The sequence below is a fragment of the Styela clava genome, chromosome 11, assembly GCF_964204865.1.
Source record: "Styela clava chromosome 11, kaStyClav1.hap1.2, whole genome shotgun sequence".
Classification (NCBI taxonomy): Eukaryota; Metazoa; Chordata; class Ascidiacea; order Stolidobranchia; family Styelidae; genus Styela; species Styela clava.
In genome coordinates, this window is record NC_135260.1 from 21,626,058 (window position 1) to 21,914,415 (window position 288,358).

Consider the following 288,358-nt stretch of genomic DNA (forward strand, 5'->3'; position numbering starts at 1 on the left):
AATATTGAAAACAAAGAAAATTACCAAATTACTTGAAACAGGCTGATATGAAACAAGGGTCTGAACGGCCGCTAAAATTTAAATCATAATGCCACCGTTGACATCTTGGTGACTAGCTAATGTCGAGGGAGTTAATGTCAAATTCTAGTTGAAGAACTCGAGCATCTTGATCTATATTATTTCTAGCTTAGTATGAAAATGTGATGCATCTTTGATCAAGGGCATGATAATTGCGCACGAAACCGTTTAACATGAAAATATTGACGGAACCTTTGTATTCTGTAAATTAGGTTTCAGATTTGCTACCTCACTTTGGGCAACTCTAGAAAGCTTGCTACAAACAGATATAGAAAAGAACAGTAATCCAGAGGTATAGATACTATTTTCGATATAAATATGTATGTATGTAATTACTTTTTCACACCCTGTATGAATGTGAAAATCACCTGTGGCGCGATTGAAATAGATTTGAGTTTGGCTTCAACCAGTGGCAGCGACTTCCTCATTCCTCCCTTTGTATGCAATAAAAATATGTTTTATAAATGCTATTATTTTTGCTATTATTTTACTTTTTTCGACTTTCTCGCATGTTTCATTAGGTTTGGTTATCATGTGATCCATCACCAAGCCTTTAGCGTTATTTTTATATGATGCGAAGAGATGCGGAAACAGACGAAAGTCTTGCAGGTGAATATAGAATTTAAGTATGGCTTCGACGAAATCAACAATTACAATGAGAAATCATACAAACGAGTGTGAACGGAACCCATAGAAATTACCTCGCAAAATAGGCGTGCACATTACGTCGTTAAGGACCCGCAATCTCGTATGTTGATTCTTATGTTTTCTATGTATTTATTGAAGACACGCGATAATGCACTGTGAAATAAAAAGATAAACCTGAAGTAGTTGTTCAGAGGCTCGATGAAAGATTTTTGAAACAATACTATATTATATAAGCTTATTATTATCAAAATTACGCGAGAATACTTATTGTACATCACGTAAGCTCATACAGCAGATATCGGGAGCTTGGACGTACCTTCGTGATATATAGCCTTCTGCTTATGAACACGGATTGTAGGAAAACCTTGAGATTTAAGCTAAATGTTTGCGTGAACGACAGTATCATCCTTCTAAAGTAGTATTTTGTACCTTATCAGTTTCTCTTCTGTCGAAGTTAAAAAATACCTGCTCTTCTGCCGTCGACACCAGAGGGGCCATGCCAGAGGTTATGACGCTACTAGCAACCACCGTTGAGGCTGAGCGGTCTTTCTCATGCATGAAACGGGTAAAGACATGGCTGCGCTCATCAATGACGTCCAATCGCCTTTCTGATTTGTGTGTGCTTCACTGTCACCGTGAAAGGGTCACCGAGGAGAAAATTAATCGAGTTGTGTCGAGCATAGTTGGCGGGAAGCGAAGGATGGACTTTTAATTGGGGCGATGTATTTTACTTATTCAAATTGCGTTGTTAATATTTGTTGTTTCAAATAAAAAATTGTTTATTAATGGATTTTGTATTCACAAAAATCCAGCTGAGTAATTGAATCAGTTTGCTTGGTGACCAACTGTTGTTGTTTTGCGCTTGAAGAACGGGCGCTTGAAGAACGGTGTTTTAAACCCAATATAATTTCTAAAATTTTCAAATTTGGCACCCCCCCCCCAAAATTTTGGGCTGGCTACGCCACTGCCACTAGCCAAGTGATTTCCATAGTATACTAACCCTAATCTGGTACACATAGCCACTTACCTTAGTTATGGTCACTTTGGCACACCGGGGCAGCACAATGAATGACCAGTAAATTATAATAAACAGCATTAAGTGGCAAACAACCGTGAGGTTTTCTATAGGTGCACACTGTGTGTAAAGGGTCCAAAATGAAGCTGACTCTTTATCTTTGACTCCGATTGTCTGTTTATGAAAATTCCCAGCGCATCTCGGCTATTTCATGTTGTTCGTGAAATATGATTAATTTATTTTTGACTAGAATATTTCGCGTGAATTGAAATCGTCGACTACATGTATAAGTGCAACATGTTACGCTATACAACACGATCTACAGTTTTCCACCGTATATATTTACAACGAATTAATACAGTGATTCGTGATTGTTGAAATTTCTCTATTTAACCAATCGGTCAATTAATACCGGCAGGTTGATATGTAAACAATACAACAAGTTAGAAATACTTGGATGACGGACATTTTATAAATAGATTTATCATTACTTGAATAAGATGGGAGATAAAAGCCTATAAGACGGCCTAATCGTGGAGGAGCCCAGCAACCTCTCGTTGACAGTTACTATATATAAGTTTGATATCCACCGATCTTGGTTAGATAGCCGTAATGTTGATTATGAGTCCGGCATTATCAGTCGTTGGCTTGACGTTAATGTGAAATTATGGTTCAATCTCACATAAATATTTGAAGGTTTGAGCACAATCTTCATCGTTCAGCTTCCAATCAAAGCTAGCACTCATATCAACGCAATCTTGATTACCGCTCCAGTTGTTAGGTTGACCACCTCGCCATGGAGTAGAACCTGCAGTTGCCGTTACACCATCTTCCCAGATAAACGTATTTTCCTCTCGAATGTCGTTCAAACCAATCCAAGTGTTGTATCTTCCAGATTTGACCAAGGGCAGTATTTCTCTGCAAAAAAATAATGTATTTTGTTTGCCTTTATTTATTGTGCAGCATGTCAATTTCAAGGTTGGTTCATCACGGTTTTGAGGGACTAGTAATGACCAAAACCGAATCAATTTTTGCTCAGTATTTGAGCACCTATCATTCCATTGATCAATTACTGACCATTAGTTAGGAGTATGAAGGTTCTTATCAGGGGTGCAGCCAGCTTCGTTTTACGGTAAGCGTCCCGGTTTTGAGGTCAAAACGATATTGTGCGCGTTATCAACTTGACGCAATCAACATTGCCAGATGAGCCCCTTCTTCACCTGCGAACGTTTTTATCTCGAATTCCCGCCGATGCCAGTTGGCCTCCAAGTCTTTTACAATTTTCCTTCGCCTCTGCGTAAATGACCTCGTTGTAGAACAGTTTGTAGTAGTAGTTATTTTGCGCTTTATACCAAGTGCTAATCTGTTCTATTCTTGCCATTTTTGTCGTAAGACTTCCCAGTTGCTCTCGGATTTGTTGCATTACTGCAAAGAAAAGGTAGACTCATTATCATACTTCGTTATTCCAACGTTTTTAACAGTGATTCCTATAAACTTCAGTAACCTAGTTGCTTACCTGTCTCTAGGTAATATTTATGAAATCATAATAATCCCATCAAAAAAAGGGTGACCCGAAAGGACACGTTTCTTTTGAATATATTCTAGTAAACAAAACTTTTGTGCAAAGCGTCCTATATTCATAAAAAATAGATGTTAAATAAATTTTCGTCTAACTCAACAAGAACATTTAGGGGTCATGTTGTAGAGGGCACGAGGACACAAATGCAAGTGACAATATGGGTAAACTGACAGGTCGTCAAGTTCTTTACAAAGCACTTTCTTCGATTAGACTCTAAGCTATTTTTTACTCCTCGTTTGTCAAATGAATTCTTAAATATTTTAATCAGATTTACCCGATTTTAAATCCTCTATGTCCTCACTAGATTTCTCAACAACTGGGCCAATTTGAGTCAGCTTTGCTTGTATCTGTCCGGAAATATCTGAACAAGAATTCATCCGACTTGAAATAACATTGTTTCAAAGTATTACAATGTTCTGTTGTAGGACGTTGATAAATATAGAGAAATCCAAAACAAACGTGGCGATATTTTTTTAATTGCGTAAATTAATGTAACCTTAGAAACTATTCCTTTGTTTAATTGTACCGGTAGACTGTTTTATGTGCTACGAAAATACATATCTGAAATAATGAGAGTAAATTATTTGCATAGAAAGCTCAGAGAATATATAAAAAATGATAGTGAATATTCTCACAAACGGCACCATGGACCACAATAGCAATTTAAAAAAAAAGAAATTCGTATGCTCAATTCGTAATTACATACCATTGAAATGTTCTTTTATAGTTTCCTTTACGATTTTGAAATTCACCACACCAGAAGGCTCAATTGGCCCATCCTTTCCTTTTCTAATTCTGTAAGTTTGCTGGCCCTAAATATGTAAATTATCGATGAAACGTAAATATGTGGAGCATAATACAACAATCATTAGTGTGGAGTGTGGTCAACTCTTGCACGTTCCAACGTTACTAGTGATCATCGGGTTGTGATTTACAGCGGCTTACTTAAAATATGCCGACGATGTTAATTTTCGTTTCTCCGGTTCATTTTCCTGTCTGGGAGGATTGAGTAAAAATGAATGAGTAATAGCTTTCTAGCGAAAAATGCCATTGAAACCAAATAAAAAAATTGGTTCAGTAGTTGATGAGAAATGCCAGTAATACGGTAACAACACGAATAATACTAACAGCATAATATTAATAATAATAACAAAACGATCGATCCATAGGTCCACTTTGTGTCCAATAATAGCATCCTATCGCTAAAATGTCTGTGCCTCTATTTTTTCCATTCTTGTTTTTGGTTGACTAGACCATTATGGGTGAAATTCAACACTTTATGGTGTTTCGCATCGGCGACATTTTGATGCGACATTACCTCTGTACTAACCAGAATATTTATAATCATTTATAAACCGAGTTAGTAATTTCGAGAAAATGTCAACTTAGCGAACGACTGTAACCATTTGTTTGAATCATTTATAAACCTGTTCATTTATAAACCCGTACATTAGTTTGAATAGTATATTACCGTTGCGAGCTAGCAACGAAGACTGTAGATAAAGCTTTGGCGTAAATATTATAAATATTATTCAAATGAGGGTAAAGGGTTAAAAAAATTGATGTCATATTTTAAATGTTATGTCGCTCACCTGCAAACTTTGTTCAGGGTTTCGCTGTCCATGTGATATTCCAACGCATAGTATCACGAGTATCCAAGTAAAATACATGATTACTACAAGGTATCAATACTATGCCCTAAAAAGAAAAAAAAATTGGAAAGTATTTTTAAAATCCGTGACTACGGAGGCAAAATTTGAGTCGAACCCGTAGTCTCATTTATAGCCGATTACAATAGAATAATACCTTTATTCCTACTCCCATTTATGAAACTTTGCACTATGTGAAATCCGAGATTAAATTCGAAATTTTTCTTTCTGATTTTTTCGTCGCCTCATTAAATATATTGTAAAAGGTTTGTAAAGCTTTTTTTGTAACCCCGGTTCTCTCATATTATTTCGTACACACCACAAGTGAACAAAACAACAACTATTATGTGAGAACTTGAATGTTTTGAACTTTCTTATTTGCACGAGGAATTCTGAAAAACATTACAGCATTTTCACAAAGATTTTACTGCAAAAGGCTTCATATGATCAGATACTCTGAGACCTATTATGGCCCATAGAAGATACGATCGCTAATAATAGATGATGCAGACTGATGCGACCGCACGAGCAGAGTTTTATTTTGTTTTGAATTCCATGCCCACGCTTCTGGAACGACTAACCTGTAAATATATTGAGTTACTTAAAATACCAGCTTATAGAGAACTTATTCAATTGAAATACTTTATATAAATCAAGAATATACGTTTTACTAAATTTCTCAAAACAGTTTTTAGAGTTTTGTTGCTGTTTTTTCAAGTTTTTGAGTTGAAGTCTCGATTCCCCATGTCCTGAAAATCTGAGCATAGTGTATCAAAGGCTATAACTGAAATGACAAAACTTGTAGAAACTGTCGATTTTCAAACTCCGTGACTTTTTATTGAGGTACGTATGATACAATCATAACACTTTTTCGAGATTAAATATAATAAGCACCCATGAATCGCTCCCAAAATTGGCTTGTCGCTTCACCAACAAATCAGTTTTGCTTGCCCAGACTTTTTCAAAATTTTTTCATATCGTTACCCCTAAATCGAATTACAAATGTCCTGATTTCACTGTGTTTCTTCTATATCAAACAACCAAACCCAGAGAAAGTGACAGCAGACCGCATCTCATATCATCGTCAATCATGACCTTACTTCGATATTTCGTTATAATGAATTGCAGATATATATCTTAAAGAATCGCCCTACAAACGCACTTCGCTATCGGAGCTAAATTTTAAAGAATCGCTCTACAGACGTACTATGCCGTGGAAGCTATCCAGAACGCGTTTTCATCTATCTCGTTTGGTTCATTTTGTCATATTGATAGCAAGCCAGTAAACGTACGGTGTCGGGAAAGGCGTATGAATTTATGTCTTACTGCGAATGCCGCAAAATTGCATTTAATAAACAACTGTTGAAAATAGGATCATGACCGATCTCGCAAAAACGGCCTATTGTGGAAGCCAAAGTTCAACTTAGTTCAATAGCCCCGACCCACAAATTGTCTACAACCCCAATACATTGATAGGCGCTCACACATGATAGTTTAGTTGGGGTACCCATAACAGGTAAAGTGTTTGAGCGAATTCAATGTGAGCGTTCCCGGTTTCGCAGAGGCCTAGACCAATATAATTAGTCAATGAACTACTACTGCCCACCAACGGTAGGAAGAAAGATACGATCACGCTATTATTGAAATGAAACTATATGATGAACAAGTGTTTTTTATCCACGCATTCCTAAGAAGTGGTGAATGTTACAATCAAATTCCACCCGTCTTTGTCATAATGTCCCAAAATCTAACTAACTCACCCTTTATTTTTCGGGTGCACGTGTTAAGAGGTTTGTGTTGGACTTCGAAGCTTTAACGTGTCATTTTCTTCAGTATGACCGGACGTTAAAAAGCAGGGCTGCTCATTCCACTTCACCCAGGCCATAATAAAGATTGTGCGCCACAACAATTTGGCACGTCCTATACAAGCAGGCCATAATGAAGAATGTGCGCCACAAAAATTTGGCACGTCTATACAAGTAGGCCATAATGAAGTATGTGCGACGTCTCTATACACGTCCCTATACACGTATGCCATAATGAAGAATGTGCGTCACAAAAATTGGCACGTCTCTATACAAGAAAGCCATAATGAAGAATGCGCGCCACAAAAATTAGGCACATCTCTATACAAGTAGGCCATAATGAAAAATGTACGCCACAAAAATTTGGCACGTCTCTATACAAGTAGGCCATAATGAAGAATGCGTGCCACACGCCACAAAAATTTGGGACGTTGGCACGTCTCTATACAAGTAGGCCATAAGGAAGAAGAATGCGTGCCACAAAAAATTGGCACGTCTCTATACAAGTGGGCCATAATGAAGAATGTGCACCACAAAAATTTGGCACGTCTCTATACAGGTAGGCCATAATGAAGAATGTGCGCCACAAAAAATTGGCACGTTTCTATACAAGTAGGCCATACATAATGAAGAATGCGCGCCACAAAAATTTGGCACGTCTCTATACAAGTGGGCCATAATGAAGAATGTGCACCACAAAAATTTGGCACGTCTCTATACAGGTAGGCCATAATGAAGAATGTGCGCTACAAAAATTGGCACGTCTCTATACAGGTAGGCCATAATGAAGAATGCTCGCCACAAAAATTGGCACGTCTCTATACAGATAGGCCATAATGAAGAATGTGCGCTACAAAAATTGGCACGTCTCTATACAGGTAGGCCATAATGAAGAATGCGCGCCACAAAAATTTGGCACGTGTCTGCTCTATACAAGTAGGCCATAATGAAGAATGTGCGCCACAAAAATTTGGCACGTCTCTCTCTATACAAGTATGCCATAATGAAGAATGTGCGCCACAAAAATTTGGCACGTCTCTCTCTATACAAGTATGCCATAATGAAGAATGTGCGCCACAAAAATTTGGCAAGTCTCTCTATACAAGTGGGCCATAATGAAGAATGTGCGCCACAAAAATTTGGCAAGTCTTTCTATACAAGTGGGCCATAATGAAGAATGTGCGCCACAAAAATTGGCACGTCTCCTTTATACGAATAATGTGCGCCACAAAAATTGGCACGTCTCTCTATACAAGTAGGCCATAATGAAGAATGTGCGCCACAAAAATTGGCATGTTTCTATACGAGTAGGCCATAATGAAGAATTCGCGCCACAAAAATTTACAAAAATTTGGCACGTCTCTCTCTATACAAGTATGCCATAATGAAGAATGTGCGCCACAAAAATTTGGCAAGTCTCTCTATACAAGTGGGCCATAATGAAGAATGTGCGCCACAAAAATTGGCACGTCTCTATACGAGTGGGCCATAATGAAGAATGCGCGCCACAAAAATTGGCACGTCTCTATATAAGTATGCCATAATGAAGAATGTGCGCCACAAAAATTGGCACGTCTCCTTTATACGAAGAATGTGCGCCACAAAAATTGGCACGTCTCTCCATACAAGTAGGCCATAATGAAGAATGTGCGCCACAAAAATTGGCATGTTTCTATACGAGTAGGCCATAATGAAGAATTCGCGCCACAAAAATTTGGCACGTCTCTCTCTATACAAGTATGCCATAATGAAGAATGTGCGCCACAAAAATTGGCACGTCTCCTTTATACGAAGAATGTGCGCCACAAAAATTGGCACGTCTCTCTCTATACAATTATGCCATAATGAAGAATGTGCGCCACAAAAATTGGCACGTCTCCTTTATACGAATAATGTGCGCCACAAAAATTGGCACGTCTCTCTATACAAGTATGCCATAATGAAGAATGTGCGCCACAAAAATTGGCATGTTTCTATACGAGTAGGCCATAATGAAGAATTCGCGCCACAAAAATTTACAAAAATTTGGCACGTCTCTCTCTATACAAGTATGCCATAATGAAGAATGTGCGCCACAAAAATTTGGCAAGTCTCTCTATACAAGTGGGCCATAATGAAGAATGTGCGCCACAAAAATTGGCACGTCTCTATACGAGTGGGCCATAATGAAGAATGCGCGCCACAAAAATTGGCACGTCTCTATACAAGTATGCCATAATGAAGAATGTGCGCCACAAAAATTGGCACGTCTCTCCATACAAGTAGGCCATAATGAAGAATGTGCGCCACAAAAATTGGCATGTTTCTATACGAGTAGGCCATAATGAAGAATTCGCGCCACAAAAATTTGGCACGTCTCTCTCTATACAAGTATGCCATAATGAAGAATGTGCGCCACAAAAATTGGCACGTCTCCTTTATACGAAGAATGTGCGCCACAAAAATTGGCACGTCTCTCTCTATACAATTATGCCATAATGAAGAATGTGCGCCACAAAAATTTGGCACGTCTCCTCTATACAAGTAGGCCATAATGAAGAAGGTGCGCCACAAAAATTTGGCACGTCTCTATACAAGTATGCCATAATGAAGAATGTGCGCCACAAAAATTGGCACGTCTCTCTATACAAGTAGGCCATAATGAAGAATGTGCCCCACAAAAATTAGCATGTTTCTATACAAGTAGGCCATAATGAAGAATTCGCGCCATAAAAATTTGGCACGTCTCTCTCTATACAAGTGGGCCATAATGAAGAATGTGCGCCGCAAAAATTTGGCAAGTCTTTCTATACAAGTGGGCCATAATGAAGAATGTGCGCCACAAAAATTGGCACGTCTCTATACAAGTGGGCCATAATGAAGAATGCGCGCCACAAAAATTGGCACGTCTCTATACAAGTATGCCATAATGAAGAATGTGCGCCACAAAAATTGGCACGTCTCCTTTATACGAATAATGTGCGCCACAAAAATTGGCACGTCTCTCTATACAAGTAGGCCATAATGAAGAATGTGCGCCACAAAAATTGGCATGTTTCTATACGAGTAGGCCATAATGAAGAATTCGCGCCACAAAAATTTACAAAAATTTGGCACTTCTCTATACAACGTTATACAACGTCTCTATACAAGTATGCCATAATGAAGAATGTGCGCCACAAAAATTGGCATGTTTCTATACGAGTAGGCCATAATGAAGAATTCGCGCCACAAAAATTTACAAAAATTTGGCACGTCTCTATACAACGTTATACAACGTCTCTATACAAGTATGCCATAATGGAGAATGTGCGCCACAACACGTCTCTATCTATACAACTAGGCCATAATGAAGAATGTGCGCCACAAAAAATTGGCACGTTTCTATACAAGTAGGCCATACATAATGAAGAATGCGCGCCACAAAAATTTGGCACGTCTCTATACAAGTGGGCCATAATGAAGAATGTGCACCACAAAAATTTGGCACGTCTCTATACAGGTAGGCCATAATGAAGAATGTGCGCTACAAAAATTTGGCACGTCTCTATACAACGTCTCTATACAAGTATGCCATAATGAAGAATGTGCGCCACAAAAATTGGCACGTCTCTATACAAGTAGGCCATAATGAAGAATGCGCGCCACAAAAATTTGGCACGTGTCTGCACTATACAAGTAGGCCATAATGAAGAATGTGCGCCACAAAAATTTGGCACGTCTCTCTCTATACAAGTATGCCATAATGAAGAATGTGCGCCACAAAAATTTGGCACGTCTCTGCTGTACAAGTGGGCCATAATGAAGAATGTGCGCCACAAAAATTTGGCAAGTCTCTCTATGTAAGTGGGCCATAATGAAGAATGTGCGCCACAAAAATTGGCACGTCTCTATATAAGTGGGCTATACAAGTAGGCCATAATGAAGAATGTGCGCCACAAAAATTTGGCACGTCTCTATACAAGTATGCCATAATGAAGAATGTGCGCCACACAAATTGGCACGTCTCTCTATATAAGTGGGCTATACAAGTAGGCCATAATGAAGAATGTGCGCCACAAAAATTTGGCACGTCTCTATACAAGTATGCCATAATGAAGAATGTGCGCCACACAAATTGGCACGTCTCTCTATATAAGTGGGCTATACAAGTAGGCCATAATGAAGAATGTGCGCCACACAAATTGGCACGTCTCTCTATATAAGTGGGCTATACAAGTAGGCCATAATGAAGAATGTGCGCCACAAAAATTTGGCACGTCTCTATACAAGTATGCCATAATGAAGAATGTGCGCCACAAAAATTGGCACGTTTCTATACAAGTAGGCCAGAATTCGCGCCACAAAAATTTGGCACGTCTCTATACAAGTATGCCATAATGAAGAATGTGCGCCACACAAATTGGCACGTCTCTCTATATAAGTGGGCCATAATGAAGAATGTGCGCCACAAAAATTGTCATGTTTCTATACAAGTAGGCCATAATGAAGAATTCGCGCCACAAAAATTTGGCACGTCTCTATACAAGTATGCCATAATGAAGAATGTGCGCCACAAAAATTGGCACGTCTCCTTTATACAAGTAGGCCATAATGAAGAATGTGCGCCACACAAATTGGCACGTCTCTCTATATAAGTGGGCCATAATGAAGAATGTGCGCCACAAAAATTGGCATGTTTCTATACAAGTAGGCCATAATGAAGAATTCGCGCCACAAAAATTTGGCACGTCTCTATACAAGTATGCCATAATGAAGAATGTGCGCCACAAAAATTGGCATGTTTCTATACAAGTAGGCCAGAATTCGCGCCACAAAAATTTGGCACGTCTCTATACAAGTATGCCATAATGAAGAATGTGCGCCTCAAAAATTTGGCACGTCTCTATACAAGTGGGCCATAATGAAGAATGTGCTCCACAAAAATTTGGCACGTCTCTATACAAGTATGCCATAATGAAGAATGTGCGCCTCAAAAATTTGGCACGTCTCTATACAAGTAGGCCATAATGAAGAATGTGCTCCACAAAAATTGGCATGTTTCTATACAAGTAGGCCAGAATTCGCGCCACAAAAATTTGGCACGTCTCTATACAAGTATGCCATAATGAAGAATGTGCGCCTCAAAAATTTGGCACGTCTCTATACAAATATGCCATAATGAAGAATGTGCGCTACAAATATTTGGCACGTCTCTATACAAATATGCCATAATGAAGAATGTGCGCCACAAAAATTGGCACGTCTCTATCTATACAAGTAGGCCATAATGAAGAATGCTTGGCACGTCTCCTCTATACAAGTAGGCCATAATGAAGAATGTGCGCCACAAAAATTTGGCACGTCTCTATACAAGTATGCCATAATGAAGAGTGTGCGCCACAATGGCACGTCTCCATACAAGTGGGCCATAATGAAGAATGTGCACCACAAAAATTTGGCACGTCTCTATACGAGTAAGCCATAATGAAGAATGTGCGCTACAAAAATTTGGCACGTCTCTATACAAGTAGGTTATAATGAAAAATGTGCGCCACAAAAATTAGGCACGTCTCTATACAAATAGGCTATATTGAAGAATGTGCGCCACAAAAATTTGGCACGTCTCTATACAAGCAGGCCATAATGAAGAATGTGCGCTACAAAAATTAGGCACGTCACTATACATGTAGGTTTTAATGAAGAAAGAATGTGCGCCACTAAAATTTGGCACGTCTCTATACGAGTAGGTCTTACTTTGATATCGTACTATTACTAAACCTGATATATCATGTTAAACTTTTCGCAGAAACGTTAACCTAAAAGTTCCGGAACTGCACTGCTTCGAAATAAAATAGAGGATTCCCTAATTCTATAAAATAACAAGGTGTATTATTGCCTTGCAGCGTCATCTTGGGGCGATGCTGTTCTCGCATAAAAACGTTTCGCGCTTTGCAAATTTTGTATTCAAGTTTTAAGCTATTTTAAGGTTGCCGCTGACAAGTAGACCGAATGGTCATTTCGGGGTTTTCCTGCCATCCGGTACAAATTTTTTTGTGATCTTACTTGTTTTCAATCTTGTTATGCTTTGCCGAGATGGCTAATGAAAAACGATTTGATTGATTGATTGATTCCATCTGGCATTTGTGCAAAGCGAGGTAATAACCTTGTTCCCAGTGCCCCTTTCATTAGAGCAGTGGTTATCAACCTTTTACTGTACAGACATGGCACGTCACTTGCGCGGTGCTGATACGTAAATCTTCAAAAAAACAGAAGAAATTAAATTGAATTTAAATTCTAATCTGGGAAAGCTTCCCTTTTACGATATTCTCAAAGGAACAAAAATTTGCTACACAAAGAATGAACATGTGGCTTTTTTACGCATAGCAGTTTTGTACAAACAAGCTCATCCTTCTCACTATCTTCACTGAAAATTTAATTTGAGAAAATAAATTTGTTTCCTCCAATATTTTATTAATTTATTAAAGTTAAATGAGTCGCCAAACCACTGCCATAGATAGAGTATTTAAGTCCTCGTCGCTCGCTTGGAATTAAAAAATCAAAGACCGAAATGTAATAAACAAAATGTATTCATGCCAGTGCGACCCGTGTATAATCATACTTCGCGCTACCCCATCTACGGGGACAGGATGAGCGCTGTAAGTTCTCCCATCATTTTATGAGTATAAAAACCATTCCATCGGTAACAACCAATCGGCAAAAGCGACAATTTTTAACGATAAGAAAGTGTCTTTAAAACCGGTCCAAGTCAAGGGATTAATAAATATAGACATAGTTTGTTTTGAAACCTCTTTTAAAAGGAAAGGCAATATTTACCCAGATAAATACAATGACATATTAACAGAAACTTCGGGAAAGCAGACAAAACCTAAAATAAGGTTTAAAACGTTACTATGAAGAAAGGAAAGTTTTACTTTTTAAACTGTATTTTGATTCAAGTTACACTAACTGATCTTTGCTCGGTATAAGTGCACGATATAAGAACCTCTACCGCTAAAATAAAACAAAAATAAAGACACTTCCTTAGAAATAAGGGCAAAAATATTTTCTTCGTCCTGTTTTAAAACACATACAGGCGCAAAAATTGAGTTTTTAATTTTCTAATAAGCGTTCTTGAAAATATTTTACATTGATTGATTGATACTACTGATTATATTAGACATATACCGATGCCACTTTTGTCGTTGAAACCGATCCGATACCAACCAAAAACGTCGTTAACAATAACACAATAATATATATACACATTATTTCAGCTTGAAAATGAGATTCTAGAAAATGATAAATAAAACTGATTTAATGTATTGTGCAGCAGAGACGCTATTAGAAAACTCACAACGATTTGATTATACTATAGATCAGTGAGTGGTTTCCAAACTTTTTTCCGTTTTTTTCTTTTATTTTTTTTTTCATTTCATTTTATTTTGTTTTTTTATTGGATGGAGGAAAATTGAAACCGAAATCGCTTTTTATTTTTCGAGTCGGCGCGGATTTAAATTTTTTATGTCGGTTGTTATGGTGAAAAAAATTCCTGCTATGTTAGGTCACTATCGAAACTGAGGATGAAAATAATTAATTACAACACAATTTACTTTTAGATTTATTGCCGGGACCGCACAAACTATCTCGATCAAATTGAAATATAACGATAATAATTGTAAAGTATTTTCAATCAAAAACATCCGACGTGTTATAAGTACTTCAAGTTGGCGCTAATTGAAATCCTTTCATGACGACTGTAATTTATGCCGATTCGAAAACGGTTGCCTACGATAATGATAAAAAATGAAATAATTGATGTGCTCCATATTCTGCATTCTTATAAACACGAAAAACGATATTCGAAGGTCGCGAAATTCAAATTTAAGGCACAACCGTATGTCATCTACCACACTCAACCTATTTCTGTGTTTTGTTTCAAGTACAGTCATTGCACTGAATCCTGCTTCACAGAGGTATGTTGTTGCAAAAGGAATCAACTCTTTTATCACAAATTTTGACAGTCGGATAAATCGTAATACTGTTCAAGTTTTTTAGTAAGATGCTCAGATATGGTATCCCGCAAATTGATGTTTCTTTCAAATATATATACAGGGTGTCTCGAAAGTAATTATACACTTTTAATTTTGATTTGAAGTAGTAAAATTTAGGTATTCTTTGCATTTTTCAGCAACCCACAGAATGACATGGAGATTGACCCGAGAAATGAGGTTTCAACAACCCGCAATAATAAATTTTACTATTTATCCATATAATGTTTCCTAAAGAAATGAACGCTCTATGATGAGTACCTGTAAATCAAAATTAAAAGTGTATATAATACTTACTTTTGAGACACGCTGTATAAGCTGGAAAAACATATCATAAATATTCCATATCACGTAACTTTTCCTTCCACGGGGTCAACTTTTTGTGAAACGCTGTAATTTTTGCGTTGTGATCAATGACAGTGAATCCAGGACCTTGCATGACTTATTCGAATCAAGTGCGAATTCAGCGAGGCACAAAAAAGAAAACAGGCGTTGATTGAGAGGTCTTGCCCTAATGTAGTTCACGAATTTTATAACAGCATCTAGTGTTTCCTGCAACTCCTCAAACAGTGAGTCCATTTTATCTCTGGGACTTTCCAGACTTGATACCCGTATTTGTCGCTGCGCCATCAGTACAAATTCCCGCACAATTCACCCATGGGATTTGAATGTTGAATGAAAAATCTGTCACGAAAAAATCACTGTAACGGCAGAGCTTTACGAAAGGTAAATTTGTCCAGGTGAATGGCATAGGAAGGAGAAGCTTTCGTTTGATTAACGATTTTGGGAAGCATATCACCGGACATGTCTTCGATTCGATAGAGTTCAACTTTTCGCTCCCTTTTTCTCCTATACATAATGATGTTTACAAATTTTCTCATCACTGGTAGTAACGATTTTTCTCCGATTTTATGTGGTTTCTTTTGCTATTTCGAAAGAGCTTTATTCCACTCTATAACCATTTTTATGTGTATGAGAATTTTCTTTCCATATTTGAAAAATGTTTCTCTGCAGAAATTGGAAATCGGTCAGACAAAACGTTACAGAAATAGATTTGCTTTTAGGGTACAAAAAGACTCTTGAATTGCTTGCGTGACGCGCACTTGTGCAAAGGCACAGAGCAATGGGATGGGAATCGATAGTTATGTCCCTATATTTATGTAAAGAATGTCAGGTTGATGCAGCTTACTTAGTGTCATAAATCCATTTTTAAAATGAGGGAACCTGTTGTTTGTGCGTTAGATACAAAATCATTTAAAAAAATTGAATCCCACCACGACATACCTATACCACTGCCCTGTTTGAAATCCTTTTGAAATTCTTTTGCTGTTTCGAATGATTACACATATATCATTCCTCAATTTCTATTCCATTCACACTAGGTTTTGATTTCGACGATGAAAATTCCAAAACGATTGAAATATCTATTTCAAGATTTTTGCAAAAATATCATCCGATTATCAATAAACGGGTCATGGATGTTGACCTTAGAGCAGTGCTCGTCAACCGGGTTTATAGTACACCCCTGGGTATACCAAAAAGTTCAAAGGGTGTACCACATCGATAGGTGGTGTACCAAGGGTGTATCGAACCGAATGCTGTAGGGCAGGGCTACTCAACAATTTTTACCGGAGATCCGCATACAAAATTTCAAAAATATTTGGATCCGGTCTTTCCAAAAATTATATTTCGGCATCCTTAAACACGCACTTCCTCCGCCGACTAATGATTATCAGCTAATCAAGATTGCGTTATAGTTATTTTCATTTATATTTAAATCTATACAAGTGATTTTATAAAAGAAAACTTCAATAGTGGGGCTAGAGTAGCCCTGCTGTAGGGTACACACTTTCTTGATATGCTTATTAAATTAGATACTGAAGTTTTAAGAGGCATGTAACATAACATTTTTGGTTTGATAATTCCTTTTCGCCTCATAACCCCCACAGATATCGTGTTCAACTACATTCCAACATGTAGAAGTTGTTTATCGTAGCTTTTCAGAGTCCACAGGCATGGCAATACCATAATATACTGCTTTCTATGGGTGTTAAGTGTACCCAAGATAAGGTAACATAATGTCCAATGGGTATAATTTATTTAGTACTATAAATGCAGATATCAATATATCAACATATCCGGGAGAAATGTCGGTATATAACGCCGATAATTGTTTTATTTCGCCGTATTATGTTATCCGTCGTCGTATAAAGAGTAAATCTGAAACACGCATTTTCGACTGAAAATAGGGCAGTAATTGCCAACGAAAATACCACAAGTCTTGATTTATGAGCCAGTGATAGATAAAAGAAAACGCTATTCTAGGCGCTGTTGAATTACCAAAATTTCGTAATAATCATATTCACTGAATTTGCAAGGGTAACTTTCCACGGGATGTAACTCTTTTAAACTGGCATAATTCCGATGCTAAGTCCCCAAATAATCACGCGACGCGGAAGAAAACAATCGGCGATGCTAACAAAATTATCCTGTAAAATCCGACCGCCATTATTTGCGACTTTTTGAACATTTTAAAAAGAAGGGCTGTTTTTACATTCGTAGTTTTCATGGAACTTCCCCAAAAAATTTGTTTGCAGGATGGTCTAATATTTCAGAAAAGTTAATTTGACAGACTTTGTATCGTGTCATGTTTTTCATTTACTCACCCTTCACCTATAGGGTAAGGGTAAAGTTCAAATCATCATTTATTCTTTGTCATTAAAAATTCACGGACTTCGTTCGCCCTGTATTAGATTTTTTTCTGAGTACTTCTCACCAAAATAAAATGTTCGAAATGCATGATTAACAGTATATATGTACAAAGTTTATTTCGTCGTGCATAAAATCACAAAATAATACAGAACGCAAAATACTGTAATATTATGGAACTGTGTGGTGGTTTTCGGTCAATTCAGCGCAAAAATCTTGTGGGATGGGTTCTCTAAAATTAGCAGTAACTATCCGGTTAACCGGATAATTAAAATACGAAATACCCGGATATACCCGTTATCCGGATAGTAAAAATTATAGGTATCCGAACTAACCCTCTACCGAATTTATCGGAATCTCCCATTATTTACAAACAGCCATCCCCTAACCGGATAATTAAAATACGAAATACCCGGATATACCCGTTATCCGGATAGTAAAAATTATAGGTATCCGAACTAACCCTCTACCGAATTTATCGGAATCTCCCATTATTTACAAACAGCCATCCCTGTCAAAACTTTAGCCTATATCCAATACTCCATGAACATAGCCCATACAAAAATTTCACATCAAAACTCATGAATATTGATAGTATTAACATTTTGTTTAAATGTGGGTTATCACGGAAAACTTTTTGCGGCGAATTTAAATCCATATAACTTTTTGGTGTTCGCCGCTTACAAAAAGAGAACTTCGTTTGCGAGACACAAAGTTTTTAAAAGTCAACCTCGCAGAAATCGGAGGCAAGGTTAGGAAGGCAAATTTCGCGTTATGTGTTCTCATTTTGAACCGTGTGCTAGTCTTATTGGGCGTTGTATGTGACAAACGCTGCAGTGCAACCTTGGACGAGTTTTGGATGTCTTTTTTACAAATCCTATTAAATTATCGCCGCAAATGCCATCAAAATAATCGTGCCATTCCCATTTTCATGGTTTTGTAAAAACGGAAAAGCAAAAAAACCTCTTTGAATTTAAAAGAAAAATTTCCCACCAATAAGCGAAACCATGCAAATAATATTTGAATAAGGGAATATGATAGTTGACCTTCACAAAACATGTCATGTAACTTATAATCATTACACTCCACCTAATTTTGAAATGGTCAGAGCTGGGATCACTAGTTGCATGCAGGCCTGTTTTAAAATTAGTTCAAATAATGTTATATGTCACGAACTCGCGTTTTTCGCCTCTGATCTCGTTATTACTCAAGGTGGGTTTGTGAAGCAGCATAAAAACAATGATTGGCGCCATAGAAAATGGGAAATCTATCCTTCTTTAACGATAAATGGGAGGTGGAGTTTCGTTTTTTTTTTTACAAAATGAATTAAATTTAGTGAATCGTTGTTTTGCAAACAGCCGGCGTGCCAAATATTTCCCTCCAGTGATATGCTGAGAATTATTCTCGATAGTAATAGCATACCATCGCATATCAAAGAGTATTCTCAAAGAAATGGATGCATGTGATTTTTGACCCTGGTCTGAGTTCGATTCATCGTGAACGAGTCTATAACATTGATATTTTGTTATATATATATATCACTAAATTCCAGGGAATGCGTGCTTTTAACATTCGCGGTTACAATAAAATTTCTGTTAATACGACAAAATCCTATGTATTTCGTATGAATTTGGTGATTCCGTAAATCTGTAAAAAGTTTTTAAAAGTTTATTCTAGCGTAGAAATGCGAAATTTACATTCTCATTCCATCAATGTTGTGTCAGATATTGAAACTTTCTGAATGACTCTAACAAATTCACTGAGAAGGGAAAGAGGACCTGACAAACTGTCTTTCTCGATCGATATATTTTCAGTCCGATTTTTTTTTTGCAATAGCGAATCGTGCACTTTGGGCACTGGGCACTTTGACCACTGTCGTTCATGGAAGCCCACGGCTCCGTATTCCGACAGCTGGTCAAGCGTTTCAGCGTGAGAAGTGGAATCGAGGTGCTTGTATAAAATGTCCTATTATGAATAAGAATTTTGCCGTTAATGCAAAAGCTTTATCTTTCATGTCTGCGCCATATACCTTATAATTTGTGAATTTAATTATACTAATTTGGCCTAGGTCCCATTCAGTACTGACTATTGTCACATATTCTTAATAACGCTTTTTATCCTTATACAATTGCTTATTTCTAGTGCATCCGGTTCCATTACATTTGAACACACGTACATTTGAACCCGTAATTTGAACTCACCACGATTGCACCTGCATATACTATTGCACCTATGGAAATTTGCACCTACGGATATTTGAACCCATACTAACCCTAACGCATGGAGTTTAGCACCCGCATATAGATTGAATATAGAATATACGGGTGCTAATGTATGGGTTCAAATGTACGTGAGTTCAAATGTGCTGTCATCGTATCAACATTTCACCCGTTTGCGGAGATTGATGAATACAGTTCGTTTTCTACGGATCTTTACTAATGTCTTTACTAATTTGGTTGTGCAGTTACTAGAGGCAAAGAAAAATACAAATACGCCTGCAAATACTAAAAATACAGCACTCCTGATATATTTGGTAATATTTTATGTACTTAGGTAATTCAATATACTACGAGGGTCATTTGTTACTTCACACTCAGTCCTGGGATCAGGATTCAAGGTTACCTGGAATTGGCAGTATAAATCGTTAATACGTTTTCAGCCAACACACAGAAGTCAAGACAGCTACTATGAAGATTCCGGATCAGGTGGTCAAGTGTGAAGCGAGTGTAGGATTCATTTCACGTCGTTACAAATCATGTTCTATAAATCTATACATAGATCTCTTTATATGTTATAAACAACAACTACATACTTGTTTTACATGCTATAGCCCCGGGAATCTTTATATTAATAGTCTTGACTTCTGTGTATTGTCTCAAACAACTAAAATCAGTGTTCATAACATCAGACGCGTTGTATTTCAAGCAAAGTATTCAGCAATGTAATTTGTATTTTCCATACTAATGCTTCAATACTGAATTATGTCACGATAAGAGACATTTCCAATTTAGCCCAAAGTTTTTAAAAATACGTGCATCGACTCATCATTGCTCAATATTCGCTGATGAATTGTGAACAGTAATGTTTGCCTCATTTGACTTAGCCAATTTCATATTTCCTACCTGTAGGGCGTTTGAAATTGCCGTTTCGCCGAGGAGCAAACATCTATATACAACAAATAAGACAAACACACTTCAGGTACTTTGCCAAAACGTGTCAAATATATGTGTAAATGAATATCTACTTCGACAGATATAGCTCGATTCGTGCGAGAAGTTCTATATCCTGGTAGTACTATATAGTTAGTTCTTACGACCGAGTTATTTGGTTGGTTTGTTATATTTCCCCCTTTTCAGAACCTAATTCACTTTCATTTCATTTATCAAATGTATTTGTGAAATTTATTATTAGGGGTCCGATCACTGTGGAAGAGATACTGTTTGATCGACTGAAAAACAATATTATTGGACACGTAGTGGACATAGCGATCGTTTCAATATTATGTTGTTGTTGTTCTTATTGTTGTTCTTAGTGTCCTTTTTTTCTCCAGGAGGCTATTACTTTTTTTTTCGCTAGGACGTCATCAAAATTATTCCCACTGAGTGGCGCTACGTGTCCATATATTTGAGCATAACTCTCTTGTCTTAGATTACTCCCTGCGGAAAGGAACGCCGATAAAACGTCTTAATCATATCCCACCCATTTATGGTTGTTTCTCCGACAAAAGAGAGAGAGAGAGAGATTTTTTATTATCACAAACCATGTCAACACTATTATACCTATTTTGAAGTAACAGAAAATATATATAATTTTGAGTATGCAAGACCCGTTAGTTCTGGCCCGTGCTGTCTGTATAAAAGAAATCAATTAGATACAGCATCAGCTGTGAAATATGTATAAAAATGTGTGTTAGTGGACCACGTGGAGTTTTCATAATTATTTGACACGTTGGTGGACCTATGGATCGTTTCAATATTATGTTGTTCTTATTCTTTGACACGTTATGGAAGGGTCGCTTTTCTCTGTGATTACTGGACCAAGATTTTGAAATTTTCAGTGGTTAAAGATTACTTTTATTTTTCAATATTGGACATGGAGTGGACCTATGGAACGTTTTACTTTTTTTAAGACACCTAGTGGAAAACCTAAAAAGTCGCTTTTATGCTGACACTCTTCTTCTTGTTCTTTTGATCACGTTCTCATCGAACGTCGGTGGTGTGTAACGAAATTCCTGCTTTCTTAACGGGGAAGGGCGTACAGCTCCGTAGGTACCGGTAGCGTCAAAGATAAGGATTGCTTCTCTCGGATTAACGTGTCCATATATTTGAGCATTGCTTTCTTGTTTTCTCTATGTAGAGCTCTAGATATGTGAAAATAAACTATTTAAATCACACAGTATGTCGATTCGATTCAAAAATATGGACAACAGCCCAATGTGCACATTTGGATCTTGGGAATGTAATTACCAGGGGATACGTCATACAGAATTAGATGGGAGGGGTCAGCATTTTTTTTTTTTTCTATGTATACTTTTACATCAGATAAATAATTGCACATAGATAATTTATTTAAAATTATATTTATGCGTCTTTAAAGTTAACATTATGACACCTTTCACCTTTCGTTGGTAAGTGTTTGAAAGTGAGCGCCTTTAACTTTGAAGAATTGAAATCGAAATCTCGTTTAGTCTGTGTCATTGCTGTCTGCCATCTGTTTCATTTAAAATTCATAATTTTAAATAATTTTGTAAGCAGAAAATCAGTCACTTGAAATCACAGTAAAACTGGCTGCAGAACATATGAGCGTGGCACCCAGCATGGCCAATTAATAATATGATTTTCGGGGGCTTGTTAAAACTGCTGTTGTTAAAATGATATCTGGTGAAGAAAGCCTATTGATTGATGTTCCAAAAGAACATGTACAATTGTCGAGTTCATGTTGAAGTAGGTTAAATATCTCAAGTTTTATAATTTTAATTGAATTGTCTTCCATGAATTCATGATATTGATCACATACGATCTTTATTTATGATTTGTCAATCTTTATATATTAATGTATCGTAAATAAATGTAGTTTACGATTCGTATAAATAATGGTTTATGAATTCGTGATATATCGGATTTAACGAGGTTTGAGGAAAAAAATCCGAGCTGATCCAAATATGGGGTTGTATGATGGCAATAATGGTGCCAATTGTCCATTGTGATTTCATCTCTTTTTATGTCTTTACCCCCAAAGGGTATTTTTACTTTCAAGACGGCTGTCGGCTGTTTTAAAATATTGACACACATAACTTTGTTACTTTAAGACCAATCCAATACATACATATCTGGTCAATGGCCGACCGCTGTTGTCGAATCTGTTAGGCCGTCGGTATTATGTATTATTAGTATACATAATTTTTGTGATTTACCTCAACAATCCGAATTCAGTCGGAATGGTGATTACATCTTTCAAATGAAACACAAATCGCTTTGATTCCTCGGCCCCTATGAAAAGACAAACTCGAGGAATCGATCGGACGCACAATCTCCAGTCACGACATTGAACACTGAGTGAACGTGATATAATTATATGAATTTGTGTCTTACGTTAGCAGGTGTAGTGTGTAAGGAGTTTTTGGATTCGTAGAACTGTTTCTTCTATCGATTCCTATACCAGGGGTAAAAAATCTTCAACATATCTTGCGATAGACTGATTGGTAAGAAGATCATACCCCAAAACGAATCAGTACCGAATAAGCAAATAATTGCACGCACACATAGGATACAAAATATTCCACCGCTGCCAATAAGCCTGACTCTGTGGGCGCATTTTCAAAAAAAAATTGCCACAAAATGTGTATTTTGTTTGTATTATGTTTCATTTAATTTGATTATGTAATTGTACCCGGAGCAAACTTTCAGCATTTATTTAAGATTTCTCTGAATCATACAATTCATATCTAAGGACGTTGAAAATTCCTTAAAAACCTTGCCAAGTATCCATATTATCTAAACAGTGAAAAATAAATATTCTCAAACCATAAATGTTACATGACTGCTTATTAAACTTCAGTATCTAATTTACAATCTCCTCCACGTCCGGTTATTCGCTCGCTTGGAACTAGAAAAAATTGTGCATTCTGATGCCACTGCTACCGTTGCAAATACAATCACCCTATTCTTGGAGTGAAACAATACCTTTTGCATACTGCAGAAATCTGTATAACCTTTGCATATTGCAGAAGTTATTGTAGGATCGTTTCTCAGTCAAGACGCACCATATTCGGCACTTCCATTTTTAAACCCTGGCAGCGGCGAAACATTTGTTACTTAATAATATGCTCTATCGGGGGAGGTCAAATTACGGTCGCGTGTCAGATCCGGCCCTCCGGAATGTTTCATTCGTCCCACTTGTGCATTCTCGGTGAGGAAAAATAAACTAGAATCGCGGATTGTTTTTTTCTGCATGACGTGGGTATTTAGGACGTGAACATCGGTGTTATATAGATAAACTATATTACCCCGAATAATCCCTATCTCGCAAGTATTCCCACTCGATATGTGCCACGAGGGAATCGAGAAAGGATTTTCCCCGGAACTGCGTGTGAAGTGTGCAAATCTCTTTATTAGGTGATTATCTGAAACGAGACCCTAAATGCAAACTAAGGATTGAATCCGAAAATCCCATTTCCAACTGAAAATGAGGAAGTGAATATTGTAAGTATGAAGTAATTGGCCACCTCCGCTCTATCGGGTTCGCCCAGACTCCAATAATGTATACGTGTATCTCGTATTTTGCGCATGTACAGTACTGTAGGCCTATTATGTTCGTCAAGTTTTAAAACACACAACAGGCTCTGCATGAAATGTTTTGAGTATGTTATATTAAACTCACTCAACATCAGACGCGATTGACTTCTTGATGCGCGTCGATCGACCTGTCGACCACGATCGACGTGTTGGTCACCCCTGTCCTATATACAGACCTTACAAACATGGAATAGCATCATTTGTTCGATTTATTTACTGTTAAAATTTTTACGCGCTAATATGTATTTTTCATACATTCTTCCAAGTATTAAGTAAGGCGGTTACAGAAAAATACCAAAATTATACATCAACCGGAAAAAATCCATGCGGACCAGCGGTTGGGAATGCTGATTTGGAATTTTGTCGCCACTTCTGCTACAATATCTCTGCATCATATATGCATGCGGATCAAACAATTCACGAAATGTATGCAAGATTGCAAAAACTGAGCTAACTGACAGACCTAATTTATATTGACAGAGCCGAACGGCCAATTGTCAATCAAGTAAGTCAAACAGAAATGAGAACACGATGTCAAAAAGTTTAAAGGTATAACACGATTAGATTATCTATACAAATATAAACACGTATGTTATTCAATTAGATTGTGAATCAAAACAGAATATTGCACATCAGACCATTTTCTACTCGATATTACAAAACCAATTGCTAGTAAAGTAATAAAATCATCATACGGGCTTGGAGATGGCAGTCTAGGTAGAATTGAAAACAGTACGATTGCGAAAAAGGCCTAGTTGTTTTTATGAACAAATCGAAGTGATTTTCTTTCGCAACTTTCTCCGTAATATGGAGATTTACATATGCATTTGCATTCTCTTCCCTTATTAGTTACTACAAATTGACCCCCGTTCTCACAGTTACCGTGAGTACAACGACGGGGGTCAAACTTGGTATAGACGTCTTGTAACGCTTTATCAATATTTTGTCTTATTTCAAAGTCTTCAATTAATTCAGATATTGGAGCAATTTTGAAGTCGAATATTTTCGGATTGTGTGGAACTGTGTCCGCCCATCGTTTGTAAATTTGTTTGAGTGCGTTCTTTCCAACGTAAGCTAGTTCTGCGGCTGCAAAAGAGTAACCACCATGAACAGTAGCAATAGAGTCTGTGGCTTTGTGAATAAATGTGTCGACATCTAATGCAGTATCATCTTCCTGTGCACATGCAGTAGGCACAAACGTTGTGTTTACATCTGATACCATTTTATTAAATGCTTCCATTGCCAAACAATTTCCAATCTTGTTATTGCGAGTATCAGTACTTTCCAAATCATGTGATTTGAATTGATAAAACACACTGTAGACACCACCTAATTTTCCCTCGGTAAAATAGTGTGTCCCAAAATCACTTAAAAAGTGCGAATATACAGCAGGATCGTAGTTCCTTGGTAACTTTTTGACACGTTGCAAAAAATAATGGGATACTTTGATGTCACCCCGTCTTGTTTTAAAATGCCCAAGTTGAATTTTGCTTTGTATTTTTACGTAACTATAATCATCTCGTGCATTTGAATCAACAATTTTCTTCCACAATCTATCACTGGATCTTGCAGCATTTGAACCCAAACTTAAAGATGAAAAAATGGATGGTTGTGCATCTACACTATATTCAAATTCTGACTCCATAGACTTACTTAGTGAAATAGTATCTTCGTAAACGTACGAATTTAAGGTGGTGTGTGTTTCAACATAGCTTCTATACATTTGTAAATTGTAAGGTTTTCTAAATTCTTTAAATACTTCTGGAATATATATAGTTTCACAGGCTCCTTCATATCTTTTATTGTCTAAAACTTGTCCGCTGACGGAGTCTCGCATTATGTCATATCCCGCTCCCATTATGTATCCATTTGGCAAAGTATCATAACTTATTCCAAGGCAAACATCTTTAGTCTCTTCACACTTGTATTCATCAGATCGATCTCTACAATCGACATCTCCGTTACAAACAAAATGCTCCTTGATACATTCGTCTTTACTCCCACATTCGAACATGCCCACGCTTGGACAGCCATGTAGCATTGCATGGCAAGCTCGAAAAGTTAAACAGGAAGATATTGAGAATTCACTCCCTTTACAAGCAAGACCGCCGAACATGGCAGGCTGGGCAACCTTTCTCATGCGAGATTTTCTTCCTCCACGACAAGGATCACAGTCTGTCCAGGACGACCATGGCATCCAAACACAATCTATGGGACATGGGAATGCAGGACAGTTTTTTGTTTCCCCGAGTGGTGGTTGTGAGCATCTCATGTCAACATACTTGTTTCCAGACGACACAACTTTGCGATTTCTCGTTGACTTACCCCCTGAACATCCGCCGCTGCATTTGCTCCAATCGCTCCATTGCGATACCTGAAACATAATTAAGGTACAATATTATACCGTAGCTCTTCTATCCAATACAATTATTGAATACCAGTTCAATTGGGGATTTGCTCCAAATGAAAACAAAAGCGCTTTCTTGAAAGCAGAGGAAACTACTTAACATCAAGTACGCGAACAATTGCGTGAATAATTTGCGATCAATAACACAAATACCAGTACAGTAGTCTCCAATAAATATTAAATGCTTCATTTGTCCGAAATTGATACCTGAAACACATGTCACTATCGAATGTACACGATTTTCGTGAGTTTTCCATCCCAATGACTTTTTGTCAAATGATTCTTTATACGAATAGCCCTTTCGCAAAAGTTTGTTTTGTGTGGAATTTACTACTGTTCCATCGGTCTCATTGGCCCGGACAGCTTCAAGGTATGCGTTGTTAGAAAATTACGACATTTGAATAAATTCTCTCCTCTTTTAAATAAGATTTTTGCTGTGACATTTTATGATCAAATTTTTATTTAAAAAAAAAAACTAGAATGAGGAGCCCTTACGAGTCACGAGGCTACTATTTTTCTTTAACCTACTTCTGTATTATGTATATTCGCAAGAACCAGAAACGGTTTCTAATGGAACTATAAAAAGTTTTTCCTAAATTAACCCTCAGGTAAGCAAAAATGTCAAAAACAAATAAACGCATTGCTAAACGATGATTTAAATATGTGCCATGCTTTGATCAATAATTTTCGAAATTTTTTGCTCTGATATATATATCAACTAAACAAGGAAAATTAACAAAATCAAAGTTCTTAAAATATACCTTGCATTCGTTCCAAGTTGTTGGTCGCTGGTACAGCCAACTATACGACAAATCAAAAAGAAAACTTCCATAAACAAATATAGCTAAGAGTAGATACAGTCTCATACTCATTAATAACTTTCCAGAGTGATTTTGTTTCTACAACTTCCGAACAATGAGGACAAGCGACAAATTTCATAGAATAAATTCCGATTCTTTATCCCGGAGGGCAATTTGATAATTACTGCATACAGGGGAAATCTTTGTTTGGTGTCGTTTATGTAATTTAATTGTTTACACATGATAAAACACGATGATAATAAATTGTGTCATTCAGTAATAAATATGATAGAGAAAACTTGCCCGACCGGGTGCTTACGTATGGTGTATATATATATATATGGACATGTGCGATGGATACGACTAACAAAATATTAATTAAATCTTCTGAAATAAACATTGTGCATCCTGCAAAATTACTTTCAACTACATCATTCTGTATCGCAGACTTGGTTTCCACACTGGGTTTACGATGAACTTCTATGTTCATCTATGGGATTACAATGAACTTCCAGGTTTCTCGCGATTAGTCTATATCTGGGATATATCGGAAAAATCCCTATTTCAAATTAGTTAGATGAGATAACATTTGCTTCAAAGATGCAATGCTACCGCTTGCGAGGGCAAATTTTAAATGACTTGAGCTCTTCGAATTTTCTTGGTGAACTCGTTCTTTTCATAGGGTGAGTTTAGATGCTCAATCAATCAATCGTTTATTTGTCATCACAAAAACAAGTTCAAATAAAACTGATACAATGAATAAATATGAAATATACAGTACTAATTATGTTATATAATCAGTCGCTCCGACCTTCGTCGGGTGCGGACGTGTCAGCTGAAAAAGACTAGTGAATGCTATGCGCTGTATGTTTCGGTATCTGTAATCTGTATCGCGTAATATCAACATGAGCAAAGCCCATCCACTGGAATTAAAGAAGTTTATGGATAAAAGATTGGATTTAAAGTTAAATGGTGAACAATCTGTTGCGGGGATATTGCGAGGTCCCGATCTTTTTATGACTACACGTGGATGATGGAACAGAGCGTAAAAAAGATGGGACCATTGCACCTGTTGGAATGGCTGAATGGTGATCGTTCGTGGAATGATTTTAAACTGAACTAACCGAAAACGACAAAAGAACCAAACACCCCAATCCATGATTTGTGCATAGACTGCTATGGAACATTCAATCCATTTACCAAGCTTGTTTTTTAGTAAAAAAATAAATAAATAAATTTGTCACCGTGTTACTTTTGCAACGTAATTGAACTAGGCCTACAGCATCACCATTTTCCGGCAGCGAATGTTCTTTAATTCATCCATATATCTGTAGGAAAAGCACATACACGTCTCACATTTTGATTTACAAGATATTGCCCGATGTCACATCGTGTTTTTGTTTTATTGTGTTTTGACTGTCTTTTTTTTTGGGGGGGGGGGGGGAGGGGCGGGCACGTACTTGTACGTATTTACCCATTAAACCTCCCGTCCTCCAGGTCCTCTGTATTTTGTTTGTCCTTTGTTGTTGTTTTGTTTTTTGTTTGTATCAGAGTGACCAAATAAAATTGATTGATTGATTGATTGATTGATATGTGTGATCGGGGTCGCGAGGGACCTGAGAAGGTCTTCAAGCAGCGACACCTACAGCGCTGCTACAGGTTAGAATAAAAAGTGACATGAATGAGGGATAAAATATATAAATCCCAAGAATGAGTCACAACTGATGCAAACGCAGTAGTTGCGACATTAGAAATATTTGAGATTATGACACAGGGTAAAACTAGGAATATGTAACTATCTCGGAATAAATTTAACTAATAAGAATGCGCGCAAAGCAGAATAATAATACAAAAAAAAGAAGTTTCTTCTCTAGTGCTTTGGGTTAAGAGCATTCAGTGCTTCAAATATATTGAAAAAGTAATCTAGTGACAACAGATTTGTTTTCATCAAAAACACGGTACTTTTTAATGTGAGCTGATAATTTATTCTAGAACAGGGGGGGGTTTAAAAATTCAAACCCATTTTACACGCGCCAGATAGTACTTTTAAAATACGTATCAAAAATATCGCAATGATGAGGTTATATGAAACATCCAACGATCGGGTTTTAAATATACGCCCCATTTACACCCCTTCGATCAAATGTCCGATAGTAAACTTTACGGTTCAACGATTCGAACCATAATAACACCATATCTAATTCCTGTAATATTCATGTTGCGAAACTCGTCTGATATGATCTTATTGGTTTCGTCTTCCCCGGTATTAATATGTACCGGCAAATCCTATTAAAGTAATGTTATAATCTGATTAAATTTGGTATATAGGGTACCTACGATGCCAGCATACCGGTATCGTATTTCTGTATTTGGGTCTTGATTTCAGATTTATTGTAGACTACTGCTGTACTGGCAGACTGGACTAGCATTTGATGAATACTGGAATGATATAGATCACAATGGTTTCATCTGGATGCCTATTACGAATGGTACGGTAAGTTTTCTAAACGTTTATTTACCAGTACACTTGTGTATCTTAATACAGTACCTAATATTAGCACCGGCTGACGGGTCTCGTGTAGTTTCGTACCGGTACCGGTACTTCTACTAGGCGTAGCATGAAAATCTTTTGACATGCCAATCCTAACCCTCACCTGACTACGCCATCCAAAAATTACGTCACTACGACGTCACAATCACGTCATAGAGCTTGCCAAATACTCCTACGATCGCCCGAAATGGCATCGGCGCTGACAATAAAGAACTGATTAACGTCAGCGATCTCTCTCCTATCGGGACTGGTGCGACGAGAAGGGTCTGGTATAGTTTAGTACCACATGTACTTCTAGTTGACCTGGCTCAACAATTTTTGAATATGTCAATCCTAACCCCCACCTGACTACGTCACCGAAAAATTACACATCATTTTGTCGTCACAGTGGCCTCATAAGGCCCACCGAAGTATGCGAATGGTCGTCCAAAACGCACAGACGATCACCCGAAATCGAGCAAGCAATTTCTCTCGTTTTCTCGTCACAACGATCACGATAGGAGAGAGATCGCCGGCTTTAGCAAGTTCGTTATCGGCGGCGCAGATGACATTTCGGGCGATCGTAATTATACTTTAGCAATCCCTATGACGTGATGGTGACGTCGTAGTGACGTACTTTTTGGATGGCATAGTCAGGTGGATGTTAGGAATAGCATATGCAAAATTCGTTATGCTACGCCCACCGGAAGTACTGGTGGTACTAAACTATACTAGACCTGACGAGAAAACGAGAGAAATGACTGTCCGATTTCGGGTTCTCGTCTGCGCGTCTTGGATGACAGTTCGTATAGTTTGAAGGGCTCTATTACGTCACTGTGACGTCGTAGTGACGTAATTTTTGGATGGTGTGGTCAGGTGGGGGTTAGGATTGACACGTGAAAAAATTGTTATGCTACGCCTACTAGAAGTACGTTAGGTACGAAACTACATGAGACCCCTGGCTGACTGTCTGACCGCACTCGTGTACAGCTATCCAGGTAGAGTATCAGAGTATTGCTGTACTCCGGTACTGCGTTTATCTAATATTTCTTTCTCATTCTGTCGTGCTTATTTACAACATTGTTGGTCACTGGTTGTTCAGAGTTTATGCATGTAAGCATATGTAGGCCTACTACCAGACTACTGTAATAATTAACCGGTTACTGGGTTACAGAGTTATGTTAACTGTTAACATACTCGACCTGGAATGGAAAACAAAAAAGAACCATGGCAGCATGGTTTGTAATATAGATAGAAAGAGAGATTTATTTTTGTCAACCAGAAAAAATAACAGTCATAACAATAAAAAATGGCTACAAAAAACAGTTTTTCGGTATAGACTGGCTGACTGGAAGGAGCGATACGACCAAGTCCAGATGTCCATGCGGTCATCGGAGTCAGGTTCCTGTCATATTAGAGCATTAGCCAACCTACAGACCTATCCTGTCCAGCTGACCCAACTCAAAATATTTTCGGTCAAAATATATAACGATCTGCCAGTACCAGTAATCCAGTAGGCTATGTTGGTATATAAACAATAATATAACACTGTTTGCATAGGTTTCTATTTTTTGAAACACAACATATATTTGTACAGCTGTATGTAAACATGTAATATATGTAATATTTCTGTGTTCAAAGATTTCACGAACTGCTGGTAGAAGCGGGCGCTGCTCATGCCTTTTTTCATTGAATGCACAATATTTTCCGAGGCGTGCATCCAGAACACTCTCAAATGAAATCAACACCAGTCGTCCTGCAAGTTCCATAGCAAAGAAAATTTTATACACAACATTCGGTCTTTCTCCAGTTATTGGAGCTGTTGGATATTATGTGCAAAACACTGGATTAAAAAAAATTAAAGTTTCCACTGTTGGACTTGTTAGATTCGGTCGGTCCATTCATGCAGGACTTTTAATTTCAATAGACTATTGGTGGACAATACACGTTACATTGAGAAATATAGATGAAGTGAGTTGAATGCTGCAATATTATTGTTTGATTTCAAGTGCAGTGGAAGCTTTTTTGATAACTTAGACCAGTGGTTCTCAAACTTTTTATGCTGCACCCTCTTGTTAGAATTTGTCAAGTCTCGCACCTCACTTCATTAAAATTAGGTGGATTGAACGTAAATATCCAAAATGAGGAAATTTAAACATCCAAAAAAAGGGTGGCAATATCAATCTAACAAATATTTTTAATTTGCTCCACGGCCCTCAAAAAATCGTCTATGTCCCCTTGGGGGGCGTGCCTTATTTTTTTGAGAATCACTGACCTAGCCTTTTTTTGCATTAAAAACAATGTAAGCACATGCGCAGTGTATGGTATGTTATTTTGACATATTTTTTAATTTTTGAAAATACCTGAGGTGATAGAAATTAAGGAGAAATTCAATAAAAGATAATTAATTTAATACTGTTTCTTGCTCAGGAAAGTACTCATTTCAACAAAGTATTGAAATTATGTCATCAACGTGCTGCAGATCGTATGTACAAATCTGCGCTAATGAATGGAGGACTTTATGTAAAACTAGGTCAAGGTTTATGCTCTTTTAATCAACTTCTACCTCAAGAATACACAGATACACTCAGACCTCTTGAAGACAAGGTTTATATTTATATACTTTGAATGAACATTTTTTATTGTATCTTTTTTAATGTATAAATTTGAATGTCAATCATTTCTGCAGGCTCTTGCATATCTTCGTAATGATATTTATGAACTGTTTGAACAAGAATTTCAATGTGCACCTGATGAAATGTTTGATAAGTTTGATGCTGAACCTGTGGCCGCTGCAAGTTTAGCTCTTGTATTCAAAGCCACTACAAAAGAAGGAAAAAGAGTGGCAGTTAAGGTTTGTTGAAAAGATTATTTTTTTCTTCATTTCTCATACTGGAGGTGAACTCAAGACTGACATTGTTTTGTTCATTATTATAATGCATTTTGGAAATTATGACTTTTTTATAGGCTCAATATATTGATCTACAAGACAGATTTGATGGGGATATTTGGTGTGTGGAAGTTTTATTAAAAATAATTGAGTGGATGCATCCAGATTTTGGTTTCAGTTGGGTTCTACAGGTAGGTGTAGAAATTCACAATATCAGAAAATCCATGTGCACTTAAAATTGTTTCAATCTTTCTTCACAATATGATATGAAATCTTTGTTTCAAATTCTCCAGAATTTTGATCAAGTTTTTCAAAAATCTAGTCGAAATCAGAGTTTTCGACTCAAACAGAAAAACTCCTACAAGTTAGTTAAAATATTTTTTAGTCTGAAGTAAAAGTTTGTTTACTTTGGTTTTTGGTTTACATTTTTGCCAACTCATCTGCATCATATCCTATCTGGATTATTTTAGGAAATGAAAGGAACACTTGCAGAAGAACTTGACTTTATAAATGAAGCAAACAACAGTGAAAAATGTAAAAAGGATTTTAAAAAATTTCCATTTATTACTGTACCTGCAATACATTGGGATAAAACTACAAAGGTGGATATACTATACATTTGTACTGCTTCTGTATTATGTCTGTTTGCTTAGCATGGCTTTTGTATTTTTGCTCATATGAAATCTTTCTGTCATACATTTATGTCTTGATCATTTCAGAGAATAATGACCGCAGATTGGTATGATGGATGCAAGATCAATGATTTGCAAGGAATATTGGACATGGGTCTTCAACCAAAAGATGTAGATTTTCCTAGTGAAGTTAAAAATCATTTTGCTGTACTGATTGCTTAACTTTCAGAACTTGTCCTTCCTAGAAAACTTTTCAGATGTGGTACTTTGTTAGCTGTGAGCTCTCATCCATTACCTCTCTGATGTACCTGCCTCCGTAGACAAAAAAATTAATTGCATATATATCGGGTTATATTTCAGCACTTCATATGTCCTCATTGATCTATATCTCGCAGCAGATCTTGACATTCGAGTGTGTTCCTTGTAGATTTACTCAGTTTATCCGTTCATGAGTTAATAAAACTGTTGGAATGTTAGATTGAAAAAAATATATAAATATATATTTTCCATAAAGTGAATCTGCTCCAAATATCATGAACAACGATTTTTTACATTAAATCTTTATGATACTGTTACCGATCCACCGGATATCATCATTACTGCATGCTAAACATGAGTTACCGGTATTCTATTTACAGGCTGCTAAGAAACTAATAACAGCTTTTGGGGAACAAATTTTTGGAACTGGTTTCATTCATGGAGATCCGCATCCCGGGAATGGTAATTAGGTGTTAACTAGCATGTTTTTATATTGATGTCCTTATAGAAGTGGACTATTAGTGACCTTTTGATATGATTACCTAATTGACTTTGTTTATCGATAATGATCAATTGCCAGATTATTTAAAATTTTATAACATTTTGCAATGTGCATTTGAAATAAACAGCTAAAGTATTTCCATTTTATCTGATCTGTGCTTGCAACATGTCTGCGCTCACATACACTCAAGATGTAAACACATAAACTGAAAAGAAGCTGGTCTTATGAATCTGTGCGACTTACTGACCAATAATCGCTGATTTTTTGAAATATCTGGGTGGGTCTATGTAGCTAAATTAGTTTTCAAATGTTCGAAAATTTTACTACAGCAAATTACTTCTGTTCCATCATATGTGGGCTAATATAAATTTACATCAAAATAGCAATCGTCACCTTGAAAGTCTGATGAGGTTGTAACTCATTTGGGTGCTTTCAGCAGAACACAAAAATAACCATCAGTCTTGCATCTGAACCTCTCAAATACATTATAAAGTTCAATCAGCGATAATGACAAGTACAACATTATAACACCCCGCTGTGACCCACTTTTCAGTCTTTCAAATGACCACCAAACCCACATTTTCAACGATACTGAGGCTGATTTTTTAGAGATGTCACCCCAAGTCTATTTGTTCAAATTAGTTCTGCTATTTTAAATACTTGCTTAAATTAACATGTTTTTTTGCTCGTTGAGTTTTTTTTGCTCGTTGAGTTATCTCTGCTCAAGTTGAGTCACTAAGTCTCCCTAACACACTAGCTTGCTATATGGTAGCAACTATTGAAGTTGTCAACCACAAGCCTCTGTTGTGAGTTGTGATTACAAATTACTATTTTAAAGCAGAACTTCAATTTTATTTCAGTTCTTGTAACGAAAAGCAATGAAGATCCAAACAGAGTTCAGTTGATTGTACTTGATCATGGATTGTATGAAAAAATTTCAAAAGAGTAAGTCATTGTATATAACCCGGAATTTTGTATGAAGTTACTTACAACAGTGCAATCAATGGTGTGTTTGACATTGTTTGTTCTTGAGTAGCTTATCCACACCAGAAAAAGCACATCTTATGTTACCCACTTACCCTCCTTCAGAACCATTTTTGTGTGTAGATTTGCATCGATTCTAGTAGAGACCAATTGTGCATAACAATATATACTGGTTTTATATGATGGTGTCCACAACTTTTTTCAATTCCTCAATAGGGCCTACAGCACCTGATCAACATTTTTCAGTAGTCATTTTTCTTCATGAAAAATCTGTCAGCATGTTCTACTAGTCCAGTGGTTCTCAAACTTTTTAAGCCATGCCACGTCACAAGAAATGGGTGCATGGTAAATAATGAAATAAATGAAAATTTTCGAAATGAAAATATCCAAAATAAGGTGTCAAAATATTTTTATTTTTAATTAGGTTCAGGTCCCCTCAAAAAGTTGTCTACCTCCCTTGTGGGGCGCGTCTCACCGTTTGAGAACCACTGTTCTAGTCATTGTCCCTAGCTGATAATATCTGCATCTTTGATCGATATACGTTTGGTGATATTCCAATTGTTCTTGCTTCCTGGAGGTTCAGTTTTTTTGAGAAACTTGTCAATTTTTATCTAGAGATCAGATATCCCTGTGTAATCTATGGAAATCAATAATTTGGAAACAAGAAGATCAAATGAAAAAGTTTGCAATTGAACTTCAAATTCATGAAAAAGGTTCGAAATTTGCATTAATTAGTATTGAATTGCCTTATGAAGACCTGATATTTGATTGAGTTATTACATAATACAATGCTTTGATTCATTGTAAAACAATAGAAGCAACTTATTAAGGTGCAATTAAGATGCACACAATATGTATGTGACTTGCTTATTATTTGTATTTGAATACTTATTTCCAATTTATCTATTTGCATATATAATATATATTGTATATTTTCTGAATCTTTGAAGGCTTTATTTTCAAAACTCACAGTTTACATTCAATACTGATATGTAAGAGGATATTTGTTGTAAATGGAAACCGGTATTTATCTGTAATATAATGTTATCAAGACATATATTGACATATTTCTTACTTTACAGATTTCATGTTATTCAGTGAAATGTTAATAATGAGGCCAATAAGATTAGACCATGATTTTAATCCTTCTGCACCTATGACAGATGCTGAGTATAAGTAAGTTTGTTTGATTCATTTTTGTTGTGTATCATGTCACTAAGATTACAACCCGACATGACTAAGACTGAATGATTCTCAAAACATTCTGAAATTATATTTTTGAATATGCAATATCAAATACTGCATTTCTTTGCATATAATTTGCACTTTCACAATTAATTTTAATTTAAAAAATTAGGGGGAAATTTTTAGGATTAAATGACTAACACTTTACACATATATCAGTCTTATTTTGTATTAATGCTACACTGACGAATTATGTTGAACCAGATCTTACTTGTTTCGGTAGAAGCATACCAGTGTAAATTATTATTCTGCGGATTCCAATGGATTGATTTAGTGGTATTAACGGTAGCAACTAGCAACCATTCTTACCAACCCATTAACTCATGCTTTTCAATAACCAGTGATTATGGAGTGATAAGAACAACACTGTATGTTGATGGGCTCACTGCTGTCGTTTTTCTCGTTTCGCAGTATGCAGAAATCGATCATTTTGGTCATATTGCTTCACAACATATGCTCAAAATGAAGCTAGTCTGTACTTTGGAATGAACTTTATTAAGCGTTTTAGCAGGGTTAACATATATGGAAATCTATACATCTTCCATTTAAAGGCTCCGAATTTTTAATATAAAACGAGAGTGAAATACAGGCTGAATGGAAAATCTTATGAATGATTTTCCTTCTTATATTTATCAATGTTCTAATATTATTATTCATGGCAACTTTAAAACATCCTTTCATCTTCTCAGATATATGCAACAAATGGCTGCTGAAAGATTTGACAAAATAATGGGATGTCTTCGCAGAATGCCAAAGTCTATGATTCTTGTTTTTAGGTCAGTATGACTCAAAAATTATGATAAAAAAAAACAGATCTATTTAATTCAAGTCTTGTTGTGAGTACTAACAAACGTATCACTAAAAAGAAACATAAATGTATATTCAACTTTATTGCGATGGTAGGACTATGTGCATTGCGTACCATTCCAGGACTGATAAATATGGTTTTGATAACTAAGGAAATTGCTCGACAGTTTGATTTCATTACGTTCATTTTCCAACTCTCCTATCTCCTTATCATTATTCTAAGAATTATTATTGTTGAATGATATGAGAGTAGTGCAGACTCACTGAGCTCATTGAGTAGTTCACATAGATTCGCTTTTTAATACGAATACATATGAATATATGGCCCAAGCACCATGGTCTTTTTGTACAGGAATTCTAGAAGCTCGTTCTTAAACAAGTTTTAAATGATTTTGGGAAAGTTAAATTCAATAGATCATATTGTTTGAATATATTGATTATTAGGTATAATATTGTGTTGGTTTCATATACATTCTTGTTCAAGTATTTGAGTTTTTAATAACACAACTAAATTTCAGGAATTTGAATACTGTGAGATGTATCAACCACACATTAGGATCACCAGCTGACCGATTTACAATATTAGCTCACTGGTAAGCCGAATAAACTATCAAATAATATCTTATCTCATTAATAGGCCCTAATTGCTGATCGTCTGCTGCAAAATATTAATATGGATCTCTATATCCACCTATATATAGGAGTTTTGGTACTCCCGAAGTATGTGAACCAAGATTGCAGACACCGGAATGTAGTATGTGTACCAGGTTAGGGTTAGACCATGATTTCAGGTACAAATACTACGGGAGTCAATTGCCTAGTCCCCGAAGTCGTAATAGAACTGAAATAAAGAAAATTGGAATGAAATTATGGACTAACTTGGTACACTTACTACGTTCCGGTGTCTGCCATCTTGGTTTACATACTTCGGGAGTACCGAAATTTTAGCTTACAATTACTGTAGTGTGTCATACTCTGTCCCAAGCTACTACTGAACTAGTCTCTCACTCAGACTTTTTCTTTTCGAAAGTATCATATTCCTTTTTGATGTACCCAGATATCTGTTGGATATGTTTATTTTACATACAATTTAAACCTGCTATTCCTTGGCTATAATCTAATGATTTATAGTTTTCATTACTTTATATCATTCTTGGGTATGAAAATATTTTGTCCTATTTCAGTGCTATCAGGGGATCGCATCAACTTCAATCTCAATTTAATACATCTTTAACAAGAAGGCTCGGAATTTTCTATGAAAAAATTCAATTTGATTTTAAATTATTGTAAGTACATGATTTCAAAACTATGTCGTTCAATAACTTTCATGCAGTTTCCTTTTCTGCCTGTACAACTCTAGCAAACAATACTATTTTATACATTCAATATTGTAAATCCAACTTGTTTAAACTTTAAAGTGATTTGATTTTAGCTTTTGATAGTTATTTGTTTGAAAACATTATATAAAAAATCATAAATCAAATTTAAAGAAATCATCTTAATATTTCAACGTTTTTTTTTATAGATATGGTGTGACTGATAATTTATTACTGTGGTGTGACTGATAATTTATTACTGCATTTCAAAACTTGTTTTTGAGTTCACATTTTTATTAGGATATTTTAAAGTTGTGATGCTTTTATTGTTATATTCAATCAAAATTTGCACGTTTTGTATAAAATGATCGCCTATAAACTGGACTCGCTCCTGGATCTTTGTTTGATGATTTTTAATCTTTTCAGTACCAAACCGTTATGTAGGCGTGGTCTCTAAACAATGTTTTTTGTTTTAAATCTTATTAAAAAAAACGCCCAAGTAAAGGCAGTGTCAAGCAGTTTATCTAGAACTGGTTGAAATGACGATTCAATTTTTTCGAATTGACTAAAATCATTCATTCATATTAATTTGTCTTGGTTTTTTCGTGCTATTTTAATTCAACATTACGCATGCAATACTCCGGAACCCATCAAAGTCCTCATTTCAACCTTTGACCACCACGGTTGGCAGGTGATCCATTGTTCTTACTTTTTTCACTAATAAAAACTTTTGTATTTCAGAACGGAGTGGTTGAAGTTGTGGTTCCTAACAACGTATCTGAAAATTGTTCGATTTGTGACTGCAAGAGAGGAATTATCTGACGTTATTAAGGAGCTAGAGTTGTTATAATAGTCAAAGAAAACTAAATTATGGAAAATTATTTTTATTTGCCATTGTTATTATGCATATAGCTTGTAATACCCAATCTTGCCCACATGGAGACCGAACTCTTTTCAAACCCGCAACATATTTGCCCAATTAGATACTGATCCGAATGGGTTGTTAAGAAAATACAACTTTATTAACATTAAATTACGACAGGCATTCATATTTCATCAATGCCACCCAAGATACACCATCTTCTCTTTGTGTATATAAACGATAATAACGTGGTACAATGTCTCTTATAGCCAATTTTCTCTCTCCTCAATTTAAACAGATTGGTCAGTTTTAGACCGCGAGTGATTAAAAAGTAATGATTATAGAAAATGGATTAATATTTTATTATAAAAAGACCAGCGAGTGCTTTGCGAAGCACAGTGTACAAACCATTGATGCCTGACAATACCAAGATTGATGAAACAGGCAACAGTAGCAAGCAGTGTTTGCCTGTGTGTGACTTCACTATAAGCAGCATCTGACTTGAAAATATATTTGTCTTCAAGTTCAGCATCAATGAAACTACGTTTCTTGGGTATTGTTTGCTCAAATTTGAATCTTATATATATATCCATTTTTATTGACAAAGCTATATTTTGATGGTATCACTTGTTCTATTATTTAAGACATCCTTCAAGGAATAGAAGCATAAAACATTTTCAATAAAATTTACTAGGGAAGACGAAATAGTGGAATACCCGTTGGGTAAATGTTAATGCGCTGTAGGCGACATTATTGAACACTGTATGACAAAATGTTGTATGCGTTTTTATTATTATTTATCAGCCACAAATCAGCAGCACCTAACCGACCAGACTCAGGTTAGCGCAGCCAGCCTCGCAAACCTTCGTCCATTTTGGTAATTGTATTTTTTGCAACATGGCGAGGGCTTATCTATGCCAAATGAAGCCATTCAAATATGTGGTCCACGATGACGAGTCGTATTTTCGAACACCTACGCGACTTAATCAAAAATTTTGAATTTTACCGAGTCTGGAGAAGAAGTGGGGGTTTCCCAATTCTTTAATGATAATGATTGATGTCAAAATTTACAACGAAAACTCAAAGAGCATAATATGTTTATTTGATTCCAGTATCTCAGTAGACAGTTTCAGGAGGCATGCATTAGAGGTGTACCGATACCAGGTATATATATATTACCTCAAGTTTGCATGACAGACGGGTTAAAAAAATTTGAGCAATAATTTTAGTGCACATTTCAGATTGAAAAAGGGATTGATGTTTGGGATTTAGATGCATTGTGTACTGACGCCAGTAGTCTCGGTGTTCAATTAGAAAACTCATAGGGTTTAGCTCAGTGGTTCTCAGCCTTTTTCAGTTCGCAGACCGATAAAATTTTAAAACAAATATTGCGGACCTCCAGAATTAACCAAAAATGCCATGAACACAAAACATAATTAAAAGAATGCAATTACGACAAAAGTAGGCGGTGCAAAAAAAGACAATTTAATGAGAAATTTGCTGCTGTGTTTTTGATGTTATAGGTGTTAAACCCGGTTCTAATGGAGTTTCTGCAAGGCGGAGTATAGCATTGAATTCCACGCGATTTCGGTAGCTTTGCAGGTCTCATTGCGTCGTTTGAATGAATGTGGCGCAGACTAGGCACATGGGAAGCGGGAGCAATAGTAAAACCTAGCTCCAAAAACTTCTTATCATACTGCCTAATAAAGTCTCCCTTCCGTTTTCTGCGTGGTATATATCAACATTTATGCAAGGTCGTTTCGGGGCATGTTGTAAAGTTGAAGTAGCAGTCTCTTCCTCAGTCCTGTGAACACCACCAACTAGGTTTCACTGCTGAGTTTCTTTTGAAATAACTGGGTAATACTTTGTTTGTTTGCCACCATTTTACTCTCAAACCTCGCTCAATTATGTCCCTGCTGTCAAATTACGGAACGTTCGAACTGCGAAGTTCTCAATCGATTACCGTACTGTGTGCTATCAGAGTCAAACTCCTCCGGTATGAAATTAGCTGTCCTTATGAGGCCATAGATTTTGGCTAATAGGTTAACAACAGGCCAGAATTCTGTTCCCGTTTCTACTCACGGGAGCGAGGACGTGCATGGATCATAGTTCACGATCTATCCAGGGGGAAAACAATTTCAACATTATCATTAGTATTCTAACTTTTTTTTTAATAATTAAATCATTCTGGACCATAATAAAAGCTACATATATCGGAAATATTGATCTACATTTAGCCGAACCGTTACACTACCGATATCGAAAATTTGATCGATATTGCCGATACATCGGTACATCTCTAGCATGCATACGCAAAACATTCTTTTTATCAAAGTTTGGTTTGCTTGAACTGGAATCGGCAAAATTTTTCATTATCCTGGGAATGGCAGCCTTAGTCTGAATTAAATGTTTTGACAAAGTTCCTGAAGTGAAGTCTTTGTTAACCAGAAGCCGGATTCGTATTATATAGGTGGCCAAGTTTCGATCGGTGATGAGGAACAAATTAATTTGTTTTGTATGTGCAGAAAAGAATGTTTGAGCATGTTCGGTATTGGGAAAATAGACTAACCCAGTGGTTCCCAAACTTTTTGTACCGTCGCCCCCCTAAAGTAGTTTATACAACTTCATCGCCCCCCAACACTACAAAAAAATGTTAAGCCAGGAACGAATATATTACAGACCAAATAAGAAGACAACTCATAGTTTACAATGTTTAATGAGATGGATGAGCTTGGTGTTCTTCAGCGAGTTTATTATTATATCTAAAATTACCCCGTTTACTTGGTGTTCTTCAGCGAGTTTATTATTATATCTAAAATTACCCCGTTTACTTGGTGTTCTTCAGCGAGTTTATTATTATATCTAAAATTACCCCGTTTATAATTGTTCGCACAAATATGTAGCCTACTTCCATTGCACTATTGAACCCCTGCACTCAGCATCAACTTTTCTGCGTGTTTCCATTTGTCTAATTAAAATTGGTGCTCCCGAAGTATGCGAACCAAGATGGCGGACATCGGAACGTAACATGGGTAACAGGTTAGGGTTAGGCGATAATTTTTTTCCAATTTTCCTTATTTTAGTCCTATTATCAGTTCGAAGACTAGCCAAGAGCCTCCCGTAGTATTTATACCTAAAATTATGGCCTAACCCTAACCTAGTATGTCCGCCATCTTGGTTCGCACACTTCGGGAGCCCCTTAAAATTAAATTGTAGGCTCGTTAAACGAGTAGCTGTTCAGTAGAATTTTTAGGATATAATGAAATTTAGTCTAAACGTGTCTCACAATAAATTCTGTTACGTAAAAAAATGTAATTTACTCCTTGCTTAGATTATAAATAAAATTCTTAGCCAAAACCGCGCTTGGGTGTTTCGCCGGGCATAGACTTCCTTGTTTACTTCGTGACATTGGTCAATCAGCAAGATGCAAAAATAAACGTAACAATGCCCCCTTTCGCATTCGCTCAGACATAAATCAAACAAGTCAATGATAACTTAGTCTTCCTAGGAGTCTCAGTTTAATTACAGTAATCAAAAATTAGTATAGAAATAGCTGTGATAGACTAGGCTAAAATTCTTTACCGGTACTATTAAAAAACAAATTGTTGAATGGTTTCAATTAGAAGAGATAGGCGGATAAAATGTATTTACGTAGACATACTTTACTCCGGCCGTTATTTTACTCTGGCCGTGTTTGCCGACCACTGGGATACGCAAACTGCCGTGCCTTACTGCGAAGACGAGTCCAGCAATTCTTTCGCGTATGATAATCGCCCACGGGATTCAAACATACGGAAGCGCGCAGAGTACAGTGATCAAGTGCATGGTGCGCCGAACAAAAACAGGTTTCGCGAAATCGCCCCCTTCGACTTTTTCGCCCCCCTCTGTATCGTTTTTTCCCACCGGGGGGCGATATCGCCCACTTTGGGAATCACTGGACTAACCGATGTGGCCAATCGTGTTCAGGGAGCTTGTCAAATGTAAACGTTTTAATTATAACCCGTGACAAACTGAAAAATAAAGTATATGGATTTCAACCGGCTGTGTGTGAAAAAACCTGTATAGATGTAGAACGTAATGAATATAGTCGCAGAAAAAAAATTTCAAGATAAATTGAGTGAGTGACTTTACCTTGAGCACATCTAATAAATGATGATCAAGGAAAGAAACAAAGCTCAGATAGATTGTTTCACAGGCTTGCCTCGGGCCCAAGTTCCACGAACATTCATTTAAATGCATTATGCAACTTATCATTGTACAATTGTGTGCAGTTATGTTTCACAAAAGACATAATCATTCGTTCAATTACCTTAATACTGACAAGAAAAGCGAGAAATTTGATTTGTACGGTTGGCGTGTTTATTAAATAATTTACACGCTCAAGATTTCGACGCGCTGTTGCGGAAACAGGTAAACTGAATTAGGGAACCCCACCCCGTGAAGGATCGTAAACCTTATATGATATTCTCAACCTTAACTGTAATCGGTGTATTCTTAGTATATATATATCTAATTACACTTATGAGCAGTTTTGCCATGTGTAACGGCATCAGATGACGTGAACATCCTAAAAAAATAGTTTGAAATGTGCATGTTAATGTGAAATGTTAATACAAATTGGAATAGTCTATACCAGTATACAATTAAATTCTAACAACACTCGTTAAACTTAAAGCCATTGCCTTTCCGCCACATGTTTACAGTCAAATTGACTTCTCTTCTTCTTCTGAATGAAGTCCGGAAAAAAATCTTTGTTACCATCGTTCGAACGACAGGCTTAATTGAATCTTACATTGATTTGTCAACTAATTCTTTTGAGCAATTTACTGATTGGGCCCGCTATTAGCACGGAACCTGTATACTCTTGAACTGAAGATATATAAGTCGCTACATAACCAGACATGGCATTTTATAGAGTCTGTATTGAAACGAGAATTTTCCAGTTACCGTGCTTGGCGACAGACATATTAGCCCAATCGTATCCGCGAAAATCAATTTATCGCTTTTTTCTCGGGGGACATTTTACAACGTTTTTATTATTTTACATACACCGTATAAGACAGAAGTCTTGTACTTAAATTAAACGGCGCCATATTGTGACAAAGGCTTAATCAGGCTAATGAAAAGCATCATCGACTAAAACAAACTCATCTTACACTCGGCTAAAATTAAATGAGAAAGACGTTTTATTATGTGATAGGATCTGTTTGGTACTACGCTCGCTGGAGTTTCTCACATATTTAGGTTTCATGAAGGACCTGTTTACACAGAAAAAGGGCAATGTCTTGGCATTTGCTAGAAAAGGTTTTGGATTCTATCGCAAAACAAGCAACAGTTGTTGGTAAATTGTGGATTACCTTGCTATTTATGTTCAGAATTATCTCATTGACGAGAATGGCAGAAAATTTATACTCGGATGAACAAGGTGCTTTCAAGTGAGGCGAATATATTTTTATTTATATTTTTATATTTAGCATATATAGTTTATGTACAAACTTCGACTCCAGTAATGAGTCGACTCATTAATTTTGCTCTTCCGATTCCTAGATTCAGGGTGTAACTTAAAACTTCTTTTTAATTAATTCACTAAAAGTTACAACGGATAATTATATCTTTTTTCTAGCTAAATATGGTATGGCAAAATTAAGTTAATAAAATAACGCCGAAAATATATTCCCACAGTACAGAGGTTACGAAATGCTTCCCACTGATCACAAATTTTGCAGAAACATCTCAGATGTTATTAAACATGATTTACACAATTTATCTTTTCTTTCATGTTTTTGGGTATACTTGAATTTTCAACTATAATCTTTTCAGTCCAGGCCCCAAAGTGAGACAGCTCACGACGACAACATGCCAATCATGATAGCAACAATTATTAATTAATATCTCAATTTTCTATTCAGATGTAATACCAGGCAGCCAGGGTGTGAGAATATGTGCTTCAATCAGTTTTCGCCGATTTCACACGTCAGATTCTGGGGGTTTCAAGTAAGCAACTAAATTAGATATTTTCTTTACAAATTATTGGCAATCGTTACAAATTAATTCGACGCTACGTTTAGACTGAAAGACCCATGCTTTCTGTGTCGTATAGAATTCTTATGTTGTTTTGCTTCGTGCTGTTTTGTGAAGTTGAATTTGGCGGTTATAGGTCTATTTGTAAGTCACATAGTTGTTACAAAATATTGTTTTCTATTTTTAGACTATCATCACAGCAACGCCTTCGATAGTGTTTGTGGTATATGCTGTACATGCCGTATCAAAACTTCCGATTCCGAAAAAGTTTAGGAAAAAAGATATGAAAGAACGAAGAAGATCTATAAGTATTTATCTAATCTAATTTATTTTATTGAAATTTCCAATTAATATATATGCAAAATTACCGATAAATTTTTATATGGTATTCTGTTCATCATTTTCTAACAGATCGTCTCTGTGTATACATTGTCACAATACCTGCACAGTGAATTCGGAATTTTTCCATTCTGATTATATACAACAAATTTAATCAAAGGCGTTGTCTACCACAAGAAAGTTTTTCCCATTAGAAAGGGTCTAACGCATGAGCATGCGATAGGCTATCTTGCTAAAGTATGTGATAAGATACGCTTCGACATAATAGCAGCAATATACAGGATGGCAAGCCAAAATGAACGATTTTGTTCAAGCCGATAATATATTGTGAGGCTGCACAAAGTTTTCTAAAATCTATTGCAAATATCACTGTTTAGTTTATAGAAAAATCATATTAGATAATATATAATCAGCTGTTAATTAATAGATAATCATTAACTTTGTATTAATTCATTTTTCAGAACGTTGCAGTCATGGAATATTACTCATTTCACCACTGCATCCGTACGGCAAGCCGACAAAAGGGAGCAAGGTTGAAAAATATCAAACCGATAGTGAGACTGGAGCATCGAAGTTCAAATTAGAGGTACAAATTCTTACTATCTATATCTGATGCGCAGCAGGTGAGCATCAGAGGCAAACTTAGAATGCACGATTATTTTGTGCACCGCCACTGATATTAAAAAAGATCAATACAAAATACAACAGCGTAAAAACTTCTATCGTGTTACCGACCAAGATAATTTGTTGAAACATATTACCATAAAAATAGTGTTGATCAACATTTTAATTGCCAAAACGTGGTATTTTGGATTGATCTCCTATCTGACCTATTCCCATGTGGCACAATATTCTATATCTTAAATAAAATAAATAAATAAGGCATTAAATTAAATTTCAAAAGGTCTAAAAAAACTCTGATAAAGTATAAAAAAAATTATGACGCCGTTCGTTCCAACATTTTAACTGCAGTTCCGACTCCGGATTCGCAAAAAAATTATCTCCGATTCCAAAACCGGTCTTCATAAATATTGTTTCGCCACTTCTCTTTCCCACACGAAACAAAATTTTGACAAAAAAGTTCGACATCTTATTCTGTTTAATATGAAATTTTCTACTTCTATATAGGAAAGTCGAATTGCATGGAGTTCTTAAATGCGAATAGTCAAAAACATTCCGTAATTAAATTTATCGTTGAATTTAGTATCCGCCGTTGGAAACAATCTCATGTAGAAATTCATTTGAAGAAACTTCTGATCATTTTGGCAAGATAAAGAAAGAGAATCCAATGACAGAATCAATGATCGACATGGAAAAATCGCTACAAAAAACTCTCCCGTCACCAAAAATTATAAAAAGTTCATCGCAGCAGAGTCACAGTGAACTTTTGGACCTAATTGATCGAATGGAAGGTCGTCTAACGAACGCATACAAAATGCAATGTCTTGGTAGAACTTTTTTAGAAACTTGTTTCCTGACTATCCAATGCATTGCGTTTGGATTTGAGGTCCCCGAGAAATATCGATGTGCTACTTATCCATGTCCAAATACGGTAAGCATGACAAGCAATTTATCCCAAGTATGAAATACTTTCTTATTTTGGACTCTACATTTACAGCTTTCAGTTTTGAAAAATTTTGATCATCTTGTAAAATCACTTGCTACACAGGTCGACTGTTTTACATCTCGTCCTGGTGAGAAGTCGTCCATGTTGATTTACATGTTTTTCGTTACAATACTATGCATCGTTCTGAGTTTGTTTGAAATGTATGAATTGTCTGAACGAAATTCTTGCGTAAAGGGGAAGCAGATAGCAGGCAAGTAAGCTTATTTCAATTTTTGAGAACTTGTTGGAAAAACTAATTTAAATTCTATGAAATATTTGTTACGCTTCTTCGGTTGAAATGAGAGTCAATTTCTAAACTTTATGGTGGACAATTGGAAAGCCGATAATTTCAGTAAAAGTATTTACTACAAGGGGAAGTGGCAAATGATATATCACTCGAATCAGTTTGCAGCAAGAGTCTATTAAACATTTTCCAAATGTACATTCCCATGAATATAGGCAAAGTTCATCCGCCAAATGTTTTTCGTATTTTAAACTATTTTGACATTAACAAATTAATAAATTGTCACGTATTTGTCAAATGTGTATATTTCACGTAATCGAATACGCCAGCGGTTTCAATAAACTACATGAAATATAAACTAGTAGCCAGATATTCTCTGCGTTATAGTGAGGATAAGAGAGCGATTGTGCTGTGGCGTCAAAGAAGAATTTGCCGAAGATTTGGAATGGCATGAGGATGAACAAGCAGCAAAAGAGTAAATCCACATATTATCAAATAAATATACAGCTATTCACCAGTTCTAGGAATAATTAACCAAAAATCTTTCCTGTGATTTATTGTCACTGTTTGGTCAAATTGGCCAAAAGATTGCATTTCCTCTCATGACAGCTACTACTTATAAGTTTCCGTCAAAAACTCTGCTTCAACTATTTATCTTAGAGTAATTTCTCAAACATTCAGTTATTGCCAATAACTCAATCATTCATAAAATTATGGTCTCCATCAAGTGTACATGTGATTTGCCAAACAAATCTGTACAGGGCATTATCTAAACTAAAGCGTTCAACATTCCAGGTGGTATTTTGTTGATAATTTACTTGATCAATCAGTATGTTCTGGAGAGTCTTCCGAATCTTCTTCCAGTGATGAAGATAATAATTCTATAGACAGCCGAGAACTAGATGAAATGTACGAACAAGAATTCGAAATGGATACAAATGATTACGAAGCAAATGATCAGGATGATTTTTGAAATAATATTAGAATATATATATATCTTTATTATGTACTCTGCTTATTTTATAAACGTTTTATTTTATTTCAATGCTTATGAAAACAATATTCCAGTTACTGTCAACATGGCCGTCGATAAAAGTAACTCAGTTCTACAAATCTATAAGATTTCAAATGCTGCTGTTTTATATGTGTTTTATTTATTTTTTTATTGCACAGTTTGAACTAAAAATAAGTTAGAAATCAAGTATGCGGTGGCCTGAACTAAACTTCGAAATCACGAAGCAACATCACTAAAAATATTAACACTAAAGGGTTTTATATCATTAAGCGAAATGTATCAAATGGTTTTATCCGCTCATATGCTAATAGAATAATCAAATTACTCTGTATCAAATATACAGTAGCTTCAGCCATGACCTTCTATTACCACCGTTTTGTCCAAATTTGTCCGTCTCCCTTTTCCCAAGTGATTTAGTCAGTCGCTAATATATCGATTTAAAACGATGTGTTGACAAGTCTTTGGTATGTATAGTAGTTGCGCCAGCATATTGCAAAAAGACTCGTGACAAAGTTGTACACAGTTGGTCTGTACATGCAAGTAGAGATGCCTGAAAATGTCTAGCTTCAGTCCCTATACTTTACTACAGATTATCCAAAAGTTAGAGGAATCACATATCATAATATAACGAAACACAAATTAGTATAAGTAGTCAAAAGAAGTATTTATTAGTCGAGCTCGAGAACACATAGAGTTTAAAACCACGAGTGAATTTTGAAAGCTGTTTTTGCTTCAAAGCCAAGCGTTGGATAAATTCACATTGGGTTGAAAAAATTTAGAAATATTTGGAATTATATATATGTATAACAGCCTATTTTGGTTACGGCAAAGCACAAACCGTACTGCAGGATAATAGTAATAACGCCATCAATACAAACTTGTCAGTTGTTATAAATCAGATTGCTCAAGTTTTACTTATATAGTGGGGCCGCTATATTGGGAAATACTTAAGCCATACAATGAAAATATCTATTGCAGTGATATATGATGTAGTCAGGGGCGGATTAACCAGTAAACAATATAAGCACGTGCTTAGGGCACCAAGCAAAGGGGGGCACCACAGAAATTTTTATAACAGAATTTTCAATAGTTCATCGGTGTTTAATAAAATATTACGAGTTGAACAGACAACTCAGACTTGTTCGTATTTTCTTTTCCTCAAGCATCATATTAAGCTTCTCGATCAATGTTTGGAGGTTTGCGAACTACCTTGCGCACTGTACATCAATGGACCTTTCCCCGACCTTTGACCCCCGAAAAATTCTTCCTATACTTTACAATTGCAAAATTCTCGGGGCTTATTTTAAGAGTGGTTTCGCGAGTTGGCCCCTGTAAAATGGGGTATTTGTTGAGACCATCATTATGTTTCATGGCGTACAATAATCACCTTTTTATAAGTACCGGTAAGGAATTTTAGCCTAGTCTAACACAGCTATTTTTACACCAATTTTTCATTTACTGCAATTGAATTAAAACTTATAAAAAGACATGGTGATCATTTAATTATCTGATTTATACTCAAATTTCCGAAACACAACTGAAAACTAACGAATAGAGATAAAAAACGCGAAAACGAGGTAATGTTTACAACCATGCCTGAAAATCTGAGTGAGAAAAGTGTCTGAGCGGATGCGAAAAGGGTGCATTGTTACGTCACTTTTTTGCATCTTGCTGATTGGCCAATTACTCGAGGTCAACAAGGAGGTTGATGCTCGGGGAAGGTACATTAGTGATGAACACTGAAACTTACTTGTCGAAAGTTTGGTGTAGCGACAACATCAAAATTAAAAATGGCGCACTATGTGGCGGTTCCGCGATCGCATTTCGACGATCTAGAGGTCAGCGAAGTTGGGGAGTTTTCTGGTAAGGTAGACTAGACTAATAAGTACTGGTAAAATTTTAAACTGCAGTTTGTACTCGGTTCATCTGGTATTTCGATTCACGTTGAGACTTGACGCGTGAGTCTTAATCGTGACAATTCCCAGAATATATGGAAATCATATTCTGCTAAGTCAGTTGATGCAAATCTAGGCAGCTAGAATACTTATATTGCAGATAAAATGCAAGAGCTGGAATTCGTTTTATGTTATTGTTTTGGAATGAAATTTTACAGAATTTTCACAGAGTAAGACAAGTTCTGCAAAGTGAGAATGTAGACTTACAAACATGCGCGCATCTGTATGCATCATTACGAGGCCAGCTGCGCATTCCACGAGATGAATTTGAACGCTATGAAGCGCTCACGCTACCACTGCAACCAAATGTCTCTTCATCTGCTGAGAAGGAAAGGTATTCGCAGGGTTGTCAAAAGCTTATTGATGCTTACCCAGAAGATTTCAACAGTAATTTCTCAGCTGAGCTTCAGCAGTTTCATTTATATGTGCTCCATAAATTCAATGACACAGGAAAAAAAATCAAGATTCAGTCATGCTGAACTTTACAAAATTCTTGTAGAATATAACATTGAGTGCGCCTTTTCAAATGTAGACAATAGCTTTCAAATATTTTTAACATTAATGATCACAAATTGTTCAGCACAACGTTCATTTTCTCAGCTGAAGTATATTAAAAACCCCTACAGAACAACTATGAAACAAGACAGACTAGAATATTAGATGCTTTATCTCTGTTGAGTATAGAGGCAGATGTGTTACATAAGCTTAGTTTTGAGGATCTAATCAAAGACTTTTCAGCTAAAAAAATTAGGAAAAAACTTTTCAAAAGTAAGTGAAAGACTTCTGTCTTTTCAAATGTTAGTGGTGCCTTTGTAATGTCAGTGGCGTAGTATCTAGTATGGAGAGAGACTTGTTTTGATAATATGAGAAAATTTATCAGAATCAAATTCAAGTAAATGTACCGAAAAACATCGTTTGCTTCCTTACTGTTGGTATTGTTTTATTTCAATTTCATCTTTTCAAAATTTTGTGTTGTTCATTATTTAATGTAAAAGATGTATTATGTAAGAATAAGATTAGTTTTGGGAATATGAGCAAAATTTCACAGTCAAAAAAATTGTAAGAAAACCTAAAAATGTTCGTAGAAGTTGTATTTTTTTACTGTTGGTTGTGAGTATTTTTGATGGATAATACACTTAATTATATGTATTTCAAAAGACACATATGGGGGCACCAAAGCCTCCAGTGCTTAGGGCACCAAAGGGGCTTAGTCCGCCCCTGGATGTAGTATACGTTCGTATTTCCCCTTTCATTCTTTTTTTTTCATTCTATATCCCGCCAGTGAGTCTATTTTCAAACTTGGAATTTAGTTATAGCTTAGTATGAATGGTCTCAGTTTGAGGTATAGAATTGTCTATTCAGCTATGCTTTCACGTTCTTACTTTATCTGCTTACTTGAAATTTAGAATTGGTCGAAGAAATATGGTAAAAGCCAATATTTCAAATTCAGTGTACAACTTATATACATGATTATTGACAAGTACTAGGCCAAAACATTACGTCTGGTAGAAATTTTTATTGCGGTCAGGCCATTAATTAAGAAGCTATGAAATAAAATTCCACGTAGATCATGACTATACCATAGTCAACTTCGTCAAGCAAAAAGCAATCGGAAAAGTGATATAATCCAATTTTCAACATAGTTATATTTAGTAATTAGGGTTCTTATAATGATATGGTATGGATTATTAAAATGAACGTAATACATAACGTAATTAAGATGAAGGCCCCAAATAATAAATAATTAGCATCGGATACCATATCAGCATTGAACCATATTGATTTTAATAACATTTTTAAATACGAAATTGCTCTCACATTCTAACGAAGTGTAATCTTAGGAATTAGTCAAACGAGGTGGATTATAGAACGCGAGACTTTTCTCGTGCTATGAAGTGGGCACTCAAAGTCATCAGCGTTCTGTTGAGTTGCAAGAAATAGCGGCAGGGAAATGTCTTTTATGTGGATATTGTGCCAAGCTGACACGAAATCAGTCAAGCTATTCATTTCCCAGTGTAATGTAAGGTAAATATTAATCGTGTATACTTCATCCTATGATTTTTCAAATGTTGAACTGCACTATGGCATTTTTTTCTACATATGCAACGGCACATATGCAACTACTACTACCAGTGGTTCTGCCCTCCGTTGAGCATATCACTCTTAGCTAAAAGTGTGATAAAGTATTTACGGTACGTGCTTGGCAAGTTGTTGATTGAAGATATTTATAAATATTCTCAATGCCAAAGTCAATATTATGGGATTGATAATTTCTAGTAAGCGTCCTCATGATAAATCAATTTATGTTTGCTCATCAAGAAAGTAGCTAGTACTTTAATTTAATAACTCGAAGAATGACTCGAAGAATGATAGCAGCTGATCACCCAATTCAATCAATAGATTTTCTTTATCGACCATTATTTTATTGATATATGTTCTGTGGAATATCATAAAGTATAAAAAATGGACAGTTTTGATTCATATATGCGATTCATTAGATAGACGAACAATTAGGGTATTTTGCATTACAACTTACAACAGATTAACTCTTTGTTTATAAATTAAATTTTCAAAATTACATGGACGCCTCACTACTTATGAGATCGAGATTAATCAATTAAAATAGTATTTGCAATAACATGTTAGTAATAAAACAGCAATTTGCTGTTGATCAGTTAGAAAGAAGATCACAACAGCGTCAGATTCAAATCATACAAACGTGTTTGAAAATCTCAGTGTGCGAACTATTCGAATTTTCTCCTACATTTTGAACCACGATCTATATTCATTTTGAGATAAATCATTATCAATACTTTGCTAAGTTTACAGCGCAGTTACCTTCCAAACAAATGCGTCCTGTAATCACAGAGAGTAATGGATAACAATCGTCATTATTCATATGTGAAAAATCGGCATAGTTACCCCTCTTTCTCTACTTTTGTATACACAAGTCTTATCGTAATGATAATCGAAAGGAATGTACTACGTACCTTGTTTTGACTATGTTTAGCAACATGAGCCTTGAACAGACAGTAAACCGACTACTTTTGTTAATTCACAACAAAGGATTCGAACACTTCATTGCTGGAAAATCCCATGATATGGCCCTGCTTGAGCTACAGATGAATTGCCTCTTGAAAACCTACGCATATATACGCCATATGTTGTCAGACATAAATGTGAAGTCATTGTGTTGCGCGCTAAAATACCAATATGATAGCTGAATCAACAATGCCAACTTGATACTAAGGACTTATTTTCTAGAGGGAATTGATCGCGAAGCTAAATGTTTTCGAGGAATTTTAGAGTTTTAGACTAAGGTGATATCAATAAGTAAGACAAATACCGCTGCATTGATCATCTGAAAATTATATAAATTCTATTAATATTATAAATGTTTAAATATTTTCGCAGAAATTGTGAAGTTTTGTGTCATCATATTCGCATTGCCCTAATAATTTATCATTTGAGGAAAATTTCCCAATATCAAAAGTGCAATATATTTAGAAAACTTAATTAATCATTATCTGAACTATTAATAGAATAACGCAACGTGGGCACTGCTACTAATTGTATTTCAATAGTAAGTTATATATAAGAAGGAAAAATTATCCAATTACATACATATCAATGTCCATGTGCATATTGTCTGCCAAATGATTATTTATGGAAGGGATTTACCACTTTCGGATACAATGAAATAAGTCGGGATTTACAGTAGATTCCTGTTAGCGGTACTGCTTCAACTCGCCGTGGGTGGACTTAACGACCCCATTAGTACAAATGTGGCAATAGTTTGCCATAGAAGGTTACATATCGAGATAAATCTGCATGTTAAGATCGACTGATACTACACGGGTAAGCGTATGATGCAGCAAAGATAGATACCCTTAAAAACAGGCGGGAAAAAATATATGATATTTATTTAATCTTGAACATTTTTTTTGAACAATTTATACGACCTTGCTCATGAATTAATCCGACAATTATATTAAGTATTTCATAACTAAGATAGCCCAGTTCCAAAGCCGTCCTCCAGATACAGAGACATCGTGTTGGGATGTATTCCCTGGAGTAAAATTAAACACAAATAAGCATGTTCTTTATGGACGTATTGAACAGTGTTTAGTCGTTACCCGTTATTAAAGTTTTAGCTTTTAAGAGCAGTCGAGTGTGAGTTTTATACAATATTATAAATAGTAAACATATTTACAACGATCTGGCAACCTAATATTGAGTCGTCACAATTACCAAATTCACACATGAACAATGTATATTATGTATCACGTTTTATAAAAATAAATGAGAAACAACGGTAAAATGTACAGATTCGACTATCATATATTTCTTATAAAAATAAATGAGAAACAACGGTAAAATGTACAGATTCGACTATCATATATTTCTTATGACATGTACATAATTCCATTCTCTTTAACACATGGTTTTTTTTATGGTTTCTAGGATATCACTGATTATGTACAGCAGCTTGGTTCCGACGATCGCAATATTTACGCCATAAATATGTGTAAACATAGTTGAAGAGCTCAGGTGTAGTCTTTGAAAGGAATACGTAGAGGTTTTTACTCGCTTTAAAGTATTTACCGATAACAAAACAATCAACCACATATGGGTCGCGTTTGATTTACTCCCCAAACTATCAATGGAACAAATATGATACATAGTTCGTGGAAAAGTAGTCGTCATTGACATTTTCAGGGTTCCGTATATTACGGATCGACGCATTTTACGCGTGTTGTTATTTCTTATTCAGGCGTAAGAAATTATGTATTGAATGTTGAATATGTCTAAAAAAACAATTCCACAGTTTTGTGCCATATGCCACAGAGAAAAGCAACCATCGAATGGGCTTTCGAGAGCATATAGCACGCCACTATTTGAAAAAACAACGCCTTCCGGAATATCCCTACGTCACAAGTACGGAAACCTTCCGTCGAAGAAAAATGACGATTTTTTTACCCAGGTAAGCGCGCTTAAGCATTTTTTATGTTTTTTTTTTATATCAAGTCACTCTTGGATTCTCTTCCAAAGCAATGCCATTTTAGACATGACACGGTGTCATTTTTGAAATATACTTAAATCTTGCTTGTATCTGAATAATATCTTTGTGAATTAGTAATTTCCCCAAAAAAAGTTACTGTATAACGTTGTGTTCAGGTAACTGAGCCTCAGTGGTTGAGACGCGGTAATTTGAAAGAGTCAGATTGTGTATGCAAACGTCACCTGGCAATATTAATGAGAGGGGTTGATAGAGGGTGTGAGGGAGGATGCAGTTCACCTCTACATCGAGGGGCAAGACTATGTAAATCAGAAAGCTTGAAAACAATTCCACCAACATGGCGACGACTTTTTATGCGCCACCCTCAAATAAAGGTTGGTACTTGAGTTTGTTATTAGGCGCACATTGCATTAAAAAATTTGCTTAATTTATTGGTTTTTATGATTTTAAAGTGTCGGTTGCGATTATATGGAGAGTTACTGGCAACAATCGCAATGGTTAATTTTTACAATTAACAAGTGAAAAAGATTTGATTGTCATAAACGGTTACGACAGTGAAGCAACCTACGCATATTTGTTTTCAGGACGAGGACAAAGAGCTTATGTTATTTTGTTGGGATTGTTATAAAAAACACATGAGTCGTATGTCAAGATATGGTGACCCAATGGGTACACGTTTTGGGAAGAAAGTGGGTCTTCAACGATCAAACTCCTTAATCGATGGAGATGTGAATGGAAACGGTATCTTGCAGTCTATGAAAAAGTATAAATCAATGGAAAGGCTAGACTACAATTCCGTATCTATAAGTTGTACATCCACTGCATATACAACTGGTGCACACTCGAGACGTAAATCGTCAAGTTCTGTGTCGCAGGGAGACAAAGAAGATGCTGTGTTGGAAAATGACAAACTGCACGAATCTCAATTTATGTCATCAAGAAGGACAAATAGAGGAAGAAGATCTTTAAAAGGAAAGCGAAGTCCTTCGCCACCAAACAACATCAGTCCAGTCAGAACGAGTGTTGTTCACAGCAAGCGGAAACATTCGCCCCATAAAAGTCCAAAATCTCTGAGTGTAAGGTGTAGCAGTAATCTAACAACAACAAGCCATGAAGTAGAATCAAATGTGACGTCAGTGGAAACAACATCTCTATCTCGCTTAAGCGTCGACGATACAGAATTCGTCGATCTTAAAATTCCGGGTTTTGCCCCTGTATCTCCTGTAGATTTACCCGAAACAAAGAAACATTCAAGTGACGAAGCATTCGATGTGTTGAGTGGATCACGAGATTTCAAACCAAACTTGAATTTTACAGATTGTAAAGAAGAATCTCTGAAGCTGTCTGAACTTACCAGTACTTTGACCAATGCAGAGTTTCACAGAAGCTTGGGATCAAATTTTCTTCCAAACGAGCTTGAAAACACTTATTCAAACAAAATTTCACATAATGAACTTAACGCAAACCATGAAAATCCTGTTGTCGATGACACACAATCAGGTATTTTTTCAAATCAAACTGGTGAAAGCACAACAAGTGCTGATGAATTGGCAGGCATATTTTCTAACAGTACCATTATCGAAGATATCAATGGGCTACCCAATGGAAATGAAACACTAATTGAACTTGAAACTGATACTTTGCATATTCCTTTGATAGAATTCGATAATATTAGACCAGATATGCATTCATCTTCAGTGGATCACCAACACGAAAGCAGTGGTAGCAGCAGTGATAAAACTGGCGTAACTCAAATCGAAAATAAACTCTATGTTCCCCCAACAATATCTTCGATTCTTTTCAATGAGAATGTTTCAATTACAGAACCAGTAGAGTTTATCGATTTTGAACGTGATTTTAAGAATCCAACAGAAATTAACACAGCCGAAACTACAGAACACCCCGAAACAAATCAGATAAAAACAGAAGCCGTCGACATGGTCGTAGAAGATTCGTCCAACATGATAAAAACCGTTTTAGAATCTTCAATATCTGTTTCCCCTCCTAAAACAAAGGGCGGCGCATGTTTTCATACAGACAAAAACTCGATACTGAACAACAGCCTTTCGCCAAAAGCTTTTCGCAAATTAGCTGCGTCAACGCTCCAAATTTTGGAAAGTGTGGGACCGCCGAGACATCAAAGATCAAACCTATTTTTCCGTGATGACGTAAGTGAGCAAGAAAATCCTACACGTCTAAACGTTTTCATGAAAATCCCGAGGGATCTACATTTTAAAACACACATGTCCGATTTCATTCGCATTCCAGCAGAGAACGTGGAGATATTTTCAGATACCATGTCGTATTTGGATGGCATTACGAAGACAGTAGCAGGAGATGTGTCAATGCTTGCAAGCGGTATGTAAATATCCGATTATATTAACTATTAACCCAATAGTTTTTCAGTTTGTGATTCAGGATAAGGTATTTTCATCATGTTGTTACGTCGCAAAATCAGAACCGAGAAGTGATTTTTTCATTTCTGATGGATGCCAGACCATGATTATGACTTTTTATGAATCAAAATTGATTATAATATTGGGAGCTCCCGAAGTATGTGCACCAAGATGGCGCACAACCTGAACATAGTATGTGCAAGAGTATCTCGTGTTAGGGTTCAGGTTGTGCGCCAACATACTTACAAAACGGTTGAATTTGTAATTTGAATTGTGATTCGGATTCGTTTAGTTTAGATGATGTAGCTTGAGATTTTAACCGGCTCTTGATTTTATTGCCCTAGTATGTGTATAGTAAAATAAATATTATCCCATCCCATAAATATTCTAATATCATGTATCGGTTATTGCAGTACAAATACAACATTATGTCAGATTTTATCATAAAACATTAATTTCAATTACCCAAATTTGAAAAAAAGATAGCGAAGACATGTACATAATATGTTATATAGCACACAAATACGAGAGTTATTGACGCATAAAGCTTGGAACGTTATCAATTCACTCAACACTTAAGCTGTTTAATTATTTTATCACTTATGCAATTGCATGGCAACACGCTCTGATAACCCCAAAAGTCTTATCGTCGCCACTAAGTCATATATCGAGAGTTGTTTATTTATTATTTATATATGTATGCATAAATTGAGTTTTCTTTGGCTAAACAAATCAAATAACCTCTCTCACACACTCTCTTTCTTCAAATGATGCTTCGATCAGTTATTTTCCAATGCTCTCTATGCGTTTGATTCCAAGACTCATACTCTGGCACAACTCAGAAACATAGAGCTTTTACATAAGTTTGGTTGGACGTCTAGCTTGTTATTTTAAAATGATTAGAGGCGCTTGTCATGTTGATTTTATACATCTATAATTTATTGCTCATCTTCAGGCGAATTAAACATTCTGTCCGTCGATTTGAAACAAAAAGAAAATAGAACTGCACATCGAACGTTGGAGTACTCGGATGATCTACTAATATTACGTAGAGGACAGCCGTTTGATATAGAACTTGAATTGAGTCAAAACTTTGAAGAGAATCACCATAATATAGTGGTAGAATTATTAATTGGTATGTTTCATTTTTTTACTTTCCCAAAACTGTTACATTATTATATTTTCTTAATTTAAGTTTTTTTGAATTCGCAAAATTCTTACTTTACATAATGCCGATATCAGGATTAGATTGTAGGTTATACATTAAAACAAATTTGCAATAAAGAAAAAATTAAATGAAGATAATTTAAAACGTAAAATAAACATTTTTTTTCTATTAATGAACACTGTTCAGATAAAACACCATTTATCTACCACCATTTATTTTCGTTTTTCGAGGAATCAATATAGTTGGTTAACATTTTCAATAAACGTTGTTACAATATTTTCGATTTATCGCAGGTAACTCTCCGCGAGTCAGCAATTGTACCCATCTCTTTCTTCCCGTGAAACGTTCCAATATAATTAAATCAGAGCAATGCATCACATCAAACAGTGGTGGATGGTATACAAGGCTTGTGGAGAGTTGCGGAAAACTTGTAAAAATCGCCATTACGCCACCTTTTGTGTGTGCTATAGGATCTTACAGCCTATGTTTTCGGGTAAGTATATGGAAAAAAGTAGTGTGCTTTCTTTTAGGAAGATGATATCAGATATATAGAAGCCTACTCTTTAACTGGTGACTGTGTTTGTTACAGATTCAAAAAGACGACACTGAGTCTCGTTGGAACTGTGGGACGGAGAATTGCCAAAGTTTTAAAGTGCTGTTTAATCCGTGGTGTATTGATGATGCTGTGTTCATGAGTAGTCAGTCTGATCGGACTGAGTACGTTACAACTGACTCAGGATGCATATATTCCGGAAACGAATCCAGTTTGATTCCGATCCCATGTGTATTTGGACAGGTTTGTAATATCTGAATTTAAAATCTTCCTATAAAAAGTAGTTTTATAAAGCTATTCGGTTATTGTAATTACAGCACGAGATGGGTGTTTTAGAAGCCTGTATTGAATTGTTAGACTCTTGCAACCTACCCACTGCAAAGAAAGGTGATCCAGTTTCTGTGACAAGAGCTATTTGTCGACGAATTGCAAATATAATTAACACAACACCAACGAAAATGACACAATCCCATTACGGTGGCGTTTTCAATACTTTGCGCAATTTTATGAAGATTGGAATGTTAGATATTCCGGACAACCTAAATTCTACTGCAATATTGGTTACTGGTGTGTATTTTTATTGTTTAAATATCCAATGTTGGCCGGGGAAGTACCATAATTCCTCAGATCATAACCTAGGTAATTTTTTAGTGTTGCATCAAGGTTGATTGAATTGCAAGATTGATGTTCTGTAAGAATAGGAAATGTTGTGTAATATTCTTTACTGACGCATGCCCAAACATTACCACATTTGGGTAACGGATTTATAGGCATTATATTATGAAGCTTTTAATCTTTGTTCGCATGTTTAAAGATATGCTAATTGTCAACATTTTCAGTTTTCCGATGTCTTGGATTACCATCACGCTCAGTTACAGGGATCAATTGCGCAGTAGAAACTGATCTACCCATGACGGTAAATGTTCATTACAACGACGAAGGGTATTCATTGGATTATCTTAACAACGATAAAATTTGGTTAGTACAACTATTTTGATAGATATTAAATTAAATTTTTGAGAGATATTAAATTAAGATATTAGCAAAAAACATCGAGCGCACAGATTCCGAATTTGAAGTCCTGATTATCTTATACTTGCACCTCCTCACTAGAAAGGTAATTTGAGAAATTGAAAAATCAACAATTGTCGTTCAGGCCAAGTGTATCCTGGGTTGGTGTGTGGATGAGCAGGGTAGATCTACCTCCAGGATTTGGTGGATGGCAAGAAATTATGCTCAGGCAGAGTTCACTTGGACCAATCCCAGTATATGCGATAAAGAAAGGCCAGACGTATTGTTGTGAAGGAACTCAAGAACATTTTTTCACATTAAATGCTGACACGGTATGTCCATCAATAAAATATTTTTTTACTAGAATATATATCAAACTTGAACTCGAATTCATCTCATACCAAATTTGTCTTCAAATGTGCATATAACAGGGTTATTAAAGGCACCACAGAGAAACGGAGTTACACAATGTTGCTTTAAGTCAAGTATTTTGCCTAGAACTACGATATAAATTTTTAACGCGCATATTCCAATATTCTATGTCGTTAGATAATTGATTCATTAATTAAAAATTAAATTAAGATAACTCTTTTGAGGTATGAATTTTTTTGTTAGCAATTTTTCCATCTTTGCCTAAACATAATCGAAACGCTGGAAATCATATAAATTACTATCTATTGATTGATCGAGAATCCCCTCGAGCAGCTCTTCGTAGCGTCTTCAGCTAAAATTATACATTGGCAGATGACATATTTTTTTCAGTTTTCTATATACTGCATCATGCGATAAATAATATGCTATCAATATGCACTATTAGTGATATTATTGTTAGTATGTTGTTTTTGCTCTATTGGTATACCTAGTTAGTATTGCCAGTTACAGTTCTGATGATTACTTCATCTAATTACCCACCCGCCCCACATTGACCAAGGTCAGCGAAAGGGTACTCCCGAAGTATGTGAACCAAGATGGCGGACACCGGAACGTAGTATGTAGGGGTGTAAGTTTCGAATATTTTTTTTCGAATCGAATTTCGAATCGCAATGTTCCGATTTGAATATTTCCGAATCTGATTCTATTTAGTATATCATCATATTATAGTTAACTTTCCTCAAATTTGGAAGAAATATAGTATAAATTTTGATGAAATAACAATACTGAGCTTGAAGAATTAAGAAAGTTACCAGAAAAACACACTGCATGGATGTATCAACTACCAAATATATTACGGCTAAGATTCATTTTTTTTACATAAAGTTATACTCAGTTACATATTTACTCACATACAATTATGTTTGCAAATAATACCGGATTTATAGCGATTGTTTCTTCTCAAATTGACCTTCAAAATTCATCCAAATTATAATCGCTAGTTAGTACCGTATGCGCCATGATTTTGAAAGAAGCAATGATAACGAGGCAAGCATCGCAGACATATACATGTTTTTAATAAGGTATGAAGCAATGATGTTTTATTATAATAATATTATGTAGATAATTTGAAAAAACGTTCAAAATATTTGTGAAACTTTGTTACATTTTAGGTAGTCGAACAAAATTGTCGAAACTATTGGTCCCTCGAAAGCTGCTACCAATAGGAAATATAACGACTCTGGGAGTGTCACGGCTTTGGAAAGCTGTAAACACAAGGATAATAAACGCTTTTAGTCGATATAACGGTAGCGCTGCTGTGTCGTGCAGTTGCCTTGTGGTATCTATTAAAAAAAATTTAAATAGAAACAAGCCTTTTTTCTTAAATTGTTTTGAATCGATTCGAATTTATGTTGATTGACCTTCCTACTAGGATGTGCATTATTCCACTTACTTCGGGAGTACCAGCGAAAGAGCAAGTATTCTGGCTTTCTTAATATAAGAATAATGATTCAAATGAGTTATTGTTATTTAATAATTTCAAGAAACATTGGGTTGTATCAAAAGATGGAAACATGGCGCTTATGAAAATACAACAACGTGCGGCTGGATTGTCAATATTTACCAAAGCAGTTGGAAGTATGGAACCACAGGATATTACCAAACTTTACAAATTTTCAGAAGGTGCATTTATTTGAAGACATTTTCACGGTTAAAGAATTGAGTAAAAATTGAGTTTTTGTTAACGATTAGATGGTACAGCTGAGTAAACCTAGTTTCATGAGGTTTTCAGACCCTTTCTCCAAAATAGTTCTAATTCCATTATAGCAGCATAACGTAACGAGGTTTATTAAACATACAACTGATGTGGCTGTCCGTGACGTTAGCCTTAAGTTTTTCGCCTCCAAAGTTTTATAACATACGCATTTAATTACAAGGTTGTGAAGAGCAGAAACTTGCTATTCATACAGCGTACATGCATTGTGGTCGACAAAATGTCATTGACGAAAGCGAAATGAAAAATGGAGACACAAAGATAACACTGTCAACAAATCCTCCAGTGATTAATTTTGGAAATGATGTGGACGTAATTACAAAAATTACAAACAGCAGCGATTTTGTTCGTCACTTGACTGTGAATTTATGCGGAACAGTGGTAGCGCAAGATGGAACGCCAATCATGAAATTACAAAAAGAAACGATATTAGCGGAAGTTCTCGAAAATGAAAGTAAGTTTCATCTCTAGTGTGATTTGACCAATTTGTGTTCACAAATTTACGAATCAATTGGCAAACACTAGCATTTGTGCCAAATTTCCCACTAAAAATGATACACGCTGTATTACCTATAATTTCATTTCAGTAAAAATTGTTAACTGGAACGTTGAATCCTAATTCAAGATTCTGATAGTCTTTTTAATTCCAGGTGTTGATATTCCAGTGAAATTTAACTTGGGTCCATATTTGCACAAATTATCTCCAAATTGTCACTTACTATTCACTGCATTCGGAAAAATACGCGAACTTGAAGAACAGTACAATATTGCCACACATTATGTGGGAATAAAATATCCGGAAATCGAGATTCAGGTAAATGGTAAATGTTTTTCATATGTTGATCATGTACTGTAAAGCAATTCTAATGCACCGTTTTTGACGTGGGAAGCTCATAATCTTTTTAACACTGTGCTTATTTTGCGTTGAATAAATATGAATTGAATTTACATCAAGTGAATAAAACAAGCTTTACTTAGATACATGGAGAATTCAAAGTAGCTGGTGAGCTGACAATCGTATCTCGAATTCGGAATCCTCTGCCAAATCTACTGCTCAATTCAAAGCTTATTCTGACAACAAGTGGTTTAACTCCACTGCATATTGTTACAAACTCGGGGTAAGACAATAAGATAGACAAGCGCCCTAAATCCAGCAGACCAGATAAAATTAAAAAGATTTTACTATTCGGTTGTGAAATGGCCAGTATAAAAGTTCCCATATAACACCAATCCTATTTAAATCTCAATATTCTAAGTAATATTTCAGGATTTACTTCTGTGTAATTAACGAAGTTTTAATTGCGATCGAATACGGCTCCTTGTGCATAATTTTTTTTATTTTTTTATATTTCCTTGACATTTACAGAAAGTCTGTAGGACCATGGCAAGTGTTCAAAACAGAGAGATTATATCGGTGTCAAAGACCAGGGAAGCATACTATTGTTGCTTCGTTCACTTCTGATCGTATGACTGGATTGATGGGAATACAAGACATTAATATCGCATGCTGAAAAACGCGTGACAATATCAAAAATTGAGCCTACATGTTGACCAGTACAAATATGCGTGGTGAAGTACTTTTAAAAAATGAGATTCGCAGGAAGAGAATTTTATTATACGCTGGCATGGACTGAACAGAAAAGAGATATTTTGTCTTACGTACTAGAGTCTATCATTTATATTGTAGATTTTAAAGATTTTAACTTCAAGTTATAACACTATAATAAAAGACGTTAAGTTCATATACTGCGATGCTGCCGTATTTCCCAGAGTAACTTTTCGGACAATTCTTGGCATAATCGCTGCGCCCAATTTTGCCACTTCAAGTGATATCCTCGGCTCGTTTAAACTCAAGTAATGAAAATTGTCTGGGTTTTCAAGGAATTACTGCGTTCTAATATAGTGAATTGATGATTTTGATTATTGTTTTTTCTGTTGTTGTGTGAATAGCGATTAGAAAGAGAAAAGTGAGGTCAGACCTTGGTTTTCCGATTTCATTTGAACGTCAAATATTCTGACAAAACATGGGTATTTTATTTATTCGTAAAAATGTTTTCAAAGGAAGTTCACGCGCACTCACTCAGAAGTATAGCATTTTCACCTCTTAGCAAGCCAAAGCCAGCTGACGCGATACTTGAACAGCAATATCAACAGACTATGATACAAGCACATCGCAGAAGGCCACTAGAAAGTCAAAAAAATCTACAAGATCTATTTTTATCTAGCAAATGTATCGCGCTATATCGTTGGGAATGTCAATATATACAGCCAAGGTCGGATTTAGAGTTCTATCCTTCATTTATCATTAGTCTAATCGGATGGGGGAGCCTGGTAAAATACGGTCAGCTTAATAATATCCGGCTTCATTCAACGTTCTCGCAATTGATATTTTATCGGTCACTTAGCTTCTAAACTTTCATTAGGTATTGGGCATGGCTTGTTCCTTGTAGGTTGTTGTTGGTGATTGATCCCAAACTGAAGTTAAATGAAACATTTTTACTCGGAACAGGGCTCTCTGTACAAATGCGATTTTGAAATTTCTCCATAAAAATTCTGCTCGTCCTATGACGTCATGTTTATATATTATGACATCAATTTCTGTATTGTGACATCACTTTTTTTAAACACAATAATAGTATTCCGTGAACGGCGTCAATCCGCGGAGAGTTGTAGTGGATCGTACACTCTTTTCGAACATTATTATGACAACACTCCTTAACTGCATTGCGTCACATTTGGGAGCTCCCGAAGTATGAACATAGTATTATATATGCGCATGTCATTTCGTTTCTTGCCACAGTTGTAAAATGCTTGTCTGAAGAAGTCTGACCTCGGTCAGACGAAACGTTACATAAATACATTTGTGTTAGTGTGCAGCAAGACTCTTGAGCTGAATAGAATTGTCATTTTCACTCTTGCTATAGCATCCTTGCGTTTTCGCATACGGATCCACCAGCGCAAAGGCATATGGAGCAAGGAAAGGTAGTTAGTTTCACGTAACCCTAACTGTTAGTTATGAATATAGCCTACCTGGTGGCAATGCCAATCATGGGCTAGCGTCGCGCAGCAGAGTTAAACAATTATATATATATACGGACGATTGCAGAAAAATTCCTTTGGCATCGTTGGTAATACGATACCTAGCGTTTAATTAATTTCACATACCATGAGAGCAATGTTGATATATATGGACACGACTGCCCCGCATCGATACCATTTTTATATATTTTTCGCTCAAAAAAAGCATTGTTTGGAGCAAAAAGCACCGTATGAAAAAAATCACATAAAAAGGCGCATATATATTTGAATTTGAGCATGTAGGGCTACTGGTGCAATATAACTATCCACTGTACTAGGGTTACCATATTGACCTCAAAGCGGGACGCTTCCAAAGACCATAGCTGTGTTTTTTTCAACTTTGAATTTACCGATTCTACATTAGGGGCCTACATTTGAAACCATCCCGGCTGTCTTCATTGACCATATTGTCACCGAGAGTAACTATACATCGGACATGTAACTATATATCGTTTTGCTCACACCGGTTGTGCTTTATTTATTATCAACTTGAATCAATTTACCTTAGGTAGGCCTACTATTTACTTTTAGTATATATATATATATATTCCTATTCATAGGTAGTGCACTAATATCGCTATAATTAGTTTATTACTTGATTTCCCCTTGTTGTGATCTACTGTTACGAACTTTAGTCGGTGTTCATATCTGTATTTAATGAGCAGCAATTCAAACCAACATCCTCTTCTGACCATACAGATATAGGCTATTGTAAATTTCAAGACCTTTATCGTTGATTCAGAGTAATAACATTCTCATCTTGTAGGCTTCAGGTTAGGTTACTCAACAAGTTTCTTCCGAACGCACTTCCGAATAACTCAAACTGCTTATACATATCACATGCACCCGTCCAGTCCAAGTGTTTTGAATGCATCCGCCATTATGCTTTGTAAGTGCAAAGTAGGCTTACGAAGTTTTATACCCAACGGTTATTTTTCAGGGAAGTAAATTATACCCCACTGATCGACACCATTTTTTAGTTCTCCGTGTGATTGTCAACTAAATATATAATCATGAGGCATCTTACTTCCCAAACATCCACACCAGCAATCAGCTCATGCAAGTATCCTATTAATATTTACTTGCATCTTTACATTCTGACAGACGAGGGGAACTAGTCCGGCAGAATCGGGCCTTCATTGTTTTGGGACATAAAGTTTTTTTTATTGTTTAGATATAATGTTTATGACATATATAATAATACCCAGGTGGGTGTGGAGTATATAATGTTGAGCAATTTTTTTAAGTGGATTTAAAGTATTCGGGCCAATATGACGCACATCCTGAAGCCTAACCTTGTAAACATACAATGTTCAGGTTGTGCGCCATCCTGGTACGAATACTTCAGGAGCGCCTTTTTGTTAAAAACAATTATTTCATAGCTACATGGTTTAGTTTTGTATACATAGTAACATTGAATATCCTTACAATGTCAGAAATTCAATTTTAGTAGAATAAATGGTAGTTTATTTCACTAATACAAGCCAAGATCCATCGACAGCATCTAGCCACTTTCTATTGCGCTCTTCAAACTACATTTGCGTTGCCGCGCGCATTTCGTTTTCCTAGTTTAAGCTTAGGGACTTGGGAAATATTTTATTAGTTGAATTGGATTGGAATATTTGACCTCGTCTTTCACTCCGAACAAGGCCATGTAAAACCATCCACTGGTATCTAAAGGTGTGTAACGTGTTTTCCTTTGGAAGAGCCGCAACGTTTCAGTGCTGCATTGACTTTGGCAAAATTAATATATCCTTGTGGAGATAGAAGGTATGCGTATGCGAAACCGAGATGTGCACCTGTTATACCAACATAGTTGAGTCAAACGTTTTGAATACTAGTACATCACACACATTTTCAAATTCCACTTAATTATTGAGCTATAGGTTTTTGACGAGCTTTTGTGTATGATTTAAATCCATAGAATTTGTATGCTGTTCTAAAGAATACTAGTTTCAGCTTTTTCATTCATTCAAACCGCGTGTTGAAAGTAAGTTTTGTAATATTGCTTGTTGGTTTCCAACATCCTTATATCGGTGATGCCAGTAAATCTTTAATACAAAAAGATCAGTAACATCTGCAATAAAAACAGCAGTACCCACTCAAATGACAGCTGGGGGATGGATACTCTTAGTATCTGCTCCATCGCGTGCCTCTTACAGTCTTACCAGTTTACATGAGTGTCAATTGGTATCTAAGCTCAGCCTCAGACAAAAAGTTTCGGACTGCAGTTGGCGTGACGAAATGTTTTTAAATATATATATATTCTACAATAAGATTATTTGATTGCATACTACTGAAAGTTCCGCCTTATATGCCTTTTCCCATTGTACTATTCCTTTACTGATATTTGATAATATGACGCTCATCTGACATAGTTCTGAAAGTGTGTAGATGGGTATAATCTTTTCCACGCTGTTCAGATGGGAATGCGCGGATATATATAAGAATTGCTAATGTTGGTTTGCAATGCGATGAAATCCCATCTTGGCATTTCTGCCTCTCGCAATTGCTGCGTATACTTATCGGGGAAGTTCTGTGGCGTGGTAATCGGGAGTATTTTTTCTACTTCTCTACTACTATCAAACCTTGACATTTTGTGAAAACTTTTTTCCATGCAATCTTTTTTTAAAACATACCCAACAACCACAATTAATTCTGTTATTAAACTTCCGTAACAAACACATAAAATCATCAACAGATGCATATCGCCAAGTAGATATTGCTGAATTGATCTTACTTTTACCATTTTTCATGTAATTCTTTTTGGTAAACCTGTTATCTATCGTAAATACAGCACATTTGACAATGTTGTAGTGTGACTATTTTGGCCTCACATTTGTGATATTTGTAGTTAGAGCTCTTGGGGCTCTGTCAAACAAAGTTACATACAAAATATTGGTTGTACATTGCAAAACATGATCATGTTGTTGGAATAACTTGGCATTTTACCACCCGTATATCATTCATTGTTGAGAATATTAATGAAATCATAAAATTTAAAAATCCGTTTTTGTGAAATTTTTGTTGTAGCTGAATTCCAGGGACAGCATGAAAACAGGCAAAAGAAGCACGGTCGCCTCTTTTAGTTTATGACAGGGTTTCTTAAAAGGGGACCCCGTCCTCCTTGGAGGCCGCTGATCGGTTATCTGGGAGCACGAACAAACAGATGGAAATGCGAATATATAATAACAATGTATTTTTATAGAAGAGAAAAAGCAAAAGTGTTAAGAGTCTTTGGTAGTTTGAAAAGCATTGGCATGGAACATAAGAATGAACTACATTCTTTCCCAGGGATATACCATAAAATGTAGCAATTTTCTAATTCTTGTTCTCGTGATATCATTATCTTTCACTGCGTCGTCGTGATCATCCCGCTGCATAACAGTTCTCGCTAACAAATAATTGACTGTTCTTCACCGGGTGTATATCCACTTGAACCACTGGCGACTGCATTAGCAGGCTTGTATTGTTTATTGCAACAAAAACGGGGATTTTGAAATAGTACTCCTTATTTTACGCGTATATTTCGACAGTATTTCCATATACTGTATATGGGTCGCGACCCAAAGCTGGGCTCAACAAATACCTAAAAGTTATTGATTTTATTTCCTAGTAAATTTGGTGTTTACGTAGTTTGTGCACCAAGATTGCGCACAACCTGAACATAGTATTGTAACAGGTTATGGTTCAGGTTCTGCGTCATTATGATGCACAGGTTTGACGAAAAACACTAATACAAATATCGAGCCGTGAAAAAAAAATTGCTCAAGGCTGCAAACTCCACACCCATGTAGAAATGATGGGCAATAACCCCAAGATGAATATTCACAATTAAAAAAAACTTTATGTCTGAAATCAAACTTGGGCCAAAAAGGTCCCCTTATCTGTCGGACTAAACCGAGTTTCACCCAAATTTCATCGATGCCAATCTTTTTGTACTAAGCAGTATGCTGGATACACTAAGATTTTGATCAGGAGCTGATGGTCATACAGCTTTTTAGTTGTGTGGCCCACATCGTAAAAAAAGGTGCAATTTGCGTTGTCGGTGAAGACAGTATGATCTTTATACGTTGCCATTTTACTTACAAAATCAAGCTATTTGATGCTAATGAGAATAACGCGAGGCAAATGATGGGATCGAAATACTTTACGATATTCAAAGTTGTTTGTTTATTATTCTATATTGAAATAGATCAGTGGTGGGCACGGTTTTTGGATGAGGGGTCAAAAGATTTGCCCACCTAAACTGGCTGGTCATGTAAGTATGAAGTAAAGAGTTACATTTCATGAACAATGTTACAAAAGCAACAGTGGAAAACAATAAACTTTGTGTCAAAACAAATTTTACCCGCAATCCCAACAAATTCCTTGAGTTATTTTTAACTAAAACATCAAAATTTGGTTTCAGTTTGGCCGTGGCATCACCAGGTGGGTCAGATTGAATTACCTAGTGGGCCGGATTTGGCCCGCGGGCCGTACTTTGCCCATGTCTGATCTATTAGACTAGAGCTACATTACCCATTTTTATCGCGTTGTCAAGTGTCAATGCAGTTGGCAGTTTCTGCCTCGGCGCTTGATTGCTAGTGGCGATTGAACAGATATGTATTTTGTTTCGATGGTATACACCTAATATGTGGATGAATATTTTTATTGCCTTTGTGTATGTAATTTAAATTTCTTATTTCATCCCGGAAACATAGGTTCTTTTATTCCTATATTTATATATGAGTATATTTTCTCCACTTCATCGCAACTGGAAAGGTCTACGCCGATTTTTGTGCGAGACGCTCTCATAACGAGAAAAACATTCGGAAGCACACATATGGCAATCATGCCGATGTGTGTAATTAAATCAATAGGGTGCTATGTTTTGAAACACGTTGCGGATATGACAAAACATTTTGCAGGGAAAAGTGAACGTATTGTTTTGCAGAAACCTAACGGACGATATTGAGATAAAAATAAGTATTATTCTGCGTTAAATTCGCTAACCCCTGCCGACCTTAAAACGCTTGTATTCATACCTACGACTATGCCTTGATGCTACAAAATCCAATTCTGGAAAGAATGCGATGGAGAACGCTGTAAGCAGTAATTTAGATTCAAAATCCAGATAAAAATTTAATGTCCCTAGTACGCAGTATTTCCGACATATTTCGATGCTCATACTGTAAGTGCATATATTGTCGATTATATTTGTATAAATTCTGCATGCAATGAATAGGTTTGATAAATATATATGCATATTTTTCAAACTGGTAACCAAACTAATTTTACAATACCAAAGTAATGTTTCGTGATTTATGCACAAATCATTCCATTACAAATTTGGTGAGGTCGTCGGCATCTTTACATTCGGAGAGAACAAGAGGGACCGAGTTCCATCCATATTCCATCGATGCCAATCTGTTTCTAGCAAGCACTATGCTTTCTACGCTTGGGTGTTGATCAGGAGTTGATAACCAGACGACTTTCTCGTTGTGTTCTCCACATTCTAAAAGAAGGAGATAATTTTCATAGTCGGTGAAGAGGGCATGATCTTCATAGGTTGCCAATTTACTGTAATATTTGGTCATATTTCCAGCGTCTGTTGTGGTATCTTTCACGTCCTTTGCTAATTCGGAATCCCAGTTATTAAAAGCTCGATAATGACCTTCACTATTCCTTCGGAAGTAGGTTGGTATAACTCCATAGGTTTTATTTTCTAGATGATAATCGATGAGCAACATGATACCCCCGTCTTTCATTGATCTTAATTCGTTGCTTCCATAACACCCAGGAAGAATGATGCTTGCGGATTTAACTGTTTCAAACCAACGACTATTCAAGCGATTCCAGTCTATCTCATGGTCAGATTTTACCAGGTTACAATTGCTGTGACTCGCTGGGGCAGAATTTGTGCTCCCTGGGAAGAATAACACAAATACACACAATACATATTTCGAGTCAAACATTGCTTTATTCTTTGTTCAAAAATCAAGTTACCCGATGAATGCGAATGAGAAGAACGCCGCGAAGCAAATGAGGGATTGGGAATGCTTCATGACATTTAAAGTTCTTTGTTTATTCTATATTGATCTAAATCTCTGTAACTGCAACTGACAATTTCTGCCACGACCCTTGATAGCTGGAGGCTTGCAATTATATTCCGTTTCGATGGTATATAGTATACACCTAACGGATGGATGTACATTTACATGACCTACAACAATAAAAGCTTCTGGAAATATAAGTATGACGTGTGGATCCTAATTGGACACGACGTGACCTATAGACAGGGTTGCCATCTACCCAGAGTCAAAACTAAGCACGGGCATCAAAATTTTATTCTCCAAGTGGGTCGAATCATAACAACGACAGAAACGCAGAATAAAAAGTGAGTAGGAGATCATACACGAGTCTCCGACTTTTTATCATTAGAAGTCGCTTCGAACTCGTTTGTACGCAGCTCCGAAATTGCAAAAAGCTATGGAAAGACACGAGTCACTGCCACACGCAATCTCTAAAGCAAGGGTCGGTAAACTTTTGTCGATCGAGGGCCAAAATCAAGTGCTACAAATCTAGGCGGGCCTCACATATTTTTTCAAGAAATTTAAAACTGAACATGTGGCTGTTGGACCACAGTATTTATATAAATTAGAAATTCAGACTTTAAATCTAACACTGCGACAGCTTGTAGACTCAAGTCGTCTTACTATGCAAAATAGTTACAAATAACATTTAATGCGACACTACTTGTTGCATTACGCTTGATACCTTTTCGAAATCAGGTGACACATCGGATAAAACCAAAATTAGAACATTTTCTAAATGTCTATCACTGATCCTAGTTCTCCGCAAGGAAAATATCATTTTGGTTCAGTAATTGAAAACAAAAGCGATTTTTCATAACGATGAGAAAACGAATTATTAATGAAGAGCAAGTACAACATAATAACAATTTGTAGGTTTCAGTGAAGCACTGTGGGCCGGATTATTTTACTCCGTGTGCCGGATATCGTCCGCAGGTGGCCAACCCCTGATCTAAAGTCTTCATACTTTGTTTTCCCGCAATGCTTCTTGTGTTTTGTGATAGTATTGTAGGCACTGATTACTGATTTCCACCTTTCTCGATACCGCAATAGCAGTAGTTGATAGAAAATTTTTCATATTCGAAACAGAACTCATGGCTACGCTTACTCTAAATTGCAGTTTGTCCCTAAAAATAGTATTCCTAAAAACTAGCAGCAACTATTGTGTGTGTGTCACAGTTTGCCTGGAGATTACCGCAAACTCCATCGTTAACAGAAAAAGTTTGTCCCAGGTTTCCACGGAAGCTTTGTAAGCAAAACAAGAACGAGCCATCCACGTTTCTAAGACAAAATAAGCACGCGACTCAAAAATAAGCACTTTTCTTAGAAATAAGCACATCGTTACTTTACAAGACGTGGGCTGGAAAATAAGCACAAATCTTAGAAATAAGCACGATATGGCAACCCTGCCTATAGATCTTTCGATAGTCAAGTTTTCCGTTTGCGAACCCCAACTTTAAACATCATAAGTAAAGTGTTTATCTATGAAATGGGCGCTTTCAATTTGGCTATACCGCGTATAACGGCTCAGCACCATACGATGGCGATGTGCTCGTTAGGATGATTGAAATAAATAGATCGCACAAAATGATTGTCCAAAGATGTTTACTGCTGAGTCAAAATAGTAGGTAGTAAAATAATGATGAAATAGTTGTCAAACATAAATCCGGTAAAATACAGTGCTATTACGCAGGAGGGACCAATAATAACTATACAAAAAAGAATTATTAGATGTAAACTGAAGCTAAGCCTAATTAATATTATTGAACCCCCCTTTGATTGATTAGGATACAAATTTACCTTCAAGCGGCTCACGCCGAAAGAGATTGCGCCAATGTCAAAATGGTCAAGGTTCAATACCCATTGTTACCGTTGTCAGTTTAGTTACAACAATGAGCATATATACAATGAGTGGAAACTTGCAAAGATTTGCTCATTGTGGCATTGTTCCCTGCATTTTTTACGTCGTCCAGCTAAATGGTTCGTTGCATATTAAGAAAACGCATTGCTCGCTGCCAAAATCCCTTGCTTCAGCCGAGTCGGGTGCGAAGTTGGCCGTATTGAGGTCTTTAATTCTTCAATACATATTTGGTTTTGGGTTTCGAAGTATGGTACGCTGAAAGCATACAACTATGAGCATATGCTTATTGGGAATGCATATCTATTAGACAGAAAACGTATCTACAGAACAGAATATGAACCAGTCGCCGAGAGGTGTGCGGTTATTTATGTATTTATTAATTGATATAACATGGGATTTACATATTTATCCAAGGGGAGAAGAAAGCCGAAAAGAAGGCCTAAATATATGGCGAACCACGGCCTCTCTCAATCATAGCTCTGTGCTCCATATGAATCACATGGCTCTGCGAGCTATTCGTTTACTTATTGAAAATACTGATTTTAACTATAAATTACTCTGGGATATCTTGCCATTGAAAACAAAAGCAAGAAATTGGAAGAATAACAGGGAATGAAATGTGTGTATTATGTAATGGAAAACCTGAGTTTGTTTCACATATTTTCATGTATTGTAAATTTACAAAAAATATTTATGAAGATATTGTTTTAGATATATTAAAATTGATTAGAATACATTTTGTTATCAATATGATTCTTGCATAATATTTAATTTTAACGATCCTTTATATAGTCATATAGATACTGTTGATTTGGATGCAATTATACTTTTGTAATCAATAGTGAGATATAAAATTTTGACCATGAGAAATTATAAAACACCACATTTTGCCTTTCTCAAAAAGCAGATAAAAATGGCCATAATAGGTAGAAAAATATAGAGAATTATAGAATAAACAACCCATTTGAGAGGGAATTGAAAAATTTATGTAAAGCATTATTTTAAGAAGAAAATTATATGTTTATGATATGTATTTTATATTTACTAATTTTATTTTTATTGTTTTATATCAATGCATTTATTAAAATATCCTAATTATGGTATGGATTACTACTGGAATTGAACAAAATAAATACTGGATCATGGATGCAAAATGGAATATGGACTTATTTTTATTATATATATTATTTTATATTTACCGTAATTAAAATCACTCATTGAGTGAACGAATGAGCATACTGTAAGGCTTATTGGGAATACATACCATCTATTAGGCAGAAAACTTATCTACAGAACAGAATATGAACCAGCCAAGTGGGGACCTGGGGATATTGTATTCATTGATATAGATAGTTTATTTTGAAAAGTCCACAATCTGACAATACAAACAAATAAAAAATGGAGAGTTCTGGAGAGCGAGCAAAACCTTTAAAAAAGTATAAAACACGATGAGTATCATGTGCCTGCTGTGTTATAGCAAGTAGTAATGTGTAATGAATTTAATTCACTGTGGTAAATGAATTGCTATCTTTTTATTTGTTATGACTAACCACACTTGCTGGAACTCCATAATCTATTATTTTATTTTTTAGTAACACTTTTTATAAAAATATCAAATTGTTTACTTGCATCCATATTTCGCCCTAAATTCCATTCTATGACACTTTCTCTGTATCCAAATATCTATGTACATGACCACATTATTTATTTTTTAGTAATAGGCCTACTTCATTTAAAAGTATCATAATGTTTATTATAATTGCTATTCTAGTATTTTATCAGTTTTTTGCCTTAAATCCCATTCTATGATACTTGCTCTGTATCCAAATACATTTTTTAGTACCGGTAATACTTATTTAAAAATAACCTATTGGGTATCATTGCTATTTCAGTATATTATCAATATTTCGCCTTAAAATTCATTCTATGTTACGTGCTATGTAGCCGAATATAGATATGTACATGAGCACTTTATTTCATATATATATCTGCTGGAGAAGGGTCAAATCCTGATCATGTATTATTGTGTGTTACTATCCTTCAAATCACTTGCCAGTCATAATCAAGTATTATAATTTGATGTCTTCAAATTATAGTGTATAAAGAAATCTACTCATGAATTCATTACTATTATCAAATGTTTATAATTAAAGTGCTATAATAAAAGAATTTTCCCCATCTTTGCTTATAAAAAATCCATATCCTATTACATTCATTTTTAGTAGACAAATTTTCCAAATAATAGGTATCCTCGCTAACCCATTTTTATGCAGTTGATATGCAATACATGTCAACTTATCAGCTGAATAAATGATGATCTTAGGACAAAACATGACTATTTAGTACTTTCCAAATCAAAAATTCTGCATGAATAATGTATATAGTGAATACGGTATATGAGAGGTATTGAAGAATTTAACACCGAACCTGTTAAATGACCCGAAATGTTGTAACGTTGTCTCCCAGTCAAACACCTGAGCATCTGTTTTTTTTATTATAATTTATATATGTTCATGGTTTGACGAACGAAATAAACTCTCTCTCTCAATTAGTTTAAAATACTGACTTTTGGACTTGGCTAATTTTATACATATCAGAACTTGTAAATATTTGCATATCAAAACTTGTCATTTATTTCGTTCCATCCATGTATTTTCCACATGTTTTTCCAATAAAACATACTTACGCCTTACTACTGTGATTTGTAGCTTATTATTGTTAGCTAATTATTTTTGAGGTGGGGCGCAAGACTTCACAAATTCTAAAAAGGGGGTGCGGCTTGAAAAGTTTGGGAATGTTTGTATGTAGTAGACCCTAACCTGGTACACATGGTTCCGGTGTCTACCAACTGGGTTTACATACTTCAAAAGTACCTTTTTGTAGTACAGTTGTGAAACAGAAAAAGCTGAATGTCGGTCTTATTCCATCTGTAAATTTACCAAAAACTCCACAAAGAATGAACAATGTGTATTATCGATGAAATGAAAAGTGACATATAAAAAATACAGAAACTGAAAATATTTTGCATTACAGAAAAATTAGTTCACATATTAATTAAATATTTTACATTACAAAAAAAGGGTGCTCCAGAAGTATGTGTACCAATATGAAGGTAACTAATTTTGTTCACCTAATTTATATCAAGTTGTGTAAATGGATTAAATTCTATCGGTAGGGGGATATTCACTTGTGTAACACAGACAATTCCCGAACTTTTAATAGAACAAAAATAAGGAGAATCGTAACCTAACCTGGTACACATACTACGAGAGTACCGAAAAAACAGCCCACATAGTAAAAGCAGTTATGGAAATACTTTACATTACAGAAAAATTAATTCACATAGTAAATAGCAGACGAAGGAAATATTTTGCATTGCAGAAAAAATAGCTCACATAGTTAATAGCAGTCATGAAATATTTCTCACTATTGATTACAAAAGTATAATTGCATCCAAATCAACAGTATCTATACGACTATATAAAGGATCGTTAAAATTAAATATTACGCAAGAATCATATTGATAACAAAATGTATTCTAATCAATTTTAATATATCTAAAACAAAATCTTCATAAATATTTTTTGTAAATTTACAATACATGAAAATATGTGAAACAAACTCAGGTTCTCCATTACATAATACACACATTTTATTCCCTGCTTTTCTTCCAATTTCTGGCTTTTGTTTTCAATGGCAAGATATCCCAGAGTAATTTATAGTTGAAATCAGTATTTTTAATAAGTAAACGAATAGCTCGCAGAGCCATGTAGTTCATATGAAAGACAGAGCTATGATTGAGAGAGGCCGTGGTTCGCCATATATTTAGGCTTTCTTTTCGGCTTTCCCCTCGCCTTGGATAAATATGTAAATCCCATGTTATATTAATTAATAAATACATAAATAACCGCACTCCTCTCGGCGACTGGTTCATATTCTGTTCTGTAGATACGTTTTCTGTCTTTTACATATGCATTCCCAATAAGCATATGCTCATAGTTGTATGCTTTCAGCGTACCATACTTCGAAACCCAAAATCAAATATGTATTGAAGAATTAAAGACCTCAAGTCAAGTTAAAACATCCAATTTCGCACCCGACTCGGCTGAAGCAAGGGATTTTGGCAGCGAGCAATGCGTTTTCTTAATATGCAACGAACCATTTAGCTGGACGACGTAAAAATGCAGGGAACATTGCCATAATGAGCAAATCTTTGCAAGTTCCACTCATTGTATATATGCTCATTGAGTATACACAGGGTGTCTCAAAAGTAAGTATACACTTTTTAATTTGATTTTCTTTTCAGGTATTCATCATAAAGCGTTCATTTCTTTTGGAAACATAGTATGGATAAGTAGTAAAATTTAAGTATTGTTTGCATTTTTCATCAACCCACAGAATGACAAGGAGATTAACCCAATAAATAGGAGCGAAATTGCTGCTCACATATCGCGCACACTTCCCTGTCATTCCCGCATTTTAGTGCTGTACTCTCGTGACCTTTGTGTCCTTATATTTGAGCCATTATTATCTCTTGATCAGGGTTGCCATATTGGCTTTTTTAACGCCAAATTTGCCATTTTTGGCTTTTTTCAAACGCGTTTGGCTTCAGAATTTCCGTTTGGCTTTTTGGCGTTTTTTTGGCTTTTTTCAAGTCTATTCTAGTGACTAATATTAAAATCATATGAAATACAATATTTAGTGTGTAACAACTGAACAATAGCCTCTTACCTGGAGCATCGATTTCCTTGTTTGTTACATTAACTCTTAACCATACCCAATAAGAAATAAGTGCAGTTTCTGCAGCTGCTCAGACAGATGTTCAAGCAGGGTTGTAAACATTGCCTCGTTTTTATAGTTTATAGGTATTTGTCAGTTTACGTTCTGTTTCCAAAAAATAGTTGTGTAATCTAATTTTCATTATGCCTAATATGATTTATGTGAGCTTTCAGCTTTAGTTTAATTCTGCAATTGCAGTAACGATGTGATTAACTACGCTAAAATTACTGAAATTAGATATCAGTGGTCCACCTGTGAGCGGCAGGGGGCTAGATAATTTTTTAATAAAATTGATGGTTTATAAATTTTAAAAGTAAAAAAATTTTCAATAGTAAAGTAGGATATCGGGAGAATTTTTTTTAAGGTGTAGCACAAGTTTAAGTAGAAACATACCGGTATTGTAGGTATATTACATACTGACAGACTGAAGCGGCACCCTGTATTGTATATATTGAATGGTAAAATAATGCTACCCGCTTGATATTCATTTTACTTTCTACAGTTCTATAGGAACTTTACTTTCTATTTGTGTGCCTCACTGAATGAACTGATGGCTCTACATCATCATCAGTACGTTGTCAAAGGCTTAAAATCTGACAAATCATGGGGCTTTTGTACTTAGTAAAATTGTTGGCTTTTTCTGGCTTTTTTTATGTCTTGATTTGGCTTTTTTTGATCGCTGGGGTCTGGCAACCCTGCTCTTGATTCACAGATTTCACACACAGACGGGATCTGGCGATTATGGAACCGCTACGGTACCATACCGTACGAAGTGACTATTTGGTTTTGGGTTCCGTTTGTCGTTCTTTTTTTTTCAATTTGGTCAAAAACGTATAACTGATTGATCGTTACATTTTTGTAGTAATTTTAGTTTTTCCAAAGTCGGGAAACATTCATTCATTGATTGATTGATTGATTCATTTCTGCATTGACCAATAAGATTTACATATTTATACCCGGAGAGAGGAAAGGGATAATACCGTACGGCTCAATCATATGACGTGCGAAACTGCAGTGAATATGCTAGATTTCTGTAACGGTACCGTACCGTATGCAGGTAAATAGCCTACAGTATTATGTGGATATTATATACCGGTTCCGTAATGTTTCTTCCTACTTGTCTATAAGCTGCAGCTCATCTTCGCACCTTCTTGGTGTATAGGTACCGGTACCGTATTCAATAAATATCTGAATGTTGAGGAATTCTTTACTGGCATGTCCCTGTGTTTATAATGTAATAAGCAAGAACATTAATATAAAAGTGGATTAGCAAATACCGGTATCTCTCATCACATAAAGAACAATGTTTTTTTGATTATCCATATGAGATAACTTTACTCTATGTCAGTATGTACTGATGTACAGATGTAAGACAGTACCGGTACCGGTAAGAGGTAAAAAGTAATAGCTATAATTCTGTATCATGAGCAATATTACTGGAGTTGCAAATGAACACACTGAAAATAAACTAAATATGCATGCTATTTCACCAACAAATATAATCAGTTCTATTCAATTAAAGAGTCCAGCTGCACACTAACACAAATGTATTTCTGTAACGTTTCGTCCGACCAGAGTCAGACTTCCTCAGACAAGCAGTTTACAACATTGTTGTAAACTGCTAAAATGTTGTAAACTGCTTGTCTGAGGAAGTCTGACTCTGGTCGGACGAAACGTTACAGAAATACATTTGTGTTAGTGTGCAGCTGGACTCTTTAATTGAATAGAATAGTCATCTTTATTCCAGCTACAGTATCCTTGCAGTATACGCATACCGGTACGGATCCACTAGCATAAAGGCATAGAGAAAAGATAGGAAGTTAGTCTCGCGCAACCCAACTCAAATAAATATAATCAGTGCTTATAATTTTATTTATCATAATCCAGTAATCTATTGGCATTTGAATTTTTTGACCCATAGATAGAGATATCTGGAACGAATTGAATATTCCAAGTTGTTATTCAATATGGTAAATTCTTGATTTGGGGAATAATTTCAAATACTTTTATTTGAGAAATAATTAAGCAGTTGACATATGTATTTGATTCTAATAACTGAATAATGATCATCTTAATAGTTATGAATTATGAAATTCAATCTTTTTTAAATACATTAGGGTATCTTAGGTGGGGTAAAATTTGTATGTGACAATTAGCTATAATATATTGCATGTATAAATTCCATATCAAAATATATTCTTATGACTATTTGGAAAAGTCACTGTATTTCAAAAGCCCCTGAAAATAGGAAAATCTACAGGAATCTAAATGATTATTGGCTCAAGATATCCTTGTTTTACTTTCAATTCTTCAAGTTAACTTGGCCGATTTGATTGAGTTTTCCAAAATCTCACTTTTAGGCTAGGCACTCATATTCCAGAGATATAATTATAAACTATTTTCGCTGCAATTGCATGTTGCTTTGGATACATATATTTAAATAGTTAAGAAGGTGTAACTTGGTATATGTCAAGAATTTATGTCTGTGGTGACTTTTGCAAAATTAATCCCGAGTTCAAGAGGAACACAGGCTTTTTAAAATGGAATATCAGCTTGTGGTTTATGGAATTGTATGGGTTGTAATGTATAAATTACGACTGAGTATGTATAAATTACTGAGAAGCTCCTGCTTTTACCTAATTGCCTTACTAAATACTAATTTTATAGATTTCATAAGTATAGCATTTATGCACTTGAGAAATTTAATTCATTATTTTTTCTTTTATTCTTCTGTAGTAACAGAATCATTGTTGAATTACTATGTTACGGTTTGGGTTGAGGAAACATGTCAGCTTCTGTCGTGGATTCTCAACAATGCAGAAAGCTTCACGGCAGCCTATCTTGAGATCTCCAAAAAATATGTGCTGTCGGTACATGGGAGGTCATGGACCAGATATATCAGTAGCAGAAGGCATCGCATACATAGTTGTCGGTGGTGGTGGAATTGCACTTTGGGGAGTGTACAAGACTGTGCAAATGCGTGAGAGGATTGAAGCGTTTGAAACTGGAAAAGTCATCCCATTTAAAACACTCACCGATGAAGAATTTTTTGCTTTTAAAAAAGAATTTGCAAGATTGTATGGGGAGGAGGAGGATGAAGAAGATAATGATATACAAGAAAATGAAGAGCAATCTAGAATTCCTAGGGGCATTGCAAAATCTAATAAAGATACTGTTATATTCGTTGATGCCTCAGAGGATTAATCAAGTTCAACCCACAACCAAAATGAGGACATAAAAAAAGCATCCAACTCGAAAGTTGGCCAACTCATTCTCTTCTGATGCATATAATCTGTTTTTGCTTGTGAATGATTTACTGTCTATTCAATCCTAATTCTATTTTTTTGGCATTTCATGTCATTAGATATCAAATAGTATTAGTTATATGTAAAAGTTTGCTCAAAACAATTCAATTGTGGCAAATGGATAGTTTTACGAGTTTATGGGGAATGGCTATTGAAGCCTTTCTACACCAGAACAAGGAACCAGTCTATGATCCTACTTGGGAAATAGATCTTTGTGCTTGGTGCGGGAGTTCTTTTTACGAAGTTGGTAGGTTTCAACCCACACTCTGCACTTTGTGGTGTTGTCCTGAACAGGGCAGCATTTTAAGAAACTTCCACAAAACACCTGACAATGGTGCTAGCGGTTACGGCTTCCTCCACCATCAAGTCCATGCTTCCGAAAGCAAATACTGTACCTGGCTAACTAATACCATACCCAACCTGGACTGGTAACCGGACGAGAGGCCGTGGTTCACCATATGATTAAGCCGTCTTATCGGCTTTTCTCTCCACGGGATAAATATGTTAATTTTCCTATCCTATCCAATGAACCACATTAACTAATAACTGAAAAACTACTGCCATGAAGACGTCTTTATGGACTAAATTTGAATGAAATCTTGGGCTTCAATGGAGAAAGAGCATGGCAATCACTGAATCTAAATGTTTATCTGTTAATAGAGCCCGTAGCTGAAATTTCTTTATTCTCACGGTCGAGTATGCCTGTTCAGAACTATACTTGCTTGCAAATTGACAAATCCATATTTTTACATTTCTCGAAACTTGATACTCGTCTTCAAGAATAGAGCAGAACTCAATGAATTTTGTTGGGTGACAAACGTCAAATTTTGTTTCAAGTCGAGCAATCCTCTCGCATATAGTTAACGATTTATCAGATAAGCGAAATTGTAAGTCTTGGATTGTAGCCATTGAATACCGATAACTCTAAAACTTTTAAGAGTTTAGGCAACCAGACATTGTTAATCTCGAACCATCGAAATCTTCTGTTCACTACCGGTACTGAAGATCCCGCGTTTCGGAACGGTGTATGTATGTCGCATTCCAGGTAGCCTACTTCCTTTACTGGTGTCATTTTGGGAAAAGATCAATTGCTCCACGAATCTTGAAAGAAAGGGCTCTAAATTATAAATGGCAGAATCGAAATTATGCCACATGATAGAATGCCGTTCAAAAATTAAACACGCGATTTTTACAAAATATTCCTCGATATGTATTTTGTGACTCTCCCAAAATGCGCTCCCGAGTTACATAAAATAATGGACAAGGAACCCTGAATGATGAGATGGTGACAGCACATTTGAACCTACGTACATTTGAACCCGTACATCTGAACCCGTAATTTGAACCCAGGACAATTGCACCTGTATACTATTGCACCTATGGACATTTGCACCTACGGACATTTGAACCCATACATTTCCACCCATAGATTTCAGCACCCGCATATAGATTGAACCCGCGGACATTTGAACCCATGTACACCTGCACCCGCGGACATTTGAACCCACAAACATTTGCACCCGCGGACATTTGAACCCATGTACATTTGAACCCACGAACATTTGCACCCGCGGACATTTGAACCCATGTATATTTGCACCCACAGACATTTGAACCCAGTGTTCCCTCTAAGGTGTGCGCGCGCACACATCTTTCTGAGGCCGCGCACACGCATAGATTTACTGCGCACAGACGTATTTCGATGTAATGTAACAATGTTTTCGGTTGGCAGGTTGAGAAAGTTTGTTGTTGGCCCACCCATTACCCGGTTAGAACGCCAAAATTTATTCATTGGTTTTTGCACAAATATTAGTCATTTCCGAAAAAGTGCGCACACACCAAAATTTCTGCGCACACATACTACAAAAATTAGAGGGAACATTGTTTGAACCCATGTACATTTGAACCCACGAACATTTGAACCCTGGACATTTGCACCTGCGGACATTTGAACCCATGTACCATTGCACCCACGGACATTTGAATCCCTTATCCTTCCATGCTATATACTATAGTATATAGGATTGGAAGGTACACTTAGGATTCTTTCTCCAAATGCATACGTTGCGAAAACAATCAATATTACATTGGAATTCTCGATTATATACTCGAAGGCTTTATTACAACTATTTTTTATATATATTTAAATTATATTATATATTTATATTATACTCCGTCTGTCATTGTCATCGCAATTGTCGATATCATAAGACTCAATGGACAAAATGTTCCGCTGTAGAATGCGAGCCAAAATTGGGGAGTATGATTTGTGCTTTGAACGGTCGACGACTCTTGAAGAGCGCGAGCAAGGATTTTAATTGATGTGTTAGTTCGATCCCGCGCAAGGTTATTCCTCGCATCAATGCCCTTTTTCCCTCGCAGATAGTTCGATCCCGCGCAAAGTTTTCCTCGCATCAATGCCCTTTTTCCCTCGCAGACAATTCCAAACTGTTTCTTCAGGACGTTGCAGCTGCGGAGATGACAAGTCCCTTTGCGAAAATAAGTTGGAAACATGGCGCCTACATTTTCCAAGACCACAAGAGTAAACGACTTACTGATTTACAAAGGCCACGAATATTGTAAGCAAAATGATCGGGTTTCAGATGCTACTCATTGGCGCTGCCGTCAGTTTAGGAAATTTCGATGTAAATCGACTGTTGTTACGATCGGTGAAAATGTAATAAAAGAACTAGGATATCACATTCATTCTGGCGACAGCATTAAGACTGAAGTTGGGATCATCCGTGCAACATTAAATGAAGCAGCATCAACACCATCAAATACATCGACAAGATATATTTTAGGTGAAGTATTGAATATTAGATCAACAGATGTACTAATGCGCTTGTCAGGCAAGTCGACTCTGGAGGCTAATATACGCAGAGTAAGGCGACAAAAAAATTTTTCACGTACGAATCCTACAAGTGCAAGCTTTGATATTCCGAGCGAATATTTAGATATCATTTTGCATGACACTGGCCCGGAGGATCGTCATCGGATAATGGCCATTGGAGATCGATCACTACTTGCACATCTAGATAGTGACACATATCTTGGCGACGGTACATTTGATGTGGTGCCCGAAATTTTCTTCCAGTTGTATACAATTCACTGTAAAGTGGGCGCATCCTATCCACCATGCGTATATTTCCTATTACGAGACAAGCGACAAGAAACATACGTTCAGATGTTGGAAGTGTTGAAAATCATTTTCCCAAATGCTAACCCCACCAAAATCATTGTTGATTTTGAAATAGAAGCTATCAATGCATTCCATGCACAATTTCCTCTTGCCGATATTAAGGGATGTTATTTTCACCTGTCACAAGCTATAATTCGAAAAGTTGGTTCTATCGGATTAAAAGAGAAGTCTGAATGTTTACCCTCTTTCAATCTGAAAATTAGAAGTTTGGCAGCTCTGGCTTTTGTTCCCATTAACGAGGTTGCCGAAGTCTTCACCTTGCTTTGCGACACCTTCGAAGATTCGCCCGAATGCAATCAACTTTTGCAATATTTTGAATCTACCTACATTCGTGGACCTCAAGTGGGTTCACGTCCCAAGAGAAGCAAGATTTCCCCCGCGATTGTGGAACTATGCCAAAGAGATTGAAATGATGCCTTCGGCCCCAAGAACAACAAACGCTGTAGAAGGATTTCACAACGCCTTACAAGGAATGTTCCGATGCAAACATCCGAGTATATGGGGTTTGCTGAATGGCCTACGAAAAGACATTGCGGTCCACAAACTGACTGCGGCAAACGCTCATGTAAGAGTTACGGCCCACCAAAGATCAAAGTATGTACAACTTGCTGTTAGGTTGTCAGTTAAAGTTTTTTCATATGGAACTGAAACCGACAAGCTGAGGTATCTCCACTCCAGTGTTCACTATTAGCGCACTTTTTTGCGAAAATTGCGAAGCACTTTCGCAACTTTTTTTAGGGACTGCGAAATAGCACTTTTTTCCGCTTTTGAAGAGAAATAGCACTTTTTTCCGATTTTGAATGGAATAAAAATTCAAAGTTAACAAATATTTTCGAGTATTAAGTTGACAAATAAGTAACATACTAGTACTTTTGTAACTCAATTCTGCATATCATAACGATATTTACCGGAATTCTAACCTATGAGATGCAGACATAGGAGATAAAGCTTTTGCATAAACGGCAAAATTCTTGTTTATAATATGATTATTATACAAGCACACCGATTCCGCTTCTCCCGCAAAAAACGCTCCCGGGTGATTGAAACCAGATGTTGGAATAATACGCAGTGCGTTTCTTTGAAGAGAGTGGTCATGTGACTATCAATGATATCGATGAATTCAAAATGACTATAAAAGTGTTATGTGTTATAGTCACTTTGGATGAATTCTGACCAAACTGCACGATTTTCAAATCAGACGAAACTTTTAGCAGCATGTCACAGATTTGCAAAATCACCAAATTCACAAAATACCATTAAGTGCCATTTTATTGTAATCACAATGTTGAAAGGAGTGGCATTTTCCGTAATTTAAACGTGGTGGAAACATTAAAAAATCGGCAACAAAGCCTTGTAATCGCTAATTGTTCTTGCTAATTGTTCTTGTCACCGATCGTTTTGGCGGCGATATCCAGGTTTTGGGTAATCTATATTCCCGCCCTCTCTTTTTTACAAATATGAATTCTTGTGGGTTGGCGGACATCGAAGTTTTATATTTCGGGTTTACCGGTTCGTTCACATCGGCAACAGCTGTTGAAGACATTGAGGACTCAAATTAACATTTGCGTTGGCTTTAATATTACCTATCAAGATCTGTATATTTACCGTCCCAATTTTATGCGAATGGTAATATTATTGTCCATACCGTGATGCAGATATTTATTAAGACGATAATTAACTTTCTCATGTATTTCTATGGTGATAAACTTTGCAAATCTGAAATTGTGCCAATCCTGAATGTTGATTTAAAATAGTGATTGAATAATTCGGCAATAAAGGCATTTCTGCGTGGTCATAAGACGAGATGACGTTAATGAACAGCACTTCTTTTACAGGATATTTTACGTATGCGACTTAATGCTAAAAAGATTGGGCTCGAGTGCTTTTTTTTTCGAATGCTGGAGTGCCTAATAGAGGTCAGGCGCTAATTGTAACTAATTCCCTCAGGTTTCAACTGTTTTCAACAAAACAATACCCCGGCGATAATTATAGCTAAAATGTTACCGAGCAATTCACAATTTTATTTATGGAATTTGCAAATTCACCAGTTTCTTGACGATTTTGATATTGTCACGCCCTAATTATTAGTGCAAAAAATACTCCCCTTCTTCCGCGGCGGTTTGACGGGTTCTTTGTTCCAATCTTTAGAAAGTTCTGACATGGGGGATATAGAATACTGAATCCGGAGGGTTGAATCCCTGTCCACTTACTGGTGATTTTCCGTTTTGAAATGCGTGGAACATTCTCTATTTTAAATTAAATGACGTTTCGCGGGCTAGAGTTCTCCCCGGAAATGATGTGTTCCAGGCGTTAGTTAGACGATAGATAAAACATTAGATTAATAATTTTCGTGACGCCCCGTTTTCGAAAATACAAAGTTATATCGCAAAAAATGCGTTATGATACATTTGGAATGAATCATTATTTACGGTTAATTCAGATCATATTTTACTCTTCATGACACCCGGTATCCGAAAATACAGTTGTATCTCGAAAAATGTGTTATGTTACTTTTAAAATAAAACATTTTTGCGATTAATTTAGATCATATTTTACTTTTCAGGACACCCGTTTCCGAAAATACAAGGTTATATCGCAAAAATGTGTTTTGTTACATTTAAAATAAAACATTTTTGCGATTAATTTAGATCATATTTTACTTTTCAGGACACCCGTTTTCGAAAATACAAGGTTATATCGCAAAATGTGTTTTGTTACATTTAAAATAAAACATTTTTGCGATAAATTTAGATCAAATTTTACCTTTCACGGCAACCCGTTTCGGAAAATACAAAGTTATATCACAAAAAAATGCGTTTGGTTACATTTATTTTGCATTCCCAATAAAATACATATTTTCCCTAATTAAGGTCGTCGATGAATCTGTTCCTGTCGTTCAAGCTGGACACACGTTTGGACGAGTGTGGGGCGGTTTTTTGGTCGACGATAAATTAAAAAGTTGTCATATGTTATTTGTATAACGATAATAACTGAAAATTAAGATTTTATAATAGAAGTGAATTTGTCTCAAGATGGTATTTTACGATTTCTGCCAACAGAAAATAAACACGCTGACAGGCTTGGTTATAAATGATATTCGTTTAATTTATTTTACACTATTAATAAACGCGCCAGACCAATTGCGACCATATAAATTGCAGTCGCATCGGTATGGACTGTATGTTTTTGGCGCTCTCACATTAATAATAATTTTCAACAAAACAATACCCCGACGGTTATTAAAGCTGATTTCGTTACCGAATAATTCACAATTTTATTTACGGAATTTGCAATTTCAAGATCTCACTTGACTATTTTGATGATTTCATGCCCTAATTATTACTGCTTAAATGCCTCAAAATACAACAAATGTAATCATTTTCGACGATAACAGGCGCAACAATTCGTAAACGAGACGTTATAACGAAATTCGCGATTGATTTTACCTCTCTCTTGTTTACAATTTTAAAATGTTCACATATTCGAAACATGACTTGGCCAAGGATGGAAGGGATCACTACAGAGCTAATAGAAAGTACATACTCGAGGGTATGATATTAATATCGAGAATATTTGTGAGCATATCACAGGACGGAAATATTTTGCACCCGGCTGTTTGTTGGCAGAACAACGATACGCTAAAGTTAATTGATCGAATACAGGGAAGTATTTATTTATCATCTCACTTGCGAACATCGAGGTTTTGGCGGAATTGTACGATCATGTTGTCTTTCTTAAATAATAACTTTTTCAATAAATGTTCATTTTACTTTTGCGTCTTTATTATATGTCTGGTTTTCATTTATTTTAAATTCGAAATTGTCCGAAATACTCCAACAGGTGTATAGGTACAATAATAATAGTACTTACCAAAGTACTTACCAGGGAAGTTTAATACTCACGATGTGTAAAGGGCGTCGTAACTCCCGTTTATTAATTATAAATTTTTTTACATTCTGCTTAAAAAACAACAGCAGTCATTTCACGTAACTCTCGCGACCAAATATTTTTTGTTTTGTATGGCATCGTCTTGGCGACGAATTTATTGCCGACTGAATTTTAATTGTGTTTTAGGTTAGTTATTTTCTGGTTGTTGGTTTCTAAACTTTACAAACTTGGGTAGCAATTACTAATAATGTGAGATTTGTGCATATGAACGATTGAATATCGCGACTGGATGTCCGATATCTGAGAATGCGTAATTCTCTTTCAACATTAATTTTCAGGATATCAGCGTTCATGTGGTCGAATAAAAATTATTTATCAAATGAATTGGTATTTCGAGACACTCTCAAAATTATTTGGGATCCATTATCATATCATTCGTTTATTTTTTATATTCATGTTTTTCTCAAAGATCACCCTCGGTATATTTAGTGTACCTTCGCAAAAGAAAACTCTTTGATGCCATCGTTCCTATTAGTGTAATTGAAATATATGGAAACCACGCAAGTGGCGTTGTGATGCGAATATTTGATACTAGGTCAGCAGCATTACAAAGAGTGCTATTTATGAATGCTGAAAGTACATGACATTACTAAACATTTTGCCAATATATGATGTTTTCTGCCCGATTTAAACTAACTCGCACGCAAACCAAGGCATGTGGACATTTAAAAATTACTTGTCTTTGGGTAAGCTCTGAAATAGTATAATATAAATGTAAATGAGAAATTAGGTCACGCTAGCTCACGAAACGGGAGGATTTTCAAAGTGATCTTGTGTAATATTTCGGAGAAAAAAGTTTGAAAGGAAAGTAGGTCAACCTATCCCCTAAAACAGGGGAGTATCCTGCATAATATTTCGGAGGGAACGTAGGTTAACCTATCTTTTAAAACAGCGGGTGGCGACTTTCAAAGTGGTTCAAAATCACAAATTAATAATTATCAGATTAGGTTTAGGGATGAATCGAAAAGTTGAATTTCCAGCGCACCTAACCCTAATTAGTTGATTGCTATTTATATTTGGGGGGGGGGGGGGGGTTATTTTGCACCGGATTTGTACAAACGATCCACACTGTAACTAATATGGTTTCCAGCCGGCCGCGCGTCTGTTAGATGGAAGGAGTAACAAATGTGAAAGTCTTTGCTGCTTACGCGAGTAAGCAACTGACACCGTGATACATTGCATGAAAGTTTTGTCCGCGGCAGATGTCATTTCGTTGCCGATGAATTCGCTTGTTTTAATTAAACATGAATTCGCTTAAAGGGAACTCGGTTAACGAAAAGGCTTCTCTTTAATTCATAATATTAACCGGAGGAGCGCTTTTTCGAGTATCTATGCCGTTTTAAATGGGTTATATGAAAGGCTAGGGCACCTAACTTGTTAAAATCGGCAAAAGCACTTTCGCACTTTTTTTTTGGACTGCGAAACACTTTCGCACTCATAATTTGCTTAGAGTTAACACTGCAGTCCACTCAATAGCTCAAATGTAGTCTGTTTGACTTTGATCGTGATATCGTAAAATTTCGTTTATCGTCATTATTTTGATTTGTTGTTTAACTATTGTATCATAATTGATAAATTCCTATTTTGTAAAACGTCCATAGCTACTCTATCTCAAAATTGATCGCCCATTCGACACAAATTTGTGAGTGATAACTTTATTGAGATATTAAAATAAATGTAATCCGTAACCTATGACGTCGTTTGTAAATTGCAATATCATATTTAACAGACCCTATATGCTGAATATGTTCGATTTACTCTAAATAGTGTAAACAGCAAAAACCATTTTTGGCCACGATAATGATTTTAAAACTTCTTCACTTTCGAATATTCAACATATTTACATGACTTACGATTTCTATGTATAGTTTTGTTCTGCCATTCTAATGAAACAATACTTCAATAAAACTGGCATTTGGCTATGAACATGTTGTTACAAAAATGGCATAGTTTCATTATCTTAATTTCATATTTTCTTAGAAACGAAGAATCTGTGCGTTTATTTATTTATATACAGACAATAGTATTCAATTTATAGATTGGTTTTAGGAAAAATGGCAAAACCTGATTTGAGACAACACTCATTTTCAACAGTAAAGCATGGTCGTGTATGCATACATATAACAATTTTGTAAACATGCTAGCAAGAAAACATGAAGTGGCCACAGGGCTCCCAAATCTCATGCTGGGCGGGATATCATAGTAAGCGTTTTCGGTGCAATAATTTCAGAACAAATTTATAGGAGTTGACCACTAAAAATATTACTGTAAAGCTAGTTTTAGTAAAACCCTCATTTAAGACTTCATTGGTCTGTGAGATATTTGTTCCGTATTAGCCCTGGTTTCAGGTATTTCAACGAAATAGCGCTTTCTAGGTCATCGTCTGTTTTGGAGATCGCGGCTAACGAATGAGATAAGGATTTACAAATGTCAATGTAAAAAAAACAGCAAAAGAAAAAAGACCTTGGCAGAGACGTTTATCCCTCGGACTACAATGACACTCAAAAATGCTTGCTTCGTAGAAGCTGGTAAATGCATATACACCAAAACTAACTACAAGTGAAACAGTGTTTAAATTTAGAACATTGAGCTTGCGACTGTAACATGAAAAATATTTGCGACTGGAAATTGCCGTTGGGGCAAACATTTTTTTGTGAAAATGTACGCGAGTTCAAATGTACGCGGGTTCAAATGTACGCGGGTTCAAATATACGTGGGTTCAAATGTCTGTGGGTGGAAATATACATGGGTTCAAATGTCCGAGGGTGCAAATGTTCGTGGGTTCAAATGTACATGGGTTCAAATGTCCGCGGGTGCAAATGTCCAGGGTGCAAATGTTCGTGGGTTCAAATGTACATGGGTTCAAATGTATGCGGGTGCAAACGTACACGGGTTCAAATGTCCGCGGGTGCAAATGTACATGGGTTCAAATGTACGCGGCTGCAAACGTACACGGGTTCAAATGTCCGCGGGTTCAATCTATATGCGGGTGCTAAAATCCATGGGTGGAAATGTATGGGTTCAAATGTCCGTAGGTGCAAATGTCCATAGGTGTAATAGTAAACAGGTGCAATTGTTCTGGGTTCAAATTACGGGTTCAGATGTACGGGTTCAAATGTACGAGGGTTCAAAGATAATGGAACCGATGAGATACTCTCAAATGCGACTTTAAGAGTATTTGCGTTGTAATAATACTATGCCTGTGTCGTAAACGCAGAAGATAACTTCATCTGACATTTGCACCCATGCATTTCGGCGCTCCCGAAGTATGTGGACCAAAATGCCGCACAACCTGAACCCTAAACTGGTACACATACTATGTTCAGGTTCCACATTTTATTTCCATGGAACAACGCAAACGTAGTCGAATGTACGGTACTTAGTAGACAACGGCGAAGAAAAGTGGTCGTAGATAAATTAAACAAGTCAGTGTTAGACCAATCGTACATGAGCGAGGTGTTTAGAGAAGAACAGTTTACAGCACTTCCTTCTCTTTGTATTGTTGCACCATAATGGTGTCTATATATACCAGTTGTCTCCAACACGCGGGCCGCATGCGATATTTTTCGGCCCGCGTCATGGTTGAGATTTTTCCACAAAAAACTAAAATATAGGATGTCAACTATGAGTAAGTTTCATCGTGTTATTTAACATCGTGAGTCCTGTCTTGCAAACTGTAGAAAGTGAAACAAAGGTTCAGTTTCACATATGTTCTGCAATTATTATCCGACCAGATTACGACCTGTTATACAAGGGAAATTGGCATGTCTACACCGAAAAATTCGTCATGAAATGGTATCGCAATTAAAATCTTCATTGATGGAACAGAGAAATCGGCCATAAACAAAACTAGTAAAGCCTCGTTGAAAGCAAGCCATGCCATAGGTGAGATGACTGCAAAATCGTCACGTCCGTTGAAGGTCAAGAGTATATGTTAAAGGCTTGTGAAATAATATGCCCGGAAAAGACCAAGAGCTTTGGGAAATAAGTCTTTCAACACTGTTGCTCGACGTTGGCAGCTGACTCGTACCAACAACTTTCGTCAATTGGAAAAAATCTTGAAGCCTTTCACTGGAGATAGACGAGGAGGCGCAGTTCTTACCACTTCGTGGCAGCTCCTGCCACGAACGAACCGCGGCATCTCTTGCCATGGTTTTATAGTGCTATTCAGTGATCAGTATCAACGGTGTATTCGCAAATTAATGCACAAGATATTAATTAATCATGCGGAATTATATCTACATAAACCCTAACCCCAAATCCATCAAAACTGTATCCATAATAAAAACGTTCCAATTTACCCAATATTTGTCACCATAAGGGACAGTCCTGTCTGTACGGCCCAACTGCCGTGATTAGGGCAGCAAAATTTTACCTGCCATTGGTTTTCAATTTGCTTCCGCGGTGACGGCAGCTCGTCATTGGTTTGTGGCAGCTAAAAAGTCAGTCGCCACGCCATAAGTTTGGCCGTAGCACCATGGTATGGAAATACCGCCATGGTTTTGCGGCAGCTGCAGACGCCACAAAATACTCAAAACTGCATTTGTTCACGTAACCGCTGGTCGGTAACGGCTTCCTCCACCATCAAGTCCATGCTTCCGAGAACAAAATACTACAGGGGTGGTGACTCCTCTATGACCCATGGGCCGGGGCCACGGCCCATCTAATTGGGCCACATGGGCCGTGGCCCATCAAGCTATGGGCCGTGGCCCCATCAGGAAAAATTCGATTATCTTACCAAAATTTTTCAATATTTTACAAAATTGTAAATATTCGAAACAAAAAAAATCGTGGGATGCCACCAATTTTTTTTCTTACGATAAGCCTTTGTATAAAAATAAAGCATAATACCAAATAATACTCCTTTAGTATGTGTACCAGATTAGGGTTAGGACAAAATTGTTCCGATTTTTCACATTGGCGCGGCGGTGTGGCTCAACATGCTAAGCGTTAGGAATACGCTTGCCACCGCATCTCTAATTACTCTGCGTGGGTTCGCAGGTTCGAATCCCATGCAGGGATGGTTATGTGCGAGAGGATTGCTGGACTCCTCGCCGTCGTTGGGTGGTTCACGTAACCGCTGGTCGGTTACGGCTTCCTCCACCACCAAGTCCATGCCTCCGAAAACAAACAATATAACTAATCCCATACCCGACTTGGAATGGTAACCGGACGAGAGGCCGTGGTTCGCCATATGGATAAGCCGTCTTATCGGCTTTCCTCTCCCCGGGATAAATATGTAAATCCTATCCTATAATTCTATTATGAGTTTGGAGACTGTCTGTCTTAGCCAAGTGAATAATCCCTTTACACAACTTGATGGGCCGAGGCCCAATTCGATGGGCCGTGGCCCCGGCCCATGGGCCGTAGACAGTGATGAGCTGTAGCCGGAACGCACCGGAACGGCGTTCCGGTTGTTGGACATTTTACTGCATTTGCGTTCCTGTTGTTGAAATAAAATTATGGTACAAAAAGTCTAGTTTTTCTGGTAAACTTAGTTAATAACTTATGTTTTGTTACATCATAATCCGTAATTCTTTTTACATCACATCACGCAAATAGTTAGTACAGCAGTAACGTGCAATGCAGGGTGGTCCAAGGTTGTCGCCTTCGCGGGCCACAATAGCGTCAGAAATATGTAAACAACAAACACTTTTATTGAGCAAACGATTGATCATTGTTTGCCATTTATCAAGCTAAATCATACAAAATACGCCAGAAAAATCACTGAAACATTTGCTACATCTACATTTAATGTAAGATTTCAAACTCTTCATAACGGAGAAAGTGCTCCCGCGAATGTAAGTGCTCTCGAACATCGGTTCTCAAAGCAAAATTTCTCGAAATTGGGAAATGCTTATTGCTCACATGATAGCAAAATGCCGTTTTAGATTATATTTGCCATAACGGCTGAATGATTGATTACTTATCGATTTTGAGGGTATTCGTCTGTTTCTTTATCTGTTAGATGCACGCGATATTTCACGAAAACGAGTCTGCTCCAAATTTTGCACGTGCATTCATCATATCTATGGCCAGAAGCCTATTGATTTTGGATAAATTATGTCGTATAATTAGCGAGTTATTAATTAATTAGTGATGGGACACGCGGTGTCACTATAGAGTTAGAGCGAATGAATCGAAACCGCAGTTTCTGTTTTGGGGGATCCCCTAACTTTCGATGGATAAGTCTTCGGTCTCCGACCAATATTCTCGTTATCATATTTTACCAAATGTAAGGTACAGGAGAGTAATTACTAATTTTTCTGACATATTAGAGACATTTTTGTAATACTGTTTATACTGGTTGCAAAACATCACCGGAAAGAATTATAGTCTTAGGCCATACTATTAATATTTAGTTATCATATTTAGTGATTATAACTGTTGGGATATATTCGCAACCAAATAGATGGAAAGCCAGTGAACAATTTGGACTACCCAATCACACTCGATTCAACTGCGCTAGTTGTTTCAGCTAGCCGTGACACTAGTCAGTTCAGTGGCATTTGTGAGATAACAGAATGTCGAAAAGATTTTTTGTTATTGGACACGTTTAGTGGCCATAACGATCGTTTCAAAATTTTGTTGTTATTGTTATTGTTATTTGTCTCCGTCTCCATTTTAAAAAAATCGCTTTTCTCTTCGAATACTGGACCATTTGCTTTGATATTTTCAGTGGTTAAAGATAAAATTTTTCTCCAGAAGGCTATCACTTTTTTTTTCGCTATGACGTCATCAAAATTATTGCCACTGGGTGGCGCTACGTGTACATATATTTGAGTATAGCTCTCTTGTTTTTATGACGAAACAACATCATATGCGATTTTTTGATTAACTTTCAGCAAAGGCGACGCGGATCATAGATAATGACGCTGCGGGCCACATGTGGCCCGCGGTCCTGGGTTTTGATCACCCCGGTGTAATGTAACAGATGTTTCCCCGACCTTTGACCCCATTGAAATTCATCCTATACTCTAATAATAACATTTGTATTGAATTGCTACATATATTCCAGTAATTTTACACATGCATATTTTAGATAATTTCTTAATATCTCATTGCAGTTCTTTGACTCTATCTTAAGACAGACAAAACTTTCTGTTAACGTCCGCGTCGTGTTGTAGATATATTACATTTCGCGAATTAGGTGCGTTCCGGTTGTTACGAATTTTCCAGCTCATCACTGGCCGTAGATGAGTCACCACTCCCACTCACAAAATAACTGGCTAACTAATCCCATACCGAACTGATCACCGGATGAGAGGCCGTGGTTCGCCATATGATTAAGCCTTCTTATCGGCTTTCCTCTCCCACGGGATAAATATGTAGGTATATCCTATCCTACGACGATAGCAAGGCCACCGCAATGCCAGCAAAATCTTGAAAAAGTTGTACCGAATGTCATATCGAAGTGTGGCCGTGATTTTATACGAAAAAATTGAACTATTTGGAATCTTTACGGTCACGTAGGGAAAAAATTCGAAAACACCGTTGGATAGAGGACTACTAATAGAACTTATTCCAAAAAAAATATTGCAGTGACATCCGACAAGTTTTCGAACTTTTTGAGGTTCGAAAATTGTCAATTTCGCTAAAATTTAACTTTTCACCCGAAAAATCGAATAATTTCGAATCTTTCCAATCTTGGGGGGCAAAAATTTGAAAACAACATTGGATAGAGGACTAATAAAAGAATTTTTGCCCCCAAATCTTTGCCCCCAAGACCGGAAAGATTCGAAATAATTCGATTTCTTATGAAAAAGTTCAATTTTTGTGTATTTGAACATTTTCGAACCTCAAAAAGATCGAAAACTCTTTGGATGTCACCACAATTTTTTTGTTGGAATATGTTCTTATGTTAGTCCTCTATCCAATGGTATAATCAAATCTTTGCCCCCGAGACCGGAAAGATTTGAAATAATTCGATATTTTGTGAAAAAGTTCAATTTTTCCACACTTGAACATTTTCGAACCTCAAAAAGTTCGAAAACTCGTCGGATGTCACCACAATTTTTTTGTTGGAATATGTTTTTATGTTAGTCCCCTATCCGATGGTATATTCAAATCTTTGCCCTCGAGACCGGAAAGATTTAAAATATTTCGATTTTTCATGAAAAAATTCAATTTTCGCATATTTGAAAGACCCCATTTTTTTGTTGGAATATGTTCTTATGTTAATCCTCCACCCAATGGTATATTCAAATCTTTTCTTCCAAGACCGGAAAGATTCGAAATAATTCTATTTTCAAGGAAAAAATTCAATTTTCACATAATTGAAAAATTTCTTCAAATATTGAATATTTCCTTATCATGTCATTATATTAAGTTGCAGTAATATTCCCAAATCAACATCTGAATATAAATCCTCCAATAGCGTGATGTCCCAAAGTCCTAAAGAAAGTCAAAAAGTACATTTAGACCAGGAAACACTTCAATATGAAATTCGGGAATATAAGTTTGATATTTGGCTGGCATGACAGTGGTATAGCAGGTTAGGGTTAGGGATACTTGGTATAGTATAGGAATATGTTGGTACCGTAACCAAGGGCATAAGGTACAGAAGTAAGGTTTTCTTTTATTTCTTAGATCTGTAGATATTGACTCCTGCAGGGATAAAGGAATTAAGATTGTTATTTCAGAGGATCATTTCTTCATTTATTTAATTATTATTGTGAAGCAGTTGATTCAATTCAAATTTATCATGAATGAGACATCAGCCAGTGAAATTTGTTTCACCATTTATTTGGAATACGCTAGCCATTGAATTGATCATCACGAAACGATCAGAAAAACAGAAAATGAATCTGCGAGTAGAATATTCGAAGATTACATATTACAGTACGATAGGATTTGATTTACATATTTATCCCGGGGGAGAGGAAAGCCGATAAGACGGCTTATCCATAGGACGAACCACGGCCTCTCGTCCGGTTACCATTCCAAGTCGGGTATGGGATTAGTTATATTGTTTGTTTTCGTAAGCATGGACTTGGTGGTGGAGGAAGCCGTAACTGACCAGCGGTTACGTGGGGAGGCGGACAACTCGACTACACGGACAACTCACCAGAGACAACTCGACTACCTAGAGGCCTGGTGAGTTGTCCGTCTTTTGGCATTTTCTACGGTGGTGTTATAGGTCTATAGAAATGAAATGCATTTTTGATATTTTTAGTGCTCAAATCTTGAGAAAAATACATAAATATGCTCTAAAAAGCATTCTTATTTGTATAAGTGGCTTATTTTGATCATGTTGTATGAATACAGTCTACAGACGAAATTGGCGTAACGTTAGCGAAGTTAGACTGCTGACTTATAGGACTGTGTTCGTTTAATTTTTTTGAACTTTATTGGTATTAAATGTTTTAAATGAGCACTTTTAAATATATTAAAACCTTTATACTTCACAGTAACACTTAATTATTTATGAATGTGAGCTCGAATGATGATGAATGAATGCGAATGCGACAACTCACCAGTCGAGCAAACGCTCTGCGACGTGACGTCATCGATGCTCGAGGTGAAGACAACTCGACTACCGAGCAACGAGAGGCGGCAGACAACTCACCAGTCGAGCAATCGTTCTGCGATATCATTGCTCGGGGAGAAGACATTGCTTTGCAAAATGCAGACTCAAGAGTTGCATAGCATTTACTTAGTGCCGACTGATATTAGTTGTAAGCCAACTCACCACGGCAAGGTTTCAGTCATAGAGTTGGAATTTCTTTTTGCAGAAGAAAACCAGGAATAGATAGGCACTGTCGCTGCGCCTGGCAAAGAAACTGGGCCGAAGAATGGATAAAAAATGTTTACTTTTTGTTACGATTAATGAATTTAATATGATATTTGAATACTGAACGTTATGTGGAAATTTAATGGATGGAAGGTTTTTTTTTCGTTACGAATAATGAATTTTATTTGAATACTAAACGTTACGGAAAATTTGCTGCGTTACATACTTACTCTTTGCAATACTGCGGCCCGTAGATCCTTGAACACCTCCGAAGAAGAGAGTCCACAGATAACTCTCCTTCCTTAAACTCCCAGACAAGTTGCACCCTCTCGTTGGCTTCCGCATACCTGCCGTTGACACGCCTCACAACATTCTCTTTCAAAATCTCCACAACGTCCGCCTCTACCCCTATACTTACTTAATACGTTGTTGAGATTAAACTGTAAAAAGGCATAGCAAAATAACTCTTGGTTATCCGGTTAACCGCTATCCGGATAATCCAGCCCTAGTTGCAATGACAAGGAAACAGTACAGGCTATTAAAAAAAAAAACAGGAGATGGAACCTAGCAGTCGGCTGGTAGACTACTCAGGTGGTGAGTTGGCTTACAACTAATATCAGTCGGCACTAAGTAAATGCTATGCAACTCCTGAGTCTAGGTTTTGCAAAGCAATGTCTTCTCCTCGAGCATCGATATCGCAGAGCGATTGCTTGACTGGTGAGTTGTCCGCCTCTTGTTGCTCGGTAGTCGAGTTGTCTTCACCTCGAGCATCGATGACGTCACGTCGCAGAGCGTTTGCTCGACTGGTGAGTTGACGGCCTGTCGGGCGACTGCCGTAGGCGAGTTTAGACTACTGAGCTCACATTCATAAATATTTAAGTGTTACTGTGAAATATAAAGGTGCCCATTCAAAACATTTAATACCAATAAAGTTCAAAAAATTAAACGAACACAGTTCTAAAAGTCAACAGTCTTACTTCGCTAACGTTACTCTAATTTCGTTTGTAGACTGTATTTGTATTCATACAACATGATCAAAATAAGCCACTTATACAAATAAAAATGCTTTCTAGAGCATGTTTATATATTTTTCTCAACATTTGAGCACTAAAAATATCAAAAACGCATTTCTATAGACCTAAAACATCAACGTAGAAAATGCCAAAAGACGGACAACTCACCAGGCCTCTAGGTAGTCGAGTTGTCTCCGGTGAGTTGTCCGTGTAGTCGAGTTGTCCGCCAGCCGTTACGTGAACCACCCAACGACGGCGAGGAGTCCAGCAATCCTCTCGCACATTATGTTGGCATTCACATAAATTTCACACTGTCACAGCAGAACCTTAACCAATGAAAACCAAAATAGATAGCTATTTTTTTTCAAATCTCCATATTTTACAAAGTTTGAATGTACTGGGAGTAGTGTTTTCAAACTCTGATACAAGCAATAACAACTGGGAAGACTGTATGGATAATGTAAGGACTGTAATATGTGAACTGAAGGACATTCCTTTATCGCTCGATGGAAAATGTCTATTGATCAAACTTAAAATTTTACCTGTTTTCTTATACTGTGCAAGAATATTCCCTATCCCGTTGTATATAGGAAAACAAATTAATGATATTATTGAAAAGTTTGTATTTAATGGTAGAAATACCTTAAGAATTGATACATTATGTAAAAAAAAAAAAAATTTTGGAAGGATATGATATAATTAATATCCCTCTTTTTACAATGTGCCTTTATGTCATGACTTCTTATGAATATTACTGTGATAGAAGTAATGCTAATATTGAACACTGTAGACAATCCGTATATAATTTCATTGAATATAACATAGGGCAACAACTGACCAAAGTTACCCTAGCGGACATCTCTCTCGTTTTCGGAACGGTAAAATAGGGTTGCCAGAAAACGATTTAACATGGCACTTAAATGCCGCATCGGAAAAAAGGAAAGATAGTCGCAAAGTACTTGCCAGATTTACGTCGAAATTTTGCTACACTCGGAATTACAAAACACTTATTTGTAATTTCCGATGGCCGGGCAGATTTTTAAAGTTGATATAAAAAAAGAACTTATATTGAAGTCATCCTAATCCAAGTTTTATGAAAATTATATGTTGGAAACATATAATAATACATTGTCAAACATGGCCAAAAAGAAATTTCACATTAAAATTAATAAATGTCGGCATTTTAACCCCAAATTCTGTACTTTTCGATTAGGTGAGGTGCCCCACTTTTAGATAAGACATCTCAAACAAACATATTGTGAAGTCATTTCGAACCAAGTTTGAGAAAATTGTATGTCGGGAACATATAATAATATCTTGTCAAATATGGCCGAACCATGAATTTTACATCGAAATTAATAAATATCAGTATTTCAACCCAAAAGTTTGCACTTTTCGATTATGTGCCCCACTTTTAGATAAGATATTCCAAAAGAACATACTGTGAAATCATTTGGAACCAAGTTTCAGAAAAATTGTAAGTCGGGAACATATAATAAGATCTTGTTAAACATGGCCCAAACAGGAATTTTACATCAAAATTAGTAAATATCGGCATTTTACCCAAAAATTCTGTACTTTTTGATTACGTGCCCCACTTTCAGATAAGATATTTCAAAAAATCATACTGTGAAGTCATCTCGAACCAAGTTCCAGAAAAATTGTACGTCGGGAACATATATTATTATCTTGCCAAACATGGCCCAAACAGGAATTTTACATCAAAATTAGTAAATAACGGCATTTTAACCAAAAATTCTGTACTATTTGATTACGTGCCCCACTTTCAGATAAGATATTTCAGAAAATCATACTGTGAAGTCATCTCGAACCAAGTTCCAGAAAAATTGTATGTCGGGAACATATAATATTATCTTGTCAAACATGACACAATCATGAATTTTACATCAAAATTAGTAAATATCGGCATTTTAACCCAAAATTTTGTACTTTTCGATTACGTGCCCCACTTTTGAAGAAGATATCACAAAAGAACATATTGTGAAGTAACCTCGAACCGTCGGGAACATATAATAATATCTTGTTAAACATGGCCCAAACAGGAATTTTACATCAAAAGTAATAAATATCAGTATTTCAACCCCAAATTTTGGACTTCTCGATTACGTGCCCCACTTTTGAATAAAATATCCCAAAAGAACATATTGTGAAGTAACCTCGAACCAAGTTTGAGAAAAATTGTATGTCGGGAACATATAATAATATCTTGTCAAACATGGCCCAAACAAGAATCCGACTTAAAATTAATAAACAACGCTATCACAACCCAGGATACTGTATACATTATAATGGCGTGCCTCAATTTAAGTAAGATAACATAAACGAATTGTGAAATCATCTCGTTCTTTCATACCGGGGATCTATCTTATATTTAAAAAAAATTTTTAAATGGTTGATCTTAGTAGAAAGCCACCACACCACGTCAAGGTGCCAACCATCGTGGCGGTTTTCATCTCAATATTATAGACTAGACCAAGAGAGAAAAACCTGGCAAAGGGCATGTTAAGCCAAATAGGTAAAACAGACTGATCCTTCGTCTGACTTGAACGATGTACATAAAAAAATGAGAATGTGAATGATCATATCTAGTTGAATATTGCTTTGCATGTAATTTAGCATCGAATGCACTTTTTGCAATTCCATTCTATTTCGCTGTTTTCCAGTGCCTCAACTGGCACTGGAATACTACAACATTTCGGATGGTACCATTTCAAACATGAAGTGCATTCGATCATGGTCTGATTTTCAATGTAAGACAGTTGGCAGTTGCAAAAAATCGGAATTTCCAATCGCCTGGGCGCGGGTATAACACGTTTCTTGTTGATGTTAAATACCGACGAAAAATTTTAAGAGACTACTGGGGATGGGCCGGGATTCGGATCCGGACTCGGATTCGAGTCGAATCCAGGCATTTTTTGGAATCGGATTCGATTTCGAGTCCACGTCGTTTTTACCGAGTCCATAATCAATTCTGTTTTTACTAATTTACGCCTATGTTTGTACTTTTGCCTCTATAAATCCCACTACATACCTTAACTAGTAAAATTCAAGGTTAGATCTGTAACAATATCCTTCGTGTGCAATATAAACACTCCTAATAAAACGACGACAGATATCCAGATAATATAATGATAGTTGAAAACTATTGATCGCTCATAGCAATGATGTTGCGCCAGTCGCCTTCAAACTATCTATTCTTTTTGGTATACATGTGGTACACAATAAAATATGTGGTATTGCAATATTTTTGAGTTTTTGATTTGCGTAAAAATGAAACATGTTCTGGATCTACCCAATAGGGAATCTCATCAATACCTCTTTTAAATCGAGTTTATTGCGTGGAATCCTTTCGCTAAAAAGGCAATGGAAAGGATGGAGAGTTTTAGAACGTGTACATGAACTACTAAATTGCAAGTAGATGTACTACATTGTATTGACGACGAGTGGTATTTCTTTACCATATGCGCACATGACATAGTAAATTTACGGCTAGAAATATTTGGAATTATGGGAAAGCATTGTAGTCGAACGCTTTTTATTGTTCATGTTGACATGTAAGAATTTCTGAATAGCTGCCCAGAATTGACGCAAGGTGGGCTGGAAATCCAGTTCACAGCCAAGGCGCACATTGACCACGTTTACGTTTGTATTATGGCCGCCTAAAAAGAGAAAAAATATATATTTAAAATGACTCAACAGCTATCTGCGGAACCATTAGGCAAAAAATATGAGCTACGACGTATGTTTGTGAGCGCACGATGCTGTAGCATGGTCTAAAACACGTTTTTGTGCTATTCCATTATGACGTCACGGACTCGGCAGATTCGATTCGAGTCCTTGACCTATCACTCGGATTCGTCGAATCTTTGTAATGCCGGACTCGTCCCATCCCTAGAGACTATACCATCGCATATTTTCTTCCTAAGATTTTTCTCGTCAAATAGGATATGCTCTGGTCGTATTTTGTTACATAGGGCTATGCAAAAACTAATCGAGAATGGGCCACATGATGCACCTAAAGTTTGTTGCTGGACAACGGGGAATTCAATTTGTACTTTATTTGTTCCTTGCCTTGGCCGCATAAGAAGCGAAATCGCATATTTGTCACTTTCATTGTACTTCATATAGGAGCTATCATAAATCTGTATAGTATTTTGGTCGGGGGTGAATATATTTGATGCTGTTACCCAGTGATTTTCGTGCACAAATAAAATTTGAACAAATTTTTCAGAAGGAACATACACTTTAGGGCCAGATAGCGCTGTATAAAAAGTCGTGCTTTGCAACCCGTCTACTTCAGAATACCGAGATGACAAAATTAATTGTGCGGTGTTCATAATATTCGAAGTAAACCAGTCTCTTCTAAAATTAGTTTTGGAATTCATTATTTTTTATTTCATATCTTTTATGATCAGATAAATGTACAAATTTTTGGAATGAAATTTTCGGTGAAACGAACCGCAACATCATAGATTGTGTAGTAGACGCTTCGTCAGCTTTTATTAGAATTGGGCTATCGTTACTAGAAAGTTCTTGAGGGCGAAACATCATTAGAGGTCTAATGGGGGGCTGAAGATACACTCCTTTACATTTGGTTTACCCTGAATTCGGGATCGTTTACTCCATTTCTCAATTTCTTAGTCAATTTGGTCATTGTTTTCAACTTTACTTTTTTTTGAACAAACAATCAAATTATCGTCATATTCCCTAATCAGAGAGTCATGGAGTTCATCATATACTATAGCAATCTCGTCAAGACGTTTAAATCGTCTGTTGTTTAAACGAGTTCGCTCCAGTTCCTGCTGACTTTTTTCCATGAGGTCCTGAGTGCGATTATCTCGCGATATGTTTTGTTTCTCAGAAGCTGAGACTTTTGCATAAAAAGTCGAATATTTCAAATAGCCAATTGAATTACCATATCTTCCCAAATCACCTACCATCAAACTTCCCCAAAGACATATCTTCGGGACATAGAACGTTTTAAATTTGGACAATATTTCCGGGCAGTAAAAATTGTTGGAACCCAAAATTTCTGCATTACTTGCTATTTCAATGGCTGACGAAATGTCGCAATTCATTAATTCCGTAAAAGGATTTATCTCGCTCAAATCTTCATCTGGTAAAAGTTCATCCGATGTCCATAGGTCTAATTCACCATCAAAAGGCACAGGAATGTTCTGTTTTTCAATTTGCTTTTGCAAGTAAGTCCAACTATCATGCACAAGATTAGAATTTTGGCAAATTAATAAAATAGTGAAATGATAAACAATTTTACGGACTGTTTTCAACTCTCCGCAACAAACGAGTAGTCCAAATATATGCATTAGTTCACGTTTTAATTTTGGTAGTCTACAAGCTAACTGTTTAAAATTCGTCATGGTATGACTCGTGCATAAATGAAGAAAGGGGCGTGAAAGCATATCTAAATTTGCGGTACCTTCAATGACAGCGTAACATCGCGAAATGTACGATTCCAAGCTTTCCCGCATGTTAACCTGAATTATTGACTTTATAAGGGCCATGCTTCCATCGCATATAAAAACTTTCGCGGGGAATCTTTTAGTTAGTTTGGAAACATCACAACGGAATTGCATGAGAAAGTTCGAAATATTTGGAATATTGTGCCGATTTGTTACAAACGTGGCAACGGCCAGGGGTGATTTGCCTTTTTGTGGATGACGCGTAACAATTTCATAGACGTAGTATGGACTATGCCCACCGGACGCCAAAATTCCACCAGTAGCGTCAATGTATATAATGTCAATAGAGGAATTTTGAATGAATTTTTTTACCGAAGCCTCTGACCAAAACATAATCCCCGGAGGAACCCTTGAAATTTGCTGCAAGGTTCCACGAATTACTTGATTTTTGGACCTTTCGTACTGCAACTTTCTCAGTGAATATAGCGAATCCCATTGGTTGCCGGGGTCGGGGACACGGATAACCCTAGATTCATGACGTGCCTTTTTTAAAACAGCTTGGGATGGGGCATCGTCCCTGTTACCAGAATGAAAGACTTCAGACGAGAGAGCACCTATCTTTTTTAAATAAATCTTACGAGGGAGAACATGAACCAATTTTTTCTGAAACACTTTCCTACGTTTACCTTTAAGTCTCATTGATTTTAACCCAATATGGGGAATCTTGCCTGTGTATGAAATATGAAACATGCGGGGGTCTTTCCGATAGGATACTACAGAAATTTTACGACTGCAACCTGTAAAGCAACAATGCCCACTGCAAGCAAAAATACGATTTGCCAATATTCCAGAACTTACTGTGTGCCATCGAAATGCATATGAACAGTAAGGGTCACTTTCTTTAATAAATTTTCTGAAAACATCAGCCCAATTGGGATTTTTTTTCGCCCAGCAACGGAATTAAAAAGACTGTTCTAATTTTTGGTGTTCATTTTAAATGTGGCATTTTTTGTTGGATTTTCACGTTTCCATATACCATGTGCTTGCACTGAACTTTGAGCACCTATACATGAAAATCACTCCCATGCGCATCTAAAAATATCTCTGAATTTTTACTAACCTGATCGAATATGTTTTCGCAGCTTTCTTCTAAGGTCTTGGACGGCGTAGGCGGTGTGTATTTTTCATGACAAATTTTGGCAGTCGAATTTATAATTTTAGTTTCAGGAGAAAAGTCAGAAGAAGGTTCATCCCGTTTGGTATTTTTAAATCCTTCATCGCCCGATGTGTCAGGAATTGATGTTTCATTGCCTTTTAGGTTTTTTGAGTTCTTGTTCTAAAAGTGTCGCAATTTTGGAATATAATTTTTCAATTCACCTTTGGCAAGTTTTGTGTTCCAAATAACGTTTGCTAATTTGACCCAGTCTGCATGGGAATTTGGATTAAATGATCCCATATCATTCATTGCACATACCAACGACTGATTTGACAATTTGTTTTCGGAAAACACACCGCCCGACTGTTTATAAATTAAATAGGGATAAACATTTTTCACAGAAGAAGATGATCTCGGTAACTTCTTCCGTGGAATGGGACTCTTCTTATCAAAATGCTCAGAGATACTAAAAGAGGGTGGAGTAGAAAAGAAAGACCTGCTAGTATGTTTGGGACGCCCATTCCCGTGCAGCAAAGTAATATTAGAAGCAGGACCAGGAGCACCACGAGAAACAACAGAAGGAGTGAGAGATGAGGCCGAAGAGACCTTCTGTCCACGGTGACGATGTTTCGAAAATGAAGTAGAGTGAAGTAAAGACTTTGGATGTACATCGTTGGTATAGACCACAGTCTTACAAAGTTGATTCGCTGTCTTCTTCACGTAATCGAAAAGTACAAAATTTGGGGTTGAAATACTGATATTTATTAATTTTGATGTAAAATTCCTGTTTGGGCCATATTTAACAAGATATTATTATATGTTCCCGACATACAATTTTTCTCAAACTTGGTTCGAGGTTACATCACAATATGTTCTTTTGTGATATCTCTTCAAAAGTGGTGCACGTAATCGAAAAGTCCAAAATTTGGGGTTAAAATACTGATATTTATTACATTTGATGTAAAATTCCTGTTTGGGCCATGTTTAACAAGATATTATTATATGTTCCCGACATACAATTTTTCTCAAACTTGGTTCGAGGTTACTTCACAATATGTTCTTTCGTGATATCTTCTTCAAAAGTGGGGCACGTAATCGAAAAGTACAAAATTTGGGGTTGAAATACTGATATTTATTACTTTTGATGTAAAATTCCTGTTTGGGCCATGTTTAACAAGATATTATTATATGTTCCCGACATACAATTTTTCTCAAACTTGGTTCGAGGTTACTTCACAATATGTTCTTCTAGGATATTTCATTCAAAAGTGGGGCACGTAATCAAAAAGTCCAAAATTTGGGGTTGAAATACTGATATTTATTAATTTTGATGTAAAATTCCTGTTTGGGCCATGTTTGACAAGATAATATTATATGTTCCCGACATACAATTTTTCTGGAACTTGGTTCGAGATGACTTCACAGTATGATTTTCTGAAATATCTTATCTGAAAGTGGGGCACGTAATCAAATAGTACAGAATATTTGGTTAAAATGCCGATATTTACTAATTTTGATGTAAAATTCCTGCTTGGGCCATGTTTGACAAGATAATAATACATGTTCCCGACATACAATTTTTCTGGAACTTTCTTCGAGATGACTTCAGAGTATGATTCTTTGAAATATCTTATCTGAAAGTGGGGCACGTAATCAAATAGTACAGAATATTTGGTTAAAATGCCAATATTTACTAATTTTGATGTAAAATTCCTGTTTGGGCCATGTTTAACAAGATATTATTGTATGTTCCCGACATACAATTTTTCTGAAACTTGGTTCCGAATGACTTCACAATATGTTTTTTTGAGATGTCTTATCTAAAAGTGGGGCACCTAATCGAAAACTACATAATTTGGGGTTAAAATGCCGACATTTATTAATTTTAATGTGAAATTTCTTTTTGGCCATGTTTGACAATGTAATAATATATGTTCCCAACATATAAATTTCATAAAACTTGAATTAGGATGACTTCAATATAAGTTCTTTTTTTATATCAACTTCAAAAATCTGCCCGGCCATCGGAAATTACAGATAAGTTTTGTGTAATTCCGAGTGTAGCAAAATTTCGCCGTAAATCTGGCAAGTACTTTGCGACTAGCTTTCCTTTTTTCCGTCGAGGCATTTAAGTGCCATGTTAAATCGTTTTCTGGCAACGCTATTTTACCGTTCCGAAAATGAGAGAGATGTCCGCTGAGAGATGTCTGCTAGGGTAACTTTGGTCAACAACTGAGTGTTATTTTTAAAATACCTGTAAATAATAGTGTATCACATACCTTTTTCCCCAATAGATATTATGGAGCCATTATTACTTTCCTTCGGCAATATAATATTGCTGGAACTGATTTAGAACAAGGGAAACATCGAATAATTTATAATAAAATTGGGGTCTCATGTAGTTTCCTACCTAACATACTTCTAGCGGGCGTAGCACAACAATTTTTTCATGTGTCAATCCTAACCCCCACCTGACTATGCCATCCAAATATTACGTCCCTACGACGTCACAGTGACGTAATAGAGATTTTCAAACTATACGCACTGTCATCCAAGACGCGCACGTCTGCGCACCCGAAATCGAACGGCTATTTCTCTCGTTTTTACGTCGCGACGATTCCAATATGAGAGATATTGCTTTATCGTCGGACCACTGTCATGCCAGCCAAATACCAGCCAAATATCAAACTCGTATTCCCGAATTTCATATTAAAGTGTTTCCTGGTCTAACAAAATGTACTTTCTGACTTTCTACGAAAACTAATACTTTGGGACATCACGCTATCGGAGGATTTATATTCAGATGTTGATTTGGGAATATTACTGCAACTTATTATAATGACATGATATGGAAACATTCAATATTTGAAAAAAAAGTTCAATTATGTGAAAATTGAATTTTTTCATTGAAAATAGAATTATTTCAAATCTTTCCGGTCTCGGAGGAAAAGATTTGAATATACCATTGGCTAGAGGATTAACCAAAGAACATATTCCGACAAAAAAATTGGAGTGATTTTCGAACTTTTTGAGGTTCGAAACTGTTCAAATACACAAAAATTGAACTTTTTAATAAAAAATCGAATTATTTCGAATCTTTCCGGTCTCGGGGGCGAAGATTTGAATATACCATTGGATAGAAGACTAACATAGGAACATATTCCAACAAAAAAATTGTGGTGACACCAGACGAGTTTTCGAACTTTATGAGGTTCGAAACTGTTCAAATACACAAAAATTGAACTTTTTCATAAAAAATCGAATTATTTCGAATCTTTCCGGTCTTGGGGGCAAAGATTTGAATTTACCATTGGATAGAGGACTAACATAATAATATATTCCAACAAAAAAATTGTGGTGACATCCGACGAGTTTTCGAACTTTTTAAGGTTCAAAAATGTTCAAGTATGAAAAAATTTACCTTTTTCACAAAATATAGAGTTATTTCGAATCTTTCTGGTTTCGGGGGATTTGATTTGAATATACCATTGGATGATTCGTGCTAAAACTAGACTCTATAGTCGCCCTCCGTCGGTTTCTTTAACTGTCGTCTTGAAATCTTCATTATTACGTCACAATATAGTCTGGTGAAGTATGTCGTGGTTTCGCATTGGAGTGAATGTATTCCAATGCATCGCATTATCTTCTTTTTTATTCCAGTGTTGGCCAACAACCAGATGTCAATGGTGAGTAGCAATTGAAATTTCAGCAGTATATATTCCAGAATGGTTCTAAATATTAGCTCGTTTTGGGGGTTTAGCAAGCTCGAAAAAAGCCTTTATAAATTCAGCTGATCGCAGTTTACAAATACACTCGTCAGAATGATGTTATGATCTTGAATACCTCACTAGATATTGACTAGGCTATATGATAAATTGTAATTGCATTCTCATTTCAGTGAATCATTGATGAAACAAATCATAGGTACCTACTTCTGTGGATAAGATATATTGGAATTTTGAAGTTTTCATGAGAGAAATGAAAGGTATATATATTTGAGAATTTTAGGTTAATATTTTGAGAATTTTATTAGGTCTTGTGGCCAGCATTGATGATAGAGCAACTAATAAGTAAAAAATGGATTGTCAGTGTATAATCCATTTTTGTTTAACGCACAAAAAAGACATACCATGAACGAGCTCGCAGATTACCGCGATATTTCAAGAACGGGTTCTCGCGAACCTGCTGAATCCGCAACTAATCGATTGAATCGACCTTGATTTGGGCAAACTTGTACTATATGCGAACTACAGAATACATGGTTCATGTCCTATCCCTCCCAAGTTTATCTTCAGGGGATTGTGTTAATGAACTTACAGGGTGTTCATGAGGTCTCGTTGTAATTTGTAATGAAGTCAGTTCTTTATAATTCCTAACCAGGTTTGTTTATTTCAATCTGTGTTAATTCTTGCATTTGAGACTTCATGAGCACCCAGTGTTAGCGGATTAACCGTGTGCGTAGCATAGTTAATGAATGGGATCAGATTTTGTTTTTGATGTGACGTGTAATTTTGAGATTATTTCAACCAATTTACTTACTACAAATACAAGAAAGGCGATAAAGTTTAGCATTGGTGACAGCTAGTTATATGTTATAGGCTTTAAAGAGCACCGTGCAAACAAAGCGAGCAATATTTCAAAAGGAAGAAAGAACCGCGTAATCAGGTATTTTAACAATAGGCAAAAAATTATCACCAGAATGTCAGAGTTTTTTATTTTGAAAAATTTAAATGAGTTTGAATCAGACGGTCAAAGAGAAGACTTTTTGAAGTCTTGTGGATGTTGGATTAAAAGGTCAGCATCCACACGCATCTCTTGTCTCAAGATCTTTTACGAAAATAATTTGAACGATATTGAAAAATGCATCAATTCAAAAAAAAGTGTCGGGCAAAAGGAAATATGTACCACGAAAATACATAATAAATCTCAGGGTTTTTACAAGATGGCCAAAACTATGTTACACCAACGCCATGATACAGCAAGCAGGCATAAATAAACCAAGTTATGAAAAACTTGACTAGATATAAACCAGATGAAGAAAACAATTATAATGATTTTCCGGAAGAAAAAACTGAAAATAGCAAATTGAATGACGAAACTGTTTTATATTGTATTTGCAAAAGACCATATTCAGGCGAGTTTATGGTTGAGTGCGAAAGTTGTTTTAATTGGTTTCATCCGTCTTGCTTGTTTGACTCGTCGCCAGAAGGGGCGTGGGAGGATCAAAAGTTTTTATGCGAAGGAGAGAAAGTAGAAATAACAGGTAGGACCAGTAAAATATATTTTCATACCAAAAATGGGAATGGAAATTGCTGTGAGTTGATTTCGCCAAAAACAAATTAAAGAAGAAATACATGGAAATGAAAAGTCTATGATTAATATTTCATCTGACCAATCAGATTCAGCGGATAGCGTTATAATTGTACGAAAGACAGGCAAAGGTCGCGCACGGAAGTCACGATTTGTAAACTCAGTTCAAAATTGTTCAAAAGATATTTCATGCAAACGCATTCCATCTTTCAAATCCCTGTACCGTTTGGGAAAGTATAATAAAAAAGTAATTAAATCGTTGAAAAGAAAAACTCACATTAAAAGACAAGGAAAATTTCAAATCACGTTTGATGAATTGAAACGACTTTCAGAGCATCGATCTAAGCACCGCTTCAAGAACACAGATTATACAGAAATATTTCTTAAACATTCCCGGCAAATTTACAATGAATGCGTTCCCTACGTTGCCAATCACTATCTACGCAGCTTGGATAGTGCTCTAATTGGGGAAGCCTATAAAGGAAAGATTAATTTATATTGCGGTCACAGAAAATGCTGCAACTGTCAAGTTGAAGGAAAAATTTTAATATTTTCCCGGAAAGATACCATTGAGTGCACAGTTGACATCGTCGGCTATCGAGTCCACAAGTCGAAATGTATTCGCCGGAGATACGTGAGAGGAAATTTGCGGGATGGCATGCATAAAGAAATGGAGTACAAATCGTCAGAGTGCTTCCAGCGGCAACTTTACAATAAAATGACATCAGAGGAAAGATATCTAGGCTCTTTCACAAATGTGCCGAGTAAATCGACTCTTAGGAATATAAAATATGCCGAAACAAACAGCAACGATTGGATTAAAAATTTAGAACATCTGAAAAATGAAATGGAGTCAGAAGGCGACCATTTGTTGAGGCAATTTACAGTTCATCCACCAAGTGTTACCCTATATTCGGACGAACAGCTTGAAATGTACAAGCAAACCTGCAGAAACGATGTTACATATCTTGATGCAACTGGAAGTGTGATGAAACGAAAGTCTGACACAAAAGATTTTCAAGTGTACACACTACTTATACGGAATCCGACCAAAGGAAAGCTAGCTTTGCCAATTGCGACGTTTGTAGCGAATGAACATGGCGCCATGAATATTGGACATTTTTTAGAGAGATTTGTTTTTGACGCCATCAGACACGTGAATTTTGATAAAAAGCCAATCATGATGATAATAGATGGCTCAATGGCTCTCTGGATAGCAGTTTTGAAAGCTTTTTGCCGCGAAACGCGATTGGAATACTATCAAAGATGCTATCGAATTGTTACTGGAATTGCCACAATAGAAGATGCAGAACGAACTTTTGTACACAACTGTTTGAGCCATTCGATGCATGCAGCGAAAATCATGTGCCTCAAATATTACCAACGCCACACGGTTTTAGCGATGCATTGGATTACCCTATGCTTCAAATGTGAAAGTCTACAAGAACTAGAACTAGTGTTCAGTATGCTGGTGGTTACAACTTGTCAGCAATCTTCGCAAGTTGTAATAAAACATTTCAAGAGTTTGATGAATGGAATTGTTTTGAACGAAAATCAAAACCAAAATGAACATTTGATGGTAGAAGAAGTCGGGAGTGGGGACAATTTTTTTCTGTCTTCCAAAAAAGTCGACAAAAAACAAGAAAGAAAATCCCCATTTTATCTAAGATACAAATTTAAATACGACACATTTCGAAAATCAAGATTGTACAAAGTTCATAGCAACAATGAGAAACTTGCGGAAGGCAACATTTACTATTCAGAAAATTTTTTTCGGGCATTTTTAAATAACATTCTCAGTCGCATACCATCTACGTCTCAATTGATGCTTGGCAATTTGGAAAGACATGCTACTGGTCAAAATTCAAAGGCTTATGACAATTATCGCGACAAGTATAATGATTTGAAAGATTGTTCGTTTCAAACCATTTTTAGTAACAACGAAACTCAGGGAATCATAGAACAGCATTTTGGACAGATGAAGCGCGTATTTTTCAAACATAAAAGGTTCTCTGATTTATATCAGTTTACCAAAACGTATGCTCAGGAATTACAAATAACACAAAAGCAGTACGCAGATTCTATTATCCACGCTAAATCACAGAAAGGAAAAGGCAAGAGCATTAAATTCCCCGAATCAACTTTCAAAAAACGAAAACGTCGCGATAAAGGATTTTACACAACTTATTCGGCTGCCAAAAAGATAGTTCCACCGCAAATTAACATCAACCAAACCCCGCTTGCACGACTTGGCATTTCAGCAAATTTGGCAAGAGTTAATGATTCGCAATCTAGAGTTGATATATTTTGCTCTGAAGTTTGGGCAGATATGAGCTACGCAGAAAATTCCATCAATCACCCTGCTCTTACACTAGAGAGTGGAATGACTGTAACATTTGCTGATTTGATGTCAGTTAACGAAGCACCGGAAGAACGAATACACGGTGCCCTAAAAAAGCATTCAAATAATCCTTATCATAATCGCGGATGGCTGACCGATAATGTTGCTTGCGCGTTCATTCAGCAATTGACTCGCAGTTACAACGAACTACAAGAAAATAATATTTATGGTTCTTGTGATGCTTTGTTCACTAACCATATTTTATCTGGAAAAAAAATAAAAAACTTCACTAATTTGAAACAGGAATTAACTACACCTTCCAATAACAAGATTCTCCGTGAGCATACATTTTATCCAATATTATATGAAAATCATTTTACTGTCCTGCATATGTGCTCGTCTTCCGGTTCTCTGACATTGATTGATTCGGCTGACTGTAATAATGACGAATTAAAAAGCAAAATAAATATTCACTTCATGCCCTTCCTAAAACAATTTGAAAATATAGAAGATGTCAGATTCGATCAATTGGTTATGCTCCCTCAGGTAGACCAAATGAGTTGTGGAGTATACATGTGTATGGCAGTCAATATGATCTGCTCTAATAAACAAAAGCATCCGACTGATCCCAATCTGTACCGAAGAAAAATTCTTTATGAGTTATGTGTTAGTTCGATTAAAATGGATACTAGCCTAAAAAATAAGTTGGAGGACTCTTTTCACGGATTACTCTTCCAGGGGTTACCAAATTTTTCTCAAAATTGTTGGTTCAATGCTGTAATCCAGTCCATTTATTTCACGACTCGCAACCTGTATTCTATGAGAAAATCTCAAGTAGGAGGATCTCCAGTCATTGTCAACATCATGAATGTGTATCGCAACCTGGTGGACTTAGTTTCAATAAATCATGAAGCTGTTGAAAAGTGTATTCGTATGATATGTGCGTGCCTTGGCTGGAGGTTTGGTGTACAACAAGATGCACAGGAGTTCCTACTTCAATCAGGCCTATTAGCCGCTTTAAAAAATCATGGATACAATCACGAAGTGTCAGTAAGATCACATAGGACGTGCAATAATTGTGACTGGGCTTCAATTGGACAATGTACTAAAGAGACATGCATCATTTTAAATATGTATGAAGATTTGACTGATGGATGCTGTATTACTGACTATATCAAACACTTTCAGTGCATGCCTTCCGATATGGTCTGTCCGTCTTGTCAAAACCAATGCATTTCAGAAAAAGTTCATTTTGAAGATATGCCAAAATATTTGATTATTTGGCTTGCAAGGTACGAATACTCGGATCATAAATGTTCCAAGATTATTCTTCCGAGTATTAAATTTGAGCTAAATGAGACAACGTACAATTTGGACAGTGTACTTGTACACCTAGGAATGGATACACGATCCGGCCATTACCTGGCCTATAACTTCATTAACAACAATTTTATTAAATGCGACGACGAACAGATTTCGTTGGCTTCTTACTCAAACGCAGTTCGGGATATTGGCGAAAACGGGTATTTATACTTTTTCGCGCGCGCACGCCTTACTGCTACTGGTGACTCTGTGACCAGAAAAGAAAATTCGTCTGTTCTTCGCCGTCGGTTGCCTGGTGAGCTTCCTCCGGTGGTCGTCACTATTGCCAACGTTGAAGATTCGTATGAAATAAAATTCGAAATCAATGAAAAATTGCTTGGAGAAATAATATCTATTTTGACCACCACTGCTCAACTGACATACGAAAAATCCCAAACTGACTGTAAATATTTGAGACATTGTTTGTTTATAAAAGGATGTAACGAAGATACAAAAACTTATGTAAAAGATTCTGCTGCGGTGGATGAGGTCACATTGAACAACCTTCGTCCTTATTTGTTTTTTAAATTGTGCAGACGCACCATTAGGAAGCGACTGAATGGGAAACATGAACTATCTCGTTTCACTTCGCCAGTTCCTATTCACAATTCGACCATCATTGGACCACAAACAGAACTTGGGCACATATTTATCAAAAAAACTAGAAGTATAACAGAATATATAGATAGAGTTATGATTTTGGAAAGAATTATATTATTTAATGCTAGAAGACAGGGAATCAGTTACAAAGAGTCATCGGAAGCTTTGTTCCATATTCCGCCATGTACCTTCAACGATTTTATGAAGGATAGAAACTGTAAAACATGATAAGTGAAGAATAAAGACGAGGTAGATAAGCAAGTTACAAAGTTAGATCAACAGCTGGCAAAGTTTCACAATAATATATTATTTTGTTTCAAAATATACGTTTATCCAGAGGATTACGTTTTGTATCAACTGGTAAAATTTTACAGTGTAGCGTATTTTATATAGCAACCGGAGTCAGATTCACTCCCCAGTTTTTTTCGGCGCTTCAGAAGTATGTGAACCAAGATGGCGAACACTGGAACGTAGTATTTGTACCAGGTTAGCGTTAGGCAATAATTTTATTCCAATTTTCCTTATTTCAGTTCTGTAACGAGTTCGGGGACTAGTCAAGTGATTCCTATAGTATTTGTACTTGGAATTACGGCCTAAACCTGGTACACATACTACGTTTCCGTGCCCGCCATCTTGGTTCACATCCTTCTGGAGTGCCGTTTTTTTCTATGGTTTAGAATCATTTTCTTTTTGGTCTAATATTTGTATTTGCTTAGAAATGCATGAAACAATCTTTTTGCAGTTGTTACCTAGTCTATTCTAATTAATCATGGACCTTTTTATAAACACGCCGTTTCAATCGTCCACGGGATTGCCTATTTAAAACGAAATGGGCATATGGAATTGCTTTCTTATTATGCTATTGTTAGTCTTTTTCTTCTTGTGGTTACCGTATTCGAAAATTTCATTCAGTAATTTTGTTAAATTTTTTATGAATCGTATAATAACTGATATTTCATCCGAAATTTCCGTATATTTTTTATTTTTCATGGAAATACCGTTTTCATTTCGACAAGCGTGATTGCGGTTTCCAATCTGCGCGATACTCGGATATTACTTATAACAGTGGTACGGTAAGAAAACTGAAAAGTGTTTTTGGACACGGAGTGGACCTATGTATGGATCGTTTTGTTATTATATATATATTGGAATTTAGGAATTTTTCCTCATATCGTTATAAAAAATCGCTTTTCTCTTCAATTACCCGACTAATTACTGTGAAATTTTCAGCGATTAAAACTTGTATTTACTCTCAAATCTACTAATTTTATTCAAGCGCTCCGTGTCCATATACCAGATCATGGCTCTCTTGCATATTTATTACTGAACCAATTGCTTTAAAATTTAATTTATTAAAAATATTTTCGTTTTATTGTGTGTGCGATGACGTTGTTGGTATTTCCTACTTACTTCTCTCTTAGACTACTGTATCGATTGTTTTGAAATTTTCAGTGCTTCAAGTTTGCATTTTTCTTTAGAAGGCTTTCACTTTTGTCTCCGAATAATTTAATATTTGCTTGTCAAAATTATTATGTTTAAAGAAAATCACGCTTGTTTTTACTTTTATTGCTATCGTACCTCATTTAAAATTCAACTTTAGGTGAGGTGGTCTAAGACCTTCAGCGGAAGGTGACAGTTAATTGCCAGGACTCGAAATAAGCAGATTTTCGTCTTGAAAAACCAACGTTTTTCTGGTTCCCATGCGCAAAAATCCAAAACACAAGGATTGTAGTAAACTGCTTGTCTGCGGAATTCTGGTTTGGGTCAGAGAAAACGTTACAGAAATACATTTGTGCTGGTGTGCAGCAGCACTCTTGAATTGTATAGTATGGTATTTTTTTTCCTGCTTAAGTGCATATGAATCCACTAGCGCAAAGGCATTGAAAAAGAATAAGTAGTTAGCCTCGCGTAACCTCTACTTATAATTTCATAAAATAAATTAATTTTTGAATCACTAATAGATAACTTCAATTTTTTTCATCCGGGTCCGCAAAATTTGAAAATAGTCGGAAAAATTATCTCATCAAAATTTTCAATTATGAAAAATTTGCCAATAATTGAACCTCAAACGTTCAAAAACTTCAATGGTGTCACTACAATTTTTTTGTTGGAATAAGTTGTTTCATTAGTCAGTATCCAATGGTGTTTTCAAATTTTTACCTCCGAGACCGGAAAGATTCAAAATAAATCGATTTTTCGAGTGAAAAGTTCAGTTTTAGCGAAATTGACCACTTTCGAACCTCAAAAAGTGTAAAAACTTGTCGAATGTCACTACAATTTTTTTGTTGAAATAAATTCTTTTATTAGTCCTCTATCCAATGGTGTTTTCAAATTTTTGCCCCCAAAACCGGAAACATTCGAAATAATTAGATTTTTCATGAAAAAGTTTAATTTTTGTGTATTTGAACATTTTCGAACCTCAAAAAGTTCAAAAACTCATTGGATGTCACCACAATTTTTTTGTTGGAATATGTTCCTATGTTAGTCTTCTATCCAATGGTATATTCAAATCTTTTCCCCCGAGACCGGAAAGATTCGAAATAATTCGATTTTCTATTGAAAAGTTCAATTTTTGTGTATTTGAACAGTTTCGAACCTCAAAAAGTTCGAAAACTCGTCGGGTGTCACGACAATTTTTTTGTTGGAATATGTTCCTATGTTAGTCTTCTATCCAATGGTATATTCAAATCTTTGCCCCCGAGACCGGAAAGATTCGAAATAATTCGATATTTTGTGAAAAAGTAAAATTTTTTCATACTTGTACATTTTCGAACCTCAAAAAGTTCGAAAACTCGTCGGGTGTCACCACAATTTTTTTGTTGGAATATGTTCCTATGTTAGTCTTCTATCCAATGGTATATTCAAATCTTTGCCCCCAAAACCGGAAACATTCGAAATAATTAGATTTTTCATGAAAAAGTTTAATTTTTGTGTATTTGAACATTTTCGAACCTCAAAAAGTCAAAAAACTCATTGGATGTCACCACAATTTTTTTGTTGGAATATGTTCCTATGTTAGTCTTCTATCCAATGGTATATTCAAATCTTTGCCTCCGAGACCGAAAAGATTCGAAATAATTCGATTTTTTATGAAAAAGTTCAATTTTTGTGTATTTGAACAGTTTCGAACCTCAAAAAGTTCGAAAACTCGTCGGGTGTCACCACAATTTTTTTGTTGGAATATGTTCCTATGTTAGTCTTCAATCCAATGGTATATTCAAATCTTTGCCCACGAGACCGGAAAGATTCGAAATAATTCGATTTTTTTATGAAAAAGTTCAATTTTTGTGTATTTGAACAGTTTCGAACCTCAAAAAGTTCGAAAACTCTTGCGGTGTCACCACAATTTTTTTGTTGGAATATGTTCCTATGTTAGTCTTCTATATAATGGTATATTCAAATCTTTGCCCCCAAGACCGGAAAGATTCGAAATAATTCGATTTTTTATGAAAAAGTTTAATTTTTGTGTATTTGAACAGTTTCGAACCTCAAAAAGTTCGAAAACTCGTCGTGTGTCACCACAATTTTTTTGTTGGAATATGTTCCTATGTTAGTCTTCTATCCAATGGTATATTCAAATCTTTGTCCCCGAGACCGGAAAGATTCGAAATAATTCGATTTTTTATGAAAAAGTTTATTATTTGTGTATTTGAACAGTTTCGAACCTCAAAAAGTTCGAAAACTCGTCGGGTGTCACCACAATTTTTTTGTTGGAATATGTTCCTATGTTAGTCTTCTATCCAATGGTATATTCAAATCTTTGCCCCCGAGACCGGAAAGATTCGAAACAATTCGATTTTTTATGAAAAAATTCAATTTTTGTGTATTTGAACAGTTTCGAACCTCAAAAAGTTCGAAAACTCGTCGGGTGTCACCACAATTTTTTTGTTGGAATATGTTCCTATGTTAGTCTTCTATATAATGGTATATTCAAATCTTTGCCCCCAAGACCGGAAAGATTCGAAATAATTCGATTTTTCATGAAAAAGTTTAATTTTTGTGTATTTGAACAGTTTCGAACCTCAAAAAGTTCGAAAACTCGTCGTGTGTCACCACAATTTTTTTGTTGGAATATGTTCCTATGTTAGTCTTCTATCCAATGGTATATTCAAATCTTTGTCCCCGAGACCGGAAAGATTCGAAATAATTCGATTTTTTATGAAAAAGTTTATTATTTGTGTATTTGAACAGTTTCGAACCTCAAAAAGTTCGAAAACTCGTCGGGTGTCACCACAATTTTTTTGTTGGAATATGTTCCTATGTTAGTCTTCTATCCAATGGTATATTCAAATCTTTGCCCCCGAGACCGGAAAGATTCGAAACAATTCGATTTTTTATGAAAAAATTCAATTTTTGTGTATTTGAACAGTTTCGAACCTCAAAAAGTTCGAAAACTCGTCGGGTGTCACCACAATTTTTTTGTTGGAATATGTTCCTATGTTAGTCTTCTATCCAATGGTATATTCAAATCTTTGCCCCCGAGACCGGAAAGATTCGAAATAATTCGATATTTTGTGAAAAAGTAAAATTTTTTCATACTTGTACATTTTCGAACCTCAAAAAGTTCGAAAACTCGTCGGGTGTCACCACAATTTTTTTGTTGGAATATGTTCCTATGTTAGTCTTCTATCCAATGGTATATTCAAATCTTTGCCCCCGAGACCGAAAAGATTCGAAATAATTCGATTTTTTATGAAAAAGTTTAATTTTTGTGTAATTGAACAGTTTCGAACCTCAAAAAGTTCGAAAACTCGTCGGGTGTCACCACAATTTTTTTGTTGGAATATGTTCCTATGTTAGTCTTCAATCCAATGGTATATTCAAATCTTTGCCCCCGAGACCGGAAAGATTCGAAATAATTCGATTTTTTTATGAAAAAGTTCAATTTTTGTGTATTTGAACAGTTTCGAACCTCAAAAAGTTCGAAAACTCTTCAGGTGTCACCACAATTTTTTTGTTGGAATATGTTCCTATTTTAGTCTTCTATCCAATGGTATATTCAAATCTTTGCCCCCGAGACCTAAAAGATTCGAAATAATTCGATTTTTTATGAAAAAGTTCAATTTTTGTGTATTTGAACAGTTTCGAACCTCAAAAAGTTCGAAAACTCGTCGGGTGTCACCACAATTTTTTTGTTGGAATATGTTCCTATGTTAGTCTTCAATCCAATGGTATATTCAAATCTTTGCCCCCGAGACCGGAAAGATTCGAAATAATTCGATTTTTTTATGAAAAAGTTCAATTTTTGTGTATTTGAACAGTTTCGAACCTCAAAAAGTTCGAAAACTCGTCGGGTGTCACCACAATTTTTTTGTTGGAATATGTTCCTATTTTAGTCTTCTATCCAATGGTATATTCAAATCTTTGCCCCCGAGACCGGAAAGATTCGAAATAATTCGATTTTTTATGAAAAAGTTCAATTTTTGTGTATTTAAACAGTTTCGAACCTCAAAAAGTTTGAAAACTCGTTAGGTGTCACCACAATTTTTTTGTTGGAATATATTCCTATGTTAGTCTTCTATCCAATGGTTTATTCAAATCTTTGCCCCCGAGACCGGAAAGATTCGAAATAATTAGATTTTTTATGAAAAAGTTCAATTTTTGTGTATTTGAACAGTTTCGAACCTCAAAAAGTTCGAAAACTCTTCGGGTGTCACCACAATTTTTTTGTTGGAATATGTTCCTATGTTAGTCTTCTATCCAATGGTATATTCAAATCTTTGCCCCCGAGACCGGAAAGATTCGAAATAATTCGATTTTTTATGAAAAAGTTTAATATTTGTGTATTTGAACAGTTTCGAACCTCAAAAAGTTCGAAAACTCGTCGAGTGTCACCACAATTTTTTTGTTGGAATATGTTCCTATTTTAGTCTTCTATCCAATGGTATATTCAAATCTTTGCCCCCGAGACCGAAAAGATTCGAAATAATTCGATATTTTGTGAAAAAGTAAAATTTTTCCATACTTGTACATTTTCGAACCTCAAAAAGTTCGAAAACTCGTCGGATGTCACGACAATTTTTTTGTTGGAATATGTTCCTATGTTAGTCTTCTATTCAATGGTATATTCAAATCTTTGCCCCCGAGACCGGAAAGATTCGAAATAATTCGATTTTTTATGAAAAAGTTCAATTTTTGTGTATATGAACAGTTTCGAACCTCAAAAAGTTCGAAAACTCGTCGGGTGTCACCACATTTTTTTTGTTGGAATGTGTTCCTATGATAGTCATCTATCCAATGGTATATTCAAATCTTTGCCCCCAGGACCGGAAAGATTCGGAATAATTCGATTTTTCATGAAAAAGTTCAATTTTTGTGTATTTGAACATTTTCGAACCTCAAAAAGTTCGAAAACTCGTGGGATGTCACTTCAATTTTTTCGTTGGAATAAATTCTATTAGTAGTCTTCTATGTATGTATGTATGTTTATTCGTCTCGTAAAAGCAATATAAAAGAGTAAGTACTTATAAATACTGAAGACGGGATGTATGCACAAGACCATATTGGCCTAAAACACAGATGTGTGGCATACACCCCTTTGATTTATATAAATTATAATAGGGTAAATCAAATATGTACAATATGGTCCTTTATACAGGCAGTTGTGCGAGGAGGGTGGGTGGATGCGGTAACAGGGATATGGGTGGAGTGTACAAAACTGTTTGTACAAAGGAGTTTGTTAGACAAAACAACATCTATAAATAGAGACACAACACAACATGAAACGCAATGCATATGAATATAGTAATAAAAAAAATTAAAAAAAAAAAAAAAAAAATTAAGAATTTGGATGAATGTACAATACCATTGAGTGATGATACCACATACTATAAAACGCGGGAATGGTCAAGTTTAAAGGGTGTGTACATATATGGTATGCACCACTCAAGGGCGACAGTGTTATAAGTGGTCTATGGCTGTTCTGGCCAAAATGTGACCCTACAGGTTTTGGCAAAATATGATAAAAAAGGTATGTATCAAATGACTCACTATTATAAGGTTTTTTTTGAAATTCTGGATTCAGCCAAAAACATTGAAGTTTCAAAAAAAAAAATCAATAAAAAGCATTTCCACAAAACCTATTATGGTTGCATTTCAGCCAGAAGATTAGAAAGGTATAAAGGTACAGTGGGATAGGGAATGATAAGTTATAAAGAGAAGCCATTTTACCATGTCATGGATTTTCCAATGTAAATTAAAATAATAAAATTGTATGGTATCCTGGGATTAGCAGAAGAAAAAGTGTGATTCGGAGATAGGTAGCAACAATGGAAATAAATTGAACAGCATGCTACTCAAACAAAAACCATTGTCCCTACTATTTGAGCATTCTATCTATAACCTAAATTGCTGTGCTTTTGTTGTTGTCTAATTACGCATGATAATGAAATTAGAATGGTGTGCTAGTTATTAATTCAGTCCATTGTTCTATATTGAATCCAGTAGTGTTTTCGAATTTTTTCCCCTGTGACCGAAAAGATTCGAAATAGTCAAATATTTCGTATAAAATCACGGCCACACTTCGATATGACATTCGGTACAACTTTTTCAAGATTTGGCTGGAATTTTGCTGGCATTGCGGTGGCTATCGTCGGCGCCAATGCCATTTTGGGCGATAGTAAGTATATTTAACAAGCTCTATGACGCGATTGTGATGTCGTACTGATGTAATTTTTGGATTGCATAGTCTGGTGGGGGTTAGGATTGACATGTCAAAAAATGGTGATGCTACGCCCACTAGAAGTATGTTAGGTAAGAAACTACACGAGACCCTAAAATTGTTGATAATTTGAAGAGGGTTGACAGAATAGTGTTTCTTAGAGATGGTAGTTTGGAAGGAGCTTGTTCAAACATACATTGTAAAATATTGGCTAATAATATGAAAACTTTCAATTACAAACTTATGTGGGACATTCTTTCACTAAAAGTTAAACCAAGGATTAGACATATTACTGGAAATGATTTATGTGTGGCGTACCAAAATTGATATCACCACTCAGGTTCTTTCTGCCAGCTTATCGGACACTGAAGTTGCAATAGATGTCGTTCACAAAACAATCTTCTCGCGGTTCCAATTACAGCAGAGTAACTAAGTTAACTAACTAGATTAATTATACACCTGTAAGAACTTAATACAACCAAATACTCCAATAAGAAATACAATAAACAAATAAAAACACAGTACAAATACCGTAGGATACATACGTAACACAAGATACAGAATTGGTCTATGACGTCACAGTCATGAACTATTTACTTATATTGGGATACTAAAAACCGGGTAAAACATACCTAGATATACATAAGAATAACTAGTATGACACTAAAGATACAACACAAATCCTATCTTATCGACAAACACGTAATATACATGGAAATACGCATAGAAATCCCACAGGAAATAAACTGCGAAAATAGACTAGTTACGGAAGTGTTAAATACAAGCTAACTAGTGAACAGAACTATGCCAAACTGGAGAACTAGTAAACCTGTACTACTAATATCATTTCACAACAAGAATTACACAGATTAACGGCACGAAAACACTATAATAATAACCCAAAACACAGAGGAAATTCCACACTGCCGGCAGTCTGACAAACCAGCTAAAAAGAGAAAGTTACACAACTGCTCACTAGTGACTCAAGTGGTAAGAACAAATATGGGCACACAGAACAAAACAGAGTTATAGACGTGGTCGTCTCATTACTCCCCCCTTTTTCAGATGGGAAATTACAAATAAAATTTCCATCTTCAAAATTGAAAAACCATAAAAAATGTGAAGAAACTGCTAAGAACTGTACACTCAAATGAAATGTATATCTAAAATCAAAACAATCAATTGTTAAAAGCACTATCACAGTCAAATCAAATGTAATCATCCAAATATCTAGGCCTTCGCCTAGTACGTTGGCCATTATCAGAGTTCGCATCAACTGTAACTTCTTCTGGTACAGTGTCTGGCCTTGAAGAGAAAGGTAATTCATCAAGAATATCATGAGCAGCCTGCTCATTATTTTCCATAATAGGTTCCACATCAGGTAAAATGTCAAATCCAGTTAAGTCAATATCATTGTCTTCTACATCTTCATGAAGGTAAGGTCTCAGTTTGTCAACATGCACAATTCGAGAACGTGTTCCCGAATTCTTCTGAATCCTATACAAGTGATTAGGTAAACAGTCCACAATTCGATAAGGTCCAATCCAAGGAATACTCAGCTTGCGATGCTTTGGTGGATAATAATACCACACCAGTTCATCTCTCTGAAAAGTAAGTGGTTTAACACCCAGATCAAAATTTCGCTTTTGTCTGGTTGCAGCAGCATTTAGATGTTGCCTAGCATGAAGAAAAGCTTTTTCAGTTGCACAGGAAAACCATTCGACAAATTCAGTGTAACAAGGATGAGTTGATGACTCTGGTTTGCCAAACATAACATCAACAGGCATCTCGATTTCTCGTCCAAGCATTAACTTGTTCGGTGAATATCCTGTACTATCATGTACAGTGGAGCGATATGCCATACAAAGATATGGGAGATGGTCGTCCCAATCATTTCGATTCTCATTCACAAAAGCTTTCAACATCTGCTGTATGGTCCTGTTGAAACGTTCAACTTGTCCATCTGAACGAGGATGATATGGAGTTGTTCGAGTCTTTTGAATCCCGTACAATTGACACATTTCTGAAAATAATTTTGATTCAAAGTCTCTTCCTTGATCTGAGTGGAGAATTCTTGGTACCCCAAATCTCGAAAAAAATTGAGTAACCAATGCATCAGCAGTGGTGTCAGCTCGCTGATTTGGTAAAACAAAACACTCCACCCATTTAGAGAAATAGTCCGACAAAACCAAAATGTGTTCATTTCCATTTTCAGTTACAGGCAATGGTCCAAGAAAATCAATGGCAATCCTTTCCATAGGAGCTCCAGATATGAGTTGTTTCAAATCTCCCTGTCTTCTTCCGTAAAGCATCTTTGTTGAAGCACAAGACTTACAAAATTTGCACCATTTCAGAATGTCCCTTTTGAAACCGGGCCAATAAAATCTGCGCCTTATACTCTTGAAAGTTCGATTAGCACCAAGATGGCCTGCAGTGCGCAAAGAATGGAGCTTATGGAACAAATCGTGCCTCAAATTTGATGGAACAATCAATTGGATATGCGATTCCTCCGATTTACAATCAGGAATCCAACGACGATAGAGAAGTCCATTATCTACAAAAATCAAATCCCATTGTGACATCAAACGTTTGGTCACTGTTGATTCAGGCATGTATTCTTGAATGTCAGGTTTCTGAGCAGTAAGTTGTTTCCATTTCAAAACAGCAGAAATATCTGGATCTTCACTTTGCCAAGATTTAATTTGCTCATCCGTGTAGGTATTTAGCCAATTACAATCGGAACCGTCTGACAATGATTGACCGGGCTGTTTTGATTTTGCACTTACAATAACATTACTCACAGCCACATCACCATTGGTACCACAATCAGAACAATCTTCTCGCTTGCATTTGCGAACTTGGCGTGACAATCCATCAGCATTGCCATGTTTCACGCCCGGTCTGTGTTCAATCTTGAAGTCATAAGCACCAAGTGTTAATATCCATCTTGCTAACATTCCTTGAGGTTCACGAAAATTGATCAACCATTTCAGAGCAGCATGATCTGTGCGAATTCTGAATGGTCTCCCGAGAAGAAAATGACTGAAGTGACGAACAGCCCACACCACAGCTAATAGTTCCCGGTGTGTAGCACAGTATCTACGTTGAGACTTGGACATAGTCTTACTGGCATAAGAAAGTACACGTTCATTGTCGTCCTGAACTTGAGATAACACTGCACCAATCCCAAAACCACTGGCATCAGTATCCAATACAAATTCGCCGATTGTCCTCGGAGAGCTAAGAATTGGGGCAGATGTCAGACAATGCTTCAAAGTTTCAAAAGCCTTTTGACATTCAGTACTCCATACAAAAGAAATATTCTTCCTGGTCAATCGAATAAGAGGTCCAGCAATTGTTGAATAATCTTGAACAAATTTCCGGTAGTAGTTCGCTGTGCCTAGAAAACTACGAATATCGCTGACAGAATTAGGCGTTTTCCATTCTTTGATAGCCGCAACATTTCCAGGGTCGCAACAGACACCTTCAGATGAAATAAGATAACCAAGATAAGAGGTGCTTCGACGGAAAAGTTTACATTTCGAGGGCTTCAAGCGTAAACCGGCACGGCGAAGTCTTATAAAAACTTCCCGAAGATTTGAGAGTGCCATTGAGAAATCACTACCATGAGCCAAAACATCATCAAGAAAATTGAAACACCCGTTCCACAGAAGATCACCAAGGATATTGTCCATCATCCGTTCGAATGTTGCGGGAGCATTCGCCAAACCGAAAGGCATCACTACAAAGTGAAAATGACCACGGCCTGGGATGCTGAAGGCTGTCTTTTCACGGTCTGCAGGATCAACCTCCACTTGCCAATATCCGCTAGCGAGATCAAGAGTTGAGAACCATTGTGCTCCGTTTAAGGACTCAATGATATCCTCAATACGCGGCAAGGGATATGCGTCCTTGTATGTGACGTCATTAAGCAATCTAAAATCCACGCAAAATCTGGTAGAACCATCCTTTTTGGGAACTAGGACAATGGGAGAAGAATATGGGGAATCGCTGGGTTCTATGACACCCTGAGCCAGCATATTATCAACAGCTTCTTCGGCTATCTTCCTACGCGCCCACCCCATTCGACGAGGAGCCTGCCGAATCGGCTGTGGTGTGGTTGTGATGATCCTATGCTTTGCTGCTGAAGTACGGCCAAGTTCACCATCTGGTCCTACAAATACATCATGGAATTCACAAACCAAATTGACCAACTGTTCACGTTGACTCGGGGTTAGATCCTCAACGGAATTGACCATGTCATGTAGATGTTCTGGTAATTCAGAAGCTATAACCCGATTATCGGATTCGTCAACTTGAATTTGTGCTACAAGTTGAGGATGTGCAATACCAATCAAAGATCCAGCCCTGATCTTAAGTTGTCTGCCTTTTTGGTTCACCGCTAGAACAGGAACAGTGGACTTTCCTGGATCCACAACAGAAGAGATCAGCTGAATGCCATCAGCGAGGAAAGAAGAATTCAGCGGTTCAACAAGAGCAGCAACGTCAGACAAATTGCTTTTCGGCCAAGGACGACTAAGTTGTGCAGGGATAACAACCTTAGAATATGGCGGTATCGTAATATCTTCTCGAACAGTTACACGACAACACGGTACAGACTTTTCAGTAAACAGTTTGATTTCATGACCCTCTATCATCATGTGTCCAGATGATAAGTAAAGAACGCAATCATGTTCTCGGAGATAGTCCATGCCCAAAATACCATTAGACATACCTAGGTTGGCAACAACAACAGTGCGTCGTGATGCAAAAGAATCAATAGACAAATCAACTTCCAATGTACCCAGTGGTGATAAATCATGTCCTCCCACTGCAACAAGAGATTCTTCGAGCGGTGCTAAATGTGCTTCTTTCCCACCTATAGCCTCAAAGATGGAAATGTCGATCAGAGTAGTCATAGCACCACTATCTACAAGAAAATTGAACGGTTGATTGTTTACAAGTACCTTCGCATGCCAACTATTGTCATATTGCAAGGAACAAATATTCAGGTCTATATTCTGGTTCGTTGGTCCGTCATCAAGTAATAATTCAGCGGACACTGAGGACCTCAAGCCCGCTGAGTGTCGTTTAAATTTGCGGTCGAAGAGGAAGCAGCTGTTGCAGGATCAGCGGGATTCTGAAGATGTGGACAATCCCGTTTAAGATGACCAGTCTGCTTGCAATTAAAACATGCCTTGCAATCCCTGCCCCAATGACCATGTTTACCACATCGAGGACACGGGTTGCGTGGTACACCATCAAAATTGCGATTGTTGGCACGCGGTTTAACATATCCTATAATCTCATCCAGTTTCTGTACAAGTAACTTGATACTGTCTTCAAGAGAAAAGTCGCTTTGCTGATTAACTACATTACCAGTATTGCTCTGTTTCACTGCTGCAATGCGCGGTTTAGACATGTTCTTTCCCTCGGAGTGGTTATTATCAACAGAGTAATACAGTGTCGCAAGAGACAAAGCCTTTTCGAAAGTATCAGGCTGTTGCATGGTAACATGCTTGATCATGCTTTCATCGGTTAGACCGGCAAGAAATTGCGATTTCAAAATATCATCTTGACCAGTAATATCCAGATTTGGGTAGGCAAGAATAACAAGCTCTTTCAACTTATTACCGTAATCCCGTGGCGCTTCATTTGGCTTAATCCTACGACAGTGAAATGTAGTACGGTAGGAGCTCTCATTTCCGGCAGGTTTGAAGAAATGATTGAAATGAGCCACAATATCACGATAGCTAGTACGTTTCATATCTGGTAAATCTTTCAACACATTTAGAGCTTGACCCGTCATGCAAGTAGCCAATTCTAATCCCGCAGTGTCGTCATCCCACTGATTATAACTGGTAACCAATTCAAAATGGCATAAATAACTGGGCCACGTCATGACAGTGGATCCATCGAAATACATTGGCTTTTTGACATTTCTTGCCATCATCGTAGCATTAGCTGTGCTATTGAGAACACTACGACTAACATTGGCATTTGAGACACTACTAGCGCTCACTGGAGGAGCTGATTGTGTAGCCACTGTAACCATTTTCGGCCTAGTACTAAGTTGCCTTCTGACATTTGTGCCCTCATTACCATTATCGTTCAAAAAAGGAATTGTAGGTGCAAGGTTACTCACATGATCATTTTCCAAAAATTTCACTTCTAATGTCTGCGAGAACGCGTTCCGCTTCCCTTCTGGCTGTCCATCTTCTGATCCAAAATCAGAAATTTCATCATGCTTGAGAACAGGTGCTGCTTTTGGAACAACTGTTGCTGGTGTTGAAGTGATCAGGCTGACATTTGGGTCATGTGACATGGGCTGGGTTTCCTCAGGATCAGCAATTTTTCCTTTATTAACCACGCCAGAAATATCTTGCAGAATGCTGTACATCTGCCCAAATGACGAGCCCATTTTTGTATTTTGGAATTCAACTGATTCTAGTTGACTTCCAATCTGTTGTACACAACCGTCCATCTGTTGCATGCGACTGTCTATCAGTTGCAAACGGCTGTCAGTCTCCTCTTGCTTTTCCTCTGACTCCCTCAATTTCGCCTTCAATACCTGTATTTGCAGATGCAAAAGTTCATTCTCCTCTTTGGCTTCCTTTGGTGCCGGTACAATCTTTCTTCTCTTAACCATTTTTCCAAAATATCAGGCAACCGCAATTAAAAAAAAAATTCGGCAACCTCAAATGTCCAATATTGTCCAAATATTATCCGTCACAGACTAGCCTACTTAATCGGCTTAGTCTTAATAGTCCCTGTGTCAAATAATATATCCTGGCGTGTGCTCGCCAAAAATTCGTATATGTGGCGTACCAAAATTGATATCACCACTCAGGTTCTTTCTGCCAGCTTATCGGACACTGAAGTTGCAATAGATGTCGTTCACAAAACAATCTTCTCGCGGTTCCAATTACAGCAGAGTAACTAAGTTAACTAACTAGATTAATTATACACCTGTAAGAACTTAATACAACCAAATACTCCAATAAGAAATACAATAAACAAATAAAAACACAGTACAAATACCGTAGGATACATACGTAACACAAGATACAGAATTGGTCTATGACGTCACAGTCATGAACTATTTACTTATATTGGGATACTAAAAACCGGGTAAAACATACCTAGATATACATAAGAATAACTAGTATGACACTAAAGATACAACACAAATCCTATCTTATCGACAAACACGTAATATACATGGAAATACGCATAGAAATCCCACAGGAAATAAACTGCGAAAATAGACTAGTTACGGAAGTGTTAAATACAAGCTAACTAGTGAACAGAACTATGCCAAACTGGAGAACTAGTAAACCTGTACTACTAATATCATTTCACAACAAGAATTACACAGATTAACGGCACGAAAACACTATAATAATAACCCAAAACACAGAGGAAATTCCACACTGCCGGCAGTCTGACAAACCAGCTAAAAAGAGAAAGTTACACAACTGCTCACTAGTGACTCAAGTGGTAAGAACAAATATGGGCACACAGAACAAAACAGAGTTATAGACGTGGTCGTCTCATATGTGTACTTTGTTCTCAAGAACCAGAATTTATATCCCATTTATTTTGGAACTGTGCATTTACACAAAATGTATATGATTATGTTTTTTCTGTTGTATTAAAAATAAACAATTGCGAGCTAAAAAATATTTATAAAACATGTATTTTACTAGAACTAAATAATCAGTGTTTTTCACATTTATCATTAGTTGAACGTTGAACGTAATGCAGTCATACTTCTTCTGTGTACTGCAAGATATAAAATATGGTTAGAACGTAATGCAGTTATTTTTGAAAATGTTAATCCAAGTGTAAATAGTGTCATAACAAGAATTAGAAAATCCCTTTTAGCAAGGAGAAATATAGAACAACTTAGACATAGGCCTAGTTTTATAAAAGAACTAGACATAATTTGTAAGAATCTATGACTAATTGTATAATTTTTTATTTTTCTGCTATAAATTAAAAACATATAAATTAATGTATATTTACTGATAAACATGGGAAACTTTATCTGGAATCAACAATGGAATAATATGAATTGCTGGATAATACTGAATGATGTTTACGAATATATTCGTTTTTTATATGTGACTATGTTCTATGATTATTATTTTTTCATCATTTATTTATTTTTACAAAACTGTTATGAATCCACAACGTGGACCTTAAAATAAAAAAAATAGATAGCTATAGCTTTATCTGGAATCAACAATGGAATAATATGAATGGCTGGATAATACTGAATGATGTTTATATTTGTTTATTATATGTAACTATGTTATGTTCTATGATTATTATTTTTTCATCATTTATTTATTTTAACAAAACTGTTATGAATCCACAACGTGGACCTTTAAAAAAAAAAAAAAAAAAAGATAGCTAGAGCAGTATAAGGTACGGTACGGTAGTTTATATTTAACAGATAGATAAATAGGAGTAGTTTAATTGCAGAATCATGGAAATGGAATGTTTTCTACAAACTTCGCATCTTCGTTTACAAACCTCAATCCTCTAGTTTCCTGGTTTCAGTTTTTAAATATTTTTTACAGTAGAATGGAAGTCTTATAGTAATCGTTCATCAGATTTTTATGTCTTTATTACAGAATCTTGCTTCACAGAAGTAGGCCTACTGATCGCATGGTACCGTACAGTACCAGTAAGATCAGAATAAGTACAGAAGTATACCGTACTACAGTCTGACAGTACTAAGTTTGTTTTACATAAAATATGGTTCGCAGCGTACGGAATATCTGTATGATGGTTATATTTGACACTCAATATCTCATTGTGAACCTGCTCCTGATTTTGTCTGTATCGGTAAGTTTTAATATTGAAGTAGTCTATTAATTAATATATAATGTATTTGAAGTTGACCACCAGCATTTTGGTCTGAAAAGCTAAAAAAAAAGCCTGTTGTTTTACACATACACGTCTCACATTTTAAATTTAATTTAAAAGTATTGCCCGATTTTATATCATGTTTTTGTTTTATTGTGTTTTGACTGTTTTTGGTGGACGGGCAGTTAAGTTTTCTATTAAGTTATGCCCGTCCTCCAGGTCCTCTGTATTTTGTTTGCCCGTTTGTTGTTGTTTTTTGTTTCTATCAGAGTGGCCAAATTAAATATATTCATTGTAGCCTGAATTTTAAAGTATGGTAAATCCGGTCACTTACAGACTTAGCATTCATTATAATTTTTTACTCAAACCTGGACATACGTACAGGTACCACCCTTGGCACCCAACAAAGAAATATATAAAACAAAAAACAATAACTTTTAAACTTAAACTGTTTTTAGGTTTTATAACAAAATCTATTTACAAACAAATCAATTTAGTTTTTTTTTTATGTTCAGCATCTATTAATGTTTTCTTTGCTCTCAAGCTGCATTTTGTGATAACAATTCTATTGAAATCTTGCTCAAGTCGAAAATATCATTTCGACATACAGCCAAGAATAGGACCATTTTTATTCTATTCTGTTGTAAAAACTCTTCTTAACTGTATTCAGCAAATGCTGAAATGTGCTTATTGAGTTGTTCCCTTCCCTTCATATTTTTTTTCTCAAAAAAAAAAATTTTGGTTTGAAATTCAGACTCAGGAAATCTTAAGTATTCTATTCCAATGTTTAGGTGCTTGTGACCTTGCTTATCTGATCATAAAATTTGCTCATGACGTGCTCTTCATTGAAAACTCAAATTTGAGAGAAGTTTTAATGTTTATATTCTTACACTAGCATGCATCATATTCATTTCAGAATTATGTTTTTGGAGCTAATCGAAGGCAAGTTATCATTAGTCAAGCAAGGGACATATGTCTACATTTTGAAGGACGTCTTGGATTGTTTGAAAGTCCAACTGGAGAATTTTGTTGCAATTGTGTAGCTGGATCGTATTTATCCAAGATCTGTCAGTATGTACAATAAATTTTTTACTTTCAAGAATGTGAAATCATTGATAATGCTCAATTTGAAAAATGCAACAAAATAATAAAATTAGATGGTCCGATCGTTTAGGATCAGTGATGCCTCTGTTACAATTTTGTTGATTTTTGCATTTTGGTATAAAAATTGCCTTATTAATTATTGAATTATAACTCTCTTTTTGCTGTTTCTTTAATCCACTTTATTGCAACCAGTAGGTCACAGTTGTCCGATTCCAAGATGTCCCGACATTTGTTTCAATAAAACAAATGTTTTGTTTTACACTCTATTTGGCTCTGGGACGAAGTGCGCCTGACTCAATGTTAGATGCGACAGATTGCGCCATGCTTGTCTCAATAATATCTTGAATCAATCGCAGGGTGTCACATCTAACATTGAGCCACCGAAATGGTGGCAGTTTTAGTTTATTGCGCAGTGCAAATATGGAAGCCCAGAATGTCTCGTAAAGTAGGGGTTTGCACTCACTTTTCTCTTTTAATTATGTAAGGGCTATTCTTGGAATCGGAGGACTGTGCCATACTGACAACTGTAATTATTCAATTGATTGGCTTATGCCTAGAAACATAGCTTGCGCAGAAAATGAATGAATGGTTGTCTTGAAAATCTGTAATTGTTAAAGTTAATCATGTGAGTGTCATGCATACCAGTGCCACACATATTCACTCTTCTTAGTTGAGCTTGTGAGATGCAGATTTCTGAGTTTTGTGTGTGTAATATATTTCTATCCTACATTTAAGACATAAAATAATATTATCCGACTGGTGGATGTCTTCAAAAATAACTTTTCATTGTAGTTATATTAGATTTGGTCTTTTCTAGATTCCTAAATTATATACCGGTATATGATTCTGGCTTATATATACATAAACATAATAGAATACATAAATACTCCATTTAATTACAATAAGTTTCTGTTTGTAGGCTACTTATTATTTTTAATAATATTAGCACTTAGAAATATTTGCTTTGCAAACAAATACTTGAAATATTGATAGTGATCATTTTTTTCCTAGACCGAATCATCTCAGAAAGCCTGAAAGTCGAATTTGTGAGCTTTGTCCGTTTGATCCACTTGATCCGAATAATCAAACATACATGCCTACAGAGAACAATAATACGCAGTGTATTCAATCAGATAATGAAGATGTATGCAAAAAGTATATGAATACTCAACGAGAGATGGGAAATAGAACTAGGAATAGCCGGTAAATTTTACCATTTTATAAACACAATGTTTGTTATTATAGAGTATGGCCCAGTTTTAGTGACTAGCTGGTAGTGAATATGAATATTCACAACCTTCTTCATTTGTAACTTCAAAATAGATAGGTAAGTTTATGCCTTGCCAAATTTTGTGAAAGTTTTCTGGAATATAATATTTTTTAATAAGCCAAATTTAAAATATTGAAAATATTTCTGTAAAGTGAATAATGCAAAAACAGATTGAATATTATTAAAATTACAGTAGGCTAATTAAAACTGCTTTGGCAGTATCGCAAGTTATTAAAAGTTTACTGGGTGAAAGCTTCTGCTTACCAAAAATGGGATAGTCATTGACTCATTGTTGTTCCAGGAGAATTCTGGTTCTTTCAAAATAACTGCTACTTATATATCAATGGCCGCCTATTTATGGCCTTTTTTAGAATATAATGGTGGTATCAAATCATATCATAATAAGTGCTCCTCAAAACTAAAAAAAAGTCTTGGGATGTTCAAGGAAGAATATAGGTTATTCAACAAATATTTAGTTTGTAGCACATGCAATTTCTATTAATTATTACATGACATATTATTCGCTTTGCTGAATCATGAATTTAAAAATTTCTGTTTTAAAACTTGTCTAACATCATTAATTAGTCAGTGAAAAAATTGATAAAATAATTTGGAATAAGCTGCACTTATGTCTTATTAATGAGTAAATCGAATAACAATATTTTTTATCAAGGGCTATGTAATTAAAAATAATGCCATTCAGATATGATCCTTTTATTATATTTCTGATTCCACAATAACAAAATTGTTCCAGATGCATCTGTAAAACGGGGTATCATACTGCAAGCGGAACTGACGATGTTTCTGGAGGTTGTCATGAAAATAGTCCATGCATTGAGGGTAAGATGTTGAAATGAGCACAAAGTACTCATCAAATATTACCGCACTATTATTGAGTTTCGTGGCTGTGTATTCATATTTCAAACAAGCCCATATTATTACCTTACTTAATATTCAAATGGCATACAGTACTTTGATTTTTTTCTACATTTCAGTTACCGGTAATAGTTCGCAAAATTGAACGATTTGCCTAAATAGGGATAAAGCTCTTGAGTTATATTTGTATGAGTATTTGAGTATTTGAAATGTCAATGCTTGACAAAATATTGCACTTCTTTCCCGTTTAGGATTTGAACCCTCTCACCTTGCAACAAAGACGAGTGATACACAATGCCGTGTATGTCAAAATGGAACATTTTCAAATATTTCCTCACCAACTGAAATGTGTATTCCTTGGTCCAAGTAAGTTATCATGTTTTTAGTTTGATAAATAAAGTTTCTGGATTTTTTCATCTCTTTCCATACACCTAATATTAACCAGGTAATATATTATTTGCTATTAAACCCAAATTAAATTTAATAGTTCGCTTTTAGCCCTTCAAATGGCATTTTATCACTGCAGGTAATGTGCTAAAAGTTCGTTTATATTGAATCTGAATCTGGCATGAGAATGGAGTAACTAATATAATCCTGACAATCATTGCAAATTGGGTGGATAAATTCACCTATTAGGTAAATAATTATCCCAAAAAATATGGTATTGTTATTGCAGCGGAGTTTATCATTTATCTGGTTTTAGTTGAAGAGTTCTTCGATTTCTTGATTTTAATTTAATTTCATCTGTTAATAGATGTGATGTGATCGAATATGTAAAGAATATCGGTAACACAACTCATGATATGGTTTGCCAACTTAAACTTGTGGCAAATAATCTTACAAACAATAATGTCACTGGAACAATACAGAAGGATGATATCACCCTTTTGAATGATGACAGTAAGTGTATATAGTAGTAAAATATATATCTTCTTTCCTCAAAAATGGAAGTTTTAAAAAATAATTGTATTAGTACATAGGCCATGTGTGGAATATCTGACTTTTGTATAGGCTATATATAGAGTTAAAATCACCCTATTTTGATCAATTTCTGGCAATATCACACATTTTTGACATTCTCCCGGATTTGAGGAATTTTATTAGCAAACGGGTTAGCAGTCAAAATGTGGCATCAAACACCTTTCATCGGAAGAAAATCATGAATTCTCAGCTGAAGAAGAGTGGCCAGAACTAATTGAAGATGTTTTAAAAAGAAAACGTTTATCAAGTGTTTGTTTTTTAACTGTTTGTATTCAATATTTGTAGTTTCTATGTGACTTTTTTTCATATTAATTATCTATTCAAAGTTGTTGATCATTCGGTATACGGGGCGAATCCCTTTTTACTGTGGTAAGTTATAGGGCATGTACATAATCCTGTTATTTGTTGTTTTTCCGGTATTTTCCTTTTTAATTTTTTGTAATATATGCTGTATGAAAGTTTCTTGCATTTGCATGCTGTATAATTTTCATGTTTACTTTTTAAGGAAAAGCCATCAAAATCATCATATCATGTGTTATTGTCTTTGTGATAGGGATCATTGTTGTCGCTGTGCTTTGTTGTAAGTAATTTGATTATTTTCTAACAAATTCAACAATAATTTATGACAAGATTTTACATTCACATATATAGTATAATGAGCTGTTGTTAATTTCAATGATTTGTCCAACTTTTACCCCTCCTCATGGAGAAAAATAATTTGATGACTGCAGAGAATACAGTGGAAATACCTGACATCAGACAATACTGAAATACAGTTGACTGAAGTGTTTGCTGATGTTGGGTATTTATGTAGGATACTTACAAACAGTGATTGTCGGTCTGAAATGAATATTGATTAATGGTGGAGGAAGATGTAACCGACCAGTGCTTACTTCAACCATCATACAGCGACGAGGATTCCAGCAATCCTGTCGCACAAAAATTTACCCCTCAGGATTCGAAACATCGAATCCACAAAGGTGCTGTGGCGAGTGTATTATTCCTAATGCTTAGCAAGATGCTCCACGCCCCGGGCCAGCCATCATAACATTGATTCTAGACATCCCAGCCTACAAAGTCTTTACTTTTACAGATCGTTTTTACCAAAAAAAAAAGAAATCTCAAAAGTCTACTGACTCAAGTGATAAAGGTATTTTCCAAGCAGTGTGTTGAATTGTAGTTACTACCTCTTAGCTGTTGTCCAGATTGTAATGACCTGAATAGCATGCCTGGCATTCATCATTATTTATGTAATTTTTTATATTCTTATTAGTAGTTTCTGGCACTTCAGTAGTCGTCCGTGAATTCGTTCACAGACCAGTTTTCTTTATTTTTGAGGAAGTATGTGTGAGCTTGCGTGAGCAAATTTCCACAGCAATTGCATTTTAACTCCAATTCAAATGAAGTAAAGTTCTAACTTTAATTGTGCGAAAGTCCAGACCTGGATTGAATACTAGTGGCTTTCAACCTAATCAGGTCTGTGTCAAAGAGCAGCGACATTGATTGAGTTACATTGATTTAATTCTATTTTTTTACACAGTCTGCATCTAAATTTGTGTGTGTTTTTTGTCAAATGATTTGATTGCTATTGGTTTGTTTAAGAAACTTCACCTGAAAATGGTCGAATTCCGCCAGAGACTCCGAAACAGAATGGGAAATTACTTCCAAACCATGAAAACAAAGACGCTACAAATGAGGATTCAAGTGTGAGTTTATATATATTCATTATACTATAAATTGACTAGGCTATATAACCTGAGTTGTATCTTTAGGAAGGTTAGAAACTTGTGCTATCTTAAGTTATATTTCAAAAGTAAAATGGGCAGTGCCAAAGACTATTGTATTTGTTTTTTGAAAACAGCAACACTTCTTCATTTATTGGACAAAACAAAAATTTTCACACCTGTTTGTAAGACTAATACATTGCACAGAAACAAGCCAAATCTGAAAGATGCACTTGAAATCGCCATATATATATATTTAGGTATATCTTGCATTCCACTTACCTTATGCGAATTGTTAAATATTTTGTATTCAGTTGTTCTCTTTGATTATAATTGTAAAACACTAGAATATTTTAATTCATACCTCACTTATTACCATTTAATTGTGTTCTACTGTTTCTTTACCACACCAAACCCGACAGGAAGAAGACAGTTTTGTTGTAACAATGGAGGAAGAGACAAATAGCAGTGAAAAAATTTCTTTACATGAAATTAGCCGTAGTGAAAATCCTAAATCTGACAATAATGCAACACCCATAAGTTCAAGTTTACAGGAAAGTAGTGATGTTTTAGAAGCCACTGTTGCTGCCGAGATGGTAATTTGTAAATATTTAGATTAGGTAATTTATCTGCTATGTAGATATATTCAAAGTAATATTGAGCTCAGTAATGAAATACCTCCACAGTCATTTTATATTGTGGTAGGGTACTTACAAGATATTGTCCATGAGAAGTGTGATTTGAATTTCAATTAGTTTGCTTCATTTCCAAAAATGAAGGGACTGAGTTCAATTGAGCGAATGCAAGCAGTGTGAATTTCAGTAGAAAGATGTCTTGTTTAAATTTTGATAATCATTGGCTTTAAATTTTATATGAAGTTTGGTGAGCTTTATGTAATGTATGCTGTAGCTAATCTTGACTGGTTTGTATTCAAATCAATTGGCTGACACTAAATGAGACTGTAAACATCAAAGCTTTATGTTCAAAATTTAGTTTTTCTACATTGTAAGCCAGGATTGTTGAAATTCTATTCAGTATCTGAAATATCGCGGTCTGGTGCGTAATCATGATTTTTTACTTTCTATTTAGGTTCCGTGTCAAAATAAAGAATTTTTTAATGAAGAGCAACTGGATGGAATTGAGAAAAAGGGGGTAAGAGATTTTAATTATATTTATGATAAAATCTTAATCCCTCCATATTAGATCTACTGGGGAATTACAGTTCTGGTGAGAGATTTGAGACATGCAAAAAATAGGAGACAATGCCATGACTTTAAACACCATAAACTTGGGCTGAATAGCAAAAGTAATGTTTATGAATGTATAAATATTTGACACCTGTATTTATTGGTATGTATAAGTCTATAAGATACAGTGGCTAAAACAAATAAAATTTGCCCTCAAGGACAATTAAGACAAGACGTAAGACAATTAAGTATTTCGATTTAAAAATAAACTACAAGTTTGATTGTTTCCGTTCTGAGAAATTACCTCTGGGTAGTGGCCAGTATTATTAATTTTTTTAGGTAAGGATAAGATGAAATTTGCAAACTATCAGAATTAAATTACATTCATGCAATTTGATTAATGATCGGAAATTGAGCATGTTTGCTTGAAATTCTTAAATTCTCGTTTCAGTTTCTCAATTGTTGTGTCGAAAGATGTTTGAAGAATCCATCTATTGGTGAGTTCTACTTGAAGGATTCTGCACTGTACAGCTTTTATATTCTAAAATGCTCTTCATGTATTTATCTCATACCTATCTACCACTCAAAACTGTGAATATACTCAATACTACACAGTGTTCACTATTAGCGCACTTTTTTGCGAAAATTGCGAAGCACTTTCGCAACTTTTTTTAGGGACTGCGAAATAGCACTTTTTTCCGATTTTGAAGAGAAATAGCACTTTTTTCCGATTTTGAATGGAATAAAAATTCACCCTTAACAAATATTTTCGAGTATTAAGTTGACAAATAAGTAACATACTAGTACTTTTGTAACTCAATTCTGCATATCATAACGATATTTACTGGAATTCTAACCTATGAGATGCAGACATAGGAGATAAAGCTTTTGCATTAACAGCAAAATTCTTGTTTATAATATGATTATTATACAAGCACACCATTCCGCTTCTCCCGCAAAAAACGCTTCCGCCTTTGAAACCAGATGTTGGAATACTACGCAGTGCGTTTCTTTGAACGAGAGTGGTCATGTGACTATCAATGATATCGATGAATTCAAAATGACTATAAGAGTGTTAGTAAAGTGTTATAGTCACTTTGGATGTAATCAGACCAAACTTTTAGCAGCATGTCACAGATTTGCAAAATCACCAAATTCACAAAATACCATTAAGTGCCATTTTATTGTAATCACAAAGTTGAAAGCACGTGGCATTTTCCGGAATTATTTACACAACTATTTCTCATTGATATGCGAGGACGGGTAGGCAAAATTCAATATTTTTTTGAATCCAATATTTTTAACGAGTACCGAATAAACGTGGTGGAAACATTAAAAAATCGGCAACAAAGCCTTTTTACTGGTTAATTCCGTTGTAATCGCTAATTGTTCTTGTCGCCGATCGTTTTGGCGGCGATATACAGGTTTTGGTAATCTATATTCCCGCCCTCTCTTTATTACAAATATGAATTCTTGCGGGTCGGCGGACATCGAAGTTTTATATTCCGGGTTTTATCGTTCGTTCACATCGGCAACATCTGTTGAAGACATTGAGAACCCAAATTGCGTTGGCTTTAATATTACCTATCAAATTTGTAAATTTACCGTCCCAATTTTAATATTATTGTCGATACCGTGATGCAGATATTTATTAAGACGATAATTAACTTTCTCATGTATTTCTATGGTGATAAACTTCGCAAATCTGAAATTGCGCCAATCCTGAATGTTGATTTAAAATAGTGATTGAATAATTCGGCAATAAAGGCATTTCTGCGTGGTCATAAGACGAGATGACGTTAATGAACAGCACTTCTTTTACAGGATATTTTACGTATGCGACTAAATGCTAAAAAGATTGGGCTCAAGTGCTTTTTTTTCGAGTGCTCGAGTGCCTAATAGAGGTCAGGCGCTAATCGTAACTAATTCCCTCAAGTTTCAACGTGTTTTCAACAAAACAATACCCCGACGATAATTATAGCTAAAATGTTACCGAGCAATTCACAATTTTATTTATGGAATTTGCAAATTCACCAGTTTCTTGACGATTTTGATAATGTCAGGCCCTAATTATTAGTGCAAAAAATACTCCCCTTCTTCCGCGGCGGTTTGACGGGTTCTTTGTTCCATTCTTCAGAAAGTTCTGACACGGGGGATATAGAATACTGAATCCGGAGGGTTGAATCCCTGTCCACTTACTGGTGATTTTCCGTTTTGGAATGCGTGAAACATTCTCTATTTTAAATTAAATGACGTTTCGCGGGCTAGAGTTCTCCCCAAAAATGATGTGTTCCAGACGTTAGTTAGACAATAGATAACACATTAGATTAATAATTTTCATTACGCCCGTTATCGAAAATACAAAGTTATATCGCAAAAAATGCGTTTTGTTACATTTGGAATGTAACATTATTTACGGTTAATTCAGATCATATTTTACTCTTCATGACACCCGGTATCCGAAAATACAGTTGTATCTCGAAAAATGTGTTTTGTTACATTTGAAATAAAACATTTTTGCGATTAATTTAGATCATATTTTACTTTTCAGGACACCCGTTTTCGAAAATACAAGGTTATATCGCAAAATGTGTTTTGTTACATTTAAAATAAAACATTTTTGCGATTAATTAGATCAAATTTTACCTTTCACGGCAACCCCTTTTCGAAAATACAAAGTTATATCACAAAAAAATTCGTTTTGTTACATTTATTTTGCATTCCCAATAAAATACATATTTTCCCTAATTAAAGTCGTCGATGAATCTGTTCCTGTCGTTCAAGCTCGACACACGTTTGGACGAGTGTGGGGCGGTTTTTTGATCGACGATAAATTAAAAAGTTGCCACACGTTATTTGTATAACGATAATAACTGAAAATTAAGATTTTATAATAGAAGTGAATTTGTCTCAAGATGGTATTTTACGATTCCTGCCCACAGAAAATAAACACGCTGACAGGCTTGGTTATAATTGATATTCGTTTAATTTATTTTACACTATTAATAAACTCGCCACACCAATTGCGGCCGCATCGGCATGGACTGTATGTTTTTGGCGCTCTCACATTAATAATAATTTTCAACAAAACATTACCCCGACGGTCATTAAAGCTGAATTCGTTACCGAGTAATTCACAATTTTATTTACGGAATTTGCAATTTCAAGATCTTACTTGACAATTTTGATGATGTCATGCCCTAATTATTACCTCTTAAATGCCTCAAAATACAACAAATGTAAACATTTTCGACGATAACAGGCGCAACAATTCGTAAACGAGCCGTTATAACGAAATTCGCGATTGATTTTACCTCTCTCTTGTTTACAATTTTAACATCCCGCCGGCCATGTATTGTCGAATAAAATGTTCACATATTCGAAACATGACTTGGCCAAAGATGGAAGGGATCACTAAAGAGCTAATAGAAAGAACATACGCGATGGTATGATATTAATATCGAGAATATTTGTGAGCATATCACAGGACGGAAATATTTTGCACCCGGCTGTTTGTTGGCAGAACAACGATATGCTAAAGTTAATTGATCGAATACAGGGAAGTATTTGTTTATCATCTCACTTGCGAACATCGAGGTTTTGGCGGAATTGTACGATCATGTTGTCTTTCTTAAATAATAACTTTTTCAATAAATGTTCATTTTACTTTTGCGTCTTTATTATAAGTCGGGTTTTCATTTATTTTAAATTCGAAATTGTCCAAATACTCCAACAGGTTTAATACACACAATGTGTTAAGGGCGTCGTAACTCCCGTTTATTAATTATAATTTTTTTTACATTCTGCTCAAAAAACAACGTCGTTTTGCAGTCAGCTAACGTAACTCTCGCGACCAAATCTTTTTTATTTTGTATGGCATCGTCTTGGCGACGAATTTATTGCCGACTGAATTTCAATTGTGTTTTAGGATAAGTTATTTTCTGTTTGTTGGTTTCTAAACTTTACAAACTTGGGTAGCAATTACTATTAATGTGAGATTGGTGCATATGAACGATTGAATATCGCGACTGGATGTCCGATATCTGAGAATGCGTACTTCTCTTTCAACATTAATTTTCAGGATATCAGCGTTCATGTGGTCGAATAAAAATTATTTATCAAATGGATTGGTATTTAGAGACACTCTCAAAATTATTTGGGATCCACTATCATATCATTCTTATTTTTTATATTCATGTTTTTTTCAAGAATCACCCTCGTTATATTTAGTGTACCTCCGCAAAAGAAAACTCTTTGGTGTCATCGTTCCTATTAGTGTAATTACTAATTGAAATATATGGAAATCTCGCAAGTGGCGTTGTGATGCGAATATTTGATACTAGGTCAGCAGCATTACAAAGAGTGCTATTTATGAATGCTGAAAGTACATGGCATTACTAAACATTTTGCCAATATATGACGTTTTCTGCCCGATTTAAACTAACTCGCACCCAAACCAAGGCATGTCGACATTTAAAAATTACTTGTCTTTGGGTAAGCTCTGAAATAGTATAATATAAATGTAAATGAGAAATTAGGTCACGCTAGCTCACGAAACGGGAGGATTTTCAAAGTGATCTTGTGTAATATTTCGGAGAAAAAAGTTTGAAAGGAAAGTAGGTCAACCTATCTCCTAAAACAGGGAAGTATCCTGCTTAATATTTCGGAGGGAACATAGGTTAACCTATCTTTTAAAACAGCGGGTGGCGACTTTCAAAGTGGTTCAAAATCACAAATTAATAATTATCAGATTGGGTTTAGGGATAAATCGAAAAGTTGAATTTCCAGCGCACCTAACCCTTAGTTGATTGATATTTATATTTGGGGGGGGGGGGGGGGGGATTATTGTGCACGGGATTTGTACAAAGGATCCACCCTGTAACTAATATGGTTTCCAGCCTGCCTCGTGTCTGTTAGATGGAAGGAGTAACAAATGTGAAGGCCTTTGCTGTTCACGCGAGTAAGCAACTGACACCGTGATACATTGCATGAAAGTTTTTTCCGCGGCAGGTGTTAGCAGATGTCCTTTCGTTGCCGATGAATTTGCTTGTTTTAATTAAACATGAATTCGCTTAAAGGGAACTCAGTTAACGGAAAGGCTTCTCTTTAATTCATAATATTAACCGGAGGAGCGCTTTTTCGAGTATCTATGCCGTTTTAAATGGGTTATATGAAAGGCTAAGGGCACCTAACTTGTTAAAATCGGCAAAAGCACTTTCGCACTTTTTTTTTCGACTGCGAAGCACTTTCGCACTCATAATTTGCTTAGAGTTAACACTGCTCAATAGTAAATAATAGATAATGTAGTATCTTTTTATTATAAAATAATCATTAATAATAATAATTATTATAAGATATTTAAACTACAAATTCTTATACAGGTCATAAAATGTTAAGAAAAATCAAAAAATTTGATACCGAAGATGTCATTGAATTTCTCAGAACACTCAATTTAGGTGACGTTGCCATCAATGACGCAAAGAAAGGTGAGGAATACATTGGATTTTCACAGAAATCTTTATATGACACCAATATATTCAAAATTCCTTAGAATACTTGTTTGAACCATAATGCTGAATAGCTGAAATCATAAATATTTCCTGTAGTTCCAGTACATTGCTCACACTTAGTCATAACGTCAGTCAGAGGAGCGGCGAGCAAAACCAAAGTGTGTGATCGACGGTGCGTTTGAAGACCACGTAACTTCCTACCTATGTGAGCTAGGATTTTTTTACCTAAACAATATTAAGAAAATATAACGCGAGGCGCACCAGGCACAACAATCCCACTGACATTCACGGATAATATTCTATACATGTTACTAAATACAGGGTATGTTGTATAGATAAAATTCCTGTTACCTGAACTTGTTTTTTATTATTTCATAGCAAAATGGCTTTATGAGTAGAAAATGTTCACGTTTTGTGATAGGTATGTCGCGAATATTTGAAGAGCTCAATAGTGTGTCGCGATATAAAGAAGGTTGGGAACCACTGTTATCTAGCTGAATATAAGCACAATCTCAAATCTGAAAACTCCTTAAATATTAGCTAATAATAGCATCCATCAGAGTAAAATAACCAGAGATAACTATTTTCACATGGTTAGAAATTTGTAACAAAATGGTGTTGTACTGCTGTATAATATTGTTCCCCTTTTAATTAACGCACACTCTAACTGTGCTTGTACACACATATCTTTGCCAAATAGGATGTTTTGTTAAGACTCTGTGTAAATTTGGTGAACTTTCAAAAATGTGAGAGATTTTCCATGTTTATTGAGTTCTCTGTCAAAATTCTCAGCAGTTTGTTAGCAGATTTCAGTCGTGTGACTGTGTGTGAGCGAAACTTTATCCTTAGAGCGAATTAGGAAGTATCTGATTTGTTAATCCCTGCTGCACCATCACCAGTGAGATGGAGAGTTTTTTCTGATCTCTGATTTACATTGAAACATATTAGCCTGCACTATTCTGAATAAATAATGTTTAGTGAATGTATAACAATTTTTGGACATTAGGTGAAGAAAAAAAACTTTTTTCTTAAACGACCAGACCAATCACTTTCAAAGAATCCCTAATGGCAAATGCAGTTTATAATTTTTCATATTTATTTTATGGGCTTTCTGCACAGTATTTTGTACACATCAATGAAGAATTTTGTACCTTCAATGAATTTTCACTCATCAACTTTACCTCGTGTATTGTATTTTTTTGTAACATGGTGGGGCTCAAAATAAATTATTTTGTTTTTATATTCTTAGAAAACAACACTCAATCAGAACTTCGTTATCAATGCATTGTCAAACTTATTAAAAGTGAAGGTGAAAAACTGACCCCACGAACTATTTTTAAAACGGAGACTGAAGAAAACAATTCATTGAGAAATTGTTTGATGGAGGAATTTCTGATGAACCTCAAAGTTTGCCATCGTTCCAGCAAATAATGACAACATATTGCTGTTTAAAATACCCACATGAAGACACAAATCCACATGGTTAGGAAAATACTTGTTTGTTTCATATGATTGTTGAGATTAATAAAGCAAGATTCAGCTCCAGACATGTCCAGTATTGTTTGCTAATTGAATGAAAAGTTTATGTACAAATGTTGTTCATACGTATGTTTGCCAAATGTTTAAAGAAGTGTTTTTATACAGACATATATTGGAATCAGGATTTGCTTTTGTAATTAATGCTATTATGTTGTAGTACAGTTGCTTCTATGGTACATTTCAGTGCTAAAATATTTTTGCTCACCCAGATATTCACTAAGGCTTTATCTGGGCCATTTTCCATCCAAATGTGTGTAAGATATGCACTGTGACTATCTATGTGCAAATGATGACATTATAAATTTGTATTCATCATGGAAAATCCAAGTATTAGTCAATCGACTAAATTAATTTGACGCCACCAACCCTACTAAACGATTGAAATGTAGTTTCAAATAGAAATCAGATCTTTGTACTTTTCATGCATTTTAGACTTGTTTAGGTCAAATTGCAGTAGTCCTATTTGAAGACTAAGCACTAAAACTGGTGCTTTTGAAATACGTATAATTCTATTACCTATTATTCTATTACCTAAACCCCGAATTTAAGGGGATTGTTCTTGCTGAATTGTTCCGGACCTTGCTGGTGGTTTTAATGCATTAGTGTTGAAACCCTTTCTATTTCATGTTCAATTTTTGTTACTCCCGCAGTATGTGTACCAGGTTAGGGCAGGCCATAATTTTATTCTGATTTTCCTTATTTTGATTCTATTACGAGTTCGTGATGTAAAGTAAACGAACAAAATTAGTTACCTCCATATTGGTACACATACTTCTGGAGCGCCAAATTTTTTCTTTTTTTCTGGAATTCATGATAATGGATTTGTGCAATTACAGATTCACTCTTGATGACCAAAGTATTGGATGTTTTGGCTAGTTTTCAATAGAATTTTTTTAATAGTGATACTTATTGACTGTTCTGGATATCAGGATAATCTGACCACTAATTAAGAGGAAATGAATCATGAATATTCAGCTCTGTATGCACTTATTTATGTTTATGCATTTCGAAATATAAAGTTTTTGTTATTTTTAGATATTTTATATTACCCAATTTTTTATTCATTTTAATGTTTTATTTTTATTTTATGCCTATGAACACTGATTGAATGTTCGGTTCTTTATTATATGAGTGTTCTAACATACTAGTGCTGACTTATGCTAGCAAAAGACATTTCGATATATCACTCAACACGCGGTAAGTGAAAGATTAATTACTAGGCTTAACGATGTGTTTAATTCAGTTTTCTAACTGCCAAGTTCTTGCTCTTTCGCGTGCATGGCATATTCAAATAGAAGTTTTTAATGCACGTCGCCCGAATTTCACCCGAGTGGCGCAAAATCGTGGTCAGTTTATAATGGGATTGACTTTCAGTGCCATGGGTCGCTTGCGGAATGCCACCAGAACTACTATGGTAGATTTGTGACATTCAATTTTTAGTAATATAAATGTGCATGGACTGGCTTTAAAAATGTTCACATGAATGAATGTTGAAAGTATTCGTCTCCCTATAGGCTAAAGTTTGGTTGCCCGTTGGGCAGTATACATTGGTTAAAATTTTTTGACGAGCATGATGATAAATAGAACTGATCGAAGGGTAGGCGAAACCGAACTTGCAACCTAAAATTAAAGGAGATTGTCAAGCCAGGTATATTGCATCTGCTGTGGTCGATCTCGTGTGCAAAGTTTGTACCCGAAATTCAGAGCAAGAGTTTTTAAAAGGGTCACTTCCCTCATTAGAAAAAATTGATTACCATTCCTGAAACCCGGCAATTAGTGAAAAATTAGAATTTATATATTTCGTAAACGCCCATACATTTCGACCAATAAATCGGGGATAGGAAAAATTGGGTGTTCATTATCTTTGTAGTTTCCATTTCTAACAATCTTGCACATTGCACAAATTATTAGCCTAGGTATGCTATTTCATTCCAATTATCTATTTGTGTAATACGAGTTCAACTGAGGTCACCAGGGGTCAAAAGGTCACGAAAATCTGAGTGGGGAATCGTATTACCGCTTTGATAGATAACAAGGATAGGATAGGATTTACATATTTATCCCGGGGGAGAGGAAAGCCGATAGACAGCTTATCCATATGGCGAACCACGGCCTCTCGTCCGGTTACCATTCCAAGTCGGGTATGGGATTAGTTTTTACTGTATTGTTTGTTTTCGGAAGCATGGACTTGGTGGTGGAGGAAGCCGTAACCGACCAGCGGTTACGTGAACCACCCAACGACGGCGAGGAGTCCAGCAATCCTCTCGCACATAACCATCCCTGCATGGGATTCGAACCTGCGAACCCACGCAGAGTAATTAGAGGTGCGGTGGCGAGCGTATTCTTAAGCCGCTTAGCCCGTTGAGCCACACCGCCGCGCCGACAGCATTGGTCAGATCAAGGTATATATCATCTGTATTATATTTAACAAGTGCTATGTATGGATGAAATGTCTTTTACCTCCTTCCGTCACACTCATTATTTGGTTAAAAAGAACAAAAGGCCACAACCAACATGCCACACACCTACTGTTGTGCTCTTGTTAGCTGACCGTTGTAGGCTTGGGCTACGACCAGTAGAGATTCCCTGCGTTTATGTATAGTTCGTGGATGTTAAATATATCTGGTACATTTACTATAATAGACACAGCTAGAGTAAGTAGCGAAAAACTGACTTTTTTTGTTTATGATCGTTTTTCTTACCCAAGACCAACGCAATAACATTTAAATGTGTGATATGCAAATCTTCATGCAATTGTTTTCCGACCGTAGTCAGGGAAAACATGGCCCCGTGCATGTGTCGGCGGAAGATGTTGACCAGACCGTTCTAGTAGTATGTAGATTGTACATGATTCAAAATGTATAATCTGCCACGGTATGTAAGGATGACGTTGAAAGAAAGCGACTGAAAGTTGTCTGTCACAGTAAATTTTTATATCATCTGAGTAACTCGTGCTACAAAGCATACACGATGAAATCTCAACTTCAAAGGATTTTAATTTAATTTATGTCCAATCGTTGAAAGGGATGCAGATGTTGGAAGAAGTGTTTCAGGGCTGGGCTGGGGTGCGAAGCATTTTCCGAGCAAGACGGAAGGATAGCTAAATATGAGAACGTTCTTAACAGTCTTCGATCCACCAGTTCGACTTTCATCGTACTAACCTGAAAACATTTACTTCGAGAAAGATGTACAGAAATTGAGGGCAAGGCAGCAAATTTAGAAAAAAGATGCCCACATGAGACGAAGCTTGCAAATCGCCCAAAAGAGAGGTTTTATTATGAACAGGCTACTCCAATGTGATTTCTGTACAAAGTCTCCTCTACATCTTCGACGTTATGACAAATATTCGCAAACTTCCAACTAAGAATTTCAAAAGATTTGAGAATTTTTCAAATGCATTTTTGAGTTTCATCGCCTCCTCAACGAAGGGTGCTAAAACGATTGACTTTGAATTTGACTCGTACAAGAAAAGATCGTTGATTCTGAGCGTCAAAGAGGAGCGACTGTGGCACCCGTAGAAATGATTGAATGTCTGATTTACAAAGAAAGATGCCCTTTGAAAGAATTCGTTTCCAGCTTCATTGCAAGTCATTGTGAGCCATTTCTACGGACTTGCAGGCGGCATTTTCATTGCTTGTTGGTCAACGGCGTCTGATGCCACAGTGCCGTTATCCGACCACAGTGGAAGAAACTGACATGTGAGATACATACCACGTGCAAAGCACGCCGCTAATCGAAGAACAAAACATATCGTTGTTTTATCATCCGTTCGGACGTCTTCATCTTCTTTTTCTACTACCGGAAAGAGCGAAATGAGAGACGGCCTCAATGAACTTTGGATTAAAACTGGTATTGGCAGTTCTACAAGGTTTATTCCGTGCACATTCTTGCCAGATAAAATTGGACCTGGTATGTATGATATCCTTCCTGCTATTCATGCATTTATAACCGGCTGCGATGATACCAGCAAGATTGGGACAAAACATGCAGCCAGCATGTTCGCTGATCAAGAGACATATTTATATTTTAGAGACTTTCACGTGCTGATAAATAGTCAGGGGAGAGTGATAGACAAGGCAGAAGCATATCTAACTAATTCCGAAGAAAGGAGCCAGCTTGGAAACAGTGGACAAGCTCCAAATATCATCATTCAAAGCAAGAATCGATGGAAACTCTTCCTCCTTTCAATCATGCTATTAGAATGCATATGGGCAGAGCGTATGTCGCATGAGATGGTGTCCCTAACGTCATCTCAGGTTACTCTTGGCCCCAGAGAGTCAGCTTTAAACTTTATATAACAAATATATATTTGAGAAATAAAAATCCATTCATATGTTATGGTTTTTTACTAAATTATGTTACGAGGTAGGAATATTTTGGGGCATCAGTTGTGTGGTAATGACAAAGACCGAATGCCGTGCCATTGTTGTATAACAACATATCGCCTACCTTGGCTCGACCATATGTCACGGTTGTATTACAAAGCAGCGCCGACGTTCCCCCGGCCATATGCCATGGCTCTATTACAACGCGAGGACCGACGTTGGGCCAGCGGTCAATTCTTTGCTGGACCATAGATGTTCGCCATTGTTGGGCCGGTGGTTCAAACAACGTTCGGCCATGGTTGTGCCGACGTAGCTGTGCTATCTGGGTTGGCGGGTCACGAATAAAACGCAGTGGGTCACTTTGTGACCCGCGGGTCAGTGGTTCGCCATCCTTGTCATAGTAGCATCTCGAGTGGTAATCACGAATGTCAGAACACATTCGGTACAGGTTGATTTTGTGATAAACGCACTGTTTTGATTTTAAGTTACACAAACTTAAGTTGTTCGCTTTTTTTCTTTGCCCATGCAGAAAGGAGTTGAAATGCAATTTTTACATTCCGAGATGGAACCGTTCGTTTCAAAGTTTCATAACTGAAAAAATCCAATTATTTATCTGTTCTATTTATTTATGTTTGCATTCTGACAGTAAAATGCATTACATCGACATTTTTGCTTCGACTACAATTTATTGGGTAGTATCTACTTGAATCCAGCACAGATTGCCACTTTTGTATCCATAGGGAAGGGGTTGTTGTTGGTCGCTCATGTTCATCTGAATCCCAATTTTCATGATCTTTAAACCTCTCGTGACCTCATTTGAACTCGTTTAGTCTAATTAGCCATGATAAAATAGCCACACTGCCGCGCCATTGGAGGCTCGTAGTTCATATATTGGCTGTTGAGAGCTAGCCTATAGTGATTATTAGGCAATTAAATGACTGTAATAAAAATACAACATGACATACAGCTGTTTCAAATGACTTTCTTTGAACCCTTGGAACAGCCCTATAGAAACACGGGGATCACTTGAATGCAGATTAATAAACACTGATACATAGTTCATAACTGTATTTTCCTAGAGACAGAAGGCAATGAGGAATTTATCCAATCCTTTGATTAAGTTAGCAACCAAGAGTCAAAATGTAAACAAGACTTTTCTATTGCAAGAAATACTTTGTTACATGAAATATTCTGCTGCAAGGATGAGCAACATTAATTGTTTTAGTCTACAGTCATGATTATAATATTACTGCAATATGGACAAGGCACTATTATTTCATTTTCAAGTGTTCAAAAACTGAATAATTTTGTCACAGGTCATATACTTTTATGCTTTATGTTTTTATGGAAGCGAAGCCACAGAATTTTTTTTCCTATTTCAATTATAACTCTCCCAGAAGGATAAATATTTTTGTTGATGATAGTGCAGTAGTTACTCATATACATGTATACTTAACATGATTATATAATGAACTGCACAATGTGCCCAGCACCAAGTGCAATTTTAGGCAGTCCTCATCTATCAGGACTGGAGTTTAGGATAGAATGAAGTAATTGAACTTTCCATGCGATGCAACCAATACCAGTTCATTCATCTCAATTATACTAATCAAGCAAAGATTTGTTCTTTTCAGAGTTAAATTTTGATTTACTCTATCATTTCGACACAATCTTCCAGTTTGCTTGCTTCAACACATTTTACTCGCTTAGCATCTTGTTCTATTTCTTCACCAGAACCTAAATCTAACTTTCGCTTTCTACTTTCAAGAATATGACTATCAGTTTTGTTGTTATTCGAAATGACAGAGCTCAAATGACTTTCACCATCAGATTCCACGATGCAAACATCATCAAGGTCATTGAATTCCGATTCCTCCTTTTCTTTAGCAGTAGGCAATTGGACACCATCTTGTTGAAAAATTATACCAGTCTTATTGATAACCTGAATTTAAACAAATTTTTTTTTAGCAATTTACAGTGACGATATAGCATTTTTAGTCTGTCATGGCTTCTAAAAGAAAGTTTAAGTGTTCTTCGTTTTATTTTCTTGGATTTATAACACCGTTTTTCAGTCTTCCACTGACAGTCATAAGTTGAATTTTTCAAAAAAATAACATAAATAAATTCAGACAAACTACCAATAATAAAATCATCCTACAATGGTGATAAAACCAAATTTAAATATATATTTTTATTCACCAGAAACACAAATTATGCTATGCAGCAGACGCCTGCCCTAGATTGACCATGTGGCGCAAATACCAGAAATGGAACGTACCTCAAATTCTACATCCTCTGATAATTCTGTCGAATGCAAAATATTTATGATAAGTTTGAAGTTTTGCAGGAAATCATCTGCACACAATCGTGAACCGTTTTGAATACCAAACTCGCTCAGACTCTTTGGAAGACTATCATCACTCTCACCTTCTTCACTTGAAAGCAGTATAACTCCTGTGCCGTCGATATCAACATCAGGAGCTGACATACCCAGATATAATTTCAGGATTTTGTCCTTAAAGACACCAAGGGTCATGACCTTTGTGTCTAATCTCAAAGTGATCTCTGGCTTTTCAACACATACATAGCATGCTGGATTAGGCGGATCGAGAACGCATGGAGCTATTAATTTTTTTCCAGGATTTGCAACTCGTGATACAAAAACATTCCGACATCTTTCGAATTCATTTTGTAAAATACACAATGCTTGCATAACAATCAACCCTGCGACAACCGCATTTGTGGTGGCTATAGCAGGAATTATATTTCCTGCCATAGATTTTATTTCAAAAATACTTTTCTGTGGAATTCCGAAAATTGCAGCCCGAATATTAGCAGCAGAAGACACAAATCTCATTGCAGTATCATCATCTTTATCCCATACAAGCATGTCACTGCTGCCTTCCTGGTGGAGTGAGTCTTTCAATAAAGTCAGACTATTTCCAAAAAGTTGCATATTCTCTTCAAGTGACATTATCATTTGTGAAGAAGTAGAATGTTTAGAATTATTTGCTTGTTGAATCCATTTGATGGGCGTGGGTGGCTTCCTTTTTTCCCACAATTTGTCCATTGACAATAGGTATTCAATATCTGACTGAAAAAGTTTATTGAATATTTTTTCAGGATCATAATCACAATCTTTAGCCCAAATCTTTGTGCTAACTTTTTCACTACTATCCGCAGCATCTTCTTCTAAGTCAGTTGTATCAGGAGAAACATCCTGATCTGCATCGTCTTCTCCAAAAAGTTGATTAAACAGATATTTTGCCCAAACTACACAATGAATAAGCTCAGAAGGAGTATTGCGAATGGTACAGCTGGGAAAAGTTTTTTGTCTCGGTTTTGGTGAACATTCATAGCACTCTGTTTTTCCTCTCTTAATAACATTAACCTGCCCCAGATAACCAGCAGATCCACTTTCAACAAGAGGTACCCCTGCAGCAAGGCATAATCTGTTTACATGATTCCTGGCCGCACGATTGTCCAGTGCATTAAGAACTATATCAAACTTTTTAAAATATTCCATGTTAAATGATGGGTTGAAAATCGAGGCATGGTGAGACAGTACATTTATATTTGGACGTAAAGCTGTTGCATTTTCATGTGCAACACGGGCCTTAGATTTACCTACATGTTTCTTCTGAAATAAAAATTGTCGGTTCAAGTTGCTAATGTCAATCGTGTCCAAATCTATAATCTCAAGGTGCTTGAAACCAATTAGTACAAGATTCTTTATCAATTCACAACCGATTCCTCCAGCTCCAATGACAAAAATCTTTGCATCATTAACAATGCTTTGTACATCTTTAGTTAAAGCCTGATCAGTTAGCTGATTGTTTGATTCCATAAATATCTTTTAGTTAATAGGTAACATAAGTACTGCAATAAAAAATTTATTTTGAATGTTCATAATCATCAAAGGAAATTAATATAGACTACTGGACTCAGGGTTGTCCAAAACGAATCGAATATATTCGAATATCATAGTATTCGAATACCTTTTCGGCTGATTTTCGAATAATTCCGAATAGTAGCCACTTTTCGCCGTAAACGTGGTGTTTCGTTTCACGGGAATCTTCAAACGACCTTTTACGCTGTCTCGCGTATTGTAATGACGATGAAATAGAATCGGCACTTTGATTGTTTATGTTCTGTGCGACCGTACGTCGCATAGTGTTGCGTTGCGACACATTTGCATGTTTGCGTGGGTGGACATTGCCGACATTCGTCTACAAGGCTTTTAATTTACAAATTCATTTCCATCACGTCGAAAAATTGACAATTACCGCTTTTCTAGGCCCAATTTTTCGGCCTGATTTTTTTTTTTTGGGGGGGGGGGGGGCGTCTAATTGAGAAAGTATGTTTATTTTATTTCTATGTGGCCTGCTTATTAGTCTTCTCAAGCATGATTTGTGTAACCTTATATTTGGGTCTTAGGGTCTGCCAATCATGATATTTAATCGCAGGCCAGTCATCGTTACTTCAAAGAGAATCATGGCCACCGAGTGAAAGTTATTTGTGACTCTTTCGTTTTGCCGATTCAGCAGAACACGACAGGGACAGGAAAACACAGCTGTGAAATAACCCGTGGACGTACAGTGTAGTACTTATCACATTCCAAAATTATTTTAACATTCGGGTTAATAGGTTGTCCAAAATGATTGCCGCTTTACAACTTAAATTTACCGCTCAATTGTTAAAAATAGTTAATTCTGTGAGTATGATTCTACCAAACTAACATGATCTGGTTCTAAACATATAAAATTATCAGCGCATATCACAGGGACACAATTTTTCTACCAGTCTTATTGGAGGCCTATATGGAAAAAAAAAAACTTTTTTGAGTGCTAAAAATAGACATCGTCCTATTTGCCATGTGGACTTATTAGCCGGGGAAATACGGTATTTATAGCCGCCATTGTTACAATATCCAATAAATTGGCACAAGTTGGAAAAACAAGTCGATTTATTAGAAAATAATTTCTGGCAAATAATTTTGATAACGATAGTTAAAAGTATCGATTCTTTACCAGGATGATTTTTTGTTGCGCAAAATAATCCAATCCATGACTGGTACCAGCATTGAAATGTCATGTCGTATTAATTTAATTCCGTTCAACGTAACTCATGGTTGTATGGACAATCTGTCGACATAAAATGTGTGGTAAACTGACCGATATTATTAAATATTGATTCCTATTTTCATATTGAGAAAATAATGAAAGTATTAATACCAAATACCACGGGTATTTGTGGACATGAAATACGTGGTAAACTGCCCAATTATATTTAATTTTGGATTCATATTTACAAAATAATAAAACTATTATAATTCTAAAATACAACGGCGATCTGTGGACTTAGAATGTGTGGTAAACTACCCGATTATAAATAGTTTTTGATTCCTATTTTCATATTTATAAAATAATAAAAGTATTATTACTCAAACATACAACGGCGATCTGCGGACCTAAAATGTGTGGTAAAGTTTCCAAATAATAAAATTTTTGATTCGTATTTTTGTACTCACGAAAAAATTGTCACAAGTCGGAAAAATAACTCATACTTTATCCCGCTTTTTGGCAAATAATTTGGATAATGGTTGATATTTAAAAGTATGGGCGTTTTACTAGGATGATTTTGTGTTGCGCAAATATTCAAATCCATCACCGATACCACTATTGCCGTATTAATTTAATTCTGTTAACATGACTCAAGGTATATAAAATGTATACGGCAAATATGAAATGCCTGGTGATATAACTAGGTTGTAGATAGCAGTTATTCCATTGCTTTTTGTATGGGAATTCCTACATACATTTAGATAAGCTTCAATTAGTGAATTTTATTTTCGAAGTATTCGGAATTTCATATTCGAAAAAAATAATTTCGAATGTATTCTAAATAGTGAACTATTCGGTATTGGCCATCCCTGACTGGACTATGATAGGGTGGGGGGGGGGGGTATTTGAGTAGTTTTTGACATTTGAACCGATGTAAAATCTGAGTGAAATCGATTCTCCGTGAAATTATGGTTTCATTGTAACATTCTGACTCTGTACTTCCTTGCATAACTGTTTGAGTCTTATTCAATGTATTCAAGTCACCTTAAAATGCAATTTTTTTTTGGAAGTCAGTATACTCAATTTACCTCATTTTTCGAGGATAATTGAGTATACTGACATCTACCAGTTAAATCAAATCTAAGAAAGCCCTGGAACCAAATCAAAGACCTTCATGAGAAACTTGGGTACCTAGAGTTTATTTTAAAAAATAGTAATTACAAAAACCTTGGAACATAATTATCTGACATCACTTTAAACTTGGTATGATAGATCGCAATTATGGTTTTCATAAACTTTTTACCACAAATAGGCTCTCAGTTCAAATACAAGTTCACTATGGACTAGAAATGGGTGGTTTGACTTGGCCAACAACTCCCTTAACAGAGATACTTTTTATGTTCCTATTTTGGGTTAAATTTAACACAGAATCTTTGAGCTCTTTCATGCACTGGTATCATACAAAGTTCATTTTATATACATTGGTGAGGGCAACTTGGCCAAGGAATTCCCTTTCCCCATATTTCAACCAGCCAGTCAAGGTCTTGATTTCATTAATGTCAGAATAGGCTACTTATAGTTAGTCCTCTGTTATAATCAGCTGTACTATGTGAGAATTCTGTTTCATATTCTGTCTCGTCGTCAATAAAGCCGAATCTAATTCCAGAATTCTGACTCTGTTACTGCTTTTCTGAACTAATATTATGATCTTTCTCTTTGCTGTTTTTCTTTTTTCTACCAATCATATCCGTTTTAAGTCTATCCTATCAGTATAATGGTATATACTTTCAACTGACGTTATATAGTTTTCGCCTGAATTCTTTTTCTGAGACGGCTGTTTTTTTATTATTACCACATGTTTTCGGAGATGACAGTGAGTGTGATTACGTCAACTAAGGCCTTTGTAAATGCACTAAGCTTACTGGTGGAGTAGGACTCTGTGCTTGGCTTGTCCACAGCTTTCTTTTTTACTATTTTTTCTAGTTACAAGAAAAGAACTGCTTTCTCAAAATCCTACGATTGCCCATTGTGGATTTACACTCATATTCATGAAAAATAGAAGCCTATATTTAAAGATGGACATGATAAAGGCTACAAAAAAGTGTTAGGGCTCAAAATAGTCACGCAGAACCTCATAATCCTGTGTTATAGCAGTGGGAGAGGCCATTTATGCATATACCCGATTTACCCCACGGTAAATTTCCGACAGACTCAATTTACCTCGGTTTTTTCAAGCATCAATGAAACAAAAAGTCAATGAGTTACACAAATATTATCTACTGGGGCAAAGAGAGTCTTTACTAAGGTACTAAAAGGCATCACAAAAAGTTTAAAATATACTATCAGAAAAGTGTCACGTGAAAGTTTCCAAAACAATTTTTTTCGTGAACAAAAAAAATTTCACATACAAACATCTAAAACAATTTTATCATTAGTAGGCAAGTGAGTTATACGCAATGAAATGGAAGCATAGGATATGAACTATTGTTGCTACAAAGTACAAACCATTCACTCAACATACAAAAAAGTTAGCGAGGTTTTTATACCTTGTACTCAATTAACCCCATATGCTCAATATACCCCACCCCCTACTTGATGGAAACAAACAAACATATGAAATGGGCTTCGCAGGTTCTGCTGTCATAACAGTCTAGTTACTTAGTTTTAAAAATTATAAATCAGTCTTAAACATAACACACTGTAACACAGAAATTTACCTGTAATAAAAACATTCGACCCTGGCAGTAACCGTACAGAGTTAAGGACAAATAAACTATCAAAAACACAGTACAATGGGAAAATAATTTAAAAAAAAACTGAAAACTTATTGCCAAGTTGAGTGTAGTCAGGAGTCCGCTGGGCATACATAAATCATAAGCTGAATTAACATTCAATTTCTGAATTTATGTTAAGAAAATGTAAGTTACATAGCAATTCAAACAAGGTACGGTGCCGGACGCCGGTATAATAGTACAAGTATATTTTGATTTTCCCGCAAAAAAAAAATCATACACAAAACACAAACAATAAACACAGAAGATTGGGGAAACTGGCAAAACCTTTATAGGGTCATTCCAAGCAAAAGTTGAATTCCATCAATTTTTTAAAAAGTGTAGTGAAAGTAATTTTTTTTATAAATTTTTTTTTTGAATTTTTTTTTGTAATTTTTTTTATAAAAAATTGCCTGAAATGTATGAATTTTGGTATAATTGACATATTTTGTGATGATTCCTGACACAAAGTGTGGTACAGTTATTTCATATGGAATTGACGCACTGGATTTAAGTTAATAAAGTTTAAATGTTTGCAGTGCTGTAGGACATTTCTTCACCCATTTAACTATTTATTTATTACCAGAATTTTAAGAGATGATAGAGGCCGCTATTTTGAAGTGGAAAAATGTCCTGTAGTGTCATGTCCTGTAGTGTCACATACAATATGCACATTATTGGCATGGATTTACAGTGTTACATTAAGTAACTTGAGCAACACATAGAGGGGTAGTTCAGCTACTGCACCAGAAAATATTATGGGCTCCTACTGTACCGTCGCAAAAATTTAAAGCACAACACAACGTACTGTTAGTGCATGGTGGATTTTCCGTCCTGTAGTGTCACGCTATATTTTACTATATTTTTCTTATCTACCAAGTAAGTTCTGGGTGTAACTTTTGTTCAATTTTTTACATATTCAATAAAGCAACTGATTGGACAATGAAACAAAACATGTAGTTGAAAATGTAAAAATATATTGCATCCAACAACTTGCAAAATTTCTTGAATTGTTCTGAAGTGTCACTTGGAATAGCCCTATAAAGGTTTAATACATTTAAACATAAATGCACCAGTTTACCCACATTCTGACATTCAACACATAAACATAGCCCATATTCAAAATAAAAAAGACAAAGACACGAACGCGTTTCGTTCCGGCGTCAAACTTCTGAACTTGTGTAACATAAACACTCGGTGTGTCAGAATTAATAAATACACTTTGATAGGACGGAATGCAGGAATGCATGGCTATGGACCATGGTATGTGTATCACAACAGTGTCTTTCCTATAAGAATATGGAATAAAAAACACTCGTTGACCTAAAATGGTAATGCTGTAGTTCAATTTCATTGCTAAAATACCACAGTGACAAAAAATTATTACAGTATTACTACAGTACTAAAAAAAATAGATTGAATGTTTCATCACAGTCTAGGCACAAACATGGATTGGGGTATTGGATTATTTTGTCGTCCTCGATCAGTTCAATTCAAAATCATTGTACCGGTATCCATTCCAATGCCCCCAACATTAATATCGAATTTCCACGAACGACCACCATTCCAACAGGTACCGGTACGGTACAATCTTTAAAATTCCTAACACAAACTTCTCTAGAATCTGATAAGTAAATTACTGACAGACTGAACCAAACAGCATACCGGTACCGTAAATAAAGAAATAACGTTACGGTATGAGAGACGGAGATCAGACATTTACGATACCGGTGGTAGACTACTAAAAAAAATTCATTCGTGAAAAACTGGCCCCCGCAAATAACTACCCTAACTCAACCAGACGATAGATCCAGAGATCTGGTTCTTTAATTTTATAGAAAATACCAGTGTCTCGTGTCTGAGTGTACTCGTAGCTAATATGAATCAAAGTAACTATAACAGACACTTTGATATGAAAAACTGCTCCAGTGACAAGTTGAAAATTGATTATTATGGCGTACGCTTATTATGACGTAATAATGCGTATGTTTCCCAAAATACTGTAATTCTGAAGAAACTAGTTAATGAGTAGGGCTTGGAATTTCGGGGAAAACACTTCAACCGTTAACCGGTTAAAGTTAACCGGGTAAAATTAACCGGTTAACCGCAGCGTGACGTTTCACGACATAATTTATAATGGCGCGGCGGTGTGGCTCAACGGGCTAAGCGTTAGGAATACGCTCGCCACCGCACCTCTAATTACTCTGCGTGGGTTCGCAGGTTCGAATCCCATATTGCAGGGATGGTTATGTGCGAGAGGATTGCTGGACTCCTCGCCGTCGTTGGGTGGTTCACGTAACCGCTGGTCGGTTACGTCTTCCTCCACCACCAAGTCCATGCTTCCGTAAACAAACAATACAGTAAAACTAATCCCATACCCGACTTGGAATGGTAACCGGACGAGAGGCCGTGGTTCGCCATATGGATAAGCCGTCTTATCGGCTTTCCTCTCCCCCGGGATAAATATGTAAATCCTATCCTAATTTTAGCTTGTTACGTCACAATGTTTACAAAGCAATTTCGCGTGACCTTATCCCGGAATTGCTCAAAATTATTCACGAATCGAGGTAGTTTCGTGATCGCTCTGCTGCAAGAGATATTATATGTAGCGTGGGTAGGACCGTAAATATATACTACATATGAAAGTATTTTAGTAAAACCCGATGCCGTTACTAAATGTCATTAATGTGACAAATTTTCAGTGTTTGATGTGCAAATTCTACTTTCAGATATATAAAGAAAAACAGCATCACTTGTTAGTTAACATTGAATATACGATATTGAAATAAAATCGTGAACAATAAAAAAACTGATTCATAATTAATTATTGTCAAATTTTCATAATCAGCAATCTTGGTACTTCAATTATATTTTTCACATTTATTAGGTCCTCGCCAACGACTAACGGTCCCGCCAACACAGTTAGCAATATTCTTTTGAATTAGGGGCCACAGAAGCTAAATTTGCGATGACGTGATCATTTTTGAAAGAATGTACATTATAAAGATGATTTGTACCTGAGATGTCAGTTAACGGTTAAAATAAATCGTAACCGTTAACCATCTAAAATCGGTTAACCTGTTAACCATTCCCAGCCCTATTAATGAGCTTTTCACTGTCGGATACCGTGAAACTTCGCCGGAATAAAGTTGGAGTCGTCCAACCAGACGATGGCGGAGGATATGGCGTATCACGTACAGGTAGTACCAAAAAGCTAAGTCGAAGAAATCGTAAAAAGTTGGAATCAGTAAGTGAAATATCTCACTAATTTTTTGAACGCATTTTTCTGTCTTGCGTCAATTGTTGACAGAGTAGGTTTTTCTAGTAGCCAAAATATAGAGAGATTTTCCTTTTCGGGTTACCAGGGTGGGAAATATATTGAAATATATTGTCCGTTTGTCCACTCTATGAAATTGATGTCAGTTTAGTGTGAATGAAAGTTCACCGCAAAACGGGCAATGTGATAAAAAGTAGGGAATAAATCTTTCTACGGAAAAAGATCGCAAAAATGATCTATCTAATCTACATTCCTCATCGATTCTGTTTCTTTAAACACAGAACCAGTATGTTAAAATAGGATAAGATTTACATATTTATCCCGGGGGAGAGAAAAGCCGATAAGACAGCTTAATCATATGGCGAACCACGGCCTCTCGTCCGGTTAACAGTCAAGGTAGGGTATGGGATTAGATAGCCAGTTATTTTTTATTTTTTTCGGAAGCAAGGACTTGTACATTATATGCAAAAAGCAAAATATTTGAATCAATTCTCAAATCTACGTTAAATAGGACATATTATTATTTATCCATATGTAATATTATTGGCAAACATTCTATTTTGATTCTAGTTCATTAATATTGCATACAAAAATTCATACTACAGGTTTTTTCTTAACATTCGGCTCATTGAGTTTAAGCATTGCTCGCATAAATTCATACACAGTGAATGCGATTGCTTGCTAAGGTACAACTCTCATATAATTTATACTGTGTCTCGGAAAAAGACCTCGTCTGATGCCATCTTTTTTATACACAGTCACCCAAGTAGACCATAATCTGCTATATATAATTGTGGGATTCTGGGAATAAAGCTGCATTCTGCCTCTTGCAACATCACAAGGAAAAGAGATTCTTACAACAACGTGTTGACATATTCACACATTCCTTCTCGTTCGTTGGTTGCTTGAAGAGTTGGTAGTTTCCTCGCCTTCGTTTTTGTCGCTTGTTTCGCTATTTGAATCAGTTAGAGACCTTTAGTCCATTTGCTTTCGATTTTCCACATTCCTTTTGAGCTCCGCACTTCTTTCCGGCTTCGTATTTCTTAGCCTTAAATCTCATAATGAATAAGGTTGATGCACTACTTCGCACTCCGTTTTCGCAGCTGCCGCTGGAACAAAAATTAGAGGTACAACGTCTTGGGCCTTATCAACCAAAAAATTGTTCACTGGAACAATCCCATGACGGAGGAAAGCGTCGGCGTACATTCTGCGCAGAAACTTGGTATAAAAAACACGAATGGTTGTGTTACAGCGAGGACAAAAATGCACTTTTTTGTTTTTATTGCCTACTTTTTGCTACCGCCCGTGACTCACGTTGGTGTAAATTTGGTTTTGGAGATCTTAAACATATTTCCGAGCGTGCCAGGGATCATCAATCTTCTATGGAGCATCTGGACAATGCAGTAAAATACCGAACATTCGGAAATGTTAATATTGCAGCACAGTTGGATGAAGGACGCGCGGTTTCTATTCGTCGGCACAACCAAAACGTCGAGAAAAACCGCCATGTTCTCGGTCGATTGATAGATGTTTTGAAGTTCATTGGCTGTCACGAGCTGTCCCTCCGTGGGCACGATGAACGGGCTGGCTCTTCTAATAGAGGGGTATTTTTGGGTATGGTGGAATACACCGCATCCCTAGATACAGTATTGAGAGATCATCTTGATGCCGCAACTGTTTCGAAAGGGACATCTAAGGATATCCAAAATGATTTGCTCGACTCAATGTATAAAATTTATTTGCAACATTTGGCTCTGGAAATTGAGAATTGCCAGTTCCTTTCGATTCAGTCTGACGAGACAACTGACATCACGTGCGTTTCCCAACTGGCTGTGATTTTTCGGTTTGTGAAAGATAGTAAACCTACCGAGAGATTTCACAGCTTTGTACCAATCGTTGATCGCACGGCTTGCGGGATATCGGCTGTACTGAAAGAAGTGTTACAGCCTTACAACGCGAAGTCAAAATTGATAGCTCAAACTTATGACGGCGCGGCAGTCATGAGTGGGTCGAAACATGGTGTTCAAGTTTATATAAAAGAAGATTTTCCTCATGCGCATTTTATTACATTGTTATGCACACCAATTTAACCTCGTTATTAAAAATATGTGTTTTGATACCCCTCTCGTCCGTATATTTTTTGCAAATGTTTCGGGGCTTTCTTCATTTTTTTCCGTTTTGCCGAAGCGCTCTGACCTCCTTCGCCAGATATGTAGCCGCCGTCTCCCAGCTTGTGCACCAACACGTTGGAACTTCCAATCACGCGTGGTGCAGGGCGTGTCCGAAATTAGGTCTGAGCTCATTGAGTGTTTAAATGGCATTCAGAGCTCTCCGGTTTGGTACGAACGCTCTGTGAGGGAGGCGGCAGGTCTAAAGCGTCTGCTAGAAGATGGTGAGTTTTCATTTTTCCTCCACAATATTCTATCACGTGGATGTATTATACGGCGCATTGCAGTCAAGGCTAATGGATGGAGCGTCTGTGCAGTCGTGTATTTCAGACTTCTGCGATGCTGTATCTCGTATCCGGGAAACAATAAAATACGACGACACGTGGAGTGCTTCTTTACGCCGCGGGCAAACAACGCAGCGTTTGATTTTGTCTGCAAAGGAATGCTGTGACATTCTGGTGAATCAAATAGGCGATCGTCTGCGCACTGAACACCTTGCCGCGTTCTCTTTGATGAACCCCAAAAATTTTTCAAAATTTGCACATCAATTTCCCATCCATTTGTTGGCTACTGTCTCCAAATTTTACCCCATGATAAACGTGGGTAAATTGGAAAATGAATTACGATGTATATACACCAATCAAACTTTTTTGAACATCACATCAACTTGCGCGCTCTATGGGTTCTTCATAGATAACACTCTAGTAACTACCTTTGCGGCGTCTGCAAAATTTCTGGACATCATTTCGACGACGCCTATTTCTTCCGCCGACGCAGAGCGAACATTCAGCACGCTGAAGCGTATCAAAACGTATCTCAGAAACACAATGGAGCAAGATAGATTAAATTCCTTGGCTGTTTTATCCATTCACAGAGACGTTATTTCTGGGATGCATGACTTTAATCAGCGCGTTATTGAGCATTTTGCTTCCAAGAAACCGCGGCGTGTTGCATATATGTTCAAGCAGTAGAAGTCTAGCAGCATATATATCTATGAGTGAGCGACGCATGTCCTTATCTTTGCATTATCGTTCCTTTCTTCATAGTAACGTTTTAAACCTTATTTTAGGTTTTGTCTGCTTTCCCGAAGTTTCTGTTAATATGTCATTGTATTTATCTGGGTAAATATTGCCTTTCCTTTTGAAAGAGGTTTCAAAATAAACTATGTCTATATTTATTAATCCCTTGACTTGGACCGGTTTTAAAGACACTTTCTTATCGTTAAAAATTGTCGCTTTTGCCGATTGGTTGTTACCGATTGAATGGTTTTTATACCCATAAAATGATGGGAGAACTTACAGCGCCCATCCTGTCCCCGTAGATGGGGGTGACTTGGTCCCGCAGTAGCTTGCCCCGGTTGTCAAAATGACCACGCGCCGCCACTGCTAAGCATCATCATACTGTTGCCTTTCCACAGGGCAATTACACCTTCCCTTTTCACAATTTGTACAACGGTAGAAAATACTTCATGTTTCTTGTAATATGGATGTTGGACTTGTAGTAGGATCTTCACCTCGTCCATTGGCGCAATAATAGTTTTTGACACACATCCTGCCACTCCACCGGCAATCACTTGTTTAACATTTTTAGAAGTACCCATTCAGTCATTTTCTATTGTTGAAATATTGATACAACTTAGTATTCTTAATACAACCAAATACTCCAATATTATATTTAAAGTAATAATCAGCCACTATTTTGACAAATCTATATGGAAATAAGAACTTAAGCCTACGAGAAGAAGAAGAAGAAGAGCAAGCAAGGTTATATACAATTGTCCGCCAGAGTGTTCCTCTGTATCTCCTAAAATCAAATTAATTTTACCGAGATCTCTCGAAATTTCTTTGAAAACATAAAAAATCGTAATATTCTTGGCAAATGCAGGTATTCAGATAGCTTGTATTATGTGGTCTTTGAAACAATATTTTCTAGCAAAAGCGAATCTGATTAATTACGCAGTGTTGGGTACATATTGCGTAAACCTCTAGTCCCGAGTCGTGGGTATCATAGTCTAGAGCCAAGTACCGGCAACTTCGAGCTGTGCCTTGACATGTAAAGTCGAGTCACTGCACCACGCCACGACAAATGACTATGTTCAACCAAATTGTGCCGATGGTCGTGATTGACATCGTCTCCGGTAAGGTAATATCTTTATTTATTGTTTTAGAAACCAGATGATGGAGAAATGCAGAACTTGAGCGCTCTACAATGTATCGTTGTGTTTGCAACTTGGTTTGGTAAGAAACTGAAGAAAGCTAATAATGCTGTGGTAAGTAAATATTTATTTCACCATTGGTCATGAAGCTGTACCAAAACCAAATATATTTTGATATGGATGTTAATGTGTTTCTCGTCGATATTGAGTATTGGATCTAGTTATTATTTGAGAATTTTTATGACATTTAAAGTTCAATATGAAAATTGATGATGATGCTGTTTAGCGTTTATTCCAATTCCCGGACCCATAGTTTATTTTGCCTGAATTCCGCGTGTTTTATTTTTTGTTTTATTCCATATTACAATATTATTTATTAGTTTTATTATATGATCTTTGGCAATTTTCGATCTTATACTTTTTATTTCATTTCTATGGCTTGCCTTGTTCCTTTGGATATAGGACCAAAGGTTCGTCATCGGACCAGAATTGTGATTTTGAGCCTAATGAGAAGGTATAATATATATTTAATAACTATATATATATTAATTGATTACACCGTAGATAAAGAATGGCTAAGGACATTTATATTATAAAAACTTGGAATTCGCAAGTAAATCTTTATTTTTGAATGATTATTTTAGAAGAATGGAAGATGGTACAGAAAACAGAAGAGGAGAAACTGTGTAGAAAAGAATGCTGAAGATGACATCAACAAGCTGTCAGATCTACTTTGGCTAAAATACTTTCCATCCTGAAGGTGGTGTAAAATAATTTTCAATTGTTATTGAAATATTCTGTGTCTAAGTGATTATTAATGCGTTAGTCTCAACTAATATGACTTCATATAGCAGCGATGGTGGCCCAATACATTTTCCTCAATAGTAGTAAAATATATTAGACAGACAATGCTGTTGAACAACTTCCTTTTCAATAAATATGCTACTACTCTTGACGAACCACCTTTGGAGAGAAAGAATATCGCAACAGAACTCATTTTATGAATTAAGAAAAAAACATGAGCTTGTCATAAATAGTGTTATAGTTTGAATTAGGGTAATGTAATATGTTGTTCAGAGAAGAAAAAGAAAATGAATGATAACTTGAAAAAGTCGGAGTACCGCGACAAAAAGCATGGAAGGTCACTAAGACCTATAATGGAAGTAAGGTTTTACCCATTACTTTATTATTTACTCATTACCACAATCTGAATACCAGATCCTCACAGATCACATCAGGCTTCCCAAAAAGCGACAAATCGAAAAAGATGAGAAACAAAACAATGAACGATGCGTGTGACAGTGGGGGTGGTTGAACAACCTGCTTCTCGGGAACACCTCCACCAGCGAAAGTTGTTACATTTTGTTACTAATAACCAGTGTTGGAGACGAGTCATTATCTAAGTGACTCGATTCGTATAAAAGAAATACCTCGACTCGAACGACCACCAGAAATACCTTACCTGACTCGAAGTTAATTTTGAGAAAGTTATTGGCATATAAATACCCAGTAAAATACGATTCAGCACGTCTATTAATACTATAATGAAAGAATAAAAAATTTGTTAGCTCGTTGCATCAATAACGATGCCAAGGTGCAATCAACCCATAAAAAATAGGATTTCATCTTCATCCCGATGAAGAGAAACGTTAATACGACGACTCAATGCGAACCATAGCTTCTCAACCGGTTAACGGTCCATGCCGGATGTGGGGAAAGTTAAACAATTAACCACGTTACGACGATAATGAGTCCTCACCCCGGATGGCCCGCCGGATTGAAGCACGTTCAAAGTAATAGGAATTGCGATGACAAGCGTGCTCCCATCCCTTAGTACAACGTTTCCCAACCTTTTTTGGTCGCGGACTATTTTTTCAGCGGCGAAAATCTTTGCGGACTCAAGTTGCGTTTATTTCAACCGTACTCTGTGTGAAGAAGCAATAGAACTAAACACAACAAAATTTTTAACGAATGGCCTTTTCTGTCGCACAATATTGAATCCATGACAACGACGAGAATTTGAAATGTCTTTCTATTCTAATTTAATTGTGTTCATGGTAACTAGCGGTTGCGTCGACTTACGACAAGATTAGTATTACTTCTTTAAAATGCTCCGGCAATCTGCGAACATAATAAGGTGACAATATATCACCCGATTATATTTAGTTTTGATAAATATTTTTTGCGATCTTGCGAATTTGTTATCGTCTTTAAAAAATCCTACTATCTGCTATAAATTTCCAGAAAGTACAACTTAATTTAGTACTTATTGAAATATATATTTAAAGTATATATTAGTTAATCAAAAATACATATTCATCGCCTTGCTTCATTATCAATTTAATTGTGATCATTTTAATCTGCAATTGTGTTGACGAAATAAAAGCAATACTACTCAGAAAATATCATGACAATTCGTGGACACAAAAATGCGTATGCCCGATTATATTTTGTTTTGATTTGTATTTTTGTGAATTCGACAAATCTGAGCTGTTCGTACAACACCTACGGCATAACTGTACGTCCCAATGTGAAGGCAGTAAAGCAAAGAATCCTGAGGGGAAATGTCCTGAAACGTATACTACGGTAGCACCCAAAATTTTGCGATTTGCAATGTCTAAAAATGCGTTTTTAATCGCTTGCGTACCATCATAAAACAGAACTTATGGTGTTCTTCGTTCTATTTTTAGTACTTTGTATTACCGCTTTTCAATTTAAAAAATTCGGGTTGCCACCACCACCACTATAGTTGACATCTACTAGAAAAATATGTGTTTGCACAATAAAAGTGTTTGTTTGGTATTGTACTGTTTATCTATTCCTGGCACTATTGTGGCCCGCAAACAATGGAAAAATAAATTTGTGGCCCGCGGAGCCGACAACTTTGGACCACCCTGCCCTAGTCTATCGAATCTGGTGGCACGTTGGCGTCTGCCGCTGACGACGTTCCCGCTGATGACCCTGAGGAAGATGAGAAATCGTCTGTTGGAAGCAAAGTAATTTATTTCTATTTTACGCATTAGATATTTTTAAAAACCTTAATCTAAATTTCTGTAAATTGCTCAGTCTCGAACTCGTGAGATGCCACCAATAGATTGGGGCTCCGATTAAAAAAATAGGGTAATTTATGATCAAATAAAACAATATATATAAATGCAAATAGCAACACGATCATTTTGTATTTCTACACAGAGCTCAGAGAGAAATGCAACTGAGAGTGCAGCGTATGCCGATGATTATTTCGATTCGTTCGATGATTCGATTTCTGCGGTATTGAATTTTATATTATCTTACTTTGCTCATGTCTCCATATTATTCATTACTCAGTTGAACATCTTCGTACAATTATTTATTTTAATTTATTCACTACATGCACATTTCATGTACTTTGTGACGGATGTGATTGACGCAGCAAAAGGCAACATCAGTCCCAAAGTACAAATTATTTAATGCATTATAGATAGTCAATATATACGGTAAATATATATCAAATTAATATTATACCCTTTTTATTTTGAACACAGGCCGAATCTGGCAACAGCAGTGATGCAACGTCGATCGCGAAGATATTATATATCCCGAGCATTTTCATTCGATCATAATTTATTGAATAACTCTAGTTTCAGGTTAAATTCAAGTCAATTCAGTATGTCAGTCAGTATGCCAGTTAGTTCGGCATGTTATTCCATGGCCACCATGTTACCAATAGCAAAATATACTCGACGCTTTGTATGACGAACTTAAAAATGTTTTTGATTAATCTTCTAGGTATATTAGTGACACTATCACTTGAATTTGACTCAATTTAATTACTAATGAAGCGCGAAATCACTTCCATTCCTCAAAAATACAAGAAAAAAACCTTCTATAAATACAGTTCGATGGTTTAAATTTATATTAACTATTGTTAACTGTGCTTGTCTTTTCTTTTAACTCCCCCCCCCTTTTTTTTTTTTAAATATTTTTGAAATTTGAATATTTTGAAAAAAATAAAGCACAAGTAACTAGTAACTGATCTCAATAAACAATTCAAATATCTAGTATATGATAGTTTATTTATTGGTATAAATTTTCAAAATTCCTATGGTAAACGCGGTACAACCATTTGTAGCAGCCACCAGGATAGAATGTAAGTTTTATTATGTTGAATTCATCAACTCTTGTTCACTCTTTAGAAATACTTTGTGCAATACATACAAAAATATCACGTCATTTCCAAATCTTTTTCGTCGAATATTCATTGTGGCGATTATAATTTAAGATGTGCTGAAGTAGCCTACATGGATTTTATTTGAAAAAGTTCTGAATTAATTTCGTTTAATAATATAACATCTATTTTAGCTGAATTTTCTGGAACTTTTGCGAATTTCCAGCTCCGTTTCCAACTTCCAACACCAATGTTCGTAAGACAAGGAAACGTGCGGTTTTCAAACCTCAAATGCAGGTTATTACCCGCGAGGAAGAGGAAGAGTTGCCGAGAAAGGCAACTGGAAAATGTGAGATTTACTTTTTATGCTTATGTAGAAATAATTTTAAAATTCTTTCAGTCAAAGTGTATTATTGCATGAATAACTTTCATTATTGAAAAAAATAGAAACAACTTGAAATAACATTTTTCTAATTCTGGGTCCTCCCACTAAGGACAGAGAGCGACAATAATCCAAGATATTTTATACGGCTGCACGTCGAAATGTGCTAGTCGTGATTATTTAAAAAAATTATTTTATTATATAATATATTTATTGTACGGCAATATTCCCAACATCCTAAAGATATAATTTGTTTATAAAAAAAAATTTTATGTTATTTTCTGAAAAACCTGCCCTGCCCTTTGCCATAAAAGCGATAAAACGTATTAGTTCCAAATCACGGTCATATATTCATTTACCTTGAATTTCGATAGTATCACATAACATATCAATCATATATATATATCGAAGATGGTATGACAACACAACTCAACATTTTTGGGTGTTTGGTTACAGTTATTTATGATCCTCACCCACCACTGTGCTTCAGAATTCGTTGCACGCCGCATATGTTCGTTTGAAATTTACAAAAGTCATAAGATTTTAATCGGAATGTTTATCCGAGATATCAAAGAGACGTTTTGAGTAAGAAAAATCATGAAAATTAGCTCACAAGCCTACTACAAAATCAATTAGAGGAATGGCAGCCTTCGGCAAAACGTTAATTTGGCCTATGTTAATTGTTAGAGTCTTCTGATGCAAAAACGCCCCACTAATCTGTTATGACGCCATGGTGTGGATTTCGAGTTCATGTATTGACATTTTTCTAATAAAATGAAGGCATTATTACGGGTAATACTGTTCTGTTAATTTATGCTTAGCAAGCTTTGTTTTTGAGGTTGAAGTGATAGAGTTTATCAAGGTTATACAAACATTTTCGCAAGGTGGTTTCGTCGCAGGGTCGTTTACGTAATGGCGTTACGTTATCGGTTGCGTCTTACTGCGCCAACCACTGAACTACAGCTTGCGAAGATGTGTATGAGCCTCTATCGATGTTTATGGTGTTTTGAAGAATTTATTGCAAATAAAAAGCTGTGACAAGTTTTTTTTTATGGTGTAGCAGTTTTGTTCTTTTGATTTCCAATTTCCGTAGGTTGTTGAACGAAAGGTCGGTTTTTGGGTGATCTTTGTCATTGTAGTCATTGAGTCCAGACGAGGCAGGATCCATAGTTGGATACTAGCAATACACAGACTATGCACATATGCCAATACTAGGGGAACTTGGATATTGTGTATTGAACTGCAGTCGTAGGGCAGACCACCTTAGGGACATTCGAAAAGGGACCCCAACACCAGTTGCCAACCATTTCAACAGGGAAGGGCACAATATAGACGATTTCAGTATCCTGGGAATTGACTCACCAACCCACGACGAAGTTTACAGGAAAAACAAAGAGCATTTCTAGATTGACAAAATGAAGACTCGGCAACCACAGGGAATCAATAGAAAAGAATAAAACTCAAACGGAGAAGTGGCCTTAACGCAAATATAAAACCAAAAGACAAACAGTACTATCAAACAACAACAACAATACAAACAAATAAGGTTCAAAAACAAACAAAGGAAACTACACAAATAGACAAACCCCAACCCAACCACATCAGTTAGACCGGCTATTCTAAAATGATACGATAGCATCAATATCCAGTTATAGGAAACTCAATAATAGACTAAATTTATATGATCTTTTATATTTACAGTTATATCTTGTATTGTTTGAAGAAGTTAGACCATGATCTAACGAAAACTCACAAATATACCTACTATTTCGTTGAAAGAGATCATGTTATTTTTACTTTTAATATTTATTGGCTCACTGATTTATTATTGCAATCACCTCTTATGTATATTAATAATATATAATATAAACCTAGCCCAATCAAACACTGTATCAAACCATTCGAATCGGACTTCATTATGGAAAAAAAATTAGAAAGTTGTGGAAAAACTGACATTAAGCAAAGGATACAACGACGTAGTGTTCTTCGGTGTAACAGAATCAATGGAACTTCACAGTGGATTCATTAAGGATCATAGATAACCGTAACATGCATTGGAATTTTGTGAATGCAATCTACAAACACAAATTCATATTTTAATTAACGAATGAGTACGACATTTTCATGCATTCATGATCGGTTATTTACTTAGAAGTTATGAGTGCGTATAGTCAATCTGTTGTCATATACCATATCAATACCGTATATAAACGACTCGTTGCTATTGGAGACTGTTCAATATATTATTGTTTACAACAATACTTTAAGTAATGAATAATTACCGATGTAATTCGTTTTATATGGAAATAAGGATTTGTTGGGAATATTCCAATGTTTTTGTAAAAAGTGTAGCCTATATCAGAAATTTTATTGGTCAACTACATAATTGCTATTATTGATTCGGATTAATGCAAAACATAGTCTTTAGATAGATCGTGATACACGAGCCGCCACGTGAAGGCCACCGTTCTACGGATTATTGTTATTAAGAGCATGTTTTATTGCCTAATCTGGAATATATATATATTAATGACATGATTACAGACATGATTCGAAGATTTTATTCGTGTTTAAATATTTCATTTTGGAACTTCTAGAGCAGTGCTCTTCAACAGGAGTTCCGCGGAACCCTAGGGTTCCGCAATACATGCCGTGGGGTTCCGTGAGTTTATATGTAAAACCGTTAGGTTCTGATAAGCAAGTAAAAACGGAACTACAAAGCGTTTTGGATGTAGTTGTAAACACTGTAAATTACATAAAATGTGGTGGTAAAGGAAAATCCGCCAGAGTTTTTAAAAAATTGTATGAAGAAATGGATGCTGATAAAGTCACTCTTCTGTTACAATGTACAATTTTGTTAATTGGGGTTCCATAAAAGACGAAAAATTATATCAGGGGTTCCACAATAGCAAAAAGGTTGAAGAGCACTGTTCTAGAGTCTAATTTGTGTGTTTTCGCAGCTTTTAGTGCTACACCCTCCAATATAAACAACATTGATAAATTTTGAACTTCGATAAATTTTGAAAATATTCAATGTGTCAATATATTTATTGTAATGTTACTATTTTTATCCAATTGTGTTTCTGTAATTTGTTACGGAGGATATTTCGGCTGAATCAGGATTGCCCGACAACCGGCATGGTAGCCTACATAGTATAAAAAGTTCTTCACGGAAAATATATTATACGTTCTGTTCGAAAAGCACGTTTCAAATGACAGTAGAACAAATAAGTGACTGTCATAAATAGTAGACTTGTTATTCGCATGTTTCAAAGTCGCTCGACTGAACCAACTTAGTTTCAAATATCTAATTAAATATGAAATAAGAAAAAGTTTTTTTTCTGAAACATCAAGTCAACAACTTAAATGTGTTAAATACAGGCTATACTGGGCACCATTAGTTTTATTTCAAAATTGAGCTGAAAGACAATTCGAAACAGAAAGGCAACCATTGTGGGTTTAATTGGTACGCAATTGGATTAAGGAGCAAAGAAAGTGTAGTTGTCAGCGTATTCGACTGAAGTGTGAAATAAATATACCGACGGTCACTGAAACAATATTAGCAAGATTCAAAAACTGATCCTATGATACATAACCAAAGGAATAACTTCATGATAGCTGGTTTGTTATGTGATTCAAATTATAGAAAGGATATTTTTATCTCTGATTCAGCTGTTGTAGGCGAGATTGTAGAATAAGCTGGGGTTTGTATGATGTGAAAAATATTTTATTTTGAACCCCTTCTCCCAGTTACATATTGCCTGGCCGATTGTAGCTATGGAAAATCGACAACCCAATTTTGAAGCCGATTGGTTATCGCTTTAGCTTGAGAGTGAGTAAAATTTTAACACTTTTTGGATTTAGCACTCCCTAACATGTGATTTGAAACAGAGTGTTTGCAGATAAGTCGATTATGTTTATATTTTTTTGGTTAAAATAAGTGTAGAACTCTAGAACAACAATTTGAGTGAGTTTCGAAAGTCGAATTCATAACTTAGCGACATCCAGGCATATCTTGCATACATACAAAAGTTATATAGATGTGTTTTTCTTGCTATTGGAGTCCTGTAAAGATGGTAATTCATTTTTATAAGCTGTAAATGCAATAATAAAAATGCTACCACTTCTAATAACTCGCCTACTTGTGTTAGCCACGGGTACCATGCTATATACCGTTAGTGAATTCATGATACCTGGCCTGACTCACTGCTAATATTTTATGAAAATACTTGAATTAAATACATCAAAAATTGCTTTGCAACTTTGTATTTATGCCAAGATGATCCTCAACAATTTCATTACATAAATTATGATATTTTTCACAGCCGTTTCGTTGTGCACGGGAACGAAAGGTCTTCGATTCGAAAGCTCCTAGCAGATACAAGGCATGGCAAAATGAATTTATGTTCATATTTCTTATGAAACCAAAACACACAATGGCGTAGGTAGGTTTTTGTGACAATATATTGCCCTAGATTTTATATTAAACAACTTGAAAATCCATTCTGATATTTAATTGATATTTTTATTCGTGTTTACCATCTATTTTTCAAAATGTATACAACAAAATGCTGGTGGCAAAAATAGCAAAATTAGTTGAGATAGATAACTAGTTGAAAAATATTTGTGAGTAAAGTTATCGCCGACGCGTCGTGGTTTTAAAATATGTTGGCTTGGAGGGCTCGGTAAGAGGATCTGTATATGGAAATATTTTATTTAAGATCAAATTTTCTGATTTTCTACCAAAATGCGTCCTTGATTTGATTGTGTGGTGGTAGTGCAAATATGTTGTTGATTAAAATATTTTTCAAAAACACACGAATTCCATAAGATGTATGTAGATTACTAGATTCTAAAGATCAGAATTATTGGTTTGGTATGCTGAAAGTGGCCGTGTTCATCAATGTGTACTGTAAAAATATATATTAAAATTTTTATTCAATACAATGCAACGCGTGATTAACAAATAAATATATTTTAACACAGGACGAATGAAAAATTATGTATGTTCTATGGCCATCGGAGGCGGCTATTGGCGGTCGGCATGCAGATATCTTCATCCCCCTGTAATTTAACCGTTTTCTCGCCGTTTTAATTAAATAACTTGAAAGCACCTGTTTTTTTACACCTTTACTTTTACCGATTTCCACAAAAACCTAAAATTTTATCCAATCTTCTTCACTGAGAATTCATTTAACCCTAGGAAACCCCACGTAACACTCCTGTTACACGATCTTTTGGAACCAGTAGAAATAAAATGTTTCACAGCGCACTCCGACGTTATAGATCATAGAACCCCTAAGGCCCAATGTTACTCAACAGCACAGGTTTCGTGCACCGATCGGCCGGTTAGGTGGCGCTCCAGAGGATTGTTTATCATCGTGTGTAGGGTTTTTGACAAGATCCTGAAAAACCTGAAAACATCGGATCATAAATGAAGAACGCCGATTGATGTCAAATAAATGGTGAGTTGGTTTCTTAGTTACCTTGATATAGATTACTAAGTTGTATGAATTGAGAATCTAGAGTGAATACTGACCCGACATACGAAGGTCTACATTTGATGTATCACCGGTGTCACATCGGGATTAGTCATACAATTGGAGTAAATGAATCTGCATGTGACACCGGGACACAATAATTGCACGCATTCACATCATAGCCTTGAACTGTCCTTTTTCTTGCTTGGTCAGGTCACTAACCGTATCTATTCTTTTTTTCTAGAACATGGCATCGATTGGATCAAGTAGCTCGCGGAGAACTGGAATCGCAAGAGTGTACAATGCTAATGATATTCTTGTCACTTTGAACTGTGATGACAATGATGCTGGAGGCACTAGTAGTGGGTCAGACAGTGAATACGATATCAGAAAAGACGAAAACAACGGCTCCCAGGTTCATAATATTTTCAAATAATGATTACATAGCTTATTTTCCTAAAGAAGCATTACACAACTGCTTACAATCAATTTTCGCTCACAGACACCGAAAATAGTTTTAGACAAATATCTTTCTCACTCATTAATCGAAACAATTAATAATGTTGTTCTTTGTTTGCATTTTGTGATATATATTTCATTTTACAGGTTGAGTCCGAAAGTTCTGACGACGACGTTCATTTGACGAGTTTACGAGTGCAAAATCAAAAACAAAGCCAAATAAAAAATGCAACCGACGGCAATGAGTTTCGTTGGAGAAAGAAACAATTCGATAGACCTGATGCAACACACGGTCCACAATTGGATCCTCCAGCTGACATGATTGTAGATACGCCATTGCGTTATTTCCGCCGTTTTATGACAGAGGAAATGCTGCAACTTCTGACAGAACAAACAAACCTCTACAGTGTTCAAAAGAATGGTATTTCGGTCAAAACAAACAAAAAGGAAATTGAGCAGATATTAGGAATGTATTTGCACATGGGTATAGTGCAGATGCTCAGTGTTAAAATGTATTGGGAAACTTCAACATTTTATGAGCCAGTGAGTGGAGTTATGTCTCGCAACCGCTTTCAAACATTGCTGAGAACTGCATTTTGTAAACAATTTGACTGTGTCTGACAACGAAAAACACTCTGACAAGCTATGGAAAATTCGTCCATGGCTAACAATGAGTTCGATGCATGCTTACAGGTTACCGCCGAGGAATACAACTCTATTGACGAGATGATGTGCCAGTATAAAGGCACGACAAGTTCTATACGTCAGTACCTAAAGAGTAAGCCTCATCCGTGGGGTTTTAAGATCTGGGGAAGGGCGGGTATAAGTGGGATTCTTTACGGCTTTGATGTCTACCAGGGTGGTACCGGTAAACGCACAGAGTTAGGACAAGGTGCGGACGTTGTTCTCGAGCTGACATCAACATTGCCATACCATGCAAACTACAAAATTTTTGCTTATAACCATTTTAGCAGCTTTCCACTCATTCAAAAATTATCAGAGAGGTGAATGCAATATGTTGGCACCATGAGAAAAAACCGCCTACCCAGCTGTAACCTGGACGATGAAAAAACATTAAAGAAGAAGGGCAGGGGGGAATATGACTTCAGAGTTGAAAAAAACAATAACATAATAGCCGTAAAATGGTATGACAACAGGGCAGTTTTACTACTATATCTTCGTACGTAGGAGTGGAGCCAATTGATCAAATAAGACGACGGGACAGACGAACGAAACAGCATGTGTACATCCCCATGCCTGCTATCGTGAAAGAATACAATAAGTTTATGGGAGGTATTGATAAATTGGATTCATTTCTTGCAAAGTACAGGTTTCGAATGAAATCAAAAAGATGATATCTTTATCTCTTTTGGCATTTTATAATGGTGGCTATTGTGAATGCCTGGCTCTGGTACCGTCGTAATTTTGCCCTGCTCCATCTTCCAACGTCATATATATATTATGAAACGGCGACATTTTCAAGCAGCAGTCGCAAGCGTTTTGATTTATGTCGATACTGACACCCGTCGCGGGAGACTATCGTCTGAGGTTGGAGAATTTCGCAGCCCTATCGAGGAAAATATCCAAGGACCCATGTGAAGATATCCGTCGAGATAAATACGCACACTGGCCAATGAAAATTGAGAAAAGGGGAAGATGCAAATTGTGTGAACGCAATCAAACAAATACCAGCCGTTCAAAGTGTAAAGTGAGATTTGGGCCGCAATTGTTTTATGACTTTCCACGCCTGAGGAATTGGAACAATCAGTTATTCTCAGGGAATTTGTTCCTGCAGTGTTTTAAGTTTTTATTTCATGCTTGCTTTATGCGCAAATGATTCGCCGATATTGCTCTTTGAGTTCGTTCGTTCAATGTTGAAATAAAAATGTGAGACTTCAACTTGTTTTGACTAAATTTTTCACATTTTGTATACAGTGTAAATCCCATTGTAACACATATGTCGCATTTTCAAACTGGGGTTAAATGAGGTCAAAGGTCAAAATGGGATACATTTTTGTTCAACATGGTCAAAATGGACTAAGAATACCAAATATCAGATTTTTCCTTCAACTCCATCATTGTCTGGGTTCCCCGGGGTTGAGGTTGAGTGTTGTCTAATTCATAAGAAATTGATTGTAAAAATTCAATACCCAGCCCAAAGTTTTGATTCCACCAAAAAAATAAAATAAAAATTCAAAAGCAAAGCTTTTTTGACTTGGTACACGGGTGATAGTATTTAGAGAAACCCATTTTTAGAAGGGTTTTTCTTTGTTGCTCAAGGGGCTTTCAACCTAAACAATCAATGTACCAAATTTCGTGAAATTAGGTTCAATGGAAGGCCTTTATCTTGCTGTATTTCTCCGTTGAACCTAAAAATCTGCATCAAACCGGAATCTGCGAAAACTATCAATAACGCGATAAAGAAACTTCAGATGAACATAAATGAAGTTTTATTAATAAAAAACAACAATGACACAGTGAATATATACACATTGGATAATGACATATGGAAATGATGAATTTTTACAGCACAGAACAGCAAATATATACAGTGAATATCATAAAAATGATTTATTTAGTTACAAATGATGAAGATACACTATGACACAAAACCTACGGACTATCTCCACATTGAAGAAGATAATGGCAAAAACAGTCGACAGGATGAAGCCCAGGCCTCCCGTCACAGTAATCCCAATAAAATGTCGTGTCTTTGCGTACGCCAATTATGCCTTTGCTGAAAACGATACATTATTTACGTTTTTTCCCCAAACCTTTTCTGAACCTGAAATCAGTATCAGTTCGCACACCTGAGGCAGATGCCAATTCGGATCGTCGCTTCCGCTGAGTTGGCCCTCTCCCAACATACACAGGATCGGGTACAAGGTCTCTGCGGAAGCTAAGCAAATTAATAGATTTGGTCTGTTCAGCCGGCCTGGACAGTTTGTATAGAATATAACTCTTCGTTACATATATTTCTATTGGCCAAAAAAATAACTTCTTCCACCACTTTACAGACTTTCTACTAAAATTGTTGTAAGATGTGTATTGGTCGGACAGGTCGACACCCACCATAAATTGAATATATCTTTAACCAATAACGGTTTCTTGACAGCGGTTTATTGTTTCGCGCCTTCTTACGTCTTTAGTGATTGCTTCATCTTCACGATAATAAGTGGAGATCATTGTGACAGGCCTTTAGTCAGTCCAAGTTTGTAGCAAGATCTTGCCACTTCGCTTTGAAATCAGGCTTCTGGATTTTTTAGGGATTTCAACAGGGACGCCTATTTTATTCTTTATTATTGTGCCAGTCTAATATGTTCTCTTTTCATATAGAAAATCTGCGAAGTTCAATGACGTAAAAAGCCTGTTACAAAATACGTTTGTACCCTTTGATAAGATACGGTTGAAGGAGCTCAACAATTGTGGATTAAGTTTTAGTCAAGCTTTCGATTGTTTCCATTCCTTTTTTTACCGTAGTAAAAGGTCGGCCAACCTTTTTGGTCGAAGGGCCACATGTAGTTCACTAATAATTGCACGGGCCACTCAACATGGTAGTTATGTTCTAGTTTTGCTACACTGACTACAGGTTAATTAACAAACAAACAATACCCTCACACCAAACTTTCACAATTATCAGAATACTGTAATGAAACTGTTGTTTCCGAACCATTGATGGGGCGCCATCAGTGGTTATTCCTCGAAGGTTTCGCCAAAGACAAGCCAAGACGCTTGATCATTTTTATCACAGCTCCCAACAAATCAATGCCTCCAGTCGTACCCTTAATAGGGACAATGGCTGCGAGCTCTTCGGCAAATTCAAAACATCATTACCTCCCCGCAAGAAGATCGCCAAGTTGCCAATTGAGCAGTAAACTTGTTGTCAGTGCTTTCGCCAAGCGCCAAGGAATACGATGAAAATTTTCCCGTTTTAGCAATTAAAGTTTCCGCTATAGATTTCCCAGGCTCTTCAACACGACGAGTTATGGTCTGTCTTGACAGGATATTTTTGCAAAAACTTTTATTTCCGGACGTAAGACATTGACAACATGAACAATACATAATATACATTCCTTCGATTGTTTTGCGATAACATAATATATATAGAGTAGTAAAAGACCAAGAGTGTGAGCGACTATAGCACCTTTATGTATCGATATCTCCCCCCAGTTAGTTTCGATTCAAAATGGCACTAATGGCTCCTTCGAAAGGGCTGGCAGAGCGCATTTCAGAAAAATAAACAAATCGTTTGTATCACATCTTTACTCTCTTCTTTTATTCAATTCTGAAAAATACAGCGAGGGCCACTCTAAATGCTTCCGCGGGCCACGGGCTGGACGACCCTGCCGTAGTACATAACAATATTCAATAAATATTCAGTGTTTGCATCTACCAATGTGCTAACAAGGATACCTCACGGCTTGTATTGTCAAACATGAATTTGCCCCTTATACCGAAACGAAATGTTGTTGAAATGTTTGTTCGACATGGTTGATGATGGGCTGTTTTTTATCACCTTTTGTTCTCTCCGATATCACAACACTGAAGCACAACTGACGGTACTTAGTTTAAAACAAACGTCGTAGCCTACGCCCTACAGCACCGATTGTTGCGACATAAATCAGTGTGCAGACAATAATGAATTGAGGATTTTTTTGTTTGCAGCAAAAGCGTGGTCCTTCCAGGGCCAGCAAAATTAGTTTGCGAGTGAAATGCCGACTACTATTTCACAACAGTGGTCCCCAACCTTTTATCAAGCAACCAATTTTTTTTTAAATATAAGTTTTGTAAAATCGGCTACTCAGGGATATGCTCAAATACTCAATGACATGTAGTACTTTTACGACCGCAAGATTGAATGACTAATATAAAACAGCTCGAGAAAGCTGCACTAGTTTGTCCGCAGCGATGTTTTGAAATCGTAGCGTGACTTTACTCGGACAAAACAAAATGAAAAGTTTACTCTCTTCGATACTTCCCACGTATGCAATTACTATTGGAAACACTTCAATACCAAATAAACAATAAAATTCACTAAAACAGAAAACTTTAAAGTTTTCGTTGAAAACACAAACGATCGAAGAAAGTTTTCATGCGACCCAATTTTGAGTCACGTCCCGCAGGTTGCTAAACACTGCTTTAGAAAATCAATCAATTGGCATTCATCACCCTTCAGCTTCTCAATTAATAACCACAGTTTTAGCAAGCTTCCGAAACTCATATTATTGACTGGTCGGCCATATGTGTTGCTAGCCTTATACATATGTAGTCTACGGCAGGGCTTCCCAAACTATGAGCCGCGGCCCTGGATGGGGCCGCGAAACGAATTCTAGGGGCCGCGAAGAGAACACCAATTTTACACAAAGTACTATATTTATTGCACTTTTTCAGACTCTTGATTTGAAATACAATTATTAAAAATAGTGTAAAACGATAATTTCACGATTCCGAGTGAATATACATCATCATACCGTGTTTTTCCGAAAATAAGATATTGTCTTCAATTTTCTTTCGAACACTGGGGCTCATTTTTGGGGGATGTAGAGAATAACGAGATTGATATACAAAATATGAATATCGAAATATGATACCAATTTAATAGCACGTTGTCATTTATAATAGCTGCTTCATATAGATTATTAACAATTTAAAAAGTAAACTTCTTTCTATCGACTAGGACTCAGTCTCAGTGGTTTTCGAACTTGATTGTATTGTGACGACCTCCAGAAATATGCTCAAGTTGCGACTTCCCGTGAAAAATACCAAACAAAATCTAACAACAGTCAGTGAAATCACATTTAATGGGCCATGGACATGGTAGAAAAGCCTGCTGTATATAAATACGAAATCGCAAAGGAGATGGGGTGCGCAACGCATTTTGAACCAAGGAAAAATAATCTTCATCTACAGATAACCGAATTTTCTGAATTAAACGGTAGAATCATCCCGCTTGCATAACAATGCATATTCTGATCGTAAGACCGGATTTGCGTGCTTGCATAACAATGCCGGCTTTAATCGCTGAGTTCCGGAAGGCGATTTGCTCAGTGCGCCTCGAAACATATCACATATTTTATTTATTCTAAGTGTTTTATTGTTTCTCATTAAAGCAAATGATGTTTATACGAATCAAATTCATTTTATCGTTCTATAATATATTATTTACTTTCTGTTACGTTGTTACGTAACAGGTAAACCCTAATGCTGCAATTTCGTTGGCCGCAGTTTATTCATTTGCTGAACCGAGTTTATCGAACATGAGTGAGTTTTAAGCATTTTAAAGAAAAACTAGGCAGAGTTAAGAAAGAAAGATGACCTTTTGCCTTTATTGCTTAGGCCTACGTGTTTTTATAAACCTCAAAAGGCATAAAGTACATATCAATGATGACAAACTTGTGTTTTATTTTGCGGCAGCATATTTTTCGTGGAGGTGCGCCATTAGTTTTTTCCTTGATGATTTGGTGCCACTGCAAACCACTGCTTTATGATAAGTTTGATCAATAAGAGTGAACAATTCCGTATTAGGACCAGGTCGTCGGTGGGCAGACATTGTATTTCATCATTGGGCCTGCATAAACGAACATTGCGCCACGGCTGAACTTGCTATGCAGCAAGAAGCATTCGCATCCATTACATTGAATAATCCGAGTAAAGATGTTTTTGTTATTGAGTAGCCCTATTTTAAAAGTTGAAAATTAGCTGTGTCAATGAAATATCAAAAATGCATATTTTGAACTGTTTAGCATTATTAGCGTGAACAAGCGCCGCGAAAAATTTTAATATATTAAAAAGGGCCGCGAGCTCAAAAGTTTGGGAAGCCCTGGTCTACGGTTTCAAGTCACTACTTACTTATATGTTCCACAAGTTGTTCAGAAATTTGAAAATAAATTATGCAATAAAACATGATGATAGTAGGAAAGAATGAAACAGATTACACAAAATTTCAAATCGTTCTGTAAATATAAATTGCCAAAAGATGACAATCAGTAGCTTTTAAAACACAATGCTTTTTAGACCGCATTGAGAATGTGCAACAATTGCTTGTATATTAGCTGGACCCTTCGAAATCGCTGCGCCGTATTCAAAAAAACAATGAATTATTTAGATTTTAGAGTATGCATAATAAACATAACACGCGAAAAATATTAGATAAAATCTATTTTTAATAAATCCCGAAATCGACACGAGGAAATACAGGTAAGAGCAAAGCCGAATTTTCTAGTACTTCAAATTCAATTTTATCCGTGTTGCCTTTGCTGTTAAGTCGCGTTTCCATCTGTATCTGTGCTAATCTAAAACAATAATATTATTTTTGATGACACATTTTCCATTTTTGCAGAATTTGGAAACGAAGAGTTAATATTCCAATGATGAACAATGGACACATATTTTGGAGTGAAACCAAGAGACAAGTAGGAAAACAAAACTGTCAAACAATAAAGATATTGAATAATTTATTTTATTTCAATGGAGAGTTAATGAAGGTGCTCATGTTAATGTTTTTACTCATCCTCTTATTGAAGAAGTGATGCTATAGTTTTAAAATGTTCAATATTCGAGTTACATAATATTCATGGGCATTGTTGTACTTGGAAAATGCTCTTGGTCCGATTAGCAAAAAAATGCTGCTAATGTAAGATACTAGCCAAGGCCTTATGTTGTGTGAAAAGAGGGAAGCTGGCATTATAAAAACGCTTTCTGCTGCTGTAACTTATTGGAACGCAAACTTTAAATAACCAAACTACAATGGCGCTTGATGATTTTTCTGAGATTTCCAGGTATGCTCTGATATCTGATTTACTCAGTTACTTACTGCAGCGATGGCGATTGTTAGAAAGCACACGACACTAATGCGAAATGCGAGTGCTTCAAGTTTGCAAAGCACTCGAGTAACATTAAAACGAATATGCTCATTTCAAAATACATTCATCATGTAGTATATTTTGAACAAAGTTTCTATGCAAGTAGAGAGTATTTCTAAATATATTTTCGAATAGTTAGAATCAAACCGAAGGCTGCGAACTATACCTCGAAAATTCAATTTCATATTGACCATCACAAGGCAAACAACCAACACAGCACAAAATCCGCGAAACATTTTGTCTATCTTAAATGGGAAGGACTGGGCAATGATTTTGACATTAGCCTACATTATCAGAGAAGAGTTGAAATATGATAATAGGAATTATTTGGAAGATTCGTTTGAAGAATATCACGACATGTTTGAAGTACGATTAGTCGCCGCAATAGCAACGATCTCCATCTAAAAGCATCGAATGAAACTTGTCTGTATACTCCAAGAGTCACCAAACATCGTAACATTACATTACGACACCGATGTATTCTTTTTTGCTATGGCAATATACGATCGCATTGAATTTTTGTAATAAGACTATTACCGATAGGTCTTTTCAGAACTATTTGCTCATATAAGCAAGAATAAAAGCAAGGTCACGAGAAATTACTCAGAAATTGAAAATATTGATCCCTAACCGGAGCTAAAGACGATCACTAAATGGCTACTGTCATTAAATTTGGATGATTCTTCTAAATTTTCCTTTGGCTTTAAAATTGGAACTGTGTCACAATTAAGATAATCTTCAAGATTATGTCTTTTTATTAGTTGAGAGAGACCTGTTGTCACTGATCCCCGACACGTGATAAGTACGCTTCCAAATATTTGGGCAAGATGAGATATATTCGAATTGAAAATAGGTTCTTGTTGTTTCACTAACCTGCCACAGTTATCTTTAACTTACGCGTATTATTAATCCTGTGCGGGCATCGAAGTTTTGTTTTTTGTCCTTACAGAACTAACCACAAGAATAATGCTAAAATACTTTCGCTGCTCGTGCACATTAAGCTTGTTTAGAAATCGAACTAGTGTGATAGTCAATGAAAATTGAAAACCCTGTACACAGTACACACACGTAATATATGGACTACGCCATTTTCACGTTTCCGACTGTTCGAGATAAGAAAATTCTGTCGGATTCGTCTGATGTCCCGAAATCTGTAAGATTCTGCGTTACAGGCGCGCACAGAAGAATGTTTACAACTTTAAATTTAATACCGATAACCTATTTTACATTCTACTACTGGTTCGATTCTCCGTAACAGCAAAGCGTCAACACTGTCAAACATAAATTTCCTTAGTACTTCAATATATTTCTAAGACACATGGACAAGATGATGTCACTACGAGTTATAAACATGGACAAGTACTGACATTCTAGGTAGTTATTCACTAATGGCGTTGTGGGTATACTTGCCAACGTAAATATACTCGGTATTCATCAACATCTAAGCTTTACTTTAAAACTGAAGTTTATATCGCAAGTGATATGTTTAACGTTAAAGATTGAGATGATTGCTTGAAACACTTTTCCAACCACTTCAAGTTTTCAAAATATACTTATATTTTTAAATATATTGATTCTAACATCTGTCGCACTAGTTATGCCAAAAGGCCGCTTTGTTTTATAAATCTGATAATTTTCGCGAGTTATTTTATTTTGCTGTTTCTGCAGCAAACGCTGTTTAACGTGTAATCGAATATTCTGATGAAGTTCACGCTCGTTTTAATATGAATTCAAAAATTCAAAGCATTTATTTTCAGTGTTTGTCAGAATGAGAGGATATCTGATATCGTGTAATGTTTCAATTTCTTTAGAGTGATGCTTGTATGGCTTTAACTTATGACTTATGAAATAACTTATGAATGAATACAAAAATAACATCCACAATTTCATTAGGTTTTGACTGATTCGAATCTCTATAAAACTTTCTAGTCACATTAGGAAAGGATGATGCAATCTCAGATTGGTGAAATTTTGTCATTACTGCTGTTTTGGCGGTGATTAGATTGAGACGGTTCTATTCACATCCAACTAAAATAATCAACATATATTTCATGCAGTAATATCGAATGCAAGTTAATAAGTCGACTTTTTATTGGAGATGTAGAATCTGTCAATGTCATGCGCTATTCATTTTTTTGCTGTTTCAATTTTTTAAGGGAAAGGCGGGAAGTTCATTTAGATTTCAAGGTTTATTATCTTAAAATCAGTTCAACCTTTTGCGTTAAAAACATTACCAAGTTTCACTGAAGCATTGTTATGTAATTTTGTAACCGGATCTATATCTATCTCCTCAATCACTTGCAGTCGGGTATTACCATAACTGCACATATATGCTTCATCGACTAAAAATCAGATTAACTAAGAACAATCTACAAAATAAAATGTATAAAAAATATTTATCCCGGCGATGACAAAGGTAAAACATGATATGAAAATATCTGCATCTTTGAAATGATGTAAAAGCATTAATCTATTTAAGTATTATTGAATGCTGATCAAGTCAAGTCTTCCATTGAATAGCTTTTTATTTATTCCAAAAGAAAATTTATCAAGTGATTAAAATAACACAGTTATGTAAAACGTATATTATATAGAATAGTTAGTTCGAGTACAAAACCATTATATATATTATGAAATTGCAAATGTCAAACTAATGTTCATATTCGTTTTTGATTTCGCCCGGTATGGTTGTAGCCAGAATTTAATAACCTAATATTGTTACATGCTAATCTCTTCATTGCAAGGAAGTTTGCAACGCCACTCTTGTCTCTAACCTAACTTGGTCTGCTTCTCATCTCGGTAATCACATAACATTTCAAAGAGTATGGTGATAGTTTGTTCGTATTCTTAAAAATATACACTGTAGTATTTAAAATATACCTGGAGCAACGCACTAGCGTAAAACAAGACTGAATGATCTACACCAATGGTTCTCAACCGCCGGTACGCGACAACTTAGCTGCCGGTCCGCCAAATATATATATTCCAATATTAATATATTATAAGCAAATTGAAAAGTATTGACGGCATGTCCATTAATTGTGTAATTTTTTTTAACTCTTATTGATTTGTAGTACCGGTATTCGTTTAACAATCAAACTTGTTGAGAGGTCCTCTGTCCATTTGGACCCCAACGTCATAACGGAGGAGTTTGATAGCATATAATAGCAGGGCTACTGGACTGACGGACCGCGGTCTGAATCCGGACTCTTCGAAAATTCAATTTGGACCGCAGCTGTATCTTGACTTGGAATGCATCGGTCCTTTTTTATTTCACAATCGTTATGTAATACATTTTTCGCTAAACCACTGAGAACAATATGTTATGATAATACAAATTTCTCAGAGCATCGACTCACTTGTTTACTTCCCTAGCATCGGCTAATCAGCAAGATGTCAATAGTGTAAAAACTGAAGTTTTAACGGCTGTTGGGTACATTTTTACAGATTTTTAGACTTTTTTCAGCTTTGCATGTTATTTGCCAGTTTTTAGTTGTATTTTCGAAATTTAAAAAAAGTTCAAATAACCCGATTTTGACAAAAGACCGAACCGAAGAAATGTAATTTCTCAGACTAACGATTTGAAATAGCTTTACTAGTGGACACGAAGTCGACTATTGAATCGTTTTGATAACATTGTTGTGGACGTTTGAATTTTCTTAAAATTTCTTGAAAAAAAAACTCGTTCTTCTCCGCGACTAATATATAGATATTCCAATTTTTCAGTCTTAAAGATAATTCAAGTCACTGGGAGACTTCAAAATATATTTATTTTACGGGTACTATGGGGGCGAATATTTCACATCTTTTAACAAAGTCGGCTCTTAGCTACACAACTGAAGCCTTTTCATACCGTAACCGTAGCGCGATATTGAGCATTGCTCTTGTATTTTATCAAACGATGCATTTGAAATTTTGTTTGTATAGTTAAATTAATTTTTTAGAATGACCTGACCCCGGTAACTTTTAAATTTTGTAAAAGGACCTTTGGTGAAAATAGTTGAGTAGCCCTGGCATATATAGGGTACCTGATTGAGAAGTTCGCACGTTCCGTAATTTGGCAGTAGGCCAGTAATTTAGCGAGTTTTAATAGTAAAAGGGAGGCAAACAAACAGCAAAGTATTATCGCGTACTTTCAGAAGCAAACCACGTTAGTGGTGTTGACAGGACAGAGGGAGAGACTGCTATTTCAACTTCACAACGTGCCCCGAAACGACCTTGCAGCAATGTATATGAAACACGCAGAAACACGCAAAAAACGGAAGAGAGACTTTCTTAGGCAGTATGACAAGGAATATTTGGAGCAAAATTTGACTATTGCTCCCATCAGAAAAAGGGTGGCGCCTTCCATGTGCCTAGTCTGCGCCAAATTTTTTTCAAACGACGCAATGAAACCCACAAAGCTAACAAAATGGAAACGTCAATGCTCTACTTCCGCCTCGCAGAAACTTCATTAGAAATGTTTTTAACACGTTTAATATCAAAAATACAGCAGCAAATTTCTCATTAAATTGGATTGTCTTCTTTTGCACCGCCTACTTTTGTCGTAGGCTAATTGCATTCTTTTGAATATGTTTCGTTTTTTGTGACATTTCTGGTTAAATTTAAAGGGCCGCCGGTCCGCAACATTTATTTTGAAATTTTACAGGTCCGCGAACTGAAAAAGGTTGAGATCTATACAACGTTGTTTTTGGTCACTTTGTCTATGACTAGATGCCGTTTGCCAGAAACTTTGATCTAAACTTGGTGGCACGCACTCACTTACATGTTTAGCCCAGAAGCAATCCAAACACCGTATAACTAATATCACAAATTATTTTCAAGCAATAGCCATAGAATCTGAAACAAATAATAATTACGCAGCTTAATTCACATAAAGACACAAACTGCTGAGAAGTTTGTACAATTGTAAGACGCTTACATTGCTACCGAGCTTGTGCCATTGCGTCAGGGGCGTAGCCAGAAATTTTCAAAGGGGGGGTTTCTGAATTTTTTTTTGCCAAGTTAGATCGAAACTGCTAGCGGGTCCGACCGAACGCTGGAATAGGCGTGCTTTTAGTAGTCTTGGGGGCCTAAAAAGCATTTCAAGCTACGGAAAATTGCTATCTATGATACAGAAAAATGATTTTATTTTTTTAACATTTCAAAAGGGGGGTTCGACCCGCAAAACCACCACCTGGCTACGCCACTGCATTGCGTCATTGTCAAAATGAAGTATATAAGACTGTTCACTAATTAACGAGAAACTAATCAAGATGTTTTTGTTTACTATTCAATTGTTTTGAATGAGTGTACTACAATTACAATTGATAAAACAAAAGTGCAATTCGACGGTGGATTTCGCACACTGGCATAATATATCTTGAAGCAAAAAAGATTTGATTTAATATGCAGCAGATAAATGGTAATGTTTAAATTGTCCTATTTTAATCCTAATGCTGTTGTTTTCAAGATGATCAATGGTAGTATAAAACGCTTTCAAATTAAGATGCTATAAAATATAATACCAACTGAATGTGAGAAAAAATACATGAAAGGGAATTTGAATAATGGAATTAAATTGTTTGATATAATAAATAGTCTTAAAATCAAATGGAAATTACTCACTTTCATGATAGGATGGCATATTTATCCAAAGAAGAGCTAATATATAATTATCCAACCTTGGAAACTAACTTTATGATTTTTAATATAATTTCTTGCTTCGAAGATTAAAAATTAGATCATCAGCACGATAGTTACTATCGGATATAAAGCACTTGGCATACGGGTGTTTACTCTCAGTAACGTTTTCAGTTTTAAGTCATGACACGTGAATTCGGTTTGAAAGATCCTACAAAAACTAGGGTAAAAAGTAAATGCATTTAGGTTCTCAATTGACAGACCTAGGGCTGATCTTGGTCCCGGAGAATATTTCTGTCGGCGCAGCGCCTGGTCAGCAAAGAAAGAGAGTAGAAGAGATCAGAAAATATTTCGTCGCGTGAAAAAGCTTTGTCTCCGACTTTTATATTGAATATTGACAATATTATGACGTCCAGGCGGTGTATGGATGAACAGACCAGCAACCAGTCTTGTGTATACAAGTTTTAAAAATACCACCCGTTCTAAACAAGATCAATATAGCAGGTCACATGGTATTCTTTTTCGGTGCAACAGTGAACTCACTCTCTTTCCGAAATTCAATGCAGATTGAATTTTGAGAAACCAATGACTTGAACTACCAACATATTTGAGGAACATTCAACATTCAATTCTGTTTTATCACATTTCACCTGTCCAACTTATTCAAAATATTTGTAAATGTTACCAATCATTTTAACACAACCCTGGCTATTTTTTCATAGATTTATAACTACACACAAAATTAGCCTCCCGTTATCAAGTTCTGATTGCAATCCAAATTGCAACCGTTCAATACGATGGGTTTCGATTGCAGACAGGTTAGAACAGAGGTGGGAAATTTTTTGAACCATGGGCCAAAAATTTTGCCCACCTTGACTGGCGAGTCATGTAAGTGTGACGTAAAACGTTGACCGACGGGCCGGATTTGGCCCGCGGACCGTAGCTTGCCCATGTCAGGGTTAGAATCACTGGTGTATATACGGGTGCTCGGCACACTCGCCGACGCTTATCTGACTTAGAGGCGACAAGGATCTGAAATTTCATGAGCAAAATAGAATTCTCTCCTAGCGCAATTTCCTTTAAAACTGTCTAAGGTTTGCATTCGGTTAATTAAACCCGGGGTGCACAACCTTTTTGCTATCGGCGGCCACATTGCATTTATTTGTATATATTCAATAAGGCCTCCAGGATGTTGATGAGCGCGTCGAAGACGCGCGAAATTATGCGAGGTGCGGTCTGCCCAATTATGAAGTATGTAGGACTACTTGGAAGTATAATATTCGCATTTTGAAGGGATTTTTCTTTTCGGTGGACCTATTCTTGAGCAGATATATTGCAGCAAGTTGTAAAATAATCGACAGTCGGGGAGGGGGGAGAGGCGGACGCCTCCATTTTCTTGTCCCCAAAAGTAGAACAAAATGTCAAATAGGCTTGCTACTTTGCTAGGCTGCCGAAACGCGTGATCAATCTTAACCGTGAAAGGAAATCCACAACAGCAAATACACCATCCAGATTGTGACGCATCGGGTCGTCTGACTTTTTTGCAGTGCTTCTGTTTTGCTTCAATATACACCAGCATAGTCGCCAAATCCTATATTTTGACTTTTTTGTTTTTGTTCATATGTGTTTGTATGTGGACAGCCGCATTATTATTTTTTTGCTTCTCTGATTCTGTAACCAGTCTTTCTAACCTCTAATTGACACAGTTTATCAAATAAAGTTTTTCTTAATTTTAATCATTTTCTTGCCCATGACAATTCACCAAGCGATTACAGATTTTCAACACATTATGTAATTCATTGATGTGGATAAAAGTTTCCTCACGAGTCTCTATTAATTGATGCCCCGTGTTATAGATATTATATTGACGTTTAAAGTTTGGCTTTGTCATTCCTGGGATTTCATTCCGAACAATCCTCTGAATGGGTATTTCCACTGATATACACGGGAGAACTCTATTTTTGGATGTGTGTTAACTTTTCTCTTGTCATTGAAATTGAACAGAAATGAACTGGGAATCTTATTTTCTCTCAAACCCTACATTGACATCGTTTATTCCAGCAGTAATCACCAATATACATATATCTGATATAGTCATCGAAACGGCACATGCAACCATATGCTGATTTTAAAATAGTCTCAATATATGTATAGGATAGGAATGTTTTAACGCAGTTGTGTAATAATTTAATTTATGTTTTGTTTTTAACTATTTAAAAAGTTAACGGAACCCTGAAAAAAGATATATCGCGAAAAAACGGGAATGATTTTAAGAGAGATTTGTTTGATGTCCATTCACGCATATGAGTTTAAATTATTTCTACAAATAAACGAGTTTAATTAAATAACTTTTATGTAGTGACGTGAAAACTATGACGATGTGATTTGAACTTGACTCAATGTGATTTCTCAACAATGTGGAAGAATATGTTTACTAATATGGGAGTACTAAAAATTATGAACAATTTTAAATATTTCTAAAGTTAGGACGAATAATGAAGGCGAAATTCTACGACCGGATTATTAGGCGCACACTTTTAGTTTTGGCAATTGAGAGCCTTTCCCAGTAGTCACAGTCTGCAACTTTAACTGCATCCAGTTGAATTTTGCAATATAAGGTGGGGAATGCAATGACTTATGTGTAACACATTAAGCACGTTAACAAACTATCAAAAACAAAATTACGTTTGAAGAATTATTGAAACTCAATTCCCAATAACTACCTCGCACTCTTTTCGTGGGATTAAAGCACTAAAAGCAGAAAAAATGATTGGCAGAATTTCTTTGTTTTATGTACTCAACATACGGTTTTATCTAGGTTTGCAGCAATATATGCAAATATAATATATCCGTTTACCTGCAATACATTGTATACTTAGAAGATATATTCTAGAAGACATTACTTCATCTTTGTGAACGGCTGAGTTTATCGAAATGGACGGACTCAAGTAAATTTAAAGAAAATAATACGATAACAAATGATGTTATAAAGAATAGAAATAATGATAAATCTGAAAAATATATTCCATGTAATATTTTGACCGCATTGCAGTTTCAAACAGATAAAATTTAAAAAAGGTGTTTTCGTAATCAATTGCACCGATTTCATTTTAGTGTTGCGTGAAAATCAAATAAATTGATTTATTTGCCTGCCGTATTCAATTATCGGCACAGGAACTATAGTTTCTCATAAAACGTCTTGTACATATATATGCCTACATATTTCATATATATAAATTAGGTGACTATACGAGTTCGTCACTAATCGATAATCGTCACTGTTAATAAATACCACTATATCCTAGAAAATTAGGAAAAAATCCCAATGCATATTATTCAGGGTGAAATTAATCATGTGTATATTGTGTATATTAGAGTGAAAAAAAAGTGAAAATATATTTTTTGAAAAAGAAACTCCAAATCTTATTTTTAACTCTTGTGTTCAAAATATAGCTATTCATTTTAACTGAAAAAAAACTGACAGGTCATAATTTTTGATTGACCGAATGTAAAAGTGACCATATAATGGAATTACAGATTCAAGTATATATAAAGCGATTGGTACTGGCTACACCTAAACATAAACGTATAGGGAACGAACATTTGTTTATTGTATCTTCCTGCAGCCCGTTGCCAGTTCTCATCTTTGTCATCAACGTTATTATCATCATCCTCAACACAGTTTAACAACTCATACTTTATTTTTCTATTTAACTCGAATTTACTACTGAAAGTAACATTGTTTTATTTTGTATACTTGAATTATCTGATGTCTTTATAGTTTACTAAATCATGCTAAATATGCTCCTTCACAATTTTACAACGAATCTTCTCAACTTTTTTATTGTAATGAATGAAGCAAGAATAATTTGAGAGGTTGCTAAACATATTTTGTTTAATACGAGATCAAATTAAATTTTGTTTATCCATTCTATTACATTATGCGTTATAGTGCCGATTCCAGCATAACAAATACCTTCGTTTGCTAGAATGTGCTTTTTTATGCTCAAACAGTAATATGTCACTTTTCATTTTATTTCTTTTAATCTGCTGAATAAAGTAACCCCTAACTGCTGGACTGACTCTGCAGGGAAATTAGCCTTCATTATTGCATTGCATTTCTAAATTACTAATGCTGAAAACGACATGGCTGCACCGCTGCGTGTTTATCAACTAGTTTCCGGCGTTTAGTTCAAAAAGGACCCGAACAGGAACTGGCGCCGTTTGGAACCAATAATATCGGGTTCGGCACTTTAATCCAACGGGTAATTGAATAGCTCCCATTCAGTACAATATTATAAAACAACAACTGATTGAGAAATACATTTTAAACTTTAGTTTGTTAAATGGACTATTTTTTGTGGTTGGAGAAAATGATAAAAAATCAAATATGTTTCGATTCTCTTAGGGCGCATTAGTATTTCGTATATTTTTGGAGAACAAATATTTGTTAGCGAATATACCGAACAAGCGTTCTTGCGTACATATACGTAACTCAATTTCTGAATACAACACTCTTTTCAGTACAACGTTCCCGTGCTATCTGTAGTCGCAAATGACGCATTCTTAGCTTTATAAATCGCGCTACGTCATTGCTTTGTATTTTCCAAGCATTGAAGCTCGATTCGTAGAAAGAAAAGATGCCGAGTTGTTTTGTATTTTATTTCCACACTGTTACATGGAATCATTAGGCTATATAGAATTAATAAAATTGGACTATATCATCAAGGTGTAATGTTTATACAACATGGTTGAGTCTTTCAGGAAAAAAAGTATTCAGGTTGGGGTGAAAGTGTGTGTGTGAAGCTACTATAGTATAATATAGGAATGAGCTTTCGAGTGCCACGGAAAATTACAAAATTGATAGTTCACGCTAAGAATTGACAAAATCTCCTAGAATTACAGAAGAGTTGGCCTATTTGTTGCCCGCCCTGTCGACGTTTTGACACAAGCCTAACTAACGCAAGGTGTCCTTCTATTTTGAAAATACTATATATTCATTCAATTTTCAAAAAATGGATAGTTTACATGGGATAAAAGTATACTTGATTCAAAAAGAAAATATTGTGGGATAAAATAATAAAACGTTAAACTATGCTTTTAATATGCGCGAGTGTGAACATCGGGTACATGAACCACCGTGTGACAGTGGCAAGTGTATTTCTAGATCACCACACCGATGAGAAGCTTATATGTAATACCTGAAGTGGCAATGAAAAGTCGTTTGTTGTGTTTAAGTTAACTGTGTTTAATATTCTGTCGTGTGATTTCATAAACTGATCCTTTTACTGATTTTCTTATATTGTTTGATTGTATTTAGATCCTTTGCTGGGATTGGCAAAAACAGAGAGAATTTCAAACAGTAAGCGGAAAGCGTACGAAGTTCGTTTTTCCATCGAATATATATAAATTTTATGTGATACTGATCGAGTGCAGAGATGACCAACCAGTTACTAGTTTGAATAGATTGAAAGGGCAATCTTTCAACCATGGTATATAGAGCTCGACCGATATATCGGCCAACCGATATATCGGGCCGATATTGCGTGTTTGCCGATATATCATATCGGCCCAACCGACCGATATATCTGGCAGATATATATCAGCGTTAGTCGCTTTTCCACGTCCTAAAAAATGAGTATTTTTCCCCGAGAAATATCTGCGACCGAGCGTTTTCTTTTTTTCGCTTCTCTCATTTTGCCTTTCAATGAACAGAGAGTTCTCTTCTATATTTCTCTCTCTCTTTTATCTCTTCGTGCGGCGCAAAATCCTCGCCTTCGAATATCTTGCGTCCCCACCAGGCTTGCACGTAGTCGACAAAAATCAATTCCGTAATTACGGAAAAATTGACCACGTAATGACCCCGTAATTGCGATATTTTTTCACACGTTTAAACCTATCATAAAAACCATTTGAATCCACTTCTATTCCGAATGGGACATCGAAGTTTGGTTTTCATATTCCCGGCAGTACTACACGCCGGCGACAGATGTTAAAGACAAATACCAAGGAGTGAATTCAAATTAAATTTATTCTGATTTTTATCTTGTTTTATTGTGTTGGCTTTGATTTTCCTTTATCACCTTCGCAAATTAACCGTCCCAATTTTGTGCGATCAATTTTATCATTACCGACACTGGTATACGGATATTTATGAAACGATAGTTGCTTTTTTTAAAATCGACTTTCGCATTGAATAAAAATTTCGGGTTTCTAAGTTATTAATCAACGACAAGCGTATTTTCTCGTTTGATTATACCTGCGCTTGCTTCGCGACGAAGACTTGTTATTGCACCGTTTTTTACATTATTCGACTTTGTTACCTAGTTAGCATTTTATAATAATTATTGATGCTGAATTATTGACGATATTCCGATTACCAAGCTTCATTTTATATCAAATCATTTCGCGGCCTAAATGTTATAACATTATTTGCGATAAATTTAGATCAAATATTAATTATTTAGCCGGCGATAATTTCTTACCCGTAACTCGTTGTAAATTAATGCTAATAAATTCTATTTTGTTTTTTAATGCGCTGTGATTTGTATTAATAAAAGTGATTGAGTCGGGAAAAGAAAAGAAGCCTAGCCTCCTCTCCTTTTGAGCGCTTATAGCGGCGGTAAAATTCGTTTCATGTCCGTTTCACAGAGAGAAAGAAAAATACGCCTTCCGGAATTACAATCAACTATCACACATTCTTATTTATCATTATCAGCGCCGAATAAAAAAGATACCAAATCGTGAAGACAAAAAAGTCTGTCGGTGTTAATTGCGTTACGGTGATAACGCTTATAATAATATCGTTTTGACAGTGAAACCAAACGCTCAAACGGGGTGGCAACGCGTCATGCCGGCTCAAAACGGCTGCGAATACCGGAACTCTAACTTCTTCTACTTGTTAAACTTCCATTTTTACAATCGACGAAATTGACTGCTTGGAAGGAGCACGTTTCAAACGCGAAAGCGCTCGACCAATAATTACGACTTAACGTAATTTGTAACTTCCCTTCCGTAACTCGAAATAATTCAGTAAATTACGTGCAAGCCTACTCCCACCTACTACTGTATGGATCAAAATGGACTTCTATAAGCTTTTTACTGACTGCCTTTTTTCTTTTGTGCATTAATATGTGTTCTTATTATTTGCTGTGAAACTTTTATTAATGATGCAAGCACTGTGTAGGACTGCTTTATTTTTCAACATAAACTTTTGATTGACTGAAACTGAATGTTTCTTTCTATTTGTATTTACTGCGGGTTCAGGTTGTAGATATCGGTATGTCGATATCGGTTATCGGTCACTAGTTGGCCGATATATCGTTATCGGTATCGGTGCCAGAAAGTGATATCGGTCGAGCTCTAATGGTATATGTATCCTGAGTTCCTTTGACATATGGATCTGATAAACAGTAAGATACCCGATGGTCATAACTCACCAGTTCTCAGCCATATCCACTGGATGCTCAAAAATGTCATATCCCTTTAGTTTCACACTTGTCTCATACATGTTCCACACTTTACCATTTGTTTACTTTAAACCTTAATTTATATGAATACTCTAACGTCCATTCAAGGTATTATAAATATCCCAACCCATAACTAGGGTTGCCAACCGTCTAGTATTTCTAAGTACAGTCCTGTAATTAAGCTTTTCGGTTCTTGCGCTATACTGAATTTAGGAAGGACTGCAACTGTCTTCAATTTCTAGCAGTGCTTTTACTGTAAGCTATAAAACATATAACGATTAATATAATATTAAATTATTACTGCACAGTGTACACAAACAATAGACTTTGTCGTTCGATAGAGACGCGTTTAAATACTGTCCTTGACTAGTTTCGCTTTCTGTTGACGGGGAGGTCCGATTGGACGATTTAGAGGTTGATCAACTTGAGTTTAGACTTCAGGTGGTGTCAGTGACGAGTTAGGAGCGCTTGTTCCCGCTGTGCTATCAGTAGCACTTGTTTCTTTTATTTTGGCCCGCGGAGCAATATAATCACTGAATCACTTCACTGATATATAGTTATATAATAATAATATAGGATTAATAATGTAGAAATATACTGTTTTGACGATTATATTCTTTACGTAATAGACTTTATTTTGAGACACGTGTAGACTACATTATATTATATTCTGACACGTATATAATTCTGGTTTAATCAGCCTATAATTTTATTATAATTAGACAAATGGCAACAAAACGTAGAAAAGTTGATGCCGAGTTCAAATGGTGCTATGGCGCAGAAAATATTCAAATGATCAGTCTTCGCGCGCTGCTTGAAATTTAACGTCGGATCTGGCCTTTCGGCCTTTCATTTGGTTTTTAACTGTTTAAAAATATGTGCGGCCAATGACTTGTAGCCTTTAATTTTGGCCCGCGAGCGATAGAAGGTTGTTGACCCCTGCTGTAGACAATACCCTTTTGCATCCAATTTTTATCGTTTTGGAGATAATTGTCGTCTGTTGAAGAGGTATAAGTCTTTTCAACATGCTGTGGATGTTTCTGCTACAAGAGGAGCTGAAAATGCTTTACGAAAACCCGGTCGAGAAACATTGACCTATAATAGAAATGATCCTTTGTGAGAATATTATATTTTTCTGATTCAGGAAAAAGCACAAAATCCACTATTTATTCTAACTTTAACCACATGACCACAATATGTATCTACCGGAACTCAGAACAATGAGATAACGGTTTTAAAAAGAGTATGAACATGGAGGGAAGTTGAACATGACATTTTTACACTGAGAGTCTTTCGTGTTCAAGAGGGTGCCACATAATCTTGTGGTTACATCTTGTGTCTCTTCAATGCAATAATAACGCACAGCTTCATGTGCGCAAGAAGCTTGCTAGTCTTCAAAACAGACAGAGCAAGAAAGAGCACAGCTTAGTGGTCAGCCACATAAATTAACTCCAAATATAGTACAGATAAAACTTCCACCAATGTCTCCGCACATTGGTATTGGCCACTTTTTATGCACAAGAGCGGACCAGGAGCGTAAATATTTTTGGATACCAATAGTGATATCTACGAGTTATTCGATCTCAACCTCATAGTGCGTATGTTCATGCTTGAGTGAAGTGGTAATCAAGTTAAAAGTACAGTATTTTCGTAAATGGGAAGACAACCGAAAACCAATGCAAAAATTATACTTATCGCTCATCAGTTTCAATTACAGTCTTAAAATTACAGTTGATTTTTGAGAGATTCATGTGCTGAAGGGTCAATAAGGGCAATAATTTTATTCCAATTTCCCTTATTTCAGTTCTATTACGAGTTCGGGGACCAGCCAAGTGACTTCCTTAGTATTGGTACTTGATATTTTTGGCCTAACCCTAACCTGGTACACACACAACGTTCCGGTGTCCGCCATTTTGGTTCACATATTTCGGGAGTGCTGAATATTCATTTATATACACAAACTTAGATTTTTAAATTTAGTTCAATCAGTATCGCACTATAGTCGTCATGGGAATAACATGAAAAATGCTACATAAATGTAAAATAGGAATGGTATTCTAATTAGCAGAAAATAGCGGGTAGCGTCACCCTTATTATTCAGAAAAGACCCAACAGCTCCCGAATAACCTAACATATGCATCAGCAGTTCATTCGTATGTTTTGTTAAGCATTAAAGGTTGAAGTATGCAATTTTTATATATTCGATTTTAGAATCCAAATAAGTGAAATGCAATCTTCCGTCGCAATGTTATATATGAGTTTGTTTTACATTTTGTTGATATTTGGTGGGTCTATGACTTCAAATATTTGTCACAGAATGGTAGATTTTTAATACCAAAATGAACCGCAATACTTCTTTAGAGAAAAATCCGCGTTTAATTATGCCCATCATTGTTTTAGGACAATTTTATTTTGCAAGGAAAACAACATCCGCATGCCGCAAAATTGTAAATCAAGCAAAGTGAAGTTTGGATAACCTCCATTCAGATGTATAATGCATATTCATAGAACACTAAGATTGGTTTTGAGATCGCTTCGCATCTTCTTCCAAATGTATGCATTAAGTAAACGAAATTCTATCAGATGCTCATAATTAGATCAATCTCGTGAAAGATATTTTGAAAATTTTAGTTATGATTTGTGCCAAACTATAGAAATATGTTACTCAAACACGAGTTATTGTTTTTGTTTCATCTATTTCAATAATTTGTTGCCAATGACAAAAAGTAAGGTGACAGTGAGTTGCACGTTCAAGATAAAGTACATGTATTCATTGTACTCAATTTGGAAATAATTATGCTCGGATGACTAAATATTACTGCTAAACATGACGTATCTGCGTACCATTTGGTTTTTATGCTTGGTATTTAATGAGTCTCATGATGAGAATAGAACAAATATATAACAAGTTTTGTCGACCCAGCAATACAAACACTTCTAGTAAGGGTTAGACCAGGGGTGGGCAACCTTTTTCGTCTCGCGTGCCAAATTTTTTTTTTCCGCGTGCCGACCAAAATTAAAAACAATGCTTTGCTACTTTCAAAGCAAAAATACACAATAAGGAACCCTTTAAACGTGTACCGACGGATTCCCTATTAGTGAAAATATCCATCCGACAAATAGATTTGATTACTTTTTTTATTCTATATCAGTGAGACTTCTGCTGCTTCATCACCGCTGACAGAGATTTCACATTGGGTTTATAAACTTCATATTTTGTAACGTTCAAAGAAATACACGAACTACTGCTTCCATCTTTCAGGCTACTCCTGTTACGAGACTTAATAAGATTCATAACTGAGAACAGAGATTCACAAGCATTAAAGTAGATAAAAAACATGAAGAGTAATGCACTTGCAAAGTTTTTAAGACACGAAAAATTGTCGGGAATGGCATCCCAATCACGCAATAGTTCGTTTTCTGCACTTCTCTCATGTATTCTCTTCCCCTATCGCTTATATTTCTTTTGAAATTAATTTATAAGAGTAAGTTAGCAGGTAACTATAACCGACATGAGCTGTACAACTTCATAAATCAAGAACAAATGACGAAAAAAGATGACACATATGAACTATATATTACGTAAGAACGTAGCCAAGTGAAGGCTGCGCTCTTCTCGACAAAATTTTGCGAGAGCTCACTCATTTGTTTCTTCACAATATATTTCTTTGTAGCCATATGTCATGAAAAAACAAAAAGTGTTTAAATAAATAACCGATTGTTAACAATCGATAATGAATAAACGAACACGTAGTTTCATCAGATAATTCAAAGTCTTGAAACGTTTTATCTGAAGAAAAATGATCTCGTTTCCGAGGCCTCGCTCGCGTGCCGAATAAATGGGCTCCCGTTCCAAGATTGGCACGCGTACCAGGGGTTGCCCACCCCTGGTCTAAAAAAAAACAGTCGAAAGACATACTCTTGGCTAACACAGACAGTCCCCGTAACTCATGATAGAACTAAAATAGGGGAAATCGGAAAAAAAGTTATGCCCTAACATGCTAACACAACACACACACTACGGGAGTACCCAATAATCATTCCACAATTTTGATGCATCGCTTCATTATTTCATATAATTGTAACATATATCTTCGGAGACATCATGAAATATACAAACTGCACGAAAATCAGAATGCAGCTGGTGCGTAGGACCGCCCCCATTTCCAATAACGATAAAACAACTGACAGATTTTTTATGCATAATAAGAGAGGAATGAAGAGGTCAAAATAAGCAAAATTAGGCTATCACCAATAAGATTGGGCGCCGCTGCGTTGAAACCAAATTCAAAATCCCTTTCGATCGCGCCACAGATTCGATTTTCGCAATCATTCCAGGTAGGAGAAAGTGATTACATCTATATTTATAGGGAAAGTTTTATTTATGACACTGGATAACTGTCCTTTCTCATATATGTTTGTTGCAATCTAGAGTTCCGAAAAGTTAGGTAGCAAGCTTGAAAACCTAATTTATGGAATACGAAGAATCCATGGACTATCGTCACCCCCATTCAAAATTTGGCAATATATCATCTATAAAGCTTTTGTTATGCGTCCCCTGTAGCCTACTGTATGAGGAACCACTTTGCATTTTTTCTTTTTTGGTTTTCAAATCGATATGTAAAATTTGCAGTATTGCTCTGCATGCAGTATTTTATCCAAAAATGACTAAAATCGATCGTTTGTTACAGATAAAACCGGCAGTCAATATTTTCATGCAAAACGGTTTCGTTCCCAAATTCTTTTGATAAACGATACATCACATTTTTATACTAAGCTAGAAATAATACATAGATCAACAAGCAAAGTACTTGACCGGGATTTTGAACTCGGCTGGGGACAAATAAATTTTTATTTATGTATATAAATCGTTTATTGTCTTCTTTTTCGTCATTTATTTGTTCCGATAAGTTGTAAGCATTGTATAGAACAGGGTGTCCCTTACTCAGGCATCATTATCGGTGGTATAACAATTGGCGGTAGGGGTTAGAGCTAGGCTTGCACGTAATTTACAAATTTACGGAATTACGGAATTATTTCGAATTACGCAAGCGAAGTCACGAATTACGTAATGTCGTAATTATTGGTCGAGCGCTTTCGCGATTGAAACGAGCTCTCTTCAGAGCAGTCAATTCCGTCGATTGTAAAAAATTAAAGTTTAAGTAAAAGAAGTTAGAGTTCCGGTATTCGCAGCCGTTTTTCTCTCTCTTGTTAGGCAGATGGGGAGGGCATAACGCGTCATTTACTAACCTATTATCAACTTATCTAAGATGGCCAATGTACATATTAACCGTAAATAAGGAATAGAATTGTGTCGAGACCGATGGACGCCAACACACCTGGTTTCAACTTCTTCGGGTGAAATGAGTGAAGAATGTAAGAGATCAACTTATAAAACATGGTCTATTTGTAAATGTCGTGATAATTAATGTCGCGCTTATCAAACAGCAAGAGACGGAAGAGAAATTGCGTAATGAACCAACGCAACTTAGTCCTTTCGGCATCGGTAAAGCGATTGAGACGGCAGAGAAACAACATTACGACGGGATTTCCCGTGTTTATTCTGCGCGAAATCCATTTTCTATTATAAAATCTTGATGTTCTGTTACCGGTTTTATCGTTATATATCTGTCCGGACTTGGCATTGCTCAATATGTTTTTCACAATGCCTCGCAAATCGCAATATGTCGGCCAAATATGATTACCTGTCTTTACCAAATGCGGCAACTTATTTTGATTTATCGTCAACCTGAATACCACCGGCACTCGACCAAACTTGTGTCAATCTTGGCAAATAGGATTGTCGACTTGAGTTAGAAAAATAAATTAATATTTTCATGAGTGCAAAATAAATGTCACAAAATGCATTGTTTTGCGATATAACTTTGTATTTTCGGAGAAGGCATGTCATATAAGTACGGTATTTTAAATAATGCGCAAATAATTAATATTTGATCTAAATTTATCGTAAATAATGTTATAACATTTAGGCCGCGAAATGATTTAATGTAAAATGAAGCATGGAATTCGGAATATCGTCAATAAGTCGGCATCAATAATTATTATAAAATGCTAACTAAGTAGTAAAGTCGGATATTGTAAAAAACGGTGAAATAACAAGTCTTCGTCGCGAGGCAAGCGAAAGTATAATCAAACGAGAGAATACGCTTGTAGTTGATTAATAAATTAGCAACCCGGAATTTTTATTCAATACGAAAGTCGTATTAATACGTCAATACGATTTTAAAAAAGTGAACTATCGTTTCTTAAATATATTACCAGTGTTGGTAATGATAAAATTGATCGCATAAAATTTGGTGATAAAGTTGATAAAGGAAAATCAAAGCTAATACAAAAGATAAAAATCAGAATAAAATTATTTTGAATTCACTCCTTGATATTTGTCTTTAACATCTGTCTCCGGCGTGTGGTACTGCCGGGAATATGAAAACCAAACTTCGATGTCCCATTCGGAATAGAAGTGGATTAAATTGGTTGGTATGCTAGGTTTAAATGTGTGAAAAAAATATCGCAATTACGGGGTCATTACGTAATCGATTTGGCCGTAATTACGGAATTGATTTTTGTCAATTACGTGCAAGCCTAGTTAGAGCTACTCAACTGTCGTATCGCGTTACGAAGACAACCTTTTGAGTATCAATTCGTTATCTGTTTCTTTAATTTAGAAGCACTAGTATTATATTATTTTAAGTTTTAGACATCTTTCAGGTTTATTCAAAAATTCCCCTGAATCACAGACGAGATGGGCCTCCGAGTATCGACTTGTTCACTTCTGTGATATTGGCTAATCAGCAATATGTCAACAGTCGCATTATGATTGAAATTTTATCGGCCGTTCAGTCACAATTTTCCAGACACGGTGGCAAATATCAGCCTGTTTTGGGTTATTTTTGTAATATTCTTCCGTGTTTTCGATATTCATTCATACCTAAGATCGCCTTCTGCAGCAATTAATGAAACGATAGGTTTCAATTTTTCAGTACTTGAATATGATTGAAATTCCTTGAAAGCTTTTACTTTTATTATTTTCAAATTTTTCTCCTAGTCTCGAGGGGCCGGATATTTCATAGTGAACTTTGATAACTCATTTTAATTAATGGAACACTTTTATGGTATATGATCCCATTTTAACATATTGAAAACACTGCCACATTTGTCACGATTGTTCGTCTATGTTAGCGAAATTTGCTCTCAATTAGGTAACGAAGGTCTAGCCATACCAGTACCGATGATCGAGATTCGTGCCCATATAATTGAGCATTGTCCTCTAGTATAGAGCAGGGGTCCGCAACTACGGCCCTCCGCTCTGGGTCGCGAAACAATTTAAATTTTCCATAAATATGAGCATCGCGTCTGTGTAGGGTATTTATGTATAACAACTTTATAAATCTCAGATTATAATTATGAATGTTTCCCCGAGTATACACGTTCTTATTTACTGCCGTAACATTGGCCAATCAGCATAAGTGCAAAATTGAAGTAACAATAAACGTTTCAGAAGCGCTCAAATACTTTTGCCATTCAGACAGTCTTTCGTGGTTGTTGACAAACTGGTTACTGAAGAATACTCCAAAAATTCCGCGAGCGGAAGATACAACGGAGAAATTAAGTGAGAACAGAACGCCGCATGCACCTTCAGACATCTTTGCGTCTTCAAGCAGTGGGGATCAACGCCCGACAAAAGACTCATCTCCTCACCCTCATCGGATAGAAATACATCACTCAAACAATCCTTATAAGCGGAAGTACAGCGAAGAATTTATAAAGTTTGGTTTCAGAAAAAAAAAATTGTTAGGCTAAAAGAAAACAATGACAAAGTATCTCACAATCTTAGAAAAATCTCAAAAGACATTGTATGAAGTGGCATATCTAATCGCAAAAGATAAAAAACCACAAACCATTGGCGAAACACTAATCAAAACTATTGCAATGAGCTAAATTATGAATGGAGACAAGGTAACTAAGGAAATGAAAGAAATACCAATGTCTGTATTTACCATTCGCCGACGTATCAGCGAAATGGGTCAAGATATTAGGTGCCCACTGATTGGCAGAGTCAAAAGAGGAAAATATGCTTTGCAATTGGATGAAACCACGGATACGTCTGGTTTAGCGCAGTTTATTGTGTTCGTTGGGTATATAAGTTACTCATGTGCTTGGCGCTTTCTGGAACATGCACTGGTCAAAACATATTCTCAGCAGTGGCGACGAGACTACAGAATGATGGATTATCATGGGAGCGGTGTATTAGCATTTGTACCGATAGGGCTGGGGCCATGGCGGGAAAACAAAGATTTTTTAGCAAGAGTATTACAAGTTGCGCCTCATATCAATTTTACGCATTGCATTCACTGTAGGGAAAATCTGGCTAGCAAAACATTGGACACACCAGGGGTCCGCAAATACGGCGTCGCGACCCAAGTTTGGGTCAATCAGCATAAGAGCAGAATTTGACGTAACAATAAACGTTTTAAATTTAGGTTGATATTGAATTTAAAAATTAAAGTGATGTTATTCAAGTAACGTATTTCTTACTTTTAGCCTACTGCGATTTTGTAGTTGTCAATTTTGAAAACCCGATCTCACATAAATGTAAAAATGCCTGTAAAAGCTTTTTTTTGTAATGCCGGGGTATTTAGATAGCAGTATTGCCCTAAAGGTTGCCAAAGTAGCTACCCTATTAATCGCAAAGACTCTTTTCAACTCATTATTGTTTGAAATAACAATTAACTAAAGATGTTATTAGGACATTGTCCGTCTTTTGCGTCACGTTTTTGCGGACCGGTAGTAAACTTTCCGCGGACCGGCGATGGGCCGCGGCCCGTTGGTTGCCAACCACTGATTTAGTCATTCAGACAGATTTTCATGGTTGTAAATATTACCTCGTTTTGTCAGTTTTCGCGTGTTATTTGTTAGATTTTAGTTGTGTTTTGGTAAATATAAGTCCTAAACTCGCAAAACCATTCTTGAAATAAGTACCAATAATTTTTCAATGGTAGAGTGTAAAGAAGAAGAATTCAAGAGATCAAAAGTCGGGGAAACATTCGTTACTTAGTTGTTCGCATTGTTATATCCTACTACGTAGACTTTAGGTTCTCAAAGTGCTCCGTACGGAGCCTCAGAAGACACTTAGGGCCTCCGCGAGCTATTCGTTTACTTGAAAGCAATAGTGCTCTGGTCCGTATAAAGTATTTTTCTTCAACATTTTATAGTAAAAGCGATGCCAAAGATTACGTACGAACTGCGTCCTTTGCAACTTCATTAAGTTGCAGAAAAGATAAGCTCAATTTTGGGACTATACGCTGAATTAAAGGACAGCTGGCAAACGCTAGCTACGACAAAACATTTCATGGTTTAAAAATAGTTTGGAAGGGATTACACTCACTGAGCGACTTAAAATTTTTGACTGTTTTTGACTTTTCAGTCTTCTCAGTCACGTGAAAGAAATTTGTATATACACCTATCTGAGTAAAATTAAAAAATGCAGGATATGGCAGAACATTCGTTAAAAAGACCAAGCGTGCAAATATATCATTACTTTCTCACCGTTTTGCCTTGCACGGAAATACAGGCGACATTGAATGAGTTTCTGGAAAGGATCGGATGGCCTGTTAAAAATGCCATCAGTAGGCTAGCCTAATTAGTAGCACATTTTTAAGCCACTAATTATGGTTATTGATTACCAAGTGAGATTCCAGCCTACATTTACGAACGCCGTCAATCATGTTTGGTCGACGTACGATTGAATCCTCTCATTGGCATGCTCGACCAGTATAACACATGAAAGTTGGTCACAAGATGGTAAAGTTTATTTTGACGATCGAGTCGTGATTATAGCGCCGTTAGGTTAGGTACTGAGTGGTGTAGCACCGTGGGTCGAAGATAAGCAGGTTGAGGGAGGTCGGACAGTGGGTCGAGGGTGGTAAGTTTGAGGCAGATAGTGAAGTGGATCGAGGATAGAAAAGTTGAGGGAGATAGGGCGATGAGTCGAGGATAAAAAGGTTTTAGGGAATAGGAAGGTTGGGGGAAATAGGACAGTGGGTCGATGATAGGAAGGTTGAGGAAGATAGGACGGTGGGTTGAGGATAGGAAGGTTGAGGGAGGTGGAGCAGTTGGCCGAGGCGAGGGAGACAGGGCAGCGGATCGAGAATAGGAAAGTGGAGGGAGCTAGGGCAGTGGGCCGAGGATTTGAATTGGGATGACTGCATATTATGTATAACTTCACTGGCTCTAAAGTGGTCGGAATGGCCAATGAATCACATTTTTTCACCCAGATTTCAGTTAAATTTCAGCAGTGCGCGAAGAATGATCATTTAAATATTTTCAGTGTCATTAAACCATTTGCGCTCAGCATCAACTTTTTTACGTTCTGTTGCCATTTCTCTAATTATAATCAATTATGGGCTCATTAAACGAGTGATTGTGAATTATATACTTGTTAGGTTATAATATAATTTGGTTTCTCAAAACAAATTCTGCCACGTATTCGTCAATAAAGCTGTTTTGTTAAGATAATTCAGTGAAGCGTCGCGGGTCGTAGTTTGCCGACCCCTGATCTAAACCCTTCAATGAAAGTTTGATCATTTTACTGTGTCGGCCGATATTTGTCCCATCACTGCATCTAGAAATCACTGATACATTCATGCATAGACCGAATTCGATATGAAGGTATCAAATATAATTGGCTTCATAACTGCAAACTCTCTCTTAACAACGAAACATTGCGATAATCCTAAGTGCTGAAAGAGCAACTCAAAAATACGATTTTAATCCATTCATTGTTAGTAGACGGTTTAACAAGTATTTCATGGTTGCCGTAGTACAAGGCTGCCCAACCCGCGGCCCGCCTGACTGTTTTTTGCGGCCCACCCCATAAAGTTGTAAGCAGACTTTTGATGTTTTTACTATGTTCCATATCAATATAAAGGTTAAGTATGTTTTGTGGCTTTGGTGTGATTATTGCTCTCATCTATCTGCATTCAAATGCCGGTTCTTATTTTTACGTATGTGTCAAGTCTTGCACCCTGGTGGACATCGACGTCAGTTTTTTTTTATTTCTCGCTGAACTGAGCATTCTGTTTGGCGAACTCGAAAGATATTGTACGATCATTGAGGACCAACGCTGAGCGCAATTATAGGAATGAATTTGGAGCCTAAATTTGCAAATTAATTTCATTCTGATTGTTTTCTTACGTGTCTGCTTTGATCGTCTTTATCGCCAACGTAAAATAAAAAGTCAACAATATCTTTGATACTCGTCCCGTGACTCGTCCTTTTATGTTCTTTTTATCAATTGTTTGGGTAAAATAGATTTCGGAAATGTCGTCACTGCGTATCCGTCAATAATTCTGATGAAATTGGAATTGCTGCATATTGGTCACGAATCAGTATATATAGGGTATTTGTTCAGAAATCTTCGTAATATTACTTTATTAAATATTTGTATTGGTGTCAAATTTTACGAAACGGCCAACTTAAACTTGATATTCCCGCGACAGCTACTGAAAATGAATGAATAAAAACGCTATATAATGCAAATATAACACCCAATTTCGACGTGATTTGTGTGCTCTCGTGTGGTTGTCAAAGAACCACAATTGTCATGTTCACGCCCCGTGGTACCAGATATTCGAATAGTAAACTGTTATTCTAATATTCGACTTGATATTCGAATTATTTGCCAGCCCTACTCAGTAACCAGAAAGCAATTATTAAATTGATTGATTTGATGTTAATAAAATTGTTTTTATGTATTATGTAAATTACCTACATCGAAATCAGGGCTTGATATAAACGTTTGCGGCCCGCAACGAATTTGGTAACTTGAAAGTGGCCCGCGAAACGAAAAAGGTTGGTCGGCCTGCCGTAGTATATTAGTCAACTCAAAGGCGAGCAACGATGACACGATTGAATTGATATGACAAGACAGTTTAAATTCTCGGGTCGGCCATGGATTGAATATTTTACGCAACAGAAATCTCGTTATCCGATGACTACCACATTTCGACACCACCGTCGTCAAATTTCATTAGTGACGTTAATGCTTCTTCACAGATACAAAATTAACCAGGTCAGTTTTTCAAGTGAACAAATAGTTCGCGGAGCCCTGGGGCTCCATACGGAGCACTTATAGCAGTGGGGATCAATGCCCGACAAAAGACTCATCTTCTCACCCTCATCGGATAAAAATACATCGCTCAAACCATACATATAAGCGGAATGACAGCGAATAATGTATAAAGATCGGTTTCACGTGTATTCTTTTAAATGATGATTCACGTCCTCAATGTGTTGTTTGTTCCAACGAACAAACGTTCCTCATGTTCTTACCAACAAAAGCTTGAAAGCAGCGATACTGAAAAACGCCATCTTACAGCAAAGCATCCAAAATTCATTAAAAAACCAATACATTTTTCCCGCCTATCAGCGTTTTTATGCATAAAATACAATTACAGATCAAGGCTAGAGGTAGAAAAATATCTTCGAGTTGCCGTCTCCCAAATTAAACCTCGATTTGATATGTTGTGTTTTATACAGCTTATAATTTGCATTAGTCATAATAAACGCTATTATTCACAATTTTATGTGCTATGTTTCATATAATTTTGTGCAAGAAAAATGCTAGTGTCGACAATAGTCTTAAAATTGATGACTAATCACATGTTTACCGAATGCTTGTGTCGCGAGAAGTTAGAAAAAAAAATTGGGTCGCGCTAAAAAGTAGTTGCGGTCCCCTGGTATAGAGGACTTGCACGGGTCACGTGACTTTGTTTACTCGACGGCAAAAAAACAAAAACGTCCAGCTGGCTCCTGTCAGTTGCAAGTCGGATTATACGTTTCCGTTTTGTTTGAATGGGATTTATCTGGGGGAGAGGATTGCAGGTGCAACAACTAAATCATATGGCAAACCACAGTCTCTCGTACGATTACCATTCTATGTCGAGATTAGTTAGCCAGTTATTTGTTTTCAGAAGCATGGACTTGACGGTGGGGAATGTCGTAACCGACCAGCGGTCGTGTGAACCACCCTCAGTGGGAGAAGAGCTGCAATCCTCTCGCACATAACTATCCCCGCATGGAATTGGAACCTGTGAAACTACCAGGGTGATCAGAGATGCGGTGGCGAGCGTATTCCTAGATGGCGAATTCAATTGAATTCTGGTTATTTTTTGCATGAGCACTGTCGTTAAACTTTAGTTATTCAACTTTTCACACTTACTAATACTAGACCTACCATACGTCCCGGTTTGGCAGGTACAGTCCCGGTTTAAACGTCTGTCCCGGTGTCCCGTCCCGGTTGGCAAAATTTCCCGGTATTTTATTTTAGTGAAATTTTCAAAATTAACTCCAACCTGATGCAATTATCGGAAAGTTTTATATAGTCATCACGAATTCATGAAACATAAGAAAGGAGTATCTTGTACAACTCCAACGATACCTAGTGCTGGGCATTTCAAATCGAATCATCTCATAGTAAATTATTCGAATTGACTCTGACAGAAATTTAAAAACTCCTACATCTTTTTTGTTTGCCAAATCTCGAGGTAATCCCTGAACTTGTTTTTGTGAAGCCATCCCTTATCCGGACCACAGATACATATATATATATATATATACCGGTAGTAAGAACTAATATCAAGGCGTAATATCTAATCTAATCGAACTTACGCCACATTTCTTTTATCTACTATTGCATACTATCGTGTTTCTAAATTAGATAATAATTAGTTGCCTCATAATTCAATACTTTTACCTTGCGAATTTGTCAAAGGTAATTCGAACATTTGTTTTTCACTTTACTTCCCATGTACGAAACGTCTCTCTCATATACCACTGCCGCAACGGGGAACCTTTATCTGTATCAAATCTAACCTCAAACTGAAACTTTTTTAATAGCTTATACCAACGACTAACATACCGCTTATACATAACATTGCGTGTTTGCATACATTTTCTCTTACTTTCCCTCATTCTGGTACGTACATTGCATAGTCTTCATTTTACTTCCCATGTACGAAATGTTTCTCTCATATACTACTGCCCCGAGGGGCATCCTTTATCTGTATCAAACCTAACATCAAACTAAAACTTTTTTGATAGCTTATACATAACATTGCGTGTTTGCATACATTTTTTCTTACTTTCCCTCATTCTGGTCAGTGACGTAACTACCCATTGGATCTTGTGGATAAATCCAGGGGCGACACGTTGGTGGAGGGCGGCAAAACGTTTTAAATGAACGAAGGCAGTCACATCAATATATTCTCAGACTTAAACGACTTAAGTTATACCTGAAGCCAAAAGCAACTTTTTTAGATTGCGACTCATTATGTGGGATCTGTGACGGTTTAATGATACTCGTGCTGTTGACGTCATAATAGAATGTCGGTTATAACTTGTAAGCTATTGCATTGTCCGGTCAATTTAGCTTTAGTAGTTAAGTTTAGATTAGTTTTCAGTTTATTTCACTCTTGCGAGAAGACGAGAAGGAACCGTGAGGTCATCAACTCAACTGTCACCTTTCACCATCTGTTCTTTTCCAAAGTCAAGGACTTGCCGACATTTCTTCAATAAAGTTGAAAACCGAGCGGAAGATACTTTAAAATTAAAACAAGCAGTCATACATCTCTCGAATAGGATATAGATTTTTTTCCACATTGCATTGCATCTCCAAAAATTCAATTTGAATATTTTCCGAACCATTGAACCCTTTGCACTTAGCATCAACTTTTCTGTTGCCGTTTGTCTAATTATATTTAAATTATAGGCTCATTAAACGAGTAATTGTGAATTATACACTTGTTAGGTTATAATATATATAATTCAGTCTACACGTGCCTCAAAATAAATTCTGTTACGTAAAGAATATAATTGTGAAAACAGCTGTTTTGATACTATGATTCAGCGAAGCGTCGCGGGCCGGATTATAATACTCCGCGGGCCAGATCCGCCGCGAGGGCCATAGGTTGCCGACCCCTGCGCTAAAGAATGGTGATGGAGTTCTCGGATCATGGTTGCTATATTCAAATAGCCACTCAGAACTATATTGTTTCTGTTGCAGATTATATTTTATCGAAAACTGATAATTCTCTATTTGCTTTCAAACCTTTTGTAAATTTTTTGCATCTTAATCCGCGCATTTCTAGTCACGAAAATTCAAAAGTTCACAAACAGTGCTCTGATAAATGGAATGAGCTTGCACTGAGGCTTCAGGTTCATCAAACAATTGACAAAGAAATGCAATTTCTTATAAATAGGAAAAATAAATGGAGAGATCGCAGTCATACAGTTTTTCAGTAAACAAAATCTTCTTTTTCGTGGTCATCGGGAAGATTCTAATTTAAGAACTCAGGGGAATTTTCTTGAAACATTAAAACTTCTTGCAAATTACAGTCATTGACGAACAAATTTTTGGTACTTATCTCTCTAAAAAGAGCATGGCAGCGTACCTTACATCAGCTATCCAAAATGAATTATTCGAGCTTCTTGGTATAAAGATTTCATTCTGAAGGAGATAAAGACAGCAAAGTATTTCTCAATTTTACTTGACAGTATTCTTGACGTCTCTCATATATATCGATCAAATGGCTTTTATTGTTAGATATGTTAAAATCGGCAGCAATAACGAGGTACAAATAAAAAAAATCCTTTCTGAATTTATTTCCACTGCATGGAAAATTACTAAGTCTATTCTCAATGAGCTTTAGCAAATTGGCTTAGACATGATGATATGTAGAGAACAAGCATACGACAATACTTCCACCGTGGCAGGAGTCCGTACTGGAGTGCAACGCAGAAGAAAATATAAATTCTAATGCCTTGTTTATCCCATGTGGAAACCACTTATTAAATCTTGCAGGAGTTCACGCAGTGGGATCGTCGGAAGTTTCTGAAACATTTTTTGCTGTTTATTCCTTTTTTCTGCTTCTACTCACAGATGGGGGGACTGATACACTATGGAGTGCGCATTACGAAGCTGTGAAAGTACTTCAGACATATTTGATTCAATGAAAACCAGACGTACTGAATTTGGAATTGTTACGATGTAACAATTACAGCTTTAATTCTTCTGTTGTGTGAAATTTTATTCCGCTTTTACGGCGGTGTTGAGGGGGCGGCATTTTGTGCAAAGATCCAGGGGTGCCACATGGCGTTGTTACGCCACTGATTCTGGTACGTACATTGCATGGTCTACTAGGGATTCCATTACCATATTTTTAACTTGCGAATATATCATAGGTAATTCACACATTTTTCTTTACTTTCCCTCATTCTAATCGATGTAGGCTTTTATATTCTCGAGTACATTTAGCGGTACTCCTGTGTTATGCGAACCAAGATGGCGGTCACCGCGACGTTGTATGAGTACCAGGTTACGGCTAGGTCATAATTCCAGGTACAAATACTACGGGAACTTGGCTAGTTTCCGAACTCGTAATGAAACAAAAATAAGAAAAATTGAAATAAAATTATTGCCTAACACTAACCTGGTACACATATTACGTACTTACTTACGACAATTAGACGTAAATATAAATAGTTATTACATTATTGCCATCGGGTATACTCATATTGAGGATATATAGAGCACAATAGGTGATAACAAAACCTTTTATTTTGCCTATGTTACGAATTTTTATCCAGCAAAACCTCACCGGGATGTGATAGGGTAATATTACTATAGCGTTATATACATATATATATATATATATATATTATATACAGCATTTATATACCCCATACTTCGGCTACTATCTTCACCCCAAAGATCCATTTACAAAATTTCGAAATAACTAAGTCATGTACTTATAAATTCATTTTGTCCTGCAAATCAAACCCCGAATGCATTACAAAATTAGAGGACTTGCACGGGTCACGTGACTGTGTTTACTGGACGGCAAAAAAAAAACGTCCAGCTGGCTCCTTTCAGTTGCAAGTCGGATTATACGTTTCCGTTTTGTTTGGCTTTTGAAAATGGTTATTTCGTATTGTTCCGTTGGCTGTACGTATGCTATAGACAACGGAATGGATCTTCAGTTATATTCTACTGTTTTCAAAAGATCCGGAACTCTCCCATTTCAATAGAAAGCAGATGACAAACTATACTGTTATGTTATTGGTAGGCCTAGGCGTAGGCCTACCAGCAGGCTTGACTTGACATCAATTGTTCTAAGGTTTTGTTTCCCTAGTTAGCAGGTAATCTATTAGACTAATGAACATATATATATATATAGATTTTTAACGCATATTCATTCACGTGGGCGTTGACGACTGTCGGTGTCTATCGTCAGTTTGACAAACTTGGTCAGTCAAAATTTGTGTCAGACGCAACTAATCAAACCAATCAACAAACAATCTATGTGTAGTGGTAATTAATCGCTATAGATATGCTAGGGGGAAAACATATATTCTGAACACATATATAAGCTTATTACAGACACTTTAATGTTGAATGTGTTTTTATTGAAATGGCGCATAAAATATTTCTGATTCTGCTTATAATTATCTCCTGATTTTTATTGTGACGGAAGCACTCCATCCATTCTTTCACCATGAACCTTTCCTCGACATTTGACCCCGGAAAGTTTTTTCTATCCTTTACCATTGCAAAATTTTCGGCGCTTATTATGAGAGCGGTTTCACGAGTTGGCGCCTCTAAAATGGAATATTTGTTTCAAACCATCAACCTGATTCATAGTATGCAATAATCACTAAAGGGGTCGGTAAAGAATTTTAGCCTAGTCTATCACAGCTGTTTCTACATTAATTTTTGATGAAACTGCAATTAAACTCAAACTACTAAGAAAACATATGATCATTGAAATATTTTTCGATTTATAATTATAATTATGAAATAATTTATATAATTCATTTGACAACTGAAAACTAGCGGATAAAATTCAAAAGCGCGAAAACGAGATAATGTTTACGACCCAGCCTGAAAATCTGTCGGAGCAACGATTAACGGTCGGAGTGAGAAAAGTGTTTGAGCGGATGCGAAAAGAGCCATTGTTACGTGACGGATTTTATAACTTATATGGCTCGGCGATGTGGCGCATCGTGCTAAGCGTTAGGAATACGCTCACCACCACAACTAGGATTACCCTGTGTGGGTTCGAATCTAGCTGGGTTAATTATGTGCGGGAGGATTGCTGGACTTCTCGCCGCCGTAGGGTGGTTCACGTAACTGTTGGTCGGGTACGTCTTCCTCCACCATCAAGTCCTCGCTTCGGAAAAATACAAATAGCTGACTAACTAATCCCATAGCGCATGATTGCCACCAGGTATATTCATGTTGAAGATAAGTGAAGCACAACCGGTGTATAGCAAAACATCGGCAAATAAAATCGTTTTGCTATACACCGGTTGTGCTTCACTTATTTTCGACATAACTAATCCCATACCCGACATGAACTGGTAACAGGACGAGAGGCCGTGGTTCGCCATATCATTAAGCCCAGGGGCGGATTATGTCCCTTTGGTGCCCTAAGCACTGAAGACTTTGGTGCCCTCTTATGTGTATTTTAAATTATAAAAACAATAAACTACATAAGTGTATCATCCATCAAAAATTATTACAACCAACAGTAAATAAAACAACTTTTACGAATATTTTTTAGGTTTTTTTTTAACTGGTATACATAACCGATATATATATATATATATCGGCCGTTTACTGCCGATATATTAGCCTATATCTGCAAACACGCAATATCAGACCGGTATAACGGTTAAGCTCTAATCCTGAAGAAGTTCGACGATGAAGATTCATGCGTCCAATCTTATCGTGAATCGAAATACCAAAGGATACAAAACAAGTCACAACTGTAGTTTGAAATTTTACCGGTACTTAGTAGTCTACCTCAGGGTGGTCCAATATAGCGAGAAGGACCACAAAAACCTTTTAGAAGGTCACGCGGGCCGCAGTCGAAAAAAACAACAAAAGTGACCGAAATATCGCGACTTTACTTACTTTAAATTCAATGAACAATTAGAGTTTACCGTTCGATTCAGCCTATTATTATGTTGCATGGGTTGCGTTCTTTTAAAGAAGATATATATAAAGCCTTCAGTTATTTCGAAATTAATTACCGAGAATTATCGTTGTATTTTCCGCATCTCGCGTTTGGGTTTATAATGACGCTTCAAATTATATTCGTTCGTGACAGATGTTACTTACCAGAAGCTGTGGTTTACCGTTGTGGTGGGCAAGAATACATTTTCTCCTTGTTTTCTTTATGTCACCTTTCTTTTGACACTCATTATATTACGAATTATTATGACGCTTCAAATTATATTCGTTCGTGACAGATGTTACTTACCAGAAGCTGTGGTTTACCGTTGTGGTGGGCAAGAATACATTTTCTCCTTGTTTTCTTTATGTCGCCTTTCTTTTGACACTCATTATATTACGAATTATTATTTTTGAGTAATTTAAAAATTTGCAGCGTGAGCAGGCTTAACGCTATTGTCAAATAACAACCAAGTTCGACAAATTGGTATTTCGGGACCTAGCCCAAGATAACCTGGATTACGCGGCGTTGAGACAGAGATGGCCCTTATTTTAAAACAGAGGAGTGTTTTTCCTAAAATAAAGGCACAAAATCTCTCTCCGAATAAGGAGTTACCCGACGCGAGTTGAGATGAGAAGTGCGACCCATCTCATCGGTTTGGTCCTGTCTGCACAAGGCAATTCATTCTCATTGTACCGATCACAGCTCACAGGACGCCATTCTCATATTGGCATCGTCTTGACGTTTATAAATACAGCATTGAAATTCCGTGACCTCGACAAGCATAATTCCCGACATTGTGATTAGGAAACGAGTTTGAATCTAGGGATCCCACCCCAGTTGGAATAACTAAAAAAAAAAAGTTCAGGATTTGTCAAGTCATGACAGGGTTTGGACCATTCTGGTCTACCTTATCGAAAGACTCCCGACATCGCTGACCACTAGATCGTTGAAATGCGATCACGGAACCACCATACCGTGCAAATAGTCCATTGGTCCAATAGTTTAAAAGAGAAGAAATTTATTTAAACAAAAATGCATCAACAAGGTGAATACTAGGGGGAAAAACAACAAAAATTTTTAATAAAGAAGGTTAATATGATACTTGAAGACGAGAAATGAGCGAAAATTTTGAAGTCTGAGTTGTCTGCTAAACTTCTCTTACCCCTCTTTGCTTGGTGCCCCAAGCACGTGCTTATATTGTTCAATGGGTAATCCAGCGCTGATTAAGTCGTCTCATCGACTTCCCTCTCCCCTGCGATAAATATGTAAATCCTATCCTACTTTTTGCATTTTGCTGATTGGCCAATGTCACAAAGTAAACAAGGAAGCCGATACTGGGGGACACATCCATAGATCACCAAAATCTGAAAGCTGTAACATACTGTAGCGAGACTTTATTTTTGTGTCAAAGGTCGAGGAAACCGCTGGAAATAGTGCGTAAAGTATTGTACTGCAAGCCTATCACTAAAAATGTATTCGGCTGCTCCGTCTGTCCGTGAGGAATTTTGAATAGAATAGGGGTTTACATTTTAATCCTGACGCAGAGGAAAGTATATCAGGCGGCTTGATCATATGACGAACCACTGCCTCTCGTCTGGTTTCCATTCTGGGTAAGTAGTTAGCCAGGTAATATTTGAAGTTGATACCGTACCGGTACCGTACGGTATTACTGTAATACCAGTCATAAGCAGATGAATTAACTTGAAAAAAAATTCTCTTTACACTGCTACATGCATTTTTTAAATGGTAATAAGGTGGTGTAGCCAGTCTGTTGACGATTTCATTCAAATCGCTAAAACGAATATTTCTAATCCTGTACCGGTAATCCGTTAATTTTTTCACCGTAGGTGCATTGGCATTTATTCTACACGCTAAACCTCGAATTACGACACTCTGAAAACACATTTGCGACCGAACGACCAGTGTGCGACCACGAGTTTCGAGCCTTGAACATCGTTTCTACTGCGTCGAGACTAGAGCATACACAGCCATGCGTGAAAAAATTGGGCTTCTAATTGTATTTCTGACAGTCATATATTTCAAGAACATGGTTATTTCGAACAAAACTCATCAAATTAATAAACAAAGCACCGCATCCCAGCAATCAAACAGACAAAAACACGGTGGTCGCAAATTGGTCGGCAAAGATATTGGAAATGTGCAACCCCTATTCTCCCTCCTTTAAATGTAGAAACGCGAAACTTTAAAGATGGTTAATAAAAAAACACAACTCTACCCACCTGCCAAGTTCCATCTTTTTATCTCTCATATCTGTATGGATTTTCAATTATTTTTTAAAGAGACAATGGGTAGTTGGCGACATAAAACATGATTGAAAAAAAAATGGTCTGTTTTTTTCTTCGGTCGGGTTTTCGGTCGTAACTTTTTTGTTTGTGGCCGCATTTTAGTGTAATTTCGCAGAGCTACGGGGGATAAGTGGATGATAACGTGTGAGAAATATCGTCGCAGTTTGTTAATTTTTTCGGCATTAATTTATAGACTGTTACGGTATAGTCTAATCTTTATGGTGAAAAATCTGGATGATGAATTCTTCCATGAATAGCCTATATAGTCTAACATTAACAATTAATGTAATGATCGTAAAACTTGTCAATAACTTTATAACATTTAAGTTATATTCTTTCTTCATTAAAAAAAGACATACCTGCAGGTCCTGCATACAGACATAAGATGAGCAATGTCAGAATGTTGTCAGTTGCCAAGTCCAGAAGTGAATGCAAATTTCATGGTTAAGGTTTGATGTGGTATTAGTCATAGTCTATCTTGTTCAGTTTTTTTAGTATGTCCAACTGTTAAACTGCTAATACTTTAAATATTTAAGAAGCGCAATCAAAATACAGGATTTTTAAAATGGCGGCTGTTAATTCAGTAATTTATCTGAATGAAAATATAGTCTAATGTGTTTTTGTTTAGTTACTTTAGAACAATTTAGCAAGGAAAGCGAGATAGAGGTGTATTGTATTTCATTCACTCTGCCACTTATCCACCAGCTAAGGCAATATTGAAATGTTTATTATGACTTTTATTTCACCCATTCAACTATATTATGTCCTGAAATTGTACCTACATGATGTGCTTTAAAAAAATAAGCTACGTCTGTACGTTCATAAATGGCATTCAACGTGTGCTATTAGTCCGAAAGTCAGGACTTTAGTATACAGTAGGCTACTTTCTGAAATAAAGTGATGAATTGTTTGCATTTGAACAACAAATTTATGGTCTAGCATTTCGAGCTGTTTTTGATTGAACTACTATGTTTAGATGAACTGAAGTCTTTAGCCTTCGCAATTCGATTTGATCCAAAGGATTCTACCTCGTTTTTCAAACATGGTTAACATTAATCCAGTAAGCTAAGACTTCACATCCATGCTCTGGTTCTACAGTTGTATCAATTTCAGCTAGACTGCCATATTTCACAGTGTTTACCTTTTGTATATTTAGTGTGTTGTTATTTATTTAAATATCTAAAGTCTCTAGCCAAAACAACATAAGAATACTGCCGCTTAAGTAGAGATATTGTTTGACATTACTATCTTTGTCAGTGAGGAAGTCATTCTTGAATATTGCACAATGGCTGGGAGGCCACCAAGCTCAATGCGAGGAAGGCCGCCATCAAGTGGTGAGTTTCAAACATTTCTTGTGTCGCTGCAACATCTTTTCTGTTTTTATATTACCTTATATAAGGGCTATTCCAAGTGACTCTACAGGACAATTCCAGAAATTTTGCATGTTGTTAGATTGTAGCATTGCCAGCTACATGTTTTGTATTATTGTCCAATCAATTGCTCTATGGGGTTTGAACATACCTGCACGAAAGTACACACAAGACTTACTTAATGGATATAAAATATATGTTAAAATATAGGGTGACTCTACAGGACAGCAAATCCACCATGCATTAACATTTCGTTATGTTGTGTTGTAATCGTCAATGAGATTGTGAAATAAACTAAAAAGAAACGTAACCTAAAATCACCACACTCACTTGGAAAGAAAATATCCGATCTATCGAATGAAAAAAAAAATGAAGTGTTTGAGATTAATGGGCAGAAAACGACAGAAACGAGTTCCGATGAATGATGTTACTGAATTTCAATCAACACATGCTGACGAACGTCTGGCCTCCATAGACGCATCAACTTTGCTTACTCACACATACTAGATTAAACTAAATTATTTTGGCCCGCTGCCTGCAGGTTGCACAACCCCTGTTCTAGAATATATCCGCTAATTCGAAATCAGAGAAATGTGCCGTACTGTAAAATGGTATTGAATATGCTTAAATATGCATTATTTACAACAATCTCATTGATTTTTTAAATATTGCAATTTGCAAACAATAGTTTTCTTGCTCAAGCGATTTGAATGATTTGACTAACAAACGATTTGATTAATTGCCATCAGTTATAATTAAAATATTAATATATGTGCAGTGCTGTGGGGTCGGAACTCTGTCATTTAAAAAACAACTTTCGACTCCAGGTTGGCGGAAAAGAATGCAATTTTGTCTCAGGGTCCAACTTCAAACTCCATTCTTTAATTATCTGTTAGGGTCAACTCAATGCTTTATTCGAAAATTTTAACTTGAATATCGCCAATAAAAAAATAGAATTACAGTAAGTTTCGAAACTTCCACTTCAGAATCTGGAGAGGAGATTCTGGCTCTGGCACGGACTCCAATATCAATCAAAATATGCCAATCTCTTGCCTTCATGGCCTTGTACATATCCATCATTAATATTTTGATTTTTTTTATACATCCCTATCAAATAAATTATCGATATATATGTTTTACTTATTGTTTTATGCAGGTATGGGAGCAAGACCACCGATGGGAGGTAGAATAGGCACAGGAGTGAGTAGTACCTTTTGATGTTTTTTGCTGCTTTTTCATTTTCCTCTTCTTTATGTAGACTTCCTAATCGATTAATAACCATGCAGAAAGTGAGCTTGTTGTGAATCAAACGACTAACAGTAATTACTCCTTCACATAATTCTTAATTGGGAATGAACTCGCAAACTATCTGCAAGCCTGTTGACAAGTCAAGTTAATGTCATGTACTGTGTACATTTCAGCAAGTTCCTGGTACTGGTCGCCCTGGTACAAGGGGAGGGCAACCGGGCATGACATCCACTGTTTTACCTGCTGGAATTAGAGTAGCGGATCGACCAATGACACAGCAAGGTCTCGGTGGAATGAAAACAGCAAGTAAAGGCCCCCAACGACAGATACAAGACAGAACTTATTGGCTTGGAGAAATACGGTAGGGTATTATTAAGTATAATGAGTTATATTTGAATCATTGTTGATTTTTTCGCAACAGTAGATCGTAAGATCGTAATCAGTATCAGTTTTCAATCTTGGAGGGAGCACAATTGCTAACGCTGATCACTTCGGATATCTACCGCTAATGCCAAGCATGAGCTGTTTATATTTAATCAATTTTTGAAAGAAAGTCAATTGTGTGCCGAACCAGTTGTGGCAGCTTTGGACAATAATTGGTGACCATCTATTCTTTATATCTCGACCATGTCTGATCGCTAGCGATGAGAAAGACTTAATTTGGTTCCTTAACTGGTATCGAGTGTGTTTGTTTGCAAAGTTGTTAATATTCTATTCTCTTAAGTCTTGATTTTACTCTTTATGTACTGCTTATATTTGCAGTTTTTTGAACCAATTCATTTGGTGATTTTTTCCATTACTGCCTTAACTACTGTAATTATATTATCCTGTTTTGTATTTCAATATCACAGTGCATGAATTTCAATTACCGTATTTCCCGGCGAATAAGTCTACCCAGTAAGTAAGATGAGGCCCGTTTTTAAGCCTGAAACAATGTTTTTTTGCCTATAACCTCCCAATAAGACGGTCAGTAAAATCACATCAGAATCGGAATCTCAAATTACCATGCAAGATAACCCATAATGACTTTTTCTTGTAGCGTAATATTCAATCCATGACATCTATGGGAATTTTAACTGTCTTGCTAATTCTTTATCTCTAATTAACGACAATAAATATACATATAAAGTGTACGGTATATATGAAACATACATACATAATCATCACCTCGAAATCTCCACGAAACGAAATGTGTTAATTGATTTATTTGTGATCAATTTAATCTGCGATTGTGACAATATAAATAGTATCACTCCAAAATACCAACACAAACCGTGCACATAAACATGTTCGATTATATGTTGTTTTGATTCGTATTTTTACAAATTGAACAACTTAAATGAGCTCTTGCTGCAACAATTATTCCGCTTCATCGCAAAGCTGCCACTCATTATTTTGAGGAAATCGACGTAAGAAAAATTCTACCGGTAAATTAAAATCAGTTAAATGCATTCCAAAAAATGAATTAAATTACTTCACATTAATCACGGTATTATAAATATATCATAGTCGCGTCAGGCCCTGTCGGTAATTGTAAAATACAGAATGTTTTTGCGATTTGCAATGTCTAAAAATCATCTGTCACAGGCCATCCTAAAATAAAACCTAGATGGTGTTTCCGTTTAATTTTTAGTATTTCATAATGCCAATATTTTAATCAAGAATATTTGGGTCACATATCACTCCTTCATTCATCTTAGCATCATGTCACATATGATTAGGTAATAACTCGTATCTCACAACACAAGTGCCATGGTTGTTTGTGAACAATGAAGTAACTATGGTCGGTCCTGGCGGCACAAAACATATGTTGAGGGAAATTTATGACTTTTACAGCTCAAATAAGACATCACGCTGACAGAACAATTGACGATTTTCACAAACTGCAATCCCACATTTATCGGTAATAGCCCTCACTCGTGATGCACAAACAAATGCGGCAACTTCAAATATGATAATCTCAGCGTTGAAAATCCAGATTTACAGCGCGAGAACGCCAATTCATTTAAACTGACCTGATGAGGATATTATGGGGGATGCTATCGCCGAAGGTATTTTATGGTCTTAATTGAATAATGAACCGATCCCGAAAAAAAGAAAAATATCATACTCGCTTAATAAGACGGCCTCCCCAAAATCAGGCCAAAAATTTGGGTCTAGAAAAGCGACTTATTTGCTGGGAAATACGGTAATTTAAAATGGGTTGATAAATTTGTTGTAAACTGTGCATGACCGAGAGGTTATACAGCAATCCATCTTGGTAAAAAAGAGAAAATTTTAATAGCTGAATGACAAGTAGAAATCATTAAATTGCTTATTTTTGAAATGCAGGACCAAGACGAATGAATTAGCGTCAGAAATTAAAAAGGTTGAGACAGACGTTCGTCAATATCAGGAAGAAAATAACACTTATCTCATGTTTGAAAAGAGAGCTGAAATGCTGGCGGCTGAGATTGCTGGTCTTCAAGGAGAGCTTCATGATTATAATATGGCAAGTATAGAAAGTTGGGGAAGACCCTTCCTTTATATAGCCTATTGACTTTCGGTTCACTATTAGGGAGTTCATGGAACAAACATGAGAAGTCACATTCTCAGCAAATGTAATTGTCTTTTATTCTTTCCTCATACTTGATTAGATTGATCTAAATATTCTTTTTTCATGTAAATATTTAAAGATCATTATAAAGATCATATTTTCTAAGATTCAATATGATGGTTATTCCATGGTCATGTTTTCATAGAAATTCCTTTTTGAATTATTCTAGTAATTAGTATTAATAGATATTTATGTCAATATTTTATGTAGATGATTGACCAAATCAACATGAACAAAGAAATTACAGGAATTTCTGATGATTATAACTCGGTAAGTGGGAGCATTGAGGATTTATAAAATGTCGAATTGTACAATAAAATCTTCTAAAGTTGTTTTGGTATTTTATATCTGACATGTTTGCATAGGGCAGGGGTTCTCAAACTTTTGGTGTTATGGAGTGTGTGAAGAGGTTGAATACTATTTACGGAGCCCCACAAATTCATAAAAATTATCTATTGGAACTTATAGATACTATCATATTTGAATTACCACATTATTGCCAATTGAAATTTCTGGCTTTCGAATATTTTTTTTAGCTGGATGCTGTTTCTACTATCCAATCATGCATAATGCTCAGTGCCATAATCATTAAAATCACGTTTATTTTGCGCCAGCTGAAAGCTCGAAATGATAGAGAAGAAGAAAGTCTTGAAAGAATATTTGAACAAAGACAGGCAATGGATCAGCAACTTGCTAAATTAGAGAGGGAGATGGATCATGAAAGGACAATGACTGAAAACAGGGTTCAAGACATGGTATGATAAGAATTATGTTTGTATTATTTTTGTCATATTAATAGTAAAATTACCTTTCAGAAATGAAACAGTTATATTTATCTATTTGATTTATTTCCTAGGAACCAGAAATGAGAGAACAATATGTTGCTCTGAAAAAAGAGAGTTTGAAAAACGCAGACATTGTCAATAGTATGCAGGATGAAATTGAATCTTTGAGTTCAAAGCAACAACAGATTGAACAGTCGTTGCAGGTATGAAATGAATAAGTACACTGGTTTCTCCAATGTTGTGAAATCGTGAAAATATACAATCATTGCCGACTTCCAACATCAGATTGAATGAAAACATGAATCCTGACCTCAAGATGAAAAAATCTTCACTCCGATAAATGAAAATTGTCTGTGATTCCAACTCCAAACTCCTGGGGGAATCAAAGTTGAATAATAAAAACTTTGACGTATATAAGTTTTTTTCAATATACTGATGATTACACTAACTCAACTAATTTTTTTTTGAGTTTCTGTCGAAAATTCTGACTTCAATTATCAAAATACTCAAACTTCATTTATTTTTTATGCATATGACAAAATTCATGGAAGGATATGCTATTTGTTTTTCACAAACGATCAGAAGGATTTGTCTTAAATTGTCCTTTCTTCTGCTCAAAAAGTTGTTATTTCTGAACCTAACAAACCTATTTATCTTCATTTCATTGCAGTCAAATCCAATAAAATTGGAAGCAGTTAGATTATATGAACAGATGAATGAACTCCAGGATAAATATACTCAACTCCAGCAAGAACAAGAAACATTTTCGAGTCCGGAGGCAGAAAAAGAAAAATTATTAGCCAGAGTGAAAAGTGATAATCAGGAAATTGCTACTATGGAAAGACAGTAAGTCATATTTGCTCTTGCTCAGAAGTTACTCAGCTATATTCAAGCTTTAAGAAATATGATTTACTAAATGTTCTTTTGAATGAAATTCTCATACCTGCACTGTTGGCTGCATGATATCGCACTCTGCTGTAATTAGCAATGTGGATTTTTGTGCTGTCTCAAGCTGAATCAATTTTTTTTAATATTTGAGCTCTGAGCTCCTGGCATTCTGTTTAGCAATTCGAATTATCTGTGCTGAGTGTACTTGCCATGAGTCACTTGCTCCTAGTGATACCGGAAATAGGCTACCCAGTCTCTTAATTAAACATATACATATGCCAAATGGAATTCATGTTAGTATTAGAGATGTACCGATGTATCGGGTATCGGCAATATCGGCCATTTTTTCAGTATCGGTATCGGTTAGATTAAGACCGATATTTCCGATAGATTTACCTTTTTGATATGGTCCAGAATGTTTTAAAAGATAAGTTGGAATACTACTTTTTAATTTATTTTTTGTCTGGAGAGATCGTGAGCTATGAGCCATACATGTCCCCACCCCCACGAGAGAATAGGATTCACATGTTTTTAGCTATTTATCAGTCAAACTAGCTCAACTAATTTGGTTATTTTTGCTGTCAAGTTTTTATATTGACATTTTTATTATTACATAGTAATTATGAAGAAATATATCAACAAAGCACATAACAAAAAGAAACTAGGCGCCCAGTTTTAAATCGTACAGTGGAATTGGGGTCCTTATTAACGGCACATGGACTTTTGGCACGGGTATAAATTCTGACTGTTTGTCGTCAAGTACGAGTGTCATTTAGTCCGTCGACATCGATAAACTAAATTCCGACACAATCATCCCTCTACGCAGGTATTAATTTTAATTTTGTTCAACCACACAATTTTTTTATAGATATATTGACGTGACCGTCTAGCCCTAGACCAGGGGTGGGCAAACTTTTTCGGCTCGCGTGCCAAAGTCGGCTAAATTAAAAAAAAAAATTTCTCGCGTGCCGACCAAAATTAAAAACCACGCTTTGCTACTTTTAAAGCAAAAATACACAATATTAAACCTTTTAAACATGAATGGATGTACTGACAGATTCATTTTTCGGGAAAATATCAGTCAGTAAATAAATTTGATTACTTTTCTTATTCTATACCAGTGATACTTCTGCTGCTGCATTACCGCTGATAGAGATTTAACATTGAGTTTATATTTTGTAACTTTCAAAGAAATACACGAACTGCTGGTTTCATCTTTCAGGCTACTTCTGTTACAAGACTTAACAAAGTTCATTACTGAGAACAGAGGTTCACAAGCATAATATGTAGATGAAAACATCTAGAGCAGGGGTGGCCAACCTTTCACATACCATGCGCCACGTTTTAAACATAAGGTTTCAGATGCGCCGTAAATCTCTTGTATTCCCACGCCTAATGTCTGCTTCTTGTTGAAATTATATAAATTTATAATACACACACATATATACACACATATATGTAGTTTTTACAATTTACAACTTCACATGATTAGAAATTAAGCAAGGAAGTATAATAAATAAAACTGATCAATTTTATTTAAGTACGCCTTTATGAGACTTTTGCTGCTGTTTTACTTTCGCCAGTTTTTTTATTCTTGGAGTTAAGTTTGTTACTGAGAGGAGCAGTGCATTCTTCAAATTTAAATCTGTAAGTCTTGACCTCGCTTTGCTTTTAATTAGTTTCATGGCAGAAAATGTTTGTTCACATCTATATGTCGTTCCGAAACGACATATAAAACCCTGGGCAAATTTTCTCAGTTCTGGAAAATTTTCACGGGGTAACGATTGCCAGAACTTGATCATGTCAGATGCACTTGGGACTGAAGAAAGCTCATCAAATTTAATTTTCAATGATGGATGAGTTTTCAAGTCAATTAGTTCCAGTTGTATATTGCTTGGCATCTTCATTATGGTTAGTTCACTAAGTGAAAATGGGTTTGAAAAAGCAAGTATAGAGTCTTCTTCTTTTGAAATATCATGGAAACGACTTTCAAATGACTCTTGCAATAACTTGATTTTTTCTGTGTATATTGCCAAATGGCCATTACCAGCAGCACATTCACGGACCACGGTGTTCTTTTATGTGAGGAAATTGGGACAAATCCTCTTTTTCCAACTGGGAAACGAAAAGTTTCAACTTCATCTTGAATGCGATAATGTCATTTACTGAGCTTGGAAATAGTTTGCTTTTGCCTTGCAGTCTCAAATTTAGATCATTGAGATGGCTAGTAACATCAACCAAAAATGCCAAATCAAATAGCCAGTTTTTATCACATAAAAGTGCTCTTTCCTCAGGTAGCTCGTTTTTCTCTTCAAGAAAATCATGGACAGTATTTTTAGCTTCCAAAATCTATTCAGCACCTGTCCTCTAGAAAGTGGGAAAAGTGGTTGTGGGTTGATTTATAATAATTTTTTCAGGCTTGGGCAATTCAACTGGTTGTTCAATGGTTATTGGGAGATATTTGGGAAGTCTGGGCAATGGAAAATCCATGTTTCAAGCTGATAAATGACGATTTTCTATTTTTCCAGAAGTTCTGAACTTTTTACTTCAGTAGGGAAAAAATAGTAAATTTTACTAATTTTTGCTAAAAGTCTAGAAGGAATGTCATAAAGTCTGTCCAAAAGGTAACGTCGATAATCGCCTGTTGTTTCTAATTCCAACAAGTCGTAAGTGGGCGACGTGGAGTAAGGAGAATAGATTTTAGGTACAATCAAAAGTCACCATGTGAATCGCAAAAAAGCGGCTTGGCGTGGAGAAGCCAAGTGCAATTAACAATTTTGGCATGGAAAGGGTTAAAGATGCAATGCGCCACCTCTAATCATGCAATGCGCCACGTTTGGCGCATGCGCCATAGGTTGGCCACCCCTGATCTAGAGTAATGCGGTTGCATTACACAAAAATTTTTTGACAATGGCATCCTAATCACGGAATAGTTCGTTTTCTGCACTTCTCTTTGAATTCCCTTCCCTATTCGCTTATTCATTTCGAAGTCAATCATAACAATAAGTTAGCAAGTAACTGTGACCAACATGAGTTGTAAAACTTCATAAATCAAGCAGAAATGAATAAAAAGGGTGGCATGGACGAACTATAGCCAAATGGATGCTGCGCTCTTCCCGACAAAATTTCTCGAGAGCTCACTCATTTGTTACGTCATAATATATTTCTTTGTAGACATATGTCATGAAAGGACAAAAAAGTTTGAATAAATAACGGATTCCTAAACAAACGATATATATTGAATAAACGAACACCAAGTTTCATCAGATAATTCATAGTATTGAAACTTTTTATCTGAAAAAGAATGATCTCATTTCTGAGGCCTCGCTCGCATGCCGAATAAATGAGCTCGTGTGCCAATTTTAGCACGTGTGCTAGAGGTTGCCCACCCTTGCCCTAGACCGTCTCAAAATATATGATAGCAATTGTATAATAATATAAAATATTAAAGTAAAAAAACATCCTCGGCGGTTATAGGTAGGGCTTTTTTTGGTCGGTGCTCATTGATATTCTTTCATGTTGGCTTTGACTTATTGCGTTGACGATTACGATTAGCCACGAAATAAAATATTTGTGAAATGCTTTTAATCTGAACGTAGGACGGCGGCGCTAGAATGTGTGGGTGATATTTGATATTCTTTTAAACACGAATAACGATATTGGAAGGTCGCGATATTAACATTAAATTCAAATCGGTCATCCCGGCTTATGAGTTTTCTAATTGAACACCGAGATTACTAGCATTACTGTACAATGTATCTTAATCAGTTAAAGCCTAATTATCGATACCAAACATTAATTTCATATTATGTGATATATCTTTTTTTTCGATCTGAAACAATGTTTACTATGAACAACACTCAAAGACCCTTGTTTTAACCCGTCTGCCCTACACAGCACACCTACGGTAATTAAGTAATAATTACATAGTATCGGAATATCGGCCTTTTTGTAGTATTGGTGTATCGGTATCGGCTTTTTTAGCTGGTATCGGATCGGTATCGGCGACAAAAATGGTATCGGTACATCTCTAGTATCGGGTGTTCTACTTTTTATATTAGTATGATTTAAAGTTAGACTTTTTCACAGGTTTCGCTGCTCGATAACCAGTACTGGTTTATCGTGTCTCCTTTCATCCTGAAATGTATTTTTCTTCTTTTTACTTTATTTTGTTTGCACGATGTGTATTTTCATTACGGTGACAAAATAAATTACTGATTGCTGATATTTCAAGTTTTCTGAAGCTAAATTGATGCATTTCACTTAAATGTGTATGCTGCATATCAAGAAGTTTGCTGTTTTTGGTGTGACGAAAATTGCGCATAAACTTGGGTCACCTCAAAATTGTTGATTTTAAAAATTTTGCTGATTTGCATGCAAATTAAACAATGTATTATCAACAATTCAGGCTATATGTTGCATATATTTTAAATAAAAAATTTTCATCAAACCAATACAATTTGCAAAAAAACAGAATCAACAATATTGTCTACATACTGTACGAATTATTATATCCATCAGTACAAAGTATCCTTAAACTTGAGTTAATGGTTATTTATTTTGTTCGTAATTTCGACCACCAAGCTCATGATATGGCCCTGCTTGAATGCTTATTAAACTTTTATTGTTGTACTTTCTGATGGAGTGATATTTTAATTCCCCCAAACAATCTTTTCATTGGTGGTGTTACGTATAAATTGGTGTATACTCGGCTGGAGTTACAATATTTGTCTTTTTGCATTTAATTGCATACTTTGATTCATCGCTTGTGCTTTTTTCAGATCTAAAGAATTGGAAGAAAAAATTAATCTTTATCAAGAAGAATTATCACAGATTGAAAGTGCATTAGAAGACCAACAAGGTCACTAACGTTTTTGCATTTGTAATGTTTTGTTATTCAATGCTATTCCTTTTATATATATCTTCTGCTGTCCTATTTTTTTGATTTTGGTAGGCTTAGTTTCAGGATTTAGTAATTAAAAAGTCTATGAGTGGTTCGTTCATAGGTTATTTTCTTCAAAAAGAAACATTTCCATTATAGACTTGTGAGCTTTTCTGAATAAACTCGCCATATTCATATAAATTCAAACTGTGAATTTTGGTACATACCCTTTGACTTATTCGAATTTACCAAGCACGTCAAAGAGTGCGTCAGAAAATTTCATATTTTATGTGTGGCTTCCGATATTGGATTGGCTTTGAACTGATACACTTAAGATATTTGAATAAATATACACCATGTTTCATTCTGTGTATTTGAGACCTCATTTATTGTACATGTTCTGAAATAAAAACGATTTTTAGTGTAGTAAACCTTTCATAGAATAGATATAATTTTCAAAATTTTTATCATCTTCGATGTTTTCATGTGCATGAACTCGTTTGCTATTATATTTTTTGTTTATTTCTGAATAGGCGAGTCATCCGAAAAATACAGACAGCTGCAAAAACGTGAGCAGAACATAGATGGTAAGTTTTCGTAATTTTTTATTTATTCAAGTATCACACCCTAGCAACTTTCAGGTACTTCATCAAGTACTGATAGGATAATTGAGATCTTGGCGTTAAAATTTTTTAAATGTTTTTATTTTAATTTCTTTATTCAAATTATACCATATAGATTTCTGAAATTTTGGGAAGTTCAATTGCCAATTAGTTTCATCTATTCTTGATACTAACTGTGTTAGTTTACAGACTAAAAGTTTTCTTTGGGTCGAAGCATATTCTCTTGCCTCATAAGGAGTAAAATAAATTGGTGAACCAATGGAATGTTCTAACTTATTTAATGTATTAGTAGTTGCTTATCTACATTCATATATTGAGTGAAAAATACGTAAAAAAGTTCATTGACTCATGGTTGTCTTCATCATATTCATTGAAATGTGTTTGAATTTTGATGAATAAATTCTGTGGATTTAATATGTCTTGCGAAATTCATAGCGGATTGCTATTTTGTACTGGATGTTTGATTAGCCTCAAAATTTCCATGGTGACATAAAAGGTATCGAAATGTACATTTTTGTGTTTCAATTCTCTTTAGACTTCATGAATACATTTGAACAGAATAGAAATACTGAAATTGTAAGTAATGAGTATTTTTGTTTAGTTGATGAATAATGGAATGATATGTTTTATGTTTATTCATCTTGATTTATAGTGAGTCAGAATAACTTTATTAAGACATTTGTGATTTTGAAACATTTAAAATTGTACTAAATGAAATCCCTATTAAATACGACACCAAATTCTAGTAACCAGTACTCAATAACTCTCCTACATTAAAGTAGAAAAGACCTATTGCTGCTAACTCAATTTTGCCTGCACTCTTACTTGCAATCATAATTTCATTCACTTTCAGAATCTTTTGGGAAAATAAATAAATAATAGAAGTTAATGCATTTGGCAATACTTAACTATTTCTAGTCATGGATGATAAAACTTTATAAAAATTAAAATTGTGTGTACATTTGTCATTGATTGTTGGACCTGACCAAAACCAAACATGCAACCTGATATGGATTCATACTATATAACATTTATCGATATATATTTTTAATACAATCTTGGTGATGAGACTTCTATGGTTGTCTTTCTATCACATGTTCTCATATTATATAAATATTAATAATATGCCAATATGATGGTAATGATAATGTTTTCTGATTTTCTTACACTTGCCAGGAACAAATCAACCAACTGGAGCAAAGTAATGTTGCCATTTTGGAACAAATCAGTATGGTGGGTTTGTGTATTTAATTGTTAATCATTTTTACCAGTGCTTCCCAGCCTTTTTCAGTTCGCGACCCATTTTTATTGACATTTTTGTGTGGACCCCATAATGAGATATTGATATATGAGAAGAAACAATGTGTCCCAGTGTAATTTACTATTAATGCGAAACTTGAGCTTGGATATTGGATATTATCATATTGGATCCCATCTAGGCTTGATAGGAGACAAGCTCACATGCAACAGAGCATATACACTCAACTCATTGTGCTTTTGGCTCCTTCCTGCCTAGGTCATTTCCTGCCTTAATGAAACCAAATAGTCATATTTTCTCACTATAACTTTTCAAGCTTTTCTTTTTCATCTTTTACATCATTACCTTCTCTTTTTAAAAAAATTATTCATTTTGTGGCTCACAAGAATCAAACAAAGTTAGGGTGTTAGAATGAGTCTCTATTTAAAATGCAACTCATTGAATAAAATGAATAATCAGGCGTCTTTGCTACTGTCCACATACATACAAAATCCTATAGTTCGAATATTTTTTACGAATACCGAATAGTCGAATAACGAATATAATTTTTAAATACAACAAGGGTTCAGGACGTCTGAGGTCGATACTACCTTCAAAAATTAAAAGAAACGTTGAAAGGTCGTCAACAAAGCGTTTTTTTTTACTCATTTAATTCATCTAAATCTCTAATTGTTTTTGTCACCGCGATTGTTTTGGCTGCGATATCCTAAAGTTGGTTATCTATAGTCTCGTCCGTTTTTTTTGTGAGTAATAATTCTTGTGGGTCGGCGGACATCGAAGTTTTATATATCTGGTATACTCGTGCGTTCACATCGGCAACAGTTCTTGAAGACAAGAAGGACTGATTTTAAAACCCAAATTAATTTTATTCTTATTTTATTTTTATCTTTTGTGTTGGCTTTGATCTTACTTATAACCGTTTGTATATTATTAACCGTCCAAGTTTTTTAAAGCGGACAATAAGAGTATTATCGACACCGGGATGAGGATATTATTAAGACGATGATTGACTTTCTCATGCTTTGCACCAGGGATTGCGCGAATCCTGAATTTGATTTTTAATAATGATTGAATAAATCGGCCGTTATGCATTTCTACTTGTCATAAGGCTTTTGGTCCTAACAGAGGGTCAGATGCTAATCATAACTATTTCCCTCAAGTTTTAACGTTTTTTTTGGAACAAAACAATACCCCGACGGTTATTATTGCTAAAATCGTTACCGACTAACTCACAATTTTATCTACAGAATTTGCGACATCAACACTTTAATTGACGATTTTGATAGTGTCACGCCACAATTATTACCGCTAAAATGCTTCAAAATACAACACATGTAATAATTTATGATAATAATAAGCGTAACAATTCGTAAACGAGCTAGTGTGCGTTGTTACGGCGAAATTCACGATTGAATTCCCTGTCGTACTCTTGTTTACAATTTAACACTCCCTCGGCCATGCATGGTCGAGTAAAATGTTCACATTTCCGAAACATAACTAGACCACGGATGGAAGGGATCACTAAAGAACTAATAGAAAGTACATTAAGAAACACTTTGACTGGTTATTTGCAAATCCATGCTATATATATAACTCGTCATAAACGTTTTTTTAACTTCCAAAATTTGTCGCTTTTGTCTGTTAGCGATCGCCTAGGGTGAATTTTCGCGCAATTCATGTCTAATTTGGAGACGCGCGAGTTCCGTGTCAAAGCCAAGCGGCGTAGTTCACGTGGTACCGGATATTCGAATAGTAAAATGACATTTTAGTATTCGATTCCATATCGTTATTCGAATATTTTGCCCAGCCCTAGTTATGACGTCATAAAAGCCAAAAAATTTCCGTGCCTTTGGCGCGCTCATCAACCCCCTGGAGGCCGTATTGAACACAAATAAATGCAATGTGGCCGCCAATAGCAAAAAGGATGTGCACCCCTGGTCTACATAAATTCAATAAATTACTATTCTGCCTAGTAACCCACCTACACTTTCCAACATGTGGGAGCGACCTGAAATTATTAACGCCACGCGAGGCATAATTCTAATTGTTACATAATGATAATTTCACAATTTCCCGATCTAATCGAATGTACTGTATGTAACATTTGGAAATACTTCGCGACCCACCTTGAATAGCATTGTGACCCCACTGGTTGGGAAGACTTCTATCATGTATATATGTAAATAAAACTTCTCTCATTTCTTGTGTGATATTTAGTAAAATTTTGCTATATGCTGATCACCTGATTAGATATTATTATCTATGCTATTCAATGCAGATTTTTTTTTTTAATTTCATTCATTTGCTGGTATTTCAGAATATTGTGACGAGCAGCAACCTGCCATCTGTTGATGAAATGAGGGCAATGCAAGAGGATCTCCAATTCAAAGAGGGGGAATTACAGAAAGCCCAATCTACATCGACCACTTTAACTGGGGGTATTAATATTCTTTTTTAGCAACATTAAAATAATCAAATTCCGTAATAAGAATTATTGGAAAAAGTATAAATTATATTTTGCTAAACTTCAGTGGAGATCTACCATTTTGGACGGCCATTGTCATCGCAAAACATTTTCATATGACAGTTTGCAAGTGACAAATATTCTTGGATATGTTATCCATTTATGTCAGATTTGCAAATCGCTCGGTTATTTAACATGCCAGTATTTCACTAATTAATCTGTTGATTCGCAATTGAGAAATATATATATGTATATATATATATATCTTTATATCGACTTCGTGTGATTTCAACTGTCGAATCAGCTTATTTGCTTGCTTTCAGAATATCGCTAACAATGCTTGTCTTCAACCTGGATGCCACATCTGGCCTGGATTGGCCTGCTGCCCACAATATTTGACCCAAAGCAAATCTCAAAAGTTTTTGTCAGCTTTTCTTTCTTGACTAAGTTGAATGTTTTTCATACCATAAATATAATGAAATTGATACAGATAAATCACTCCATTAGGAAAAGCAAGATTTAGTCCCAATTACTTGAATGTTTCGCTTTGTTCAGCACCAGTTGTAAATGCAGATTTCAAACCTTCAATGAACTTTTCTTCAAACTCTGTGTCACCTGCCTACAGAATATCATCTACATGCAAGGCTATTATTACCCCTTTAAATTCCCCATCAAACCAGTAAAATACTGCAGTTTCAAGTTTTGACATATTAGCACCAGTTGAATTATAACTTCTTTGACTTTGCGATACCAATATAGGAAAGCATCAGCTAGCCCGCATGCGCACTTATTCAATCGCAATAACGTTTTCCCATCTTCAAACTGTCTTTTGAGCATATTGGAGAATCTTTCTTCAGATCACTTAAACATTTCTTTTTCAAAACCTCGTATGACAAGTTGTGCCTTTGGCTGCAGGCCATCTGGAGTCTGTTTGTGTGTGCAAACCCATCTTGTTGAAATTGTCTTTTGGTCAACAGTATTTATAACTGTATATAAACTATTGCATTTCCAACTTTCTAATTCCTTTTCTTTTGCTTTAAGAAATGAAACATCTTCGACATGTAAAACATTTTTTATGGTCGTGATCAGGTTCTATAAATTTGTTGTGTTGTAAAGGTGCACAGAATTTTGTCATTTTCAAAATTTATGATTATTTTTGCTTTATTTGAAAGATTCTTTACTTAGAAGCAAGTGATTTGGGAATGACTTCACAATTTATGTAACATGATATTCCCGATATCTGTATTAGCAAACGTGTAGCATAAATAGATTGCACTTTATTGCCATCACCAAACTTAAAAGTAACGGAGCTCACCCTTCGCTTAATTTTGTCATGCAAATTGATTGGCAACAATCCGACGTAGTCCGCTAGCCAATCATCTCCACAAACTGTTATGTACATCCCGAATAAATCTCTGCACATCCTCTTGTACTATCTACCAGACTATTTCGACCCTTGTAGTATGATGTTGATTGTATTTACAAATTGCACAACTGAATTTCAATTGCTTCCACTGCTCTTTTCAATGGCAATCTTTGACCCAATGATAAATCGACCGACATACATCACAACGGCTAACAAAGCCATCTTTCTGCAATGAATTCATTTTTCGAGGACCCTTTCTTTTTATGCAAATTCTTTTCAGAGATATAGAGTGGTTCATCTTTAACTGTTGTTATGTTAAACATCATGATTTCCCCAAAAATTCTTTTCAGAAAGGATTTCATGCTTTCATACTCCAGTTTACTGGTTGCTGTCAAAACCAGTCGTTCATCATGTTGACTCAATTCAGCACCTTCAAGAAGTTTATAAGCCAATCTGGAATTATGTCTAATTTCTTGGACTTTGTATACAGCCTCTCGAATCTCGAAATGTAATCCCTGACATTCTCACTCGGTTAACTTTTGAAATTTTCGAATACATGGTATGCACTATATGCCTGATCGACTTTGTCTCTTTCAAAAACTGCATCCAATTTCTCTAGCAGAGTTTACATACCGTCATCTTTGTTCAACTCTTCTGCAGCAATCTTCATGGCTGTTTCTTTGGCTTTGAGCGATGAGGCCACTGCAGTAGCTTGTTTAGGCTTTGGAAGACTTGTAACCAATGTCCACATTGACACTTCATTTTTCCACTGATTGTAAGGTTTGCTTTCTTCGAAAACTGGAGAATTCTTGTATCCATGCTTCATAATTAGTTTTCCCTCGTTAGAGGAAAAAAAAATTTATATTGTCGGATTTCTTTAAAATTTAGCCAGCGTTTGTGATATTGTAGCTGTTTTAAGTCCAACTTCACAGATGAATCATGGCTTCGAAACTTTCGATAGTTTCATGCTGTATTTTGACTTGTGGTGTGTAGGAATGAGCTTGAGTTGTGTTCCGTGATCAAGCCAATTTAATTTCATTGTTTTAAGCGTAGCAGAAAACATTACCCAACACAACCAAATAGCCCACAAATTTGTAGGAGGCATTGGCATGTACGTTATGACATGTTGTGTTAGTGTTTTTTACCAACAGTTTCTGGTTAAACATATAATGATTCATGTTTGAGAGTGGCAGACTGATGGACACTTTTACATTTTACAATTATATCTGTATCGCTTTGGTAGTCCATATAGAAATAATTTCCCAAAATCGTACAGTTGAGTCTTTCTCTTTGTAAATGTGTTGTTTCCATTCCAGCGATTATCTTTTTTGTTTTTTCCTGATACATCTTTGAAGCTAAAGGTTAGCATGCATAAATCGAGAAGACAGTGAAGATAAAATGGTACTTCCCATGAAATTTTAATTAAGTCGGAAACAAATTAATTAATGAATTGTAAATAAATTTACAAATTTGTACACTGTTTATTTTTCGATTTTTTCATATACAATTTTTGAAATCACAACGACGACCGCTTGAGTTGTGTTTATCTGAACAGCATGATCAGGAGCCAAAATGATCAACAACATTACGTGGAAAAACTGAAACTTAACTGTCTTATTCTAAACTATTGGATGTAACACGATGAAAACTAAAGTTGACTCGAATTTATCAATCTGTTGTATATGAATCTAGACCACAGTGTGGAAGTCTTGGTCCTTTATTAGTCTATTTGTTCAGAACTATTCTAAATAACCCATCGTCTGAGAATAGATTATTTTATATACTTTCGAATGCCCTATTTGATGATACTCAAAAGGTCAATGAAGAATAAATAAATTTCCATTTAAAACAGAAAATGTTCGTTTACAACAAGATTTAGCAAAGGTAGAGCAACTTGCAGATAAAATTGATGTTGAAATGATTTCTTTGAGAGAGAAAAATGATCAAATGGTTCGAGATTTAAAAAAATTTCAGGATATCGACCAACTTAATGCTGATGCTGAGCAAAGAAAAATTGTAAGTTATATTGACTCTTGGAAAGCCCTATGCTCACTCATTTATTTCTTCCTACTGAATTTGATGTATGTTCAATATATTATTTAGTAACATTGATTTGCTGGAATTTGCATATTTATTAGGCAATGTTTTGTGCATTTGGGATTGATAATGACAAAAATGCGATTTTATCTAATTTATGCAAGCTCGTGAATATATTTGTATGACTTGATTATATTTGCAGGAACTACTTGGAGAAAAATCAGAATTAGAAAGGAAGAAAATTGATTTTGGATCAAGTTCGTATTAATGATAGTGGTTGAGAATTAAATTTACTATAGTGGGCACTTGTAGTACTTCATACATTATTTTTCAATCTGGGAAAATATAACATTTATTTGTGCAATGCATATCAAGTGAGGAGACAATAAGCCAGGATTAATGTGACTATTCGCATGGTGTATTTATGCCACTACTGTTATAATGATGTATTAGGGGCATTCATGTTATTTAGAATATAGGTAAGCCCTTTTTTCTGGTGAATCAATGTGGATCATGATCTGATCCTTAATCAATTTTATTCTTTAGTGGTATTATAATTCTTATAATTATATAATTCTTTAGTGTCAATTTAATCAGAGATGTGTTAATATGTATTGTGAATATTTAAAATTACCTTCAATGAGTTGAACTGCTAGCGCTGTTACTCAAGCTTGATCTGGTATCTACCTCATTTGATATTAAATGAAGTAATCTTACTTTTGTATAGCATTAGAAGATATGACCGCTCAATATGAACGATTGAAAGTACAACTTGAGGAAAATGAAACCCATGCTCAACTTGTTAATCAAGAAAGAAAATGGCAGCATTTAGAACAAAACAATTTTGCACTCTCGGAATGTAGGTTTTAATTTTTTGGTGACTGATAATTTTACGTTTGGGCCTTTCCATTAAGTTTCACGAACCTAAACGCACTCACTCAACTGAGAATAAATAAGGAAAACAGTTCGGTGTGAATGGCAGAAAAATTTTGTGATGCAAAACTTCTGTGGCATGATTGAAATATTGAAAATGTTCAAATGTCTTCTTTATTTATGTTGCCAGTTTTCAATATTACATCCATTTTACAATATTATTTTCAATGTTGAAAATGTTGTCGTGACACCGTTCACCATTAGATGTCTGTTTGAACTTTCAATAGTTTGACTATCATTTGAAAGTTAGCTTTTTCAAATACCAAAATTGATCATATTAATATGGGGAAAGGTGGGTCGATTTTACAGGATTCATTAAAAGGTTTTGACATATTGAATTTAGTGAATTGGGTACACAGTCGAAATCCTATTATTTCATGGCACTTGATTAAAACGGCAACTCATAGCATTTTTTTCTGATGTCTAGTTTGATCCAATAATAGTTCATCATTAAAATCTTTCTTTCTAATTTTGTTTTGTCTCCACACCGATTAACACACGACTTGTGTTCTTACAGACATCAAATCAAAAAGTATTGACTACAAACCTGCGGCTTTGAGTGTGGAAAGAAAATTAACACAGCTGAATAAGCAACTCATAAACCTTTACACAAAGGGTTCTATTGGTAGATGAATTTGTTGGTTCTGTCTTTGCTGGCTTATTAATACATTGATTTGTTCTAGTCTTTGTCTCTGAAAATAGGATATCTTTCTACATGGACAGGTTGCTACATTCTCAAGCACTTGAACTAGTATGGTATTTGAATATATTCGAAATTGCTCCAGTTTTATGTCAATGCAGTATGCCTGCTGCTAATCCAACTATGAATAAGAAATTTTCGAATTTGTACATTTTTCTGCTGTTTCATCCATACTTCCCCTGTCTGTTTATTTATTGCAAGGTTCAATATTGGATTGATATTTGTTTTGTGTCCAATATATGGGGCTTTTTCAAAGTTAGTAATTGTCATCATTGGTAAGTTTGTACATAGAATTAATTACTTATTTGTTCAAGTTGTGAATATGTTGCATCAAAGTTTTGGAACGGTTCTGTTCATCTAGTTTAGTACAATATATTTTTGTAGTGTTATACAAATTTACATCTATTTTAGCTATGATAAGATGGGAGGATGCGGTACTGAATTATTTTGTACTTCTAATCGAGTTCCACCACGGGCAGTGCATGCGCATGGAGAATAGTGAACCAAATAAATTAGTTAGCGTTATTTTGGAGGTAAATTGTACGCTCCGTCCCCTTTAAGCCTTGCAAGTAATCGACCAAAATGACTTCCGTAGTCACGGCAAAAATCGCTTATGTAATGGCACCGTAATTGCGATAGCTTAGTCACATTACACTTTCGATTACTCTAATCATAAAAGTATGACGTCACGACTGTTTTAATTATATGAATAAACTGATACTGGGCGAACAAAATGAAATAATAATAATATATATATATATATAAAATAATAATAAATAACAAAACTAACAACTATTCATCGGTTATCGTATTGCCAGCGGTGGCGCTGAAGCAGGTTTCGCCCGCTTTGAAATTTTCGTAAGACCAACTGCGATTTTCATAGAGTTGGGGTGGAGATTCTTCGGTCTATACCGTTTCCCAACTGAAGAATATCCCCCTCCCCCAACCCACCCAAGCCGATAATACCAGTTGATCCTTCATTTCACCTGGACTAATTATTTGGTAGGGTTAGGGTTAGAGGGTCTTGGTTGGGGTGGAAATTCTACAGTTGGTCTACCTTGGGGTGGAGATTATTCAGTTGGGTGCCCTGGGGGGTGTTTGTGGCGACGATATGTAGTGTTTTGGTGCACGATACACTGGATACTTGAAAGTAGTAGGAAGTTTATAACTTCAGCTCAATGACTAAAACGAAGGGAAATGTTGGAAAAATGCTTACATTTTAAAAATCGGGTAATCGTTACAAGATGGATTCCTTTGTAATTTTCGTATCTGAAGCCCTCGCAATCTGCATCCCTCTCCCCAACTGGATTACTTTTAATTTTGAGCGGAGGCAGTGGTGTTTTTATTGCGGGGGGCCATGTACAAAAGATTCCGGAATACCCGAAAATGTTCGATATGACGAATGTTAAAATACGTTCAAGGGCGCAACCAGAATTACCAAAAGAAATTGGAATCCCGAAAATTCCATGTAACAGTCGCCGCAATTAGGATATCGGTGCGTGATTGTTCTGTAATGTTTCGGTTATGTATTCCATCCCGGGCCGATACGAGCATTTTAAGTGTCTTGTCATATTATTTTAGTGGTGGTCATGGTATTTCCCTGTTGCGGGATATCGGTTTTCATGATATCGCTTTGAGAAAGATCTACGATAAAATCTCAGACTGTTCAAATTTATTTTGGTACAATTAATAATTGATTCGACATAATTTACTTAGATTAGCAGCCAGGATTCCAAAAAACCTATCCATAGGCTTCCAATACTCACGGAACAGCTTTTGAGACAGTTGTGAAAAATATATAATTCACGAGTCTTTTTATAATGTCTTGCTTTTTTAATCTAAATTATATGTTGAATGTAACCTGCGGTCAACATATGAAACATCACGGCAATTCAAGTGTCAAACTGCCCGATTATATCTAGCTTTGATTCGTATTTTCGCGATGTTACGAATTATACAAATTTGATCCGTTCTTACAACACTGAATCACAATGCTACCACCAAGACTATTTTCAAGATATCAATGTTAGAAAAATTCTTTGATCTGTGGTAAAGTCTACAATTTATTTTAATACAATAAAAATTGATAGTAGAGTTATACCCCGGTAGTTGCTCAAAAATTCGAGTAAAAACGCTGCTGTATTTAAACGGAAGGAAATTCGGATCTCTAAAACCCGAGCCGGACGGAGCGCAGAGCCGAGCGAGATAACGCCACCTGAACACGAACTTAATCGTTGCAGGTCAAGACGAAAATGGAGAAAATTAACAGGTATATCATGGTATGACTAAAACGTTGAGCGGCCGCTTACTCAGATAATAGGTTCGCAGTAAATCATCGCTTTTCAGGGATAGATTTTAAAACAAATTACCAATGATTTTTAGAGTCTTCAAATTATTTCAGGGTGTCTGAAGAAATGTGACGTTTCTGTCTGCTTTATCCGGATGTATTTTTGTCAAATACTGATAAAGCCTGGTCACTTCATTAGGAACGTTTTAATACACAGCAAACACATCGGTTGCGAATCAGCATTTGGGGCTGGAATCAATTCATATTGCAAGTAACTTGTACTATACTATATTGCCTACATTTTCACTTCGGCAAACTCATTGTGGCGTTTTAAAATTAAGCTTAATATACTGTTTTAATCTAAATCAGTCAATTATGCTCCTTAGGTCACTGTCTTTGATATCATCAACTTATGGAACACGAATAGTTACATAATGTTTGGTACAGCATGATATCGCAACAATCTAGACCTGGAACCTTGTCATTTGCCAAGTCATGTAGCCTAGTTATTCAATAACGCAAAAAACGAACCAATCAAGTCGCAACGTAGAGGTGGTGGTCGGTCCGTCCCCGATTCCTTTATTTCAATCAGATGGCCCCCATCTATACGGATTTAGGGGTGGGTTATCACTAGATGTACCATATATCTGAAGCAAGAAACCGGGACAATGCAGCAGTGCGAATTGGGCAAGCCAACCTTTGTTCGATTTTGAAGCTCAGTAATAGTCTAAACTTTTTTCTATACCTTGTGGGTAGATTACGGACATCAAAATTAGCTTTGAAAATATCCTCTATTGGCCTATTGCTTCAAAAAACGTTTTTGGACATTTACTATTTACATAAAGTCGTCTAAGTTTTCTACTCCACTTCTACTACGAAAATTGATCGCAGTTCGGAAACGGCCTGGATGACTTAGTACTGAGAAGAGAACTCGCATCGCACATTGGCGAGTAGGGTGTTCAACCTTTGTTTTTGAAATTCAATCTAGTTCCTCATCGCATAGTTTCATTAAGAGTGATTCAATAATCTAATGTTAAATAGCAATGCTAATGCATAGGAAGCTCGGACTGCAAGTAGATCAAACAATGACGTTTTATGTGATGAACGTACGTACAGGTACTGAGAGTCTGAAGAACTGATTCTAGGGTAAATTTTTACCACTTTATTTCGTCGTTTTTTGACTGTTTGATATTATATTCAGTCAAAGTATGATGCTATCAAGTTACACTGTTATATAAAACAACTTTGGAGTGGCATAATTTATACATTTCATGTTTTAATCAGCTAAAGATCATGTGCCCTTAAACATTTGATGAGTATCTGCGAAATATGAAAGTTTGAGCATTATCAGCATAAATAGGCTACATCTGGATTTTTGCATTGGTAACAACTTTCGTATTCCAAACTAGCATTGACAGTATCTCCTAAGTGTTTATCTGGACCAATTTTCAAAATCCAGCACGAGATTAATTGATAGATCTATTTCTGATCATTCTCCTCCAAGACATAATAGCTCAAAGAATTAACTTGAATCATTGGCGCGGAGAGTGAGATCAATGACAATAATATGTTTCGTAAGGCTTCTTCCTTGATGCAGAGAACACACAACATGGCTTATAAGAGAACACACGCTAAAGCTTAAGAAAATATTGTGTTATTATTGTACACGAAAACTTATAGGCGAAATTCGACAAAGCCTAATTTATTTGGTTAATTCAACTGACCAATAGTGCAAATAGCCGCAAATAATAAACATATCCCGAATACCCACTGTTTGCAAGAACATAAAACTTACATGTAGATGGCGAGTGAAATATTTGTTCTTTATAGCCGCTTACCTGGTTTTTGATTCGGAATTTCCTTCGTTTCTGGAAAATATAATCAGTTTCAATTTCGTTCATTTAATTCTGAAAATTGGTAAATGTAACACAATGAGATGTGTCACTAAGAATGTAATAAACAATACACTATTCTGATGGATTTATGCTGTAAATTGAATCAACGCATCTGTATGACTGATAACAGGCTAATAGTTACCCTAGTAGTTTTCCTTCAATTAGGAAAAATTAAAAAAAAAACTCTCTCTCTCTCTATATATATAATAGAAAGAGTAAACTTGACAATATCGGCAGTTATTACTTCTGACAAGAGGATACAAAATTCAGTCTCTGTGTCAGTCAATTGGGAAAGCAAACCTAATATGCCATTTCAATGTATCGATAAAATTAAAACTTGTATCTCTCATCTGAGCCCACTGTTTATACTTTTCAAGTAGAAAAACATAATGCAACGATGCTCCTATTGCCAACCAAAAGCAAACGTTTTTCCTAAATAACTTACGTAAATAAAACCAAGCGCAAAGTACAGAAAATGAAGACGAGTGTTGAAATGAACCTATTCTTACTGTTCCTATAAAAATTCTTTTGTCGGCCCAATAGTTTTGTTGTTGCACATATATATAAGCAAAAATTAAATTGGAATGGTGAAGCATATTTATTTTATTATTATATATATAATATTATTGTATCATAATAATGTTGGTAACACAACTGTATATTTAACGATGTTTCCATTTGTCTTGTTCCCATAATCAATCCTGAGCTAATTTTTGGTCGCAATACTAATATACCAATACATATATACTAATATCAACATTCAACAAAATTAAGAACGCGTCCCACCTGGGTAGTCAAGTCCCCCAGTAGATTAATTCGATCAACTTTGTATGTTTATCTAATTATTTTAACCCTTCAAATAGCCACGTATTGATATAACACAAAGAATATCAGAAATATAGCAGCGGCTTGATATATCTATTTTTATTTATCAAAGAACATTTTCTTACTTTGATGTTGCGTCAAAAGAAGCAACCACAACGTCGGATAGCCCAGCTTCTTGAGACTTGGACAAACCGTCCGTCATCAAGTAACACTGTGACTGGTTGAGAATTGCAAATCGCGTTTCTACGATTAAATTGATTAGCGATATCTCATATTTAATTACTGTCGTCACGAAGATAACGGTAGGCAATAAAGATTTGATTAACAACTCAGTTCACTTAAGGTCGCCTTTCCTATCAGGCCTCTCGTGGAAGTTTTACCATAATATACTACTATGTTAATGTGAATTTTATTTGCTTTATAAAATTATGTTGGAAGTATAAGAAAGTCTGTAAATGAATTCAGTTAAAAAGCTTTGAAGGGTGGAGTAGCCTGGCGGTTTTTGGTGTTGCATTTTTTATCATGCTTTTCATAGAGTTTTTTTCATATATACTCCATGTTGATGGGAATTTTATATGTGGCAAGTGGCAACAAGCATTGCTGCACGATGCAGATTTAGGTTAGATCATGCTCAATCACGCAATTGCAATCCTTTAATTAAAAGTTAGTAGTTCGAACAGGAAACAATACTGAGACGAGTTGATTAGAAGGTAGGCTATGCAGTTTAATCAGGAATACAAAATTTAGCCTTTGAATAAATGATTCCATATTGCCCGGAAATGAGCCACTTCTACCCGGTTATATATGTTTTTCGTGCGATGGATTTTCGCTTCATGAGCTCGCAATGGCGCTGTTGAGTCTAAATTGTCAGGAAATGGTATAGGCTACTAGGGATGTATAATCCGAATAACCAGTTAATCGAGAGCTATTTTGTTATCTGATATTCGCATATTATTGCGACGGTTAACCGCATAATAAAGTAACATAAATAATGCACATGCTCATCGGGAATTTTCTAATTTTTGTTAAGTGGCCATTGACTTTCCCCAGAGCATGAAAGAAAAACTTTTTTTTAGCCATCCATAAAATGCTGGAGTGGACTTCACATTACAAAATATGCAAAACAAAGGTGATAATGATGTAATAGAAGAGCGCATTCGCTTTATAAAATTATGTAGGAAGTATTAGAAAGGAATTCATTTAAAACACTTTGAAGGGGTGGAACAGTCTGTGGCGGTTTTGCTGTCACTGATTTGACATATGGTATATTGTTAGAAAAATGAGGCAAATGAAGGCGTGTTTTGTTTAATTAGGGAGTGAAGGGACTGGACCCAACGCCAATACTGCACGATCGGCGCTACGTATATATAGGCTATGTATGTATCATCGGCGTTGCAGATGGTGGATGGCTTCGGTCCTATCTTACATTTGGAATTTGTTTGCGGTCTGGCACGGCTGGGTGGTACATCTCAATTTTGTTTATTATCTGGTGCACTGTGCTTTCGCGGACATGTACGTTCTGGCGGCAATGTAAATGCAAAAGTTGCTTGAAGTAGAGTCTGGCCTCGAAGAAGAAAGCCACTTCGTACCAGTAGTTTCCATTATAGTACGTGAAGAAACAAAATATGAATATCTCAAGCAAGAACTAGAGCGAGGCGTCAAGTCAGAATCGAATTCAACCAATCGTCTCACAGTAGGCCTGCTGCAAATCAAAACAAAATTGCGATCCAAAAAGAATGCGAAGTCATTGAAACTTCAGGACAACGGACGGTTCATCTTCAAACTTTATTTGAAGCTCTGCTCACTAGTCAGCCAACATATGTGGAAGCAGAAAGAGCATTCGCTGCATCTGGGTTGTTCGTCACTAAACTTCGATCTTGTTCCCAGGAACTACACATTTGGTGCGTGGTGTTTCATAGGAAATAAATTGCAGAAAGAGTAATGAATCCCGCTCTTATGAAACGACATTCTGTGGATTATACAGTTTGTCTGTGTCCACTACTGGAAAGTAGATGCCGATTTCTTTCTTTTCTACTTCCCCCATCAATTTTCCATAACTTCCATTAAGTATCTGGAACATTGCGACTTTCAGTGGACTTTGTCTCCGCTGTATACTAGACATTTCTGGATACTTCTCACCAAAAAAATGCTAATGATACACGATTTTCTTCATGTTCTTAATTCCATTTACATTTACACATGCAATCGTGTGGTGTATGTGTAAATATTAACAAAAAAACTGTGTCGCCATTTTTGATCAATTCACCACAAAAATCACGTAAAATCAATTTTCTAACAGTTAACAGTAGTTTAAATAAGAAATATACTGTTATATCCCTCATCCGAATAGTAAAAATTATGGATATCCGAACTAACCCTAGCCACAACTATTTGGGTATGGTTGTTTTGTTTACGATGGATTTCACTTCATGAACTGGCAGTGGCTCTGTTTCTTGATTCTGACACTTAAAGAGAAACAATATTTTGAGGAGGTCAAAAAGTGTTTTGCATGAAGGAAATCCGCTGACCAATATCATGGCGATCAGTAGACGTTGCGCGAGACTAACTCCCAATCCTTTCTCTATGCCTTTGCGCTAGTGGATCCGTATGCATGTAATGCAAGGATGCTGTAGCAGGAATAAAATACCATAATATCATGGCGTTCGCAATTGTAAGTGAATTATTGGTTAAATTAAGTTTAGTTCATCCTAATTTAGATATTAAGCGATACCGATGGACGAATGTTCTCTACTTACTTTTAATAAATGTATTTTCAATGTAGGGCTTGTTTATCTCTTTCAAACGCAACCAGATTCACGTTCATGGGGTCAGTGGTCAAAGTTTGAGTTGGAATTGAAAACATAGCATGTTTGGGGTTTCACAGGGGGGGGGGGGGGGGGGGGTCGTGAATTTGACCCTGGTGCTGTAAGAGTTAAACAGATGTTTTTTTAAAGAGCAAGCTCTCCAGACCAAGATGTATCGAAAATTATATGAATTCGATTTGATGTGTTAAACAGGTTTGTAACCTTCGTTTCATTTCGGTCAGCATTACTATAGCAAATATATCGTATGGTAAATTGTCTAGTCTCTAACCAAGAGCGGCGAAACGTGGTTTAGCTAGAACTTTAGCATACTTTTATTAAATATATATATTTATTAAACTCTCTTAAATTGTATGACTGGCTATAAATTATTAAGTGTGTGACTTGGAGATTTGTGATCTTTCATGATATGAAACAAAGTCAGCATGCGCAGATTGAAATTGTTGAACAATGATCATTTCAAGTAATTCAGGATTTTCGCTACACAATAAAATTAATGTAATTATGTACGTTTTCCGCTATTTCGTGTCATAAATTGTTTGCACCACGTCTTATAGGTTTGGGTTTTTGTGTGTTGGACCGTCTGTAAAAACAACTTCTGATGCCTGCAGTAGCTAGTTTTTTCGCGAAACTTCGACATACTTGGGCGAAATACTTTATCTTCTTTTTTCTTCGACGCAGCTTCCTCAACTTGGAACGCTTTTGAAAATTACACTAAAATTAAATGTGCGGAAGATAAGTAATCCCGTCCAATATAATAGAATTTAATAGGAAGAACTCTAGCATGATTAATAATAACACAAAAAATTTATACTGTATTAATTGAACGTGGTAACATTTTTATTTGTAACTTTTTACGAATTTCCTCCTTATAAAATTCTATTGCGCCTTTTGATTGAACTGTTCAAAACGTTGGAGTCTGTCGAAAGCTTGCAGAATAATGTAGGGGTTCGAAGGATTTGAAAAGAATAAAACCACTGCATAATAAGGAGCCTATATTGCAAGTTCACTGATGATTTACTGCTAGGAGTAGAAAACTCTCTTGCAGTATTTCCCAATGTTTGCATAATATGCGACTAGTTACTTAATACTTTGTATATCAGTCTGCAATAATATATCAGAAAGCATTCTGATGGAGCCAACAGGAGATGGAGACAGGCCAAGATATGTTAGTGATGGGAGTTGCGTTGCAAACGTTCGAAGAGACCAGCGCGTTATATTATGGGCTATTTAGATTCTAGCTACAAACATACCGTGTGAAATCAAATATACAACGGATATAAACATTAGTTTGACAATTGAAGGTTTATAATATAAAAACTATTTCGTACTGTAATCAACCATTCTATATAATATATATTAAACATGACTCTATAATTCAGAACAGCTTCAATAATCTGATTGATTGTTAGAGTTCGATTGAAAAGCTCGATAAGGGTTTGAAACTTTTCAAGAACATTCAATTTCTGACTGATATTGCAAATCGTAATGTAATTGGCGTGTAACTGTAATAAAGTTTCTGAATGAACTGATAGCCCAGATGTATAATCATATTAAATGTATGACTAATTTATAATATCTTCACGTTCTAAGTACAGTATACGCTCATGCAAAATCCCGTAATATATTCTGAGAAAATACTTTTATTTATGCTTTTATTTATTCTAAGCATGCACAGACTTTTGAGTCAACAATAAAATATTTTTGTTTCATTGTAATAGGTTGATGAATTTTTTTTTAGAATAAGACTTGAGTTGATCAACATTCAATATTACTGTAATAGATTTATGCTTATCATATATCATTTCAACGAGTCATGTATTTTCATATCAATATGAAAGGTTTAGTGTTTTAATTCTGTTTAATTTTTCTTCCTATACATAATAAAAATTGATAAACTAGCTATGATTAATTTAAGTAAGGCTTGTGGTTATTTGCGATTTAATTAAAGCATATGTATGTATGTATGTTTTTTATTCGTCTCGTAAAAGCAAAAACACAGGAGTTCGTAAATATCAACATTGAAGACGGGATGTATACACAAGACCATACTGGCCTAAAACACATGAACGTGCGGCATACACCCCTTATGATAAGCATAAAATGCAATAAATCGAATAAGTATAATATGGTCCTTCATACAGACAGTTGTGCGAGGAGGGTGGATTAGGCAACATGGGTAACGGTGGAGTATGCCCAACTGTTTGTACAAAGGAGTTGGTAGGACAAGACAACATCAATAAATAGAGACAATACAACATGAAATATAATACATAATATATATACATAAGAATAAAATTTGGACATATAGCACCCTCGAATAATGATACCACATACTATAAATGGGAGAAATAGTCAAGTTTATAGGAGAATGTGCATATATGGTATGTACCACTCAGGGGTGAGTGTCTTAAGTAATAAATGGCTAATCTAGCAAAAATGCGTTCCTTCCAGGCTTGGGGAAATGCAATGTAATAAGTTCTGTCAAGTTATACGCTTTTTCAAGGTACTTTGTATTTTATAGTTCTGAATACCGTTAAAAAAGATCAGGATTCAAAAAAAGGATATTCAGGTTGCATTTCCATAAAACCTATCATGATCGCATTTCAGCCAGACAATTCAAAGGTATAAAAGTATATTGAAATAGAGAACAATAAATTAAAAAGAATATCATTTTGCCATGTCATGGAATAGACCTTATTCATTGAAAACCCATCCTACGCGCAAAAAGAAAAGTGATGTAAAAAAACAATTTTAACATTAGCTCTTATGGGGAATGTGATCACCAGAGCAGAAATTTGCATTTTTTGTAATTTTCTAGGTATCTTTCATTGTGTACGTGAGCAGTTTTGAAGATAGAATATTTTTTACATCTTTTTTGATATTTTTATCATGATAAACATGGTCAAGATTTTTGATAATCGTTCATTGAAATTTCAATGAGCGCGGTGTTTCCGATGACGTCATTCTCACCAGACCACGAGATTCTGCCAACGCGTCGTGCTCTGTGGGATATGCGCTCCAACTGCTTGTGATAACAGAATACTGAATACCGGTACCGGGACCACAACTGGCGTTCAACGAAAGACCTATTTTGGTTTTCATTGGATGTTATATATTTCATGAATTCCATGTAACTATGTACATTTCTGGTACACCTTTCAAAATCCAATGGCCTAACTCAGTTCATATGTTGACACCATGTACCTATCCCAAAATTGGTGATGTTCATGGCTGGATTTTAGACCATGAGAGACCCCTTCATATTTTTGATCTCGGAATTTTTCTCTAAACAACACCACATTTAATTTCTTAAAATTTAAAAATATGAGTGCATTAAACTTTTCATTCTCCCCATTCATGGGTGTGAATTCTTAATTAAAACAATAAAAATTTACTTAAGGCAGTTTTGCTTTCAATTTCTTTGATCAAACAACCGCTACAGCCATACTTTAACATAGAAACTTCCAGCAGAATGCGCATAATAATAATTTCCCTTATTATGATGCAAACGACGCAATAATGGCTGTTTACAATGTGGTTGAAACCAGTTGTGTACAGAATTTTCTATTCTGAAATGCTTGATATATATATATACTTTTCGTAGGGTTTAAACTTGTCAAGTTTTCAAAAGAATTACAAACTTCGAAACCGAATTTCGAGGCTCTAGGTTTCAGCCTGCCTGGCCTATTGGTAAATCCAGCCCTGGTGATGGTCCCTACAGCAAATTTCTGGCCCTAATCACTCAGCAGATTGAAATAAATGGTTTTCAGCATTTATTAGCAAAGATAGATATTTTAATTAAACATATAGTTCAACTTAAAGCCTGTATAATGATATTATAAATATATGTCCCATTATTACTGCAATGTGAGAAGGCTTTCCACACTATCAAGTCTATGAGGTTTTAGCGTCTTCCAATGTCTCAGATGGAAACTTCAGTCTTCATTTCGCATATTCTTTTCATTAATGCCGTTAGCATTTGAAGCTTGACTGATTCCAATGTACCTTTTCCATTGTTGTGTAATGTAATATCCTAAACGCGACTTCAAATTTTTTTCTCACTTCAATCATCACATGTTTGAATACGCGAGCTGTCTTCTACTGATTTGTTATTAATTTACAATTTTTTTATTATAAATTAACTGTCGTACTTGCTAAGTGTCCACTATGTGAAAATCTACAAAAAAAAGCAGTGGTTTAATAATGGACTACATTTTTAACCGAATCCAAAAATGTTCCGTAACTTAGTCAACCCTTCCTCCAAGGAGTTTTTGTTAAATTGTTCAAACATCTTAAGTAACTGTTAATCTTGATAGCGAACATGGGGCGCAGGGGGAGCTGACTGTGATGGTCGTATCGCTCCCCAGTCTATACCGAATAACTGTGTGTTTTGTATACAATTTTTATTGATACAATGCTTGTATTCTGGTTGACAAAATAAATCTCTCACTCGTATTCAGTCATGTTTTTTAACCTAGTTAGGAGACCGGTATTGTACCATTATAGGTTGGAGATATTCATCTTTTTTGTATACCGGTACCGTACAACTTATCCTGCCTATTGGCAGGATGGCCAACATTTTTGTTCGTAGGCCTATTTCAGTATTTACTAAATAATTTAGTTTTCACCTCTTGCAGCCTTGGTACGGTACCAGTAGTTTAAATAACACGTCAGCATGCCTTCAGTAAATGATTGCTAGCTGTACAGGTATAAATGCGTAAAACCAGTAAAAAACGTGATAGAAATGGTATGGGTTATAGATTGTCAATGTTAAACGCTTCCAGTACCGGTATCGTACCCAAAGCGACAGTAGCGCTGCATTTGGAACGCATATCCCACAGAGTACGGCGCGTTGGCAGAATCTCATGGTCTAGTGAGAATGACGTCATCGGAAACACCGCGCTCATTAAAATTTTAATAAACGATTATCAAAAATCTTGACCATGTTTATCATGATAAAAATATCAAAAAAGATGTAAAAAATATTCTATCTTCAAAACTGCTCACGTCTACATTGAAAGATATCTAGAAAATTATAAAAAATGCAAATTTCTGCTCTGGTGATCACATTCCCCATAAGAGCTAATGTTAAAAAAAAATTTTTACATCACTTTTCTTTTTGCGCGTAGAATGGGTTTTTAATGAATAAGGTCTATTTCCAAATTGAATTGAAATAATAATAAAATATGGCATCCTGTGATGAAGAAAGGGTTAGGATTGTTCGATTTAGTGCTGATAATAAAATAAAAACAATAATATAATTGAATAATATGATATCCTAGAATAAAGAAAGGATTGAGATTGTTTAATTTGGTGCTGGGCGAGAATAATGGAATGAAGTTAAATAAATAAAGCAGCATGCTACTTTAACAGTGATCATTGTCCCTATTGTTTGCTACATTTAAATTTTGTTTCTTTGTCTGATTATTTAAGCATGGTGATGAAATTAGAATGGTGTGCTAGTTATTGAATCAGTCCATTGTTTCATGTTGAATCCGGGTGAAGTATCCTGTGGAGTTATTGAAATCGCCATCTGTTCTATGGCGACTGAAGATTTCGACCGGTTCTTTTCGACCTGATAGTTGTCCAATCAAAATCATGTACGGTTCTCCTTTTCAGTTTTGAATTCACCTTGAAAAATAATCTCAAAGACAGTAATATGTTCAAAGCAGAGAAATTTGCTAATATGACGATAATTTATATTGTTTAAGTTTGGAACGAAATTCTGAGTTTGATTTTGACTTTTTGATGTCATTAGGTAGGGAATTCCAAGCTTTTGGCCCACATACTACAATTGATTCTTGTGAAAAACTTTTGCTGACGAATGGAATAAAAAAATTATCTTTATTTCTGCTGTTTGAATTTGGGTTTGCTCGAAACAAGCTGCTCAGACTGGACGGGAGTTCTCCATATGGTAACTAACTGATCGATCATCATTCACGTATGCTAGTCAGTGTTTTCGCTCTGTTCCTGCTGAGTCGTATATATGTGCCATTACCAGTAACAAGTTTAATTTCCGTAGATTGTGTTCAGAGTAGGCATAGATATAAGATACTTGATTACTTTTATTTTGAGAGTGAAAACATCATTGTTCTTACCCCCTACAATGGATAAATGGCTAAAAGTCGTAAAGGTAAATGAAAGCAGGTCAGCTGGCAGGTCAGGTCACTCAAGTGTAACAATGTTTTTTTATATAAACGGTTTGTTCGACTTCATCATGAATTGAAGTCCGACGTGATACGAGCTGATACTAAAGAGATGAACATAGCTACAATCTTCTTCATACAGAATTGATAAAAACTTGTATAAGGTCCATGTATCACTATTGCAATGCCATTTGTGAGTATTTGAACAGCTGATCCACGCTTATACCACTTCTGTTATAAATTTAGTAAGTGATTCCAATCAGTCTTTTACTAAATAACAATCATTTGCTTATTTCAAATGTTTGACGACCGATCCTTTGCTTTGTTTGCCATCGCGTTGTTCCCGATGTTTTGATTTCATCGAGAGATCTAGAGGAGTGTCTTCATCCTGTTGTGGCCGTTCTTCGCAGCCTGTGAGGTTGCACTGAAGTATATAATATAAACACTTTTCTGTTAATTATCACCAAAATTAAACGCTTCCTAATTCCGAAAGTACAATCTATGCAAAAGCTGCTATTTCATAACCAATATCAGTTATAAATACAGTCTATATATATATATCTAATACGGTAGTTAAGTAGACATACCGCGCTAAAAAAGCGACGGTTATGTAGACGGAAAAATTGGGTAGACATTTTCCTGTCCGCTTAATTATTCCACGTTCCATAATTAAGACGTTTTGCGATATTTTGCTGAAATCTCTTTTTCTCTGATAAAGTTCTTTCAATATTTTTCAAATATCTGCACATTTTCGCCAACTTTAAGGGGACAGTAGTTCTGCTGGTTTATAATCAACGGGTTTAATTTTCGTACATAAAGTGGACATTTTGTTTATGCAAAAATCTTTTAATTTTTCGGTATATGTTTTTACGATTTTTGGAGAATAGGTTTGATAATTTTGATACAATAACCAGGCAGAACATGAAGATCGTCCGTTCTGTTTTTTGCAATATAAGCTCAATAAACTGAAAAGGACCTCAATTCACAACTTCGTACTAAAGAGGCTTTGTGTCGCAATAGTAAAACTGTCGGGTTCGCCGGGAACTTTACCACGTTTGCCGTTTTGTTCGCAAGTAACCTGGACGCCATGAGGGGATTGGGATCTTCATGAGTGCGTGATTGCAGAAATTTAGATAAAATAGAACAGTTGTGTTTGGGGAAGAGATCCAAGTCTTTTGTGTCAGGTGTTATAGTTACCCAGTGAGTTGGAGTCGAGTCATAATAACTTGAAACAAGGTTTTCATCGTCACCGAGGAATGCTGCTGGAAATCATCACTCATCGGATAAGGTGATTAGTCATAACGATTTTTAATATTAGGGTTATTTTTCACGTAATCCAGATTATCAAAATATAGACTACTGATACTGTTATGCTTTTACTGGTCGTAGTTCTGATCTGACCATCAAAATAATGCCACGACTGAGTTTGCGTTTGTAAGAGTGTGTAATTCAGAAGGATTTCTAAATCCAGATGAAAATACAAACGAAGATTGTGAAAATTCAATGAATTCAATTTTTTCTCGAAACAGAAGGAGATACGAGAAGCGAGTAGTTGACGCCACTCAGTGTAGATTTGTATAGCTTGGTGTAAATAAAAATATCTAATACACCTCTTCATATTAGATTAGAATATTTTATCTTCGGAAAACAGTTTTGAAGAATTGCATTGCTAGCAATTTTGTTTTGTGATTTGGCACATATCCCTGTGTTATTTTACCATCTTCATCTAGTTATTTACTGGCCTGTATTTTTTGTTCACATGTAGGTGACTCCCCAACGAGATGGCCTACGTTTCAGAACTTGGCAGACGGAAATGCGGGTAGTGATTCTGAGAAAGCTGTGCCAAGAGGTAACTAAATGAGTTTGCTATGCTTGTTTTTTATTAAATACGGTATCTTAAATTGATACCAATGAATGGTAATAAACCAAATCATAATATCACTTGTAGCCCATCACAAATAGCGCAGCTATCTACGAATAATTGTAGTGCACCGTTTAGAAACTCTGGTTTATTTGAGTAATAATGCAATTCCCCATTTCAAACATTTCGTTTGTTCGATCAATCAAGAGTAGCGTAATTCTGAATTGGACTAAAACACTGTGATGATGTTTTGCGACTTATGCATGTATTTTTGATCAAAGTTTCAGATAAGTCAACAGACTATACCGCACCATCTTCAGAATCACTTTCAATAAGCAATGTAAGTGATTTCGAAGACAACCATATATATGGAAAAGAAAAAGGCTGTAAATCAATTAAAAAAAAAGCTTCTAAACAAACGCGAACCAGAAAAGAAACGACGAAAAGAAAAATAATTGCACGGCTTTGTATATCTTGCGAGAAGTTTATTGTAAAGCTTCAAGACATCTCTGTATAATTCATAAAGATGAACCGGCAGTGAGCATAATTTTGTCTCTCCTCAACAACCTAATCTAGTGGGCATATCTACATTCGTATACATACTTAGCATACATTTTTACTATTTAATTATAAATTCAAAATATGTTTTTGTATTCCGAGTTGGTGCAAAAATTTTAAATAAATTCTGCAAAGATTCTAAATTGATATTGAGGTTCAATAATTTCATTTTGATCGTCTGTATAGTTGACTGTATAATCACTGCTATACTTAGGCGCCCTGATAGATAGACATTTGAGTTATAATTGGTGTAATATTTCTCATTTTAGTTGACATGGCAAAATTTCGTTTCGCATTTATAGGCCCCACTGAAAACGTCACTTTATTGAACATTTGAGATATGTTGTGTGTAATGTTTCTCGGTATTTTTTTCAGAATTTCGTGTTTTAATTACATACCTTCTGAAATGGTCGGATGGTTGAAATTGTTGAAAGTTTTTTTGAATGCTTCTCAATATTATTGCCATTCCAAAATATCATTTTGCATTTACATGACACACTTACGTAGATGAGTAGATGACGATTTGCGATTTATTTTCTGTTTTGTTTTTCAATATGGTTTCAAAATTTTGTTTTATAATATTTGTCACTCTCAAGTTATCGGATAGGTGAACATTAGAGATAAATTTTGAGCAATTTTCCACAACATCAAAATAGGATTAGTATTCGAAATTTGTATTTCAGTTAAATTTCACACACTTAAGTGTGTGAGATATATTTTGTGTAAGATTTCTCAATACGATTCCAGAATTTTGTTTCAATAGTTGTATGCCACACTTAGGTGGTCGGATATGCGGACATTTGACATATATATTTTGTATTATTTCAGAATTTTCATTCCAATTTTTGTATGCCCCACTTAGGTGGTCGGATAGGTGGACATTTGAGATATACTTTTTTAATGTTTGTCAATATGATTTCAGAGATTTCATTGTGATTGTTTTATGCCCCACTTAGGTGGCCGGATAGGTGGACATTTGAGATATACTTTGTGTAATATTTCTCAATATGATTTCAGAATTTTCATTTCAATTCTTGTATGCCACACTTAGGTGGCCGGATAGGTGGACATTTGAGATATACTTCGTATGATGTTTCTCATTACGATTTCAGAATTTTCATTTTAATGTTTAATGCCACACTTAGGTGGCCGGATAGGTGGACATTTGAGATATATTTCGTGTAATGTTTCTCAATATGATTTCAGAATTTTCATCTCAATTCTTGTATGCAACACTTAGGTGGCCGGATAGATGGACATTTGAGATATACTTCGTGTAATGTTTCTCAATATGATTTCAGAATTTTCATTTTAATGTTCAATGCCACACGTAGGTGGCCGGATAGGTGGACGTTTGAGATATACTTTGTGTAAGGTATCTCGATATGATTTCAGAGTTTTTATTTTAATTGTTGTATGCCACACTTAAATGGCCTGATAGGTGGACATTTGAGATATAGTTTGTGTAATGTTTCTCAATATGATTTCAGAGTTTTCATTTTGATTGTTTTATGGCACACTTAGGTGGTCGGATAGGTGGACATTTGAGATTTACTTTGTGTAGTGTTTCTCAATATGATTTCAGAAGTTTCATTTCAATTCCTGTATGCAACACTTAGGTGGCCGGTTAGGTGGACATTTGAGATAAACTTTGTGTAATATTTCTCAATATAATTTCAGAATTTTCATTTCAAATCTTGTATGCCACACACAGGTGGCCGGTTAGGTGGACATTTGAGATAAACTTTGTGTAATATTTCTCAATATAATTTCAGAATTTTCGTTTCAAATCTTGTATGCCACACTTAGGTGGCCGGATAGGTGGACATTTGAGATATATTTCGTGTAATGTTTCTCAATATGATTTCAGAATTTTCATCTCAATTCTTGTATGCCACACTTAGGTGGCCGGATAGGTGGACATTTGAGATATACTTCGTGTAATGTTTCTCAATATGATTTCAGAATTTTCATTTTAATGCTTAATGCCACACTTAGGTGGCCGGATAGGTGGACGTTTGAGATATACTTTGTGTAATGTATCTTGATATGATTTCAGAGTTTTTATTTTAATTGTTGTATGTCACACTTAAATGGCCGGATAGGTGGACATTTGAGATATATTTTGTGTGATGTTTCTCAATATGATTTAGGATTTTTTTTTCAATTGTTGTATGCCACCCTTAGGTGGTCGGATAAGTTGACATTTGAGATATATTTTGTGTAATGTTTCTCAATAGGGCTGGTGTTCATTTTTCAATTACGTGCCATATTTGAGTGACCGGATAGAAGAACATTTGAAATCCAATTTGTGTGATGTTTGTCTTCATTAATGACATATCAGAATTCTCATTTACCATTATTTGTATAACTTGAAAAGGCCGGATAGGTGGACATTTGGGATAAAGTTTGTGTGATATTTTTTCAATATTATTGGCATTTCCGAATTTCATTCTGCGGTTACCTTCTGCGTATATATAATTTTCTTTTATTGTTTCTCAATATTATTAGCACTTTCATATTTTATTTTACTATTATATACCACACTTCCTTTTCAAAATAATATTTCACACTTTAGCAATCAGATTGGTGATACGTTTGAAATATATTTTGTGTATTGTTTCTCCCTATGTATGGCATTTCAAAATTTTGTTTTTCAATTATATGTCACGCTTAATAACTAGCCATACATAAGCGGGTTTTTGAGATATATTTTGCGCAATTTTTATCAATATTATTGGAATGCCATAATTTTGACTTGGTATTGATATCTTGACACTCACAACATAGCATCTGTTTAATCTATATGTTGCACCATAGGGTTGGAATAGGCGAACATTTGTGATATGCTCTGTGTATTTCTCAGTTTCAAATATATAACACGTTTGAATCAATTTGTTTCGAGTTGTCTACCTTCACGTTGCATTTCGAGTATTTTTTGATATAGAAGATTATTTCCAACACCAAACACAGTGCATCTTCCTTGCACGAAAGACTGAACATTGAAAAAAGAAATGCTATTTTTTGTGATAAATATTGCTAAATGGTTCGAATCCATCGGAAATTAAAGCGAGGTCATACGCTTTAAAATGCGTATTAAAATAAAAGCAACATCATTTATGTAGACATCAAGGGCGACATATAAGAGGGGTCCGGCTTAGTGCCGAAATAGGCTAAAACATTTGGTGGTCTGAATTAAGTGGACGAATTAAGCGGACAAAAATTTTATATCTGTTATCGAGAGGATTGTGTTGACTCTTTTTCTCCGTAGTTGTCAACGGCTCTCGCACTCTCCAAGCACGTATTTAAAAACAATGATACGGACACAGGAACGACGTCCGCTTAAGTACTGCAATTATGGCAGGTCCGTTTAAATACCGTAATAGAGTTATATATATTATATATATATATATATGTTTCCCCATAGTTAATTTGATTATTCATAAAATGATTGCTTTAGTTTTTTTTCATCGTATATGCGGTGTTCGTGTATTAGGGATTCGGCATTAGGGAGAATTATGTATTTGCAATTTCTAGCTATAAATTCCGTACCAGGTGCTTCTTTCTCCGAACTCTTCGCATTGCTGCTTTTATTGCTTGCTTAGTGACCAGAGAAACTAAACCTTCTTCGGTTAACGATTCTTTTGCTATTGATCTGTTATAAATATCTTCCAATGACTCTTTGCCGCTCATTGCTCTTTCTTTCATACTATAGAATAGGTAATAAGAGGTTTATCCGCAATTGCCTAGCATAAATGAAAAATTGTTCTTCGACACATAAATTTTCAATTTACTCCTGATATACAGGAATGCAACCGACCCGAGTTAGGCGAGTTTTTACCAGAAAAACCCCGTCACCTTTTATAAGATTGAAAACATGCATAGAAGCTTACGCTTGATTGCGCCAAAAGTTGTCAAACTTTTGGGTTAGTTAAATGTTCAGTATACGAACATTATTATCTGAAACCTAAAATGTAGCTTCTGACATATATCTTGTCATTGATAAGTCACAAACAGCAAACTCTGAATAATATGTGCGTCCAGCATCAACCAATGCCGGCTTGTAATAACGCCTGCAATGGAATGATTTCAAATATTTTGAATAAAAAATTTCTTGTAGAATAAGATGTTATTTTTCATTTCTGTATAAGAGCGAGTAACACGTCATGTGTTAACGCACAAAATATTTATTGCACATATCCATTTGACATATATTCCTGCCTGCTGGTCAAATCTTAATATGACATAGAAGGGGTTAAATTTATTTAGTCGTTACCTATTCACTAGCTCTCTTGCCTCAACTCGTCCGAATTCTCCTCCGCGGTTGTGCATACTACTTCTTCCTATGATTTTTCAAGAATCTGATCCTTCCAAAAGTCGTAATCTAGCTCTGCATTGTAATCCCTTGTCGTATGCACATATCCAGTATGATTTTGCAGCGTTTCCGCTTTTTTTGCAAAATATGTAATCCCCATAGGTCAGTAGTTTATGACCTTTTGTCGAAAAAATATATCTAGGACTGAAATCGTTTAGTTCCAAAGTATCCGACTCTACTTCGTTTGTTGAAGTATCTTTGAAGTTTGTCGACATGAGGTTTTCCACCATATTGCTTGAACAATTACTCCTACTCCTACAGCTCCAGACGACTGAAATTCTAGAATTATTTATTCTATAGTCGCATACTTTAAATTACCTCTAATAATGCTGGAAAACTTTTTTAAGGGTCAACTATTGCCCAAAAATACTTGTTTATATAGCATCCCGATAGTCCTATATGAAAAGATCAATCACCCAAAACATAGATTCAATAGGAATATACACGACATTTCCATGTTATAATTAAAAAACAACTTTGTTCTCGGTTCTCAAAAATTTAAAATAATTTCAATATGTCTATTTCATTGTCTACTGAAGTGATGATATGACAATTGAATAAAAAATATTTCATCCTTTCACGAACACTGGTGTGTACGATGTGTGCAAGAAAAATCTTCAAAATGCAAATGGTTGCTATTTTGATAATTTGTCGAAATCCTGCTTGGTGCATACTTTTTCTATCAATATTCGTCGATATATAGGCTACAAATTTTATATAATAATAAAATTAATTATTAATATCTTTAATCAACACAACTTGACTTGTTGCTAAAACTACTATAGATAGATACTGAAATCTGAGTATTTGGAAAGATAAAACTGTTGGCTTGGCCCCCTTGTAACACCGTCTTCGAAAATTGGCGCATAAGTGTTTGGTGTGACGTCTAAGAGAAAGAGAGAAATATGTGTCAATACAAGTTTAACCCATTTGTTCAACACGAATATGTATACGGTAGCTGTTTATTTTTTGTGAACAGTAATAATATCATACTGATAGTTGCTTATTCATAAGTCTCACTGAAACATTGATTGAGATTCATTATACCTTTCATAAGCTGTTTACTATCGACATCCTCATACGACGTCAACAACGGGTTAATCCGTGTCTCTCGTTTTGTGATTAGACCGTGAAAGAGGCTCCTCGTTCGTTCTCACAAAGAAAATACCAAGAGCGGAAATTTGATGTTACGTAACAGTCAAGTTACATAAAAGCCAAATTTGATGTATCTGAATAATAGGCGGAAGCCGTCGCAGTGTGGCAAAATTGTATCATCACGAAACGTCTTCGAAAGCAGTAATTACGAAGGAAAAGAACTTCATGTGTTTCAGTGTTTGTGTTTAATCTTACGTAAAATAAGAATTTTCAAATGGTTGTAAGACGATTCAATGCCATAGTTCATAGTCTACCTAGAATGTTCTATTTTCAATTCACGATAGACAATCTGACTTAAGAAACTGGATTGACATGTTGTCGTTGGGATATATTTTTATCCTAAGCTCATTTTTAAGCATAGTCTGTTTCAAAACATATATTTTTGTTTCTCAAGCGTTATTTATCAAAATAGCACATGAAGAAAGAAAGAAAGAAAGCAAAATTTGGCTTTAGTAGAGCTTATATTTGCATAAATTCCGACTGGAACAAGTAGAATTTTTCCATGAAAACTCGCTATGTTCGGGTTTGTCAAAGCCCAGAAGTGAAACGACGAGTGGACTTTCACTTTACATAACCAGTGCCTTCAAAAATCCCTAACGGACATTGAGCTTGGACAATATATTCAAAAGTCTTATTATGTAATACTCCTTTCAATTCTCAGCTTATTCAGACTGAAGCATGAAGTCCTAACTTGAATCGGTGGAATAATAGATTAAGTATATCAGCGTGGCAGGTACAAAGTACCTGAATTGAAAAAGGATGGTTACTGTGGATTTCTATACCTTTAGCCACAGAACGCTTACTGCATATATCTTGATATACAGTAGTTGAGTACTTACAATATTTCATCTACACTTGAGGCTGCCCATGTGTTAATTTTTCTGTTACTCGCATTCGATTGTGTAACAACTAGGGCTGGGAATTTTAGGGAAACACTTTAACCGTTAACCGCCGCGTGACGTTTGACGTAATAATTATAATTTCAGCTTGTTACGTCACAATGGTTATAAAGCAATTTCGCGTGTTCTTATCCCGGTATCGCTAAAAATTATTCACGAATTGAGATAGTTTCATTATTCCTCTGCTGCAAAAGATAGGCAGCGTGGTTCGGGCATGTGGAAATATTTAAGAAAACCCGATTCCGTTGTTAAACGTCATTTATGTGACAAATTTTCAGTGTTTGATGTGCAAATTCTACTTCGAGATATATTTCATAGAGAAAACGGCATCAACTGCACACTTGTTGTATGACATTGAATATCCGATTTTGCAATGGAATCGGGAACAATATATTTCGAAATCGACCAAAAACTGATTCTGAATTTATCATTCTAAATTTTCATTATCAAAAACCTTGGTACTTTCATTATTTATTTACATTTATTGAGTCCTTACCCACACAGTTAGTAATATTTTTTTTAATTAAACGCCGCAAGAGATAAACTTGAGATGACGTAATCATATTTGACGAAATTGTACGGTATAAAGATGATTTGTACCTGAGATGTCAGTTAACGGTTAAAATAAATCATAGCCGTTAACCATCTGAAATCGGTTAACCGGTTAACCATTCCCAGCCCCAGGAGTGTTTCATTAACCTGCAACAGGTTATATCGGGATAATTCCTAAACGGACGCTGAATAGTACAAAAAAATGACGCACACATATAGAAACTTATCTCTTCAGTGGTCTCTGGTCATCTTTTCAACTATAGACATTTGATTAGCCTGATGTAGGGTTACCATATTTTTGTGACTTCAAATCGGGACGCCTCGAAAGTCAACGACCCCTTAGCTGTGATTTTGTAACTTCACATTTTCCGATTTTACTACTTAGGCCTACATTCCTACATTTAAAGCTGTCTCGGCTGTCTTTATTGACCATATTGTTACCGAAATTTCATGCGCATATTCTCTGTCCAAATATCGAGTTCAGTTCGAAAAATAGGAAGGAATTGACGTTAACGATACCGGTACAAATAATTCGAATTTAGACTAATTAGTATTGGTTTTACATGCGATGCGTCTGCCATCAATGGGAATCAGCGGGAAACGAACGCATTCACCTTCAGTAAGTTGGCTAGCGCTGCGCTACACAGAAACAACAGTAACGAGAACATGTTTGTGTATTATGCTGGAAAAGCGGGACTTTTGGCTGACTTATCGGGACGGAGGGACAAAACGCTGAAAAGCAGGACTGTCCCGCCTAAAGCGGGACGTATGGTAAGCCTAGCCTGATGTTATTATGTTAAGTTGGTTTTCAGATGTGCGGACAAGTGATCTCTGATATAGCGTGACATCGGTACCATATCCCACACTATAGTTTGCCTTCAAATAGGCCGATGGTGCCCGCTGTTACCAAACAGAAAGCAAGCGCATTTCATCTTATTTAAATAAGATTTCCTAACTTATTTACTACAACTTATATTCAAAACAAAACTGGTCGAACAAATATTTTAGAAAAAATATTTTTGAACAGATTGATTATTTGAATCAGTCGTGTAAATCAGGGGTGTGCAACCTTTTTCCCAGGAGGGCAAAATATCAATAACCGGCTGAAACCGCGGGCTGCACCTACATTTAACTCAGGCTTTCTATTAGTTGCAGGCACAATATGGTGTCTTTTTGTTATTATGGAAGTGCTAGCAAATCGATATGACGCCCATTTTAGAAAAAAATATGTTAACGAAAAGTGCCATATTTGAAGCCATGATTTTTTTCAAATGTGGATAGTTATCTTGGTTGAGTAAAATGTTGAGTAAAATGTTTTCAGTAAAATACGCCAAGATTCATTTCCAAATAATTTGCTGTCAAATCCTATTCTAGGTTAGATTTAGACAAAATCAACTGATGGGCTGGAACCAAAACTCATTATATTTGCGTGAAGTGACAAAACATGGAGCTTGGTAATTTGCCAAATACGAATTGTCTCTTAAATTAGCAATATATATTCTTTTCGTAATAAAATTATTAGCTTAGGATGCTGCTCTATACTTCCTTCAGTGAAATTTTGCCACAGGTAACTATTGATATCTCATTAGCATTGCAGTTTCACAAAGAAACATCACCACTGCAGGGAAGAAATGAAACCTGATATAGTTTATGGAACACGTACATATTAATCGTTATGCTGAATTTTTTTTTTTATTTAGAGGGGGGGAGGGCGATATTTATAATTGGGAATCTTTTTTTCAAAACTAATTTGAACTTTTCTTGGTTTGAAAATGGTTGAGGTCGGTAGAAGGCTATTATTTTTATTTCTCACTTTTATAAGGCTTGCTATCTCTTCACAAATTTTGCCTTTTTTGAAACGTATTGCCCAGCCGCAATTTTCTAACATTTTTTATTGTTTGCATTTCAACACTAGAATCCTACTCTGGGAAAATAACCAAGTAGTAAGTTTTAAACCTAACGTAAACAATGTATTAGATTTAAGACATACATTCTCGGTTATTTTTCTAGAGCATAGCTGTAATTAGGAAATGCAAATATTATATATAAAAATTTTCAGAAATGTCAACTAACAGTAGTATTTAATTTTTCTTCGCTATCAAAGGACGTAGATAGATGCTTGTAGTTGCAGCTGTCCATCGCCGATGGCTCTCGTGGATTATTGCAAGAAAGTACTAGCAACGCAGCAAATTTTTTTTTTAAATAAGACCTGTCTTAGTTTCTAACAACAAGTGGAACACGATATCAGATACACTAAAGCAGCGACCGGCAACTATACTGCCATACACAACACTACGATTAAGCTATTCATTTCTAGTAACTTCACAGGTTAGCATTTGATTTAGAATGATCAATGTTCTCATGGCTTTGTCTTTCCGTTTTAGAAATGGAAATTATAGGCCGTGTGACGTTTAGAGTCGAATAACGCAGCCATCATCCAAGTACTAACGTGTAAAGCACAAATCTGAAGAAATAACAATTCCGAGTTGGAAGACTGGAAAAGATGCAACAGCAGGTCCTTCGTCATAAAAAAATATAATGTATGCCCCATTGACTATAAAAAGTTTTCACCATTGCTGCTCTAGAGTCTAGATCTGCCACACAGCAGAAAATACAATCCAAAAAGTTGATGAGAGCTGAAAAAGCAGATAACTACACACACGCATACAAAAATTCCACCGCTCCCAATAAGCTCGGCTCTGTGGGCGCATTCTTAATGAAATCGCCACAAAATTTTGTATGTTCAATTTAATTTGATTATGTAATCGTACCCGGGTTAAATCATTGGGATTTATTCAAATAATGCCATTTAGATCTGAGCCCTGGCTAATATTTAGTCATAGGTGTTGAACATTCCCCAAAAAACTTTTGCCAAGTATCCATATTGCCTAAACAGCAAAAAATAAATATTCTCAAACAATAAATGTTACATGACTGATCAAACTTCAATATATAATTTACAATTTCCTTTAAGTCCGATTCTTCGCTCGCTTGGAATCAGAAATAAATGGGCATCTGATATCACTGCTACCATTGCGAATAAAATTTATCAGACTATTCTTGGAGTGAGACAATGACTTTCGCATACCGCAAAAATGCCCGTATCATGATGTATATGAGAAGTACGATTTCAATTATGTAAAACGATTGTCCACAGAAATGTATAGATTATTACCGCCTAACAAAATGGGAAATCCGGAACAATGATTCCCAAACTGACGGCAATTACCCCTGAAGGAATAATTTGACAATTTTTAGGGGGCAATTCATACGCTCACTGTCTTACGAATTTATTTTTTAATTTCTGTCTTTTCCCTGGTCTACGCAAAAGCTCAACGTACAGCGTTCGCATCTATAGTCGAAGAGTAGTGCAGCCACGGGGTTACTAGAGACAAATTAACAATGCTTCGTCGTACAGATAGATTGCATCAGGGTTATAATGCAGAGCGAGCGCAGGTTTAGCATCTTCGAGTTGTATTGGAAAGTACAGTAGGTGGCATGGCTGTCAAAGTGGAATATACCAGATTGTCGAAGATTCAAGTCTCAAAATCGACTCTGCGAAAACCTAATTTTGGGTTGACTTGCAACAGGAATATCCCATCCGTTCAAAGAAGGCAGTAGTTGACATTTTGGACTCAATATCCTTGAACTTATTGCTGTAAAAAAATTGTCTGCAATGGCATCGATTGAAACATAATACGGGGATAAAGTCATGATCATGCGATAATGTGATATGCAGGTTCAAACATTTGATATCGTAGAAACAGTCCCACCATTCTCACTGGGATTAAATTAGGATGTTGTTCCTGCGTTTAGGTATTTTTGTGTTATTTTTGCTTTATATTTGATAAATTTCGTGCTGGAATTTAGTTTTATATTACGAAATGGTTAATTGATCTTTTGCAAACTCGATTCATGGGTAACAATATTTAAACGTGGGTTATAACAGAAATTCTTTCTGGATAAATTGATTCTATATTTTTTCAGAATGTTAGAAGCTTACTATTTACATAGAGTCGACTTAGTTTTCTACTAATAAAATTTTGAAAACCGCATCTACGAAAATCGGCCGTTCCCATTCCATGTTATTTGTTTCAGAAGCATGAACTTGATGGCTCTATTTCAGTAATGGCGCGTATCAGTATTGATTTCAAATTTAATCGATATGCTGTGCTGTTTTAACATAAGTTAGTGTCAAAAAAGTTTTCACCGCGACTCCCATTGAGAGCTCTTTCTCGACCCATCAAAGGGTCGGGACCCCTAGTTTCAAGTGCCCCGTAATCGATAATGATTGAACTTGAATATAACGCTGAAGATCTTGCAGCGATGAAGATAAATAATACAGGATAATAATTGCAACTCAAAGGACTGGGCAGTACAAATTGGTAAGTTTTCCAAATGAATGAACGATACCCGGTAAACGTGGAATCCCAGTAATTGTTTGAAGTATTGACAAAGCAGCCTTCCAAATTTTCATTTCTTTTAAATATTTTCATGCCACGAGATCGTATTGGATGCTGAATATTACTTATCTGTCTGTCTTCATTAGTTATCGTCATGAACTGGTATACACCAATTTTATGAATTTAATTTGTACTATATCGTTCACATTGCTATTAATAACACAGTCCGGCTGTCATCAACCGCTACACCTCGAACTTATCATCTGTGGAATGATTCTGGAGCAGCATCGAAAAGAAAATAGGATTCCCAGTTCAATCCTCTGTAATTTTCAGGACAAAAGAGACGTTTTGATACCGTTACACGCTGGTGCGGATTATGCCCCTTAGGTGCCCTAAGCACTGAAGATTGTGGTGCCCCCTTATGTGTAATTTAATTATAAAAACAATACCACATAAGTGTATTAACCAATAAAAATATTCACAACCAACAGTAAATAAAACAACTTTTACGAACCTTTTTTAAGGTTCTTTAACTGTTATATATAGCCGATATATAGATCGGCAAATACGCAATATCGGGCCGATATATCGGTTGAACTCTAATCCTGAGGGAGTGTGACAATAAAGATTCATGCCTCCAGTCTCCACATGAATCGAAATATATACCAAAGAATACAAGTCACAGCTGTAGTTTGAAATTTGACCGGTACCTAGTAGTCTACCTCAGGGTGGTTTAAGGTTGCTAGATTGAAAGACCGCAAAAACTTTTGAGGAGGTCTCGCGGGCCGCAAGTCGGAGAAAACCCAAAAGTGATCGAAATATCGCGAGTTTACTTATTTTAAATTTATTAAACAACGAGAGTTTACCGTTCTAATCAGACTAATATTATGTTGCATGGGTGGCGTTCCTTCAAAGAAGATAATATATAAAGCTCTCAGTTATTTTAAAATTAATTCCAGAGAATCACCGTTGTATTTTCCGCATCTTGCGTTTAATGTCGCTTCGAATTATATTTTTTCGTGACAGATATTACTTGAAATCAAACCAGACACTGTGTGAAGTGCAAGGAAATACGTTTCCGCCTGTTCTCCTTATGTCACCTTTCTTGTGATACTCATTTTATTACGAATTGTTATATTTGAGTAATTTAAAATTTTCAGCGTGAGCAAGCTTAGTGCCATCGTCAAATAACAACCAAGTCCGTCTAAGTTGGTATTTCTGGACCTAGCTAAAAAACTGGATTGCGCGGCGTTAAGTCGGCTCTGCGTTTCGTCACTACTGTCACATGGCCCACGCTTGAAAACAGAGGAGTGTTTTTACTAAAATAAAGACACAAAGCGTTAGAAAAAGGGTTTGAATCTCGGGATCCCAACCCCAGTTGAAATAGCTAAAAGAACTCAGAAACGTTCTGCTATTAGATACAAATATACGCTAAAATTGTTCTGTGAGCCGCACGGAATGTATCAGCATGACAGGGTTTGGACTACCCTGGTCTACCTCTTAAAAAAACTCCCGACTTCGCTGACCACTAGATTGTTGGAATACGATCGTGGAACCGCCACATAGTGCAAATAGTTCATTGGTCCAATTGTTGAAAGGAAAATAATTTTTTTAAACAAAAATGCAGCAACAAGGAGAATACTAGGAAGAAAAACAACAACAATTTACGAAAACGACTCATAAGCCCATTTCGTGTCAAATAAATAAGTGTCAGTGTTTATTTTTAATAAAAAAGGTTAATATGATACTTAAAGGCAAAAAATAAGCAAACATTTTGAAGTTTGAGTCGCCTGGTGAACTCGTAATATATATTTCAATAAACACGGAAAAACTATATAAAATTCGGCTCTAAAATTTCTGTGCTGCCCCTCTTTGCTTGGTGCCCTAAGCACGTGCTTATATTGTTTAATGCTAATCCAGCGCTGGTTACACGCGAAGTCACACCTTTCAGGTCCATATAAAATAAAGTTGGCGTATATTAGTTGATGCTCATACAAAGCTTTGTTTGAAATGACTGAAATGACAATACCACCCTATATTTATAACACGAGGCATCAAACAATGGAGATTCGCGAGGAAACATTAATTAAGATGCAATGATTACATATGATAAAACTTGTAATCTCACGGTACAATGTCATCACCGACTCATACTAATTACTTATCGATCTTAAGATCGGTAAGTATGTTGATAGGTATTTGTCTGTTTGGTTGTTTATTTGTTTGTTTGTTTGTGACCGTGTTTTCATATTATATAAATTACGTGTTTTCTCCTGATGTGCTTAAAAAACCTATGCTTCTTTTTATCAAAATATATTTCAAATCGAATTTATTATGTGCAATTCAAGGTGACATATAAAATTTAAAATTGTGTTTAACGAAATGAAGACGGCAGGATAGCCAGCTTACAGCAGCGAAGGCGAACGAACTTTATTACGAACGTCCATTTAATCGCTTTTATATTGTAACATAAAAAAATGTTTAACACAGTCGTAAAGGTTCATTCCGTCGAGGGGTTAGACTCGAGTTTATGACCTAATACACGTGTCGTCGAATAGTTACAGGCAAGATACGTACGCTAATCACCAAAGTAGATTGGATCGCGAGTTGAATTTAAAAACATCTTCAGTAATTCGATGCTGAATACTACACCAGAACGAACACCGACGTCACAATACCCGTTTCTACTCACGGTCACGAAAAGGCATGGCCCAATTACTGATAAATAAAACATTTCTGATAACTAAAATTACCATTTCATTCTGTGAAATAAACGGATCCACGATAAAAAGATCCGAAATTATAAAAACAACTATCAGTTTTATAAAATTTTAGACTCCATTTTGGAATTTGCCTCTACAATTAAAAAAAATAATAGTTCAATATTGAATGAAGAGGTACATAAGGCTTGAGGCCCCTCTCGTTGTGACATTGTTGTTACATTTTACACGCTGCAAACCGTTGGTGCGATGATAATATATATTGCCTCATTTTAAGGGAGATTTAGAATTTAACAAAATTCGCAGATGATATAGGCTTAATGTAGATATTATAATAATGTTAAACCAGTTGTTCATCTAAACTAAACCATGACTCCATTCAGAGATGTAGTAACCTCATAACAAAACAGCAACAATTACTCGGGAAGACGAGCATATTTTGCAATTACAACCATCTCAAGAAAATGACCAATGCGTTATTTTCAGGCTTGTCCATGGGAAACGTCCCATGGGATGGGATGGGACAGCACAAATGTGTTTTTCTCATGGGACAAGCGGACGTATATTGCGTATATCGCGTATAACGTATAGGTGATAGTTAATGAAATATTACATTCTAGAGCGCGATCGATTAGAATTCTAGCTTTTCCGGGAAACTGGTGGGCCGATTCGGACGAATCTTGTCTGGGATGCTAGTCTACATAACCCAGTAACTTTTTTCATTGCGATCGGGCCCGAGAAGGGGGGCTATCTGCTTTTTTTATAACTGTGTTTACATCAGATTTGCATGTAACATGAAAGCTAAGGAAAGGGTACAGGAATTACCCAGATTAACTGAACTATCATAAACGGTCGATGGGCAGAGCAGCAAATTGATAACTTGACATGCGACTAGTTGGGCCGTAGAATTGGGCTGCTTCCTGAAAAAATCAGAAAACGAGTGTCAGAAGGATACTGGATTGCCATAGTCAGGCAAACATTTTGTCAGTTTGCGTGTATCTTTGTGCATATAGTCCTATTTGTAGACACTAGACCTAAATATTCATAAATTTAAATTTTGTTTACTTCCGTTGCATTAACTAATAAGCAAAATGCAAGAAGTGACGTGATCACGTTTTAGCAGTTGCTCAGACACTTTTGTCACTCAGACAAAATCTCAGGCATGGTTGTAAACATTACCTCATTTTTGCACGTTATTTTCTAGTTTTTAGTTGTGTTTCAAAAATTCAAGTATGAATCAAATAACTCAATGATAACTTTGTCTCCTAGAAGATTTAGTTTGATTGCAGTAATCAAAAATTAGTATTTTGATAGATGCGATAAACTAGACTAAACTGTCCCACCAGTACTTTGAATGACAAGTTGTTGAATGTTTTCAATCAAAACAATGGTATGAAACATATGAACTAGTTTATAGGCGCCAACTTGCGAAACCCCTTTAAAAATACACCTGAAATTTTGCAATGGTGAAGTAGAGGATTTTTCGGACATCGAAGGTCAGGTAAACATCCATGAGAATCCAATGGGATGGGATGGGACAGGCATGAATTTTCATGGGATGGGATGGGACAGAAAAATATGTCCCATGAACAAGCCTGGTTATTTTACAACATATTTATTACCTCATATAGTTACAAGGTTTTTGCACCGACGACAAAATTCAGATCACTCTTACCTCGTTTTAGCGAATAAGTTCAATGAAATATCGAGATCGAATACCAGCATCTGTATAGTGTCTAGTAAGAATGCGTCCCTCTTCCATACAAGGCTCTGAATAGTGAAAATGCCTGCAGCAACGACCTATAGTTAGCGCTACTACTTTCTACTCTACTTTCTTGATTGCTGCACTTTTTCAACTTGGTAACTCACGATAATATTTCTAGAGATAGCACTAGTTTAGATCTCCTCATTTGTTTTGTTTGTAAACAGTGTTTTTTACTTTAAGTAGAATTGTCATAATAACATACACGAGGGCATTTGTTGTTTTTCACGTTCCAGGCATTTTTAAAACAAACATTAACTTTTTTTTTAAGCTGTTCATGTTGAAGTTATCAAGAAAACTATATGCACACTACGTTTAGGAAAGCTATGCATTCGATCAATTTAGTTTTAGCTTCCTGAATTGATATTTCTTCGTGATATTTCTTTAATGTTTTAAAAAAGATGGATACAAGATTGAATCAAAAGTAACTGCTTTAATTAATCAACCTCGCTCGCAAACAATGCGTTCTAACAACATATTTGAGCCTTTATACACTATAAACAGGCCGACAATTACTAAACGTCGAGAGGTCAATAGGACATGGTAATTTTAACGATTTGAGTTATAAATTTATATGCGACAGAATTTTACTTGGACAAATGCCTCACATTTTGAGTGATAAGTTATGAACACGTACGGACTGTCTACTTGATATGATGTAAAAAGACTTTTCCCAATGATGAGAAGTAGATTGTTTGCAAAAGTTTCATCTGGAGGTGACTGCCCTAAAGTTTTGTCTTGAATAACGGATGAAGGCTCGAATAGTCATTTGCCACCGATGTTTTTTTTTTCATAATAGAGTATGCGAAAGATTTGGTAGAATTCTTGATGCCTATCTCAAGCAGAATATATTTTATTGATGATAATGTATTTATCAAAACGATACAAAAAAGATATTCAATGAGTTATAATTTTACATAGCTAATAAATATTATTGATTATTGACATTATGAATACAGTGGCGACTCGAGTGATTAAACGGTTCCTCGTATCTTTGTATGAATTCAATGCAAGTTTAGTCGAACCACCAGAAATATTCATTTTAATTAAATACATCAATACTAACAATTTTCTCTTCCGCTGTCTGTAAAAGCTCTTGTGTTTTTTGTACTGTATATTGCCATCCGCTAATGTTGCACGGCTTTGCAGAAACGGCAACTTCTCTTTTGTTTCTGTGTTCCAAATAGTTTACTGAACGCGCTGCACGTGAAATTATGGGTAGGCCGTCATCGAATTCCTGTTCCGCTGCTACCAGTTCGTCTTCAACTTTCTTAGATTCCGTGAAAGAGCGAATAAATACTCCTTCCATTTGTGAAAGAACTTTTATTTCGTTCTCAATTTTTTCCACAACCAGACTGATCTCAATAAGATTCCTTATTCTTTCATCTAATTTGTTTTCCGTCTTCTCCAAATCTTCGTGAATAACCTGTTTTGCGCTGTCGGATATACCAACTGGTGCCTCTGGCGGTGGAGTCGTTGATGGACCAAACTGAAATTTTAAGTTGTAATTTAAAATTTAAATTATACGTAGTAGCTATTTCTTCCTACGGTTAGAAAAACAGTTATGCGGTGATCTAAAAACCTTGTAATTCAATTACTGCAAAAATTACTTTTAGTTACTTTTGCAGTGGGAAAAAGAAAACCTGGAATTTATATATATAGTTAATTATTTGTTAATAATCTTTAAAAATCACGAGGTCTATATCTACTTATCATCATTAGGAATATTATATTTTTGTGGGTCACTTAGCGTGAGTCAGTTATCTATACATGCGATATTTGTATGAGCCAAATATTGAATATTACACCAGATGCCAAATTCTCATACCACGTAAACGAATATGTTGCTGCTGTCATAAGTCAAGGTGAGATATGGCATAACATTGTATAAACAAAACTCTATAGCCGAATGGATGCATTATAGCTTTTATTCCTATTAAATCTAAATCAATAAATATTAGTTACCATATTTCCAAATCCCCAGATAAGCAGTTTTTCTGATGGCTCGTTTTTGTCGTTATTCCAGCACCGAGCAACGTCATCTGATTCTTTTGATACGTCGTCCATTCTATTGCTGATGAATGAAAATCCTCTTTGCCGCTTGAAAAATGACCTTATTTTTGATAGCTCTCGTTGAATTAAACTTTTGTCTTCCAACTCCTTTATTCCCTTATCTTTGAAAATATTGTCAGCTTCTTTCTCATGCAAACATTTTACCTATAAAACAGTCAATCTGTTTCAGTGATTTGTATCAATATTGCTATTAAAGTTATAGAAATTGTAAGGGGTTGTTTTACCTTAGAAATAAAAAGATGAATTTTTGTCAATTCCAAAATTATTTACTATGTGTAAATTTTTAAATTATGAATCATGAGTATAAAAATTCCAATTTTGAATGAAATGATTTAAAAGGGAAATAAATCCTCACCAGACTATGAACGATGCGAAGCTCATCATTTTCGTCAAATCTATTCAATATAACTTTAAGGTCTCTTCTTAGTTGTTCTTCTAATTTTTTAAGACTGTTTTGAGAAAAATATATTTCATTGCAAATTAAAAACTTTCTTTATCTTTTAAAAAATGGCATTATCCAAAAGGACTAACCTATGTTCCTTATTCGTCACATTAAACATAAAGTAATATTGGTGTTGCAAATCCACTAATTTGAGACGGTAAAAAATGTACTCACATTTCAAGTTTTTCTTTCTGCTTTTGAAGAGAAAGATTGAGTTGTTTGGACTTCACAGCTAGCTCCCCAATGTTTTTGATCTCTTTATTCAACCAATCAGTCGGGGGCGTACACTCACTTTTAAAAAAGAAAGGAGGTTGAATGCCAGTATTTAATATATGGCCGCTGAAGTTGTATCAACTGACCTCAGACAAAAAAGCCATATAACTTCCTATAACTTCATTTATGTGTAATTCACTAACCAATGATTGTAATACCTCGCAATTGTTGCATAATCGGTATTTTCTAACGTGTAATGCACCACCATAATTCTATAATTTTAGTCAGTGACCTGTCAGTGGCTCCGCGAAATTTTGCCAAGAGATCAGTCTTTTCAACTTCCATGTAAGTGCGCTTAACTTTGCTTTGAGCAAATTTTTATTTTAACAAAATGAATATAACGTTAAGTGTATATGGTGCTTGATGAACCTGGTCAAAACTTTGCAATTCATCCACATTGCCAAAACGGCAACTTATAATTGTCAAATTATACTGAGGTGTTCATGTTTTACCGCATTTGAGGCCAGAATTCATTTAATCTTGGACTAATGGAACTAATGATTAAATATGTGCAGTATTTTGAAACTAATAAAATTTCAATGATTTATTTTTATTTAATTAATAGAGTTTAATTGTGCAACGTACCAACTGGCGGACTTGTGAACGTAGATACCAGAAACACAACATTTAAAATGTTTTTTCAGTACTTTTGCACCCATACAACAAGTATGCTTTTCGGATGAAATTTCTTTATTTTCACAACACATATCTTTCGAAAATCTTTTCGGTCCGTCTTCAGGATTCCAGGTTGACCATGAAGACCATGAAGATGGTTCTGTAGATGGTTTAGCGGTGCTCGAACCGATCGATTCGCCTCCTAAAAACCAAACATAAATTTCAGTGTAAATTGAATCTTACTTGTTTGATAAAACTATACGTATAAGTGATCGTCGTTTATGATATTTTTGATCCGAGTTCGTAAGAAATCAAAAATATTTTATTACTTTATAACGGAGACGGCAATTTTTTATCCTACTTGTGAATAGTTCGCAGAAATAAAACAAAAGAATCGCATTCGAAAGTCTCAACATGCTTTAGGGTACGTATGGGAATCATAGAAATGTAAATATAATGTATACATAAGATTATTATTGGTTAAAGAACTATCAAAAACATTCTTCAATTTTTCAACAAACCTTGATAGCAGTAGAGACGCTTCCCTTCACTCGTTTCCAGTATGATACTAGACAAAACTATCAGCATGATATTCATTATCATTCGGAATTTCATCACTGGCATGTCTGTTAATTGGGGATCTTCAAATTATATATTATTAAAGTCTAGCTTAGACACCTGAAAAGAAAATATTCGATAGAAAAATTGATTTGCAATAATATACTCTCTTGACCACTTGACCACATATGTTTTATTTAACTATGTGAAAACTAGAACCAGTACCTTTTAGCATTTATACATATATTGTATAAACTCCCCAATGTATGGTTTATCTGCTTTCATTCATTACGCCTGAACAACGACATGTAAACTGATTTCGAATCATGACAACAGCAATATTTCACGTCTTTCACGCACAGAATAATCGTGACTTGGCTGCAGACTGCAACGACCTATTGTAATCAATGGTCGTGATTAGACAACGTTTCTGATCAAAAATAACGCTTTGTTGGGGTGCTTCGAAGAAATGAATTAATCTACCAAACGCAAAAATAGAATCAAGCCTCGCTTATTTTTTAACCTAAATATTGTGGTTTGCTATCGCTGGTTTTTATGTACACCATAATCGCCACATTTATTATTTGAAAAAAAAAAATTCATTGATATCGTGGAATTTGGTACAATCGCTATGCTCACCTTTCGGCATAAGTACGTTGTAACAGAGTAAAATGAGGCTTTCCTTTAATTGAAATGCTACGAGAAGCTAATATCCTAAATTAAAATCACTACTAGTAGAGCACTCAACTAACATTTCAGAGAAATTAAGGATATATTGCGGCGAACTGCGTTATTTAAAACAAGTGGAAACCTGGTGTCACGCTCCATGCTCTGTGATTGATGTAGACTAGACATAACTTTGCGTCATAATACGACGTGAAAAAACATTTAACTATAACAATTGTTCTTTTTAAATAAATTGTTTGAATCAATTTCGACAAACCTAACGCAATGCTATTCGAGGAATTTCAGTTTTGTATATTTTTAGATGGTAAGAAGAAAATAAAACAAAACCTCGGGCTAAGTTTTTCTATACTGTTGTTATGATCTATTAAATATAATAGCTATCTATAATTTAATTTACCACAAGGATTCAAAAATGCATCTTTGTTAAATGCCCTCGATTTAATGTATCTACTTTATATCGCATACATGGAACAATATTCGCGTCATGCTTAGTTTGATTTGGTATAAGCTCTGCTCTGTTGGTTAATGGGACTCGTATAATTAAATTCAAAGTTTTTAAACAAATGCTGCTCATCGGATATTGTTTGCTTAGTGTTGATCTCATCGCCACAAAAATGGAATAACAAGGCCACATAATTTCTAACAAAAAATACCGTGGTCTTATTATTGTTGGAATTGTATAACTTTATATAACTGTTATGAATCGAAAACCTCTTTACTGAAACTATGTTTGAAATTGAGGTTTCTGATACACAGGTATTTTCTATTCATTTACCCTAAAAATAAAATCATACTGTCTGGTGCAAAACTAGACTTCGAAACTGCGTCACGGCTTCGACGAAAAATGCAAAAAATATGGGTGTCGAAACCTTGCTTTCATATATGGCGAAACGTCGAATATACACCGCCCAGATGCTTGGTTTATATTTGACACGAAAGCGAAAATCCATAAAAAAAACTGTGGACAACATGAATGACTTTATATGTATCACCAGTCCAATACCGACCACCTGAAACGTCATCAACCAAGGTGCGCGACGCGTACGTTTTTTGAAGAGGTAAAAACTGCAGTTTTTAACTTTGGGTAAACCAAACCTCGGGGTTTCTCAAATGTATGTTTTTAGTATTTTTTACCCATACCTATCCCAAACTTAACATTCTCGCGTGGAATTTGAGTAAATGTAACTGTTACCACTACCTGTAGTGTAATAGGATACATATATATATATGAGGGGAAAACCATTTATTGAGTCAAAATTTTCGACCGCGTTGCAGAGATAGATGTCGCGAGTATTAGGACTGAAAATATTTTTGAGGGGGAGACGAGTTACGAAAGTTTATTTAGTTTACATTCCATTTTAATATCGGTAAAATGAGCAGAGCAATGCACAATTTCGTCGATAGGAAAGAGACAATCTTAGTCTCTTTTGAATTCGGTCTAGCTGGTTTAGTACGATCACAAGATCACCATCCCTAATATCGCAGATATATTCCATGCAAATGCGTGTACATGATGCACGCACCCACGTATTTCATGGAGTACTGCGTCTTCTGGTAGATTGTGATTTGTAACATTTACAATAGCAAACTTTTCGAAGATTGCGCTGTTAAAATGGTAAATATCAGCCGTGAAATTAGACATATACCTTAAGTTAGTATTTACAAGATTTATGTTAAAAACAAATACAGGAAGGATTGCAACTTTTACGATGACATTCTATGAAAATCTGGACATTAATGAAAATCTCCTATGAAGCTTCTGAGAATCCTCCTGGCAATCTAAATGGCATCACGATAATAATATTTCATTTACATTATACAAATGTTTTAAAATATATCGTGTTTTTAAGTTAGCAAATTGTGGACTCATTCCATTTCTGGCACAAAATAATATTATTACATGGTAATCCTGATGACACATTTACAGTCAATGCATCTAAATTTGTTAGCATTATATTAGGACTAAAATTCTTGCTTGGTAATTTTGAATGAGGAAAGTGATCCAAAAGAACAAAAAAACAAACTGAAGTTGGTGAAAATGACAATCATAAAAACCATGACAAGCATAACCAACATAGAAACGAACTATATTAACGTTGTGACTAGATTTGCTCCCGTTGCCATTTACCAGTAGCTTATTCGTTGAAACATTTATTGTTGTGTTGTGTTATATATGAGAGCCTACTCGCTTGGTCAATTCTTAGGATAATAATTTATTTATGCATTAGAAACAGATGATCATCCAGTCAAACTTGTCTCTGCGATTAAGGTATAATTTCCACGTGTTTATAAAACTCACTACTTTAAAAAAAAACTATTTATGCTTTGTGTTTATTACTAAAATAAGAATATACTATTATTCGTCAGTTGTGCACAGGCTATACATACCTTTAATTAACTTTATCAAGAGTAAAATAAAAATAGATTCTGAAATGGAATATTTTTATGAAATATATTTTATTATGAACTATTATTATCTTTCGTCACGTTATTATTGAATTCAGAAATTTCCTCGAAATTTGGATTCAATTATGTCAGTGACCTAAAACATGAACGTGCTATATTATTACACAATTAGACACGTAACCGGAAGCGGTGATTTCCGACGAAGAGTAGTTTTAAAATACTGAGTAATCCACTGTCATTGCTTAAGAGTTTGCAATGGAAATGTGCAAACATCGCTCTGCTCGAATATGATCGATGGGCAGTTTACAATTTAAAAACGTGATGTAACTAATGCCCATACTTGATCAATTTTATTTTCGCTTATGTACTATTTGATACGTCCCTCAATTATACATTCCAATTATATGAAAGAATCATTTAGGTGAATAATTTGATTTACATAAAAATAGAATTAAAATTCAACGTGGTCACTAATTTGAAACATGCAATTTATAAATTGATTTTTGTGTCAAGAACGTTCAATGCATTTTTTATTGTAGGTGGTATTCTGTACAAAAGTTTATTTGCTCAAACATACGATCGATTTCGGTCACAATTCCGACTACGAATGCTTTTTACTTATCGTCAATGTTTGATCAAATATTATATCCACTCAATGCCAGGTTTATCAAAAGTAAAGCAGTTGTCGGCAAGCTGCGGCCCGCGTGATAAATGCGGCCTGTGAACAAATTTTTTGGTGTCCTCGAACGACCTCACTTTTGATGCATAAAACAGAACATGCCATAAAATTATTATCAACTGCGTACTAATGTATGTCGTAACGATGGCTGTTGTACGGCATTTGTTTTGCAGTAATAAGCGTTAGCGAAAGTACGACGTCCACTTGCCGAATTACCTTTCATTGTAATTAACACTGAAATAGGAGTTGTGGGTGCGTCATAATTTGAAGTTTAATATGGCAATTGTTTACAGGCGGAGATTAACGTGACCCGTATGCTACCGCCAATGTGCATATTTGGCCTAGTCGTACAAAAAGTTTGCCGACCACTGCAGAGAACCCCCTGTATAAGCGCGGAATCTTTAGTATATTGAATTCACTATATTTGTTTTTTTGGGGCTTGTTCAATTTAATTTTGCAAACAAAGAATCCAAACCCAAAGTTTTAGTTGGGTGGTGACATGTCATTTTAAAAATGAACATATGAAAGGTCTTTATTGCTCATCAATTTAACAATAAGTGGAATCGGTTTGAAATTTCAAAATCTTATTTTTCGTGGTACTGGAATACAGACATCGCAGATATATAATATCTGTATAACTTTTAAGCAACAAAAACATAATTCACACTTCACGACATGACATAGAAGAACTGGCAAAATATAAATACTGACCCGAAAAAAACAATATATTGTTATTACAAAACGATAACATGAACGTTTTTGGTTTTATATAGTTCTAATTTATTAGAATCACAAGTATTCATAATATTCGTTGTAATAAAATGGGGGCGTAGACGATTATTAGTTTAGTCTAATTTTAGAAAAAATAATATATTTTTTAAAGATGAAATCATTTTGTTAAAATAAATAAGCATCTCCGACCGAGTGAGACATTTCATGTTACAGCGTATAAGGTCATTTGTCGCCTTGTTTGAATGACCTGTAACAATTTCGAATGATTAACGACTTATTTATTTATTTATTTATTATTTATTTGTGAATAATTGTCAGCTTTTACCTGAGCTAGACAAAAGGATGTCAATTGTCTTCTGGAATTGGATGCTAATGAGACTGACATAAAACACTCTCAATTCCACAAATTTAATTTACGGTTCGTGTTAAAATTACTATACAATTGCGTAATAGTGTACTTCGTTCAATTTCGCATTATGTGCAAGAAATATGCAATAATGAAAGATCATTCTAGAACAAAATTTTGCTATAGTGACAACAATAATTAGAATTAATGTAACTAAAAAGTTAGTGAAGAGGTTTTTATACATATTCAGCATCAAAAAGTACGACTTTTTTTTATTATCTCAATAACCCCAATATTGTACATGAAGCCGCATTGTTGTTTTATAATAGGTTTATAAGAATGCTAAACTAATCGCACGCATATTATAGTAAAAATGAATAAATATCTTTTGTACATTGCATAAGATACATAGTTTTCTATGAGAGCAGTTGTTTAGTGGCCGTAAAGAGAAATTCTTTGATGTTTTAAAGCGATTTAAATGCGTATATGCATGAAAAACTTTAACCACGACAGCATCGCCGGTCAAAAAAATTAATATATTATTACAATTGTATTTTGATAAATTTATGACACCATTTGAATAAGACAGCACAATTTCTCGGTTCACAAACTTAACTCAACAAAATTTTTCAACCTACCTCTGATAAGATCATAACAAAATATAATTTGTTAAACCAACATTATTTTATTGAACAATACTTTGTTTGTAAAACGAATTTTTGAGGGCATATGATTTGATTTCATGGCATGATTTATTAAACGAATATTTGTGAGTTTGAACAAACTAACATATAATGTCGGGAGGGTTTAACCTTCCTCAATCTTGCGTAACTCATAGATAGTCGTATAGTTTCATGTGTGAACCAAGTAATTTATGATCCAGTAAAAGATGGAAATTGAAATATATATACACATTTTAAGATAAATTCTCATTTTAGAAATATGACAAAATTTTAAAAATACTGCAGAACAAACAGACTAAATTGCAAGGTTTTCGGTCAAGCATAAACTTATTATTTTTATTGATAGGTGTTTTTAATGAAATGCATGATGCGTTTGATGCATGAATGATGGACTAAATAAATCGATCTATTTATGGTAATTTTTACCTGGTACATCAGTTGAACTAGCTTGAATGAACTATAAATACCCGTAAAATCATTAGAGTAAATTTTGAAACATACATTTATGCAAACTATGTGACGAACTCTCGCATATTTTGTGCATCGTATAGCGCCAGAATTCTGAGTAGTACGTCACAAATGGTACATTTTAATAGAAAGTGACGTAACGAAAATTAATAATTTAGCCTTAATTTATAATTAAAACAATAATTAACCATATCAAAACAGTTTCAAGGCTGTGCACGTTTCATCCATTGATATATATTTTCTGTCAAATATCATCGGAAAACTAAATCTGTGTAGTTTCAAAATCAAACATGTATAGCCTATGTAAACATTTCTCTAATCCCATAATTTCAATATTGTTTATGCCATTCAGTCAATTTATATTGATAAAATGACTTATATTTATTTATGTGTTTGAATAAATCTCAGCAAAGTTTTCATTTTTATGAGAAAAAAATTGAAGTGATTCAATAATTATTATTGTTAAGACTGTTGTAAGGCTTAGTGAAATAATGGGAAAATTCTCACCTAAATTAGCTTAAATTAGATTATTGATTCCGGTTTCTTCAGAGAAATTTGTCCCAGAAAGCTTTAAATTGAAGTTTAATACACTCTGTGACATCTCGGATCCCTATCCTGAAATGGAAAATCTTTGCCTACACACAAGCCTATACTACGAATGAATATTTTTGACAGATTTAAAATGGAAAATCCCGTATAATTGGTAGGGATGGGACGAGTCCGGCATTACAAAGATTCGACGAATCCGAGTAATAGGTCAAGGAATCGAATCGAATCTGCCGAGTCCGTGACGTCATAATGGAATAGCACAAAAACGTGTTTTAGACCATGCTACAGCATCGTGCGCTCACAAACATACGTCGTAGCTCATATTTTTTGCCTAATGGTTCCGCAGATAGCTGTTGAGTCATTTTAAATATATATTTTTTCTCTTTTTAGGCGGCCATAATACAAACGTAAACGTGGTCAATGTGCGCCTTGGCTGTGAACTGGATTTCCAGCCCACCTTGCGTCAATTCTGGGTAGCTATTCAGAAATTCTTACATGTCAACATGAACAATAAAAAGCGTTCGACTACAATGCTTTCCCATAATTCCAAATATTTCTAGCCGTAAATTTACTATGTCATGTGCGCATATGGTAGAGAAATACCACTCGTCGTCAATACAATGTAGTACATCTACTTGCAATTTAGTAGTTCATGTAAACGTTCTAAAACTCTCCATCCTCTCCATTGCCTTTTTAGCGAAAGGATTCCACGCAATAAACTCGATTTAAAAGAGGTATTGATGAGATTCCCTATTGGGTAGATCCAGAACATGTTTCATTTTTACGCAAATCAAAAACTCAAAAATATTGCAATACCACATATTTTATTGTGTACCACATGTATACCAAAAAGAATAGATAGTTTGAAGGCGACTGGCGCAACATCATTGCTATGAGCGATCAATAGTTTTCAACTATCATTATATTATCTGGATATCTGTCGTCGTTTTATTAGGAGTGTTTATATTGCACACGAAGGATATTGTTACAGATCTAACCTTGAATTTTACTAGTTAAGGTATGTAGTGGGATTTATAGAGGCAAAAGTACAAACATAGGCGTAAATTAGTAAAAACAGAATTGATTATGGACTCGGTAAAAACGACGTGGACTCGAAATCGAATCCGATTCCAAAAAATGCCTGGATTCGACTCGAATCCGAGTCCGGATCCGAATCCCGGCCCATCCCTAATAATTGGTCGAAATTAAATTCGGATTTTCATGACTTCACTCATCGGTGACATTTAGCTTTGTTTGCTTATTGTATGAAGACATTAAAAAATCCTACGATTCTAGCTTTTCATGCATACACTATACCCCAGTGGTCCCTAGTTTTTTTTGTTAAATTCCTCCCTAGGCCTATTTTGAAACTCTTTATTCTTCCCTCACTGAGCATCTAAATTGAAAAAAAAAATTATATATTCAATCTTTATTTGGTCCTTCTAGTGTTATGTGCAAGTTTCACTTCCGCTTTTGTACAGTTTGAGTAGTTTATAATGTTTGCACAGATAATAAAGAGCTAAAAATTATTTAATAATAACACTACAGCAAATACAACGCAAAATTCTTCCGCAAGAACGACAAAACTTCTGTCTGCGTCGGGAAATTCTTCCATAACTGGGAAACGAATCACTACTGTATTAAAAAATTTTTTTTGTCAAACTATACTAAATTAACCCCAAATTCCTATTGTTTTACTGTAGTTTCAACGATCTGCGAACTTTTATAGTACAAGAAGTTTGAGCTGAATGTTGCTACACGATAACATGCATTTGAAAGATTGCATGTCTTGCGTCATCAATATTTACCGGCATCTATATCACAAGAATGTATATGTTCCATAGAATCTAATATAAAATTACTATTTATTATATATATTATAGCAATCCTGTACATAAAAAATCATACTATGGCAGCAGATATTTTAAACAAAAGTACTATAGCAGGCATTAATTAATTATCTGGTTGTAACGGTAATATTATCACTATGAATGGTGTATTTTATGTTAAAATACCTTCATATTAAACAAACCCTAAGTCTTCGTAATCTAAGTACGAGTGTGTAGCGGAAGTTCACTAAATTTAAATTTACAATTCTTGAAACATCCTGATGTAACTGGCATCAATACACAAAACAACTACTTTCTGCAAAAAAATTTTTTATTAAAGGCGGTTGTAACTAATGGCGTTTACATGGTGCTTTTGGCTCCAGGCAAAATTAGCAGGAATGTCGAAAACCTGATTACCTTGTTAGTAGTTACCGACAAAAACATTTTTAAGCATTCCTAAAATCAAATTTTCTACCTGGGTTATTGAATTGTTTCGTGAATTTTAAATAACTAGTAGCTATGATTCTGGTTTATACGTGAAGGATATAACAAAAGTATTTCCTATAGATATTACAAAAAAAAATTCAGAAAACGCAAAGCCAACACTTTGATACATTAGAGATTAGACAGTTCTGGCTTATTCTCAATAGATTGGGATGGGAATATTCAGCGAGTGAATATTCAATATTTTATGCCATTCAAAGAAAACAGTTATTTTAATTTTGTCTGGATTCTAGAACACAATAAACTGAGCATGTGACAAAAGTATGCCGTCGTATCAACATTTCGGTTCATTTTTGTTTGTCTTGACCATTGCCAGTATTCCCCCTAGCTCTGTTGTGTGTAAGATATAAATCACGGTTGGTCATATAAGTATTTTCTGGTTTATTAATGTATACGCGTTAATTTTGTGTAAGTATAAGTTAAACGTTTTTGTCTGGTAGGTATACTGACAATAAATGAGTGAGAGCTCACGTCCAACTGTGTTTGACGCCTGGAAACTACTTGATGGGGCATGCTCCGAAAGTTGAGAAGAACACAGCTGTCAATTATAAAAACTTAAAAAAAAGCACAGTTATGCAATATTTTGGTGGGAATAATTTTTGCAGTTTGAAAGTCAATTAGAAGCTAATCTTTTTATTTCTTGCACACGGTCTAGATTCTAGAACATTTAGAGCTTAGCCGAAAGCTAGTCCAGGACCAATGATTTTTGTAAATTTTTATTTTAATTCGATGAAGTAGTCAATCGTTGCAGCATCATCCTTGTGAGCAATACTGTGCGCGAGGGTGTATCATTAATTTGTGTGGATGAAATGCGCCTTCAGAGGGTAGATAAATCATACTGTCTCGAAAACATTTTCTTGATGGAATGTAAAAATCGTATGTTTTATATATGACTGAAGCTGTAGATAAGTGAATAGGAATAGTCTTATTGCTATCAACATGATATATATATATATATAATGTTGCACAAGTCCAATATTTGCCCCGACTTGTCCAATATTTGTCAAAGTACCATGCACTCATAGTCCAAATGATATGCAAACCTGAAGTTAAAAAAAAAAACTGAAGTTTAAGTCCCAAGAGTTTAGCTTGTTGTGTAATATTTGTATGGAAAAGTTTCCAAATATTTTTTCTGTTCATTAGGTATGTCTTAAAACACCACTTATATGAGAATTGCACCAGATTTGTTTGTTGAATTAGCAGACACAAGTTTGTCGAATAATGATTTAGTGAGTGTAGTGGTTGCTAGTTCTGAACCGTTTATAATAAAATTAAATTGTTTTAATTAATTTTTATTCTCTCATGCTTGTAGAGAAGTGGTCTCGTGTCTACCACGTGATTGTGCATTATCTTTGCTTCTCCATATTGTTGAATATAAGACACTTTTTGTCTTGTTATCTTTCCTGCTTTTGAAATTTGAATCTTTATTAGTAATCTGTTTGGCTGTATATCAAAAAGCTTACCTTATGCACACATCTGCAGGTATTTCAGGAGAATTTATTCAATTGCATAGATATTAATTGTAGTATTGAATCAAATGAAAGCTATCAGAATTTGTTGTAATTAGTATGAGAACTGGTTATTTTTCTGCACAATCATTTTGTACAATAAAAGTAATCCATCTAGTACACCCTACAAATATTTTTGTACACCCTACAAAGATTTATACGATATTTCAAACAAAATTTCACTTTAAGTAAATTAAATCAACATCATTTTATCTGCACAAACTCAGAAAATATTTGAATATAGTTCCAGAATTGTCAAAATCTCTGCTGACTGGATGCCATTCACAAATAATATTTATTCGAGTCCTTCTGGTAAAGCAATAGATTTTGGAATCTCCCAGGAAAATCCCCCTCGGCCAAAATGTCCGTAAGCACATGTATTTTTGAATATCGGCTGCATTAACTTGAGTTCTCTGGGAAAGAATGTTATGTAATGCATTAGATTAGATGAACAATTTTTACCAGGGCGACCTGGGTGAATACTATATAGTTCAGTTATCCTAAGGATTACGGGACTCGCTCGGTTGCAACGAAGACTTTCATACACAGGTAAATTGTTCAATGAAAACTAATACACGAGTTTCAGGCTTTCTCAAATGTAAGAGTAAGAAATTAAAAGAGAAAAAATTAGACGACATACGCGCATCATGTATCAGTTATATATATATATTTTATTCACACTCACTTAATTATATGTCCAGGTCTGAGATCAAAATTATGCAAAACAATATCATGCAGTTGTTTATCCGTATATTTAGAAGTTCCGTAACTGTACACGTACACTGCCATAGGTTGTGCAATGCCAATAGCATATGCCACCTGAAAATAAATTATTGCCTAAATTACTTCAATGCCGTTACAAAAGAAAACTTCCATCTATGCAGTTAGGATTCTTTGGTTCAGTTACGTTTGAAATATCTAACATTCTAAGTATCTTGTCCGCTGGTCTTGTCAAAAGGCCATTTACCATGCTCGAGTAGATTGTTTGTAAGGAGGTTGTCTTACACAAGATCTGGACCTGATACATATATATGAGTGAATTCTAGATATATTAATTCTTTATTCTACAATTTCTACAGAATATCCACTATACCTGAACAAGCAAACGTTTGCAGATTCCTGCCGCTGTCAATGATTTCGCCACCC

At 35.7% G+C, this 288,358-nt stretch overlaps 11 protein-coding genes and 2 long non-coding RNA genes across 20 annotated transcripts in view; 7 read left to right on the plus strand and 6 right to left on the minus strand.

Moving 5' to 3' along the window:
- Positions 1 to 2,061: 2,061 nt before the first annotated feature.
- On the minus strand, positions 2,062 to 5,052 carry LOC144429748 (lectin-like). Of its 2 annotated transcripts, XM_078117941.1 has the most exons (5): positions 4,913 to 5,052; positions 4,027 to 4,132; positions 3,595 to 3,681; positions 2,962 to 3,166; positions 2,062 to 2,659 (listed from the first exon to the last, which is right to left on the minus strand). In XM_078117941.1, the coding sequence occupies exons 1-5, from the start codon at positions 4,988 to 4,990 to the stop codon at positions 2,407 to 2,409; spliced, it is 729 nt and encodes a 242-aa protein (XP_077974067.1). In that variant the 5' UTR covers positions 4,991 to 5,052; the 3' UTR covers positions 2,062 to 2,406. The 2 variants fall into 2 exon arrangements, with proteins under 2 accessions (XP_077974067.1, XP_077974068.1); XM_078117942.1 differs by lacking the exon at positions 3,595 to 3,681.
- A 19,425-nt stretch (positions 5,053 to 24,477) lies between these two features.
- LOC120348019 (complement component C6-like) lies at positions 24,478 to 27,621 on the minus strand. The gene is made up of 2 exons (XM_039418131.2): positions 27,455 to 27,621; positions 24,478 to 26,660 (listed from the first exon to the last, which is right to left on the minus strand). Exons 1-2 carry the CDS (start codon positions 27,563 to 27,565, stop codon positions 25,038 to 25,040), a joined length of 1,734 nt encoding a protein of 577 aa, XP_039274065.2. The 5' UTR covers positions 27,566 to 27,621; the 3' UTR covers positions 24,478 to 25,037.
- Positions 27,622 to 29,722: 2,101 nt separating this feature from the next.
- On the plus strand, positions 29,723 to 40,297 carry LOC120347657 (putative aarF domain-containing protein kinase 5). 3 transcript variants are annotated; one of them, XM_039417711.2, is made up of 15 exons: positions 29,724 to 29,987; positions 31,665 to 31,994; positions 32,454 to 32,630; positions 32,713 to 32,877; positions 32,991 to 33,104; positions 33,384 to 33,515; positions 33,633 to 33,716; positions 34,184 to 34,265; positions 35,166 to 35,250; positions 35,905 to 36,002; positions 36,372 to 36,465; positions 37,224 to 37,310; positions 37,860 to 37,934; positions 38,526 to 38,627; positions 39,399 to 40,297. In XM_039417711.2, exons 1-15 carry the CDS (start codon positions 29,967 to 29,969, stop codon positions 39,505 to 39,507), a joined length of 1,755 nt encoding a protein of 584 aa, XP_039273645.2. In that variant the 5' UTR covers positions 29,724 to 29,966; the 3' UTR covers positions 39,508 to 40,297. The 3 variants fall into 3 exon arrangements, with proteins under 3 accessions (XP_039273646.2, XP_039273645.2, XP_039273644.2); XM_039417710.2 differs by having other exon boundaries at positions 29,724 to 29,982; XM_039417712.2 differs by lacking the exon at positions 31,665 to 31,994 and having other exon boundaries at positions 29,723 to 29,987.
- A 3,718-nt stretch (positions 40,298 to 44,015) lies between these two features.
- LOC120348122 (gap junction Cx32.7 protein-like) lies at positions 44,016 to 49,330 on the plus strand. 2 transcript variants are annotated; one of them, XM_078117796.1, is made up of 8 exons: positions 44,016 to 44,954; positions 45,429 to 45,513; positions 45,728 to 45,848; positions 46,341 to 46,465; positions 47,084 to 47,431; positions 47,549 to 47,700; positions 48,121 to 48,204; positions 48,525 to 49,330. In XM_078117796.1, exons 1-8 carry the CDS (start codon positions 44,800 to 44,802, stop codon positions 48,700 to 48,702), a joined length of 1,248 nt encoding a protein of 415 aa, XP_077973922.1. In that variant the 5' UTR covers positions 44,016 to 44,799; the 3' UTR covers positions 48,703 to 49,330. The 2 variants fall into 2 exon arrangements, with proteins under 2 accessions (XP_077973922.1, XP_039274180.2); XM_039418246.2 differs by having other exon boundaries at positions 44,018 to 44,954; positions 48,117 to 48,204; positions 48,525 to 48,664.
- Positions 49,331 to 55,473: 6,143 nt separating this feature from the next.
- LOC120347595 (uncharacterized) lies at positions 55,474 to 64,735 on the plus strand. Its single transcript, XM_039417635.2, has 14 exons — positions 55,474 to 55,683; positions 55,878 to 56,093; positions 56,304 to 58,077; positions 59,071 to 59,250; positions 59,577 to 59,776; positions 59,873 to 60,079; positions 60,154 to 60,403; positions 60,676 to 60,814; positions 60,993 to 61,179; positions 62,764 to 62,902; positions 63,157 to 63,447; positions 63,644 to 63,807; positions 63,972 to 64,111; positions 64,360 to 64,735. Exons 1-14 carry the CDS (start codon positions 55,495 to 55,497, stop codon positions 64,502 to 64,504), a joined length of 4,221 nt encoding a protein of 1,406 aa, XP_039273569.2. The 5' UTR covers positions 55,474 to 55,494; the 3' UTR covers positions 64,505 to 64,735.
- Positions 64,736 to 79,946: 15,211 nt separating this feature from the next.
- LOC120347455 (uncharacterized) lies at positions 79,947 to 148,506 on the plus strand. Of its 4 annotated transcripts, XM_078117601.1 has the most exons (15): positions 79,947 to 79,962; positions 132,545 to 132,712; positions 133,650 to 133,804; positions 134,849 to 135,040; positions 135,862 to 135,947; positions 136,235 to 136,349; positions 136,738 to 136,883; positions 137,470 to 137,544; positions 138,058 to 138,114; positions 138,567 to 138,670; positions 139,111 to 139,284; positions 139,778 to 139,840; positions 140,327 to 140,372; positions 145,257 to 145,361; positions 146,635 to 148,499. In XM_078117601.1, exons 2-15 carry the CDS (start codon positions 132,623 to 132,625, stop codon positions 146,814 to 146,816), a joined length of 1,590 nt encoding a protein of 529 aa, XP_077973727.1. In that variant the 5' UTR covers positions 79,947 to 79,962; positions 132,545 to 132,622; the 3' UTR covers positions 146,817 to 148,499. The 4 variants fall into 4 exon arrangements, with proteins under 4 accessions (XP_077973727.1, XP_039273382.1, XP_039273385.1 ...); XM_039417448.2 differs by lacking the exon at positions 79,947 to 79,962 and having other exon boundaries at positions 132,480 to 132,712; XM_039417451.2 differs by lacking the exons at positions 79,947 to 79,962; positions 139,111 to 139,284 and having other exon boundaries at positions 132,480 to 132,712; positions 146,635 to 148,506.
- Positions 148,507 to 152,302: 3,796 nt separating this feature from the next.
- Positions 152,303 to 155,147, minus strand: LOC120347673 (SUMO-activating enzyme subunit 2-like). The gene is made up of 2 exons (XM_039417734.2): positions 153,528 to 155,147; positions 152,303 to 153,191 (listed from the first exon to the last, which is right to left on the minus strand). The coding sequence occupies exons 1-2, from the start codon at positions 155,094 to 155,096 to the stop codon at positions 152,898 to 152,900; spliced, it is 1,863 nt and encodes a 620-aa protein (XP_039273668.2). The 5' UTR covers positions 155,097 to 155,147; the 3' UTR covers positions 152,303 to 152,897.
- Positions 155,148 to 166,663: 11,516 nt separating this feature from the next.
- On the plus strand, positions 166,664 to 167,441 carry LOC144429549 (uncharacterized). Its single transcript, XR_013478839.1, has 2 exons — positions 166,664 to 166,797; positions 167,328 to 167,441. It is a non-coding gene; the product is annotated as an uncharacterized LOC144429549 (long non-coding RNA).
- A 53,144-nt stretch (positions 167,442 to 220,585) lies between these two features.
- On the plus strand, positions 220,586 to 240,996 carry LOC120347392 (intraflagellar transport protein 74 homolog). Its single transcript, XM_039417319.2, has 17 exons — positions 220,586 to 220,781; positions 221,974 to 222,017; positions 222,239 to 222,426; positions 224,397 to 224,556; positions 224,872 to 224,931; positions 225,276 to 225,416; positions 225,518 to 225,649; positions 226,117 to 226,292; positions 231,116 to 231,195; positions 231,750 to 231,803; positions 232,375 to 232,415; positions 233,016 to 233,072; positions 235,415 to 235,535; positions 238,780 to 238,943; positions 239,167 to 239,221; positions 239,692 to 239,823; positions 240,415 to 240,996. The coding sequence occupies exons 1-17, from the start codon at positions 220,733 to 220,735 to the stop codon at positions 240,528 to 240,530; spliced, it is 1,770 nt and encodes a 589-aa protein (XP_039273253.1). The 5' UTR covers positions 220,586 to 220,732; the 3' UTR covers positions 240,531 to 240,996.
- Positions 240,997 to 251,453: 10,457 nt separating this feature from the next.
- On the minus strand, positions 251,454 to 262,123 carry LOC120347544 (uncharacterized). Its single transcript, XM_039417564.2, has 3 exons — positions 261,271 to 262,123; positions 260,547 to 260,703; positions 251,454 to 254,999 (listed from the first exon to the last, which is right to left on the minus strand). The coding sequence occupies exons 1-3, from the start codon at positions 261,324 to 261,326 to the stop codon at positions 254,865 to 254,867; spliced, it is 348 nt and encodes a 115-aa protein (XP_039273498.1). The 5' UTR covers positions 261,327 to 262,123; the 3' UTR covers positions 251,454 to 254,864.
- LOC120347545 (uncharacterized) lies at positions 255,189 to 256,983 on the plus strand. Its single transcript, XR_005570106.2, has 3 exons — positions 255,189 to 255,863; positions 256,341 to 256,424; positions 256,718 to 256,983. It is a non-coding gene; the product is annotated as an uncharacterized LOC120347545 (long non-coding RNA).
- An 11,036-nt stretch (positions 262,124 to 273,159) lies between the features above and the next one.
- LOC120347674 (uncharacterized) lies at positions 273,160 to 276,926 on the minus strand. The gene is made up of 6 exons (XM_039417735.2): positions 276,785 to 276,926; positions 276,234 to 276,465; positions 275,550 to 275,666; positions 275,289 to 275,382; positions 274,826 to 275,077; positions 273,160 to 274,349 (listed from the first exon to the last, which is right to left on the minus strand). The coding sequence occupies exons 1-6, from the start codon at positions 276,885 to 276,887 to the stop codon at positions 273,903 to 273,905; spliced, it is 1,245 nt and encodes a 414-aa protein (XP_039273669.2). The 5' UTR covers positions 276,888 to 276,926; the 3' UTR covers positions 273,160 to 273,902.
- A 10,164-nt stretch (positions 276,927 to 287,090) lies between these two features.
- Positions 287,091 to 288,358, minus strand: part of LOC120347374 (S-adenosylmethionine synthase-like) — a 5,352-nt gene continuing 4,084 nt past the window's right edge. The window contains exons 7-9 of the mRNA XM_039417301.2: positions 288,306 to 288,358; positions 287,898 to 288,031; positions 287,091 to 287,625 (exon numbers count right to left, since the gene is read on the minus strand). The exon at positions 288,306 to 288,358 is cut by the window's right edge and continues 130 nt beyond it. Coding sequence (XP_039273235.1) covers positions 287,508 to 287,625; positions 287,898 to 288,031; positions 288,306 to 288,358 — 305 coding nt within the window. The 3' untranslated portion in view covers positions 287,091 to 287,507. The remainder of the gene's footprint in view (positions 287,626 to 287,897; positions 288,032 to 288,305) is intronic.

Coding starts and splice junctions, on each gene's coding strand:
- LOC120348019 (XM_039418131.2), bottom strand. CDS start 27,565: ATGAGTATGAGACTGTATCTACTCTTAGCTATATTTGTTTATGGAAGT. Junction 26,661..27,454: donor CAACTTGGAACGAATGCAAG/GTATATTTTAAG, acceptor ATTATGTTTCAG/GTATCGCAATGGAGCGATTG.
- LOC144429748 (XM_078117941.1), bottom strand. CDS start 4,990: ATGTATTTTACTTGGATACTCGTGATACTATGCGTTGGAATATCACAT. Junction 3,682..4,026: donor TATAAAAGAACATTTCAATG/GTATGTAATTAC, acceptor ATTCTTGTTCAG/ATATTTCCGGACAGATACAA. Junction 3,167..3,594: donor CATAGAGGATTTAAAATCGG/GTAAATCTGATT, acceptor TTTTCTTTGCAG/TAATGCAACAAATCCGAGAG.
- LOC120347674 (XM_039417735.2), bottom strand. CDS start 276,887: ATGCCAGTGATGAAATTCCGAATGATAATGAATATCATGCTGATAGTT. Junction 275,667..276,233: donor GTTCACAAGTCCGCCAGTTG/GTACGTTGCACA, acceptor CTTTTTTAAAAG/TGAGTGTACGCCCCCGACTG. Junction 274,350..274,825: donor TCTGGGGATTTGGAAATATG/GTAACTAATATT, acceptor TTAAAATTTCAG/TTTGGTCCATCAACGACTCC.
- LOC120347595 (XM_039417635.2), top strand. CDS start 55,495: ATGTTGAATATGTCTAAAAAAACAATTCCACAGTTTTGTGCCATATGC. Junction 60,815..60,992: donor CTTAACAACGATAAAATTTG/GTTAGTACAACT, acceptor ATTGTCGTTCAG/GCCAAGTGTATCCTGGGTTG. Junction 63,448..63,643: donor GGAAGTTCTCGAAAATGAAA/GTAAGTTTCATC, acceptor TTTTAATTCCAG/GTGTTGATATTCCAGTGAAA.
- LOC120347455 (XM_078117601.1), top strand. CDS start 132,623: ATGGTTCGCAGCGTACGGAATATCTGTATGATGGTTATATTTGACACT. Junction 133,805..134,848: donor TATTTATCCAAGATCTGTCA/GTATGTACAATA, acceptor TTTTTTTCCTAG/ACCGAATCATCTCAGAAAGC. Junction 145,362..146,634: donor CATCAATGACGCAAAGAAAG/GTGAGGAATACA, acceptor TTATATTCTTAG/AAAACAACACTCAATCAGAA.
- LOC120347673 (XM_039417734.2), bottom strand. CDS start 155,096: ATGGAATCAAACAATCAGCTAACTGATCAGGCTTTAACTAAAGATGTA. Junction 153,192..153,527: donor CAGAGGATGTAGAATTTGAG/GTACGTTCCATT, acceptor GTTTAAATTCAG/GTTATCAATAAGACTGGTAT.
- LOC120348122 (XM_078117796.1), top strand. CDS start 44,800: ATGTCTTGGCATTTGCTAGAAAAGGTTTTGGATTCTATCGCAAAACAA. Junction 47,701..48,120: donor GGGAAGCAGATAGCAGGCAA/GTAAGCTTATTT, acceptor CGTTATAGTGAG/GATAAGAGAGCGATTGTGCT. Junction 48,205..48,524: donor GATGAACAAGCAGCAAAAGA/GTAAATCCACAT, acceptor TCAACATTCCAG/GTGGTATTTTGTTGATAATT.
- LOC120347544 (XM_039417564.2), bottom strand. CDS start 261,326: ATGCACAACCGCGGAGGAGAATTCGGACGAGTTGAGGCAAGAGAGCTA. Junction 260,704..261,270: donor GCAAGAGAGCTAGTGAATAG/GTAACGACTAAA, acceptor CCTATTCTATAG/TATGAAAGAAAGAGCAATGA. Junction 255,000..260,546: donor TTCGGAGAAAGAAGCACCTG/GTACGGAATTTA, acceptor TATATACTTCAG/TGCAACCTCACAGGCTGCGA.
- LOC120347657 (XM_039417710.2), top strand. CDS start 29,953: ATGGTTTCATCTGGATGCCTATTACGAATG. Junction 33,516..33,632: donor ATTGGGATAAAACTACAAAG/GTGGATATACTA, acceptor TGATCATTTCAG/AGAATAATGACCGCAGATTG. Junction 35,251..35,904: donor TATGAAAAAATTTCAAAAGA/GTAAGTCATTGT, acceptor ATTTTTATCTAG/AGATCAGATATCCCTGTGTA.
- LOC120347392 (XM_039417319.2), top strand. CDS start 220,733: ATGGCTGGGAGGCCACCAAGCTCAATGCGAGGAAGGCCGCCATCAAGT. Junction 231,196..231,749: donor TGCATTAGAAGACCAACAAG/GTCACTAACGTT, acceptor ATTTCTGAATAG/GCGAGTCATCCGAAAAATAC. Junction 235,536..238,779: donor ATCGACCACTTTAACTGGGG/GTATTAATATTC, acceptor CATTTAAAACAG/AAAATGTTCGTTTACAACAA.